The sequence below is a fragment of the Delphinapterus leucas genome, chromosome X (genome assembly GCF_059928025.1).
Source record: "Delphinapterus leucas isolate spDelLeu-1000000601 "Yukka" chromosome X, BTC_Dleu_Yukka2, whole genome shotgun sequence".
NCBI classification, from domain to species: domain Eukaryota; kingdom Metazoa; phylum Chordata; class Mammalia; order Artiodactyla; family Monodontidae; genus Delphinapterus; species Delphinapterus leucas.
Genome location: NC_143150.1, coordinates 13,764,276 through 14,052,633, shown reverse-complemented (window position 1 = coordinate 14,052,633; position 288,358 = coordinate 13,764,276).

Sequence of the window (288,358 nt, the reverse complement as noted above, 5' to 3'; positions counted from 1 at the left end):
CAAAACAAAGGAAGCAGTTTTCAAAGAGTCTATGTTCAACAGCCATACATCATGGAGTACGGGGAAACTCAAGAGCCCCTGTCCATCCGGAAAGAAAAGATCTCAACAGAAATGTCGCCAGCATAATTTTGTTAATTTCCACAAAGGCGTTAATGTCCAGGATAAGCTCTCAAATCTCTGCCCTTCAAAAACATTGCTTAAATAAATCTTACCTGAATACGACTTCCTTAACAAAGCCATGCTTCTTTATAAGCTGGTCCTACCCAGACAGTTGCTGTCTACATTTGGAGCAGACACAGAGAAAGGAGATCAGGGAAAGTTTAAGGCATATCTAACGTATTCTCCAAGGTACTGGCCAGAAACATCAAGCCCATACTCGCGGTATAGAGAGATCATTAATGGGCATTAGTGACAGACCATTATGACTCTCACAGATCATTAATGATTCATCATGCAGCAGTATTGTTCTGGCAATAATCAGACCATTGCTTGGTCTCAGATATAAGCTTTGCCCATACTATTTGCTTAAACTTATTATTTCCAAGCAAAAATTGTATTTTGCCTTCTAGAATTACGAAAAATGGTCTGTAACAGGATCCCTCCACATTAGAGGAGTTTTTGGAACTAGCTGCCTTCTTTGGTAGATGCCTCTCCCACGGTCAGAAATCTTGTTGTCTGAAAGGCTCCCCAGTAGCTTTTGGGACGTAGAGAATGTGTCTTTTATTTTGAAATTGAGTTACTGATGAACTGAACATGCTACAAGCAAAACCAACATTTTTAAGAATTACAGTTGTTCAATCTTCTGTAACAATTACTTGTCAAATGTTGAAATTCTACCTGAATTTTGAGTTTCTTGCCAAGAAATGCATTTTCATATCGAAGTCCTTTGTTAAAAATTCAGAGAATCTACTAGCAGCTTACGATGAGGCTTTCAGCTAATTATAACAAAAAGCAAGAAACATTTTAGCATTATGCCATACACGTTACTGAAGCACTCAACAGTGTTAATATAGGAATCAAAATTTTAAGGAAACGTGAAACCCCAAACCAAATTGTCATTCTTTTTATTTCTGCCTTATGGAAGATCCACTATTTTGGTTAAAAATTCAAATGGAAATGGAAATAGAAATTTAGTTATTCCGGGAGCAAATGAGTCTTTCCTATTGAACAGATTGGATTCTCCTTCTGTGTGGCTCTGGGAAAATTTCCCTTGAGTCAGAAAGAAAGGAAATCTGTCTCAAGGTCTGAATATCGTCACTATCAATGAATATTGAAGGATTACTGACACCCACAAGGAGCTATATTTATTGAGCCCATCACCCATACTCAGTGCTATATGGAAAGGAAGATTATGCATACCCAAAGGCATTCCATAAACTTACATAATTTTTTTTCCCTTAAACGTCTCTGCATAATCAAAATTGCCTTGCGCTCTCTCCCTCCACTTTTCCATCCAACACAAGAGTATATGAGACAACAGCTGCAGACGGGAGCCCCTCCCAAAGGGATCCAGCCTCAAGCGAAATTGGTTTAGCTGTAAGGACGGGATTTCAGCAGTAGGCAGAGGATGGAGAAAATTTGTTCTGCCCTGAAATCAAGCATCCTCCCCCGCCCCCTTCCGCCGCCCACAGCCCAGGGGCCAGAGCAGCAGGAGCCCTCAGAACCCACAGGGGCCAAGGAGTTATTCCTCAGCAGGGAAGTGTGTCCCGGTTTTGTAAGCTTTGCTGTCACCGTTAGTTTTTGTTTGTTTGTTTTATTTTTTTTGATTCTTAACAATTTTGGAACAGAGAGCAAACATTTTTAACATTTTCATTTTGCACTGGGCCCTGCAAATTAAGTAGCCAGTCCTGACCCCTGCCAGCCATTAGTCAGTCATGCTAAGAGAGGCAGAGTGTGGCCATGGGGTCTCCCCCATGGCCCTGGGGCTGGCAGGCCACCAGACACACAGTTGCATATGCTCGGATCCCTGTTTGCAACCCAAAATGGCTAATGGGAGAATTTAGGCTTCAGTGAACTCCCTACACAGGAGAGATGCCAGCTTCCTTCAAACAAAAATAGAAAACCCTAATACGAAGGCAGTCTCTCTTGGCCAATGGAAGAACTCTTTTTAAAAGGCATTTCTCAAGGGGTGAAATTAAGTCATCTCAACCTGGGTGGTCTCATCGGGTCTAATCAAGAGACTCAGTCTTTCTTGTAGCTGTGCCATAGCTTCTTCTGGCCGGGCAGGGGCTGCACTGGTCAGTGCACCGGAGAAGGAGGTTCCCCTGGGATGAGAGCAACGCAATCTTTGCCTGTCTAGACAGCACAGAAATAAACAAAGTGAGGCTGACACGGAGCCAAATTGCAAGGCAGGTGAAATTTATTTCTGCTCTCCTTTCTCTCCTTTCCCCCAACTAGTTGCCAGGCGCTCGGGGCCTAGGTGCTGCTGCCCAGCTGCTGGAACTCCACTGCAGGAGGAGCCCCCTACTAGGTGTGGCAACTCCCTCCGTACCCCAGGCCCTACCTTCTCTTGCCTTCCATGTCTCCCCAGGTCAGGCATCAGGGAGGAAAGCAATCTGATTAAACTAATTCACACGAATTTGTGAATAAATGACAGCTCTCACAAAGGTGTTTTCATTTTGAAAGAAAGTGTCTTGTTCTTCGACTGGCATACCCTTGGGGAGTGGGACCAATGGAAGGACGTCAAGCAACAGAAAGGTACAGGGGATGTTAGTGCTCACCTGTTCTATTTAGCCTTAGGTGGGGATGGACTTCAACGTTTTCATCACTTCTTGCTTGATTTCACTTTCTAAACCTTAGGGCTAAGGTCCTCCCACCCTTTCAAAAGTAGCAAGGGGGGGATGGGTTTGGGCTGAGCCAGCCCATTGGTTCACGGTACCACTCCCAACCTCACAAGCCAGACTGATCGAGTTCTCGGAATGCACCAGGCTCTTTCACACCTCGGCGGGTCTGTTCAAGATCTTCCCCCAGCGTGGGGTGCCCTTCGCCCTTTGTCTGCTTACTAATCTTTCAAGTAGGACATCTACTGGGAAGACGTGTCTTCCAGCCTCTCCACACTTCTCAGTTGACCATGGCCTCCTTGGTCCCTTAACTGTACCCAACACAAACGTCTATCACTGAACTATTCAACTTGACTGCATTCAGCTGTTTATATTTACCAGCCTGTAAGTGGCTCGAGGGCAAGGGCCCCATGTGACCTGACAAGCACCTGTGAACAAATGAAATCAACAGAGAACGGGGTAACCTAAATGGTGAATGCACTAGGAGTCTGAGCCTACGCGGCTGTCATAATTGTGATAAACAGATTCGCAGGCTGTAGGGCGCAGTTTTGCGCTAGTTGACTTAGACAGGGGTTGCATGGGTGCCTTCACTTCCTTCACAAGGATTTCATCCAGGTAGAATTGATACTGGGGTCAGCGCTCAGTGCTGTGTCACTCACCCTCTTCTAAGAGATGCCATCAGCAACTAACTCTCTCTTTCTGCCCATTGACCAACAGCACCCCTCCAAAGTCACAATCTATCGTCTGCCCCTACTGGCAGAGTCCAAACTAAACAGAAGTTGACAAATCTAGTTAACTCTCTGGCGAGTGGCCTTTCATCCCGGCCCAAGAAGTTACAGATCTCCAAGCTTTCATCGCACTGTGGTCCAGCAGCCCGAGTTAGCATCCTGCCTTCCTGGAGGCCCCAATCAATACTCTGCCCACCTCTTACAGCCCAGACACATCAAAAGCAATAATGCCTGATATTTAATCATTTCCCATTAAAATGCAAGGCTCTGTCTCCAGGCCCCCTTGATAGTTTAATTGTTTTAAAATGTCTGCAGAAGCCGATGTAAACAGATTTGTAGTACGTTGTTTACATGCTGCGCCATCACAGCCTCTTGGCTAATTTTTGTTTGTTTGTTTGTTTTTGTTTTTTTGCGATATGCGGGCCTCTCACTGTTGCGGCCTCTCCCGTTGCGGAGCACAGGCTCCGGACGCGCAGGCCCAGCGGCCATGGCTCACGGGCCCAGCCGCTCCGCGGCATGTGGGATCCCCCCAGACCGAGGCGCGAACCCGTGTCCCCTGCACCGGCAGGCGGACTCTCAACCACTGCGCCACCAGGGAAGCCCCTCTTGGCTAATTAATAAGAGCATTTTGCTGCAAACTCGGCATCTTGGCTGCACTGATCCCTCATGTTGGGAAGAAGTTATCGGAGAGAGGAATTTATGGGAGTAAGGACAGATACATTTTTCATTATAAAGTACGAAAAGCCCTGCACACAGATGTTTATAGTGGCTTTATTCATCACCGCCCAAAAGCTGGAAGCAACCAGGATGCCCTTCAGTAGCTGAGTGGATAAATAAACTGGTACACCCAGACAATGAAATATTATTCAACACTAAAAAGAAATGAGCTTTCCAGCCACAAAGAGACATGGAAGAACCTTCAATGCATATGACTAAGTGAAAGCAGCCAATCAGAAAAGGCCACATGCTGTGTGATTCCAACTCTATGACATTCTGAGAAAGGCAAAATATGATGACAGTAAAGTGTTTGCCAGGGATTGGGGGGAGGCAGGGATGAGTGGGCGGAGCACAGAGGATTTTTAGGGCAGTGAAAACACTCTGTATGATACCATGATGGACACGTGGCATCATACATTTGTCCAGACCCACTGAATGTATAACACCAAGAGTGAACCCTAAGGTAAACTATGGACTTTGGGTGATTACGACATCACTCTAGGTTCATCAACTGTAACAAATGTACCACTGTGGTAAGGGATGTGGATAATGGGGGAGGGGACAGGGGTATATGGGATGTCTCTGTAGTTTCCCCTCAATTTTGCTGTGAATCTAAAACTGCTCTAAAAAATAAAATTGAAAAGTACTGAGTACCTAGTATGTTCCAGGAGTCCATGTTTTCTCACTGGATTCTCAAGACAACCCCGTAAGGTTTTCTTTGTTGTGCTTTTTGTTTTTGTAAATGAGGAAACTCAGGCCAAGAGAGGGGAAGTTCCTCGCCCAAGGTCACGTAGCGGGCAATTGGCTGGAGTTTTGTCAAGGGTTTCAAAAGCTTGCTTGGTGGTTAAACTGGATGCCCTTTATGGTTTCTCCCGAGCCAGAGTTTTCACAATCACGAGTCCCTCCTCCTCTACAAAGCGTTCTCCAGTGAGCCCAGCTGCTGGAAGTCCGTCACCAACTGCCCATGTCTCTCATTTCCCACAACACCAAAGAGTCCCAGGGAGGAAAGGAAATCTCCCACAGGCAGCCCCACCCCAGTCAGAAGACAGGAACGGCTTCACCTCTGTCAACTGCCAAGGGCTGCATCTCCCTGTCAATTTCTCTGAGTGCAGCAGGGGCAGAGAGGCAGCCAGGGAGATCCACTTCTCCCTTACCCCCATGAACACAGGAGTCAGCTTCAATAACAGTTCATTGTTTATCCTGCCCACAGCTCAAACCCCAATCAGCACCTGCACTGCCCTTAGGTACAAGAGGCACAGATGAAGCCTTGGCCACTCCCAGGAATACTCATTAAAATTGAGTATTTTAATGTAACAGTCACAACTGTGCAAAAAGTTAGGCGGTGGGATCGGGGTGATAATCATTTCTTCATTGGGCTACTGTAAGAATTAGATAAGAAATTCATGTAAAGTGCTTAGGGCGGTGCCCGGCACACTGTGATCCGTCAGTGAAATGAGTCCTCTTCTCTTCCCCTCAGTCCCTACTGGCCCATTTACTTGTATCCCCTGTAATCTCATCATTATCCTTCCCGACGTTTTTTGGCAGCATTTTTATGGAAACTGATCAATAAGCAAGCAATCTATGAACACTAACTGAGTCCTTACAATGTACCTTGGTACAATGTACCTTTGCCATGTGCAGGAGACACAGATGGAAAGAACACACATACACACAGAGCTCAGACTCTAAAAGGATGATAAACATGAATACAGTTTAAAAATATCACTCAGCACCCAAGGCCATCAGGGATATGCTAAAGGCAGAAACTGGAGCTACGATGTTGAAAACAAGATTTGGTTTGTCTAAGTCACTGGTTATACAAACTACGGCTTCCCAAATATTGATCGTGCTGTCTGTGTTCTCCCATTACGGTCTTGTAAGAACTAGTGCACACAAGCTGGACACTGCTCTATGTGCTCTTAGTAACAAGAGCTGGCTGATAGCCCATCTCGGATACTTGGATGGGTCTTCTTCTAGAATAGTCTATTCTATGTCAGGGTTAAAAAGCAACGTAGCGCACACTTTGTTCTGCTCGATTCTGCTTCTGACATCGTAGTAAATAACACCTGAATTTGTCAATGAACAAATTCAAGATATACCAAAAATCATACATTTTTAAACTTGATGCCTGATCTTTTAAAGGTGCTGAGGGTGTGTGTGTCTGTGTGTGCGTGCGCACATGTGCACACATGAGCAGGCAGGCACACATGCGCACCTTATTAGCAGGAAGACTTGTTCCAGGCAGACGTGATTTTCAAGCACGATGGAAGACTTATTCATCTCTTGCAAAACTGTATGCAATGCAGGGACAATAGAAAAGTTGTTTGGTTTCTGCGGTTTCTCTGAGGGAGAACAAATTAATGAAGAACCGTTTCTCTTTGTGTTCATAGCACCCCCTGGTGGAGATCTAGCATATTTCAGTTGCATGCTAATCCTCCCTGCTTGAACAATTTTTATTTTCCTCTCAATCTATGGAGGGAGGGAGAAAGAAATTAACTATTTTGACTTTTCTAGATTTATATTTCATGACCACAGGAATAAATTACTGTCCACTTTGTTCACTTACTCTGAAGATTCTCTTGACCGAATTTAAAATTAACGTCAAATCCTTATTCTAGGGAAATTTCTTTTTATTCACCAAACATTTCTTGAGTGCCTATTATTATGTGCTAGGCCTGTTCTGGGTGCTTGAGACACAGGAATAAAGAAGCCCGGGTCCCTGCTGGGGAGGAGCTTGTCCAGAGCTGAGAGGTATCTTGGAAGGCCATCTTCAAAAGTGCAAGGCTGGGAGGCTCAACCGGGCCTGGTAAGACTCGCAGACAGTGACCAGGAACCAAAAAGGCTTCATAGAGAAGGTGACAGTTGACCTGAGCATTGAAAGTTGAATAGTTGTTCACAAGGCAGATGTGGTTGGTGAGGGAGATAAGGTATTCCAGGCCGAAAAAGTAGAAAGAGCAACCTGAACCCACATGGGACGAACCGGAAGGTGAAGTCGTTTAGCATGGCCACAGGGTAAGGGATGAGCGAGCGACGAGCAGAGGATTTTGGAGACGTAAACTGAAGAGGCAGGCAGGCGATCGTTTAGAAAGCCAGTTTAAGGAGTTTGGACGTTACCCCAAGCGCAACTGGGTTTTACACTAGAAATGATTAAAAGTGCTCTCATAAAGGTAATATGGGCTGCAGCGCGTAGAATGCAGGGGAGGGGGGAGACGAGACAGGGAGCTCTGGTAAGTGATACAGTGAGAGATGATGAGGGTAGAAAGTGAAGTTGTAGGTTCCTTCTGAAGACCCCACCAAAGCCTGGATCATTGTCTATATCAAAACAAAAGACAAAACAAAACAAAACAACCCCACAAAAGACAAAACAAAACAAAACAAAACCCCCTAGTTCTCTTCACTATAAAACAATTGATTCTTGGGTTGGGGGAGGGGGCAGGCAGTGATTACGTCAAATAGTCATCTAAGCTGCTCTTTGATTTGGCCAACACCAGGCAGATGGGCTCCATCCCACCTGTAGATTCACAACGAAGTGAAACTAAGTCCCCCTAAAACCAAGTTCTTTTGCCAAGTTTATGATCAACCTCTCTACCCAAAACGTTCCCTTTCTTGTCCCACCCCTGCTCCCCCTCAAGATTGAGGAGAATCAAAGAAAAGGAGGGATTGCAACTGAGCAGCACCCTCTGGGATCCTCCCAGGTACAAAAGCTTTTCCGTGTCCCCCGTTTCCTCTTTGTAGGAAAAAGGCTTCAGCTTCCTAGGCCTTCCCCAAGTTCCAAAGGGCAGATTCAAGCAGTTATAATTAGAGGAGTGAGGGAATGCAGGAAGAAACAACAGTGCAGCCATGGGGCAGGGTCCTGGCTCCTCCTGCAGGGTGGTGCATAACAATGTGACGCATATCTCTGAGTTCTTCTATGGAACTAAGATCCCCACCCAGGTGGAGGATGGTAACTTCAGGCGGAGCACAAGCACGTGGGCCCCAGACGGGTTGGAACCAGAAGGCTGATGACTGAGATTCCTAAAACACCACCCCATTACCTCACCACCAACCATCGGGGAGTTTGGGCTTTTTGAGCACTACCCACCCGTTCTCCTTGCTCGGCCCTGCAATAAACCTTTCTCTGCTCCAAACTCTAATGTTTCAGTTTGTTTGGCCTCACCGAGCATCAGGGTGAAGTGGTGAAAAGCATGGGCTCTGGGGCCAACAGACAGAGACTCAAGTCCTGGCTCTGCTACTCGTCGGAAGCTATGCTCCCTTGGGCCTGTTTCCTCACCTCTCTGAGTTTCAGTTTCCTCCTCTGTAAAATGAATGTAATCATTGTACCTATCTCTCAGGGTGCTTGTAAGAACTCAATTAGGTAATGCACGTAAAGCACGTATTACAGTGTCTGGCACATAATAAGCAGTTGATAAAAGCTAATGTATCTCCCCTTCCCCTTTCTTGTTCAGCGCACCCAGGAAGGTGAGCGTTTTGTAAGATGCCTGTACGCGAGTCTCATAGTGCCTGCCTCGGGTACTCTACCTTGGGCTGTCAGGAAAGCCTCTATTTGAAAGGTATCTGATGATTTCAGCAGTCTGTTCCCTTCCTAACCAGGACAGAGTCTAAGTTCCACAGGGAGAGCTGAGAACAAGCCAGGCTCTCTCAGTCCAGATGGCCTGCTCTGCGTACCTGCCAATTCTTACTGGAAAGCACGGAGCCTGGAAACAAGGCTGGCAGCAGAATCCTATGGGATTTCTAAGTCAGCCAAGAAAGAGACAGGTGAAGAGGAAAAGGTCCAGGCAAGATAGTTGGACAAGTGGATTTGGCATTACTGGGTACGGATGCAGAGAGGCAGAGAGCAGAGCTAGGCCTGAAGGAAGTCCTTGGGTCAAGGTGCACCTCCCACAATGGCTTTTTACAGGAGCCTCCCAGAGTTAGCATTCCTAAGAGTGAGTCCTCAGGAACACTAAACCGACCAAGACGCTCTGACTGAAACGATTCTGTGATCAGTAAGTTTGGAAAAGGCCATTCACCATGACCTACTCGTGGAGATTCATGTTATACATTTGGATGGCTGAAGGTTCTCATAAAGCCTACAGTAAAGAAACCTATTATCTGTGAGAAACTCTGGGTTAAACATACTCATTTGCCCCTGGAATCGTTTATTTCCCACATTAACTACTAGTGTTTCTTAATACCAGTATTTAGTGAAAAACACTGGGGACATGTCGGGCTAACGTCTCCTTGGGCACGAGCCTTTTTAGCCAGGGCGGAATCACTCAGGGGGCCCCTGTGAGTGGCTCCAAGGGCTCTAATCCTAGGTTGGCACTGTATTTTCCACATACGTATCAGATGACCCCAGAGGGATGGGGTCGGAAAGATGCCCCGGATAGGGCTGCCTCCGCGACTTCTGGTATTTCTGGTTTCCAGGTGAGGGCTCCCTTAAGGAGGTTTTGAAAACCTGGTACCCAGAAAAAGGTAAAACTGAAGCCCTTGAAGAAGGCAGTCCACTTGACCTAGAAGGAGTGGAGCTTCTGGGTCGGCCACAGTGCTTCTAGGCTTCTGAGGTAATGAAGGGCTGGAAAAGGGAAAGAACTCAAGTATCATTTCTCCAGCTCGAGGGTGCCCCGCAGGCCCACCTGCCCCAAACCGCTCCTGCAGCAGAAACTCCCTCCTTTGACACACGAGGTAACAGAGACTCAGGAAGTTTGATCATAGGTTGGTGTTACAACCAATCCTGCTGCTTTTGTTCCAAGACAATTTAAATATCGTGTTTCATGGAACTACACAAAATGCTGATAACCTTGCGATGTGATACTTGTTCTGGACTGAATTGTGTGTCTCCCCCAGAATCCGTATGTTGAAGCCCTAGCCCTCAGTTTGGAGATAGGGCCAACTTTAGGGAGGTAATTAAGGTTAAATGACATCACAAGGGTGGGGTCCTCATCTGACAGGACTGGTGTCCTTATAAGAAGAGGAAGAGACACCAGAGAGCTCAGGAAATCTCTCTCTAGCTCCTTCCTACCACCCCTCCCCCAAGACTATGTGAGGACACGGCGAGAAGGTAGCCACCTACAAGCCGAGAAGGTAGCCATCTACAAGCCGGGGAAAGAGGCTTTACCAAAAACTGACTTGTTACAGCACCTTGACCTTGCACTTCTAGCCTCTAGAACTTTGAGAAAATAAATTCCTGTTTAAGCCACACTGTTTCTGGGATTTTGCTATGTCAGCCCTAGCAGACTAATGCTGTACCTCTTTCTTCTAAAGCGTATGTAACTTTGCATTTCTTTTCCAAACAACCCCACCTAGAGGACAAAATAGTCCAAATTTGTAAAACTATATAACGCTTGGAAAAGATGCAACCAGGAGCAGTTTAAAAACAGGAATGCAACTGTAATGAAACAGAAATGAAGCAAAATCGCAATGTCCAAATGCAAGGTGAAATCAGTAAACATTTAATGAATGACTAATCTGTACCTGGCTCTGTGCTTGACAACAATAGGCAGCTGGGGTGGGAAACACGATGTTGAATAAACTCTAGTCCCTTCCTTCAAGGGATTCTGCATTTAGTGGAGGAGACAGAGAAACTTCTAAAAAGCAAAGGAGAAGTTCTGTGTTAGAGAGGAGGGACTTCTAACACATTGGCCGGGGTTTGCGAGGCTGGACTCAGGAAAGGCATCCAGAAGAGGTGATATGAAGCTGAAACTAGAAGCAGAAACAGGATGCAATCAGGTGAAAGCAGTTAACTGCTCTAGGAACAGGCACAACCCAGAGGAATCATACAAAGCCTCTACGCTAAATGAGCTCTTAGCTCCCAGGAGAGAGCAACCGACACACATATAATTAATTACCTTACAAGGTAGTAAGTGTAAGGACACAGATGTGGCACAAGTCATTATGAAAGCACAGAGGGGGGCACCTACCAAACCTAGCCTTGGCGGCAGTCAGGGAAGCCCTTCTCAGAGCATGTGGTAGGAGCTGACTTTTGATGGCCAGTGGTCAGTAGTCAAGTGAATTGGAGGGGGTGGAAAAACGTCTGGGATTCCAGGCAGAGGGAACAAGTACAAAGATATACAGGCCTGAGTCGATCGGACCCAGTTGAGAAATGCAGCAGTTCGGAATGCTTGGCGCACAGATTCGCAGAAGTGGGACGAGACGTGGAGTTGTGAAAGTTGCTAGTAGGCTGGATCATGTGGCACCTCATGGACCACAGAAAGGGATCTGCTACAATCCTGTATGCCCCTGGGGGAATATGCAAGTGTTTTAAGTGAGGGAGAGACCTGACCCAGTTGGCATTTTAGAAAGAGCTCAGTGGCTGCAGTGTGAAGATTAGTGTGGTGGTTGCCAGTACGAGACTAGAGACAGAGGATGACATCTCGAGAGGATGTTTATCCAGGGAGCAATGTCGAGAGCCCAAATTAAGGAACTGATGCTGTGAACAGAGAAAAAGAGGACTTCAGAGCCGCTGTAGATGCAGAGTTGATAGAATTTGGTTATGGGCTGGAGATGGAAGGTGAGGAAGAGGCAGGTGTCAGGGAGTGCTCTAGGGTTTCTGACTTGGGCAACTGGATGGTTGGGGTGTTGTCATTCATCAAGATAGGGAAACTTGGAGTTCATTTTCCCAATTTTCTATTTTTACAGGTGAGGAAACTAAACTTGCCCCACATCATTCGAAAAGTGAGTGACAGCTGGCACTAGAAGCCAGTACTTTCTGATTCTTTGCCAACTGTTATGTGTGCACGTGCACATATGCACACACATGCACAAATTCAGTTTTGGATATGCCTGCGGGGCCGTGGAGATGATCTAGAGTTAGTAGGCCTGGGATATGGAAAAGGGACCTGGATTGGAGATAGAGATTGTGGAGTAAAGAGCAAAGAGACGGTAATTGCAGTCCTGAGGGGTAGGGAAGATGAGATGAGATGCCCTAGGAAGGATGCATGGAGGGAGATGCGAAGGAGGCTGAGGATGAAACCTTGAGAAATACTAACATTTATAATAGAGGAAGAGGAGGGAGTGAAGGAGGGGAAATAGCATCTTTCTACTAGCACCTTTTCTTCACTTTTTGTAACCTATGTTGTTGAAAGGTACCACTTTTGGAGATGTGCTTAAAGGGAGTAACCACCTCTTCCCTTTTTGCTTTTTTCCGTGTCCATTAGCAGGAAATTATGTCCACAAGCTGCAAAAGAATTTTCCAGTTGGAACAGATCTTACATCAGACCCTATTACAGAACGTATCCTATCAAGTGGAACGTATGAGGGGTATCCACAATCAAAAGTAATGGGGCCATGAGGGTGAAGCCTAATTAATTTCATCTAAGAAGTGGGGAATTAACCATGTTTGCCACTGTTATCAACATTATCAACATAGCAATTATTATTTACATTATTCACTTATCCTATTTTATGGGTGACAAAACAAAGGCCCAGATTATGGATAGTAGAACCTGCTCAGGTTCACACAGTCAGTAGAAGAACTTAGACTTGAACACATTTAAGTCTAACTGTGGCTATGACAGTCCTGAACAAGAAGGGTTTCCTAATAATATTCAACAAATATTATTATGAACTGAGCACCTTTGATGGACCATACTCTAGAAAAGTGGTCTCCCAAGTGGGATACATGAGTCTCAGGAATGGGCAAAGGAATCAGATGTGGGGAGAACATATTGGAACTTCGATTATATGTGTTTTACTCATCCTTTTTTATCTGTATGCTTGTGTTTATTTTAGAGTATATTTAGAATATAATTAAAATATATTAGTAGACATGTACATATACATAATTTGTACATAAATAAGTATGTACACTCAGGTAGAGGTGTGTGATCAAAAGGTTTGTAGATGACCGGTGTAGAGACAGTGATAAACAAAACCTCACTAGCCCTGACCTCTTAGAATTTACACATAACGCTGTCTGTCTCCCGAGCCCACGTTCCTGAGTCTCTTTATTTTATACACCTTTGAAGTACACAGATCCTTTGTATTGCTTGGACCAAAGCACAGACCACAGATGTAATTTAAAATATAGTTTTGTGAACAATTTATTTTCCAGACATTTATCCCCAGAGGCTATTTCTCACTGTCAGAAAAAATCAGAGGTATCTATGTTTGAATCAGCACCTTCCATTACTCATTTTTATCGATGATGATTTTCTTTACAGTTGAAACATGAAAAGAATTTTAAAATTTGAAATACACACCCAGATAACTGACCATATTACAGGTTAGCTTCAATTTTCACACATTCCCTAAGCACTATTTTTCTTTTATATGTTGAATCCACCAATTCTCTCAGACATTCACCAGATATTTGAGAGCATCCTGGATTCCAAGCACTGTTCTAGGCACTAAGGAATTCAACTTGTATGTTAGCATATCTCCAATTTTTGTCTTTTCCAAAAGCTAACTGCTAAGGAGAGCTTTACTTATCTGGAGCGTTATGTTTTTCCCTTGCTCTCAGTTACCCAGCCACCTACAGCAAAAAGGAAGGCCCTGTCAGGTATTCAGTGTTAATTGTCAGATAAGAATAGAGCAAATATGTAGGAATTTATTTTATTGGTAGAAATGAGGTCACAGTTCCAGAAGTGGTTTCCCTTTTGATGGCTATGAGCTACGCCTTGAATTTTTAGAGTGCAGAGATCAGGATGTATCTGAATTATTAACCATATGTCCTGTCAGTATGTTAGTTTCAAGAGAGCCTGATTCAGCCAAGAATCAACAATGCCAAACTATAAGATTCCTGGAAACTCTGAGACGAGAATATGAATCCTATAACCATCCTGACCGTTCTAGTTGTGTGGTCAAATCTGGGCACTGTTTGAGTCTGAGACTTAACTCTGTGAAAGTAAACTTGGCTTTCATGAAATGTCTCAAGGTGAGCTGAGAGTTAAGCTCAGTGATACAATATGGTGACAGGATTGAGATGGCTGGCTGGACTAGACAATTAACAAGCATACTTCAGTCTGTTAAGTAGCAGTATTCTTGTTGGCTTAATCAAAATTGATCAGAGGGCTGCCCTGGTGGCGCAGTGGTTGAGAGTCCGCCTGCCGATGCAGGGGACACGGGTTCGTGCCCCGGTCCGGGAAGATCCCACATGCCGCGGAGCGGCTGGGCCCATGAGCCATGGCTGCTGACCCTGCGCGTCTGGAGCCTGTGCTCCGCAACGGGAGAGGCCACAACAGTGAGAGGCCCACGTACCGCAAAAAAAAAAAATGATCAGATCCTAGGCTTCTAACTGTGCTCTTTTGTTTGACTAAAGCTGGTGAATGTTTTCTGGACTGGTTGCGTCTTCCTGCTCTCTGAAGAGCTAACAGATTATTCCTCACTCTTGTTATCACCACCATTACCATCACCACCAACAAAATCATGCTGCCAACATATAAACAGATTCAGATTAGGAGACTCACAACTGAAATAATGCCAGTCTTTGATCATAGCAGTGACAAGTGGCTCCCACTTTAAAAACCTACCTTATCAGCATTTACTATGTACATGTAATAGGTTACTTACACACAAGACTAGCTGGAATTTTGGATAGAAAATACCTTCTTGTTTTTATTCTAATGAAGGAGCATGCCAAATAGATTTAAATGTTCATGGTCTGCTTAAAACTAGAGAGAGAATTTCCAGTAAAATGGATGTGGTGTGATTCAGCCCATGTAGATAATAGGCACTAAAATGTAGGCTCTGTGAGGACAGGAACATTTGTTTGGATCCCTATCATGTCCTCAGTGCCTCACATGACACCTGGCACATGGTAGGCAGTCAATAAATTTTTTTTTGAATGAATGAATAAATACAAGTATCACAAAGAATGTCCACTTGATTAACCTGACCTCTCCCCTCAGGCAGATGGGGGAGTTTCTTTTAGTTTCATGAATCAGCCATGCTCCCTCTCCCACTGGGACTCTGCATCTTTTGTTCCTGCTCTCTGGAATGTTCATTTCCAGAAAAATTAACCCCTTGGTTCCCCCTCCTCCCCACATTACTTCACCAACTTAACTGCCCTGATACTGCTGTCTTTAGAGAGGCCCGCTTGCACAGTTGGCCCCTTGGCTGGTGTCTGGAACTTGGCTGGCAAAGAGTTCCCTACACTCATATGAAGCTTGCACAAAATGATAAATGTGATTCACTGCATTTAAACAATTTCGTACAAACAAGGTGGTTGATGCTGAATACTATCCGTTTTCCTTCTGGGTATCTGGAATTTTGCCATGTACCAGGCAGGTGGTGCCTACGTGACCAGCCCTCAACAGAAACCCTGGGCACTGGGTCCCTAATGAGCTTCCCCGAGAGACAACCTTTCACATGTGTTGTCGCGCTTGTTGCTGGGGGAAATAAGGGTGTCCTGGGTGACTCCACTGGGAAAAGAATGTTGGAGGTTTGAGCCTGGTTTCCTCCAGATTTCTCCCCATGCATCTTGTCCCCAAGCTGACTTCGCTCTGTATCCTTTTGCTGTAATAAATCATAGCCATGAGCACGACTATATGCTAAACCTTCTAGTGAATCACTGATCCTGGGGGCGGTCTGCGCAACTCCCGACATATCTCCTACTATAAGCTCATCACATTTCATGAAATAAACAATGGCCTCAGATCCACCCGAGGCTGCAAGCTTTATGGGGGCAATAACCTTGCTGGTTTTGTTCACCACAGTATCATCAGCACCCAGCAGAGTACCTGGCACACTGTGGCTATTTAAAATATTCGTGTGACGCACGGATCAGTGAAAGAATACCTAAGCTAGAGAACTACGTATGGGAAACTAAAACCTTAAGACTACACGTACAAACTCATTGTTAAAGGTAGAAGAATGGTTAAACCCAATATTGCTTCTGATTTTTACACCTCAGGGTCCAACAATTTCTTGCAGAATACATATTTAAAATTATAACAAGAGCTAATTCGAAAATATGATCTAATAGATTCAGCTTTTTTCTCTTGCCTTTAACATAGCACCTGGCATATATAAGACACTAAAATATAGTTACTTAATAAAGAAATTTATATATATATATATATATATATATATATATCAAGTTCAAACTCTATAATGAAATTGCTACATTAGTTTGCTCTCAGAATAAGAAATCAGCCTGGACTGTGAAAATCCATTCGTTAGCGAGTCATCACAAATTTGCATTTTTTTTCTGGAAAACTTACCCATACTTCATAGAATCACTTATTTTTGGAAAATATTTCTAAGCTTCTAGCTCTAACCCATTTATCATAAAGGTCCAGAGAGGGAAAGAGCCTACCCAAAGTCTTCACTGTACGAGCAGTGTATGGGGGATTGAATTTTTACCCCAAATTCATATGCTGAAGTCCTAATTCCCCCAACACCTCAAAATGTGACTCTATTTGGAGATACGGCCTTTAAAGAGATAATTACATTAAAAGGAAGCCGTTAGGGTGGGCCATAATCCAACAGAAAGTTGTCCACACAAGAGCAGGAGATTTGAACACAAAAAGAACCAGAGATACACGCACACAGAAGAAAGTCCAAGTGCGGACGCAGCGAGAAGGTGGTCATCTGCAAGCCAAGGAGAGAGGTCTTTGAAGAAACCACCCCTGCTGACAACTTGATCTTGGACTTCTAGACTCCAGAACTGTGAGAAAATAGATTTCTATGGTTTGAGTCATGCAGTCTGTGGTGTTTTGTTATGGCAGCCTGAGCAAACAAATACAAATGTCATCCTTCAGATGACAACCTTTTGCTAAGCATCCCCATCAGACCAGAGAAAAGAGAAGGCAGCTGGCAGCCATAGATTCTAGGAGCCCTGGGCAGCTTCACCCCGCCTCCCGCTGCCCAGTCAAATTTCCGGCTGGAGAAGCCAAGGCAGCGGGACGGGGCTGCAGTGAGGCATGGGGAGGAGCCCGCCCTGGCAGACGGCTTGAAGCAGGCTGCTGGGTGCTGGTCATTAGCAAGCAGGTTCCTGGAGATGGCAGCATTAGCTAACGATGACTCCTTCAGGCAGGCCAGCTGCCTTTTTGCATTTTCCCTAACAATTTACAGAAACGGTAGGATAAGGAATGGATCCAAATAAAGCAAGGACTCTTGCCAGGGCCATATGTTTCTAACTGGGGTGGGAAGCCCTAGCAGAGCTTATAGAATGTCTTTCTCTTGACTAATTTCAACACCCTCCCCCCCAACCTCCCATCCCTTTAGCAGAGCACAGTTTCCATGAATGCCAGGCTGCCTGGGGGACAATTATACCATTGCATCACTCAGTGCGGGTTCCAAATTTCCCATTCCAGTCATCCTGGTGAATTTACAGTCCTGCCCATTCCCCTTCTCTCCGCCCATCCTTCCTCCCCGCCACCTCGGGGCAATGCACCATGCATATTTCTGGCTTCAGGCTTGTGTGCCCACTGTATCCCCCATCTGGAATGCCCTCCTTCCCTTTGTCTAATTCCAATCCTTTATCTACTTCTAGGCTGAACGAAGCCCCTGTCATCCATGAAGGCTTCCTTGGGCACCACAACCTACAATCAGGTCTCTTGCCCTGAATCACAATAATGCGGTGTGATGAGCGTCCTATAACAGAGCTGTATGTGAGAAGCTGTGAGATGGGAGCAGGGGGTGGATGGGGGCAGGGCATAGAAGCTAGGAGAAACAAGCCTGTGTGTATACCTGGTGTGGCACTTAATCACATGCTGCCCTAGGAACACGTACGACATTGTGGTTTGACTCCCAGGTCACATTACATTTTTCTGTATGTTGATCACGGCTACGTCAGGGGTCCCCCTGCCAACATTACCTCCCTCCTCACACCCCACCCCGCCATCATCTCTGCTTCACCTACCGTGTGTGTCACTGGCTATTTTCCCAAGCTGCTTGCCACTCTATTAACTTAGTAGGTGTTGAATATTACTGTAGAGGTGAGTTTCAATCCAGCGTGGCACCTCACTGAGTTTCTGAGAAAATCTAAAAATAACTGTCTTGTGATTGTTTTCAGTCATCATTAAAATGTCAGGAAGCGCTTGAAGGAAGAGCTAGCTGCTCTCTGCGAACTCTTCTGTGCCTAGAAATGAGTGTGAGCCCAGAGGGAGCTAGCAAAGGAACAGAGGCTGGAGGCCACCAAAAAGCGCCTAACTCAGGATCCCTGATGTTGAAACGCTCAGATGACTGAGGAAGCCCATGTACTGAGTGCTGCAGTGAGGGGTGGGCGAGGAGACCTGGAAGCCGGAGAAGACAGAAAGGGAGCGGGAAGAGAAGAAAGCTGATTGAGGACCAGCTCTACACCAGTTTCTGTGAAGGCTGCTTTACCCGGATTATCTCATTCAACTCCTTTGGCAACGCTGTGAAGTTGGTACCATTACCCCGCCCATTTCTGACATGACAAAAAGCAAGATTCGTTGATTAGTCCAGAACTGCACACCTAAAAAGTAGCAGGGGTGGGACTTCCCTGGTGGCGCAGTGGTTAAGAATCTGCCTGCCAACGCAGGGGACACGGGTCCGAGCCCTGGTCTGGGAAATCCCACAGGCCGCGGAGCAACTAAGTCCGTGCGCCACAACTACTGAGCCCGCGAGCCACAACTACTGAGCCCGCGTGCCACAACTACTGAAGCCCGCACACCTAGAGCCCGTGCTCCACAACAAGAGAAGCCACCGCAATGAGAAGCCCCCGCTGGCTGCAACTAGCGAAAGCCCGCGTACAGCGACGAAGACCCAACGCAGACAAAAATAAATAAATTTATTAAAAAAAAAAAAAGTAGTAGGGGCGAGATGTGAACCCACGTCAGTTTGACTCCAGCTGGCTGGACTATCGACCCCTGGGCTGACCCGGCAAAAGTAGCACTGAACACCAATGCCACATAATGCTTCAGCTCTGATGTCTTGGGAGGAATGAGGAAGCTGTGTTTGCCCCTCCAAGTCAAGGTGTAAGGGGAGGAGAAAACGCAGGAGCAGACAAAGCCACGCCTGACAGTCACCATCACGGTACTTCCTCCTCCCATCAGACCCTTGAGGGCCTTTGCAGCTGGTCCTCCCTGCTCAGTGTACACAATGAGGGGACGCACCCTGGCTAGTGGAAGGGGCCTGCTCTGGGTTCACAAGGCCTTCTCCAAACAAGGGTTAGGGTTAGGTTAGACCTTTCCATGCAGTCTTTCCCAGACACAGTCAAGGGAATCAACAGCCCAGAGGCCATCAAGTGGGCCGCTGAACTGATGGGGGAAACAGAGCAAGTTCCTGGGTCCTAGTGCCCGGCACCCAAGCTCTCAACTCAGCTCTCTTCTGGCTCTCAGACCCTCCCTTCTCAGTTACCACCATCTGAAGGTTGAGATGATGGGGCCTTACCCTCCCCTCACACAGGAAATGCAAAGCCCTTGGCATATCACATGCTCCCTCCTTAAACTGCTGGCCCCCTTGGCCTGCCCTGAAGCATTCTGGTCCTGCAGCTCTTTTTGCTTTGTAGCAAGTTTTGACTACAAAATCTGTCCGAAGTAAAATCATTTATCCTTGTTAAAGGATGCAGCCAAATTCGATATATGCATTCTATCGTCTATAACAGTCATTTTATTTATGCTAATTATAGACCCACAATCAATTATTTGGCTATTTACTAATGGAAAATAAGGAAAGCGGCTCACGTGAATAAATTCATGCCCCTCCCTCCATTTTTAACCATCTTGGGATGGTCTGCACTGCACCTACTTCACTCTAATACAAATGTGCTCGGATGCCACGTCTGGGGGAACAGCAGGCCGGTCTCCTGGCTGGTCTCTTTAAGGCCATCCAGTAGCCAAGAGCAAAGTGCAGCCCTTTCGTAATGTGTGGGAATCGAGAGGGTAAAAAGGTTTACTGCACACAGCCTGCACTCAGTTTTCATTGCAGGTTGGTCAAAGTCATGGTTGGCTTTTGATTCATAAGTAAAGAAGCAAATTTCTGGTTAACTGTAGACGCCCAGGCCAAGGACTGAGGATGACATCATGAAACTGATGAAATCACTTTTGCTTCAAGATCTAACGCTCCTAAATTTCTGCAATAGATCGGGAACACTGCAAACACCAAGTGAATATTGGTGCCCTGACATCTCCTTAGAGCTTATTTCAAACTGGTCACCTTCCCTGTAAAGTGCCATTTCTGGCAACTGGCTGAGAGGGAGCTATTTATACTAAGCAAAGCAGGGCATTGCTCCCGCAGACACCTCAAGTGTGCTTTGCTCATCACCTGGTTCTCTGGGCTAGCAAACATGGGAAGAATAAAGTTCTAATATGGGCTGACGAGAAAGATAATGTGTGGAGCAGTTACAAAGGCCAAGCTTGTTGATCCCAAGCCCTGGGTCACAAGGGGACGGGGGAATGGGATGACCTTTAACCCTGTTTTCTGCAGCCCTGCCGGCCTCACTCTGGGGCCGGATCCTGGCCTCCTCATTGTCTCCTTTGTCTTACTTCTTAAGCGCAGTGTGTACAAGTGGAAAGGGTACAGCCTCCAGAGTCACAGAGACCTGGACGGACTCCACCACTTAGGGGCTGTGTGACTTGGAGCAATTAGGTCACCTCTCTGAACTTCAGCTCCTCCTCTGTAAACTGGGGCTATGCAGGGTTGTTGGGAGGCTAAGGGGAGATGACTCGAGTAAAGCAGCTGACACCTAACAAGACTTCAATAAATGGCAATTGTTCCTGCCAGTACTGAAGGCCTGGATCCTGTATTTCCCTTCCCTATTCCTAACAATTAGCACAGTTACTTCGTGAATAAACATAGCCTTTGATGAGTCCCTGCTATGTGCCAGGAACCGTGCTAGCTGCTCTTCATGCCTTGTTGGGTGGGGGAATGCGGGGAGATGACGGTTATAATTAAAGGAACAGTTTGGTTCCTGAACTTCTGCCAACCTCAGCAACCATTATTCACCTTAGAGATGCTCGTGTCACAGACCCTAAACAATGCACAGTTAATCCAGATCAAAGTTATTTACACGTGTTCCCCTAGCACATCTGACCTCCTTGAGCAATTCCTTGCATCCATCCTAAGCTGAACAGGCAGAAAGGTGCTGCTGTATGATCTGAACGTCTGTGTGCGTGTGCATGTGTGTGCCACAGAGAAAGGCAAGGGCTAGAAAACCTCTGCAAGGGTTTGCAAGTGTTTACTTTACATGAACCATCCCCTTCCAGTGCTGACGCTTGCAAAGAGGAACCAGGAAGTCATCTCAAGCCTACCCGGGTGTTAGTCCCACTTTGCAAGGTTGCAGCCCCCTTAGAGAACTGACATTCCAGAACCCAATGCGGGCGGGGTAGGGTCTTGGGGAGTGCGGCCAAAACAAAGGGAGAAATTAACAGACAACGCATTGCAGATTAGAAGACTGAAGGCTACAAGGCTTGCCTTGGTCTACACCACCTCACCTCATCCCGGCCTCCACTTCAACTACTGTCAAGGCCTCCAGTTTGCCTCCGGTAAACTAACGTACCAGAGGGACTTCAGCAAGAGGTCACTGAGTCAACAGCAGAGCTGGATTAGAACCCACATCTAAACTGTGTGAACCCTGGCCCTCTAACACTCCACCGAAAGTGATACCTTGAAAGCTACAAGGAAAAGAAATCCTGGCACAATTGAACAAGGACAGGTCAACATGAGACTTCAACTTTCTTCCAGCTTCTAGGAACACGTGTCTGGACATACATCGCGCTATCAGAGACACTGGTCAAAATCCTGAACGTGCAGATTTATGTTCCTCTCTGGCTCTGATCTCAGCAGAATCATGTTAAGTGGGCTGGAAAGAACCCCAGGGGGTTCATTTAAGTCAACTCAAAGGGCCTCTGCCCGTGCTTTTTATGGTCCTTGAGATTTAATATTCTCTACCATGCTGCCTGGTCCTCCCTCACCTGCCATTCATTTCTTATTAACGATTACTTATGAATTTGACAAAGGTCACAGACACGATTTTTTACTCTCATTACCAAACTCAGTCATAACTTTTGAATTAAATAGGACTGCTCCCCCAGAGCTCTGAGCACTTCATCACTCCTGGAACGGCTTTGGAAATGTTCAAGGCCAAAGGCTTTGAAAGGGCCACGGAGGCAGCAGGCTGGTCACGCTGCCGTCCACACTGTTAAAGCTGGTGGCAAGTTGGGCTCTCAAAAAGCAAATGAAGGGACTTCCCTGGGGGCTCAGTGGTTAAGAATCCGCCTGCCAATGCAGGGGACACAGGTTCGAGCCCTGGTCCGGGAAGATCCCACATGCCGCGGAGCAACTAAGCCCATGCGCCACAACTACTGAGCCTGTGCTCTAGAGCCCGCGAGCCACAGCTACTGAAGCCCGCACACCTAGAGCCCGTGCTCCACAACCAGAGAAGCCACTGCAATGAGAAGCCCGCGCACTGCAACGAAGAGTAGCCTCCGCCCGCCGCAGCTAGAGAAAGCCCGTGTGCGGCAATGAAGACCCAACACGGCAAAAAATAAATAAATAAATTTATTAAAAAAAAAAAAAAGAAGCAAATGAATAGTGTGATGTGTGCCCCACTGGACTTGGGAACAGGAGCCGGGGCTGGGCCCTCCACTGTCCAGCACAGTGTCTGTCATAAATCAGCTCCACCGTCAATGCCCACCAAGGTGGCACCAAGTGCCCTCCTATTTATCAAACCCAGAGGGTATTTTTCAACTAGACTTCAAAAGATCTGTTTGCCAGCACTTGACATTGAGAAGCACACTTTGCTCTTGGATATTCCCCCACTCTGGGCTTTCCTGACCCCACGTTATCCTGCTTAACTTTCCAGCTTCTCCATCCCCTCTTCTGTCTCCCTGACGGCCTCATTTTCTACTTCAAACTTCTAATCATGGCTAGTACCCAAGATTCTGTCAACACCTCTCTTCTCTTCTTCTTCCTTCGCTTCTCTCTAGATCTGAGCCGTCCAGTGGAACTTTCTGCAATGATGGAAATATTCTATATCATTGCTGTCCAGTATGGTAGCCACAAGTTAGATGCAGTTATTGAACAAGTAAGCGTGGCTAGTGGGATTGAAGAACTGAATTTTTAACTTCATTTAATTACAAATAACTGAAACTTAACTAGCCACACGTGCCTAAGTGTGATCTTATTGGCTAGCACAGCCCTAGACACTTGTGTGTGGCAGTCTCATACCTTCACCTGCCTCCAGGGAGCACTTCCGTGTTTATCACTCCTCCATGTCCTTTGACTTGATAAAACCAAGTATATGTGGGAGAATTTCATAGATGCCACTTCCAATGAAATCTCCACTTACAGGCCCAGCACATAGGAGAAATACTCGTGAAATGAGAGGGTGAACAAAGGGCAGTGAGTTCATTTTAATTTCATCCGTTGTTGTGAGAACTAGATTTTTGGAATGAGATCAAGACTGTTCAGATGAAGAACAAATGACTTAAGCTGGCTGTTGAAAGACAGAACCTACGTTCTTCTCCAAATGTACTGCATTCCTTTACCACCTGTAGGACAGGAAGAGCTTGGATTCTGTCCTCTGAAGAGGCAGCGTGGGGTTGGGTTTAACATCTTGGCACCTGCAGTTGGACTGTCTGGGTATGAATCCTGGCTCCACCACTTGCAAGATAGAAATGTGGGCAAGTTACTTAACCTCTCACTGCCTCAGCTTCCTCACTGTAAAATGGGGACGATAATCACAGCACTTACTGCATGGACTTATAGTGCGGATTAAGTGCAATAACACATAAAAGTGTACCTAATGCAATATCTGGCCTAGAATAATGGTTATAATAGTAGCGAATCTTGACCTAGATTACAAGCTTCCTGAGTTCACTAAATCTCCCTTAGACATGCCATCCATTAGGAAGTCCAGGTCTAAAATGAGGACCCAGGAGTTCCTGGTGGTGCAGTGGTTAAGAATGTGCCTGCCAATGCGGGGGACCCGGGTTCGAGCCCTTCTCTGGGAAGATCCCACATGCCGTGGAGCAACTAAGCCTGTGCGCCACAACTACTGAGCCTGCGCTCTACAGCCCGTGAGCCACAACTACTGAGCCTGCGTGCTGCAACTACTGAAGCCCGCGGGCCTAGAGCCCGTGCTCTGCAACAAGAGAAGCCACCGCAATGAGAAGGCCGCGCACCGCAACGAAGAGTAGCCCCCACTCACCGCAACTAGAGAAAGCCTGCACGCGGCAGTGAAACCCCATGCAGCCAAAAATTAATTAATTAATTATTTTAAAAAGTATATAATTCGATAGTTTAAAATGAGGACATCTTTAGGGGCAGAACTGCCTAATAGGCCTAGTCCTGTACACTCACTTCTGGAGTACTCTCGGCCCCTGGGTTTCCAAGCCTCGTAGGGCTGCTCACAAGTTAATATAATTGTTTTCTGTAGCCGACTACAGAATTCTGGAAGATGTTCTGGATTTATAAAGGGATAGTTCCCAAACTGGCTGAGTTTTTCATCATAGCTCATTATAACTAGAGACAATGGAGCCCCCCCCTGCTTGGCTCACAACCAGCTTGGGAAAAATACGTACATGTATACATAATACACAATACAAAAATATATGTATATATATTACATTGCATATATATTTTATATAATATATACACATCAACTTGTATGTATATATACATAATATGCATATGGACGTATAAACATATACATAAACCTATTTTTTCCCAAACTTGCTTTGAGCCAAGCAGAGGGCTCCACCTTCTCTAGTTATAGTCTATCTACCTAGATATATAATATAAATATACAATATTACACACATCATATAATATATGTAGTATATATTATATCTCGTACATACATACATAACATATGCTATATAACGGAGGGGTTTCCCCTATTTGAGGTGGTCTTAATACCTGGAACTCTTCTAGCTGGGAACCTGTGTGTCCTTGCTGGTTTGGGGATAGATACATGGCTCACTCCACGAATATCTGCAGTCCTTCCACGTCACATCCGCTACATTTGCCTGTGCACAAAAGCATGGCTCTTGTATCTGTAAAGACTGTGTCTCCTGTACAGCAAGCAAGGCAGCTGGATGCTAAGACCTTAAAGTCAACATTTGTTTGGGGATTGAATGTTCTGGTAACAGTTAATTAGCACCCTCATTCATAGTATTATCCTCAGTCCTAAACCATGAACCTTAACACAAGGGGCTGCTTCGGCGGATACTGAAGAGTTGGCATCCTTCCCTTGACGTACCACCCGCTCCCTGCCTTGAATTCACCAGCTGTCCAGCAAGGCCTCGCATGCTTTGGCCACATGGTAAGTTGCAGTTCTGTGCTCCATCTGGTGCTAAGAATACATCCTCAGCCACGGGACAGCATGCCACTCTTGCATTTATGTACTGGGCAGAGAAAAAACAGAGCTGGAGAAGTGGCTGAATCGGGGCAGCAGAAGTACAGCAAGTGCTCACACCGTCAGCTGGTTGCTCTGTAGAAAGAAGCAAGTGGTTACCAGCCAGATACCCAGCTTCCCACCCTGCGCTCGAGGCACAGAGGAAAGGAAGACACTGTCACTTCTTCGGATCCAGTGGTCCCAAACGAGCGTCTTTCCCCCCCTGCATGAGTAGCATTTGCTGACTGTGTTTCTAGCTTGTACCCTGAGCTGAGAAGCCCCTTCCTTTGCCTCGGGAGCCTCAGATCCAGGCCCCACCAGGACAGCCCAGCAGCGCAGGAACCAACTATGATTAGGAAGCATGTCAACCCTGAACCCGGGCCAATGGACTCTTGGCAGCTTTTCAAGATGAAAGCATGTGTAATTAACTCTCTGATACGCTAGTGGAATAAAATCAAATTCTATTGTTCCACCTGAAATCAAATTCGGGTATAGGGCAAAGCTCTAACCCTTGCTGATGGAAACACAAACCTTTTAAAAAATCGTGCAACAGTCCCTAAGTGGGCACCCTTAGGCCTGCTGCTGGTCCTTTTAGTGCTGGGGTCGGCAAACTATGGTACGGCCCCAAGGTCAAATGCAGCCCACTGCCATCTGTTTTTGCCCAGCCACAAGTTAAGAATGTTTTTTCCATTTTTAAATGGTTGAGAAAAATCAAAAGAAGAATAATGTTGCATGATACATGAAAATTATATGAAATACAAATTTCAGGGTCCTTAAGCAAATTTTTAATGGAACACAGCCATGCCCATTTGTTTCTGCATTGTCTGTGGCCGTTTTCTAACTACAGTGGCGAAGTTGAAACGTTACAGCAGAGGCTACAAAGCCTAAAATATCTACTGTCTAGCCCTTTATGGAAAGAGTTTTCCAACCTCTTTCTTAGTGTTCCAAGAGTCTCTTTTATAAACTGCTATTAACTGTACCTTTATCAAATTAGATGATGGGTTTAAATGCACCTTCTTGGGGATTCAAAAGGCAACACAGAGGCCAGGAGGAAATCTGGGGTCCTATAAGAGATGGCTGTTACTCCTCTTCTCAATCAGTTCCTTCACATTTATAGCAAGGATCTACTCAACACAATAAACATGTACTAAGCCTCCGAATGGCAAAAAAACAAAAAAAAAAGTGGTCAAGAACTCAAGAGTTGGAGGGACCTTGCTTTGGATATCGCTTCCATCACTTGCTTAACAGGTAAGTTGGAGAAGTCCTGTGACCTTGCCGAGCCTCTTTCCTTATCTGCAAAATGAGTTAATAATATATTAACCTGGGACTGCCCTGGTGGCACAGCGGTTAAGAATCCGCCTGCCGATGCAGGGGACACGGGCTCGAGCCCTGGTCCGGGAAGATCCCACATGCCGCAGAGCACCTAAGCCCATGCGCCACAACTACTGAGGCTGCGCTCCAGAGCCTGCAAGCCACAACTACTGAGCCCACGTGTCACAACTACTGAAGCCCGCGTGCCTAGAGCCCCATGCTCCGCAACAAGAGAAGCCACCGCAACGAGAAGCCCGCGCACCGCAATGAAGAGTAGCCCCCGCTCGCCGCAGCGAGAGAAAGCCCACGCGCGGCAACAAAGACCCAACGCAGCCAAAAATAAATAAATTTATATATAAAAAATAACATATTATCCCATTTAGTGCTCACAGCAGTCCAGTGTAATAGGGAAAAGCAAATCTGACTCCATATCCCATCTGTTTCTTTAACTTTGACCTTTATATTCTATTGCTTTTGCTACAAGTTAATCGCTATAGGGATGTTGCCTATAGCTTAAAGTATACTTAATGGCCCATCTCCCAGGACCCTGCCTCCTGAGCAATGAAGTTAAGCTAAAATACCTTCATTTACCCTAATAGGAAACATCCTGCCCAGGCTCACCTGTGAATGGCAGCAGGAAAGAAGACATTAACACACGTCCTCCGGAGGCTGGCAGGAACCAGGAAATATTTGCAATAACGTATTGCCTTTTTAATTTTACCTCCTCACCACCCCCCATCTTTGCTCTGTAAAAGAAACTAGCATCCTGACGGGGGCAAGGTGGGACACTTTGGGACACTAGTCCACCGTCTTCTCAGTCTTCTGGCTTTCCAAATAAAGTCACCATTCCTTGCCCGAACACCTTGTCTCTCAGTTGATTGGCCTATCGTGCAGCGAGCTGTATGGACTCCGTAACAATTTGCTAGGTCAAAGTGCTTTTCAAAGGCAAGAATAAAAATGCCTTGCATGCCTGCCGGTGTGATGATTATTACATGTACTGTCTCTCCCCTATTTGCTCACTCAGTCATCCCTTCAAGACTGTCAGACCTATTAGGCATGGCTTCCCCTTACAGAAACTCATTACATGTGTTGCCTTTGACCAGGTAGGACTCTGTGATCCTGTCCTCCAGTATACACTCCACCAGCTTATTTGACATCGAAAGTCAGACTCCCTCATCTCACTCATACCGTGCCAGGCACTCTGACCCCATGCCCAATTGTCATATAGCAGAAAGAAGCCAAGACATATTTCAAAACAAATCAAGGTACATACAATGTGAGTTAGAGATGGCCTGAAGGGAATTCCAGAAAAAATGTCGCCACATGAAAACAGAGAAGTGCTATGTTGTCATGGTTAAGAGAGCTGGTTCAGCAGTCAGACGGGCTTGGATTTGAATCCTCCCTCTGCCCCTAACAGCTGTGAGGCCTGGAACAACTCATAATCTCTTTGAGCCTACTGAAAACCCTTCCATGTCTCCCCATTGCCCCAGAGATAGCGTCACCATCCCCAAGGCGACTGTCAAGACCCTGCATGATCTGGCTCGTATGCAACTCTCTTTTCTCTCCGCTCTCAAGCCTTCCTGGACTTGTTTCACATCCTTTGAATGTTCCATGTTCTTTCCTACCAAAGGGACTCTGCATGTGCTATTTCCCCAGCTGGGAATGAAATGCCCACCCCTACTCTACTCTTGCCTAATTCACCTAGTTAACACCCATTCATCCTTCATCTTTCTTGTCCTTTTAGGTGTTCAAGGTCTTCTGCTGGTGTTCGGTAGGCATTCTGTGAGAACTGTTCCTTGAGGCCTGTAGATGTATTTTTGATGTATTAGTGGGAGGAGGTGAGTTCCATGTCCTACTACTCTTTCGTCTTGATTCTCCCTCTCCCATTCATGCTTCAGACCTTAGTTTGAATGCCATACCTCCAGAAAGTTCTTCCTAACCCCACCGCCATGTCCACACAACTGGTTTCTGGACAGCCCCTACGCCCACTGCATCCTATGCCTCTGTGGGCTAGCATCTGACACCAATACTTACATTTTTAAAAATGCAAAGTGGGGATTGTTAAATGTCTGTCTCGCCCATGAGAACAAGGATCTGGTCACCATTTGGTCTAGCACCTAGATTTGTGTAGGTGATCAATAAATACTTATTGGGTACATGAATGAATGACTCTGGGATGTGCTGTTTCTTAGAGGATATCAACTTTATCATGTCACAGAGCGAGAGGTTCCAGAAAGCTAACATCTGCACAGTCGTCAGTTCACTGATGACAAAAGGACTCAGAAAGCAGGAAGAAAACCCTCTCAGAGTAGCAGTTCCCACCTCCCCGCTGACATAATTTCGGGGCAAACCTCCTTCTCTGTTGCTAGCCAGAATGCTACTCTAAGCCAAATAATGCGGCCCACGTTAAGGGAATTTAAATATCTTTTCGACATTGCACATGATTTATAATGTCTGCAAAGGCAGAGCTGAGATGGTTGATGTTTCCTTACACTGCAAGAAATTAAGGTGTCTATTTTCCCCAGCAGGTGTGCGAATACTGTAAATGCAATTAATGCTAATGACAGCACGTGCCCGCCAAGAGAGCAAAGTGAACGAGGGAGGTTGTTCCTGTTATAATCTTCTCGCAACTTCCCATTGCCTCAGCAAGGAGGATGCGGCTTCCTTTTCTGCCTCTTAAGATACGAGCAATAATCTCACTCTCAGTTTCCATGTCTTTTACCCAAGACAGGTATAAGTTCCCTATAAACCCATTTTGAGCAGAGTAACACTGAACGCGGTGTTCTGGCATTCAACTCTGCTTCTCATGCTTTCATGTGTGTACAGATCCCCTGCGTATCTCGGTAAAATGTAAATTCTCACAGGCCTGGGATCCTTCATTTCATGCCGTGGGTTCACAGACCAGACTTTGAGAAGGGAGGTCCTAATGGATACTTTAGCCTTTTTTGGTATCATCAGTAGTAAATGATGTGCTCAATGATCATTCTGACGCCCTGAAAATTCCTTCTGAACCATCCCCCAAAGAGCAGAAATTCAAGACATCAACTTGAAATCTTGGGGGCCACAGTTAAGGATTCCCCAGTAAAGCAACTCTCTGGAAAGCTAAGGGCTGTTTCAAGCTTGGAGTAGGATGGCTACAAGCAGAAGCTGTAGTCAAAACAGACATGGACCTCCTGGTCCAGCCATTTACAAGCTGTGTGACCTTGGCCAGGGCATTTATCCTTACTGAGCATCAATTTTCTCACCTGTGAAAAGGGATGATAATTGCTGAGGGAATTTGGAGGATTAGAGACTAGAGATATAGTGCAGAGCCTGGCAGTGACTGTGTTACCACAGCCAAGCGTCATCTTGGCCCCATAAAACCTGGTTGCATTTAAGACCCATGCTAGCTGGCCAACTAAGCTGACCTTTGTGGAGGGAAGCTGCCACAGGGAAGGGGGCCCCTGCCCAGAGAAGGGGGCCTCCGGAGGGACTGCAAAGTTACAGACGTTTGGGACTTGGTCCTTAGCCCTTTGAGATCACGACTGTCATCGGCCCCATCAGGAACAGCATCTTGGAAACCCAGCATCACCCACCGGCCCCTTTCTACTCACAGCCACCCTTTCAGGCCCGGCTATTTAGGTACCTATCACTTTACCTTCAGACACCATCAAACACTTTCTTAGAACTAGAACATCCTTCTCTCTGTGGAATTTGGAAAGTTTTATAGTTTTTTAGGCATGCATTTCATTATCTGATGTATAAGCTCTGGAGTCAGATGGTCCAAATTTCATGTCTGACATGTAGTTTCTTTTTTTTTTCGGTACGCGGGCCTCTCCCTGTTGTGGCCTCTCCCGTTGCGGAGCACAGGCTCCGGACGCGCAGGCTCAGCAGCCATGGCTTACGGGCCCAGCCGCTCCGCGGCATGTGGGATCTTCCCGGACCGGGGCACGAACCCGTGTCCCCTGCATCGGCAGGCGGACTCCCAACCACTGCGCCACCAGGGAAGCCCTGTAGTTTCTTTTAACTTCTATGCTGTTCAGAGTCAGGATAGAGGTTACCCTTAGAAGTTAGTGACCAGAGTGGCTCTTTTTGGGATGCTGTTAATGTTCTGCTTCTTCACCTAGGTGGTCATTATTTAGGTGTGTTCAGTGTGTAAATATTAATCACTAATTACATATGCAATCTTCTGTATATGTATTATACTTTACTATAAATTTTAAAACATGCCATTCATATTAACTCATCTACAAAGACTAGGCAATGATGGGAATAAATGCTTTTATGTTCAAAAAGTGAGAGTAAGTAGGATAGTTTAAAAAACAAATCTCGCAAGCAGCCAGTCTCCGTGCCAGCAGCCTAGGAGGTGACATCTCATTAATCCTCCCCGTCAGCCCACTTCCTTTTATTTTGGTCTATGTGAAAAAAAGGCACGAAGCAGATTCATGGAAGCCTAGAACTCCTGTGAGAAGAGTAGGAAGGACTGTACAGTTTGGGGTCTGGCAGAGCAGCGCCCGGACTTGCTTGGTTTGGTTCTGTCCCAGGTGGTGTCTAATTGTGTGACACCGCGGGAGCCAACATCCTGCGTCAGCTGCAGGTATGAATCAGCGTGGAGCACCACTCAGCTGACTGCTCTCATCCAATAGCGCTGTCACCGAGCTTATCTCTCACGTAGAGAACAATGATACACACTTGATCCATGGCTACTTGGCAAGCAGTCATAAACGGATCCTATTTCATGGCAGTTACTGAGGTTAGGATTTTTCCTTCAAGATATGTTTGTGTGGACACAGGAGCTGCATTGCAAAGGAATCACTGGGTTGGCCAAGGTTTTTCCGGAAAGACCCGATATCTATAGTAGCCCTGACAGCAGCGTGGTGGAGTAGTTAAGCATGTGGCTTTTAGTGTAAGAAAGACCCAGGTTCAAGTCCTTGCTCTGCCACTGACTACCGGTGTGACCTTGCACTAGTTCCCTAACCTCTCTGTGCCTCAGTTTTATTAGAAATGGATCAGGTTGCTTCGAGGTGTGAACAAGATAATGTCTGTAAAGTGTGCCTAGCCCAGGACCTGGAACAGATTTAAACACTCAATAAGCAATTGTTACTGTGGCATCATTATGCCCGTGACTGCCATGGAAAATCAATGAGATAAAATGTAGAAAATGCCTGATGCAAAGTTAGTGCTTGATAAATGTTAACTGTGATCATCTCGAGACCACTGTTTCAGAGATTAGCAGTGGTGTGGGAACATCTGGCCCATAGGGAAGCTGGGTATTTTCCTGATTAGCTGGAGTATAATCTGACTTGTAAATGAAGAAAACGAGTTACTGTCCCTGAAAAGGTCTTGCAAAACCCCCGGGGACTGGGGCTGGCTCACCTTGTGCCTGGTTGTCCATGCTGCCCACCTGCAATGAGCCATCCGGTTACAAAGTTGAACATGATCTTTCCCAAGTGTAATCCCTGAAACATTATCCTGGATTTCTCTCACTTTATATTCATTCATATAGCTATTCATTTGCAGGTCTCCTTTAGCACATGATTTCCCCAAACGTGTTCCAAAAATCAATAGTCTTTGAAAATGTATTATTCAGTGAAACAAAAAAGTTATGTGGTCAAATAAGGCAGAAACTCTGCATACTATACCCCTCTTTTGAGATCTGTAACATACACTGGCCTATTGAAGGTTCTGACAAGTCCTACCATTCATGCAATCACTCGTTCATTCATTCATTTAATACAACATGTATTGAGTGCTTACTATTTGCCAGTCACTATTCTAGGCACTGGGAAGAATATAGCAAAGAACAAAACCACCCTACAGGGCACTGTTCAATCCAGTGTTTCCCAACTGCATTCTCTCTGTAGAGACCCTTCATGATTCGGCACCCAATGCCCCACCCTCACTACAGCTAAAATGAGTATCTAGAATCTCCAAAGCCTGGCATTTGATCTCACACCTCTGTGCATCCGCTTTGCCCTCCTCCCCACTGGAATGCTTTTTCTCCCCTCAACCCACTCCCACCGCACTAACCCCATTCTTCCATCTGGATTCTGCTCAAGCTGAAAATTCTCTGAGCAGGTCTCTTAGTTCACGCCACCAGGCTGAAAGAGCACGCCCCTCCTCTGCACTCTCGTGGTGCACAGGGCACACCCTGTACCGTGGCACATTCGTAATGATCTTTTTACTTGTCCATCCTCAACCAGACTCTGCATTCCTAGAAAGAAGTGACCGTGCGCCATCCATCTCTGTATTCCCTGAACTTAACTTGTGTTTGGCTCTCAGTACTGACTCTGCAAACAAGTGTTAAATGTCTGTGCGAATCGGGGCCAACAGTCTAGTGTTATGCAAATAATTTTCCAAAGGCACCAGCTCTTAGCAGGCTCAGCCTGGGAGGGTGTGATTTGGCAAGCGTTGGACTTCAGCCCCAACCGACCCCATCCCCCATCGGCCTGCCACCTTTTCGCCAGCAACCCTGAAATGGAAGAATGGGGTTCCAGGCCGGGGTAGGGGATCTTAGGGGGAACATTAGACTGATTGTCCTGCACAGCCCTTTCAGACCTGAAACACTATATAAATAAACTAAATAAAATAAGTAAACCAAAGAGAACTTTGATGCAATCCTACATATAATTAGCATGTTTCCTTTCTCTTAAGTGATTATTAATTATTAATAATTATTTAAGCGAGATATAATTATTATTATTATATATTAATATAATTATTATTAATTATTATTAACTTGGTTGTACTCCGCTGATGGCCCATTAACCAAATCGGACATTCTGCTGCTCATTTGACTCTAAGGAAGTGCAGCTCATTCTGTAGGATTCCCACTATAATGAAACAAGTTAAAATTGGCCTTACTGCTGTATTTCATTTATATAACTTGGAAATTATAAATAACATTGAGGATTGCCAGATAAAATATAGGATGCCCAGTGAAATTTGAAATTCAGATAACAATGAATTTTTTTAGTATAAGTATGGCCCATGCAATATTTGGGACATACTTATACTAAAAAATTTTGCTGTTCTTTACCTGAAATTCATATTTCACTAGGCATCCTCTATTTTTATTTGCTAAAACTGGCAACCCTATATGTGATGTTTTTGTGTATCAACAGCTATAGGATAGTCAAATTTTCCTGGTACTGTACCTCCAGAAATAATTATAGGGCATTTAAGGGCAGTAATCAGTGGATAAACATGGGAACACCCTCTCTTCTTTCCCTGACATTCAGGATGGAGTAGACAAGGAGAAAGGAGACTGTCATGATTCTGGAAGAGAAAGAAGCTTTTCTCTCTGAAAGGAAGGGAGCAAAGTCAGTTTGGAAGGATTTAGAACATCAAGGTTGGGTTGCTAAATTCTGCAGAGGCTGTGATAACAGATCCATTTAAAGTGAAAAGTAGAAAGAGCCTTCATTTTTGCTATTGATTGGTTAGGTTCTGTTCTCTGTGCTTTCAGAGAAAATGGAAATTGATGACTTCTTTAAAAGCAAGTTTTTCGAATATTACAATGAGGAGAATAAAAGTACCTATGTCTCAGGGCTTTAGCAAGAACTAAACCTGGTAACACATTTTAAGCACCCAACCAGAGAAAAGGTTCCAGAAATTGGAGTTGCTAATATTATTATCATCTCTATTGTTGGTATTATTTCCAAATCTGGAGCAATCTTCTATGAGCTTCCCTTCTTCCAGAATACAACAGGAAGGACTACAACACAGGAATAACTGGTTAGGTGAAGGGCGGGCATAGGGAGCTCGATACCTTACATCTTGTCACTGCTGAATTTGTACTGTCAAATTACAGCACCCCCCAACGACAGCAAAGGTTTTACCCAGACAGAATTTTTTTTTCCCCCCCGGGATCTTAGTTCCCCGACCAGGCATCGAACCTGTGACCCCTGCAGTGGAAGTGTGGAGTCTTAACCACTGGACTGCCAGAGAAGTCTCCCCAGACAGAATTTTGATACTGTTTATTTTCAATTATTATGTATTTTGTGTGTCAGTCCTTTAACTCCGTGCTGTTTTCAACCATGTTTAGCACTGGCATTGAGCAAACTTTGCTGGTTTTGTGAGTAAGTTGCAAAGATGTAAAGATGGCCAGAGGTTGGGTCTCATTTTCTATTCAAAAGCATGTTCTGTTAGCCGGATGGTAAATTAGAATCTCAAGTTCTAGCACAAATTGATCGACTATGGTTTTGGCCACTTTTTCTTTTACCTCTGTGATTTATTTAACAGGTCATTAGCTTTGGTAACTTTTAAAATCCATGACGTACTCTAACTACACATATTATAGATCTTGCGTTAGACTGGTGTTACGTCTCATACTATTGGTTACTAACAGGAATCTAGACAAAGTGTCATTCATTGAGTCTTGCCGGCAAAGCTAGTTATGAACGTATATAGAGTGGGCTCAAACCACAGAAGCAGAGAAGACTATTTCCCCACCGAGCTAACTGCTGCGTCGTTGTGAGTTCAAGGTGATGGCTGGTCTATATTTAGTCCAGAAAAAGGGCCTCACTGAAAAGCTAAAGAGGTGATCAGTTGATACTCAGTAAAGGCAAATGATAGTAGCTGCGTAAAATTTAAAGAGGGATCAGGATTCCAGGAAGCAAGTTAATACAAATAGAACCATGAAATCAGTTAGTCCACCCTTATGGCCTGTGCCCCCCACAGTCTGTACTGTGCCCGAGAACTGGTCCTGATGCACAGTGCTATTCCTCCCAGTGAGGTCGCATGCGGGCCTTCCAGAGAAATCCTGATCTCACTGGGCCCCTAGATGACAGGAGCAAAGTTGGACTTACTGGTGAGTAAGGCAGATGGGCTTCCCAAGTCTCCGGGACCAAGTGGGCGGTGATGGGGGAGAGGAGCAAACATGTCACTGTTCCCACTTGTACATGTTAAGAAACATTAAACATCAATAACAATTGCCCATTAGCCTAAGAACTTTGAAATACTGAACAATCAAATGATGAACATTATCCACTTTTCATAAAGCCATGCTACAATATATTGTTAAGTGGCTAAGGCATTACAACCCAAGTAAAATTTGGACTGTCCATATTCCATAACAGTTTATGTTTATAATCTTCCTTCTTAGCCGTCAATACTTTTGCTAAGGCACAAAAAATAATTTAGGATTAAGCAATTTAATACAAACTGTATTTCATGGAGGAGTTATTTCACAACTTGAGAACACAGACCATTCAGCATCCATCAAGCGTCTACAGAACACACTTAAGGTACCATATGCCGGCAGTAGGACACACCCATGCCTTTATTTTGTTAAGATTCTTTCTAGTTTTTTCGGTTGATTTTGTTAAAGCCAACCCAGAAGGGGTTTTACCTTTACAAGTGTGTACATGGATAGATTCAAATAATCTTCCATACTCTTAACACAAGCCCAATGTACCATACGGTCCAGTGACACCAGTACTACTGTCCTCTGTCCTGTCATTGTGCCACTCCTTTGCTCTAGGCCCTGTCTCAGGACCAGACTTGAAGGAGATGATGATCTACTAGAAGGGAGGAGATAATGGTTTCTACCCACTCCTCATAGGAACTAGTAAAAGTAGGACCGCAATAAGTAACTTGTTTATTTATTTATTTATTTATTCTTTGGCTGTGTTGGGTCTTCGTTGCTGCATGCGGGCTTTCTCTAGCTGCAGCGAGCGGGGGCTACTCTTCCTTGCGGTGCGTGGGCTTCTCATTGCGGTGGCTTCTATTGTTGTGGAGCGCCGGGCTCTAGGTGCGCGGGCTTCAGTAGTTGTGGCTCACGGGCTCAGTAGCTGTGGCTCGTGGGCTCTAGAGCGCAGGTTCCATAGTTGTGGCGCACGGGCTTAGTTGCTCCGTGGCATGTGGGGTCTTCCCGGACCAGGGCTCGAACCCGTGTCGTCTGCATTGGCAGGTGGATTCTTAACCACTGCACCACCAGGGAAGTCCCAGTAACTTATTTTTAAACTTAAAAAGTGAAAGAACTAATAGTGAAGTCTAGCTAGTCAAGGGCTTTGTACATATTAACTCATTTAATCCTGACTTCATTCATGTGAAGGGGGCACTGTATTCTCTCAATTTATAGATGAGGAAACTGAGGTATAGAGAAGTTTAGTACTTTGCTCAAAGTCATCCAACTGGTAAGTAGCAAAATTAAGATTCAAACACAGACAAGTTGGAGCCAGAGGCCATGCTCTTATCCGCCACGCCAAATTGTTACGCCTTCCTAGAGCTTCCATAGCACCTCCACAGAGTTTGGCTTAACCTTACACAGTTGGCACTTAACAGAAATGACTAGAATACAAGGCATGTTATCTAAGTGTCCACTTCCCCCACTTAATGCTGAGGTACTTGAAGCCAAAACCCATGTCTTATTTGTCTCTGTATGCTCCAGGGCCTCACACAGCATCTAGACCTATTGTATGTCCAGAATAAATTTGTTACATGAACTAGTTTGAAATATTAGGCCGATCCCTATGAAATTGACGTTGTTACAAGTCAAAATAGTTCTTTTTCAATTTCATTTAGTTCAACCTTCTAGAACACAGACAGCACCTACCAGCTCGGAAGCAAACCTATTCTTCATGTTCTTTCAATGCTTTATTAATTCGTAGCACACTGATACTTACAGGAAGAGACTAACACCATCAGGCAGTTTACTCATCTACCACTGCCAAGACCAGAACATGGAAAAGTTGGTAGCCTGTGATTTACTTATGCAAACATTTCATTGCCTCATTTTCCTCTACTGCAGGTACATAATAATGCCTCAGGGTACCCTACAATACCATTTTTAAAGGTCTCCAAACCAACAATGGCCAGGGCATTAGACGTTTTATCAAGGTGACATCCATCTTACCAATAACTTTCCAAAGCAAGTCTCCACTTCATCCCTATCCCCTTCTCTCATTCATTCATTTATTCATCAAGTAATTTTCAAGCATTTCTTCCAGGCTGGGCCTTGAGGATATAAAAAAAAACACACACACTCAGCTCCCACTGGTGGCTTTTTGTAACTCCTGAGTGGTAATAGCAGCTCGCTCCACGAGATGGCACTCTTAATTCTTCTTTGTATTCCTTTACTACCATGAAAGGTCGTATGATTTTTCCACTGTTGCAAAACAAATAGAACTAAGAGGGTTTTTTTCACGACTGATGTAGCTGACTGCTCATATGAACATATTTCAGACACTTCAAAACAATGGTTTTCTCAGGGACATTCAAATGTTACTTTGGGAGAGGGTGTATGTTGCAACATGGAGGGCATGTTGTGATGTGAAGAGGTTGGAACCTTCTCTTATTGCTGGTCCTGACCAAGAGAGCACGCAGCCTTATGGAAAGGAAAGGCAGCAAGTTGCATAGAACCCTGCAGGCAAAGAGCACTGCAGCAGAAATGCACTGAGGTAGGCGCTTTGAAATTCTTCATACTCAGCTGCTCCATCCCCACTATTCCTGCCCACACTGGTTCCAGATGCCCATGTCCACTCTCACCTCGACCCTCTCTACCAAAGGCACAGGATTCAGCTGAGTTTGGCAAGTTTTGACCAATGATTTTAATTCAAGAGAACAGCCTAAGGCTGAAAAGACTAAGTAGGAAAATGACTATTTTTTGAATGCTGAATACTGAGCAGTTTGATAAAGCAAAGTGCTTAGCAAACTTATTTCATTTAATACAAGAACCCTATGAGAAAGTTTTATGTACAAACACTTATGTAATACCTGATTCTAAGCACTTCACAAATATGATTTCGTTTCAATTGATCATCATAACATTCCTATGAGGATATACGCTATTGTTATTTCCCTTCTATGGGAAACTGAGGCATAAAGGGATTACTTGGCTTGCCAAAGGTCTAACAGCTGGGATTCATAGCCAGGAATGTCAAACTCAGTGTCTGGGCTTTTATGCTGCACCTCTGTTTCAGAGAAAAAATATTAGGTCCATTGGATAAGAATGCCCTCAAATTTCTGTTATGAAACTTATAAACTTACCTGACTCTGCACTTTCTCTGTTTGGCTAACATATTTACCAAAACGTCCATGACACAATAAAAAAATCACCTGTCATGCCAAGGACCAGGAAAATCACAATGTGAATTTTAATAAAAGATAATCAACTAATGTCAACATTGAGATGACTTTGATGTTGGAATTATCTGACAAGGATTTTAAAGCAGCCATCATACAAATGCTTAAACAACAATTAGAAATTCTCATGAAACAAATGAAAAAATATAGAATCTCAGAAAAGAAATACAAATTATAAAAAAGAACAAAAGGGAAATTATAAAAATGAAAAATACAATAATGTAAATTTAAAAATCACTGGATGAAATCAATAGTAGATTGATGACAGAGGATAGAATCAGTGAACTTGAGAATGGATCAACAGAATTCACAAAATATGAATAACAGCAATTAAACAGACTGTAAAAAAAAATGAACAGAACCTCAGAGATCTGTGGAACAACAACAGAAGATCCAATATTCATATCATAGGACTCCAAGAAGGAGAGGAAGAAAATGGAACTGAAAAAATGTAAAAACATAAGGGCTAAAAACTTCCGAAGTTTGGTGAAAGATGTAGACCTATAGATTCAAGATGCTGAGCAAACTCCAAATAGTATAAACACAAAGAAATGCATGCCAAGACACATTATAATTAAACTTCTGATGAATAAAGACAAAAAAGAAATCTTGAAAGCAGCCAAACAGAAAGAACACATTACCCAGAGAGAATACCAATTCGACTGACTGCATATTTCTCATCTGAAACCATGAAGAACAGGAGGGAGTTTCACAATCTTTCAAGTGAAATTCAAGAAAACTTTTTCAAGAAAATTCTTTTCTCTGAGGAAGGCCATGCAAAGAGAATGAAAACACTAGCTACAGTCTGGGAGAAAATATTTGCAAACCACATATCTGACTAAAACTACCTAGAGTATCTAGAATATACAGAGAACTGTCAAAGCTCAAGAGTAGCTTTTCCAGGAAACAGCCTGAGGTGACCTCTAAAAATGGTTCGCTATTCACTTGACCCAGAAAACCCCACAAAATCATGCAAGTCAAGAGGTTCAAATCTTTGTGTTCACTTTAAGAACGCTCGTGAAACTCCCCAGGCCATTAAGGGTATGCATATCTGAAAAGCCGCCAAGTATCCGAAGGACGTCACTTTAGAAGCAATGTGTGCCATTCCGTCGTTACAGTCGTGGAGTTGGTAGGTGTGCCCAGGCCAGACAGTGGGGCTGGACGCAGGGTTGGTGGCCCAAAAAGAGTGCTGAATTTTTACTGCACATGCTCAAAAATGCAGTGAGTAACGCTGAACTTAAGGGCTTAGATGTAGATTCTCTGGTCATTGAGCACATCCAGGTGAACAAAGGCCCCAAGATTAGGCACAGGACTTATAGAGCTCATGGTCGGATCAACCCATACATGAGGTCTCCCTGCCACATTGAGATGATCCTTACTGAAAAAGAACAGATTGTTCCTAAACCACAAGAGGAGGTTGCCCAGAAGAAAAAGACATCCCAGAAGAAACTGAAGAAACAAAAACTTATGGCCCGGGAATAAATGCCGCAAAAAATAAATGCAAATAAAAGTAAAAAAACAAAAAAAACCCCAAAAAGCTCAAGAGTAAAAGTCAAAAAATCCAACTGAAAAAAAAATCGGCAAAAGTCAAACAGATATTTCACCAAAGTGGATATACAGAGGGCCAATAAGCACAGAAAAAACCATTCAAAATCATTAGCTATCAGGGAAACACAAATTAAAAGCACAATAAGATACCACTGTACACTTAGTAAAATGGCTAAAATAAAAAATAACAAGAGAAAATTCTGGTGATGATGCCAATAACTGGATCACTCATCTATTGCTCTTAAGAATGTAAAATGGTGCAGCCACTCTGGAAAATGGTTTGGCAGTCCCTTAAAAAATTAAACATGCAACTAACTATCAAATGACCCAGTAATTGCACTCCTAAGTATTTAATTTATTGCAGAGAAATGAAAACCCATCTTCACACAAAAATCTGTACAAATATGTTTATAGCAGCTTTATGTGTAAGATCGGAAAACCAGTAGGTAACAGCTCAGATGTTCTTTAATGGGTGAGTGGTTATGCAAAGTGTGGTATATCTATATCATGGAACTCAGGAATAAAAAGGAAAAAAATTATTGATATGCACAATACCTGGGTGAATCTCAGGGAATTATGCTGAATGAGAAAAGCCAATTCCCAAAGTTTACATACTGTGTGATTTCACATATATAGCATTCAAGAAATGACAAAATTATGGAAATGGAGAAGAGATTAGTGGTTGCAAGCAGTTAGGGATGGGGGAGGGATGGTGAGAGGGATGCAGGAGGGTGACGTATGTGGTTATAAAAGAGCAACATGAGGGATCCATCTGGTGTTGGAACCGTGTGTAGTCCTAAGAGTGTTGATGCACACACAACTCACACAAGTGATAAAACTGTACAGAATTTAATATGTATACGCACACGCAAGTGCAGGTGGTGCTGGGGAAATCTGGGTAGAATCGGCATTTTATAGCAGTGTCAATGTCCTGGGTGGTATATTGTACTGTGTTAATGCAGGATGTGACTGTTAGGGGAAGCTGGGCAGGTCATGCAAAAGAAAATCTCTGTTTATTTCTTGCAACTAACTGCATGTGAATCTACAATTATACCAATAATAATTTCCATTAAAAAAAATCAAGAGTTGCTCAGTCACTTAAGGCTCCATATTCCCCTCTAGCAACCACCTATTTTTTTAGTTTCCCTGCACAACCAGCTTCTGATTTCTCTGTCTCAACTTCCTCATCCCCAATCAATTCTCAGTCCACCACAATGGATACTATCACTCCACTGAAATGGCTCTTGCCAAGGCCAACAACGATCTTCTTGTCATTCTATCCCTATCTTTTTCTTTTTTTTTTTTTTTTTGCAGTACGCGGGCCTCTCACTGCTGTGGCCTCTACCGCTGCGGAGCACAGGCTCCGGACGCGCAGGCTCAGCGGCCATGGCTCACGGGCCCAGCCACTCCGCGGCATATGGGATCTTCCTGAACCGGGGCACGAACCCGTGTCCCCTGCATCGGCAGGCGGACTCTCAACCACTGCGCCACCAGGGAAGCCCTCTATCCCTATCTTACTTGATGTCTCACCCTGCTGACTGCTCCTTCCTTCTAGAAACATTCTTTCCCTCTCCGTCTTCACAGGTCACTCCTCAATCTCCCTTTTGGGCTCCTCTTTCTCTATCTGCCTGTTTCTCTTCCTTCCAGATCATTCAGTAATTAACTTCATCAAGGCCTGCAAGGTACTCACCACCTTCTCACAGCTAATCACCTACCCTATGTCTTCAACTCACTCTATCCAAACCTTTGACGCAACAATCCATCACTGCATTCACTCTTGCAAACAAGCTTAGCTCACTAATTGCTCTCTCCCTCTATCACATCTGCCTTGCAAAGTCCCAACTTCAGTCAACTCTCCTCTCTGCCTACTACATCCCTCTATTTTTGCAGCTGAATATTGTCTGCAAAAACACACAGCAGTGTTGGCAGGTTTCGTTTTAAAATTTAAAACCCTGATTTTAAATTTCAAATGAGCCCTCTATGTTGCCTGAACAGCACACCACTTGCTTTCATGTTCACATTCCTACTGCCAAAACAACGATTTCACAGCTTTCTCTCCCTTCTCAAACCTACAAACAAATCCAACATCTAACCTTTCGCTCACAGATGATGTTTTAGGCCCACTCAATTGACAAAGGAGCAGCCCTATAGTAAAATGTCCCTGCTTCTCTCTGTGGCTATCTCCTCCACTTGTGCTCAGTGTTCATCGCATCCCCTCTAGCCTTCTAAGGGGTCCCCTTCCTCTCATCATTCCCTCTCTTTCTTGCATCTCAAATTTCTCCCTCTCCCTCTGATCATCTTCAGCAGCAAATGGGCTTGCCTTAGGTATTTGCCATTTTTACAAAAATTCCTTTTACCCTAAATCTCCATTCCACCTGCCACCTCATTTCTCATCCACTTCACAACAAAATCTCTTGTGTAAGTAGTCTGTAGTCACCATTTTGACTTTACATCTCTCATTTTTAAAAATTTATTTATTTATTTATGGCTGTGTTGGGTCTTCATTGCTGCACGCGGGCTTTCTCTAGTTGCGGCGAGCGGGGGCCACTCTACTGCGGTGCGTGGGCTTCTCATTGCGGTGGCTTCTCTTGTTGCGGAGCGCAGGCTCTAGGCGCACGGGCTTCAGTAGTTGTGGCACGCGGGCTCAGCAGTTGCGACTCACGGGTTCTAGAGTGCAGACTCAGTAGTTGTGGCACATGGGCCCAGTTGCTCCGTGGCATGTGGGATCCCCCGGGACCAGGGCTCGAACCCCTGTCCCCTGCATTGGCAGGCAGACTCCCAAGCACTGCACCACCAGGGAAGCCCCTACATCTCTCATTTTTTCCTCAACTCTAATTCCAGTTTCTCTCCTCACCACTCACTCTACAGACACTGTTTTTGCAAAAGTTATCAATGACCTTCATGTCATCGAAGACAGTGGTCTCTTCTCTGCTCTTAATTTACTTGATTCCCAGCAGGACTTGACATATCTGACTATTCCATCCATTCTAAAACCTGTTCTTCCCTTGGCTTCCAGAACGCTGCACTCTCCTGGTTCTATTTCTATCACACTGGCCTCTCTCCCAAACTGTTTTGCAGCCTCCTTTTCTTCTCATCCTAAGTGACCTCATTCAGTCCTATAGCTTTAAATACTGTCTATGTACTGATGACTCCCAGGTTTACATTTCCGCTCATATCCAACTGCCTACTTGACATTGCCATCTGGATGTCTAATAGGCACCTTAAAACTATCACAGTCAAGTGAGGGGCACCGGCTTGGGGTGTGTGTGCCTGGAGCACTCCAGACTCTGGCCACTTTCAGGAATATCTCCGTGGATTCCCAGCCGGGGGTCGGGCCAAAGCTCCTACGTTGGGAGCTCCAAGTCTGAAACACTGAATTAACAGAGAATCTCAGACCCCAGGGAATACTCATCGGAGTGAGGTCTCATGGAGGCCCTCATTTCAGCACCAAGACCCAGCTCTACCCAACAGCCTACAAACTCCAGTGTTGGAAGCCTTAGGCCAAATAACCAGTAAGACAGGAACACAATCCCACTCATAAAAAATAAATAAATAAATAAGATGGCAAAAAAAAATGTCACAGATGAAGGAGCAGGTAAAAACCTATAAGACCAAATAAATGAAGAAGAAATAGGCAATCTCTCTGAAAAAGAATTCAGAGTAATGATAGTAAAGATGATCCACAGTCTTGGAAATAGAATGGAGGCATGGATTGAGAAAATACAAGAAATGTTTAACAAAGATCTAGAAGATCTAAAGAACAAACAAACAGAGATGAACAACACAATAACTGAAATGAAAAATACACTAGAAGGAATCAATAACAGAATGACTGAGGCAGAAGAACGAATAAGTAAGCTGGAAGACAAAATGGTGGAAATAACTGCCAAGGAGCAGAATAAAGAAAAAAAAGAATGAAAAGTATTGAAGGCAATCGCAGAGACCTCTGGCACAACACTAAAGGCACCAACATTCGAATTATAGGGGTCCCAGAAGAAGAAGAGAAACAGAAAGCATCTGAGAAAGTATTTGAAGAGATTATAGTTGAAAACTTCCCTAACATGGGAAAAGAAATAGTCACCCATGTCCAGGAAGCATAGAGAGTCCCATACAGGATAAACCCTAGGAAAAACATAGCAAGACACATATTAATCAAAGTAACAAAAATTAAATTCAAAGAAAAAAATATTAAAAGCAGCAAGGGAAAAACAAAAATTAACATAGAAAGAAATCCCCCTAAGGTTATCAGCTGACTTTTCAGCAGAAACTCTGCAGGCCAGAAGGCAGTGGCAGGATATAGTTAAAGTGATGAAAGAGAAAAACCTACAACCAAGATTACTCTACCCGGCAAGGATCTCATTCAGATTTGATGGAGAAATCAAAAGCTTAACAGACAAGCAAAAGCTAAGAGAATTCAGCACCACCAAACCAGCTTTACAACAAATGCTAAAGGAACTTCTCTGGGCAGGAGCCAGAAGAGAAGGAAAAGACTTACAATAACAAACCCAAAACAATTAAGAAAATGGTAATAGGAACATACATAGTGATAATTACCTTAAATGTAAATGGATTAAATACTCCAACCAAAAGACATAGACTGGCTAAACAAAACAAAGACCCATACAAAAACAAGACCCATATATATGCTGTCTACAAGAGACCCACTTCAGACCTAGGGACACATACAGACTGAAAGTGAGGGGATGGAAAAAGGTACTCCACGCATATGGAAATCAGAAGAAAGCCAGAGTAGCAATACTTATATCAGACAAAATAGACTTTAAAATGAAGACTGTCGCAAGAGACAAAGAAGGACACTGCATAATGATCAAAGGATCAATTCAAGAAGAAGATATAACAATTGTAAATATACATGCACCCAACGTACAATCACCTCAAAGCAAGTGCTAATAGCCATAAAAGGAGAAATAGACTTAACACAATAATAGTGTGGGACTTTATCACCCCACTTACATCAATAGTCAGATCATCCAGACAGAAAATCAATAAGGAAACACAGGTGCTAAATGACACATTTGACCAGATGGACTTAGTTGATATTTATAGAGCATTCCATCGGAAAGCAGCAAAATACACATTCTTTTCATGTGCACATGGAACAGTCTCCAGGATACATCACATGCTGGGTCACAAAGTGAGCGTTGGCAAATTTAAGAAAACTGAAATCATATCAAGCATCTTTTGCAACCACAACGTTATGAGGCTAGAAATCAACTACAAGAAAAAAAACTGCAAAAAAATAAACACGTGAAGGCCAAACAATATGCTAATAAACAACCAATGGATCACTCAAGAAATCAAAGAAATTAAAAAATACCTAGAGACAAATGAAAACAAAAACATGATGATCCAAAACCTATGGGATGCATCAAAAGCAGTCCTAAGAGAGAAGTTTATAGCGATACAAACTTACCTCAGGAAACAAGAAAAACCTCAAATAAACAACCTAACCTTACACTTAAAGCAACTAGAGAAAGAAGAACAAACAAAATCCAAAGTTAGTAGAAGGAAAGAAATCTTAAAGATCGGAGCAAAAATAAAGGAAATAGAGATGAGGAAAACAATAGGAAACTTCAATTAAACTAAAAGCTGGTTCTTTGAAAAGATAAACAACATTGAAAAACGTTTAGCCAGACTCATCTATAAAAAAACTGGAGAGGGCCCAAAGCAATAAAATCAAAAATGAAAAAGGAGAAGTTACAAGCAACCCCACAGAAATACAAAGAATCATGAGACTACTCTGAGCAACTATATGCCAATAAAATGGACAACCTATAAGAAATGGATACATTCTTAGAAAGGTACAATCTCTCAAGACTGAACCAGGAAGAAACAGAAAATATGAACAGACCAAATTGCCAGCACTGAAATTTAAACAGTAATTTAAAAACTCCTAATAAACAAAAGTCCAGGACCAGATGGTTACATGGGTAAATCCTACCAAACATTTAGAGAAGAGTTAACAGCTATCCTTCTGAAACTATTCCAAAAAATTGCAACATGTGTTCCTTTTGGAAGGAACACTTCCGAATTCATTCTATGAGGCCACAATCACCCTGATACCAAAAAGAGGCAAAAATATCACAAAAAAAGAAAATTACAGGCCAATATCACTGATGAACATACATGCAAAAATCTTCAACAAAATACTAGCAAACCGAACACAATGATACATTAAAAGGATCATACATCATGATCAAGTGGGATTTATCCCAGGGATGCAAGGATTTTTCAATATCCACAAATCAATCAATGTGATACACATTAACAAATTGAAGAATAAAAACCATATGATCATCTCAATAGATGCAGAAAAAAATTTTTGATAAAATTCAACATCCATTTATAATAAAAACTCTCCAGAAAATGGGCACAGAGAGAATATACCTCAACATAATAAAGGTATGATACACCCATAGCTGACTTCATACTCAAAGGTGAAAAGCTGAAAGCATTCCCTCTCGAATAGGAACAAGACAAGGATGCCAACTCTCACCACTTTTATTCAACATAGTTTTGGAAGTCCTAGCCACAGCAATCAGAGAAGAAAAAGAAATAAAAGAATATAAATTCGAAAATAAGTAAAACGTTCACTGTTTGGAGGTGACATGATCCTGTGCATAGAAAATCCTAAAGACACTACCAGAAAACTACTAGAGCTCACCAGTAAATCTGGTAAAGTTGCTGGTACAAAATAAATATACAGAAATCCGTTGCATTTCTATACACTGACAATGAAATATCAGAAAGAGAAACTAAGGAAACACTCCTATTTACTATCACATTAAAAAAGACACCTAGGAATAAGCCTATCGAAAGAGGCAAAAGACCTGTACTCTGAAAACTGTAAGACATTGATGAAAGAACTGAAAACCATACAAACAGATGGAAAGATATATTGTGTCCTTGCATTGGAAGAGTCAATATTGTTAAAATGACTGTACTACCCAAGGCAATCTACAGATCCAATGCAATCCCTATCAAATTACCAATGGCATTTTTCACAGAAATGAAACAAAAAATTAAAATATTTGTATGGAAACACAAAAGACCCCAAACAACCAAAACAATCTTCAGAAAGAATAACAGAAACATAACTGGAAGAATCAAGCTCTCTGACTTCAGACTATACTACAAAGATACAGTCATCAAAGCAGTATGGTACTGACACAAAAACAGACATGTAGATCAATGGAACAGGATAAAAAGCCCAGAGATTAAATCCACATAGTTATGGTCAATTAATCTATGACAAAGGGGGCAAGAATATACAATGGAGAAAAGACGGTCTCTTCAATAAGTGGTGCTGGGAAAAGTGGACAGCTACATTTAGAAGAATGAAATCAAACATTCTCTAACACCATATACAAAAATAAACTCAAAATGGATCAAAGACCTAACTGTAAGACCAGGTACTATAAAACTCCTAGAGGAAAACATAGGCAGAACACTCTTTGACATAAATTGCAGCAATATTTTATTGGATCCATCTCCTAGAGTAATGGAAATAAAAATAAAAATAAACAAATGGGGCATAATCAAACTTAAAAGCTTTTGCACAACAAAGGAAACCATAAACAAAACAAAAAGACAATCTGCGGTCTAGGAGAAAATATGCAAATGATGCAACCAACAAGGGATTAATTTCTAAAATATAAAAACAGCTCATACAAATTAATATTGTTAAAAAACAAACAACTTAATCAAAAAATGGGCAGAAGACCTAAATAGACATTTCTCCAAAGAAGACATACACACAGTCAACAAGTGCATGAAAAGATGCTCAATATCGCTAATTATTAGAGAAATGCAAATCAAAACTACAATGAGGTATCACCTCACACCGGTCAGAATGGCCATCATTAAAAATCTACAAACAATAAATGCTGGAGAGGGTGTGGGGAAATGGGAACCTTCCTACACTGTTGATGGGAATGTAAATTGGGCAGCCACTATGGAAAACAGTATGAAAGTTCCTTAAAAAACTAAAACTAGAACTACCATATGATCCAGCAATCCCACTCCTGGGCATATATCTGGAGAAAACTCTAATTCAAAAAGATACATGCACCCCAATGTTCATAGCAGCACTATTTATAATAGCCAATACATGGAAACAACCTAAGTGTCCATTGACAGATGAATGGATAAAGAAGATGTGGTATATATATAGACAATGGAATATTACTCAGCCATAAAAAAGAATGAAATAATGCCATTTGAAGCAACATGGATAGACCTAGAGATTATCATACAAAGTGAAGTAAGTCAGAAAGAAAAAGACAAATATATGATATCGCTTATATGTGGAATCTAAAAAAGTGATGTAAATCAACTTTTTTACAAAACAGGAACAGACTCGCAGACATAGAAAACAAACTTATGGTTACCAAAGGGGATAGTGGGGTGGGGAGGGAGAGAGAAATTAGGAGTTTGGGATTAACATATACACACTACTGTTTATAAAATAGATAACCAACAAGGACCTACTGTATAGCACAGGGAACTATGTTCAATATCCTGTAATAACCTATAATGGAAAGGAATCTGAAAAAGAATATACATATGTGTGTGTGTGTGTGTATGTATGTGTGTGTGTGTGTGTGTGTGTGTGTGTGTGTGTGTGTATAACTGAATCACTTGGCTGTACACCTAAACTAACACAACATTGTAAATTAACTATATTTCAATTTTAAAACATGGTTAAAAAAATCGTATCATTCATTCCCTTACTTAAAATCTTCCAGGGACTACCCAAGAGACTTAGAATAAAATCTAAACTCCCTTTCCTCCCTATTTTCCCAACCAGTCCTGTGGGAAAAGCCAGGGAGGGATTTCACCCTCCACTTTCCAGAAAACAAACTGGGGAAGAGGGCAAGGGAACCAACATATAAACACCCACTCTACATCTGCACTGGAGGAGGAGAAGGTTGTTTTATCTGTAGGAAATTAAAAGCCCTTGGCAGTTCTTTACCAAGCCTGGGTCAAATAGTCTGGCATCTCCAGGGTCTTCCCGGGGGACTGATTTCCATGTTTCTCTAATCTGAAGCCCCTGCTTCAAGTGGGCTGGTTTCTCCAAGGTGTTACAGTGAGCCAGAGAACTTCCTGCCTCCAAGAATTTGTTAGAATTCCCCCAACCATCTCTTTACCTCACTTCCTGCTGTCCTTTCTCACCACCCAGCAAAATGCAACCATCATTCACTACCGTGGCCAGAGGGCAGCACTGACAAAAGGAAAGGTAATGAAAGCCTTGGCCTTCTGTCTTCTGGTCCAGCTAGATCTGCAACTAAGTAGCTGTGTGACTCTGGGCAAGCCACATAACCACTCTGAGGCTTAATGTTATTGAAATGGTCCCTGTTAACACTAAGATTCCAAAATCAACTGCTAGTTTTCAAGTTGCAATACATTACCAGTTCTACTAGCACCAGGTCAAAGAGAGGAAATGTAATAGTTTTATAAGAAGTAAACAAAGGGCTTCCCTGGTGGTGCAGTGGTTGAGAGTCCACCTGCCGATGCAGGGGACACGGGTTCGTGCCCCAGTCCGGGAAGATCCCACATGCCGCGGAGCGGCTGGGCCCGTGAGCCATGGCCGCTGAGCCTGCGCGTCCGGAGCCTGTGCTCCGCAATGGGAGAAGCCACAACAATGAGAGGCCCGTGTACCACAAAAAAAATTAAAAATAAATAAAGAAATAAACAAAAAAGAAATCATTGGGACTTTCCTCTTTTTCCTTGGAAAACCTTCATGGGTAACCAATGATTCAATCTTTCTTTAGTGAGACAGGGAAATCTTTAAGCTCCTGAACCAAACTGCCAGTATCTGCTCGCTTACTAGCTTCCATTTGCAAGAGTTTGAGACTAATTTCTTTAACGTGGTGGATCCTGCTTGACTTTTCAAAGCAGAAGATTTTTCCTCATTATCTGCACTGTGAAAATGTTTTAAAAGAAATTAAATGAGGAACGATTACTTGCTATTTGAATTAGCCCTTAATCACCCAGAGCTCCAGGGATGCGCTGTCTCTGGTGGCCCAGATTTTGCTGCACAGAGAAAGTACGCTGGGCAAACCCAAACTGCCTGCCCAGTGCCCAAGCCTAAGTAAGGCTTCACAGCCTTTCAGCCTCTTTCCTATCCTATATCCTATCCATCATCTGGTCCTGGATCTACCCAGAAACACTTCCTAGATATGTTCAGACCCAAAGAGCCAGTCCTTCCCCCTTCACCTATCTTAATGCTTTTTGTTTGTTTGTTTTCACATCTCTGTGCCTTTGTCCTTTGCCTTTAATAAAATCTCTGCCTCTGATATCCAGGCTTAGTTCCCATTCCACCCTCTCATATGTAGCTGAAATTGCCCCTCCTCTGTGAAGTCTCCGCCCCTATCCTTCCTAAAATGAGCAGGAGCGTCTCACAGTAACTTTCAGAGGTTCCCCGTCAGGGCTGTCTTCTTTATCTCTGTATCGCCAGCATCTGGCACAAGGCTGGTGAATTTGCAAAGTAGAGTTGACCCTTGAACAACACGAGTGTGAACTGCGCAGGTCCACTTACACGCGAATATTTTTTTCACTAGATACATAGTACGGTACATGCTAGATGATCCACGATTGGTTGAACCTGCAGATGCAGAACCTAGGATACAGCCAGCCAACTATCAAGTTCTAGGCAGATTTCTGACTCTGTGGAGGGTCGGTGCCCCTAATCCCCCCATTGTTCAAGGGTCAGCAGCACTTACTCACTGTCTATTGAGCACGAGAATGGATCCTCAGAACCTGGATTTGCACATGCAGGAAACAAAAGTTCTACTTCCTTGGCCTGATGCTTACTATGATGTCAAAGCCCGCCTTCTGTATGTCACTGTTCACTGGCCGCTTTCTTTAGGGAAGTCCTTTTCCTCTACTATTGATTGTGGTAATGCATTTGAACTGATGTCCAAAGACTTAACAGCTGTTTTGTACTTGACTGCAATCAAAGGAGGCAGGAACCAGGCTAATGTGGACTGTTGACCTGGAAGGCTCCCTCGGTGGTCTGAATTGTAATATCTTGATGTCTGCAGCAACACATTTAACTTCTGTACAAAGCAAGATATATAAGAACAGTCAAGCTGGTTTTGTCACTCTAATGACCCCAATTGGAATTTGCCAGTAAAACAAGAAGAAAATCTCCATGAGCATTCGGTTAGAAAAGTAAAAAGCAATTAAAAAGGGTTCATTTGTTAGTTGTCTACATTTCTCAACTTTTCCCCAGGACATATTTAAAATCTGCGAATTTTGACAGGAAAGACATTAGCTTTGATCTGTGGTCTGGATATCAAAATGTTTACCATAGTTAAAATGTTGGCTCCTTAAAACGTAATTAATCCTTAGCCCCTTCACCCCTTTTTAAACTCTTCAAATGTATGCAATTTCACCCAAGAGTGCCTATAACTTAACTGTATCCCAAGGAATTAATTTTCAGGGGCATACGTTGAGTGGTGTTTCTAGTTTCTCACAATCATACCACCTTTCTCCTTCTAAAAGCTCAGTCTTCTCTACAGGAGGACCATGATGCATCTCTGCATTGCTCCATAGTGCACGGTAGGGCGTCTAGCATAGCTTCTGCCCTCTCTGAGTTGTAGCCGATGACAACACAGTAACAATAATGAATATAATAAACATGCATTGACACCAACTATAGTTTCTGTAACTTTTACTATTAAATCTTAGGATCTCTGTAAGATAAGGGTTATTATCCCTATTGTGTGTGCATGAGGAAACTGGGCCTTAAGAGATTTTCAGTGTCTTGCCCCAAATTGCAGTTAGTGGGTGGCAGAGCCAGGAAACAAACCCATGTCTCTCTGTCCCCAAAGCCAAGGCACTTTTTTCTCTTACAGGAACCTCTGACCAAAATGGATTGCTTCATCTCATTTCTGTTCTGCAGGTGAACAAACTGAGTCCTAGAGAAGGTCAGTGAACACGTCCAAGGTCACATCAAAAGGAAGTGTTTTGAGTAACTTCAAACCCGGTTCTGTGAGATTCCTAAGTTCTTGCGATCTCTCTTATACTACCCTGTTTACACGAATGGATGGACCTCAGTTGACCTGAGACTGATCTCATGGGGTGTCAGGGTAGCTTGGGGACTGGAGGGCGCAATGGGTGAGTGGCCATATTTTAAAAGGTAGGAGGGGAGGGTAGCCACCATCTTATCTTCCTATTCCTTAGTGACTCAGTTTGGCCCTGGGCAGCCTGATTCCCTGTGGTTCAGAGCACTGGTGGGGGACGCTGATTCTCACACAAGATATGTACACATCCTAATCCCTGAACCTGTGAACATTGCCATATTTGAAAAAAGAGGCAGATGTCATTAAATTAAGGATCTTGAGATGAGATCATCCTCAATTATCTGGGTGGGCCCTAAATCCAATTACAAATGTCCTTATAAAGGAAAGGCAAGGGATATTGGAGAAAGAGGAGAAAAAGACACAGTAGAAGAGGAGGTGATATGAAGACAGAGGCGTAGATTAAAGTGATGAAGTTACAAACCAAGAACACCAAGGAATGCCTGAAGCCACCCCAAACTAGAAGAGGCAAGGAACAGATCCTCTCCTAGAGCCTCTGGACGGAGTGCACCGCTGCCAAAACTCGATTTTGGGTTTCTGGCCTCCAGAAATGCGAAAGAATATAATTCTGTTGTTTTAAGCCACCAAGTCTGTGGCCATTTGTTATGGCTGCCACAGGAAACTAATCCACGCCCTGAGTGTGGCTTGAGGTGCTTCCATCTGCAGACACACAAAAAGAGAGCTCTGTCTACCTCTAGGACTGAGTAGTTTGATCATGAGAAACCCCCAACCGGGAAATCCAGGGTGCTTAGAATGCAGAGTGCAGGGCAATCTTAGACTGTAACGTACAAGGAGTAAGTGGATGGCGGTCAGGGCCTAGCAAAGGCCCTGTGATTAGAAACATCTGGGCTAATACAGGTGCCATGAAAATCTTGATAGGCATGAAAGTAAGGATTCTAACAAACTAGGCATCAATACCATACAAGATGTACTAACCTATAAACATGAAGAATTCAGCAAGGCTTCAATGAGGACAATTTGTCCTGCCTTTACACTTCACCGGAAGCTGCATGATGTGGAGAAATGGGCATAGACTGTGCTCTAAAAACCTTGGGTTTCATTTGTGGCCCTGTCCTAGGTCCCAGAGTCATTGAGCTGACAATGAGTAGACACTTTCTCAGTTTCCTTATCTGCAAAATTGAGACAAGGCCAGGAACAATCTCACTGAGATGTCAGGACTGAGTTAAATATTACAAGTTTACATGAAGAGTCACTGACACAAAACAAGTGCTCACTAAATACTAGTCGGTGTCCTCTTCAGTCATGAGACCTCAGCCTGCAGCTCCGTCACTGCCATCCTTCCCTGCACTGGTTCAGGAGTAAGAGGCAAGATCTATTCTCACAGCCAGTGTTCTAACAAGTGTAAGATGGCTCAGAGCAGGAGCCTCCTCTCCATCCTGGACCGAAGTCTCAAAATGGTGAAATCCAATGGACTCCATAGCTCTGAAAAAGAGTGGATGGCTTCTCACTTTTACCTGCCCATTGTTTCTCAGATCTTATAGCAGAATTCCCTGAGTGAGCTATGTGACTTTTCTTAACCATTATTTATCTGTAACTTACGATAAAATTTTAGTCACATTCATGAAATGAATGATTCATTGAGATTACATTTTAAAAAAATGAAATCAACGATACAATGCAAGCTACCATCCCAGTTACCGGGCTAGACTCTGGCATGACATTTTGTGATGGCAGTCACTTCAGTGGCTGGGAAGACTGGATGACGCAAGGGACATGGCATCAGGAATGAGTACTTTCTATGAAGTCACATTTCATTTACATCGTGACATCAAACGACTGAATTCATTTTCATCTGTTACGCTCAGTTCTTGGGCCTTACCTGGAGTCTAATCTGTCAGATCCTTTCAGAGGTGTTACCAGTGAAATCTGTCAGCATGACAAGTGGTCTCTTTTATTCTTACTGTTAAGTGTTCCTGCATTCTGGGATTCTGACAACTGAGAAAACTCCTGTAACTTCTTATTTAATCATGGGAAGCCTCAGAGGTGAAGAAGCAGACCTATTGTCTGAAAGGCAATAATTTTGTTTTAAAATATTCGCCAGTGAAAGGAGAGGTCAGGCTAGAGTAAGGAAAATTCAGTGCTACCAAGTCACAAGTTCATTCTGCTGTAGCGGATCAGTCATTTAAAGGAGAAAAAACCAGAATGGTAAGTAACTCCAGCCAGGAATAATACCATGTATGTGTTTGTCCTTAATGGAAGAGGTATTCTGACATTCTGTGCTGTGTCTGACATCTTAGAGCTTCTCCACAGAAGTGTGGTTTTCTTCGTTTTGTTGGGAGTTCTCTTTATAACTATAAACACAAGGTATAAGAAGGGTCAAGTTATTCCCTCAAGAAGGTAAACTGTAGGTGGAATGGAGCCAAATTAATTAACTCCTACATAGGTTTAAGTTATTTATAAACCTGAGAAATAAGCACAGCCTGGATTTACAAGTGCCTGTAGCTAACATACTTAACTCTTTATGAACCAGCTAAAAATACTCCAATCCTCATTTCTACACTGGGGAAATTTTGGTTTAGCCAAGTCAGTTCTGCCATAATGAATCCAGGCGAGTTTGTACCGTGGGTTATTTCTGTGAGTAACTGACAAACCCACTCTGAAGCATCAAGATCCATCCAGATTGAATGGCTGCCGTGGATTCTTGGCAGATAACACATGAATGGCAGGTCTTGAGCAGGTGAGCCTCAGGAACACACACGGTCTACGTTGTGAGACACGTTACACAAGTTGTAAGACGTATGTTTGGGAATATACAACGAGTTGTGAAGATAATCGGGGAGTGATTCTTTTCATAGACAACATGGCTCACATAAGGGTCCCATTGCAGTCGAGTTCAGAAAGACTTTGTAGAAGCAGAAATAGTTATAGAACCGGGCTAGACCAGACAAGTCTGAAGATGGGGACCATAAGCAATAAATATAATTTATTGTCCAAATCAGGGCATTTTTGAAGATGAAATGAGGAGTTATTAGTAATTGCATCAAGACCTAGTTCTAAGGCATGGGGAGGGCACTGCTAATATTATAACTGATATTGGCAACAGACAGAGAACATCTTGCATGATGCCTGGCATGTAGAAAAGTTCGATAAAGTTTTGTTGAATGAATAAATGAAGTAAAATTGGATCCCTTTATTTCTCCAAACCTTTCAGTCAAACATCCATTGCGGTTGTTATACCATTATTAAGAACTTCACGGTAGCCATGGTTTTGATTCAATTTTGTTATAATAAAGGGAGAAATTGGAGTTACAACCACCAAATCCAATGGTTTTGTCTCCGCTTACACTCTCCTTGATCTTTTGAAGACTCTAACAGTATTGGCCACCGCTCTCTTACCTTGGTTTCCATGACATTGTGCTGTCCTGGTTCGCTACTTACTTTTCTGACCACTGCTCCCTGTTCTCTTTTCCTAGTTTCTCTTTGTCTTTTTCTTCCTTGGCCCTAAAACCAGGTATTCAAGGGGGGCCATCCTCGACTCCTTGCCCTCTCTTTCTACCCATGTTCCCTAGTGGTCTCATCTACTCTGTGTACTCCTCACACAATTCTTAAATTTGGGACTCCCTCCAAAGCATCAATTCTACAATACGATGTTGTGCTTGCACCTCGGACTCATCTTTTTGAAACAGAACTCAACATGCTAAATCAACTCTTCCTTCTGCTGTCTTTCTTTGAAAGGCACCTCCATTTGTCAAGGGACCAAGGCTTGAAGCCTCAAGCTCATCATTTTTTTCTTCCCTCTGAGCCATACATCCAAGACAACACCAAGTTCTCCTGGACCTTTTTAGCAAATTACTCCTACATTTGCCCAACTCTAAATGCAACTGCCTTGGTTGAGGCCTACCATCTCTTTCTTGCTATGGTGTTATCAACCTCCTAATTAGCCTTTCTGCTTTCATTTCTAGCTTCCCAATCCAAATCACTGGGGTTTGAAGTTTCCTCTATTTGGATGTCAAGGCACGACCTATCTTAGCTGCATAATTGCTACTGCTGAAAAACAAGAGAGGTGATTCAGAGGTGATCCAAGCACTAGAGAAAGTGAGTAGAAATCGCTACAATCCCTTCTAATAGCTGAAAGGGCAGGTAGGAGATAGGGGACTGGAAACTGAGTCAGGACGACCATCCAGACTGCTGGAGGGTAGGAGCTGCTTCCTATTTATCGGGGTCCATTCGGTGTCATTCATCTCTACTCGGGTTGCCCAGGAACCAAACGTAAATGCAATGTTGCTTTCTGGGCGGCAGAGTGAGTCTTTCGATTTGATGCCAGATGGTGGGGTAGCACCCAGTCTGATTTAGGACTAAGAAGCAAATGACGGCAAGAATCCACCCTTTGAAAAACAGTGTCTACTTTGGAGCAGTCAGTGCCATCCTTTCTGACTGAATTCCAGAAACGAGTCAGTTTCTCTGGGTGACCCTTTCAAAGAGAGGCCTACGTCACCACATTTAGACCTAATGTACTTTATAAAGCCTGACACACTTTGCTCCCACAAAACTTAAAAATTTCTTCTTCATTTACTTGAAATATCCTCAGTTCCCTAACAAGGAAAAACTGTTGAAGCTAAATGGCAAGCACCCTGCTTCTCATCTATCTTCTCAAACCCCTTTGCTTAGCTTTTTGGTACCACTCACTTCACGCTCATGGACAGATTCTTCAAAGGTGACATTGCATTTTCTCGTAAAATGCCCTCTATCTCATTGTCACAGCTCTTCCTCCCACCATCATTCCCTGTCACATGTCACCTGCACCTGACTGGTGCAATGCACTGTGGGCCTGAAAGCATCACTCAGAAACCCAGACTCTTATTTTCAATATGCACCTATATGCACCCAGGGTGGGAAGACTCAATCATTAGTTGGAGCCAATAGTGCTTGACCAATGATGCTGTTGACGAGAATTCTTCATTGCTAATTAGCCCAGCATTATATATGTGTCTGTGGGATGCACACACACACACATATATACACACACACTTGAAACCACACACATTATCAAGCTCTTCCTGGTTCCTAAAAGGAGAATCAGTAACACGATATACCACCCTGCCTATGCGCATCATGTGGCTTTTCTGCTTTGTCAATTTGACTTAGGTTCTTTTTGTATACACACATCTTATTTTTAAAAGGCTTCTTTGCAATTCAAATCTCTGTTGTGTAAGATTATCAGAAGAAACTGTTCAATTCAGTCCTGCTCTGTGCTATACTGTGGTTAAGTTTTGAAGGAGACAAATTTCAATTTTTGAGACTGTCCTTCCCACCAAACTACATTCAAATAATTTTAACTCTGAAAATTATTATCTACAGTCTTAAAAGTCTTAACAAGTTTCTTTTTTTTAATTTTTAAATTTTTGGCCGCACCGAGTGGCACGCGGAATCTTAGTTCCCCAACCAGGGATTGAACCCGCACCCCCTGCAATGGAGGCGCGTAGTCTTAAACACTGGACCGCCAGGCAAGTCCCTTATAAGTCTTATAAGCTCGCTTCAGACTATGGGATACAAAAGAGCCCCACATTACTTTTAAAGAAATATTGAAATTGCAACTTAATAGTAGGGCAAAGGTTAACAATCTTATTTCATACTACCTAATGTTATCATGACTCATTTGAGATTAAAAAGGAAGACTCATAATAATTACTTGTTGATACCAATTAAATGGAAAGGCAGATGTTTCAAGTAGGTGCAAAATTAATGTCAGATGTCAAGTTGACGTGGGTTTCTCTATGTTATATAAATACAAATCAGTATGTGTATAACCTCCTATACATTCAACTTTAAATAAGCACACTTGGATGTGGATAACAAAAGCCATCTATGGTGACTCTAGGGAAATAAATATACAAGGTAGTAGCAGATGCCAAGTTATTTTCAGATACTGGTGTCTCAGGAAACCTCTCTTTTTCCTGTCCTGAAAGTCTTTCAAAATTCCTTGCTAGATTTTCAGATAGCTTGATACATTCCATGTGAAATAAAGTGAATTGATATAATGGCATAAAATATGTGATAAACATAAGCACCCACATACACTGAGGAAGAAATCTAAATATTAAAATGTCTGAAGCTCTTGTTAAATTGAATGGCTGGATTGTATTTTGATTGGATTTGTGACCCAGCAATCTAAAGGAGGAGGGTAGGGGTGGAGGAGTCTGTTAGGGCCTACAATTTAATTAGTCCTGTGCTAAGTGGCTGGAATGGAAAAACAAATTAAAATTTCATGATTCCAAAATGTCTAGGGCCAGTTGAGTTCTGCAAGTGTTAGGACCTAAGCACTGTTAATTCTACAGGGCAAGGGGGAAGTAGGGGCACTATTAAACATCTGGTGTGGCTGACGACCAGAATGAAAAGGTCTATGAACTCTGTCCATCTTTGTGGCTCCAAGATGAAGCATGGTGCTTGGCATATAGTGGGTACTCAATAAACAGATATTAATGAATGAATAGATTAACAAAAAATGATACTTAAATAACAACACTGTTTTCCAAAATACTCTTAATTATTTCAGTCCATGGCAAATACTGGATCTATACTTCTCCATGCCCATCTTACTGTAGTCATTGTTGTTCTTGTTGAAGACTTACTCTCCCCTTACCACTCATATTTTTCTTGCTATATCACCTACCTAATCACTGAAATTAACATGTCCTTAGGTTGACCAGAAGTAAGGAAACAATTCTGAAAATGATCTTCCAATTTAATGAAGGAATCTAGTCAAATTAGGAGTTTGAATCTATTATTTATACTTTTAGAACAGCAAATTTCAAACTTATGTAAATGAAACCATTGGTGGAACTCAGAATAAGAAACAATTAACAGCAGAGCTGGTACATATGGGGAGGTGGCCTTTAGTCCCACCCTGAATATGTCTGACCTCTAACTTCATCCTCTCTCTCCTAGCATTCCGCAGTTCAGAAGCCCTATGGTTTTGAAACGCAGAGTTTGAAAACTAGTGCCCTAGGACATGCCTTCAGCAAGGGTAGAGAAGGGAAGCCGAGTTCTAACGCAGGGTGAGGATGGGAGGCATGGATTTGGAGCTGGACAACAATAGACTGACTTGAAAGAATACATCACAAGGTGAAATAAGCATGAGCTACGATCAGATTATGGCAGCCTCCTGGAATAGCACAGCCGTTGGTGGCTGCTGCCTTAGCAGAAACACTCAGAGTGCACTGGTGCAGCTCTTGTCAACACTTCCAAGTGTAGAAAGTGCTTTTCTCCCCATATGCTTTCCCACTGGCACATCTGTATTTCTTTCCAAAGCTCCACCACCTGAGAAACTGAGTTGATACTACACCAAGGAAACTACTCTGCATCCTGGTCCAAGCAGAGGGTGTAACCTCAGGAGGAAATGGTTACCTCTGGTGCTAGAGACACACCACACAGGGGACAGACAGCTGAGAGTCTCTGAAAGTCATGTGCCCTGCTGCACTCCACTGTCCACATCCTTTAACCAGGAGCAAACACTTTGGCAAAACTGGGGCATTTCCACCCCAAAGCCAAATGGAACGCAGCACGCAGGGCACTCTGAGGAAATGTTAAAGTCATCAAATCAAGCCATATCAAAGCACACCCTCACAAAGAACTAAGGCCACACTACATTTTAGCAGAGCTTTGAATGCTTACACGATTCCTCTCTCCCTGGGCATAGCCTTTAGGGCCCAGAACACATGCCACCTCCTGCAGGAAGCCTTCTTCTACTGCAGTCTTCAACGATCGGATCTCTCGCTTCTCAGGCGTTCATTTGCACTGACCATTTCTACCACATCTCTCAGGCTAGACACCATATAATAGTACACAGTAATGAACCACTTAGCTCTAGGCCCAACTTCTAGAAATCAGCCACCTAGGTGAGAGCTGGGAACACTCAATCAATAGCTTCAGTATTGATTTCTCTCTTTATTGCCACATTCATAAAGCCAATGGCATATCTTTACTTCGATGTTTAGTGGACATCTCAAAACCGACATGATCATAGGAGGACACGAGATTTCCAATCCCATGACTACTCAATCCTGATTTTCCCCCAATATTCCCAACCTCCGTAAATGGCACCTCCATCCACCCAAGCCTAAAATTCATCCTTCATTCTTATCACTCCATCAACTCCTACATCCAATCCATCAATAAATCTCACTAATTCTACCTATAAAATCGATTCCAAATCCAACTACTTTCATCATCTCCACGATTACTCTCGAGTCTAGACCAAACCACCGTCATCTCCTGCCTGTACTGTGCCCACATCCTCCTAACTGAGCTCTCTGCTTCTGCTGTTTGTTGAGCCATCGTGGTCCATTCTTTCATTCTCATTCTCTCTCTCCCTACCCCCTTTCTCTTCCCTTTCCCTCTCCCCGACAGACAAACGCTTTGGTCAACTGAAACTTTATTAGGAAATCCAATGGAACCAATAGCTGCCCCTTTGTTTCACTTTCCTTTTGTTTCTTGTTCTGGTCTCTAGAGCAGGTCTGAGCTCCTGACATCCATTTATCAAAAGACATGTGAGAGCTCCGAGTTTTCTCTTCTTTTTCTCCAGTATCCCCAGTTCTTTCAACTATTTCTAACAGGAGATGCTTTCTTGGCATCTCAGGGTGCTCTCCTCTGGATTCTCTCCAGTTTGTCCACATTTCCCTTAATTTAAGATTCTTCTTCATAAATAGAGGGCTACCTACAGATTGGTCCAACCAAGAAGTGCACAGCTTGCCTTGATCTGGTCACCACATTTGTTCTAATCAAGCTTGGATGACTATGTTATTTTAACAGCTGCTAAACAGAAACTACTGGATCCAGTTAAGTTATGGGTCAATCTAGATACCTCCTCCAGATATCAAAAGCACTGCACCCAAAGCAGTTTTTCTACTTTTGAATCTCAGTGTAGAATTTTCTCTACTTGTTAAGTTTGGGCTGATCATTCCAGACTGTCAAGATATTTTTGAATCTCCATTATTATCACAGTCATGATCATCATCCCTTACAACTCTTCTCTTTGGTTTTGATAAGTTGCTCTCTGGCTTCGGTGAAATCACTGATGAGAATGAATGAATGAGTAAGTGATGAACTAGGACATTTCCAGCTCAGAATACAATTGGAGTAGGTGTGGAACAGATTTGTTCTTCCCTTTTCAACTTATATATGTAAATGGAATGTTCATTAAACATATTTTCCGTATTCTGAAAAGCTTCAATAGTCCAAATAAAAATCTAATTTTCTTAAAGTTTTTCCATTCATAAAAGACACAAAAATAGACTTGAAGAAATGGAAAGTCATTCCTTGTTTTTTGATAGGATGACTCGACAGTATAAAGATGTCACTTCATTTATAAGTTTAATATATAGAGTTAAATTATAAATTTGACATAATCCCAATTAAAACATCAAGTTTTTAAAGAACCTTCAAGTTAGACAAGCTGTCACTGAACCTCACATGGAAAAATTAACAGGGGTCATAGAAACACAAAAATGAAAAACTATGAGCAGGTACTAGCCTTACCAGAAAGTAAAACATACTATAAAGTCTCTATAGTTGAACAGGTGTGGTACTAGCACATATCTACAGACCATTGAAAAAGAATAGGAAGTTCAGAAATAGACCCAAGTAAACATGGAACTTTAGAATATAAGGAAGATCATATATTGAATAAATGGAGCAAAGATAAACTCTTTTGATAGATGGCGCAGGGACAAAGGTTAACCATTTGGGAAAAGAAAATTAGATCCACACGTCACACCATACATTAGAATAAGTTCCAAATGGATCAGGGATCTAATGCAAAATGAAACCATACAAGCACTAGAAGAAAATATGGGTGAATCCCTCTTTAATCTGGATGTAGTAAGAGGTCTTCTAACTAGAGCTGCAAATCCAGATACAATAAAGCAAATGATTTTTAAATCTCATTGTATAACAATAATTTTTTAAATGAATGCATGTCAATAAATACCATAAACAAAATGAAAAGGTAACTGGCAAACCAGTAGAAATATTTGCAACATGTATGACAGGTTAACAGCTAATATCTCTAATATGTAAGTAATGCTGAAAATCTGAAGGAAGAAAAACAAATCCCAGATAGAGAAATGGCCCAAAATATGAATAATTCACACCAAAAGATGATATAAAAATAATCTTTAAGCTTATGAAAAAAATTCACCCTCACTCATACTAAATGATATGCAAGATAAAATTACGTTAAGAATCCATCTCTCACCTATCAGATTTGCAAAAATTAAAAACTATAACATTCTCTATAGGAGAGGTTGTGGAGAAAGAGGCACTCTCATATATAGCTGGTGGGAATGCAAACTGGTACAACTCTTGGGAAGGGAATTTGACAATATTCAACTGAATTATATATGTACTTACTTATTGACTCAGCAGTCCCACTTATCAGGATTTACCCTGAACATCTAGCTTCAACAATATGAAAATACATAAGCATAACATTATTTATTGCAGCATTATAACAGCGAAAATGTAGGAAAACATGGTATACTATAGAATACTGTTATTGTGATTTTTCTGAAGTCAAAAATCATGTCAAAATAAAAGGGGAAAAAAAAGGATTTTTTCAGCCCTCCCTTCTCATAGTATCCATCTCACATTGCATTTTAAAAATAGAGAATCAAGGCTTTAAATGTATAAGTGAACAGAATATTTAACAAATCAGTAATCACACTGTTGTAGTCCTCCCCAGACCGACAATAAATTCTGTAAGAAGTCAGTCAATCGGTCAACACCATTTATCTTGAGAATTCCTACTGCGCAGACAGCACTCCAGGAGGTCCCATCTCATATCACGGTAAAAGTGATGGAGGTCGTTCTGCTTATTCTTCAATGTCTCCCTAAAGCTACTTATCGAGGACCTTTGAGTCCTGCTTACCAGGACTTAAGCATACTGCCAGGGCGGTTAAAGAATGCCTGCAGGGCTTCCTTGGTGGCGGAGTGGTTGAGAGTCCGTCTGCCGATGCAGGGGACGCGGGTTCGTGCCCCAGTCCGGGAAGATCCCACATGCTGTGGTGCAACTAAGCCCGTGAGCCATGGCCGCTGAGCCTGCGCTCCGCAACGGGAGGAGCCACAACAGTGAGAGGTCCGCATACCGCAAAAAAAAAAAAAAAAAAAAAGGAAAAAAGAAAGAAAAAAAAAAAGGAATGCCTGCAAATGCTAGGTTTTCATCCTTCTGTATGGGAAGGAGGACAGTCTGCAAGGCCTTACTCCCTCGAGTTTCCTACAGCTCAGTGTCATCAGCAAGGGCCCATAAAGAGCCTGAATTTGCTTCATTTGAAAATCAAACAGCAACCTGAAGAGGAGTGGTTCATAAACCCTTTAGAATGCATAGGCCACCTATGGATTTCTCTCGCTTCTTCTGCATACACTGGCAGGCTAAATTTTATAAAATTTTGCCACTTCTCTGTAGGGAGCATGTATGCTTTCCTTCTTAAAGAAATGTCAGTGTATCAGAGATGCTGTAGAGGAAATACGTAAAAGAATGGATGGGAAATGCAGACAGTTAGAAGCGCTAAGGTCTCTTCCCACTCAAAGACGGCATAATTATATGGTTTAATTCCTCTGAAAATTTTCTGATCGATCCTTCTTCAAGAAGATGTAATTATATGTGCTGCCTTTGTGCCTCCTCCAGTTTTGTACCTAGACCACTGGATTGAAATTAAAGATGTACATGTTTGTCTGCAAGAAGCATTGGCAAACTTTTGCTATAAAGAATCAAATAGTAAATGTCTTAGGTTTTGTGGGCTGTATGGCCTCGGTTGCAACTACTCAATTCGGCTGCAGTAGTGCAAAAGTAGCCATAGGCAACATGAAAAGGAAGGGGAGTGGTTGTGTTCCAAGAAAATTTTACTTATGAAAAGAGACGATGGGTGGGAACCCATCTGAGGGCCATAATTTGCTGACCCCGGCCTATGACATTTAAGACAGAGGCCATGTCCTAAATCGTGACATCCCCAGTTCTAGTACAGTACATGGAAACCTCAAGCGTAACCAGTAACCAGTTATTGAATGAGTACATGATTGACCACAGGGTCACACTGTCTGGTTATGCCTGGAAATTTCAGTATACCTCATTTCTCCCAGAGTGTGAAGCACAGAAATAACCTCAATCATAACTGTAATCCAATTCTTCATATAATGTCTGAATAACGTCTACAACATTTCTACCAAGTCACTGTCCATTTCTACTTAAAAATGGAAACTCCCCATGTCTTAGGGTATCCCAATTCATTTTAGGAAGGCCATGCCCAGCTGAAACAATTTCTTCTATTGAACCAAAATCTGTCTCCTTGAATTGGTCCTGGAGCCTCCTAATCATACTCCTAAAATGATAAACTATGGGCCAGAAAAGACCTTAGATTTCACCTATCCCAGGTTCCTCATTTTACAGATAAGAAATTCAGGCTCAGGGAGATCTAGAGAGTTGCTCACAGGAGCCCAGGCTATCACCAGCAGAACTCTTAAAGAGGCAATTTCGTGTGTGCTGGCATCACTGGCTGGATTCCCCGCAGATTTGGTAAAAATCAATCATCTTTGGTGTACTTTCGGAGTACTGGTTTTTTTTCTTCTTTCAGCAGAAATACTTTTCTTAAAATGAACCTTAAAATAAAATAAAGTGGGTGTATGCTTGTTTACATCCAACCAGGAATGTCAGTTGAGATGCAGGACGGGCAGCCCTGGACTAGCAGTCAGGAGACTCGAGTAGTGCATTTACCACGAACTCAGATGAGGTCACGTGGGCAAGTTGTTGAACCTCTTTGGGTTAAATTAGGTGACTTCTCGAGCCCCTTCGAGTTCTAGGATTCATCCTCTAGATGAAAAAGGCAGAATAATTCAAAGCATAGTTTAGGCACCTTTTTTTTTCAAAAACCTAATATCTTTCACCTCAGAAAATATTACAGCCTCTACAGTGGTTAAGACCAGGGGCTCCTGAGACTTGGGTTCAAATCCCAGATCTGCCACTTACTTGTTATGTGACCTGGGCGCAGGGCATTTCGTCTTTTACAGGTTCAGTACCCTTATCTGTAAATTGAAGATAAAAGTACCTACCTCACAGGGTTATTGTGAGGATAAGAAATGAGTTATATAAACAAGATATATAGATGGTACTGTGAAATCAAATTCATATTTTATGGCAAGACAAGAAAAATTTAAACATAAAAATTCTTCTCTGCCCTTTGGCCTCCTCTCTCCGCCTGCTGTGCATTGTGTATCTGCATTATGCATCGACCAAACCTCCCCTATCGAGAGGAAGACCTGCTCAACCGTAAAGCGCAACATTCTCTCAGCATCAACAAGACAACTCCTTAAAGAACATTCCTTCTTGATCTCCTAAGAGATTCACATGACCCACCACTACGTTGCTTAGATCTGGATTGTGTGAACTGTCAATAATACGTCATTTGATGTACAGCCCCCTTCTCTAAAAAACTTACATGACTGTTCCTTGATTTCTAACCTGCGGAACAGTCCTTAGAGCTTTCTGAGATACTCTTCCCGGGTTGTAATCCTCAAATTTGGCTCGAATAAAATTTTCCAATTCTTTCTCAGATCAAGTGACTAATTTTTTGTCAACAGTACACAGTTGTGCTCAGTAAGTGAAATCCCTCATCACCCTAATAATTCTGAGAAAAAAGCAAGCTAGAAATTGCAACTATAAGACTGGGTGTGGGTGTGGATCATGAATGCTTCTAGCCACTGTCAGGTGGAAAGTCCTCCTAGAAATGGAACTTCCCAAAGACAGCCCCTCCATCTTTTGCTCATATCATAAAGCCTCCAGACCTTTCTACAAGATGCCTTGTCTCTCACCTTCAAGTTCTTCATTCATAGAGGTGTGGCTCAAATGTGGAAACCATCTTCAATGTTTGCTTTCAGAATTCTAGTTTTATAATGCAACATGAGAAATGACAGATAAGTGGTCTTTTCGTATTAGTACAGAATTGTGATGGTATAACTGATGGCCAACAATTTCTTCCCCCAAACAGGAAACTTTTAATAATGGAGTTTAAAAAAAAAACAACTAACTAATATGTAAAGTGGGTGCATATACTGCTTAGTTCTTGATTCTCTGTGGAGGAAAAATAGCTTCTTTTATTTTAGGAAAATCTATGTTATGTTAAGAATACTCATTACAAAATGCATATTGTATTCACACACACTTCAAGTAATAACTTGAGGGTGGGATAATGTTATTTACAGTAACGACTCAGAAAAGAACACTAACAAGTCAGGTCAAGTGTCTTATCAAAAGTAGCCAACTAAGCCAAAGATCAAGCCAAGACTTGAATTCATACCTTCTGCCACTTCCCTGTGCTGGAGTCACTCACCTTCTAAGGATTTAATCAATTTGTGTCCCTGTGAAGCAGGTCAAATCAAACAGAAATTAAAGTACAAATGGTAGGTGGTACATCGTATTTTGCAAAAAAAGAATGAAGGAGGTAAAACAAAAATTGCTTCATTCAAGCAAACAGTTATAAAGTGGCAGTATGGTAGATATCATGAAGAATTCTAAAGAGGTAGCAAAAAGCATTTTCTATCCTCAAAAATCTTCTCAATTACAGACAAAAAACATCAACTTTCATTCAACTCATCAATCCAATTTCATTCAATTCAGCTACTGTTCAATCCCACGAACATTTACTGAGAAGTAAATTCCACAAACATTTATTGCCATGTGCCTGGCGCTGTCTTAGGGCACTGAAGATGGGTAAGACAGAACCCCCAGCCTCTAGGACAGAGAGGTAGGTAAACTTTTCCTGTAAAAGGCCAGATAATAAATATTTTAGCCTTTGTGGGTCATTCGGTCTCTATTGCAACAAAGAGTTGCAATAAACTACAAAAAAAAAAATAAAGAGCTGAATAAACACTACCGCTGGAGCATGAACACAGCAATAGACAACATGTAAATGAATGAGCATAGCTGTGTTCAAAATGGCAAAATGTTTTCAACCAGTGCTTTTAACTGGGAGTGTTTTTGCCCCCACTGCCACTCCCCACATCAGGGGCACATTTGGCAGTTCTACAGAATTTTTGGCTGTCACACCTTGGGGAAAGGGGTGGTCTGCTACTTGTACGTCAAGGGTAAGCGACCAGGGATGCTGCTAAACATCCTATAATGCAAAGGACAATTCCCCACAATGAAGTTATCTGGCTCAAAATGTCAATAATAATTGAGAGACCTTGTTTTAATAGCAAGCGTTCTAGTTGAATTAAGAAAGTGAGAATGTGGAACCTAGAAAAATGGTACAGATGAACCAGTTTGCAAGGCAGAAATAGAGACACAGATGTAGAGAACAAACGTATGGACACCAAGGGGGGAAAGGGGGGGTGGGATGAATTGGGAAACTGGGATTGACATATATACACTACTATGTATAAAATAGATAACTAATGAGAACCTGCTATATAGCACAGGGAACTCTACTCCACTTCGCTTTACAGTAGAAACTAACACAACATTGTAAAATAGCTATACCCCAATTAAAAAAAAAGAAAAGGAAAGTGAGAATGTGAAAAAAAGAGGATGAAAAGTCAGAGATTTGGTACACCGAACCAAAGAATTTTTTAACAAATGCTATTTTAGCCCTCTAAGAGAAAGTATATTTTCTCCGAGATAATTTTTCTTCTGCAACATGAAATCAAAGCAGGCTCTGAAATTAAAGTGAGTTGCTTAAAATGTTCAGATGACTGTTTTCAAACCAGGCTTTAGTCTGTCAGATTGCTCACTAGGTAAATTTACTTATACATGAGAATTTTCAGACAACTAATAACAATGTATAATATCTTTCACCCTGTTTGCTCCTGGTTGAATCCAGGCATTCAAATTCTCACAAAGAGAGTGACCAAAGGAAAGTAATGGTCACAAGATGAAACTTCTTCATTGAGACTCTTGAGGACATTAATAAATGTTTTCACATATCTGAAGGCAACTGAGCTTGTTCTGCAGCGTTCCATGGCAGGGGTGGGGATGGGACGGAAAAGGAAAATCAATTCATAACGATAAAAGCCAACTTTCCCTTTGTCCTCTTCTGTTGAAGACTCACAATGATCCCAGTAGGTAGGTACTAATATCATGATCATTTTATATATGTGAAAACTAAGGCTCAGAAAGGATAAATACTATGCCCAAGGTAAAGAGACAAAAACAAATAAAAAACAAAAAACGACAACGAAACTCGTCAATGGCTAAGCTGGAGATCCAAACCACTGTGCTCAAGATAGACGTAGAGACAGTACTGAAATGATTCAAGCAAAGATCAAAGAGGACAGATGTATTTGGATAAATTGACCTTTCAGGTCACTTCTAAACCTGAGGTTGCCAATACGTAAAGAACTAAGTAGAAAATCCACTTTTGGAAGAAAGGGTCTGATCCTCTTATAGGAAAAGCGAGGGTCTTTAGGATACCCGTAGGCAATGCCTAAGAGGCAAACAATCAGCTGTCACAAGATAGGCAGCAACAAGCCAGTCCCTTGGCTATGGGAGCCCTGCCTGCTTCCTCCCTCCTCAATCAATTTCTTGCCTACCAGCATCAAAGCCCTGACCCTGCCAAGGGGACTGACACTCAGCCAATCGGATTCTCTTCCTGTCTGAAACTCGCAGAAAGCTGAAGGCTTGCTCCCATCTTAAAAGGAGTAAGCTGATGATAATTACCGACTTTGCTAAATGGCAGCTTTGTCTTTCAAGCTGATGAGAAATCACTAAAATCATTCATGCCCTCAGGGAGGTGAGAGGAGAGTGGCTGAGAAGGGATTCTGCTTACAGGAGCCAATTATTTTTAAGAGGCTACCTCCCCCTTAAAATCAAGAAGCTAAAAGTTCCCATTTTTTAGCATCAATGGGAACAGAAAGCATGGAACCAAATAGTGTACTGATTTCCCATCTTTAGAATGCCTAACAAAGGAGCACTGCCATTTAATAGCATTAAAAGTACAAAAAGAATCTCCAATAACATGATAAAAACAATTTTGTTAAAGTGGCCAAGCAGTTCCTCAACTGGTGGGCAGTGTCATGAGGCCATAGTAGTTGTCCATTACCACAATCATCAGGCTTGTACTGAGTACTCAGCCACTGGAGATACCAAGCTTAACTCGCCCTAGTCCCCCAGGAGTTCCAAGTGGAGCAGGATGGAAAAGCAGGTCAACAATGAACATACCATGTGCGACAATACACGCAAAGGGTATGGGATCACCAACTCTGCCCACGGTGTGAGGATGACGAAAACAACACTGATCAAGGCGCACCATTCTAGGACTCACTCGGGGAGAAGGGGAAAAGGCAGGGAAAGCAGAAGGAACATCATGAACAGAATCATGAGGATGAAAGTCCACAGCATGACTGGGGAATGACAAGTGGGCCAGTAAGCCTGGAACAAGGGGGGCTTTGAGAGGAAATGAAATTGGGAGAGTTTGGATACAGTTGAAATATATTAAACACTGTGACAAAGGATGGGACAGGAGATTACAGAATCTAAACTTGTACTTGGACAAGTAAAGGGCACCTTGAAGGTATTTTGGTTCAATTCCCTGTATAATTATTCCCACTATAAGTACTATAAAAAATACCATGACCACAAATGTCACCATTTTTGAGCACTAGGTTCTAGGTTTGGTGATACACATTGTTCAGTGATACTCATTGTTTCAAGAGAACCATATCATGTTCATAGAGATCAGATAATGTCACTGATGAATTTATTTTTATGCAGGGGATTGAAGCATGGGAGTGAACTGGTAACTCATTTTCCTGTGGTCTCTACCCATGCCAATTGGCACCAAAAGGCACCAGTCTCAGGAGCTCCTCTACCTGAGAATATTTACATTCCAAAGGCCAGCCTAGCCAGTGGGAAGCAAGAAATATAAGGGAAACAGAAATACTAATTGATAGCAAGGTCATGGAATGGACAGGAAGAATGTGATCCAAAGCATATGTAGAAAGGACAAACTTTGGGCAAGAAAAGAGAAATTTTCTGTGAGGAGAAGAATGGGACAGAGGGTGACTGCAAATGCCTACAAGTTTGAAGGTGCAGAGGAGGGAAGCTAAGGGGGTTCACCTGGACTTTTTTCTGCAGTGTTGGGAGTTCCTCTGCTAAGTAGGTGAGACGGTTAATTTTATGTGTTAACTTGACTGGGCTAAGGCACTCTCAGATTGCTGGTAAAACCTTATTTCTAAGTGTGTCTGTGAGAGTATTTCTGGAAGAGATTAGCATTTGAATCCATAGACTGAGCAAGGAAGATTGCTCTCCCCAATGTCCTTGGGCATCATCCAATCCATCCAGGGCCTGAATAGAGCAAACAGGCCAAGGAACGGTGAATTTGCTCTCAGCAAGGGCTGGGACATCGGTCTTCTCCGGCCCTCCTACACTGGTACGTGATTCTCGGGCCTTCCAGCTCTGACGGGGACTTAAAGCATTGACCCTTCCCCCATGCACACAGATTTTGGGGCCTTTGGACTCAGGTTGTGACTTCTACCATTGTTCCCCTGGTTCTTAGGCCTTCAAACTTGGACTGAATTACACCATCAGCTTGCCTGGTTCTCCAGCTTCTAGATGGCAGATTGTGGACCTTCTTGGCTTTCATGTCACATGAGCCAATTCCTATAATCTCGGGGTGTGTGTGTGTGTGTTTCTCTGGCGGATGATACAGTACGCTTCAGATGGTACAGAGGCTTGAGGCACGTGGCATGGGTTTAGGACATCTGCTGTGGGAGAAGAAAGCAGGAGACAATAGGCTACATAATGGACCTGATGACTTCAGTGTCAAGACTGTGTATCCCAGATGCACTCTACTCATTTTTCAATGTAAAGAATCAAAAGGTGAAATTCTTCTCTTATTATATCCCAGAGTATAAATAATCAGAAAAATTAGGACATGACCCATGATGATACTTTTTGTAAAAACTGACCTTATGAAGGTCAAAAGTTAAGAGATAACTGAGGATGCATCACAAAAACAACTTCTTATTCTTAGTGATAAAAAGTACATCTTAAAAGTAGATCTGTGTCAAAGATCTTGGCCATAAATACAGACTAAGTTTCATGGAATTCTGCCTATATTCTGCCTAAGCATAATCAAAGAGCCCGTGATATGATAACATGTCGCCTTCAAAGAGAAAGAATCAGAAGTGGTTAGGATTGTCCACGTTAAAAAAACGTCTAACTCATCCCTTCCTTCACTTATCCTGTGGCTGCACAACCCTGAAGGAAGAGGAATGTTGTCATTCTGCTTCGGTAAGCAGACTATTACAACTTATTGCAAGGGAATTATACACCCTACTCGATTTGTGCTTAAGAATGATATTTGTGCTCATTTTCTCCTTTTTTTTTATAATGAGTTTTTGTGAATAACCCTTGTTATCATAGATCTTTTATTTAAAAAATTATAAATTAATTATTTGTTTGTCTATTTTTTTATTTTTGGCTGTGTTGGGTCTTCGCTTCTGTGTGAGGGCTTTCTCCAGATGTGGCAAGCGGGGGCCACTCTTCATCGCGGTGCGTGGGCCTCTCACTGTCGCGGCCTCTCTTGTTGCAGAGCACAAGCTCCAGACGCGCAGGCTCAGTAGTTGTGGCTCACGGGCCTAGTTGCTCCGGGGCATGTGGGATCCTCCCAGACCAGGGCTCGAACCCGTGTCCCCTGCATTGGCAGGCAGATTCTCAACGACTGCGCCACCAGGGAAGCCCTCATTTTCTCCTTTTGTGCATTTCCTCCACCACACAAGCAGCTGCCAATCCACTTCTTATGCAGAGAGGACACTAGCTCAATGAGTTGAGCAAAGCCTTCCTTTGAAGAGGATGATTCTTGGCCCACTGAAAAAGACCATGGGAAGGCTGGCCTGTCATTTAACTCATTTCCCCTTCTCCTACCCATCACTGCAGGATCTCGGTTGTGAGGGATAAATGTGGTGGTCAAAATGCCTGTTTCAATGGTCTTAGGAGTTGCTCATTGGGGCAATATATACAGGGTAATTATGGAACATGTTCTATGGAGTCAGATATGGGTTCAAATCCCAGCTCCACAATTTACTAGCTAGTTGACCCTGGGCACGTAAATTCAAATTCATGCTCCAAGTCTCCATTTTCTCATCTCAAAATTAGGGGCAAATAATAAGATCAAACTTACAATATTGTTGGGAGGATTATAAAGATAATGCATGTAAAGCTTTAGCGTGGCACCTGGCACAGAGAGGTGCTCCATAATGTGCAGCTACATAAAAATAATTCAGTGCTTCCTCTTTGCTTTTGTTCCAGAGGGAAAAGGAACTTGTCCTTTGTCTTTCCAGGCCCCATCATAGGCATGAAAACCCTTTCAAAAATGGACTGCTATGGTTAAGAACTTGACCTCTGGACTCTGCCCAAGTTCAAGTCCCTGTTCTGCTACTTTCCCGTGACCTCAGGAAAGTTACCTTTCTAAGCACCAGTTTTCTCATCTGCAAAATGAGAATTAAATGAAATCATGGATGTAAAGCACAGTGACTGGCATATGGTATACACTAAAAATGTAGGCAATTGATATTATTGTCGGGTAGGCTCACTCGGAGCTTATGAAGATAAGATGACATTTTTCAGAGGCAGTCTGACAAAAATTGAACTCAAGGTTTCCTACCAGTAGTGCCCAAAGCTCTGCAGTATACTTGGTTCCATGATGGCAGCCAAACTCACATCAGGCTTATTAATTGCTTGGCTTCTTAAACAGGGAGTTTCTAACTCCTCAGGAAATGAAGAAAGAGTTTGGCTACACTGGGCCGACCTGGGAGGGCTTCTAGAAAATCTGACCCACAATGGTGGTTCTCATACTGTGGGTAAGGGCAGTTATGGAAGTAGCATCTAACGAAAAACTTTTGCTGGTTGAACAGCAACACATCCTTTCAGTCACCATCAGTTCAGCTATCTGATTTATAACGATCCTTTCTAGCTACCTGTCCTTTCTTAAATATTTGGCTGTGCCTTTTCCGACAGGACCTTTGTATTAACAAGTATTCAGAATTTCAGGATGATTTGCCCAAAGCGTTAGGTGCTCTCGGGAATGAGTTTGCTATTTCTGAAAACCTCTTATCTCTTTTAGGCTAAATGAATACCATTAGACAAAGGATGTCTACAATGTACTACTGGTACCCGAGTGGTCAAAAAGTTGGAATATCCCTTAAATGACTATTTCCCAGCAAGTCATTTATACCGTTCAAACAAAATCCATCCAAAATAAAATGAAAGAATGGTGCCTTTCCACAGAATATAGAACATAAAAACACAGGTCTAAAGTACAAATTTCTCAAGTGGTAAAAGGAAAGACCTGAATAGTAATATTTCACAGAATATTCTAGTCATGAAAGCCTCTTCATGATCTGCCCGACTATGCAGAAACAAAAAAAGAATCAGATCCAAAGGATGCTATTACGGGTAGGAACCAAACAACATAACCCAAGGCAGCTGTCCCTCACTTTATCTAATAAAATGCTTTGATGTTAGAAAGTTGTGTATAAATCAATGCTTATTTAAAAATACTTTGAAAAGGCCTTACAAAGCAATCTTGCAGTGGATCCATTAATAAAATGAATGATTACTCCCATTTTACATCTTTTACAAATTCAAATGCTCAAATAATAATACTTGAAGTGGGATTTACTTATGACCCAAGAGACCCTAGCTCCACAGCTATATACCGTAAGCAACTTTTATCCCAAGATGGGCATTATGGCCCTACGCTGGTACACTGGTATATTAATACATAGTAAACTGAATTGCAAGCCACAAAGCTTGTGACACACGGAACTGTAGCATGGGTGGTGTATATATGGCACCACAGCCTACTCTATATAAGATTACACTCCTGATCGTTGGCTACATTTTAATATTCAGCTGGTATCAAAGGAAAAGTCTAACCCTAACTCCCAGAGCATGTCATGATTCTGTAAGAACTTGTATATGAACTAGAAAATGGCATTGAATACCAACCACCTGGAAACTTCTAAGGAACAGATCGGCATGTCGTATGGTCCTGGTGGCCTGATCGCAGTGACTGCAACTTCATAGCCCCTGTCTACTGAAGGTCTTTCCTGAAGTGGAAAGAGAGTAGGAGAGTGAAACAAGTCGCTGATATAAACATGAAGACAGCAAGAATAAAAGAGCTTGTACTATGGGGAGGTTCTTTGTAAGTGCAAGAACAATTTCATATACATAAAAGAAGAATGATATAGGACTCTCCAGAGTCTTTAATATTATAATGTGCAGTGCAAATCTCCAGGGCAGGGAGATGGCAAACAGCTGTTTCTCAAACAGTTTTACTCTTGCGACCTTTCCTAGGGGAGCATTTCATTCAGGTAACATATTTGGAAATGCTGCCTTAAAGTCAATTTTAACAACAATAAGAACAACTAACATTTATTAAGTACCAGGCACAGAATATGTGACACTCAGGTACCAGTCTGGAAGGATGATGTAAAATGGGTCCCAATATGTAGCTTGGGACACCGGCTAAAACCTGATGAGGACTCTGAAGGCGCATTTATATATGGCAATGGCAGGATTGGCTTAAGGGTGGCCTGATGAGTTAAAAGACTCACCCAGAGCTGCATCTTCATCATCATTAACAGTGATAAAAAAAACTTCATTATTCTAAAGGGCAGACAGCAGAAGCAAGAAGAACTACAATCTTGTAGCCTGTGAAACAAAAACCACATTCACAGAAAGACAGAAAAGATGAAAAGGCAGAGGGCAATGTACCAGATGAATGAACAAGATAAAACCGCAGAAAAACAACTAAATGAAGTGGAGATAGGCAACCTTACGGAAAAATCATTCAGAATAATGACAGTAAAGATGATCCAGGACCTCGGAAAAAGAATGGAGGCAAAGATCGAGAAGATGCAAGAAATGTTTAACAAAGACCCAGAAGAATTAAAGAACAAACACCTAGAAGAATTAAAGAACAAACAAACAGAGATGAACAATACAATAACTGAAATGAAAAATACACTAGAAGGAATCAATAGCAGAATAACTGAGGCAGAAGAACGGATAAGTGACCTGGAAGACAGAATGGTAGAATTCACTGCTGCGGAACAGAATAAAGAAAAAAGAATGAAAAGAAATGAAGACAGCCTAAGAGACCTCTGGAAAAAAATTAAACACAACAACATTCACATTATAGGGGTCCCAGAAGGAGAAGAGAGAGAGAAAGGACCCGAGAAAATATTTGAAGAGATTACAGTTGAAAAATTCCCTAACATGGGAAAGGAAATAGCCACCCAAGTCCAGGAAGCGCAGAGAGTCCCAGGCAGGATAAACCCAAGGAGAAACACGCCGAGACACACAGTAATGAAATTGACAAAAATTAAAGACAAAGAAAAACTACTGAAAGCAACAAGGGAAAAACGACGAATAACATACAAGGGAACTCCCATAAGGTAAACAGCTGATTGCTCAGCAGAAACTCTAGAAGCCAGAAGGGAGCGGCACAATATATTTAAAGGGATGAAAGGGAAGAACCTACAGACAAAATTACTCTATCTGGCAGGATCTCATTGAGATTCAACGGAGAAACCAAAAGCTTTACAGACAAGCAAAAGCTAAGAGAATTCAGCACCACCAAACCGGCTCTACAACAAATGCTAAAGGAACGTCCCTAGGCAGGAAACACAAGAGAAGGAAAAGACATACAATAACAAACACAAAACAATTAAGAACATAGGAACATACATATCGATAATTACCTTAAATGTGAATGGATTAAATGCTCCAATCAAAAGACACAGACTGGCTGAATGGATACAAAAACAAGACCTGTATATATGCTGTCTACAAGAGACCCACTTCAGACCTAGGGACACATACAGAATGAAAGTGAGGGGATGGAAAAAGATATTCCATGCAAATGGAAATCAAAAGAAAGCTGGAGTAGAAATTCTCATATCAGACTAGACTTTAAAATAAAGACTATTACAAGAGACACAGAAGGACACTACATAATGATCAAGGGATCAATCCAAGAAGAAGATATAACAATTGTAAATATTTATGCACCCAACATAGGAGCACCTCGATACATAAGGCAATGCTAAAAGCCATAAAAGGGGAAATCAACAGTAACACAATCATAGTAGGGGAATTTAACACCACACTTTCACCAACGGACAGATCATCCAACATGAAAATAAATAAGGAAACAGAAGCTTTAAATGATACATTAAACAAGATGGACTTAATTGATATTTATAGGGCATTCCATCCAAAAACAACAGAATACACTTTCTTCTCAAGTGCTCATGGAACATTCTCCAGGATGGATCATATCTTGGGTCACAGATCAAGCGTTGGTAAATTTAAGAAAACTGAAATTGTATCAAGTATCTTTTCCAACCACAACGCTATGAGACTAAACATCAATTACAGGAAAAAATCTGTAAAAAACTACAAATATATGGAGGCTAAACAATACACTACTTAATAACCAAGAGATCACTGAAGAAGTCAAAGAGGAAATAAAAAAATACTTAGAAATATATGATAATGAAAACACGACGGCCCAAAATCTATGGGATGCAGCAAAAGCAGTTCTAAGAGGGAAGTTTATAGGAATACAAGCCTACCTCCAGGAAGAAGAAAAATCTCAAATAAACAATGTAACTTTACACCTAAAGGAACTAGAGAAAGAAGAACAAACAAAACCCAAAGTTAGTAGAAGGAAAGAAATCATACAGATCAGAGCAGAAATAAGTGAAATAGAAACAAAGAAAACAATAGCAAAGATCAATCATACCGAAAGCTGGTTGTTTGAGAAGATAAACAAAATTGATAAACCATTAGCCAGACTCAACAAGAAAAAGAGGGTGAGGACTCAAATCAATAAAATTATAAATGAAAAAGGAGAAGTTACAAGAGACATGGCAGAAATACAAAGCATCCTAAGAGACTACTACAAGCAACTCTATGCCAATAAAATGGACAACCTGGAAGAAATGGACAAATTCTTAGAATGGTATAACCTTCCAAGACGGAACCAGGAAGAAATAGAAAATATGAACAGGCCAATCACAAGTAATGAAATTGAAACTGTGATTAAACGTCTTCCAACAAACAAAAGTGCAGGACCAGATGGCTTCACAGGTGAATTCTATCAAACATTTAGAGAAGAGCTAACACCCATCCTTCTCAAACTCTTCCAAAAAATTGCAGAGGAAAGAACACTCCCAAACTCATTCTATGAGGGCACCATCACCCTGATAACAAAACCAGACAAAGATACTACAGAAAAAGAAAATTACAGACCAATATCACTGATGAATACAGATGCAAAAATCCTCAACAAAATACTAGCAAACAGAATCCAACAGCACATTAAAAGGATCATGCACCACGATCAAGTGGGATTTATCCCAGGGATGCAAGGGTTCTTCAATATACGTAAGTCAATCAATGTGATACACCATATTAACAAATTGAAGAATAAAAACCATATGACCATCTAAGTAGATGCAGAAAAAGCTTTTGACAAAATTCCACACCCCTTTATGATAAAAACTCTCCAGAAAGTGGGCATACAGGGAACCTACCTCAACATAATAAAAGCCATATATGACAAACCCACAGCAAACATCATTCTGAATGGTGAAAAACTGAAACCATTTCCTCTAAGATCAGGAACAAGACAAGGATGTCCACTCTCGTCACTCTTATTCAACATAGTTTCGGAAGTCCTAGCCACGGCAATCAAAGAAGAAAAAGAAATAAAAGGAATCCAAATTGGAAAAGAAGAAGTAAAATTGTCACTGTTTGCAGATGACATACTATACATAGAGAATCCTAAAGATGACACCAGAAAACTACTAGAACTAATCAATGAATTTGGTAAAGTAACAGGATACAAAACTAATGCACAGAAATCTCTTGCATTCCTATCACTAATGATGAAAAATCTGAAAGAGAAATTAAGGAAACACTCCCATTTACCACTGCAACAGAAAGAATAAAATACCTAGGAATAAACCTACCTAAGGAGACAAAAGATCTGTATGCAGAAAACTATAAGACACTGATGAAAGAAATTAAAGATGATACAAACAGATGGAGAGATATACCATGTTCTTGGATTGGAAGAATCAATATCATGAAAATGACTATACTATACAAAGCAATCTACAGGTTCAATGCAATCCCTATCAGATTACCAATGGCATTCTTTACAGAACTAGAACAAAAAATCTTAAAATTTGTATGGAGACACAAAAGACCCCGAAGAGCCAAAGCAGTCTTGAGGTTAAAAAACAGAGCTGGAGGAATCAGACTCCCTGACTTCAGACTATACTACAAAGCTACAGTCATCAAGACAATGGTACTGGCACAAAAACAGAAATATAGATCAATGGAACAGAATAGAAAGCTCAGAGATAAACCCAGGCACCTATGGTCAACTAATCTATGACAAAGGAGGTAAGGATATACAATGGAGAAAAGACAGTCTCTTCAATAAGTGGTGCGGGGGCTTCCCTGGTGGCGCAGTGGTTGAGACTCTGCCGGCCGATGCAGGGGACACGGGTTCGTGCCCCGGTCCGGGAAGATCCCACATGCCGCAGAGCGGCTGGGCCCGTGAGCCATGGCCGCTGAGCCTGCACGTCCGGAGCCTGTGCTCTGCAACGGGAGAGGCCACAGCAGTGAGAAGCCCGTGTACCGCAAAAAAAAAAAAAAAAAAAAAAAGTGGTGCGGGGGAAACTGGACAGGTACATGTAAAAGAATGAAATTAGAACACTCCCTAACACCATACACAAAAATAAACTCAAAATGGATTAGAGACCTAACTGTAAGTCTGGACACTATCAAACTCTTAGAGGAAAACATAGGAAGAACACTCTTTGACATAAATCACAGCAAGATCTTTTCTGATCCACCTCCTAGAGAAATGGAAATAAAAACAAAAATAAACAAATGGGATCTAATAATAAAAAGAAATACTTCACCATTATAAATCACTTGCTATGTTTCAGGCACTGTGGTGAATCAGTCCTCAAGCGAGTCCTGTAAATTTCAATCCTACTATTGTCTCTATTTTACCCTCACTTATCCCAATCATCCAGTGAGTGTCAGAGGTAGGACTGAAACCCAGCTTTGTTGAACATGAGTTCGGTGTTCTTTCCATTCCACTAGCTGTCTCTCATTAACGCACTGGCGAAGACAGATTCGGAAGGACCTGCAGGATACCACGTAGAGCAGTATGTGCTGCAGGTAACTGCACCCAGCAGAAGGCACTAGGAGAAAATGATATGTATGAATGGATTCTCACAGCTCAGGATTAAAAATACTGAAAAATATAATCAGCAAACCAAACCTTTTTAACCTGAAATAACCTGCAAGCAAACTCTATGTGGACGCTAATTGCCTTGATGAAGTAATGAATCTATTGTTCACTCTGCATTTGAAAATTTCCATTAAGGTAAAACAACACTCGAGAGACAGACCTAATTGTGCAACATGATCTGTGAAAGCCTCTTACTAGTAAGACAAACATGCCCTTAACAGTGATGTGTAACACCCAGTATTTTCCAATTCTGAGAAGTATGCTTTTGTGCATTAAGAGGTAACAGAGGTTCCTATTTCCTTGATATGACACCCGGCCTCGTTTCTAAAACATCAGCGTCGCATCTTCAATTGAGACACCTGTATTGGGTACGTACGGTGTTCAAAGAAGATGTGGGTCCTGCCCTCTACGGAAAGATGAAACCCTTTAATCTTAGGCAGGCAGTGATAAGATCTATAATGGAAGGCCTCAACAAAGTGCTTTGAAATCAATGGGGAGGGATTGATAGCAAAAGTGCCTGGAGCAGGGGGAGCACTGGCAATAGACCCAGGAAGGCAAAGGCCGAGGTTGGAGTTGAGCAAGGCTTTGAAGGCTTTTGAACCTGACCAGTTTCAAATTTACAGGGATGGGCAGTGTTGCCCACATTAAAAGAAAAGTGAAAGACCCCAAGTTAAAGAAGAAAGTTCAGGGCTTCCCTGGTGGCGCAGTGGTTGAGAGTCCGCCTGCCGGTGCACGGGACACAGGTTCGTGCCCCTGTCCGGGAGGATCCCACATGCCGCGGAGCGGCTGGGCCCGTGAGCCATGGCCGCTGGGCCTGCGCGTCCGGAGCCTGTGTTCCGCAACGGGAGAGGCCATAGCAGTGAGAGGCCCGCGTACCGTAAAAAAAATAAATACATAAGAAGTTCAGAAATGAAGATACTCAATAAACCAGGTTTTCTATTTATGGACAAACACATTTGAATGCAAATTTATGCGGCTCCCATTTTTATAGCTAACAAGAGATTTACTGAAGCAGTGTTTTATGTGACTAGTATAGCTATTACTCTAGAATAAATTATTTTGTAAAGAGAGAAGATAAATTGAAACTTAGTCACATCTTGAGCAACAGTTTAAGTCACCAACCTAGGTGATACCCCAGATGGAGGAGCGAATCTATCCAAAGGCTGGTTTAGATCACTTAAAGAGTTCAAACTTCAAATCAAACTGTGTTTTGAACACCTCCTAGATTCCTAGTCCTGGCTCAGCTAAACTCTGTGAGCCTCAGTTACCTCATGTATGAAATTGGAATAAAATAGCTACAATACAGGATTTAAACAGAGATTAGAGAAACTTGACATGTACTTGGCTTAGACTGGGCCTTCAAAGAAATGGCGGCCATGGTAATTGCTGCTCGTCATCCAAAGCCCGGTGCGGTGCACAGGGGTGAGGAGAGATGGGCTGGAGGCCCCGCTTGAGGCAATATTCCACAAGGCTCCCCCACTTCTTTTCACACAGGCGTATCACTCCGCTTTTCTAACCATTCATTAAACTCCTCTATCATCCAAAACATCAGCTTCCAAACTAGGTGGAGGAGTATTAGAGCAGCTGTAGTGCTCACAGGAGAGGGGAGCTGATTCTATGAACAATAGGCTATCACCTAAAAGACAACTGGGCAATTTGGAAAACTCTACCCTTTTAGTTAGATGAATAAATATCCCACCCTTGTACCTAACACTCACCCAGCAATAGTTTCTATTCCAAGAGAATGTGGGTTGTTAATTCAACTTCCCACAGAACTAGGTAAACATGGGAGTAGGTGGGAAAGCCCCAAGATGAGGGACAGTAGGCTGAGGAGGGATGTGAAGCTTGATACCTAGGATCCTGCGTCAGGAAATAGAGGTGTGAAGTGCAGTGGCTTGGGTGCTCGTCTACCAAACAGCTGATCCCTCTCACCCCCAGCTCTGACTTTCTGTGCTAAGGGGATCCTCCTTGCTCCAAAGCACTTCTCCACCAAAGGGTACCAAATGGGCGGTTCTACACATCAGGATCGTGACAGCATCAGGTCTCTGAAGTCAAGTTTAGAGGCACTAAAAGGAAGAGCTAAGGTCACCAAGGAAAAGCATGGTTAAGACCTCATCCTCCTTGAGGCAGTCCTGAGAGCCTCCCTTGCAGAGAAAGTAGAGTACAGCTCAGGCAAGACAATTTGGGTTTGAGCCTCAATTCCTCCATTTTCTAATGGTGTGATATTGGGCAAGTTACTTAGATAATTTGATCATACTAACAAATGTTTGAAATAAAGACAGCCTGGGCCATTCCTCTTCTTAAAGCTGCCCAGAATCAAGATTACCAGTTTCAGCAAGAATCTGGAAAAGGAGAAGCCCATGGCCATCACCATTTGGCCACGAAGTCCTCAAACTTTTTGAACATTGAACCACCCAGCTGAAGGCAGCAAACACTTGGAACTTTTATGAAATCAGACTTCAACCATATCCATTAGTGCAAGTTCCATCCATTCTGACTGTGCATAAAGTTGTTAGCAACCTAGCAACAAACTGAGTCTTATTTTGAACCACTGAGATACATACAACAAGAAGTCAATTCAGCCCCCATTCAACCCATTTTTCCCCCCATTTAAACACATAAGGATATGGAGACCCAACAAAGGAATGGACCTTGTTCAAGTTACATAACTCACTGAGAGCGTTTTACTATGATAAGGGAATAAAAGCAAAGCTAAAAACAGGAACCAGATAAATTGAAGCTGTTTTTGAAAAGAATAAATCAAAATCTATTAAATTAGCTAAGAGGTAAATTTAATTCTGTTCTTTGATTATCCTTCAGAGGACTGATTTCTCTGAACTTGGATGAGTTGAATTCCTGTTTGTCCTCTAAAATATTATGCAAGGCTTCACAAAATTCCTTTTTCCTGATCTCATGGAACCAAGAGGACGTAGGGAAAAGTGATAGATAATTTTTAGGGATGTTTTAAGAACTAAATACTCTGAAGGAAGCAGCTAGCCCAGTGCCTGGCATAGTGATAGGTACCTAGCCTGTGTGAGTTCATTCTCAATGGTTAGGTTTAATATTCTAAGCTTTTGAATTTTGAACTAGATATGAAAACAGGCAAAAGAAAACACTGAAGAATACTTTCATCTCTGCTCAGCATCAGCTCTGCTGAAGAAAGAGAGTGAACAGAGGGAAGCTTTCTCAAAGGATTTCAATGAAAAGAGTGAACGAGATTATGCTTGAGCCTGGGCCCTGGACACAAACTGACTGACATTACTTCTCCCATGTGCGAGTTTTGACACTAAGCTCCTGGAAGGAAGGAACTCTGTCATACTTCTCCAGATCTCCTATAGTAGACACAAGGGGGAAACAATGACTGGGGAAGGACTCATTGAACCAGAGCTCTCAGCTCTCTTCTGCGAAATCGTTGCATTGAGCTCTACTGGAAAGTCTTATAAGTAGTTTAGATAACTTAAGAAGCTTTTGGTAGGGAGGGATAAATTAGGAGTTTGGAATTAACATATACACATTACTATATATGAAATAGACAACCAACAAGGGCCTAATATATAGAACAGGGAACTACATTCAATATATTCTATAATGGAAAAGAATCTAAAAAATAGATTTATAAAAAAAGATAGATTTACATATATATATATATATACACATATATGTACATATGTATAACTGAATCACTTTGCTGTACACCTAAAACTAACACAACATTTTAAATCAATTATACTTCTGTTAAAAAATAAAGGAAAAAGAACTTGCACTTATAAGCTGGTAAGCCAACCATGGGAAAAACCCAAATATAAAATTAATGGAAAAAAAAAAGCTTTTGGAGGGATGAGGGAAGGATTGGGAGGCGGAATTTGGATTAAATTGAAATTATGACCTTAGCAATCCAAGGAAGCAGGGCATTGGTGGTGATTAAACAGAAGCATTATGAATGTCTCCTAAAGAGTAATTCTCAGACCATAGCTTTCTGATTGGCATAGTTATTATACAGCCAAGGGGTGCTTAACAGGGTGATGTGTCTTCTCATGAGACATGTGGCAATGTCTGGAGATATTTTTTGTTGTCACAACTCAGGGGGCGGGGAGCCAGCTGAGACGCTGCTACTACTATCTACTGCATAGAGTCCAGGTATCTGCTCAACACCCCACCACTTTCAGGATAGCCCCTGACAACAAAGAATGATCTGGCCTGAGGGCACGGGGAGGGGGAAGGGTAAGCTGGGATGAAGTGACAGAGTGGCATGGACATATATACACTACCAAATGTAAAACAGACAGCTAGTGGGAAGCATCCGCATGGCACAGGGAGATCAGCTCGGTGCTTTGTGACCGCCTAGAGGGGTGGGATAGGGAGGGTGGGAGGGAGACGCAAGAGGGAGGAGATATGGGGACATATGTATATGTCTAGCTGATTTACTTTGTTATACAGCAGAAACTAACACACCATTGTAAAGCAATTATACTAAAGATGTTAAAAAAAAAAAAAGAATGATCTGGCCCCAAAGGTCAATAGTGCTGAGGTTGAGAAACCTTATTCTAGCCCAACATGGGGCCTGGAACTGACTGACTGAAGGAAAAAAAGGTATGTCAACTGATGTTTACAGCAGGAAAGAAGCATGAACAATTACGCTCCCTGGGTTTTAGTTCTCACTTGTGTTTCCCATGTTAATTTGGTGTCATTTATAACCCAATGCTATTCATTAACAAGAATATGAATGTGTTGGTTGATCTGATGAACTCCTCTATGTACAAACGAATTAGGCACCGTTGCATAAAGATGATACATACTACCCCTTGGAGCATTCTAGGGAAACAGGTCCATTTCCGATTTTCCGTCCCCACTCCTCTACCCCACACAGGAATAGAACTAACAGGAGAGAAGACAAAGTTCAGATTGTGTGTTAAGTCTAACCTCTTCCCCCTACTTGCAGAGGTATTATTCCTTTCTTTGCAAAGCCCTTTCTTGAGGCCAGGAGACAGGTGAAAAAAGGATGACAGGACGTCAAAAAGTTTCACAAGTCAAAGGAATATACAGACCCCTTGGTTAGCTTTCAGGTTCCACCATGGAGACCCCAACCTACATTTTAAGGTACAGGATACTGTCTCAGCACAGATTTAATTGAGACACAGGAGAGTAGTACTGGATAGGCATAGGGGGAAAATATGTTGTTAGAGGTTGGCGCATGAATGCATCCTTTTCTACCATGACATTTTGCTGTCTTGGTAAAAAGGGTACTGAGCCAAGAGTCTAGCAGCTGTAGCCTCTGGTCTAAGTTTAGAAATGGGTAGTAGCCTAATGTAGTTTTAATTAAGGGGTAATCCAACTACAAGACTTCCTTTAAAAAGAATTTCCCCCCCAATCCTCCGGACCACCTTACACTATGAGAAGTTAACTAATTTTTGATTTTCTCATCCTGAAAAAACAAAGCTTCTTTCATTTTTTGAGGCCACTAAGAAGAGTTACTTGACCTTGGACAAGGGGACACCCTGTACAGAAAACTTTCATCCAGTTTTGCACGGTTAAGTTCACATATCCTTGAGATGTAAATTCGTAAATCCTAGATGAAAACTCAGCTCAATTACATGGACTCTATATCATATCGTCATCTCAACAGTTCTTCACCACAAAACTGTGTGTCTGTGCTTTTTATATACTAGCTCTTTGATTCTGCAAGAGACCCTCTCTGTTAGACAAGGAATCAATTTCCATCGTCTAGCAAGAATGCACATGTTTGTAAAGTTGGCAGAAAACTTGCTTTATTGGAAACTCACGTAATGTCATCCTTGACTGCAGCATATTAATACAACTTCAAAGAATGTCAGTTTGAAAATACTGAACTCAAGAGGCAATTTACTTTTAATTTGAATGCCCAGTGGTCCAATATTTTTAGGCTATTAAAAAATATCGAGCAAGCTTAACTATATTAAAAAGGACAAACAACAAAAGAATAAATCAGTCCTGGCAAAGGCTTAAACTTTACGTGCACCGTGGAGAAGAAAAATCGATGACATCCTTACAAAGACCTACTCTTTCTTTAGCAGTTTGGCAGTGTGTGATTAGTCATCACTCCCTCTATCAAGGGTCATTCTAACCAAACTCATTTCAATGATTTATGCTAGTTATTTACAAGAAGTCTAATAAGGTGTGAGAAGTGGGGAGACATTTGTTCTGTATTGAAATGAACTGGGCTACGAAGTCCAGATGTTAAGAGGGACATATGAGAAGCTTGCATTCAATTACCTCCTTCCTGCATTCTGCTCTACTGATTATTTCCTGAAGCTCCGTCCCCCTTGGCTTCCTTAGTACCTTCTCCTGCTTTTCCTTCTCTCACTCCTGAGGAGTCCCTTTGCTTCCAGATCACCTTCTCTGCCTCCCCTTCCTCCCTAGACGATCGCCTCTGCTCTGATGCTTTTACCACCACCCACAGGCGGCTAAGTCCTAAATGTCTGCCACCAGCCTAGAACTCATTCCTGAGCAATTTAAAGGCAGGTCCACATAGTGTCTGAGACACAGAAACACTGCTCAATAAGGGTTAAATGAATAAATGAATGAAATATAAAAACAGATTCATGGGATTTCAGTGAAAGACACATGGAGGAAAGTGAAGTTGTCCTAGACGAGCCCGTTCTAGAGCGATTGAGCTGTCCTTGACAAGCCCGTCCTAGAACCCGGCTCACAAGCTGACCACAAATGTATGAGTGAGCTCAGGAAAGATAAACAGAACCTATAGGCTATCTATAACAGACCTAGCCACCCTATTGACTACGAGAAAGAATAAATTTTTTCCTCTTTCAAACCACCATGTTTTAGGGTGACTTAAAATACAAGAGCTAACTGATAGTTCAAAGTTGGCCGTTCATGCTAGTCTTTGTTCCTCAAGGGCAGAGATAGTACCTCTTGTCCTTGGTGTGCCTAATAACCAGCACCGTCCCTGGTCTGTACAAGACAATAAATACCTATTGACAAATACATCAATTCTGTTAATGGTGACTGCAAGCGTCATCAGTCATTTGCTGCCTAGAATTACGGCAAATGGCAGGTTTAAACCAGAGTATCAAATTTGTTATTAGAATAGGTTAGTTGTAATGATAAATATTTACTGAGTATTTCTTGACGGACACAGTGCTAGGCCTGTGGTCTCTATACAATAAAGCTCTATTTAGTAGGGATGAAATAAAGGGTGTATGTTTAAATGGAGTCCTAATTGGGAAGGGAGGCAGATCTCTTTTTAAGACACCAGTAACTGCTCCCAAAGAAAATGCTGCACTAGAATAAAAGGCTCCCCAACTATTCTGATGTGCTTTGGGGATTTTTTCCTCCTTCAGTAAATATTCTGGGTATATTTAACCAATTATCCACTAAGTGAACAGCTAACCATGCATGCCAATTAGAAATTTACTGACCCAGTTCACAAATCTAACACGAATCCAAAATTGCTACCTTCTCAGAGAAAAATCAAGGGATTACAGAAGGAAAATGGCTGAGGAGGGAACAAAACAGAAAAGTTACTGGCTGGCAGCGCCTATAACTCCTACTTTTTGAAATGCCCTTTGTTCCTTATTGCATGAAAAGTAGTAGACTTTGTTCACAGCCTGAGGCAGCCTGCTAGACAAAGGTGCTCCCTGTATGAATGACCTCGTTGAGCCCACATTATCCCATAGAAGGCTGTGATTAGGCTGGGCTTTGTGGGCTGGATGTATTCTAGAAAGGGCTCCAGTAGAGGGGCCGTGGGAGCTCTACTACTTCTTTGCTTGTAAGTGTTTTTCCGCAATAAAGTATTTTAACTAGTGGTGTGCGTGCATGCGTACGTGCGTGTGTTCACACCTTCTTTGAATGCCAACTAGTGACCACAAGGGGCATGTTTCACTTGTCTTGGGGCTTTGTGTTTTGGGGAAGGGCTGTGTCCACAGTGCTGTGTGGGCAATGGCAGGTCTCTGGGAGAATTAAACTGAGACAGTTCCTGCTCCATTGAGGTCCCAAGTAGAGGACCTGCACATAACCTGGGGGAAATGTGCTCACACCAAGAGAGAAGAAAAGAAGGAGCAAATAACCCCAATATGAACATGTGTGTCCCTATAACCTCCTTGCATTTCAGACAGACTACCCTAAAAAGGGGTCCACCTTTAGTGCACAAGATCACTGCATTCCAAAGTGGGCACAAAAATCCAATGCATGAGTGGAACCCCTGAGCTCTCACTGGGAGTGCCCAAAGCCGGATAACCTAAAAATGGGGGTTTTCTATCTGTACAGACCCCACCTCAGAATCACGGAAGTCCCAGAACTCTGCATCACCGCTTTCCTTTTCTTAGTGGGCAGCACATGGCACAACCAGTTAAGGCTGCTTCAAGGTCTAGTGGTTCCATGAGGAAAAGTATGGGTTAGAAGCATTCTTCCACTTAAGGAAACACTGCAGGAAAAATGACCTGCACTTAGTAGATGTTCATATAGGGAACAAAGGAGAAGAGCATGTGACAAATCTCAGGGATGACCGTTTGTTCAACCCCTTGCCTACTGCTGATACCAACGTTTCAACCAGGATGTGGGGAAACCCACAAGGGAAGTCTCCCAATGGATGCACTGGGTACGTGCACTCTGCTGAGAGGTGAGAGAGATTTCTGTAGTCCTTCTCTAACAGCAACTCCTACCAGCAGTGGACAAGATACTGCTGAGCTCTTCAACATGGATGGACCTGGAGAAAATCATACTAAGTGAAGTAAGCCAGACAGAGAAAGACAAATACCATATGATATCACTTACATGTGGAACCTAAAATATGACACAAATGAACTTCTCTACGAAACAGAAACAGACTCACAGACATAGAAAACACACTTATGGCTACCAAAGGGGAAGGGAGGGAGGGATAAATTAGGAGTCTGGGATTAACAGATACACATAACTATATATAAAACACATAAACAACATGGACCTACTGTATAGCACAGGGAACTGTATTCAATGTCCTGACATAAACCATAATGAAAAACAATCTGAAAAAAATATATAACTGGGACTTCCCAGTTCCAAACCACTGGTGGCACAGTGGTTTGGAATCCGCCTGCCAATGCAGGGGACATGGGTTTGAGCCCTGGTCTGGGAAGATCCCACATGCCATAGAGCCACTAAGCCCGTGCGCCACAACTACTGAGCCTGTGTGTCCCAACTACTGAAGCCCGAGCGCCTAGAGCCCGTGCTCTACAACAAGAGAAGCCACCGCAACGAGAAGCCCGCACACCGCAACGAAGAGCAGCCCCCGCTCGCCGCAACTGGAGAAAGCCCGCGCACAGCAACAAAGACCCAACGCAGCCAAAAATAAAAATTAATTAAAAATATATATATATATAACTGAATCATTTTGCTGTACACCTGAAACTAACAAATATTATAAATCAACTATACATCAATTTGGAGAAAAAACAAAAGCAAAGCAAAACAAGAAAAATATGGTGCTGAGCTTTTTCTCAGGTCTTTTACACCTAAAAGAGGGAGTCAGGGGTCAGGGTATAGGATGAGCTAAGGCAACACAGTGCAGTAGAGGATATCAGGCTTGGGAGATAAAAAGACTAGGCTACAGATCCCAATTAAGACACGTATTAGCTATATGACTCTGAAGAGGTTATTTCCCATCGCTACACACCAGTATCCCCACCATGTCCTGCAAGATTGATGACACCTACCTCATGGGTTGGGAAGAATAGCAATAATAAACCTGAAGTGCCTGGCACAGAAAAGATGCTTTAAAAAATTGATAGCTAAGCACCTAACCAAAGCACAGTATGGAACTTCCTACACAGAACAGACCACACAAATTCCCGAGACCTCCTTCTTCATGCTTCTGGAGGGAAGTGGACCACTTCCTGCAATCTCATTCCTTGTGAAAGTCACATAGAACAATCTCTTGAGAGTGACCCAACCCAGTTGGGTAAGACTTTCTCTTCATGTGCCTTTAAGTCAGTTCTCACTATGTAATGAAGGTTTCGTCATTCAGGGATTTAGGTCAGCAGGTATTTTGTGAGCCAAGGTTTTAAGGTAGAAGGTCAACTGGCCTGAGGTGATTAAGAACTGGCCCGCAGCTGAATACCGCACACCAGCACGGTGAGTAAATCCCAATTCTGACACTGCAGATGGTACAGCATTTCGACAGAGCCATATTTGATGAGAATTTGCCCTGTACACATGTTGAAGCTCAACCTCGCCGTTTCTCTTTTCCCTGAAGAACAAGCCACCTTTTTAATCCATCGTTTTTCTGACAGCAGGCCCGTGGTCCCTCCAAGTCTTAGCTGCATTGGAGTATTGGCTCTACCATGTCCCAGTCAGGTGATCTTGGACAGTTATTTCACTTCTCTTAGTCTCCATTTCCTCTTGCATAAAATGGAGAGAAAAAAAAAGTCGCCTACTTACTTCTAAGGATTTTTGTAAGACTTAAGATGATATTAGGTAGAGCACTTGGCACATAGTAAATTCTGGATAACTGTCCGTTATTGTTTTCATTATTATTTACCATAGACTAGAGAGTAAGGTTCCAACAAGTAATGAGAACTCATGGCTAATATCTAAACCTCTAGGTAAAAACTAATCAAACAGAAAAGGGGAAATGCTGAGAGCAGGTCTTAATAACATTCCTATTCATGGTGGTAATTTTTTTTTTAATAAGAAACACTTTTAATTTTATTTATTTATTTATTTATTGTCTGTGTTGGGTCTTCGTTTCTGTGCGCAGGCTTTCTCTAGTTGCGGCGAGCGGGGGCTACTCTTCATCGCGGTGCGCGGGCCTCTCACTGTCGCGGCCTCTGTTGTTGCGGAGCACAGGCTCCAGACGTGCAGGCTCAGTAGTTGTGGCTCACGGGCCCAGCTGCTCCGCGGCATGTGGGACCTTCCCAGACCAGGGCTCGAACCCGTGTCCCCTGCATTGGCAGGCAGATTCTCAACCACTGCACCATCAAGGAAGCCCCATGGTGGTAATTTTAATGAGCTGAGAAAAAAAATTTAACCAACAGAATCAGCTTTTTAATAATGAGAAATGATCTTTCCTCATTTCTGCTATTATAGGTGAAGAGCATCCTCTGGCTTAAAGAAAGATGAGGCAAGTGACCAGTTATGTTATTTATCTAGGGAACGTTCTATTGCACTCAAATGGAATTTAGCTTTTCATAATCATTCTATGCTTTCTCTGTGTGTCCTTGACAAGGTCATCACCTCCTTGAGGGTGAGGGTCATTTCACTTCCTTCTTGTGAGTGCTACACTCCACCTAACTCTAGGCCTGCAGAATTAGCAGGTACTTCCTGAGTCCCTTCTGCTTGTGACAACGTATTATCACAGCAAAGCTGAGAATGGCGTGCAGACAGCATTTTTCCCTTTAAAACTAAGATGTTTCAGCAATAAAATTGCTTTTAGACAACAAATGCACGTACAGGGCAAGAGGGGCAAAACTGAGCATATGGAGAAGACATGGAGGGGAAAAGGAGGCCAGAAAAACCACGTTTCAGTCAAGTCCTGTCATTCGCTGGGGAAGTGACTTAACCTTCCCATATCTTAGTTTACTCATCTGTGAAAGGTTGGTAGCAGCCCCTACCTTACGGGGGTTTTGTGATCTTGCCTCTAAGGGGCTTTGCACAGCGCTCTCACTGCATGTAGAAGTGGCCCAGTGGAACTGTGCTCCCTTTTCCTTCCTCCTCGGAGATCCGATATTCCAGACAATGTATACTGGTTGCTTCCAAAGCTGGACATGCTTGAAGGTTGACCTGGAGCTGTTCTGAAAATATATATCTTAAAATAGCTGGGGCTCCTAAGTAGAAATAGGCTAGCACATGGGTGGAAGTGAACATGTGATTTTGATGTGTCGGAGTGAGTGTGGATAATGGCTGTGAAGCAAGACAAGGGTAAGTGTTTGATAAAATGCAGGATGTAATATCTCTTGTTCCACATTTTCCCACGGGCATTATTCAAGCGGCATATTCTCAAGCACGCTGACAAATGCTGTAGCGTATAACAAATAAATACCTGAATCAATGTAATTTAGAATGCTAGGAATGATTTAGAAACATAGATAACACTGAAAGTCTCCCAATCATGGCAAAGTCAGTTTTCACACATTACACTGTGGGAGCTGGTGATGTCTGGATGATAAGAGGGCAAATGCCCCAGTGACGACAGCCTCGGGGACAGATACCCAGATCAGGGGCAACTTCGGCAATCTCACCCTAGAGCAGCAGCAATCAAGTCAAGAAGCACGTAGAAGTCCTCCTCTGGCATGTGGATACGCTCTCCTCCTTCCCCTCCTCCCCCATCTTCTTCTTTAAGTATGATCACAGTGCTCCCGAGAATCATAGAGAGCAGAGCAAGGTTTCAACCACTGCTTGCAAGAAAGGAGGCTGATCACAAGGTGGCAGATTGCCACGCTCCTATGGAAAAGCCAGATTATATTTCTAAAAGCACAGAGAGGCAATGAGGCAAGGGAACTTCAAAAAGGTGAGAGAGAGAGAGAGAGAGAGAGAGAGAGAGAGAGAGAGAGAGAGAATGTGTGTGTGTGTGTTGGGAAGGATGGATACCTTACATGGACACAAGTTCTAAAGGTCATATAAGTGCTGCCTGTCCAGCAGTGACCTCTAATCACAGGGCACCTCCTGAAGAGGCTCATGCAACCAGCATGATAAGAATTGTAAATGGACAGCTGACATCATACAACGAACCTTATGCCAAGGTAATTTTGTTCTAAGGCAGCGATTCCAACCCTGTTAGTACATTAGAATCACCTGGGGAGCTTTTTTAAAAAAAAAAAAATACCCATGTCAAGACTCAGCCACAAGAGATTTTGCAGGGTTTTCATTTGGACAAGTTATTGGTTATTACTTGATTTTGGTCTGATGTTGGGCTCAGGCATCACTACTATTTAAAAGGTGCTCAGATAATTCAAGTGTGGAGCCGAGGTTGAGAATCATTGAAGTAATCTAAGCAAGTTTGCTGAATGTTGGGTCCAAAGACTTAGTGCTGATACGTGAACTTGTAACTAAGCACATTTTTTATTTAGTTCAGCTGACACTATTTTTCACAGCAGGACAGCAATACTTTCTTTTTTTTGGTTGAAGTATAGTTGATTTACAATGTTGTGTTAGTTTCTGGTGTACAGGAAAGTGAGATACACAGACACACATACACATATTCCATTTCATATTCTTTTCCGTTATGCTTTATTACAGGGTATTTTTTAAATTTTATTTATTTTATTTATTTTTGGCTGCATTGGGTCTTCGTTGCTGTGTGAGCGCTTTCTCTAGTTGCGGAGAGCAGGGGCTACTCTTCTTTGCAGTGCACGGGCTTCTCACTGCGGTGGCTTCTCTTGTTGCGGAGCACGGGCTCTAGAGCGCACGCTCAGTAGTTGTGGCACACAGGTTCAGTAGTTGCGGCTCACAGGCTCTAGAGCACAGGCTCAGTAGTTGTGGCACACGGGCTTAGTTGCTCCACAGCATGTGGGATCTTCCCGGACCAGGGCTCGAACCCGTGTCCCCTGCATTGGCAGGTGGATTCTTAACCACTGCGCCACCAGGGAAACCCTATTACGGGATATTGAATAGAGTTCCCTGTGCTATGCAGTAGGTCCTTGTTGTTTACCTATTTTATATATAGTGGTGTATATCTGCTAATTCCAAACTCCTTGTTCCTCACTCACCCCTTTTTTCCTTTGGTAACCATAAATTTGTTTTCTATGTCTGTGAGTCTGTTTCTATTTTGTAAATAAGTTCATTTGTAGCATATTTTAGATTCCACATATAAGTGATATCATATGATATTTGTCTTTCTCGTTCTGACTTACTTCACTTGGTATGATAATCTCTAGGTCCATCCATGCTGCTACAAATGGCATTATTTCATTCTTTTTATGGCTGAGTAGTATTCCATTTATATATGTACCACATCTTCTTCATCCATTCATCTGTCAATGGACATTTAAGTTGCTTCCATGTCTTGCCTATTGTAAATAGTGCTGCTATGAACATTGGTATGCGTGTATCTTTTGAAATTAGAGTTTTCGTCTTTTCTGGATGTAATCCCAGGAATGGGATTGCTGAATCATATGGTACCTCTATTTTTAGTTTTCTAAGGAACCTCCATACTGTTGTCCATAGTGACTTCACCAATTTACATTCCCGCCAACAATGTAGGAGGGTTCCCTTTTCCACACCCTCTCCAGCATTTATTATTCGTAGACTTTTTAATGATGGCCATTCTGACTGGTGTGAGGTGATACCTCATTGTGGTTTCGATTTGCATTTCTCTGATAATCAGCAATGTTGAGTGTCTTTTCATGCACCTGTTGGCCATCTGTATGTCTTTGGAGAAATGTCTATTTAGGTCTTCTGCCCATTTTTTGACTGGGTGGTTTGTTTTTGTTATTGAGTCGTATGAGCTGTTTGTACATTTTAGAAATTAAGCCCTTGTAGGCCACATCATTTGTAAATATTGTGTCCCAGTCTGCAGGTTGTCTTTTTGTTTTTCTTATGGTTTCCTTTGCTGTGCAAAAGCTTGTAAGTTTGATTAGGTCCCATTTGTTTATTTTTGCTTTTATTCCTATTGCCTTGGGAGACTGACCTAAGAAAACATTGCTATGATTTATGTCAGAGAATGTTTTGCCTATAATAAATCCTAGGAATTTTTTATGGTGTCATGTCTTTAAGCCATTTTGAGTTTATTTTTGTTTAGGGTGTGAGGGAGTGTTCTAACCTCATTGATTTACATGCAGAGAGACAGCAATACTTTCTTGATGAAAGAAACAGTGCATTGATTTGCATTCTGGCACAAGCTCCTCATCTCATCACGGACTGGTAACAAACAATTTCAGACCCAGCCCTGAACCACAGACCACATTTGGAGTAGGACTTCCCTAAAGATAGCAGGCGGGGGTCAGAGAACAAGGGAACGGCATTCATCTTCAAGTGTGTTACTTGTCAGAGGCCAGCTTTGATGGAAACACGCTGCTCAGTGGGGCCAGCATGGCATTTCCCAAAGCATATTTGTGGGATGTTACTACGTATTACAAATAAAAAGGTTCTGATAGCTGGAGTATGTTGTTTACCACTGAATTGCCCAAAGAGAGACAAATTCCTAACCTGTAAGACTCCTTAAAGCCTTTAGTACTCTCCAAGAACGGTGTGGAATTCAGGAAACATGTATGTGATCTCTCTTTTCACAAAGACATATGATCAGCGTTTCATGAAACATAATTTGGAAAATAGTGATCCAATAATTATTGAAGAACACGTGCAAGCGAGTAGAGTTAATTCTGCATTCTCTTCAACCAGGCAAGCACGTTATCATTTAAAACAAAGGAGTGAAACTTAGAGCTGAAGCAGCAGCACATCTGGTGCATCTCCTTCACAGAGGCAGACCTCCAGGCCTTAGGGTTGGGCTTGACTGGGGAAACAGCTCAAAGTCATCCAGGCTATGCCTTTTCGGATGTGGACCACAGTCTACCTGGGTCATACCGTGCTGGGTCAGAAAGGCAGATTTTCTTAAGTGGTTTATTAACTGGCTGTGAAAAGGAAAAAAGCAGTAGGTGTTGCTGAGACATCAGAGCCCCGGAAGCATGTTGGCAACGCAATCCCTGATGTAACAGCTTTGAAGGGGGCAGCGCTGTATGGATAGATAACTTCCAGATTTTTTTCAAGGATCAGCACTTAGATTTTGACTTTGTTTTAAAATCAGAATCACCACCATCATTCATCCAGTTAAGACCTTTCCGGGAACTTTCCCAGGGCAGTGTTCATTTAAACATAAATACTTGAAATGGAGGCAGATAACCGAGGGAAACCTCAGTCAAGAGAGTTGTAAAGGAGAGACTACTTCTCAGGAAACATCACCACTGTCAGGACGGGAACACCAAGGCTCAAGGGGGAAGGGAGGCCCGTTGCTGTTGCTGTTGCTTTAAAAAGTGAATCATCAAAGAATAAAAGCTTGTTAGTTCCTAGCAGAAAAGCCAGCCTGGAGACTGAGTTGAGATGCGTGTATCTAATAAGAGAATAATAAATGCGCATCCTGGCCTGAAATTGAATTATTGGCTGTTATGTATACTTCCTTGATCAAATTATGAGTTTTCCAGAGAGTAGAAACTATCCCCCAAATACAACTTAATGTTGTATTTGCTGCCATAACGTAGGGAAATAGGAGAGAAGAGAGACTGTGTTTCAGTGCCATTACTAGTTCCCTAACGTTGTTAGGAGATAACAAGTTGTCTTCTAAGAAGTAGCTGACAAGCAACCAAGAGAAATACATTTGATCACTTTATGGGGAGAGGACAGTGTTTATTCATTGCTAATCACCAAGGTCTTCAGATTTCTGGCTTTTTAATTCGATTTCCATATGGACCAATATTTTACTCCTTCTTGTGACTCTGCAGTTAAGCTGCCAATGGCTTCAATGAGCAAAGAAACCTCTCTGCTGTTGTTTTGTCATCCTTCATGTCATAAAACAAAGGCAGGGTGACCCTAAGTCATAGTTATTTTGAAATTAAAAGATTCAGAATAAGGTCTTTTATCTCTACAGAGCCACCCAAACATATGGCCCCATGTTCTTCTAATCAAACAGGAATATCCCCTCAATTCTCATCTTCAAGGGGACAGATATGGAAGCAGTTATACCCTTCCTACAAGTCAAGACATTTTCAGATATCAAGCATCAGAGGTGGCTTCGTTTTATTGAACTATTAATTCAAATAGCATTACACCCATTTTTCTCAAAAGGCAAATTAGTATGAAAATGAGGAAGACACAAAACAGGAGACAACAAAGTTAAAGAAAAGGTGAGGATGAAAATAAAAACATTTCCCTCGGCATGTTCCTAAATACTCTCCTACCGTCTTTCTCTCCTACCATTTAGGCAAGACTGATATTCATGGTGACATATTCTCTTTCTGGGACAAACAAACCAAGGCAGTATCAGAGTAACAGACATTGTGCTTGTTACAAATATGCGCCCTTAACATTTGGCACATAGTTTTGCTCTCTTTTGGTTGGTGAAAGCTGGCATACTTCATCACCGGGCTGGAGCACAGATTCTCTTCTCCTCCAACCAAAGTCACTGTGGTTGGATGCCTCTCTGAATAAAAAGGTTATGGATGTCCTGAGGGGGGAGATACAATATATATATAACATTTTTTTTTAATCACATGAAAACAGGACTGTAGGAAGGAGGCCAGATGCTTGATTAAAAGATGGTGACAAATCCCTGAGCTTTGTAATACTTTCCTATATTGCATGAACTCCTTCAAATTTACTATTGTGATCAGGATTTTCAATCCTACAAGCAAATGCTAGGAATCCATGATGTCTTTTTCTCTGTAGATTTTCAACATTATCTACTTGTAAGCATGTATATCTTGGTGTAATTCTTCTGAACAACCTTCAAACATCAGTAAAAGCCCAATGACTGGCATTTCGGAAGCAACAAACTATACTGATAATAGATTGGCTTTCAGAAGTTACTCTAAATCAGTGATTTCATTTTGGCACACATGACAATGAAAGGAAAAAAATGAACAAAAGAATAAAGCTTTGATGATTATACTTTCTCTTGCCAAGAGCCTCCTGGAACAGGAAGAAAAAGATTTTGGTAACGATCTCCACTCTCCATGTGGCTTTCTTATAACAAAGAGCGTTGCTGGTACTGGGCCAAATTAGACTCTCAGATATTTGTACGTGCTTCTTCACCCAAATTCCAGTACTCACATAAGATTCCATCATAAGTGGTTTTTATGGAAATAATCACATCACCGAAAATCACAAGTATCTGGAACAAACTAAAGAACTTATTTTGGAATTGGCTGCTCAGAAATAGAGAGCTGTTTTTGGCAAAGTGTAATCTGTCCTTAGTATATATCCTGAAAAGCCAGGGAGGTATATCAGGCCTTCCATGTACTATTTTACATGAATTCTGAGGGCCCTGGACACAATACAAAAATGTCTTTTCAAAGATAGATGATTGTGAACAATTGTAAATAAGTTACCTGTACCAAATCTCAGATCATCATAAATTATGGAAACAACCTGGCCCTTATAAAAACATCACCAACCAAAAGTAACACCAAGACTTTATAATAACGCAAAAACAGTTGGTAGATTTTATCAATTCAGTAAGGAAGAAGAAAATTAATTCCAGCTGTATCATAATACACATAAACCTCTTTGACCTAATTTAATCATTTGTAAGACTTATCCAACTCTAACTTACATTTCATCCCCAAATTTCAATGAGTGTTTCATTTTTCAAATGAGTGCCGCACACACACAATCTCATTAGAAGAGGTCATACTGGCAGCTTGGCATTGCACAGATCAAACCATGGATGGCTTAGCCACCCTGTCCGTTGCCTTCACCTGCATTGCCTTCACCTGGAATTGGTGGGCAGCCACAGTCAAGGTCAACTTCATGCTTTGGCAGAAAGACCATGAGAGGAACTCTCTCTTCAAAATGCTTCACGTGAGAATAAAATGTTTCAAGGTATGGACATAGTTTAGAATTGAGAGTCTATCCATTTGTAGTAAAGCGATCTCTTATTTCTACTAATCATAATAAAATGTTACAACAACTGAAAGAGAGAACTGAAGACTGTACCTTACAGAATTTAAAAACCAGCCTTGCAAAAATCCTCCAGGTCGCCAGAACGGCCACTGAACCCTTTTAAACCCACAGTTACTTCACCTCCTGGCAATGATGAGTTTCTGGCCTTCTGTATCCTACATGAAGTAAGCATGTTAATTTCTTAGCATAGTTTCCTTATTTATCCGAGGTCTCTTCCACAGCATGCTTCCTTTCGCCCCCATCTAAGGTCTTCAGGATCCTGTTAATTTGTACAGAGATCAAGTGTATTCATTTTAAGGTCTGGGTTCACCATTAGCTTCTGGCTCCTTGTTTAAAGGGGGTACAGTAAAATTGTAAATAGTGTCAAAATATCATCCCAGAAAACCTCTAATGCATCTAATACTATTTATAAATAATTCATACAAATCAAGAGGGAAGCAGTAGCTTTCACTATTCCAGGAGAGCAAGACTAAGGGAAACCTTCAGTCTGAAAGCAGACAATGACCACCATCGAAGTATACAAAAGTGAAAGGCTGGAAGCCACATTTAACACAAGGACAGCCAGCTTAGAAAGTATCCAAACCTTGTACAAGAGAGCTTCACTGCAACCCATTCTCTAAAGAATTTTTCATATCTGAAAACATTCATAACATTATTCACGATACACTCCAGATATTTTGAAAACTAATAGGTGGGATAGGGAGGGTGGGAGGGAGGGAGACGCAAGAGGGAAGAAATACGGGAACATATGTGTATGTATAACTGATTCACTTTGTTATAAAGCAGAAACTAACACACCATTGTAAAGCAATTATACTCCAATAAAGATGTAAAAAAAAAACTATATGTAATAAGAACACGCCCATTAAAATTAGTTATTCAAATGTTGTTTTTTTTTAAACTGAGAATTGTTAAAACAATTTGAAGTAAGTTTCTAACCAATTGCTTGACTGAATTTAACCAACTTTTGTTTCTCAGGACGATGTGCAAGTACAAAAACAGTATAGTATCTGTAATACAGATACACACATCCATAAGAATATAATTACATAATAAATAGTATATTTCTCTCATACAGACACTGTTTTTGTGCTTACAAATATATATATAGAGAGAGATATAGATATAGATCACATACAGGTATCATTTTATAGAAAAGAAAGAAAATATTGCAATGCATTATATAAAGCCATTGTCACTGGCTGAATTTTTTTGTTTCAGTGAAGCATAAAATCAAGTTAGTATCTTCTCTATGAAACCACCAAAAATTTGTCTTACTCACTGTAAAGGGCCACCATTTATATCTCCAGATGACATCAGCACTCATACGCAAAGTGGATAGCTTGCATACGGGAGTATGAGTGGAAAGTAAAGGCAAATGCTCTATTCTATTGCTGAAATAGAATTAAGCATAGAAAAGTGTACACTTCTCATTTTCTGCCAAAGAACATTTAAAGCTCTGTTTGGAAGGGAGGAAAAAGGGGAGACTTTGAGATGTAAAAATTTGCTTCCAAAACTATAGACTAGACTCAATGTGGAGTAATTTCCTCAAACACCAAACTTTGAACAGAACCACACAGCAGAAAGACAGCTGTACTGAAGATCTCATAATGTTGCAAAAAGGGCAACTTGAAATCGGAACAAAGGCACTTCTAGAAATTGTACCAGAACCATTTATGCGAACGTGTACACCGAATGCCAAAGGACTAGTGAATTTTGTCACCCCCAACGTCATTCACTGGTAAATTGCGTGGATAGTATTTGATCTTGGGTTGGGGGGGAGGGGCGTGGGAGAACATGAGCTGTTTTACGATAAGTATACTTCTCAAATGTCATTTTGGAAATCAAAACGTACACAGATGGCAAAAAGTTGACCACACTTGGTAATGTGAAAAATGTCCGTCTTTGATATATGCAAAACAGTTGGAAAAATGAATGAATACTCTTTCTAGAGACGAGGCACTTCACAGATAGATTTGTAGCACGGATTGAGATGAATACCTTATTGACCTCAGTTTAAGTAACAGCAAGTAGAGTTTTCCAAACCTGTACTTGAGCTGCAAAGAAAAACAAACTACTCATCGTTTCCTTGAGGCATGCATTTCACTATGGCAAAGCGCACCGGGCGTGCATGACAGGGGAAGTCTGGGCCTGCTTCAGCCAACTGAGTAGATCATGAGCATTCTTCGAACACAAGGCAGAAGGCTTTATGGAGTGGAGAAGAGTGAGAAAATTTGGAACAATCTTCTCATTATTTCATTTTGGAAGGGCCATTCCTCAGCCAACTGCTGCTTCAGGAAGGCGATGTGATGGGACCAGACTCGGCCAGATGTTGGCTACGGGAGCAAGCAACTTTAGCAGCCAAAACGGGGCAGTGTCATGACACCAGCTGAACACGTGTCAGCTGTGAGAAGCAGGAAGATGCTGCGCGCCCGGCCAGACCTGACTGTATTATACAGTGTCCCATCTGAGACTGCATAACACACTCACTGGCGAGCCACGGGGCCTCGGAACGATGTCAGGGGCCGAACAACACACAGCACAGCAGAGGGCAATGCACAGTCAGAAAGAAAGAGAAAGAAAGAAGAATGAGAGGAAACAAGCAAGACACACGTCCGTCGTGCACAAACCTTCGGGCTCTGTGTGTTCTTTGTGATGGACTTGCTTCAGCGGGCAGCAGAAGATTTCGTGACACTTAGCACGAAAGGGGGACTCTTTTTTCTTTAATTCCGCAGATTGGATGGAATCTTGCCGTAACATAATGTATTCCTGTGTGCCAGGGGGGGCGTCATCCAGAACTGTGGTCACCACATAACAAAATGAACTCAAGTTAGAGCTTCAGGAAAGCAGCGAACGTCTTACATCAACTCTACTCCCAGGAAGACTACAGAAACAACATTCCCAAGAAAAGTTTCAAAGAAAAGCATTGCATAGCTTGGGGGTTTTCTTTTTAAGGGCTTAGTTTTATAATACGAAAGCCCTGGGAATAGTTTACTCAGCTATACACACCTCGATTGCTTGTATAATGAAAATTTAACAGTGTTAAACTGTCCCGGATGAACAATAAAACATATTAATACCAATAACCATATTGTATCTAAATAAACACCATGGAGAGCTCACATGTTTCAGCTTGAAATCTAATATAAATATTTACAGGTGAAAACGGCAAATGTCCACCAACTTCTCAGTGTATTACTTTAGGTTTTCTTCCTCAGTCTGCTCCTGGAGAGGGCCCGGCTTCCATGCACTATGTACTGAGTCTGACAAAAGAATTCATTTTTTCCCCAAAGAGAACTGGGGCTGTCACAAACATTCTTCACATATTCGAAACCCCCGAATGCAGAGAACAAATTCCAGTTGAGAGCCTAATAATCAACATTGGCTCAAAGACCTACCTTGAATTGCGGAACAGCAGGGCCTGGTTCACTAATTCTGGCCTCAGATATACACCAAGCCCCTCTCAGCTTGCTAGGCCCTTTGTGCATTTTCCTAAGCAAGACTGTGAATTTCTAGTGTTTTCTCCCTGCAAAAACAAGGTGTCTGCTTTTACAGGGTCTGCTGCAACATTCTTTAGCCTGGTAACTACCCACCAAAGTGGGTGCAAATTTGATCTGCATCTGCAGAAACAGAGAACTGACCCCAGCATGGATTTTTTTCTCTTTCATGCCCTTCCCAATGAGGCCATCTCATTTTACCGGGAGTGAGTCACTGCCCCTAAAGATATGATTCACGGCGAGCTGACTCATTCTACTCCCCCAAATGCATACACTTAACATGCATTGAGAAAGACTGACACCAGCGGCACACTTCCTATGGGGAGAATAATGCTGCAGTGTTTGTAAAATACCAACAGCTTGTGGCTGAAATTAGATGGGATCTCAAGCTTCCATGTTTGGCAAAACATTCCCAGCTCACTGGCTGGGATCCTAACGGACATTAAGAACTTTCTTTCATGTTGGAGTAAAAATGGTATAAAAACCAACATAACTTTGAAATTCGTATTATGAGTTCAGAACAAGTTCTTGATAGATTGCTTGTATGTGGAATTGTTGTCTTCCTTTATAAGTCATTAAATTATGCAAGAAGGTGATGAATATTTTAGTTACTTCTCTTTCTATTTTCCTCTAGCGCCCAGCAGCACTAATCAAAAATACTATATAGACAAACCACCACTGCTTTTCCTGGCAGAGTTCCCTTCATCTACTAGGAATGTGACTATAACTTCTTAGAATCTGGTCGTTGAAGGCACATCTTCGGTAGCAACAGCTGCTATTCAAACCATTTGCAACCATTACCTGCCATGAGCAGTTAGTTACGATAATATAGACACTTATCAAATTCCAGCATCATAGGTAAAGATAAATTCTGATTTTACCATACAAAATATTTTAGGGGGCTTCCCTGGTGGCGCAGTGGTTGAGAGTCCGCCTGCCGATGCAGGGGACATGGGTTCATGCCCCGGTCCGGGAAGATCCCACGTGCCGCGGAGCGGCTGGGCCCGTGAGCCATGGCCGCTGAGCCTGCGCGTCCGGAGCCTGTGCTCCGCAACGGGAGAGGCCACAACAGTGAGAGGCCCGTGTACCGCAAAAAAAAAAAAAAAAAAAAAATTTAGGGAAACCTCCCAAACTTGGAACTCAAAAAAAAAAAAAAGCAAAACCCCGCCCATGATTATATAGAAGCTGAGAAATCCCATTTTCATGCACTGTATATAAGAAACAAATTTTAAGATTAAAGGACAATTGGAGGATTAAAAAAAAAGAACTTTTGGATAATATGTAGAGAACTTGCTATTCAGAAGTACATGATAAACACCAGTAAATTGTCTTCCATTTTCATTTTTCAATACCAAAAATGACGTCACAAATGGGCATTTCTGGAGATTAATGACAGGCTGAAGGTAATAGCCTTTGGCTGACTCTCCAGCCATCAGCTTTTCCCCGCTGGTCATTAATTCCCAGAAAATGCCTTGCACTGACATCATTATTGTTTAATTAGATACAACTGGTTATCTGTAACATACAACGAAATTCTAGTGAAAGCAACCCAGTGACTGATACAAGAACCAGCCCCCAAATTCATCATGATGGGAAAGCATGAAAGTCACAAAAGTGCAAGATAATTCCTTTCCACAAAATTCTCTCTCTCCTGTTCTTTCTTCAAACTGAATTTAGCAAGTGCAAAAGGTGCCAAGATGCGAGAGCATTTAAGGTGCCATCTGAGTAATGACCACAGGCACAGAACATTTCCTTGGAAATCGTGAACACCTGGGAGTTAATGGCTTAGCTTTGGGTCCAGGCCGGCTCTACTCAATTCCCCAAACATCAGTCAATTCAGGCAAAACAGAAAGAAAAAAAAGAATATTCAATCTATCAGTACACCTGGGTGCCGTGTTGACACGAGAGCTAAAAATATTCTGGACTTATTAAACAGAAGTGGCATCATCCACGCAACACCTCACACAGGTGTATAAAATCTCTGAACGTAAATTTATTTTGCATGAAAGATTAAAACTATTATATTAACTTCATTTATTCTTAGGGCTCCTTCAAGTAGGACAGTGGATGCATGTGCAATTGACAGCAGCGGGAATGACAGGGGACTTCGCACAAGACCCCAGCATCAAGGCAGGTGGGTACCTTAATTCTACTTCCTTACAAAGAGGATGAGGAGACAATGCTTCCAAGGGGCACTAGCTCTAGAAAAGAGAGACTTGTAAAGAAGTCAGCTCATCAGAACAGGAAGAGTGGGATTTACCTTTCCCTGGCTTAGTACTATGACTTCTGCTGTTTTCCCCCTTCTAGTGCATTTCTTCTTGCACATCACTTCTAGCCTCTGAAAACCACTCTCGCCTTTGTTCATTGGAACCATTTGTCCACATTTACTCAACGACTCCTGCTGTCCTTCTAAATAATATTTATCTAATCTTGAAGGTGACGAAAGACTCCAGTGATTAGGTAGATGATAGATTTACACCAAACCTCTTCCAGTTTCAGAGGTTCAACTTGACTCTTCAAGACAGATAAGATGGTAAGAGTGGCTTAGCCCTCATGGTTGATTTCTGGACCGTGGGGCCCATGCTTTGAGAAAGTCCGTGAGCCCCATGACAACAGCAGTCAAGGAGTAGGCCTCTGCTGGGAAATGGCACCCACTCAGCCAGTGCCCTTGGCCTTGATCACCTACTCAGAATTCCAAAGTCCCACAAGAGTGGTTGAGATTTGGAGGAGACAAGTGCACACATGCAAATTCACACACCCACAGACACGCAGACACTGACAGGCGGCATAGGCAGAGATGAGGGTGGCAAAAATAAGTGACTTTACTGGTAGCATGACAGTTAAGAGCACAATTTATGGAAGACCTAGTTCCCATTATAAAAGGTGTTTATTTACTAACCATTAGGTGGGCAAGCCTGCATCCAGGATTGCTTTCCCAGCATCAGTACTGGATTGGCATTAAACCACCCCCACTCTCCCCCAGGCTTCTCAGCAATCACCTAGATCAAGGTCATGGTCAGGGGTTGGGGGGTCATTCATGGTAAGGGAAGAGAGTTTATGTCTAAACCTGATGACCTGGTCTGAGGTACTCATGATCACAGAAAGAGTGTTCCCATTTCAAACTGGATATAAAGAAAGCATCAATCTGTAGCAAAATAATCTTTGATAAAATTAAAGATAATTCCAAGTAATATACTTCTTAAATGTGTTTTTTTAGTTAAAGAAGTTAACAATCATTTATCCTTTCTATGTTTAGAAAATCCACTTCCGGAACTTCCCTGGCGGTGCAGTGGTTAAGAATCCACCTGCCAGTGCAGGGGACACGGGTTGCATCCCTGGTCCGGGAAGATCCCACATGCTGCGGCGCAACTAAGCCCATGTGCCACAACTACTGAGCCTGCGAGCCACAACTACTGAGCCTTGAGCCACAACTACTGAAGCCCACGTGCCCTAGAGCCTGCGCCGCAACTACTGAGCCCGCATGCTGCAACTACTGAAGCCCATGCGCCTAGGGCCTGTGCTCTGCAACAAGAGAAGGCACCGCAATAAGAAGCCCGCGCAACTCAACGAAGAGTAGCCCCTGCTCGCTGCAACTAGAGAAAGCCCGTGTGCAGCCCCCCCAAAAAATTATCCACTTCCTGTTTTACTCTATAACTTTTATCAATAAATATAACATAGGTGGGGCTTCCCTGGTGGCGCAGTGGTTGAGAATCCGCCTGCCGATGCAGGGGACATGGGTTCGTGACCCGGTCCGGGAAGATCCCACCTGCCGCGAAGCGGCTAGGCCCGTGAGCCATGGCCGCTGAGCCTGCGCGTCCGGAGCCTGTGCTCCGCAACGGGAGAGGCCACAACAGTGAGAGGCCCGCGTACTGCAAAAAAAAAAAAAAAAAAAAAAAAAAATATATATATATATATATATATATATATATATATATATCATAGGTTACATAAAATACCTACCCAAATATTTAGTAGTATCACGAACACTACAATCTTCCACAACATTCCAAACACAATTCCTTTAGCGATAACTTAATGCAACCCCTTTGTCTTAAAACATAAGGTAAATAAAGCTCAAGAAGGGGAAGTGACTTGACAAGCCACACAGCTATCGGAAAAGCACAGCCTAGAAGCCAGGATTCCAGTGTGTTTACCAAAAAGTCTAAAGTAAGACTGCTTTGTACAAACATTGATATATTTAACAGGGATAGGGATCACCGGTGTTTCTTAGCTTCAAAGATTATCTCTGTCTCCAACGAAGTCTTTTTTTTTTTTTGCAGTATGCGGGCCTCTCACTGTTGTGGCCTCTCTCGTTGCGGAGCACAGGCTCCGGACGCACAGGCTCAGCGGCCATGGCTCACGGGCCCAGCCGCTCCGCGGCATGTGGGATCTTCCTGGACCGGGGCACGAACCCGTGTCCCCTGCATCGGCAGGCGGACTCTCAACCACTGCACCACCAGGGAAGCCCAGTTTTCTGTCTTTATTCAAAGACAGAAAAGCAACCAGAAACAACCTAGGAAACTAGTTAGACAATGCCACAAAGGCACCCGGTCCCTCACCAGGCCACTGTGATTCGCAAGGTGTGCTGGCTTCAAGCTGGAAGCAGTTAACAAGCCCTCAATTATTTGATGATGCTGTTTTTTCCTTTCTATTTTTATTTTAATTAATTAATTAATTTTTGGCTGAGTTGGGTCTTTGTTGCTGCGTGCGGGCTTTCTCTAGTTGCGGCGAGCTGGGGCTACTCTTTGTTGCGGTGCGCGGGATTCTCATTGTGGTGGCTTCTCTTGTTGCAGAGCACGGGCTCTAGGTGCGCGGGCTTCAGTAGCTGTGGCGCGTGTGCTCAGTAGTTGTGGCTCGCGGGCTCTAGAGTGCAGCCTCAGTAGTTGTGGTGCACAGGCTCAGTAGCTGTGGCGCACAGGCTTAGTTGCTCCACAGCATGCGGGATCTTCCTGGATCAGGGTTCGAACCCATGTCCCCTGCATTGGCAGGCGGATTCTTAAGCACTGCGCCACCAGGGAAGCCCTGTTGTTTTCTCTTTTTAAATGAACTCTTCAGAAAGATGACTCAACATAATTAATGACGTGATTTTAAGTCAAAGCAAATCTGAGATCACCAGGGCAACAGAAATGAACACAGCCATGGGACTACCAAAGTTATTAGACATATAGTAGTGACTTCAACAAGCAAATACTTGAAAACATCTATGAAACAGAAAATATGGCAAAATGTACAGATTATCATATGTCCTCACATAATGAGAAAGAAAGTGAGATGAAAACAAGAGTAATTAGAGCGATTACTTTTCCCTGTCACTGAGCACCCGTCAAGCTGAAAGGTACATAAACCACAGGATGAGTTAAGACCTACATTTTGCCTCCCAACTTACACTCTATCTACTTATGTGTATCCATTGTTCAAGCTTTACTGCCACACTGGATACTATCAAGATGGCAGGTTTAAATGTAAATGAGTAACTTAAATAAATAATTCACTGAACTGAATTGATCAATACTAATGATCATTTGATTTGGCTAAGACAGAAATAACTGCAAAATATTTCTAGAAATTTCAGTTACCTTCGCCTTTGCGATCTCCCCCATCTCCATGCAACCCCCAAGCACTATCCAGCCTTCCTCCAATTCTGTTTGTTCAGGCTGTTTTGCTCTTTTCATGGTAGAATACAATGCAAACTCCATACCACGGTGGCCACCCACCTCCTCAATTCCATCACATGCCTATCTTCTTCTACACACTAGCTTTACATTAGTATCTAGAATATGCTAGGCTTTTTCCTGGCCAAAGACCTTGTACTTGCTGTTCACTCTGATGCCCCCTTTATGTCCTTCAGGCTCTACTCAAATGCCACCTCTTCTGAGATGTCTTTTCAGCCATGTTAGGTAGGTTTGCACTCGTCACAATCTGTACTTATTTTATGTATGTATGTAGGTATGTATGTATCTCTCATCTGACTCTTCCCACAAGAATACAAGCTCTCTGAGGCAGCAACATTCTTTGTCTCATTCGCCATTCTATATGTGGGGTCCATCATAAAACACACTCAAAGAATTCTTAGGAATCAAATGAAGGATGCCCTTCTTCACCCAGCCTTCCCACAAAGCTCACTCTAACTCTTCATGTCCATATGACATTTTTTAAAATTAATTTTATTTATTTATTTATTTTTGGCTGCGTTGAGCCTTCGTTGCTGCACGTCGGCTCTCTGTAGTTGTGGCGAGCGGGGGCTACTCTTCATTGTGGCTCTTGGGCTTCTCATTGCAGTGGCCTCTCCCGTTGCGGAGCACGGGCTCCAGGCGCATGGGCTTCAGTAGTTGCAGCACGTGGGCTCAGTCGTTGTGGCGTGCAGGCTCTAGAGCTCAGGCTCAGCAGTTGTGGCCCATGGGCCCAGTCACTCCGCGGCATGTGGGATCCTCCCGGGCCAGGGCCCGAACCCGTGTCCCCTGCACTGGCAGGCGGACTCCCAACCACTGCACCACCAGGGAAGCCCCATATGACATTTTAAGAAATTTAACCTGTCATGCCTTGAGACAGCTTTCTGGTCATAATCCTAGGTTTTTACTGACAAGTTAGATTGATAATTATTTTCTTATATATGGTCTCTCCTCCACAACTTGAATGTCAGCTCCCAGAAGACCAGAACAATGTCTCTTTTGGTATCATCCTTGCTTTCCTAGTGGCCTACAATGCTTTGCACATGGTAATTTTGCATGCATAAAATTAGTGCCTTCTAGGGAGAGCCCTGCCTACCTTGAAGGCGAGTGCTAAGAAGAAGGGGTCAAAAATGGAAAGAGTCCAGCACATTGCCCGGTACCTGGCAGGCACATAGTAGTGGCTGCAATGGAGGAAACGCTGCCCATGACAGAGATGGAGCCGGTGAGCAGTGTACCAGGATCCCCACCCTGAGTCACAGCTGACTTCCCGGGTGACCTCTGGAATGCCATGTCAGATCTCTGAGCCTCAGTTTTCTCATTTCAAAAATAAGTCATGTGGACTAGGCCAGGGTAGCGCAACGTTAGCACTTTGACACCTGGGGCTGGATAATTCCTTGTTCCGAGAGGCTGTTCTGTGCACTGTAGGATGTTTAATAGGATCCCTGACCTCTACCCAGTAGATGCCAGTAGCATCCCTGTTCAACTTGTGACAACCAAAGAGGTCTCCAGATATTGTCAAATCCCCCTTTACCAGTGGGATGAGAGCAAAATCATCTTAGTTGAGAATCACTAGACTTGACGACAGGTAAGCCCCCCGTTTTCTATAAACCTCTCTGTAAAGCAGTCGTACCAATACTGGAAGCCCCTTTGTGACCTTCGGAGATGCTCAGCATCTTGCAAGGACTCAGCTCTTCTATTCAGGGGTGTTTGGCCCACACAGTCCAGACCAAAGAGCGAGGAAAATGCGCTAGTGAGCATGCCAATGATCCGGGTAACAGAAAGCCCCTAACAAGATGGAAAGCACTGCGGCTACACACCAGTGGGGTCCTTACTCAGCCCCGGGCAAAGGCTTTCTCTAGTGAGTGACGACACAGAGCAGCACCAATGGCATTGCTCAACTCTAGGGGAGTAACTCCAGGCACGTGCTGTGAATAACAGACAGGGCACAGGCTACCAAAGACCCTGCTCAAATGGGGATGAGAAGCAAGGAGACAGAGCAACTCTCTGTGGCCTTATCTAAGGAGCTTCCTTGAAGGCCGGCATTCTCATCATCAAAGGGGCCATGTCAGCAGGAAGGATGCATATCCCTACTGAAGACAGAAACGACTCCCTTAAGAAGAAAAGTGGCAGCTTCCTCTAGCAGAGCGTGCTTTCAGAAGTCCCCTGCCCCAGCAGGAATGACATAGGTTTTGTCCCTACTGCCATTTCAAGCACGTGAGAAAGAAATGCCAAGAAATACATTCCACCTCAGAACACTGGGTGATGCTAACACATCTCAATATACCGTTCAGAGAGCTGATACCAGCCCATTACTTTCAAGTTTTCTAGCCGGATGTCATTGCATTCCTCTCCCGTGCACCCTGCTCAAGTCCAAGCGAAACTGAAGTATCCATCATAGTGCACTGCAAGGCTTGTTAAGACACAGACTGCTGGGCCCCCTCCACTAGAGTTGCTTGTTTTTAATTAATTTATTGTATTTTATTTATTTTTGGCTGCATTGGGTCTTCGTTGCTGCACGCGGGCTTTCTCTAGTTGCGGCGAGCAGGGGCTATTCTTTGTTGTGGTGCACGGGCTTCTCATTGCAGTGGCTTCTCTTGTTGCAGAGCACAAGCTCGAGGCGCGTGGGCTTCAGAAGTTGTGGCATGCAGGCTCAGTAGTTGTGGCACACGGGCTTAGTTGCCCCACGGCATTTGGGATCTTCCTGGACCAGGGATCAAACCCGTGTCCCCTGCATTGGCAGGCAGATTTTTAACCACTGTGCCACCAGGGAAGTCCTCCACTAGAGTTTCTGATGGAGGTGTTCTGGGGTGGGTGTGAGTATTTTCATTTCTAACAAGTTCCCAAGTGCTGCCGCTGCTGGTCAGGGATCACACTGGGAGTATGATTGCCCCAGCTGTTCGTTTTACCTGCTCCAGCTACCTCTGCCGTCTGCATTCTCCGCCAGGAACAAACATAATCCATACCAGTGGTTCTCAGCTGGGGTTGAGCCTTAGCGTCACCTGGGGAACTCTAAAAACTAAAGTACCCATGGTGCCACCCCAGATCAATTAAACTAGAATCTCCAGCCTGGGGCCAGAGCACTGGCGGGTTTCCAAGCTCCTCGGGTGATTCGACTGCACAGCGAGAGTTAAGAATGGCTGTTTTAAGCCATTCCTTGCTTTCTCCAGTGAAAATTCCTCTCTCATCTTTGGAGGGTGGGCTCTGGCGCCTGATTATCTTGCTAGAGTTGACCCTTGAAAAAGATGCAGGGTTGGGGTGCCAAACCTCCATGCAGCTGAAAATCCACGTATAACTTGTAGTCAGCCCTCCCTCTCCACGGTTCCTCCATACCCGTGGTTTCGCATCTGCGGATACAGCCAACCGCGGATCATGTAGTCCTGTAGTATTTACTAGTGAACAAAAATCCCACATGTAAGTGGACCCTGGCAGTTCAAATCCATGCTGTTCAAGGATCAACTGTATTTCCATTTCTTTGCACACCTCAGCCAACGGGCGGCCACGTCCCCTCGGGCAGTGGTGCTATTCACTGCGTAAAACTCTACAGCAGCTCATATCTCCCCACAGCCGGTCCGTTCCAGCCTGAGCACTCAGCCCCGGTCGTTTGTCCATAGTTCTACCACAGCATTAACCCACCCCTGCCCTGTGTTTTTGTTGTGTTTCAATATGACTATCTCCTCACTAGCCAGTTTTGTTGCAGTGAGTCAAAGCAAGCTCTCTTCTTATTAATACCCCTCAAGGTCAACGTCTTGGGTTGGTGAGAACAGGTGTCTTGGCCCTGAAGCCAGTCTGTGATGCTGCATCTCACCCTCAAGGTCCACCCAGAGCCACTGCAAACTTCACATGTGCCCCAACTTGAACCACAGTGCAGTCTAAGCTCATGGTCACAAGACAAAATGGTACCAAGAATTCATCGGGAACCTTCTTGGTGACTGGCTCAATAAATACACTAGTCCTTCTTTTATGACATCACAAAATAAGGAGGTTTGCATTACATTTTCCAGAAATTGCTCCCTTGAACCCTGTAATTCAGGGGCTCTCCACCCTAGCTACAAAATCAGGATCACGTAGGGAGCTTTTATAACATGCCCATGCCCGGGCCCCACCTCCAGAAATTCTCCTTTAATTGGTCTTGGAGCGGGGTATGGACCTTGGTAGTCAAGCTCCCCAGGTGGTTCTAAGGTGCAGCTAGGGTGGAACCAGTGTGTCTAATCGAAGGAGCAAGAGAAAAATTAAGGCCGCAAATGTAAGCACAATTAACTGCGAAGATGTTTTCCTGAACAAAGAAGGAAGCGCTCTAGGAGATACTACAACTTCAGAGTTCTAAGCCCCTTAATTAAATATGGAATACAAATGGCTCTCTCAAGGAGGAAGGTTTAAAAGCCTAAGGGAATGAAAAACGAGGTACTGGCAAAGGCGCCATAATCCACCAGTCCTGGTTCAAATCCCACTTCTAATCCCAAACTCCCAGTTCTCCCCTCCCCCACCTCCCTCTCTCGGCAACCACAAGTCTGCTTGGGATCAGCAGATGTAAACTATTATATATAGTATGGAGAAACAACAAGGTCCTACTGTATAGCGCAGGGAAACATTCAATATCCGGTGATAAACCACAATGGAAAAGAATATGAAAACAGAGTGTCTATATGTGAATAACTCAGTCACTTGGCTGTACAGCAGAGATTGCCACAGCATTGTAAATCAACTCTACTTCGATAAAAAAACAATAATTTTTTTTTTTTAATCCCAGTTCTGAGACCGGAAGTGGTCTCGACAGTGTGACCTCGGGCAAGTCCTGTCTCCTCTTTGAACCCATAAAATAGCCTGATAGCTATTTTGAAGTCAGGACCCTGGACCAGCAGCATGGGTATCACCTGGGAGCTTGTTAGACATGCAGCCCCGCATCCCTGCCAAGTCTAGACCCACAGAGTCAGAATCTGTATTTTCACAAGGTTCTGAGGGGACTGCTAGTCATATTAAAGACTGAAATATGCCTAGAACAGTGGCTGGCAGATGGTCATGCAGTTGGCCCTCAGTATGGGTTCATTCCCTTTTCCCTTGAGGCCAAACAACTATTTGGGTGGCAATTAAATGTATATTCCTGGAAACCCAGCCACAGGGTAGAAAAAAGAGCACTGAACTTGGGAGACCTCTGCCACCTACTGCATAACCTTGGGCCCGTCAATTTCCTACCTTTTACAGACGATCCAACTGAATCAGAGTTTAACTCCTAACAAGGTTGTTTTTAAAATTAAAAGAGATACTTGGATGGAACCATCCAGCACAATGTCTAGCCTTTGATAGCTACTCCACATGTACTAAGTACTCCCTAAGCATTAACGGAGGCTGAATCCTGTTTAACATGAAAGTGACTTTCTCAAGAAAACAAATGCCAACCACCTACTTTCTAGCTGGTCCAGACAAGGCTTCACACGGCCCTCATGTTAGTTTTCTAACCAAAGTATGGAGAATGACCCACAGGAGAAAAAGACGGCTGTACTGCTCACAGAGTAATAAAATGACTGATAAATGGTATTTCTTCCAGAATGCCATCTGGAATTTCTTGAAAATGTTTCATTATGACTGGTTTCACTGAAAAGTTTTATTTGGTCTCACTTATTTTGTTTTTTTAATACAGAGTGCTTCTAGCCACGATGTCCTAGGGGCTGAAATATCTAGGCAGCCTTTAAAGATTACTTATAGATTGATTCTAGGTATGGCTTTTCCACCAAATTTTGCCTCTTCCTCCGTGTGTAATGATGGAAGCCACTGGCACCATTTTGTAAGCGGCCTTTCTCTTCAGACACAGTAAACTAAGGGGACTGCCCGCAGCACGCTGTTCCAGCCAGCTCTGCCGTGTGTGTGTGTGTGTGTGTGTGTGTGTGTGTGTGTGTGTGTGTGTCTGAGGCTAGAGACATGCCTTTGTCTTTAATAACTATTAGTACAGGAGCTCCGGTTAGGCTCACAAAATGATGTCATAGCTACTCACAGAAACGTTCTCGCCTGAAATCTTTGGTCTTAAGACCTTTCTTGGGCAACATCACAGGCTAAATTGCTATAGAAAGCCTATTTTCTCCTATCAATCTTTTCCATTTTTAGAGCATTAAATCTCAGAGGAATGAGGTTTCGTCACCTACATACTAGAGAGTGCACTCTCAAGCATTACACCCGTCTTTCTAGAAAATGTGTTCATTGTCACCATACTTCACATGGATGGCATGCTAGAAGAGGCCTGCAATACGCATGATCACTATTTCCTTCACATTTTTATTTCATGTTTTGAAAGCTAAGCTCTAATTAAAATCTCATGGTTGCTCCAAATCTCCTGAGATGTCTCGAGAGCCCGGGAAACCCCACCTCATAGGCTCTGCTGACAGCCAGAAATTTCTCAGTCCTGGTGACAGTGACTGGAAAATTATATTGTAATGTTGCTTAAAAATTATATGACTGGGGCTCCCCTGGTGGCGCAGTGGTTGAGAGTCCGCCTGCCGATGCAGGGGACGCGGGTTCGTGCCCCGGTCCGGGAGGATCCCACATGTCGCGGAGCGGTTGGGCCCGTGAGCCACGGCCGCTGAGCCTGCGCGTCCGGAGCCTGTACTCCGCAACGGGAGAGGCCACAACAGTGAGAGGCCCGCGTATCGCAAAAAAAAAACAAAAAAAAAAACTGTATGATTGGGAGAGTGATCAGTACCATCAAAGTCACCTCTACATCTCCATGTCCCCCCAAAAAGGTATCTAAGCAGCAAACTCATTTTACTTTATCAGTTATAAAATACTACCCTCACTTTTAAGCAAGCAGAGTTCTCTTACTTCCTCTTCCTGCCACTGTTCCATGAGCATATGTGCTTCTATCACTTACTGATGTGCCCTTCCAGCCCCAGCGACATTGAAGAAAGTTCACTCAAGTACATTAGCAGCCCATCATGACTAACCCTTTGGCAGGAACCATGAAGTAAATACCAATATATGGGCTGATTTATAAAAACCCTTTCTCAAAAACTATAAAGTGTGCATATGTCATTGTGGCTTTGTGCTACCTGGCATTCAACATAGTATGGCTGTGCCAGTGGATTGAGAAGCAGTAAAGGGGGAAAGAAGGCCCCAGAAAAGAGAGGGGAGAAGGCTCTTTCAACTGATCAGGACGTGAGCCCTGGCATGTCTTATTTCATTTAAACGATGCTCTGGTTAAATCTTTCCCTCCCTAGTTAATCGCAAGCTGCACTCAAGCTCATCAGAAGACAGTTAGTTAGTTCAAAAAATGATACAAATGAACTTACTTACAAAACAGAAACAGACTCACAGACTTAGAGACCCAACTTACGTTACCAGGCAGGAACTGGGGGAGATAGACTGGGAGGTTGGGATTGACATGTACACACTGCTATACTTAAAATAGATAACCAACAAGGACCTACTGTATAGCACAGGGAACTCTGCTCAATATTCCATAATAACCTAAAAGGGAAAAGAACTTGAAAAAGAATAGATACATGTATATGTATAACTGAATGACTTTGCTGTACACCTGAAGCTAACACAACGTTGTTAATCAACTACACTCCAATATAAAATAAAAATGTTTAAAAAAAGGCAGTTTGGGGGCTTCCCTGGTGGCGCAGTTGAGAATCCGCCTGCCAATGCAGGGGACACGGGTTCGAGCCCTGGTCTGGGAAGATCCCACATCCCGCGGAGCAACTAGGCCCGTGAACCACAACTACTGAGCCTGCGCGTCTGGAGCCTGTGCTCCGCAACAAGAGAGGCCGCGACAGTGAGAGGCCCGCGCACCGCGATGAAGAGTAGCCTCCGCTCGCCGCAACTAGAGAAAGCCCTCGCACAGAAACGAAGACCCAACACAGGCAAAAATAAATAAATAAATAAATAAATTAGGGGGGAAAAAAAAGGCAGTTAGTTCAATTTGGCCACAACGTCAAATTCATTTATTTGCAAGCTCAAATGGTCTTCAAAACCTCCAGGAAATGCAGTTCTCACCTATATTCTGTGAAAGAATTCTTCCCCCTTAAGATAGTTAAAAGAGTTGAACTTTTTAGCTAATGAAAAGCTTTAGAACAAAATTCCCAATTACAACAGCTGAAATCCAGAAAAGAATTCTCAAACAGAAATATTCCAGTAAAATGAGCGCCGTTCTCTGCACTCAGGCCTGAAACAGTTTCGAACTCCCCATTCAATAAACAGAGCTGGTGTTTCTGCTGAGGAGGCCTGTCCCTGCAGGGATCACAGATGGAAGAATATAGTGTGCCAGGTTAGAACCTACTCTAAATTGTTTTTGAAAAAGTTCAAAGCTAATGGTATTTGAGTTTGTTTACTCTTGGCAGCATTTCTGTTCAAGAAAAGAGGCATTATGAATGTTTGAAAAGCCTCGAGCCATTAAATGTCCTTAAAATAGCATTTAATGATTTAGGTGTAAATGAATCATGAACACTTAAATAAAACTTCCCCCTCATTCCCTACAAACCCAGCTGGTTAAGTGAGGTTTTAGCAAAAGAGCACTCCTTAATCCTATTAAAGGTAAGGTCTTCTGAGGTGGGTTCAACGCTGGATTTGGTGCTCCCGTTTAGGACACTAGGAATAGTCACATATTTTTTTTAAGTTATTACAAAGTTGCATTTTTCTTCTTTTTGTATTGAAGTATAGTTGATTTACAATGTTGTGTTAATTTCTGCTGTAGAGCAAAGTGATTCAGTTATATATTTTTTTTCGTATTCTTTTCCGTTACGGTTTATCACAGGATATTGAATATAGTTCCCTGTGCTATATACAGTAGGACCTTGTTGTTTATCCATTCGATACTCACATTATATTTTTGAAAGGAGTAAAGTGGAGTGCCTGGTGTGTATACACACTTTCACATATTTCCAATATCCACAACAACCCCATAAGGCAGGTGTCATTATTGTCCCCTGTTGGCACAGAGGAACCTGAATGTCAGAGAGGTTAAGAAACATATCCAGAGGAACCCAGCATCAAGATGAAAGCTGGGATTCAAACCCAGGTCTTCATGTCTCCAGAGCCTTTACTCTTACTCACTATGCCGTATCTTACACTTGATTTTATATCCATGGTAGGCAGAACGATAGCCCCTCAAAGATGCCCACACCCTAGTCCCTGGAACCTGTGCATATGTTACCTGAAGGTTACAGATGTCATGAGGGTTACTAATAAGCTGACCGTTACAAGGATTATCCAGGTGGGTGCAATGTAATCATATGAGCTCTTAAAATCAAAAGAGAGAAGTCTCGGTCACAGAGATGAGAAGGAAGCAGGGACAGGCCAGAGTAAAAGTGTGAAAGGACTCAACAGGATGTTGCTGGCTTTAAACACTGGCCTGAAGGAGGCCAGGACCAAGGTATACACGTAGCTTCTAGCAGCTGGGAACAGTCCTCAGTTGACAGCTAGCAAGGGGACAGGGATCTCCGTCCTACCAGGAACTGAATACTGCTAACAACCAAAATGAGAAGGGGATAGGTCCTCCTTTAGAGCCTCCAGAAAGAAATACAGCCAAGCCAAGCCAAGCCAAGCCAAGACTAAGGTCTTAGCTTGGTGAGATGCGTGTCTGACTTCTGACCTCCAGGACTGTAAGATAATACATTTGCATGGCTTAAGCCACCTCGATTGTGGTATTTTGTTCGGGCAGCAGAAAACTAATACAATATACAATGCTTCATGCTGAAAACCTAACTAGGTTCTACAGCTCATAAGCCTTCAACAGGTAATTTAATGACAATAATCAAATATCATTATGTAGAGCTGACATGTCGTCATCACCTTCAGCCTTTTTATCTTCCACTGCCTCTCATAACACTACCTTTCAATATTCTTTCAACAAGTATTTATTGGGAATCTACCACATACCAGGCACTATTCAATGTATACAGTATACAGGAAAAAAAAAAAAGGAGAGAAAAACCCTCGCCCTCATGGAGTTTATACATTTGGAGTGGAGCTGAGGGGTAAACAGAGAGTAAATAAATCAGGAAGATGAGACTCCCAAGGGTCTCTGAGTCACTCAAGGGAAGGCAGGGGCTCGGAATTGCCGCTAGACCCATGTACATAAGAAATAAACTTTTACAAGTTAAGCTCCTGCCACGTCAGTTAGCTTTCCTTTAGGGCAATGCAAGGAGACGTCAGAGCAGAGGCCTGAGCGAAGTGCCATAGAGATATCCAGGAGACAAGTGTTCCCAGCAGAGGGATCAAAAATGCACAGATCCTGAAGGAAGAGTAGGACTTGCTGTTTTGTGTATTTTTTTTTAAGAAAATGAAGAAAGCCAATGTGGCTGGAAGTCAAGGACTGAAGGGGAGAGTGGGAGGAGGTGAGGTCAGAAAAGCAACAGGAAGCCTGCTCACTAGGCCGTGTTAATACCTCTGGCTTCAATTCTGAGTGGTAGGGAACCATTGGATGGATTCAGGCAGGAGAGTGATGGGATCTGGCTCATGTGATCCACAGCTCATTCTCGCCACTATATAAAGAACAGACTTCAGAGGAGAAGGACAGAAGTAGAGAAACAGGTTAGGAGGCTACTGCTACGATGCAGGCAAGGGTTGATAGCAGTTAGGACTTGGTGGTATAGGCGGGAAGAAGTGGTTGTATTCTGGGTACATACTCTAGGAATATAAACTTTTATGAACAGAAGTATAATGGCTAACATTATGCAGCATGTAACAATGCTGCTTAATATAGATACCCTTTGAAAATGGTAATTCCATGGAATATACACTTCCCGGAGGGGAAAGTCTCTCCTTTCAGCCTAGGAGAGAAATCTCCTCACGCTTCGCTCTCTCCTGCACCATGTCATTGTGCTAAATGTGCCTATACAGGCTGGGATCCAGCAAACGTTCACACAGCAGGAAAGTATTAATGGCAGTGATGGAGATGAGGATGGGCAGTTTGCAAAACAACATTCTTGAGAAATCGATTATTTTGATCCTTTACACTGTTCTTGTTTCTCTTCCATCAATCTATTTTCTTCTGTCATTATGTCAAAGATTCCACCAAACCAGTCTAACACTTCAAGTGCTAGTGGGAGAGGGGAAGGGTGGGAAACAACCTTAGAACCGAAGCGCCTGGACACCTAGCCCAGCCTAGGAGCCAGTTAGTCCCTTTGACATGCCTCCAATATTTGCATTAATTAGACTCATCCAGAGAAACCCAGTCATTTGAAGAGGGTCTGTTGGCACCATCAAGAAATTGAAACACGCCACACTTCACAAGCTTGAAAAATGTCAGCTGGGGCATGGAAACATTTCCCAGTTCTCATACCAGAGAGGGCCTTCTGCTTCCTTCCTAATGGAGAGTTAAGTGGAGTTCAAGATTGCACCAAAGAAAGCCAGGGCAAGATGTTCCACATAAATCCTCTCCCAGCCAATTAGGCATTTAGTTGCTGAGTGGTGGAAGAGATAGAGGTCCTATGAAATGCAGAACTGCAATCGGTAACCTTCCACAGATACCTAGAGAGCAATTCTTTCTTCTTTCCTCTCCCAATGTCTCTATCTAACACTTGTTTAACTGACAACTTCTCAAAGACAAGCTCAGGGCATGTGAGATAGTCTCAGAAGCTTGAGACAGCACCTCTGAGGCAGTCAGTCCCTAGATGGCAAAGAGATCCTCAGGTCAAGCTATGGCAACCTGGAAAAAACATTTTGGGCTGAGAGCAGGGTGGGTCACAGTCGGATGTAGGAAGCAGCAATGATGGACTGAACCACAGGGTACTTTGGATTGCCAGCCTTTTCCTGCAGGCTATTTTAGACTTTCCTCTGTTCTACGTGGAACTTTGGGAGCCCCTTCTGATGAGCACAAGAAGAACATGGCTTTTATGCTGACATGCATATTTAGGGTGATTGGAAATAACGGAGGAAGTGGCAAAGTGAAGCAGAAGAGGCAGTAAGCATGCCGAGCTGGGAATCTCCAGCCAGGGGAGGCCTCCTGCCTCTGCTCCTGGCTTCATCTTTGCCTCTTTGCCCCTGAGCAAGTCCAGTTTACTTTTCTTCCCCCAGAAGCTCGCCAGAAGCATACTGCTGTGAGCAGACTTGTAACACGCCCCAGCAATGGCTGCAGGAAACAGGCTGAGGGAGGCCCCTCAGCTCACGGGGTAAAGCAGGAGCTCTTTGAGTCCTGTTGCCATGATAATTGGATTAGCCCCGCTTGTCAGGGAGAAGGGCCTGCGATTATTGAAGAGTACTGTAATGGTTAATTTTATGTGTCTCCTTGACTGGGCCATAGGGTGCCCAGATATTTGGTCAGACATTATTGTGATGACAGCAGCTACTGCTCCCTGAATGCTTATTAGGTCCCAGGCACTCTTCTTACGTGATCATTTTTATCAATGTGTCCTACCAGATTGCTAGATTTGGAAAAGCCCATATATACATTAACCAAAAAAAAAAAAAAAAGAGAGAGAGAGAAAAAATCAAAAGGCAGACCCATTCCGAGATCGCAGGACATGAGCTGCCCACCTGCATGTCCCAGTCTGTCTCCTTCCTCCCAACTGATGACCCACTATTTTACTTCCTCTTTTTCCATATTTGAAACTGATCTAGCCCAACCATAAATCTAACAATTGTGGGTTTCAGTGTTTTCTCCATCATTCTGCTCCGCATGTGTCCCCAGCGCCCTGGGCAAGTACATTGGGTCTGTGGAGTTGGAATCTTTCCTCCAACTCTTTCAGTGTTATGACAGAGTGAATTTTTACTTGATGGGAAGATATTTTGTATTTCATGCCATATTTTATAACCATGTGTTTATACACACTGGAAAAGGTTAAATTCAACACTTCAGCATAATTCTGTGCTCTCCTTGCTCAGAGGTGATTATCCTAAATGAAATTTGTCGAGAATCAGCATCATTTCTCTTGCGTGCTATCAAAATGTTTTAATGCAGTGAGCGAAAAACACAGTGTTGTTATCATGATTATACAGACGAGACGCAAACTCAATACCATGTGTGACCAGTAGAATAGTAACCAGCTCGATGTGTTTAGCATTTCAGTTCCCAAAGTACACTTTCATATAGTCCTTCATTTTTATTTAATTTTGATCTACCTAACAACTCTGTGAAATAAACAAGGCCAGCATTGATATTACCCTGATCGCTATAAGGAGGGAAGCTGAGGCTCTAGGAGTTATTTGCTTAAGGTTACCCAGAAAATATATGCCAGAATTAGGAACACAACCAGGTCCCTGATCCTAAAGCTGGCATCTAATACACAGATAAATGTCTTAGGTTCAATAAGCTCATTAGCATACCCATTTATTCAGCATCTACTACATATCAGATCTGTGCTAGACTCTGAGACATACAGAGATGAGCAAGCCAATGAATGTTTACATGAGGTTAACAGGTGCATGAATCGATCTCAGCTTCTCTTCCTCTCGTCTTACGCAGCTCTTCAGAAGGAGAAGGTGTATGTGCGTGGGGTATGTTGATGTGATAACAGAGACATTTCTTTCCTTGAGGTACCACGCTAGACACCACGCATGCACGTGTACAAGCAGAAAACCTTGTGACCTAGGCCCACTGTGGGCCGGTGGCAGACACAGACGCAACCCTGCAAGGAAACACCCTTAGACAGGGATTATTCAATTAAGGTTTGCCAGCATTGGCCCCTGAGAGCAAGTTCCTCCAGACAACTTTTTAAATTTTCCTTCTTGAATTGGAATTCAGAAATAACAACAACAAAAAGAGTAGAAGGGGTCCCCCCCAAAACAGGCTGAACTATACTTCCAGGGGGAAACACAAAGATGTCATCAGTACTTGCTCATACTCAGCTGCTGGAGGAGATGGTAGTACTTTTCCTCATTGAATTAAAAGGAAACAAACCCCTAATTTTTTCCATGTTTTGGCAAGAAAATTATAAGTAGCTGTGCCCCCTGGGTTTGGCATGAATCTAAACACAGGCGGGTGTCTGTAACCCTAACGTGGGAATGCTGTCACGCGGTGGCACACGCGTCACTCAGCATTTGGGGTGGGAGGGGCGGTGGGAGGCCTCCTGAGCTCGATGCCCTACAGGACCGCCCAAGCCCAGGCAGGTGGTTTACAAAGGCTGTTTTGCCCAGGCCAGGCTTCCTTTCTCCTGCTAGATGGGGCCTAGTGCCAACCTGCAGGTGCCCTGGAAACAACGTAGAAGAGGGTTGGGCTTCTCTCACATACCCCGTTTCACCTCAGGGCCTGTAGTGACTCAGCTCGGCCACTTCATACACAACACGGGTAAACGTGAGGTGAGGGTTTCAGGCCCTGCCTGGCCAAGCATGTTACCCAGGCACAACCCCAGGCATAAGGAGAACAGAGTGAGGGAGGGCAGATGACTCCACGGGAGCCAGCCCCACCACTGGAAACAGAGGCCATACAGTGTCTGCGAAAGCCTGTCAGTTTCCCTCCTTCTGCACTTCTGGGAAGTCCCCCTATCTTGGGCGTGATCAGCCACAAAGACAGCCCATTAACGTCATACGGAACAAGGTCCCTAGAAACTTTCCTACCGGACCCAGAACAGGGGCTCAGTCAAGGCTGGTAACTGAATTGCTTCCCTTTGGCCATCTTTAAAATAATGGCAAGAGAGGACACTGCCCCCTTGGATGCTCTGAATCATTGAGAAAGTTCTATTTTCTTCTACAGAAGAAAAAGTAAAAGCCACAGCCAACCAGCTTCTCCATAGGACAGAGGTTTACCCTACCCCCCACTCCATTTCAGCACTTGCCCCCCGCTGTCTAAAACTTTTACCTTGCGGTTGAATTGAAAGCGAGCTGATCCAAACATACTGAGGAGGGTTGGGAGGTCTGTCTGTTTATCTGTTTGTTTTCTTACGCCAAATCCTGGGGGAGTAGTCGGAGCAGAGGCAGCCCTGAGACCAGTTCTCTGGAGTCTGGATCAGCATCCTACACAGCAGAGCATGGCGCTCACTGACGACGTGTCTCAGTACTAACCAATCAGGAACCAAGGCAATAAACCAGCGCGACAAATGTGCTGGCAGATAACGGAGATGGACAAGGGCATGAGTGGCTGTGCAAGTGATGTAAAATGAGGCCCAGGAACAATCCGGAATTCAGAAGCTCAAGGCTTACAGAAGCACTCCGCGGGAAGCACAGGCAGCCACTAGGAGGCTTTAACGAGGAGAGCACGTTACTTGGAGAAAACAAAGATCTGGCTTGACTAAAACGGAGAGAGGCACTGGCATCCCCATGTCACCAGGAAGTAGAATGACCATATTAAGAGAATGCCAAAAATAAGTCACTGCCTTTTCATAACACTGGAAAGGCACAGCAATTAGAAGACCTGCGGTCTATCTCTGACTCTGGCTCACTAGCTTTGTGATCTTGGTGAGTCACTTAAGTCTCCGAATCTTTACTGCTTCATTTGCAAAGTGGGAACAACTGTACCTCCTCTGCCTACTCCACAGGGTAGTATTTAACTAAGGTGTCAGAGAGGGCAGCTGACACCAGCTGAACGACTCTAGGTGAACATGTTGGGGGAAGACTGAGCTGGGCAAAGGGGCCTGAATACATGGGGATCCGGTTAGAGCTAGTGTCTGGCTGAGACCACAGCCTTGCTTGGTTCGCACCCTCCCCTGACCTCTCCTGCCTACTCCCTTCTCCCCCAAAGAATCCCTGTCCCAGAATTTGCTTCTAGGGAAGCAAACTTAAGACAACCAACTTTCAACAACACAATTAAGAAAAACTAATATACGCTATTTTTCTCCTCAAAGGTCGACTTTGGGCTATATTTGATTGAACTAGCCACCCCAGATGGTGAGGCAGATCATTCAAGCCAGTCTCCACTGCCTTCCGTTGTCTTCAGGAGTCAGGAGAGAGATCTGTGAGCTAGATGGCACTACAGGTGACACTACTGACACCTGGGCCTGTGTCTCTAATTCTGCTCCTCAGCAGAGGAGGGCATTTTCACTAGGGTCTGGATGGATCTGTGCTACAGTGATCCCAAAGAATCCCGAAGTATCTTACACAATGTGACTTGCACTGGTCTCAGACCTTAGGAGTGGCTCTGTGAAAGGGGGACCAAATGTCCTCAGGACCACGGGCAAATCCTATGTTGAGAGCAGGGAGTGGGGAACCTCAGAGTCGGAGAGGCCCTTCAAGAACGTGGCTTTGTTCATTCACAGCCCAAGCAAGAGACAGCCTTCAGTTGGAGTTTTCTCACACTCATTGCTAAAAGTCATACTTATAACCAGACACTTGTTACCCAAAACAGTCGTTCTCTAAACCTTGGCCCTGATAACCAAGTCAGTTTTGCCCACGCTAGTGAGAACTGGGGGAAAGGCAAATTTATCGCCTGCTAGTTTTGAGATGGGTGCAGATTTTCCAGCCACAGCTTCTTTCCCGTTCCTAAAGTAGATGACAGGAAGAAAAGGCTGCAGTTAGACAAGAGATGTGCAAAACACTGCCGTTTCTCACGAAAGGACTATATTCTATACTATACTATATCCACTCACACATAATTGCCAGACTGCAGGAAGTCAATATGTACTGACTAGGATTCCAAGTAACTAGAGTGAGGCATCGAAAGGGACCCTCCTGTGGATTCACTCACCCATGTAAAAGCAAGTCAGTCATTGTAACACAATCCCATCAAGACCCTAGTGAAAATGCCCTCCTCTGCTGAGGAGCAGAGTTAGAGAGACAGGCCCAGATGTCAGTAATGTCACCTCTAGTGCCATCTAGCTCACAGATCTCTCTCCTGGCTCCTGAAGAAAATGGAAGGCAGTGGAGACTGGCTTGAAAGATCCGCCTCACCGTCCGGGGTGCCTGCTTCAATAAAATACAACACAAAGTCAAACTCTGAGGAGAAGAATAGAGCATAGTTACTTTCTGAAATTGTGTTGCTGAAAGTTGGTTGTTTTCGCTTCGGTTTCCTGGAAGCAGAGCCTGAGACAGGGATTCTCTGGGGGGAGAAGGGAGTAGGCAGGAGAGGGCAGGGGAGGGCCCTAAGCAAGGCTGTGGTCTCAGCCAGAGACTAGCTCTAACTTGATCCCGCAAGGAGTCCTGGACCACAAATGGCACCATGGGGTTGGTCCCACCTTCAGGCGAAGGGGTTGAAAGTGTCGTTGGCTGTGGGCTGCCCCCAAGGACGAGGAGGCAACACCCCTTAGGCGAGAGGCCTCCTGCTACAGAGAAGGGGGCAATTATGAGCCTCAGCAACCAACACTCCCAGCAGCGTAGGGAGAGGTGCACGCGACTGGTAAAGGGAATGTGGGCAGGGCACCAACAGTGTCCACTACGCCTGCCAAACATCAACCAGATACCCGGTAAACAAAGCTTCTTACCGTGGGCCAGCCAGCTCCCTGGCGACCTGTCTATCCTCACCTCACATTCCTCTCCCCCTCGCTCGCTCCACGCCCACCACATTGGTCCTTGCCCGTGCTCTCATCTTAGGGTCTCTGCACTCACTCTTCCCTCTGCCCGGAGCGCTCTGTGTGCACATATCATCTTCCCACTTGAGCCTTCTCTAGCCGTCCCCCTCTGCACGCACCCACACACCTGAGCACCCCTATCCCTCTTCCTTGCTTTATTTTTCTCCACAGCACTTATCACCATCTGACATAACGTGTTTTATTTATATTTATTGTCTCTTCTTCCCCCCTTGAATGTCAGCTCCAACAAGGCAGGAATTTTTGCCTTTTTTTTTTTTTTTTTTTTTTTACTCACTGCTGTATCTCCAGTGCTAGAACAATGCCTGGCTCATTAAATATTTGTTGAATAAGTAAATGAATGGCTCCTTAATTTTAATGCCTTCTCCCCTAAGCTCGAGCTAACTGGAATCTCTTTCCAGTGTTCACATTTTCCCCCTCTAGTTCATTTATACCATTTCCAGTGCATTAGGTTCGCTTTTAAAAGAACCTTTACAGCAATGGTTATGTTTCTTCCCACTTCATATTTTCAAATGTTCACCAAATCAACGAGTCATCATATCCACATTGGTTATGAGTCATATTTGTTTTGAGAGTGCAAATACTTAAAGCCCCCAATCCTGCCAATCGTGAGGGACAAGACACCGCAAGAAAGAATCCATTGACACTTACCCAGTAGACAAATAAAATTCTAATGGAGTAAAGGTATGTCGTATATCCTAAAAGGTTCCCAAGCCCCCAGCCTCAACCCAGGAAGCTGTATCTGAACAGAAATCTATGTTGCTTTGGTCAACTAAAGCTATCCATATAAGCTACTTATTTTAGGAAACCTACAAAATAATATGTGCTCCTTTTTGTACCCGTTCCGTAGTATATGATACAGCGTTGTGAACACAATCAACTTATTAAGAGTTTTTGGATCTGGAATGAGAGAGAAATCTCGGTATTTCATAGTACACTTGCACACACAGTGCCTATTTTGAAAAGGCAAATGCTTTCCTAACTGCTTCAGTTCACTGGGGGCACAAAAACAGAAGTGAAAATTGGGCTGAGCTTCCTGAAGAATGGGTATGCTTTCTCCTACTTCCAACAGCAAAGGTGCCCAGCAGTGGCTCCAAAACCCTTCGGGCTACATGACCTTGGGCTGTCTCAGCCTTACCCTTCCTCAATTATAAAATGGGAAGAACCTCACTGGGGTTGTTGTGAGGATCCCATGAGATCACAAATGTGAGACGACTTCCTAAACAAGATACGCGCGTTAAGGTTTGAGGTAAATCTGTTCTCTAAACTCAGCTTGGACAAGGGCAGTGTTCTGTAGCTTTAATTATCTAGGGAAAAAAAACAGTAGTAAGGTAGAAAGGCCTTATAAATTATGACCACATGGACGAGAAGGTAGGAAATCGGGATTCAAGTCACTTGACATCTGAAACTAGCAGATGTGGCCGATCTACTCTTCCACGTCTAATCTTGTGCTTTTTCACCTGTTAAAGAACTCTGACAGGTCCTGCCAGAAAGAGCAATCTTTGGCCTTTTTCCCAGGCTGTCCCTTTGTTTCTGGGCTAGTGTCATCGACTCCATTCTAGTCTGATAGATAGCTGCAGTGTAGCATGGTGGTTAAGAGCACGGCCTATGGAATCGGAGCACGTGAGTTTGCATACAATAGCCCTGAATTACTAATCAGACGTGCTCAGCAGTGCTGCATGCCCTTGAGGAGCCTCGGCATCCTCATGTGTAAAACTGGCAAGTGAGTGTGACTATGAACCTCATTCACAGGGTTGTTGTCAGGATGAGATACATGACATGTATAAAATGTCCAGTCCAAAGAATTAACTCCAAAACGGGCAGCTGTGGTTGTTCACACAGATGAGCTGTGTTTTTCTGTTTCGGTTTCAACTTTACCTTTTACAGTTCCAGGCCCCAATGTCCTCGAGAACATTAAGGAAGCCTTCCCCAGCTGCTAGAACCAAAGCTAAGCTGCCTCATCGAGCCAAGGCATCATGGATGTGACTGACAAGGCCTCTTCCTTGTTTGAGCCACAAAGTGACAACGTGGAAAGAGCGTTGGGCTTGGAGTCAGAAGACTTCAAGTTTCAGCCCTACATCTTACCAGCAACTGTGATCTAAAATTTCCTTTTACTTCCGCCCTAGAAAGTAAGCTCCTGGAGGGCAGGGACCATATCTAAACGTTCATCCAGCACAAGCACGGTGACTAGAACCTAATAGGTCTTCGATAATGACTCGTTAACTCAATTAAAGACATGAACATGTCCGAATCTCAATTTCCTTATGCATTCAAAAGAGTAATAACTGTGGAGCTGCCTATCGCTCAAGGTTGTTTGGAAACTAGGCAGTGGCTCTTGCAGTATAGTATCCTCTCCTTCCTCTTTCCTTCTATTTCTCCCATTCAACTATGGCTGCCTTTTGAAGTTGGCTCCCTCTGCCTCGTCTCTCATGATTTCCCTCCTTCTATTCCCTACTTGTTAATACCTATTCATCCATAAATTCTCAGCTCAAAAGGCCCTTTGTCTGATTCTTCATACCTCCTCACGCTATTAGAACTCTTCCATATGTCCTCCACGGAACTCAGATTAGATTATATTTGCCTGATGGTTTCATTCTTCCCGTTAGACTGTAAATACCACCAGGGCAGGGCCCCATGTCTTCCCTGCTCACCACTACCTTTCTTGTTCCTCGGCCAATTGTTAACCTACATGAACAGCTTATTAAATGGTTGTTGGATGAATGAGTGAAGGGGCGGTTAAATGAATGAATGAGAAGCAGTTAAAATAATCATTGTTTCTGCCTCACCCTTTTCCAGAACCTTCCCATTGTTAGTTTAAGACCATTGCCATTGTGTGGATCATTCCATTCCAATGCACTTAGGAATATCACTTTGCAAGCCCTACTACTTAACAGGAAAAATATACTATAACAAATTCTCAGACACTGAAACTGAGAAAGCCAGCACACAACCTTTGTGGGCACCCGTCTACCGCATCATGATCACAATAAGCTCTCCTTTCCTTGGACCCGCACCATCTCTTCTGCTCTAGCATTCGAGCCCCCTGGCTCTCATTCCTCCAGCTTGCCTGGAACCTGATTGAGTCCTCTACTGTTCTGATCCTCTAAGGCCTGTGTTCAGCAGGTCCTCATCTCAGGTGGTGCTTCCCAGACTCTATAAGGTTGATGGCTGGCACTTAGCACTTCTTTTGGCTTAGCAAAAATGGTGGGGAAGGGAAAGAGGAAGGGAAAAGGGAAGAGGAGTCATCTCTGCTTGCTTCCCAAGGCATGACCATTTTTCCTTCTTCCCCATCCTTCTGCCGGCTCATAGTACTGGGGGTGAGGGGGAAAGCAAAATTCCTCCTGCTACAATAGAAGTCGTGAGCTAGCTCCGTTTAGAGAATCTTCCCACTGAATCTCTACAACCTTCCCGGGATTTCACTATTATTACTGTTCCTATGTTCCAAATGAAGAAAGTCTACGACCAATCATTCCCCTGGCAGCAGTCCCATTAATGCCACCATTCTTCTGATACCTTCGTCCACAAGAAGTCCTTTGTGTGATATAAATGTGATGCCCGGCACTGTAATTGTTTTTGCTGTCCACCATAAGCATTAAAATCGTTCATCCAACTAATATTTTCTGAGCGTCAAGCATCAGCTCAGCACTGTCTCAGCACTGGGAAATACAGCAGTGGACAAGACAGACACAGAACTGCAGGAACGAGAGTGGGGGCAGAAAGAGAGACACACTACAGTACAGCACAGAAAGAAAACACTTTCTTTGCTGCAGTACAGATGAAAATGGACAAATCAAAATAGGCCAACATAAAGTTTTTACAGTCTTCCACTTGCAAAAGATTCATTTAATCAGCAGATGTCTATCACATATGTACTCTATGCCAAGCATACTGCTATGCACTGGGGATGCAAAGTGAAACAAGGTAAACATGGTCCCTGCCTTTACATGGGAATTTCGACCAGATGGTCTCAAAGGTGCCTCCCAGCAAGAATGTTTGATTGTTTTTCCACCCAACGGTACAAAAGTCCTTTGATTTGATGCCACCATAACAAATCCCAAGGGTAACAACAGGCAATCTGTCCAAGATTAGAAGGGCATCTCCTTAGAATCCTACAAAAAGAAAACCCATAAAATCTCCCTGGTGACTTAGACAAGACCAATACACATGGCTTTCACAACACATCCCATAGCCAAGCTCTCTTGAACAGGCCCATTAAGGAAATGACAAACAACTCAAAGCAGCAGGCATGGAGAGCTCCAAGAAAAATCATTCTCATTCATATGCCAGAGAACAGAGTTATTACTGTGGCATCCTTGCTTATAACTGTATTTCAAGGCTAGAACAGAGGAAAAACCTGCCATGCTGCTAAGCCAAAACATGGGCTTCGGGGCCTCAGAGTGGAGGAAGAGACTGAATGTTAGTGTCTATTGGAAACCCACTCGTTTTGTAACATGAGGGAAAGAGGATATCCAACCTCTACCTTTGGAGCTTATTCTACATAGATATTCCAGCACAGTGAGGGTTTGAAATCAGTCCACCACTTATTCAATCTACACATTTGTAGTGCCTGTACCAACTTGCACACGAGACAGTGATAGGGCTTCTCTTTCGCTAAGTCACACAGATCACCGGTGTCATTATCAAAACACCTCTCTCCGATTTGTATCAAGTTATACACATTAACAACAACAACAGTACCAATAGTAGAAAGCTACAGGATTTTCCATTTGCCGGGTACAGTTCTAAGTACTATACATATGTTAATTCACTTATTTTTCAAAATAACCCCATGAAAGAGGTACTATTATTATTCCCATTTAATAGATGAGTAAACTTTAAGGCACAGACAGGTTAAGTACCTTGACCAAATTGTAGCTTTTTTTTCTTGCTCAATTAAACAATCTGGTGTTGAAATATATCATCCCAGGAATGTTCTCAGTACACTTACCATGTTCCAAACTAAGATATGCCATGCTGGCTTTTACTGAAGTTCAGCACCCTCTCAATTATTAAGCAATCAAGAAACAAACAACTACTGAGGACCAAAGAGGTGCCTGGCTCTGGGCTAATGGAAGCGATGTAGTCTGCTTGGGCTACTATAACAAAATACCACAGACTGGGCAGCTTAAAAATAAAAATTTATTTCTCAAAGTTCTGGAAGCTGGAGGTCCAAGATAAGGGTAACTTTTTGAGGAAAAGTTTTCCATAATAGCTACACCAATGTACATTCCCATCATAACCATACTGCTTTGATTACTATAGCTTTGTAATACACTTAGAAATCAGAAAATGTGATGCCCCCAGCTTTGTTCTTCTTGCTCGAGATCAATATTGCTAGTAGGGGTCTTTTTGGTTCTGTATGAGTTTTAGGATTGTTTTTCCTTTTTCTGTGAAAAATGTCATTGGAATTTTGATAGGGATTGCATTGAATCTAGAGATCACTTTGGGTAGTATGGACATTTTAACAATATTAATCCTTCCAATCCATGAACACAGGATATCTTTCCATTTATTTGTGTCTTCTTCAATTTCTTATATCAATCAGTGTTTCCAGTGTACAAATTTTTAACCTCCTTTGTTATATTTATTCCTAAGTATTTTATTCTAAGTATTTTTATTTCTTTCTCAGGCAGTTTGTTGTTAGTATATATAGAAACAATAGATTTTTGTATGTTGATTTTGTATCCTGAAAATTTACTGAATTCATTTATTCTGATTTTTTCATGGAGTCTTTAGGATTTTCTTTTCTTTTTTTTTAATTCAATTTTTTTGTCCTTAAAATACCATCTAAGAAACCTAGAAACTAGCAAAAGTCATGGCTAGGCACTTGAGGAGACATAGAAAAATACAGACCTGAGAACATAACATGGTAAACCAAAGCAGTGTGCAAAGTTAGGTTATTGGCAAAGATGACCATACATGAATTAAAGAAAGTGACTGGTTAAGAAAGAACAGAATGATGCAGATAGGACAAACATATAGACCCAGAGGAGGAATGATTAAGAGAGTAGCCACTCTCACTCTTGATAAATTTCTATTTACCCTCTTAGAACTACAGGAGGCCCAACTATAGTCTTTTTTTTAATTTTTGAATTTTATTTATTTTTTTTATACAGCAGGTTCTTATTAGTCATCAATTTTATACACATCAGTGTATACATGTCAATCCCAATCGCCCAATTCAGGATTTTCTATATATGAGATCATGTCATCTGCAAATAAAGACAATTCTGCATCTTCTTTTCTGATTTGAATGCCTTTTATTTCTTTTTCTTGCCTGATTGCTCTGGCTAGAACCACAAATGTGATGTTTAATAGCAATGGTAAGACTAAGCATCCTTGTCTTCTACCTGATCTTAAAGGAGAAGCTTTCAGCTTTTCACCATTGAGTATGATGTTAGCTGTGACCCTATCATATATGGCCTTTATTAGATTGAGTTACTTTCTTTCTATACCTAAATTGTTGATGGTTTTAATCATGAAAAGATGTTCAATTTTGTCAAATGCTTTTTCTGCATCTACTGAGATGATCTGTGATTTTTCTTCTTCACTTTGTTAATGTGGTGTATCACATTGATTGATTTGCATATGGTAACCTATTCTTGCCTCTTAGGGATAAATCCCACTTGATCATGATTCTTTTAAGGTGCTGTTAAATTTGTTTTGCTAATTTTTTTTGATGATTTTTGCATCTAAGTCCAAAAGAGATATTGGCTTGTAACTTGCTTTTCATATTGTGTCCTGTCTGGCTTTAGCATTAGAGTAATGGTGGCCTTCCAACTTGAGTTTGGAAGTGTTCCCTCAATTTCAATTATCTGCAGGAGTTTGAGGAAGACCTGTATTCATTCTTCCTTAAACATTTGTTAGAATTCACCCGTGATGCCATCTGATACTGGACATTTTGTTGAGACATTTTTGATTACTGATTTTATCCTCTTACTCATGACTGGTCTGTTCAGATTTTCTCTTTTTCATGATTCAGTCTTGGTAAATTGTGTGTTTCTTGGAATTTATCCATTTCATCTGGGTTACCCAACTTGTTGACATATAAGTGTTCACAGTAGTCTCCTATGATCCTTTGTATTTCTGTGGCATCTGTTGTAATGTCTCCTCTTTCACTGCTGATTTTGAGCCTTCTCTCTTTTTTTCTTTCTTCGGCTAAAGGTTTGGTAATTTTGTTTATCTCAACAAAAAACAAACTCTTAGTTTTGCTGATCTATTCTACTGCCTTTCTGGTCTCCATTTCATTATTTTTGCTCTGATCTTTGTTATTTCCTTCCTTCTACTAACTTTAGACTTAGTTTGTTCTTCTTTTCCTAGTTCCTATACATGTAAAAGTAAAATCTTCCTATTTTCTTAACGTAGGCATATTGCTATAAACAATCGTCTTAGAACTGCTTTTGCTGCACCCCATAAGTTTTGATATGCTGTACTTCCATTTTTGTTTGTCTCAAGATTTTTTTTAATTTCCCTTTTGATTTCTTCTTTAACCCATTGGTTGTTCAGCAGCATGTTCTTTAATCTTTACCTATTTGTGACTTTTCCAGCTTTCCTCCTGTGATTGACTTCTTGTTTCATTGCATTGTGGTTGGAAAAGATGCTTGGTATGATTTCAATCTTGTTAAATTTGTTAAGACTTATCTCGTAGTCTAACATATGATCTACCCTGGAGAATTTTGAATGTGCACTTGAGAAGAATGTGCATTCTGCTGCTGTTGGATGGAATGATCTATATACGTATCTTAGTTCCATTTGGTCTAAAGTATAGTCCAAGTCCAATGTTTCCTTATTGATTTTCTGTCTGGATGAACTATCATTTGTTGAAATTGGGTTATTAAAATGCCCTACTATTACTGTACTGCTGTCTATTTCTCCCTTCAGATATGTTAATATCTGCTTTACATATTTTGGTGCTTTGATGTCAGATGCATAGATATTTAAAATTATTATATCCTCTTCATGAGTTTACTCATCATTATATAATGACTTTCTTGTTACAGTTTTTGACTTAAAGTCTTTTTTATCTGATATAAGTATAGCTTTCCCTGCTCAATTTTGGTTTTCTTTTGCATAGAATATCTTTTTCCAGCCTGGCATTTTCAATCTATATGTGTCTTTACAGCTGAAGTGAGTCTCTTGCAGGCAGCACATAATGGGGTTTTATTTTTTTTATCCATTCAATCACTCTATGTCTTTTGATAGGAGAAATTAGTCCATTTACATTTAATGTGATTACCAATAGATAAGGGCTTGATGTTGTCCTTTGTTCAGTTGTTTTCTAGGTGTTACGTTGATCTCTGTTCCTTTCTTCCTCTCTTGCTGTCTTCCTTGTTGCTTTGATGATTCTCTCTGGTGGTACGTTTTGATTCCTTTCTCTTTAGTGTATCTACCATATGTTTTTGTTCTGTAGTTGCCATGAGACTTACATAAAACATCTTATAGTTATAACAGGCTATTGTAAGCTGACAACAACTTAACTTTAATCACAGAGAAAAACCCTGCATTTTTAATTCCCCTCCCACATTTTATGTTTTTGATGCTACAATTTACATCTTTTTATACTATGTGTCCATTATCAGATTATTGTAGCGATAGTTATTTTTAATAATTTTGTCTTTTGCCTTTCTCTTCTTATAAGGGGTGCTAGTTCCATCATGGGGGCTCCATCATCATGACATGATTACCTCTCAAATGCCTTACCTCCTGATACCATCACAGTGGGACTCAGGGCTTAAACACATGAATTTTGAGGGGCCACAAACATTCAGTCCATAAAAAAGGAGATAGATGATGTCGAACTCTTATTGTCCCATTTAGAGTGTGAGCTCTTTTAGGGAATAGATTAATACCTGATAATGCAGTAGTTAAGAATATAGGCTGTGGGCTTCCCTGGTGGCACAGTGGTTGGGGGTCCGCCTGCCGATGCAGGGGACACAGGTTCGTGCCCCGGTCCAGGAAGATCCCACATGCCGCGGAGCGTCTGGGCCCGTGAGCCATGGCTGCTGAGCCTGTGCGTCCAGAGCCTGTGCTCCACAACAGGAGAGGCCACAACAGTGAGAGGCCCGTGAACCCGAAAAAAAAAAAAAAGAATATAGGCTGTGAATTCATATTAGAACTGCATTTAAATCTCAGTCACACCATTGATGAAGTATGTAGCCTTGGGCAAGTTGCTTAACCTCTCTGAACCTTATAAAATGGGCATAACGAAAATTCTGAGTGGTACAGATTAAGTGATATTATCAATATAAAATAATAAGTACACTGCCTATCCAAAAGCAAATAATGTATACTAGTGAAATATCAATACATATGTATATCACATGTAGCAGAGAATAAGTAGGAATCAGTGGTACTGAGGACAAGAGCTGAAGGAGGTCAGCAGAGCAAGGATCAGTATAAATAGCAGGTGTAAGAGAAGGCTTCATGGAGGATGTAGAGTTGAAGGATGCTTCAGAATGAGCAAAGTAGAGGAGGGAGGGCGTTTTGGACCAGGGAACAACCTGAGCTAATAAAGAGGCCTAGGCATAGGAAGCACACAAGAAGTGATCGGGTGGGGGTGTGTGTCAGGATACCAGGAATAGCTTCTGTTTCATAATATTTGCTATTATCTTTCTCATTCCAAAATAGTTCTGTATTCTGAAATGCACTGGGTCCCAAGGGGTATGGAGAGAAGACTGAGGTCCTGTACTACATTCCCTGCTTACCTTAGATAATTATTCTAAGGAGAAATCTTCAAATGGTGTGAATATTCCAGGAATATTTCATAAGAGAAAAGGTTCTCTGAAAATCAAAGTGATTATCGTATAATGTGAAATTGCAGCTACGGCCGAACTTGTATTATAGCAGTGACAATCTAAGTGGTGGCAATGACTGTCAAATCATTGCAAAATAAAAGACTATCAATCAGTTCAATCCACCAGGAAGGCTGGTGAGCCACTGACTGTGACAATGATCTAGTTAGTTTAGCCTGAATTGCGTATTTCACTTTCCTGTGCAAAGGCTCCAGTGGCTGTTGTATAGTCTCCACCACAATCGGGGGATGAATATGTGTCTGAGGTTGGCTCCCTTGAGGTCCCATTAGCCTCTGAATTCTACTTCCTGTGGCACAGAAGCATCTTAGTAGTTTTACATATCTGATTTGGAAGAATCTTTTTCCAGGTCCTTCTGACATCCTCAGACTCAATATTTCACTAAAAAAGGAACAAGAAGAAAAACAGCATCTGGGCTACTGCACCCTACTTATGAGCCCCATGTTCACAGCACAAAGAGGTATCTGATTATGAAGACCATGTTATTATTATTAAGGATGTAGTGATGGTTTCACAAATAATTAGAATCTAACTCCCTTCAGCAAAAGAAATGAGTAAAGCACATGTTGTGACACACTGCCTACAGCCTCTTACTTTGCTAACTCTCCAGTGTACCAATTCCTGTTATTTCCAGCAACTCATTCCAATTTTCCTGGGACTCTGTAAAGCCATACTATATACACGTGCCATCAATGTCTTTTAAATTTACTCTTTAATGATGGTTCACATTTTAAAGCTCAGTCTCCAAATGGAATTACTTGGTGGTTTTGAATTTACTGAATACTTTTAGTTGCATCTTATTTATTGGAAAACCAAGCTCCTCCTGCCAACATGACCCCATAAGTATATTACTGCATCTGTACTGTATTCACAAATAGCACTAGAGAGATTTAGTCCAGCAGCTCTATGAGTGTTATAAACAATAAATAACTCAAGGGAACAGAAAGCAAATGGCATATTCAGAAGAAAAAAAAACAAAACAAAAGAATGATATTCATTTTCAGAGCTTCCTGATGCCTTACTGAAACTTTCTGGTCAATCCAATGTATTTGATATTCATGAAACGTAAGTTAAAATAAATAAAGCCCATATTACCACTACCACCCAAGTATACTCCATTCCAACCACCCTTCCATCAGGAATGACATGTGTAAATCAATATGAGACCAGTAATAGAGTGTACCCAAGAAGGGAGAGCAAGCACTAACAAATTTCCTTTTTAGATAATGCTGTATTGATATAAGCTAGTGCTCACAGAGCTGACCATATTATGTTAAATAAAATCTACGATCCCCATCCCACCTCACATCACTGAAGTGTAATTGGAAAGGACTTTTCATCCTTCCCTGCCTATAGTCTCTGCCACAGATATATTTAAATTAACTTACTTCTGCTCATTAAAGCTTCGCATGCCCGTTGTGGAAAATTTGGAATTAGAAAAAGCATAAAAAAGCGAACAACTACACACAAGCCCACCAGTTGGAGATTGTTGACACCTTGGTACATTTTTTCTTCCAGTTCTTTTTTCTACATATTGTTAATTTTTGCCCATACGATTAGAGTCAAAACTTTTATATCTCAATCTTTTCACATAACACTATACAATATAATAAGCATTATCCGTGTTATTAAAATTCATCATACAATTAAATTTTAAATGACCATATAATATGCTATCAAACTATCTTCTAGTGTCAAACATTTAGGTTGCTTCCATTTTTGTTACAATAAATAAAGCAGCTATGAACATCTAAATCAGATTTGTAGACAAAATGCCGATAAATAACAATAAAATGTCTTAGCTTTTGTTTTAGATGTAGAATTACAACTTCAAAGGGTATATACATATTAAGTCTTTAGATACATCTGGTCAACATGATTTCTAGAAAGACTGGCTGGATGTACATTTCCAACAGCAATGTACTTGAATACCAGTCTCGACTTAATTCTCTTCAACAATGTATATTATCAGTAAAACAGAGATAAATCAAATCACTTTTTGCCGATATGGTAAATGTAAAATGGATATTTTATTAATTTGAATTTCCTCGATTACTAGAAAAGGAAGTTCTCATAGGTTATTGGCTCTTTGTAGATTATATTTTGTAAATTGACTCTTTAAGCACTTTGAGGCTGCAGTCATGTTTAAAAACAATGAGATTCTAAATGTTTTCAAAGTAGAAGAAATCAGGATTCGTTCCATCTCCCTAAATCTATCCTAAATACCTCGTTTTTGTCCAAACTTACTTCCAATTGTGCTTTCCTCAGTGGGGATAGCTGACTTTCTCGATGACTTTATATATCAATGAGTTTATCCTCAGACTCCTCCTCTTGCTTTAAAATAAAGATCCCTTAGTCCAATGGTTCTCAAGCTTCAGTGCACATAACAATGAGTTAGAGTGCTCGTTATAATGCAGATTCCTTGGCCCCTCTCCCAAAGATGCTGGCGCAGCAGGTCTTGGGTGGGATCCAGAAAGTGTTTTTAACAAGCACTCCTGGCTATTCTGATACAGGTGACGTAGAGACTGTGCTTTGACAAGCACCACTTTAAGCCACTCATCCTAGATCTTTGGTAACGTTAGAAATCCCACAGAACTCTCCTGTGCTCTTTCATCAGTTTCCTCTCCAGGGTCTCCCTGTAGGGGCATCACTATGGCATTAGGGCCTGGATGCTTCCTGGTGGAGTAGGACATCCCACTCAATGCAGAGCATTTCACAACACTGGTGCCTGCCCACAAAATGCCAATAGTTCCCTTCAGTCAGTGCGACAATGCAAAAATACTCCCACCACTTTTCCAAATGCAGTACTGCTCCTGGGCATGAAACACTGCCAGAGCCACTTTGGCTCAGATTTTTAGGGGACGTCTGACCACTGCTGATAGACACTCACTGTGTGCTGTGTGTGTGTGTGGGGGGGGGGGGGTGTGGGTGTGTGTTTAGTCCAATATCATGTTTGTTTCTTTTTAACAACCCTGGATCTACTTGTTACCCCTCAGAGAAGATGAAGACACTTGACACATACACAAGATGGCAGAAATAGAGCAGAAAGGGATCTAGGGAACAAAGAGAATAGGACTATCTCTCTTGGACTGTATGGATCAGTATCTTTTTTAATCACAATGGAAGAACAACAAGGTGCTGTAAAGCTAAACCATGATGGCTCATATGTCTCTCAGGTCATAAAGCCCTCGCTATACTCTTTGCCAAAGCTGTCGTCCCATGTCCAGGCTGACTCTGATTTTAGGCAACCAGGTGCCTGCTGGCATTGGAGGCTAAGGTGTGTGTGGAGTATGCTGCCTTGGAATGCCCACCACTCAAGAGCAGAGATGGGCTGTACGAGATGGTGGGTATACATTGGGCTGTTCTTGGTAGCCAGAGGGCCATTTGTGTAGAAATGCACTACTATTTTGGTCGCTGCGAGTTTTGATGACCCCTGGGCCTTCCTTTTCTTCCTTCCTGGCAGTGAAGCCACAGTGAGGAGGGCTCACCATGAAAACAGCTACATTAGTAGTTGGTAAGCTGTTAGTAAGTTGAAAGAATCTATTTCTGTCTCAGTCTATGGAATGTAATGGTCCAGCTAGCATGCTTCTTGGGTCCATTTTATTTTTTGTCCTAAGTGGTTTGGAGGAAACAGACTAAAGTGATTCTTCTAGGGACACCTTCTAGTTAATTTCATCATGAAGAGCCAAGCCCAGGAACCAGTCAAAACATAAAGCAGAAAACTTGCAGCAAGGGTGAGCAGGCAGGGCCATATTGTACAGGTGGCTGGGTGGGGGCAGGCGCCAGTGCTGCCCCTACTCCTGCAGCTACCACTATGGGGATGAGCAATTCTGTCCTCTGGTGGATAGACACAGCATCCAGGAAACAACTGCAAGATCATTTTTGCAAGTTCCAAAGACAAGACCCCAGAGCAATCGTGACTTAGTAATTCTCTGGCCAGCAGTACCATCAGGATGTTCATAGATGCCCAATGGTAGCAAGGACAATGAATGAATCCCTCTCAGGACTTCTGCCAGGACACTCACTGGCCATGTGATCTTTTTAAAAATATATTTAATTGATTTATTTTTGGCCGCATTGGGTCTTCATTGCTGCAAGCGGGCTTTCTCTAGTTGCGGCGAGCAGGGGCTACTCTTCACTGCGGTGTGCGGGCTTCTCATTGCGGTGGCTTCCCTTGTTCGGAGCACAGGCTCCAGGCGCGCGGGCCTCAGCAGTTGCAGCACGCAGGCTCAGTAGCTGCGGCGCACGGGCTTAGTTGCTCCGCGGCATGTGGGATCTTCCCGGACCGGGGCTCGAACCCGTGTCCCCTGCATTGGCAGGCGGATTCTTAACCACTGCGCCACCAGGGAAGCCCCGGCCATGTGACCTTCTGGCAGCATAAAACACTAATAATAATCGTTCCCTCTTCCAATTCCCCATCACTCAGCTCTCACATCTGTACTTTGCCTTGCCCCTTCAAGGACCCCAGTATGTCCACACTTATACTTTCTAATGGGAATACAGAACTCCCCATCTGGCTCTGTATGGATGCTCCAGACTTCTCTGGGGTCCCCCTTACTCGAAAGCCTATTTTGGAAGTGTGTTAGTGCTCTGTTACAGAAATCTCCCTCAGAACAAATCTTTGGTGTTCCTATTCCTGCCTAGAACTGTTAGAGGAAGAAGCTCCTGGGGTCCCTCCTTCCACCCAGGCAATCAGCCTGTGGGGCCTGTGTCTTACCCGAATGCTCAGCCGGGGGAAAGGCCAAGCGTCTACTCTGCAGGCACTCCTCCCACTGCTCCCGGGTCTCTGTCTACATTACTCTAGTCATCTGACCTTGGGGAAGACACATCCTTTGTCAGCTCCTCTGCCTCGTTTAGTCTGCTGAGCACAATTAACAACCCGGGTGGAGGCTCTGTGCCTGGGATCTCCACGCTCTACATTCTTTGTCTTGAAAAGACTCTCTGAGTATTACCACCTGTTGCCCCCATCCTGATTGCTGCTGAATTTCTACCCCCAGCCTGACTTCTCATCTAAACCCCATTTCTGTATCATCCACTGGGTGTCTCATCTGTACTGGGCTGGCCTGATGGTACTTCAAGAGGTCTAAAACCCAAATCTTCAAAACCACAGACCAGTAAGCCAAAAGGGAGAGAACACAGTCTCTCTTTTCTGACTTGCCATCTTCAGTCTTCAACCCCAAGTTCTCCCAGTTCCTCAAGAGTGCTTATAAGTACAAGCTTTGGAATCAATCAGACCGGGGTTCAATACACATGCTGACTCAGCGTTTTCTGGCCATTTGGCCAACGATTCTACGGCTTCTTTTCAGCTTCATTGGTAAATAACATGGTGTGAGTCTAAGATGTACAACATGACTCCCACAATAAGATTAGTTAACACATCCATCACCTCCATTGTTAGCTTTTCCTACATGGGTGGCGAGAACATTTGAGATCTATTCTCCTACCAACATTCAAGTAAACCGTGTGGTATTGTTGATTACAGTCGCCATGCTTCATTCTATTCCTTCTTAAGGGGAATTTCCTTAGCTTTAAACTAGTTTTAAACAGGACCTATTTTTCCATGGTGGCTGTGAAGATGAATTGAGAAAATATAGTTAAAATACCTGCTCAGCTCAAAACAGCTCCTCCTGAAATGGTAGCTGTTACCGTCTTTCCGCTCATGTTTTAAAGGTTTATCTGCTTTACCTTAGGCGAACCATTTCAAACCTTCTCTCATTGTCCTTCATTCACGTTCATTCATGTAACCGACAGGTATTTATTGTGTATTAACTACGTGCCTGGAACTGAGTGGGCAGTGAAGATAAAGCAGTGAACAAGAGAGACACAGTCTCCATCCTTACCAAGCTTACAGACTAGTGGGCAAAGACCAACTTTAAAAAATACAACTCTGATCAATATTATGAATGGGGAAGTAAAGATCAATAGCTCAGCACACAGAAATGAGTCCTAAATCATTTATGACTAGGCTTTTACAATGTCCTCCAACTGGTCTCCTATTTCTAGCCTCTCACTTTGCTAATCCAGTATACACACGGCCACCAAGGTAATCTTCCTGAAAAACTGCTCTCTTCATGTAAGTCTCCTCCGTAACCTTTCCATGGCTGCCCACTTCAGGAGGCAGCTTACGTGCAAATGCACAGGCTTTGGAGTTAGACACAGATTTAAACCTGGTCTCTGCTACTCACTAGACGTGTCAACAAAGACGCCTAGCTCTGTAAGCCTCAGTGACATTAGCTGTGCAGTGGGAAAAGAACTGCTCTCCACATGTGGACTTTTACACGTTGCTCGCCCTGCCTAGAAGGCCTTCCCCAACCTTTTCTCTGCCATCTCGGTCTGAATGACTCCTACGTATCCTTCCATCAGTGCTTCAGTAGCAGCAACAGATGGGACGGAAGAGCAATGAGATAAGGTCAATGATGGTAGATGACAGTGGGCGTCTAAATCCCTGATCCAGTCAGAAGTTCCAGGGAGGGCAGGGCTCATATAAGCCTTGCTTGGCTAAGTGAACATGGATCCCAGGCTTGGAATGGTTCACATTCCATTGAGCACTAACTACTATGGACAGTTATGTGAGGAGACGCTAAGGCCACATGACATGACACACAGCTGTTAAGTAGTCTAAAAGGGCAACTTAGGAGCGAAGCAGCAGAACAAGCCACGGCAGACGTCACACCTCTGTCTGCTGGGCCGGCACTGTCCTGGGCACAGCAAAGGCCTGGACATGCCCCCAGAGCTCACCCCACCAAACCACTCCGAGGACGATGGGTCTCAGCCCTCACACCACATCTGGGGCCCGCGCGGTCAGCCAGAGAAGCTGTCACGTGAAAACATTTCAGGGCCAGGGCACTGGTCCAAATTCAGATCTGAGCCAGGATCCTTCCCTCCATGACAAAGAAATCCCTGGCTTCTGTTTTTTCTTGGTGAGGACTCTTGCAAACAGCCGCTGGATCAGGGAACACGCTCTCGGGCTTTCCACAGCCCAGCTGACAAATTTTTCCACCCACCCGAAGCTTAGCCACACCACCATCTACCTCTGAAGTGAAATCCCACTTGCCTGAATAAATGCCATGGGATCTTTCTGCAGCTGCAAGAGGCATATTTGCTCTGGTGTTTAAAAAGGCTTCTTCTGACATTAACAATAACAACACAAACTAAGATTTCCTAGTGGAGCTGGGGACAAAAGGAGGCAAAAGGGAAGGAGTCAGAACACTGGGTTACTCCACTGCACACCTTTTAATTACCTAAGCTGTGTAAGTTGTCCGGGGGCAAGTACGACCTGCGTTGTTCACCTCTCCAACATCAGCAATTCGCACAGGTCAAACCTAAGAGCACTTGGTCCATGAATATTTCTGGAACATCCACTAGGGGCCTGAACAGACACTTTACTAGACACTAAGCAGGTGTTCAGTATACATGTGGCGAATTCCATTCCTGGTTTCCTCATGCTTCCTGACCCTGAAGGGCCCAGCACCCACTTCAGACCTCACTTCTTTGCGGGAGAAACACAGGACGTAGGTCGCCTTCAGTCAACATGTCCAGACCACTCCCTTTCCCCGTGTCCTCTTCCTGTTTCAAAGCATTCATAGCTTTTTTCAATACAAGGTTCAAAAAATACTGAGAGATGATGATATGCCCAAAGCTTGTCGGGGAGGAGGAGATTCATAAGAGGGAGAGAATCAAACTCCCTGCCCCGACACAACTCCCGAAGTCAGGACTCAGATGCCAAGCTCTCTCTTGTTCTCTCTCACATTTCTCCAGCCTTCAGTCCGTTCTTTATTCAGGACTAAGGAGGTTGTTGCTGTGACTTGCATATTGGAAAGGTTTAGATGAGGAAAAAAAAAAAAAAAGAAGCAGCTTGTGGGTGGGGAGAAGTGCGGGAGGGATATCAGAACTCGAAGAAACTGAACACGTACAGGCCGAGGGTTGAGGTTGATACATTCAGCCGATTGCGATCCCCCTACCATGTGCAGCAATGGAGTCCACAGCCCAGGCTGGGGAATGCCATCTTTTCGGCCTGTTCCTTAGTGCAAAAAGCCAGTCACACGGGCATAATTCTCTCCATTTCCAGAACAATGGTTGCCAATTGGAAAGGCTGGTGAGGTTTCACGAGGAACTGATGCTTTTGACCCAAGCAACACTTGCCCAGAGAAGGTCTTCTATATCTCCAACCAGAAAGCAGTCAGAGTTAGACAGAAGGGTCACTGCTGCATACGTGGTGGACCGAGACGAGCATGAACCGGCTGCCCTTCCCCTTGGATTTCGCCAAAGCAAAAACTTCCATGCAGTGTATCAATATTTACCCCTCAAAGCCTATTTTTCGCCTTTCCTAAGGTAGCTAATAAACGAGGAACTAGCTGTCAGAGCCCTAGGGAATTGCCTGCAATTAGAAGCATGAAATGGAGAGCGAGGCCAGCTCCCTAAGTGAGGTCACTCACTCACTGTCAGCAAACGGGAAATAACGCAATTATGTGTGTGTATGAATGTGTCAGCGTCCTCGTGTGTGGGTCTACGTGCATGTGTCCTGGGTTTACAATCGTGGCAGGAGCTAAGTTTTAGAGAAGGAAAATGGGAGAAGAGAAAAAGAATAAGAACAGGCTGTATGTCACAGGTCCTATCTGCTCATAGGAGCCCAAACCATTTTGACTATACATATGTCAACATTTCACGGCTCCCACGGGATGCCCAGCTCCAATCAAAATCCCACAAGCAGATCGTCTTATTTACTAGTGTCCAAAGCTCCCCTCTCTCAGATTTCCACAGAGGATCATGTCCTAACTCCTTCCCAACACATCCTTATGCAATATCACCACTCTTGGACTTTACCCTTGGCCATGTCTGAACTTGAACTCTGGACACTCACGCCCTCACCGCTCTTCCTCCTGCCAGTCTTCACCATCTGATAACTCAGTACAGAGCCTGGGTCTCCTCCCTTTCCCACACCCTGAATTCCAATCCATCACCAAGCCCTACGGATTCTACCTCAGAAATGGGTCCCCAGTCCGAATCCTCTCACCATCTGCACCCCACCACCCTATGCCAAGCTACCATCACACGCCTCCACTGGACTCCTACAGTGGGGTCCTAATTTATCTTCAAACTTGCCCTTTTCCACTTAATTATTCATATAATCTCCAGAGAAATCCCTTAAAAACCAAAATCTGATCGTGCTGCTTCTCTGCTTAAAGCATTCCATTGCCTGCACATGTTGCTTAGAAGAAAATCCAAACCCCTTAGGATACCTTGCAAGGCCCTAGGTGATGGGCCTCCAGCCCACCTTCCTGGCTTCATCTTCTCTGACTCTGCCCCAGGTTCAAGGCTCTTTTCTGCCCTTTGGACATAATCCACTAGTTCCTGCCGTGGCAGCTTTGCACCTCCTCTGCCCTCTGCCTGGAACACTCTTTCTTCATCCTTTTGCTTGGCAGCCCCTGCTCATCATTCAGGTCTCTCTTAATACCCCTTCAGGCCCCTGTGGCTAAAGAAGCTTTCCCCCCACTTCGTCCCCCCCGTCCACTCTGCCGTATTTTCCCAGTGCATTTATGACTATATGATAGTAGCCCTATATCAGGTTACACGTTGACGGCGTTATCTCCTCGCTTTGGCTTGTGCGCTGCTACATCCCCAGAGCATCGTCTGGCACATAATCAGTGCCACTGTGTGGAAAGGCAGGCCAAATTTGCTTCTCACTTTTCTTTTGAAGTTGGTAATTCCTCTTGGCTCCCAAGTTTCAGGATTTAGCATCTGGACTGAAATACTTGATTAAATTATGACACAGAAGGTGGGACTGTTGGCTGGAATCTTACCCGGGCCTGGTCATTCCGCTGGTGGCCATCCCACCGTTCCCTCTGTTGTACATCACCAGGAAAGCTGCGCAGGAGAGCGGGCAGCTCGGCATGCTGGGGGGTAGAGCTGCCTGTGTAAGGGGCCAAGGGCAGAGGGTACGTGCTCTTACTTTTCTTTTAAACATATTTTTTAAACATATTTCCTTTATGTCCCTCGTTAGGAGCCATCAACACACCCATCTCCAGGAGTCCTAGGCTCTTGGGAATCTCCGAGCCTTTGACTACACAGTGCTTCCCCTCTCCCGTCCGTCCCTCATCCACGGGGCAAACTCCTAATGATTCTGCAAAATCCACTACGAGCAGAGCCGTCTCTGAAATACTTCCCTGGCTCCCATTCCTTCATCTGGCTCCCACCATATCTGGAACAGGTAAATTAACAATGACAAAGCAATGTGATGGCTTCTCTCCTAAAGCGTAAACTCCATGAGGTCAGTGGCTGGCTTTTTTGCCTTTACATAGGGGAATGGGTTCATTGATTCATTCGTTCATTCGATTGGTCTTTCACGAGACATTTATTGAGCATTTACCATCAAGAAAAAAAGTTCAAGATCAGTGCTTGTCATCCATCCCACGGCACACCCCACACCCCACGACACACACCACAACTACTGAGAGTGACCTCCTGGCTGCATTCCCTACTCCAGATGAATTTCCTATTAGTTTGAAGGTGTCAGGAATCATGAAAATGAAATGATTAATCCCTTGAAGATCCACACAGATATGAAAAATTGGTAAACGGGAAGCTTTCTGAGAAAAGAAACCCAGACTGCAGTACAGAGAGAGAAACAGATGGAAATGATGAAGACAAGGTTAACAGACAGAGAAGGCGAAATGAGGAATGCCAACCAAAGTCTACTAGGATTTTCAGTAGGAGATAATAACAAGAAGGGGGAGAGGAAATATTCTAAGATGTAACGGCAATCATTTCCAAGAATTGCAGAAAAAGACATGAATCCTCAGGTTTAAACATGCTAAGTTCCAGGAAGGCTAAATAAAAACAAATCTATACTCTAGGGGCTGGAAGAAAAATCAAAAATATTTAAAGTGACTGAAGAAAAACAAAAGATTGCCTGCAAAAGAAAGATAATTAGATTGACAACAGCCTTCTCCACAGCAAGACATAGAGCAGTGTTTTGAATCTGCTACACTTGGCGGGGGGGATAAAGCCATCTCTACCCAGCTAACCCATCGTTAAAAGAATGAAAATGAAATTTCAACATCTTCAAAGAAAAACTGAGTTTCTTGCTTAGAGAACTTCAGTACAAGAATATTCTATAGTCTGAAAAGAAGGCAACTGAATCTAAATGAAAGGAGTAGAGTGTAAGAGACAAATGGCAAGCAAAGAAGTTGCTAATGCATCTAAATAAACACTAACTGGAAATAATAAAGGAAAATAATAGGTAACGGCGGGAGTGCGAAAACAAGGTGGTTCTAAATACTAGTAGACAATAATTTGGTACATGGTAATTGGGAGATCAAAGATAAAACGTTCCAGGTTCTTTACAATTCTTGGGAGGAAAGTAGAGAAACTGAATAGTCTTAGATTTGTAAAGCTAACCATGAATTTCTTAACATTTAATGAAACCCAGTAAAATAACAGAAACAAAGACTAAAGGAGGTCTGATCTTGGTTCTGAGTGTTCATTCTACTGCAGACTCAGAAACCTACTTTCCTTGATGTCTCGACACCATCCAACTATCTCAGCCTGCTGAGCTGCACATGTAACGATGTCAGGTATTTCTGTTAGGCTGCTAGAGCAGGGCACTAGACAGTCGTTATTTTGATGGCTATACTGAGGGGGAAATGCGGCACCTGTTTCGTTATACACACAAATGTTCTTAATGTGGCCAATCAGCTGAAAAACCAACACAGGGACCATTTCCCTTATTTTAGGAACGCCATCTCATGCTCACCGGGTCCCTCCTCGTCCTCTGAAGGAAACCATCCTTCCTTTTCCATCAGAATTCCATCACCCCTGCAACTTCTCTTCCTTTCCACAGATGCTCTCACAATTTCATTGTAACTAATCATTTCAACCTTCTATTCATCGACTTTACCTCGTTTTAGGGAAGGAAAAAAGTCTCAGTGGGAGTTGTGCCTCTCCCCCATCTTCCTGTCAGTGCAAAAACAAGCAGGAAGGATAGAAGAGGAAGACTAGAAAATCAGAGTGATGAAAACCCTGCCTAAGAAACAGCTTGGCAGAAATATTTAAATACCATCAGTACATTTATTCAGGCAATGGCTTTTTGAAATGTATTAAGGAATTCTGGGTGTATTTGATAATGGCCTCTAGATTTAAAGCAAAACACAGATTGTATGCAGCATAACATAAATGCTTAAATAAAACCATAAAATCATTAACAGGTGTCTCTGAGGGACCCATCACCACATATGACTAAAAATTCTTGGTGTCAAGAAACACACTGAGTTAAATATCGAAAGAATCAATGGACAAAGAAATGTTGAGTCTTATAATACGGAAAAGAGCAGCGTGCGATGACGAATACTCGAATCTAGAGAACTGGGCTAGACAGAGTCAACTTTTCATGATCTGTTATAGTAAGAAAAGGGCTTAAATGAAGATTAATCTCATAGAAGCTGAGATCTGCTACGGTTTCTGGGAATGGTGAAAAGAAAAAGGAGAAAACAAGATCTAGATCCCAGTGAAAGAGTTTCCAGTCCTTACCAGTTTAAAAGCAGCTTAACAATGAAAACCAAGGGAATAAAGATACTAGTTACCAAGCACTGATGACTGTCTCTTGCATGCAAGCTTCTAGGACATCGATAAAAGTGACTCTTCAGATTTCATGACTGAATATGCCAACAGTCAAATTTGAAGGTTGATATACTGCTGCAAAATGTTATTGCAGAACAGAAGACAAGAAAACTGACAAGTCCGTAAAAAATTAAAATGGTGAAAAGAGTAGGGACCAATAAAAGTCGACTCCTTCAGCTGAAAAGCAATCAACCTAGTCTAGGGAACCCATTTCTCCTGGTGCGCCTGTTTCGTGGGGTAGAACCCAGCCCCCGGGAGGCTTAGAGGAGCTGTGTCCAGGTCAGGCTGAGAATTTTTCTCAAGTAGTTAAAGTACCTATTTTCAAAGTCTGTAGCTTTGTTTCATAAAATGGAAAAGCGTGGTCCAAGAGGCTGCATCATGATTACTGCTCCTTCCAAACATGAAGTCCCCAAACCCACAGCTAGTCGATTAAAAGGACACCACCTTGTGTCAGGACACTTGAAGTGTGGTCACATAGAAGTAGCCCGAATAAGGTTTCAAAGAAGCACTGTCATTTCCAGGAGGACCTGACTTAGTATTTATATGTATGGGGCAGGGGTGAGCGGTTGAAAATGAAACTTGGTCAGAATTGCATCGATATTTCTGGCAATGATGCCAAATGACCCTTACAAATTGAATTCTTTGGAACATCTATTATCTCCACACACATGTGTCTAGTACCTGACAGGTTCCCAACCCCGTGCTAGGCACTGGGAAAATAGCGCCATTCAAATACAGGCCCTGTAATTCAGTGGTTCTTGATCTCAGGTACATATGAAATCCCCTCAGCCTTATGTCCAGACATTCTGATTTACGTGGCCTGCCGTAGAGCCTGAACGTTGGTAATTTTTGGAAGCCCTTCCAGGTGATTCTAACATACAGCCAGGGTGAGAACTACCAAGCTAGTTGTGAGCAGTGACACGTGCACCCCAAGAGAACAAATCACACGGACTACTTTCCTTCCTTGACAACTTATGACTTGAACTGATATATACTGAAAAGAAAAACTTGGGTAAAAACTAGACTGTTCTCTAATGTGACAGAAATGCAAGTGTCAGGAGTCTGTACTCCTATTAGGGACTTACTCATCCTCTACAAATCAATATGAAATATTGAAGAATACTTTGAAATCTCAGTGAATTCCTAATAGACCTAAGTATAATTGTACCTCCTCGCCTAGAAGAAAAGAAAGAAGAATGGCTCAGGAAATCTGTTGGTGGTTTGAACACCAAAAAGGAACCTAGGCCCAGATGGGGTTGGGTGGCCCAGAATGTCCCTAAAACCTGGGATTCTTGGGATGGGGAGGTGACTGAACACAGAATCCTCAAAGTCAATGGTGCTGGAGCCTGCTTTGGAAACAAGGCAGTGATTCCTCGACTCCTCCATGGAAACACAGAGTCTCTCACTCACTTATATGTAGGTCTCCTTGAAGAGGAGTAACAGGACTCTTTAACTGGCTAATTATAATACAAACATGATAGAGACCTTAAGTTTCATAAACACAAGATAATGATGTGACTACCCTGACAATGGACTGCGCCAGGTGCTACGATGTGGATAAGCCACGCTTAGGAGGAAAATGAGACTCCATTCATGCCCCGAGCCAGCGTGCTGAGGGCACCTGGGAGCCCCCAGAAGGAAATGAGCCTCTGCAGAGGCCTTGGGGACTTTGGGGTGCACATATAAATATACCCTGCCCTTGGGGAGCTCCGTGGACCGCTTGTCCTTGGTGGGGTGTTTTGGTCTGACATATTTTTGTTGCATTTTCTTTGGTTAGAGGGGTGCATGCAAATCGCAATTTCGTGAAAAACAGTGATGAAAAAATTAACTAAGAGGCCCTAAAATGCTCTGGCTTTGAACACACTTCGTCAATAAGTAGTGTTGTCTAGGCCATGTCTTCAGCAAGTGAAAGTCAACAGTGGAGCATGTCAGAATGGCTGTTAATCTTTATTCCCAAATCTTCAAGGAAAGGAACTCCCATTACCTATGTGGTAACGGCTTCACTACTGAGCCACTACCGTGACAAAGAATGGGGCTCCTTCTGCCACAGAGCAGTGCTCTGCTACTTTGAGTTTATGATGACAAGTTCAAGGGTGTCACGGGTTTAGTAGATGCAAATGAAACATTCACCTCATGTGGTCATTTTAGTGAGAGTTTTATACAGCTGGATAAGAATCATGGAAAGAAATTCCAAATAACTCAATTCAAAATATTATCAAGTGAATCCTGAGTCTGGTATGTCTGAAAAGATGGCCCCCAGGCCCGAGATCAAATCCTGGCTCTTCCATTTACTCACGCTGTGACCCCAGGGTCACAGAAGCAAGTCACTTAACCCCCAAGTCTATGTTCCTTCACAGCAAAACGGGGACAGGGACAGCATGCAGGATGCAGAGTTGCTGTGAAGATTCAGGGAGTTGATCACGGCGTTCAAGACATCATCTGTTGTTGTTGTCCTTGTGGGGATTGGTCTACTCCTTGTCTTGTTCATACTAGGTTCATTCATTCCCACAATCCGTTGATTTCTTTCACTTATATTACCTGAGCTTCTGCCGTGTGCCAGGCCCTGTTCTAGGCCCTGGGGACACAGCAGTGAATAAACCCAACTCCATGTTTTCTTGGACCTTACATTCTAGCGGGTAAGACAGACAATGGAAAAATGATTAAACAGATAAAAAGCATAATGTCGGTTAGTGACGTGTGCAGGGAAGAACAATAATGCAGGATAAAGGGAGAGTCAGTGACAGGGCCTGCTTTAAATAGAGTGCCAAGGAGACCTCACTGAGGGTGACACTGGAGCAGAGACTTGAGGTTTCAATCCTCCCAGTGACTAGGCCACCTTCTTTTTTGATTCAATCACTCGGGCATTTGGTCTAGCAGGCTCCCTCGGCCCTCCATTCCTGTCTCCTTTTCCCAGCAACATGTTTTGCTTGCTCGGGGATGTGTGATGACAGCATCTCACAGAGGCAGGGGAAAATGTGTCATTTGCAGCCCAGCTAAAATGAATGTTCAAGTTTGGCGATTGTTATTCCACCTGCTGATCCCTAAAGAGTAAGCTGCTACCTTTTTTTCCCTCCTTCTAAAAATAGCTGGCTGCTTCAGGAACGCGCTGTGTAACAAAGATGCTGTGTGGCTCCCCAACATTTCTTTCCTATTATTCAAGTCTGCCAGGACAGTAGAGTTAGCTCCTGCCTCCTCAAGGAATTGTGGCCAGACAGCCAGGCGCACAGGATGCGGAGGCCTCTGTTAGGAAAAGCCTTGGAGGAGGTTTCTTAGCTCAGCTGAACTCAGAAAGCAGGGGAGGAGCAGGTCGGGACGGGGGTGGGGGGGGGTGGACTCTCCCAGCACACAGGATGCTACAGCATCACCTCCATGAGAGCAGAATCGACTGGAAGGACATTCTGACCTGTCTCAGGCCCCCTTAGTCACGTCTCCACGAGCTTCTCCTCCCCCTTCTCTGACAGACCCGAAATCGAATGATAACAAGATTGTGGGCTGGGAAGAGAACGGACAGTTCAAGTGCAGGCTGCAGCTGGAGTGCTAGTCATTCAGCCTTCGCACAGAGAACAGAAGCTGAGTCAAAATGCTCTGGGGCCCAGGCATTGCATGCCTGACGGTAACAGGGCTGTGGGAAGCGTCGCGTGCGGCCTCTTCATTTTCTGCCCTGATTCCAGCTGGGATGAACACAGGCTGAGGTCAGGTCCAGTTTCTAATAGCAGCTATGCCACTGAGGGTGCTTTCGATGGGGTGTGGGGTGGGAGCTTTGGGGGAGTCCCCTGAAAGTCTAGCACCAACTTGGCTTCCTGCTCTGAGCCATCCTGGTGATCTGATTGGTTCCTGATCTCATTATTACACCTGTTTTCTTAATGAGCCACATACATCTGGGGGCTCATGGGCAGCTTTCCTTAGCTTTGAGAATTAAAAACCTATTATTGATCCAATATCAAATAAGGATGCTGATTAGAAAGGTGGCCTGATATGCCAGCGAAAGCATTGAGTGTGAGCTCAGAAGACCTGGGTTTTACCGTGTCTCTAGGTAAGTGGAAGAAAATGCACTGAGAGAAGATGGAAAGGAAGGAAATACACCAAAATGGTCAGAGTGGAATTGTCTGTGCAGAGGGATTACAGGCGTTCTGTTCCTGCTTTATCATTTTCCACATTTTTCAAATTTTATCTAATAAGCATGACAAATCAGAACACCAACGTCATGTAAGATAAAAGATCAGGGTTAGAATCTCATTTTTATCATTTATGATTTGTGTCGCTTTGGAGCCAGCTACAGTCCCTTCTTTGGGTCCTTTGTTTTCCCATCTGTGAGGAGAGGCAGAGGCTGGAGGAGGAGATGGTGGTTCTAGCATTCGGTGTTGCTAACACATTTTTTTTAATACTAGTAGATTTAGGCAATTTAAAGAGCTGGGACGTTACCTCTATTTCAAGTCACCCTGACCAAAGTTGCCTTGTGCCGCGGAGCTAATCCTTTTCGCGGGGCGATGACACTCAGCCCAAGGGCGGGCAGGTGTGAGTATTTTTCTGCATTTGCTTGGAGTCACAGTCATCCTGATCTTGAAGTGTGTGATTAATAAGTATTCATGACATCTGCCTTCGGCTGAAGCCATTTCTTTATTTTGAATTCTGCTTTGGAGTGTTCCTCAGAAACATAGATAACAAAGCACATCGATTATTTTCATTTAAGCCTTACGACCATACTGTTAAACAGCAACAGTATTATTATTATCCCCTTCTTATGAATGATGGAACAGGCTCCGAGAAGCACACAGAAAGGTTCCAACATTTGAACCCCTGTCTGCTCAGCCATGCTAAATACCATTCCTGGAATTTTACCGAAGGGGAAAAAAAAATGTGGGCAAGGCTTTGCTGGGGGCGGGGGGATGGTCACTGAGATTCTAGTCATTGGTTTTTCTCTGTGACTCAGGACGATCGAATCTTCTAGCAAGGATTCTGTTCTTGTTGTTGTTGTGCTGTTTCCCTGGTCCCTGGGCCATGAAAAGAACAATCCGCACAGCAAAAGCCTCTACCACCACTCCTACCAGGAACTCGAGGCTTGGGAGGCTTGGGAGCGGGTGTGGAAGATGCTGACAGAGCCCCCAAGTAGAGCAGGTGGTAATTCTGCTGAGATCTGTGCACCTCCCATCTGAGAATTCCTCCAAGCCCGGGGAGAGGTGAAGATGACAGCAGTCCCCATGGCAAGCCCCTGGGTGTAACACTGAATGACATACAGGTGACAGGCTTCCCGACTTTGTTTTATGGTCCCAGTTCAATTCAGTCCCCAAGTAGAGCCCGTCCAATTTCTAAGATTCAGGACGTTAACATGGGCTTGTGATGGGCACGGGCAGCCTCTGGAAGGGTATGGTTTCCCAATCTTGTGCTAACATGACGTTTCTATCCCAAGAGCCGACGGCAGGGCTGTGCGTGCAAACACAATGGGTGTGAGCACCTCTACAACTTGCTCACTAGGTGACGTGGGACAAGTCTTGGAATCTCTTTGACTTCCTTTTTTGCGTCAATAAAGTGGAGATAATAAGTCTATCGTACAGCATGTTTATGAAGATGAAATTAGGACATTTCCCCTAAGTATGGACAAACTATTTTCCAGGTATGTTCATAGGTGTTTGGTGGATATGTACGTGAATCAGGGTGTACATGAGCAGAGTCCATGACCCCATGATCTGGAAAAACACTGGGTTGAACAAAGCTAAGGTACTGTATTTATACTCTTACACCAACAACTTCTCAGCCTATCAGGGCGTCTAGAAGCTGCTCAGAAGCCCCATGGACAGCTCGAGGTAGGCCAAGAGTGTTAGGTTAGCCCAACGGAGCCATTCTGGACCGCCAGCTTATCCAGAGGATGTAGAGACAAGATCAAGCTATGACCCCCAAGTCCTCCTCCCTTTGCCTAAAGAGCATCATCTGTCCAGCTCAAGCACTCAGGCTGGCACCAAGCTAGTGCCCAAGGCCACCAGTGACGACCAGGTTGGTGACCTTTGACCACCAACAGCAATCCATAAGACTGGCTGGCAATATATGTCACACACAAAGACTGGAGTCCATGTAAGAAGACATTAAGGAAACGCAGACTAGAGGCGACATTGCTACCTTGGTAGGGTTGGGTTCAGGTTCCCATGCAGATAGGACAAAGCCAGCAAGATTAGAAAGTTCAGGTAGAGGCCAGAGTGTCAGAGCAAAGCCAGATGGGAGCATCCGCTGAAAGAATCCCAAAATGAGGAAGCCACTGCCAGTGCTAAAGGAATGGTCTTTCTTTCTGCCAAATCACGAACACTTAACTGAGCAACCTAACCGTGGCTAAAGCCAAGCAAATAGCTGAGATGTGAAGGAGACATAATAGGTTATAAAACAGTGAGGGAAATAGACTGTGACACTATGGAAATGCAGGTGAACACCTATCATCCCTCTTTGAAACTTGGCCTCTACACACGGGACTCAGCAGTTTATTTACTGACCATTTACAGTGTACCAGCTGTCCCAGCGACACTACACCAGTTATATTTACTGATTGCCTAGGATAACACTGGTAAGTAAGTAGCAGGACCAGGAGTGAAATCTGGGTCGATCTGATTCCAAGCCCAGGCTTTTTCATTAACCCGTGAGAGAGGCAGTTTGCTTGGCTTTCCTAACCCTCTTGGCCTCTTTCAGTAACGTGTCCCAGTGCTGGATCCTTACCAGGATCCCACAGCTGGCCCCCAGGCCCGAGCACTGGTATTTGGTCCCGCGTTCCCACAGCCCACAAACCCTGGCATCTCAGGCCTTTTTCTTTATGTAAGAGGGGTGTTGCAATGTCTGCATGCCTAACAAATCCCTGACTGACTAAATAGTAAAAAGAACCCCAACTTATGCCAAGAAAGGGGAAATTACCCCTTTCCCAAGGCATTCTGAAAATCTTTCCGTGAATTCTGGAACATTTTCAAACATGCTTTGCCCGTGCCTACCGTCAGGCCGTCGTTCTAGCTGTTTTCTTTAGTGGGAATGTCTCTGTGTGGTCGAATCCTGCATGTTTTTCAAAGTCCATCATAAATCATGGTTCCCACTATGAAGCATTTGCTCATTTTCCCAACATGCTGGGACTTTTCGCTGCTCTCAATCTCCATGGCAAATATTTTATCTTGTATCACGGTCAGCTAATAATTTACCTCTACCCCAAACTTCCCAATCATTACCATCAACCGGTCAAAGCAGGGACTACATATTCCTCACATCCACGGGCCCTAAAACAGTCAGAATAATAAACACCCAGAAAAAGACTCCTGTCCCCAGAAGGTACCCAGGAGCGATTCCATGACTTGAATGGATACACAGATGCCCAACACAGATCCTGACAGCTCCTTCCCCTTCCTGGGAAAAGGAAGAAAAAGGAGTGACCCTTCCAGGTCCCTGAGCAAACAGCTTCTTACTGGCTTGGAGGCTGGTCTTTGTGTATCCTCCCAAAGTGACAGGGCAACATTTTAAAACAATGTTTAGAGTTGACATAAAAAATAGTAAGCCAGGCAAATTCGGTCCAGAAATCTATAATTCCTTTGAAATCACTCTATTTAAAATGACAAGCAGAGATAGATTAATCCAAGGCTGATGAATGGATAGTCTCATCCCCCGATCTGTCTTCCCCTTCATCTGCTGAGTATACATGTTTTACTGACGCAATAATGTTTCCATGGCAGTTTACATTTTGAACTTTTCACAGTCCTTTTCCTTTTGCATTCGGCATGCTAAACAGGAGTCGTTAGGTCCACAGAGAAGACAAGGAAAGACTGAAGCACGGTGATGTTAAAGGTCATCCTCCAAATCAGAGGCAGATCTGAGAACAGAACACTGACTTCGGAGACTTGCGCTCTGAAGACATATTAATCAACTAGCCTGCTGTCCATACGGAGGAAAGGAAGAAAAATGTCACTGAATTAGAGTTAGAAAACTCTTCTATCAACATAGCATTATTTAATCAATTTAGAGTAAGGGATTGACACAAACTGACCAAAATTAGGCAACCCAAGGAGCAGATTAAAGATCACAGATACCCAGACCCCACCCCACGCCCACTGTCAAAATCTTGGCAATAGTGCCCAGGAATCTACATTTTAACAGGCTTCCATGTGATTCTGTTGTGCAGCTATGGTTATGTCCCATGGGTTTATGCCACTGCAAAGGTGTCACATTTGAAGTCTCGCACCAGGGTTCTGGTCTGCCTTGCCCTGAAGACCTATTCAAAATGGCAGTGGGGGGAGGGGGAGGGGGAGGGGAGGGAGAGTCGTCAGGCTGCATTCAGGGAAAATGAACTCTGTAAATAGGCCTGAAAAAGTCCCTGGAAGAGAGCATCCAGACCCTCTGGTTGCACCCCACGTTTGGCTCTGACATTTCCTCAGAATGTGCTTTTCACTCCTCTATCATCCTGGTATGGAGAAAGCAGGCCCCTGGCAAAGAGAACCCATTCAAACCCAGGCTATGATTCCACAGTAATAAACAGCAAACACTATTTCATTACATCTCAAAACCCATTTGTAAACAGACAACATCATTCCCCTTTCAGGGACAGGTCCTCGTCATGATTTCCTTCTCTTGCACCTGGGCAGAAAAAGCCTCTACTATCTAGAAACCCCAAATATAAGTCGGGTTACTATTAGACGTGCGAAAATATGATGAATTAAATTACCCCAAATTACAACAATAAACAGGGCCGGAAGGAAAAACAAACAAACAAAGAGCCATCACATTGAATAAGTAGCATTTCAAAACCATCCTTAAAAAAATAATCTGATTTGACCAGCTTTGTCAGTCCTTAATGACTGGAAGAATTCAATAGTTTGTTTGGGGGTTTTGGTGCAAAGATAAAACAGGAAGAAAGAACTTAACGGAAACAACCTGCCTCCCCCCCAGGATTAAATCCAGACCAGCCCTGAGGGAAGGTTCTCCCTGTTTCCCTGTTAGCATTATTTGTACTGTGCTTGAACCAGGTGAGCTAATGCCTCATTAATGAGAGCAAGGCTACCACTGAGATAATTCCTCCCCTTCCGGGCCTTAAAAATAAAGAAAATACAAAAAGCCATGGAAAATTTACATGTGCCTTTCACAAACTTCATTCACTAATTACAAATCAATCATAAGTGCTCTCAGAGACACTCCTCTTAGGACTCCTCCAGAGAGAGCTGCCCACCCTCACCTCCTATGGCTCCCCTGGGCAGCAAGCAGCTAATGACCAAGAAAGAATTGAGATGCAGGCAAAGCGGCCCTAAAGCAGAGGGTTCGCCCCACGCCTGCCCCCTGAGCAGCTACTGCCTTTCACACAAATACCCTTCCAGTCCTTTCAGCCCCACCCCATTTCCTTGAATGCGCCCTCCCACCATGATTTTGCAGCTACACCACTCTGTAATCTAGTCTGAGTTCCTGGCCTCTGCCTCTTCCTTTTCCCATTCCCAAAGAATACAGCCTAGCCCCTCAAGCTGCATTTCTTCCCTGTTCCCGAGACGGCAGGGCTGGGGCATCCATGGCTCAGAATACAATTTATAATTTACCTCTGCCCTTTTTCTGGAAAACCAATCTGCCTGACACGTTGACAGCTTCCAAACCCACTAATGGTTTCCAAAGCTTCTGTAAAGCCAAGACCTTGCTACTGTTTCTGTGCCTCTCTTGGACCTTTCTTGCCTTACAAAAAAGAAAATAAAGAAGGAAAACATAATTTTTCTTCTTTGGACCCACACACACACAAAACCCTCATGGTCAGTCTGGGAGAATCCTGGTGCAAACTCCTTGGGGAGGAAAGGAAGTAGTGGGCAAACAAAGGCTTAGTTCGTCTTCTTAGAAAATCCTTTCAGGTGTCATAGCAAATGCTGTGCTGTACTATACCCCACCCATATCCCCTTGGCACTCCCAGTTCCTATACACACGGACAACTTTCTACTGCGATGATCTGCAACGTCTGCCTGCCAGGAACTTCCTCTGGGGCCGCAGGAACTTGCTCAGTCTGGGAATGGGGGATGCTGGCACTTAACGGACACGAGTTGATGAAAAAATGCTCCAGTTTCTTCAACTCTGAGGCATGTTCTGCACAACTCCCATGATCCCCACGACGACTGAACTGACTGAAGCCCAGGTGCCCACAGTGGAAACTTACTAAATAATGTACTGTGTATACTGGCTTACATTCCTTGCTTCCTACTTCCCCCCCATAATAGTGCTTCCTGGAAGTACCTCCCAAATAAACCACTTGAACTCAAATCTTGTCTCGAGGTCAACTTCAGGAAGAAGCTGACTTAAGACCCCTATCATTATCATCCCCAGTCCCATGACTGCCTTTCCCCAAGCCCTGCCGCCATCACTACGTGACAGACTCTGTGGGAAAGCCAACAGGTATGGGAACAGCGCACAGCAGCCTTCCTGCCTGTAAGTGAATGCTAGCGCTCTTTGCAAGGACTGTTCATTTGTGCAGTTTACATCCAGAGCGGCATGAGTCGGGACACTTGTCAGGCCTGGCTCAGCCCTGCAGGAGGGGCCTAGGGCATTTCTGAGGCATCTCGAGGATTTTACTGTTTACGATGAGGAGGGACGCTTAGTGAGCTGGCCAGGATGTTCACTGAAGGGTGTCACCTTAAAACCGCTACTAGAGGACTTCCCTGGTGGCGCAGTGGTTAAGAATCCGCCTGCCAATGCAGGGGACACGGGTTCGAGCCCTGGTCCAGGAAGGTCCCACGTGCCGCGGAGCAGCTAAGCCCGTGCGCCACAACTATTAAGCCCGTGTGCCACAACTACGGAAGCCCGCGCGCCTAGAGCCCATGCTCCGCAACAAGAGAAGCCACCGCCATGAGAAGCGCACACACCGTAACGAAGAGTAGCCCCCGCTCGCCGCAACTACAGAAAGCCTGCGCGCAGCAACGGAGACCCAACGCAGCCAAAAATAAATGAATTAATTAAAAAAAAACCCTGCTACTAGCATCATTCATCAGGAGATATACGCTAAGACTTCTTGCTGAATCCACCTGACTGGCACTCTAGAAGATTCCCAAATTAGGGACTATACTTCTTGGCTCTGGTCTGGAGAACTAGGCTTCCCTGGAACTGACCTAGCTCATTCAACAGTACACTCTGTATCTATGAGGACAACTTTCTTCAGGCATCTTGATGATTCCACGTGGTTAGAGAGTTATAACCCAGCCTCTGCCACCAACTCACTCACCCCTCCCCTCGAAGGAGTGACCAGTCTGTTTTATGAGTTTGGAGGAAGGAACCAGCATATCTGGCTCAGTTCCCTCCCTTCCCTTGGAGTCTGCTTGCTTGAAGGAACATGTGTTCTGTTCTGGTCTGCTTGGCCACAGACCTAAGCCAAAATCTCTAAATAGCTTTATCACAAATCAAGGTGATCTGTTCCTCTCCATCTATCTCACCACTGTGCCTCATTTGGTTCAGGACTCAGATGGAGAATGAAGGGCTGTATTCACTGATCCACTAAAAGCCTCAAGAGGACCCTGTGACTTGTCGTCTTCTACTGTCAGAAGGGCTCTACAGGGGAGGAATCCTAGATCCTCAAGGGTTCGAGTTGATGAGTTCATGGCCTTCTCTTCATCACTCTCATCAATTTCCACACACTCTTCAGAGAGGTAAAGTACTCATTACTTGTCATGTGAACTTTGGAAAACTACTTAAACCTTCAGTGCCTCCATCATAGGACCGCTGTGAGGATTAGCTAGCAAGCCAAGTGCCCTTAAAAATACCTGGCATATAGTATGCATAGAACACGTGGTAGGGAAGTTTACATGGTGGCTGTCCTGGTTTCTCCAATTCCCTCTGGGTTCTGGCACCATCACTGATCACACTTCGCCCATTCCACAGCAAGTACTTCTATAGATACATTTTTGTCCTGGATCATAAGAAACTGCAAAGTGAACAGCAAGCAGCTCTGTGATGTTTGGATCATTTTTCCTCAATTGGTCCTGCTCCTGTTGCACAAAGGGTACCTCCAGGGCTTTGGGAGGCCTACTGATCGTAGAGCAACATCTACTCCATAATCCCCAGTGAGTTGACTAGAAAACAGCAGGAGATGACTTGAAAATCTCATGCCAGGTCTGGGGTGGCACATTCCTAACATATTGACTGCTCTGACAATCCTAAGTCCACAGTGGCCAAACAGTCCGCACGACGCTTCTGAACAGACTCCTGACATCTTTCACCAGCTCATTGAAGTTGGCAAGTGAAATGAACACATTTGAAATCTCTGATCTGGGTAAACCAGATGACAGGAGAAACAGGCTTTATGATGAAGGTGGGGAAGCTTGTAGGGGGCCTCTAGACTGCAATGCAAAGAAAGCGTCCACATTCTGAGAGGCCACCATCAGAAGGGGGCAGCAATGAGTCAGAAAAGGGCTGCTTTCAGCTTATCACACTGATTATAAAGTCCCACTTCTGATGTGGTCAAAGTTATCATTAATAAAGATATTAAAATGAAGCTAGCAGAACGCACTGACAAACTGCTTTCAGAAAGCTGCTTCAGTTAGGAGAACGATCACATGACTGCTGGTGGTTCAGGCATCACATCGATATCCAGCTGAGTAGTGATCATATTTCAACAGGACCAACATGAGTAGAAGCAGAAGAAACCTGAAAGCTCAAGTCTCTAAAGCCTCTTTTTTGTTGTTGTTTTTTTTTGTGGTGCGCGGGCCTCTCACTGCTGTGGCCTCTCCCGTTGAGGAGCACAGGCTCCGGACGCGCAGGCTCAGCGGCCATGGCTCACGGGCCCAGCCGCTCCGCGGCACGTGGGATCTTCCCGGACCGGGGCACGAACCCGTGTCCCCTGCATCGGCAGGCGGACTCTCAACCACTGCGCCACCAGGGAAACCCTAAAGCCTCTCTTTGTACAGATGGGCTCACTGAACGCTCCAAAGGAGAAGGAATGTGCCCACGTTCACTTGGTGAGAGTTCAGTAGCAGCGCCACTGCCACAGCCAACACATCCTGGCTTTTGGACCAAAAGCTCTTTTTACTAAACCAGACTGTCCCTAAATTACACACACACACACACACACACACACACACACACACACACACCACAAAAAAAAAAAAAGAAAGAAAAAAGGTGGCAGCAAGAGTGAAAGAGAGGAAATGGAAACGTGAAAGATTTTTTTTTGAAGCTGATCCTAAATATAGTGATGTAGTGGCCTCAAAGAGCGCTATGAATTATGCCAGAATAAAGAGAAATTTTAAAGGAGCGGCATCGTCTTAAATAGCGAAGCAGTCGAGGACTTAAGTAAATGCACACTGAGCTGTGTGCCTTCCCCACCCTTCACTTTACCTGGTGAGCAGCAAGTCTCGCCTAAGGGAATTTCCTTTCCTCTAACCTACCACAAATTCGAAATGATAGTTCTCTTTTGGACAACTGCTTCCAGTTCAGTAACATGATGGAAGTGTTCACCACGTCTCCTGCTTTCTCGAAGTTTGCTCTTCATTTTCCTCTTTTTACTCTTCAGTCGCCTGGGTGTGGCACATTTTGTTCCAGGCAGCATCCGGAGAGTCTATTTTGGCTGCAACAGGTGGCCGTGACATCAAATTAGGCTTTCAGCTCCAATTAAAAAGAACCTTCTCGCTTCCCGGTGGCAGTCGCAGCCCGGGAGCAGCAGGGGCTGCCGGAAAAGAGGCCCTATTTTCTCCTCAGTTGCCGGTGGAACGATTTTCAGGAGCTACACTGAGTCCAAAAGGAAAGTACATGATCGCTTCATCTGAAAAAAGGAGCAGCCGGGAATTTTTTAAGGTCTGGCCCATCTCGCTTGGAAAGAATACATGTCTGTGTCTATGTGCCCATATCTGATGGGGGAAGGGAGCCATACCACCAGAGAGTTTAACCATCTTGGAGCAAAAGCTTTGCTGAACAGCTGACACACTTCTCTGCTTCCTTAAATAGAGGAGAAAAAACAGTGTAAGTCTCCCTGCCTACCCGTGCTTCAGTGTTACTTTCATGGAGTTCTTGCTTCTTGACACTGAGGCTTGTAGTTCACACATGCTCTCTCGGGAACTGGTCCTTGGCTTTCCTTTACTCTGTTTGGTTTATCAGGCCCCTTTCACTACCAAGACCCCCGCCCCCCTGCCATGACTGCCTTGCGCTTAAAAGCCTGCGACCCCCAGACACTATTCTGCTCTAAGCCTCTCAGCCCACAGAGCCCTGGCCAGCCAGCTTCTCCCATGACTAAGGGAGTCCTGGATCACAAAAGAGTTTGCCTCTGCACCAAGCACACTGAGCAACTGTGCTTCGGGAGGTCTAAGGTCTGCTTATTTTCCATGGATCTCCCTCATCCCCACATTCAGTCAAGGTCGCTGGTTACCTAGCAGGGGATCAGGCACTTTGCTGAGGGTACAACTGTGAAACCGACCGACACGGTCTCTTCTCTCATGGAGCCAAAGCCACGTGGGGGACACGGGGAGTAAACATGCAGTTACACTGCAGTGTGAGACGCACTATAACGAGGGGAGCACAGGGTGATGTGGGATCGTAGAGAAGGAACTCGGAAGAAGACTTGAAAAGTGTCAAGGAAATCTATTCCCAGAGGAGTAGATATTAAGTTGAGCCTTGAAGGACGAATAGAATGAATGGTGGGCAGAAAGTACAATGAACTGAGATGCAGTGAAAATCATCATTATTTGCTGTTATCAGTGTAACGGTCTCCAGAATTTCCCTGGCCCCTTCCAACGCACTGGTGTGTGAAGTACTTCAACATCAGATCGGCAGGAATGGTGGTACTGGGTATAATTAAGAGCAAAGAGACTGTTTGAGGCTCTATGAAGTCTCATCTATGAATAAACTGCAAAAGGATTTCTTATTCAAGACCACAAAGCCCACAAACCATAAAGGGAAAGAATGATGAATGTGACTACATGAAAAATTTAAATGTGAACATAAAAAAGATACCACGAAGAAAGTAACCCAACAGGTCACAGGTTGGAAAACATGTAATATATTTAACCAACAAAAGGATTACCATCAACAGTAAATAAAGAACTGCAACAAAATCAGTAAGAAAAGGGCCAAAGAGCTCATTAGAAAAAAATAGGCAAATGATAGGAATAGGAATTTCAAGGAAAAGAAAGGCCTAAAGGCCAAGGAGCATATAAAAAGATGTTCTACACCAAACATCATCTTGAAGATGTAAATTAACAAGGGGGAGAACGGACAGCCTCTGGGGAAAATAGTTTGGCAGTGCCTTTCCAAACTAAAGATGCATAGGACCACGAGGCCCAGCAATTGCACTTTCAGGCATTTATCCCAGAGAAAGGAAGACGTATTTTCAAAAACTATAAATTATACGAATGTCCTTCAAAGGACAACTGGTTAAACCATGGTCCACCCATACCATACAGCAAGCTACATGCAACAATTTGGATGAACCTTGGGACTGCCCTGGTGGCGCAGTGGTTAAGAATCCACCTGCCAATGCAGAAGACACGGGTTTGAGCCCGGGTCCGGGAAGATCCCACATGCCCGCGGGGCAACTAAGCCCGTGCGCCACAACTACTGAGCCTGCGCTCTAGAGCCCGCGAGCCACAACTACTGAGCCCGTGTGCCACAGCTACTGAAGCCCACGCGCCTAGAGCCCGTGCTCCACAACAAAAGAGACCACCGCAACGAGAAGCCCGCGCACCGCAACGAACAGTAGCCCCACTCGCCACAACTAGAGAAAGCCCACGCGCAGCAACGATGGCCCAACGCAGCCAAAAATAAAAATGAATTAATTAATTGTTTAAAACGCTTATTAAAAGAAAACAATTTGGATGAACCTCAAGGAATTTATGCTGAGTGAGAAAAGTCCATCACCAAAGTTTACATACTGTATAATCCCTTTCATGTAACATTTATGAAATAACATAATTAGAGCTGTGGAGAAGAGGTAGTAGCCAGAGATTAGGGAGGGTGAGAGGAGATGGGTTTGGCTATAAAGGAGTAACACAGGGACATCTTGTGTACAGTGGGTATGTTAACTGTGGTGGTGGTTACACAAGGCTACGCACATGATGAAATTACCTAGAACTGCCCCCCCACCGCACACACACGAGTGCACTTACAACTGGAGAAGTCCGAGTAAGCTCTAAGGACTGTCAGTGGTTTTGACATTGTACTACAGTTGGATAATATGTTAACACTGGAAGAAGCTGGGGCGGGGGCTCAGGACTGTATCTTTCTTTACAACCTCTTGTGAATCTATAATTATTTCAAAATAAAATGTTTTAAAAAATTAAAAGCGGGCATAGACCTGAGGCAAAATTTTAACTTTTGTTTGATATTTTTGGCAGGCATGTAAGAGGAGTTAATATTATTTTCTGTACCAACAGTCTATGTTGGAATTCTTTTGTGATCATAATAAAGAATAACAGTAACAGAAAAAACGCAGGTTAAAGAGCGAACAGGGTAGTTACCCGAGATTAGGGAAAGGGGATGGATGTGGCCATAAAGGAGTGACACAGGGAAGTCTTGTGGAAAGTGACTAAAGCATAACTCGTTTCAAAGCACAGATCTATCACTTACTAGCTGTGTGATCACGAGAAAATTACTTCGCTCTCAGAATATCAGTTTCCTCTCTTATAGAGTCAGCACAATGCTCCCTGCCTTACAGAGGTTTCTTTTTGTAAAATTAATTAAAATAATGGCTATAACGTGCCTGGCATAGTACGAATGTGATGAATGGCTGGTATGAAATGATGACAATGATGATGATAAGGTTGCCCCTTTTTTCTATAGCCTCAGCTGAAATTAATTTGACATGTTGCCACAAAGTAAGCCAAAGATGATTCGATTTAACCTATGGAGGCTTCCTTACATGGACAAGTTTACCTTTCGTGGTCTTCTTGACTTCAGTAACATCAAATCATATAGACAATTCCATAAACTGTTAGAGAAGGTAAACGAGGATAACCGATGTGCTATCAAGTCTGCCAGAGTTGTATGACTATTGGTCAATTGTTTTAACCACAAAGAAAGGTAGGACTTGAGGAGGTATTGAGAACAGCTGCTGGGAAAAATGCTCCAAGTTCTCTTGGTCTTCCATAGTCTCTATCTCATAGCCATTGACAAATGTTTCAACAGTCCTTGGCAAGGCTCCGCGAACTCAGCCCGACTCTACCCAACTATGTGCAAAAGAACTGACACTGATTTAAATGATCAAATGATAAAACCTACTTCATAGGGTTATTTTAAGGATTAAATGAAATAATCTCTGTAAAACACTTAGTACAGTGCCAGGTCGATATTCAACACTAATATTAATTTACCCAACTCCCATTAAGTATTAGTTATATCAGAAACAAACTCTACTGACCATGACGTTGTGTCTGAGAAGTTCCTGATGAAATTCAGTGGTCATCATCAAAAGTGAATTGGGTTAGAACATGCATCCACTCATCATTCCTACCAGGCAGAATTTGTGCAATGTGAACTCCTAAGGTCTTGTTTCGCTGTGAACCCAGGTGTTGATGCTATGGACATTTATCAAGTTCTTTGCAAATTTATCATTTCATATGGTATTAATTCTAACTCCAAAGTGGCCCTGCCTTTTTAGTGACAATGTTCATGGGATATGTATTCTTAGAAATGCTATTACCAAGTTTCTTATGGTGTCTCACAATGATTCTTTTTCATCTCTATTACTGCTGATTCCCTTGACATTTCTAAGTTCCAGCCATAAAGAGCCCTTGAAGCTATGGTTTCTCCATATGACTTTTTGCCTCAGCCTAAGAAAGATATCTTGGAGTTTATATGAAGAAAGTCAATATTTATGGGACAGCTTAATTGCAGCAGTGCACACAGGCATGTGAACAGACTTGACCGTGTTTCAAGGATTTTTCTATCTAGGCTGAGGATTCTACTTGTAATTTAATTTTTTTCCACAAAAGATATCTGAATGCATGTTGCACTAGGCCTACACTGTTCTAGGAACTGTAGGGAGATCCAGAAATCATGAGGTCGAACCTATGCTTCAAAAGAACTGAAAATTCATTGGGGAGGTAAAATTTCCATACATGAAACAATCAGAGAAATCGGCCAACCAGGTCCGTCTCATGGAACTAAAAGAAGATACAAAACCTCTGCATTACTGTTCCTCGTCCTGGTCTTCAGGTCAGGGTGTCAGTAGCCGATTTTGCTGCTGGCTATGCCCCCAAATAAACCTCTCCAAGAAATCACTTCCCATTTCTGAAAATGTTTATATGTTAAACTAGGGATTCCTAACTGTATCCTGAGTGGACGTAACGTTTATTCTCAATGTCTGAGGTCCATCATCCAACCATCAAACAGGCTTCCAGTGGCAGAATTTGAATGTTCCTATAAATTCCCCTCTTCCATAGTATAAGGCTTGAATCCCAAATCAAGATGGACCCAGTGGTTCTAATCACCTAATGGGGAAAGGCATGGTGGGTGACTGCAAGGTGGTCTGCATAGGACTCTGCAGGCCTCCATCTGTGGGAGTTCTCTTCTCTTGCTACATTTCCTTACTGGAGGAGCTCATCCGTTGCCATGGCTTTAACAATCATCGTCAGGGGGGTAATCTCCAAAAGTAAATCTTCAGAACTTGACCCTCAACTCTAGACCTGCCTTCCAGATGGCTGCATCATCCCAAAGTAGATTTCCTCAAGGATTCCCAGTTCTATCAAAGCACCATCACTGTCCCAGGCAGTTGGCCCCTGTCTGTTGATTCCACAGACATAACATTTGATTCTCGCATCTCCCTATTTCCCCACATCGAATCTGTCCCCAAGTCCTGATAGTGTAGCCCCCAGATACCTGCATCTGCCCACTTACCATCTCCACTGTCACTTTCATAGCTCATGCTAATATCTTCTCTTCCCCAGAATGTCCTTAATAGGACCCCTTGTTTCATCTCTTGCCCCTTCATCCAATCATTCTTTCTAGACTGCAAATCCATATCAAGCACTTCATCTATGTTTGTTGAACTGAGATGAATTAAATTGCATTATCCAATTTCCTTAAATGGCAGCTTCCATATTCAGAATGTGTGCACATTAATGACTTAAGGATGCTCTCAGTGCCAGAGAATAAACATGATTTCAAGGTATTTTGTAAGCACACCGTCCCAGGACTTACAAAGAAAGATACACTTTTATTATATTCACATGCTATTAAATCACCAGCATGTTTGAAGTATGATGAGCTTCAAAATATCCAATTCATTAATGTTACAAGTTCATATTTTATGGTGCTACCCTGTGGAAACCGAGCAAAATTCTGAGAGTAAGGGGCTCACGCTCAGATAGGGTGTACTGCTGGCCCATCTACAGCAATGAGGAAGCCATCACTAAATTAAGCCCTGGTGAATGTGAGAGGTTAATTTATGTGTCAAACCCGAGCCATTTATTCCCAGCTCTGCTATCTTTCTAAAGGATCAACCTTACAGGCATCAAACTTGTACAGCTACACTGAACCACACAGTGCCCGCCAGGCAAGCCGCCCTGGGATGTTACTGAATGAATGCAGGCCTTTACTGCCTTTGTCGTTGCCCATTTTCCCTCCTGTCTCATGTCAGACAGAGGGAGATTCCCAGACTGCTCTCAAGTCATGCCTTCTCCGGAAAGATACAGGTCACCCTTGGCTACCTCTCCACTCCCATCCAGATCCTGTTTCACAAAGCTCTAGCCACGTGGACCTTCTGGAGGGTTCTCAAACCAATAGCGAGCCCTTTCCTGTCTCTGGGCCTATGTACTTGCCGTCTCCTCTACCTGGAATGCTCTTCCTCCGCGTACGCACGTATCTAGCTGCTTTTCATCATTCATTCAGATGTCAACTCAGGTGCCACTTCCTTTATCGAAAGTAGCCGCCACCTCAGGTGCTCCTTAGGCCAGTGGCATCATTATCTCTGCATTCCTGAATTGATCAAGGCAGAAAAAGAAACTTTAATAGCAGAATTTATAACCTTTTGCTGATGAAAAGTTCCTTTTGATTTCCCTGAAGCTTTAGGAGGTAGAGGAGAGATGGTGTATTAGCCAGTCCTCTTTTGATTGCCAATGGCAGAAACCTCAGTCAAACGAGCTTTAGTAACAATGGGAATTTATCGGCTCACAAATGGGATGTTGAAGGGCACATGTTGGCTTCAGGCGTGACAAGATCTGAGGGTTTGAACAATGTCAGCAGTGCGCGGCCTCTGTTGTCCGTCTCCTAACTTTGCTCTTCTCTGTGTCGACTTCATTTTCAGGCAGGATTTGCTCACATTTGGAAAAGACGGTCACAGAGCACTAGGCTCTGTGCTGAGGACACAGCCATGAATAAGAATGGCAAGGGCCCTGCTGTCTTGCAGGCATGACTTGGCGCACGGTGAACTGTCTGGGCATCTAACCCCTTCTGACATGACACGGGGGTAAGGTGGGCAACACTGCAGGCAGCAAGGACATATATGTGTGCAAATAAAGAAATAAGCCGAGTCATTTCGGATAGTGACAATGATATTTAATCCACCCTCAGGACACCTTGTCACAGCTTCCCATAAATTTTAATTCTAGACAGTCTTTACCGAGCACCTACTCTGGGCCAGCCTACGCCAAAAGGCTGGGAAGCAGACCCAGGGCTATGTTCCATCCCAGTAGGTGAACTTCCAGGTGGTTGAGATGGGGGGAGGGGGGGTGGTTCAAGAAAAAAGTACTGGTAAAAGAGTCCCTGTACAAAGTGATGAAGGGCAGAACCGGAGTATCGGAAGTGATAATGGACAGGAAGAGATTAGCCATCAAGGATTCTGAACGAATGCTGCTCCCTGAGAGCTACAGGGAAGTCGAGAAAGCAGCAGTTCTCAACGAGAACAGAAGGGGAGGGAGTGATGAGCTTGGTCTGGGACATAGTTATTTGAAGGCTATATGGAAAGCAGTTACCATTATCATTCTGTTCCTATTTGTTCAGGACCTATATATACCTAAAAGTATGCTTCATAGGGGCTTCCCTGGTGGCTCAGTGGTTGAGGGTCCGCCTGCCGATGCAGGGTACGCGGGTTCGTGCCCCGGTCCGGGAAGATCCCACATGCCGCGGAGCAACTAAGCCCGTGAGCCGTGGCCACTGAGCTTGCGCATCCGGAGCCTGTGCTCTGCAACGGGAGAGGCCACAACACTGAGGGGCCCGCGTACCGCAAAAACAAAACAAAACAAACAAAAAAAAAGTATGCTTCATACACATTATTTCACTTAATTACACATCTAGTGGCTCTTGGCAAAGGAGGTGCTGTTAGCCCCACCTTTTGCATATGAGGCACATGAAAATCAGAGGGGTTATGGAACCCATAGAAGGTCACACAGCAAGTTAGTGACACAACTGGCCTTTGACCCTCTACCCCTATCTGACCCTTTCTACCTTATCCCCCTACCTTATCATAACCAGTATCTTCAAATATGGCAACCACAAAGATCTTACTGGCTCATCTTCCCATTAAAACCATTTCCAGTTGAAGAAAGAAGCAAAGGGGATGACTAAACCCCATGTTGATTTATTTTGGAAGACTTTTCACAAGACTCTTTAAGGAGCTCTCTGACAGTGCTAATTTTAACCAAGTCATTGTAGAACAACCTTGGATTCCTCCGTGGAAGGCAAAGTACAAATACAAGTGGATGACTCAGCACAAACCAGCTGTGGTTCTCTCTGCAGCCCATTCCCCACACCCTAAAGGGGATGGGTAACAGCCCCTAGATTCAATAAAAAATCCCAAACCTGTGGACTTCCCTGTGGCGCAGTGGTTAAGAATCCGCCTGCCAATGCAAGGGACACGGGTTCGAGTCCTGGTCCGGGAAGATCCCACATGCCGTGGAGCAACTAAGCCCGTGGGCCACAACTACTGAGCCTGTGCTCTGGAGCCCATGGGCCACAACTACTGAGCCCACGTGCCACAACTACTGAAGCCTGCGCTCCGCAACAAGAGAAGCCACCACAATGAGAAGCCTGCACAACGCATTGAAGAGTAGCCCCCGCTCGTCGCAACTAGAGAAAGCCCGCACGCAGCAACGAAGACCCAACACAGCCAAAGATAAATAAATAAAAATTAATTAATTAATTTTTAAAAATCCCAAACTTGCTTAGAAATTCCCCCACCTTCCCTATACTGAGGCTGCCCATACTGAGGCTGTGGCACTACTTCCCAAAGAGTCTACCCGCAGTGAATCGTCTTCTTATAATCCTCTTTTGTCCTGGTGTTGAAGGCAGGGCTGAGTTGGGCTATGGGACATGTCCTGCAGATTATATGTGGCAGTAAGCATCTGTTTGCTGAGACCACAGATCAGAGGGGGAGGTGACCAAGGAGGGGCTGAGACTGTAGTCACAGCAGTAGCAGCAGCCGTGGAAATCTGGTCTCAACATTTGGATGAGGTCCTTCACTTTAAGAGCTCTGAGATGCTGGCCTGCATTACTGTTACCATGACAAAGAGGCCCAGGACACTCTAAACCCAAATTCTCCCCATGATGCTGTTCTATCCCTCCGGCTGATCTCACCACCATCCCCAAGGAATGGAGTAGGGTGTTTCTTCAGACTTCAACCTGGCGCCCACAGCCCAGGGGATGGGGGACTTTCTCCCTTGCTCTTCTGAACATGCTCTTCAACGTCATGCTGCCAATCACATGATCAGTTTTTCATTCCACAAACATATAATGCTCCCTTACTGTGTGTGCAAGACACTGTTTTAGGCTCCAGCAATATAGCATGACCAAAACAGACAAAGATCCTTGCTTTCATGAAAAAGTGGGGAGGGGCAGACAATAAAGAATCAGCATAATAAATCAGTATATTATAAAATTTAATAAAAAGTATAGTATAATTTGATGAAAAGGGGGAAATGTGAGCAGATTAAGGGGGAGCAGGAGTGTCAGAGTTGGGTTTTTTAAATAAATAATAAATTTAATAAATTAAACAGGGTGGTCAACGTAGGCCTTATTGATGTTGTAAGAGATGAGCAAAGACCCGAACGAGATGAGTGATCTGGTCCAGTGGGTACCTGAGAAAGGCCCATTCAACACTGAAGCAACAGCCAGTGCAAAGGCCCTGAGGTGGGAGCCTAGCATATTTGAAGAGCAACAAGAAGGCCTTTGTGGCCAGAGAAGAGTGAGTCTTGCCCAGTCAGCCTCTTAGAAAGCCAAGATGATTCCTTTAGGCCCAGAGTGCAAACCTTGTACCAACTTCCACACCTAATGCATTTGAACGAAATACCAGAACAGGAGCTGCAACACTATGTTCACAGCTGCATCCCCACTAGGAAAATAGTGCCGATTCAAAAACTATTCGTTAATGCATGACTGAATAAAGGAAGGAAGGAATATTAAAATATGGCTTTTATTATTACAAGCTGACCTCCCTGTCACCTATCCAGTTCTTACTTAATCCCAGGCCCAGGGGATCCTCATTTACAAATGTGCAAAGTGCTGTAAATCAGTTGAGAATCCATTTGAACTGCCTAAAATAAAAGAGGCAACTAGATTGGAGGAGTCTGTGAGTACAACCTGCCCTGGGTCGTGTGGCGGGATCCAGGAACGGGTAGGTCAAGAGCTAAGATTACTTGTTCCATCATCCTGGGTCACATAAGCACTCAGTGCACAGTGTGTCCTGCAGTTCCCTGCGCTTTGCTGCATGGAGTAGACTACACTGTATCTTTAACATCTTCCTCTCCCTGACCCGATCTGCTGATATTAAGTTCCAAAGCATTTAACGGCATCCTCGTTCCCTAGCCCTTCACTTCTCAATCCCATCTCTCCACTACTTCCTCCTACACAGGCTTGAATTAATTTTGTCTTGACGTCCCCACAGACCTGGAGCAAAGCACGTGCCACCCTAATGGATCTTACCCCCTTCCCTGTCGGCGGTGGCTTATTCAACAAACATGCGTATTGTGCCTGATAGGTGTTGAGCACCATAAAAGAAGTTAATGTCATGGGCCCTGACCTAGAGGAGCCTTCCGGCTCTCCAGCTGATATGGATTACAAGCCACGCTATTACTTAGCACCGGAGAGGACGGACTAGTCAACCTCCCTCATGTACTGCCTGTGGATGTGTATATATTGGTACACTCTTTGTAGAAAGCCATTTGGAACTCTGTAACAAGAGCCTAAAATTTCATACCCTTTCCCCTAGTAATTTAAATTCTGGAAAGCTGGAGTGAGGAAACAGAGAAGGGGTCAAATGTTTACACACAAACATATTTATTTGCATTGTTATTTGAGAAGGCGGGAAGCTGACAATTAAATTTGCCCAAATAAGTGAATACTTAAATATATTTCTGTTTAACTATATAACCACTAGGAATATTTACTGATACGGGGAAATGCTCATTATATAATGCTAAGGGGAAAAAATGGATACAAAACCGTATGTACCACATTGTTTTAATTTTATTTTAAATATATACAACATGTATAAGACATTGGGAAGAATGACAACAAAACGCCAACTTGATCTTCTTTGGGTGTTTAGTGTGACAGGCACTTTGTGTACTTTACTGACTCTCCCATGATAAGCAAATATTCTAACTTCTATATTAAATGTTTATAAATGGATATTTTATAACTTTCTAAAAAAATAAATAATTTAAATATTCTAAGATGGGCGATAGGCATTTATTAAAACATTGACCTTATCTGGGGGGTTGGGGGTTCCTCCAAGAAAAGGGGCTTGCGTATTACACATGTATATTGCATTCCATCTAGAGAGGGGGGAGTTGGAGCAGGTTTTTGAATCTCTTCCATTTCTGCCTTTGAAGGACACAGTCGTCTTGTAGGAAGGCGTTTTTAACACGGAGCTCTCAGGAAGTCAGGCCAGGCCCAGGGTGCCCTCACCTCCCAGGAGTCTCCTGATCCCCAGAGGGCAGCACAATCTCCAGAGGAGAGGGAAATAAATCACCAAAGCTCCTCTCACAGAGGAATCCGCAGGAGCTTCAAATCAAAAACCCAATCTCAGAAAACGCTTATTCCACTCCCACGAGCCCCCGTCCAGGGCAGGAATTTTCTCTACTGTTTCTCTAGGAGTTGGGCAGTCAGAATGTACCTCAATACCAATGAGACCCGAAGACTTCCTCTTCCATACCTGAAACGATCTCCTAAAACACAGGCCCACACTACTGACCTTTCCAGTCTACATTCTCACCACAGTGAGCCTGGTTTTCAGTGATACCAGGCTCCCCACTGTTTGTTAAACACACTGTGCTTGGGTCAACTATTAAGTCTCTGCTTGGGCTTTTCCCCTTTCTCTCAACAATGGCTGTCTGTACCTGAAATGACAATCATTTATTTCTCTTTCTCTCTTCTCAAAGCCATTATGACTTAACCCATGAGGCATAGCTGATTGGATCAGAATGGCCAATGTGGCAATGGAACACAGGGATTCTGGTCCATCTCCGTTGGATCCTTGAACTAGGAAGTGGATTTAAAGCTGAGGCTGATGTGCCCATTAAGTGTGTGAAAGTAGAAGAAAGAAAACAAACAAACACAAAACTCGTGTGTGTGTGTTTGTGTTTCGTGTGGGGAAAAGGAGAGAAGAGATAAACTTGAATCAGTCTTAGAAGCCGGGATGAGTGCCTATACGACCCAAGATGATGGAACAAGTAATCTTAGCTCTTGACCTACCCGTTCCTGGATCCCGCCACACGACTCAGGGCAGGTTGTACTCACAGACTCCTCCAATCTGATTGCCTCTTTTATTTAGGCAGTTCAAATGGATTCTCAACTTATTTACAGCACTTTGCACTTCTGTAATAACTAAGCCAGTAAAATATAATTAAAAGAATTGTCTTCAGCCTAAAGGATAAGCTCCATGATAGCCTAGATGATGCTTGACTTATTCTTCTCTTTGCCCCTGACATTGACCAAATAAGAGGCCCTGAACAAGTAGTTGCCTTAGTTGGGCAACATCATGACTCCCTCTTCTTTGTGCTTACAATGTTCCCCCAGTTCTCCTTAGTCAAGTTCAAGCTCCAATTTCCCTGGCTCCTTGAGTTCACAGTGATGACCTCCTTTCCCTAAACTCCTCTACAGCAACCGCGGTCCACACGATTCACTGTCGTCCTCGGTCATACACTGTCATGAACTCTTATTTCCCTGTGTTAGCTGTGTGCGTGCACATATGCGCGCGCTCGTGCGCGTGTGTGTATCTGTGTGTTCAATCTTCTCAACAGCTTGTAAGCTCTTTGAAGGCAGGGGCTACCTGCCTTCCACTTCCCACTGTACTTCCAGTCCCTACCACTGGTTTTGCTCACAGCAGACGCTAAATAAATATTTGCCTAACAAATGCAGCATGTATTCTAAATTTGCCTTTTTCTGTCTCTCAGCCAGTCTTTGGCAGGAAACAAATAGTCTTCAAAGCCACGGCTTCAAGCCAGCAGGGTACTGGGTGCCTAGCAGCAAGTGGCCTGAAAGAGTTAATGAGCTTCATCGAGTCTGAGAGAATATAGCTTGTTTACTTTGAGGCCAACATATTTGTCAAGTACCCAGTGAAACATGTGTTGTGCTAGGGTGTTTAGATTTTTTTTTTCTACTGCATTTGTGCCATAATACAATAATGTTTCTATCTGAAAGCTGCCTGAATTCAACTAAAAACTACTGTGTTCAGTTATATCGAAAAAGCAAAATTTAGGTTGTAGGGTTTTGTTTATTTTAATGTTAACAGAAACAAGGTAATGGATAGTAAAATGCATATAGAATGGAAAACATACTGCTTTCCGGATGGGGCAAATTTCCCCCTCAAAAGACTTCACCAAGGGAGGGATAAATTGCAGATCTGCAACTGTACTCCAATAAAATAATTTAAAAATTAAAAAAAAAGAGGGCTTCCCTGGTGGCACAGTGGTTGAGAGTCCACCTGCCGGACCCTCTTTGTGCCCTGGTCCGGGAAGATCCCATATGCCGCGGAGCGGCTGGGCCCGTGAGCCATGGCCACTGAGCCTGCACATCCGGAACCTGTGCTCCACAACAGGAGAGGCCACAACAGTGAGAGGCCTGCGTACCACCAAAAAAAAAAAAAAAAAAATCAATAAAATTAAAAAAAAAAAAGAATTCTCTGAATCCAGAAAAAAGGCAGGAATGAAGATATATGAACAAAACATTCCGCTGCTACTTAGGAGGACAGATCTGAAAGTCTTTTTATCTTTGTTTCATCTTTAAAGTCAAAAATAGTCATTTGCCAAGCATCATTTTTCTTCATGAACCTAAGAACCTACACTAAAACACGACACGCTTTCACTTGCTAAATCAGCCTCCCCATGCACTTATCTCAGCAGCTTAGTAGAGATGATAACAAATAAGCCCGGGCTGCTTGTGTACCACAACTGGACCAAACAGATTTATTATTGAACTTGAAAAGTCAAGGGCTGCGGAGATACCCCCAAACCTCCCTCAACTGCTCTGGGATGAAGCACTTGATGTATCTCTAGCAACTTGGGTCACCGAGGTACATACATATCCTCCATGTAATAACTGGTTGTCTGCAGGAGATGAAAAATGAAAAGAAAGGACAGTTGAAATGAAGGGGAAAAAACCCTCTAAGATCGCTTCTCTTAAATTTCTTATGAACTATAAGTCAAAAAGGATGTTCTACCATAATCAGAATTTCAGTCATGTTTTCTTTTCCCTCAAGGCCAATCTTTGGGGCTATTTGCTCCCTAATTACCCACAATGCTTAGCAATAGTGAGTACGTGCTGTGGAAGATACTAGAAGAAGTACCTGAGCACTGGATACAGTCCATTTGCTATTTGCTATTCTCTTAAATTTCTTATGAACTATAAGTCAAAAAGGATGTTCTACCATAATCAGAATTTCAGTCATGTTTTCTTTTCCCTCAAGGCCAATCTTTGGGGCTATTTGCTCCCTAATTACCCACAATGCTTAGCAATAGTGAGTACGTGCTGTGGAAGATACTAGAAGAAGTACCTGAGCACTGGATACAGTCCATTTGCTATAGTACACTTGGTTCCTTACTGATAGAAAAGGACTCTTTTTTAATAACTGTTAATTTTTCCCCAGCCAGCAGTGAGGGCTACAGGCCTGTCAACAACTGAGAGTAGAGACTGACAGGCATGCTGCTGGTTACAGCTGTTTATGGGGCAACCTTCTAGCGAACACTGTCTAGGACAGCATGAATCCCTTTGCTTTAGTGCAGATGTTTTTGTGAAACTCTAACCCACCAGGGAGTTGAAAGTCGAAGCAGAATCCTTTGTCAAGAATCAAAATGATGAACCAACACCTCTAAGCTGAAACAGGAAAATACACTCATTAAAAATAGAACATGTAAAATAGATAGCTAGTGGGAAGCAGCTGCATAGCACAGGGAGATCAGCTCGGTGCTTTGTGACCACCTAGAGGGGTGGGGTAGGGAGGGTGGGAGGGAGACGCAAGAGGGAGGGGATATGGGGATATATGTATACATATAGCTGATCCTCTTTGTTGTACTGCAGAAACTAACACACCATTGTAAAACAATTATACACCAATAAAGATGTTAAATAAAAAAGAACGTGTCACATTGTCTCGTTTTGGGGCTGACTTTTCTTCCAAACGTGAAAACAATTCTCTATGGCCAAAGGGCTCCAGGCCTCCAACAGACCTAAGGTAGCTACATCTGAATAGAGTCATCAGCTCTGTAAATCGATACACAAAAGCCTTCGTGTTTCCAATTTTACCCAAGGATATAGAGACAGGAGAATTTACTGTTTCCAAAAACTCAGGGTGTGCTTCTCCTCAAGTGGACCCTACATGTATATGTCTAGTAAGAGCCTGACAAAGGGCGATTTGCAGCATTCAGAAATAAGTTTGTGGGCTCAAATAAAAACAAACAAGCATATGAATAGGAAAGAATGACCAGAGCTCAGTTTCTAAGAAATGTAGTTCCTGTTTTCCCACGTCCATTTCCTAAGAGCTTAGGTACACATGGATTGAAAAACCAGCAGCAAACTACCCCCCTCATCAAAAAGGTCACTCCTCTATGGAATTTAGGGTAGCTCACCTCTCCTGAAGGCAGGCTTTAGCCATTTACTGTTCCTGAGATTGGTTCCAATGGTATACTTGTCACTCCCAACAGTGGCCCTTTAAGCCTAGATATGGTCTCGAAGATAAGTGGTACAAGCTATAAAGCCAGAAGAGGTTAGTACCTTTTACAGCAAAACAAGCCCACTAATCCCAGCCTTCCATCCCAGATCCCAGTTTACGGTGCCATTAAAACCAAACCCCTTTCCTGAAATAAACTGAAAAATAACTCCAGCACAAGATAGAAGGGGGGAAAAATGTCTAAAAGGAGTGTAATGTGTTTGTTTGTGTTAAGTTTTGAGTTTGTTTGCTTCCTGGTTGTTTTGAAATCGCAGCACTGTGTGGGTGACAATCAACCAGAGTCCCTTGAGTCTGGGCTTTGTTGCTGGTCCCCCAGCTCTAAAGGCCTTGGTTTGCAGAGGCTCAGCCATCTTCTCCAGCCTGGAAGCAACTTGCATTTCGTGGCCGGGTCGTGGTAGAAGGAGTCGGGAGTAAAATTTGAGGCCCACCTTTGCCACCTACTCACAATACCAAGACCTTGGGCAAGTATGACCTTTCCAGGTCTCCTTAACTCGTCTATAAAATGATAGGTCTCCGTGGCTCTTCTAGCTTGAAATGTCTTTGGGTCTATACCATTCTGACCAGGAGCATCCTGATTTTTTAAGAAAATCTAAATTTCTTTTTTTTTTTTTTTTTTCTTCTTCTGGTCACACCACACGGCCCACAGGATCCTAGTTCCCTGACCGGGGACCAAACCCACGCCCTCGGCAGTCAAAGTACAGAGTCCAAACCACTGGACAGCCAGGGAATTCTAAATTTAAAATCTAGAAAATCTCCATTTCTTGGAGAGTCACAGGGGTAGACTTGGGGAAGATTCTCCAAGACATTTCTTAACATGGATCCCCAGTGGCTGTCTTGCGGGTTAAAGAAAAGTCCCCCCCAGGACCCGGGTTCCGCAGTGTGGCCTGGGAGCTCAGCCAGTCAGAGAGAGAGAGAGAAAGCGTTGCCTGCCGCCCTTACAATGAGGGGCTCCTTCAGGCTCTTGGTGCTCAGTCAATGTGAATGGGGCAAGGCTACCCTCTAAGTCTCACTCTTGGAAGCCACCAGGGTGAGTAAGTTGGGAAGGAGGTCACTCTGGTTGAGTGACATCATCTTAGTCTTCAGGCCAACAGCACATGTGTGGCCTCTTAGCGATGGCTTCCTCACTGGCCTCTATGCTTTAGGCCTCGCTTTCTTCACACCATCCTGCGTACTGCTGTCGGATAAATATCCCTTAAATATTTTCGTCTTATCAGTGTCCTGCTCAAAACTTGTACTGGCTCCCAAATGCCTGCAGGATGAGGCTCATGTATCTGTCTTCCCCACCAATCTGTGAGGTGGTTGAGGGCACAGGCCATGCCATATCATCTTGAGATTCACAGCATCAACCATAGTAACTGTACACACACAGGAAGCTGGATTAAGTGATGAACCTGTTGACCTAAGTGGTGGATTATAGCTGATCTTCATTTTCTCTGTTTTGCTAATCAATATTTCAAAATTTTCTGTAATCAACACATTTAGTTTTGCTTTCCTAAATGAAAAAAAAGCCACTGTTTTCTTAGAATTCAATGTAACCTCTTTTAACTTTCAACTCAAGAGCTAAATCCCAGATACCAGCCATGCACAAGGCACTACACACTCACAGTGCTCACCCTGGAAGGGCTTCTAGACCAATCAGGGATGCGGCAAATAGAGGAGCAATGATGCCATAGGAAAAATACAGCAACAGCTGTAAGCGTGGTCCCAGCAAAATGTCATGGGAGTTCGGAGGAGAGGAGAGAGTGGGCCCATAGTCACAGGAGAGGATGCCTTCTCCTCAAAAAGCTGATAGGGATGAAGAAGCCTGGTTGTTCTGCCCCCAAATGACCACACCTCAAGAAATGCTTGGCTTGATTGCAGGTAAGCACAAATGAATTGCTGTCATGATAGAAACTGCTTTTCAATGCTGCCTAATTATTCCGTAGCACAGTAACAATTCGGCATCCTGTCTAACACGTCAGAATACCTTGATGGGAATTTGTATTTTCTTTCAAAAGTGTTTTGCTCACGGAGCGTGGCTCTCTGCTCACGGCTTTGAAAATAAACTGGATGAAATGTGCTCTAGGTTTCAAAACTGTGTCCGCCATTGGGTGGCTTAGTAGGTTGGAAATCACAACACGCAATCCCAAGGGAAGAAATGGTAGGTGTCCAAGCTAGTCCAGCATAAATCCTATTAAACTCATCCTTATCATCATACGAACGTGCCCAGCACTTTGACATTTGACCCAAACGGTCTGTCTGGAAGTTATGCAAGGAAGATATTGTTATCCACATGTCCCAGATGAGGAAAGAATCAAAGAAGGTTAAATGCCTTGCCAAAAGTGCAACAACCAGTAAGGGGAGGAGCTTGGAAAAAATACTATGCATATTACCGAAGCTAGTCCAGTTACAGTATAATTGGTGACAAATCATTCCCTCTCTTTCCTCCTGCTCTGGACTAAGGACTTCAGGACAAGAAACAAGAGAGGGAGAGGGGGAAAGGACAGCTCCCCAGTCTGGCAGAAACGAGTGCTCCTTCTGCCCTAGAGCACCTGAACTGAAGGTTCCAGAGTCATTAATCTTTGCAGAAAGCTTGGTGGGTGACCCCTCCCTAGGGGTCAGGGCCTATGGAAGTCAAGGTCTGCCTGCTCTGGGTTGCAAGTACTAACAGGAACTGAAGTCACATCTGACACTGAGAAAAAGCTGCAAAGGGGAGCATTTGAGGATCGTGGGCTCCAACTTGGGCAACGATGCTCTTTTCACACTACTTCCCTGGAGCGTGCCCCAGCATCACGCGTCATCCCACATTGCCTATGCGGCATCTTCCAAATAAGGGCATTCGGTAGCTTAACAACAGAGATGGTACATGGGAGGATAAATTAGCTTCTCATGACTGAAAAAGAATCAAGGGCCAAGTTCAAGCAGTCTTCCTTATTAGCCTTCTTCCAGCCCTGCCAAGTCATCAAAGGCTATAAGTGCCCGTGTTTCTGTGCAGGAACTAAGAGATGAGAAATTAAAACTATGTAGGTGGCCTTGGCTCTTTCTGAAATTTTGCTTTTAAAAATTAACATACAGTAAACCTGACTTTTCTTGGTGTACGGTTCTATGAGTTTTAACACATGTATAGATTCAGGGAAATACCACCACGATCTACACGATCTATCACTCCAAAACACTCCCTGCTCGTGTTACTTGCCTGCCTAACTCCTAATTCCTGACAACTGCTTTGATCTACATCACCATAGCTTTGTCTTTTTTTTAACAGTGTCACATAACTGAGACAAATGGAACCTATGTGGTGTGCGTTTCACCTGGATCTGCATCAGCCACACTTGCAGCCCTGCTGCTTCCATCTGCAAGTGAACAGCCTGGCTGGGCAGAGGGTTCAAGAAATACTTGTGAAGACTGAATCTCTCCACTGCTTCTCCTGGGTCCCTTATGGATCCTTAGGGCCACAGACAGGGACAAGGCATACTGGGTGATGCCAAGGTCCCACTGCGGCATCTGAGCAGAGATGAATCATCTCAAAATTCTTACTAAGGCTCAATCATCTTTTGGACATAAGGCCCCATAGTCTGCACAGGGTGTGCTACATGGACCATTAAGCCTACTACATTCTACTACTTCTCCCTAAAACTCCATCCCTGGGCTCCCTCTCTTTGCACAAAAAGAGCTCTCCCACAGTGATCTTACTGATGCTTGCCAAAATTCCCTCAAGCTTCAGCCCAGACCCAAAGACAATGTCAACAGCACTTAAGAGCCCAAGTTTTAGAGCCCATTGGCCTGTTCTGAATCTTGCCTTTGTCCCTTTTTTAAAAAATTTAACCTCACTGTGATGGTTTCTTCATCTGAAAAGTGGGGACTAATCAAAGATCTCACATAGAGTTATTGTAAAGATTAAAGGAGATAATTCCCATGAAGTATTACCTGGACATAATACTTGAATACTTAATTCCCATGAAGTATTACCTGGACATAAGGGCTCAAGAAGCATTAGCTGTTATTGTAACAGTGATACCACCAGTGGCATTGACTTGTTAACATTTCAATCTCTTGCATTAGACTGTGACCTGAGCTCCTTGACGGCAGGGACCTGGTATCATTCATGTCTCCAGCCCTAGTGGCTTGCCTAATGGCTAGCCAGCACAGATCCTGGCTAACTCCTGCTTACACTATAATACATTCATTCATTCATTCAACCAATATTAATTAAGCACTTCCTATGGGGTGGAGGTGAGAATGAGGGTGACTTTGGCTTTCTTTTTCTCTGCCTAAGACAACACCTCCCTGTAAAGCCAGGCCATCTCTCTCGATTGGTCCTCTTACATGATTGGTGTCACAGGCTTACACAGCATAGCACCTGGTGCACTGAAAGATCCCAGTTAATATTTGCCAAATGAATATCTGCAAGGAAGATGTACATACTAATGACTGCATGGATGAACACACACTTCTCTACCATCCCATGCATACACATAGCCCGGTGCACTGCAACTGGCTCTCCCCCAACCCCCAATTCCTACAGCAGCTAGCACTGTGTCTGACACAGTGTAGATAATCTGTTAATGTTTGTTGAAAGAGTCTCTCTAGGTGAATGATCTAGAAATGAGAACTCAAAGGCCAAGGAGAAAAAGAAAAGGCCATTAAACCATCAGTGTGCATCACAGGCAGCCCTACTTCAGTCTTCTGCTTTAGAGAGAATATTTAGCACAACACATTTGGGAGAAGAGATGAGGACTGGAGAAAGAAATATGGCCGTCAACTGCACAAAACGTTAAAGCACCAAGAATAGATGAGATCACCAGGGCAGGGTATATAGAGATGGAGAAGAGGAGAAAGCCCAGAAGCAAGCTCCAAGGGTCCTACCATTTAGCGATTGCTTAGAGGAGGATAAGCCAGTAAAGGAGGCCGAGAAGGAGTAGCCGGTGAGGAAGGAGAAGCAGGAGAACGTGAAATCAACTAAGCCAAAAAAAGAGAGCCGTCAATCATGGATGCGATTAAGAGATCAAATGAGATGAGGAAAGAGAAGACCATTTTACTGGGCCACACAGGAGGTCACTGGCGACCTTGGCAAGAGTAGTCTCAATGGAGGGATGACTGGAATGGGATGAGGAGAGAGTGGGGAAAGTGTCGGCTGTCAGTACAGACACTTCTTCCAACCTTCGGGGGAAACAATCTGCTTGCCAAATACCTTTTCAGTAGTTCATTTCCTGCCCACTACTTAAAAAGGCCTTTCTCCTGGCCAAATCACAGCAGTTCTAGGATGCAAATAACAGGCATCCAGAAAAGGGAGGCAAGCTCTTAGCCTGAGAGTCGCTGGCTTCGGCAGTCCCAGGGAGCCAGGACTTGTCTGCCCGTGCCGCCCTCTGTCCGCCGCTGAGGCCCTGGCACAATCTTGTCCTCTCCACTCCATCCACTATTAATGACATCACTGTCATCAAAAAAGAGTTAGGGAGAATTTGGAACGTATCAAGCAGGAGCTGCAACAAAATACTCTGTTATTCGATGATGAATTTTTAAATGAAACATCTAAATACAGATTTCTCCCCAAGAGATGTTCTGATTTGAGGCTGACCTTGATGTACTTCCAAGAAACTGTCTATTTACAAATTAGGCCCTAAACCTAGATGCTTAGCGAAGATTGCAATGCAGTCTTCTACCCTGCTCCTCCTGTGGGCTGGACTTCAGAGCAAGGGAAATGCCAGAGAGGCTCTGTTGAGAAGCTTGTCCACCAGGCCTTGAGAGGCATATGCAGAGGTTTCCCCGTCCTCAGGGGGATTGGGTTTAAGTGTAATTTTAATTTTACTTTGCTTTTAAAGGGATCGAAGAAGAAAAGCTGGTATTTAAAGCCATTTCCCAAAACAAAGCCCAAAAATCTGATGAAGATTTTCATGCTTGGTTGAGACAGTGCCAGGAAAATAATGAATCTGGAACTAGCCTGGCCTCCTGTTGGCATTGCCGAAGCTGCTAGTGAAAATGTATTTATGGAAACCAAGCCATAGGTCAACTGGCCCAGAGCAGCACTTCAGTGAAAAGACCTCCCCCCTTTATTCATCTGCTAAAAGCAAGAAACCACAGATGCTGCTTCATGTTTCACAAATTGCAAATCCCCAGCATGGTCCAGAGAGAAAGTTCTCGAACCTCACAGGATGGCATTCAGGTGACAAGTCCCTGGTCCCCAAACTCATGGCCAGATTGGGTTCTACCTATGACCTCTCATTCCTCTGAAAAAGTGGCACTTTTGCTGCTCTGCAGGTGTCTGAGGGCCCTCTCCACTCTGTATCTATACTCAGGCCTCTTTCACAGGGAGTCCCTTGATACCAATGCCCCAAACTAAGGAGCACCAGACAGCACTTCAACCTGCATCCGGTAGCCGTGTGTCAGGACTCTTCCCCGAGTAACTCACTGGCCCAGAAGATGAGGTCTCCTCACTAGTGCGGCATTCAAAGAAATAGTCTCCACGCCCAGGCAATCCTTATGCTGCAAAACCCTGCGATTCTCATCTATCTTTCACTGAGCAGCTACTTCCTTATATCCCTGGCATGGCGAGAAGGGTCTTTACGTGGAATATCTCATTTGAGCCATGAAACAACCCTTGGAAGTTGGTATTATTATTCTCTGCATTTCTTAGACAAGCCAGCTGAGGCTAAGAGGATAAGCCATTGGCCCCAAGCCATATATGTAATAAATGTCCGAGCTAAGACCCCAGAGCCCAGGCCCCCTCTCTTGCACTCTCTCCTTGGGAGCAAAACGCCTGCCCGAGTTAATAAGTAGAGTGCTAACTCTACTGGGAAGGGTGCCTCCCAAAGGGCCAAGGCAGGAGTATGATCACACACACACACACACACACACACACCCGTACATAACAATTTGACAAAGAAAGGGACAGTTTGGAGGCAGCCTAGAAGCCTTGACCTGAGGTCAGCTATGACTCAGCCACAGTTCTGGGTCCAAAACACCCGGTCATTTGAGCAATGAGATAATGTCCTCTTTGGTGCCCTCTCCTCCCCTGGCTTCCTCAGAAAAGCCAGTAAGAAGAAATATAACCTTTTGTTTGCTTGTTACAGAGCTAATTCTTCCTATCCACAGAAAGAACCGACTCAGAATTTGACCTCACAAGACAAATCTCTGGACAGTTAATTAAGAATCCATTCTTAACTGGACTCAAAGGTACTTTCAATCTCCTTAGTTCACGAGGAAAAAAAAGCCCCAAGATACTGCAAGAAAAACAAAACCGGGGAAATTCTCATTATACTGGTTCCTTGTACATGGTGCTCTTCAAGTATTTGGTTTGTTTGTTCTGCCTTGCAACATACAACTTTTCATCTTCGAGATTGCTCTAGGCCATTTACAAGATGAAAACTTTTCATTTGAGCCTGACAAGCAGTTTCTGCAAACATTAGACCAGCCAAGATTCTACTCTGCTCATGAAATTTCTATCAACTCTACACCTAAAATTCCAGGGGTGGGGGGCGCAGTAAATCTCACCTGCTCTCTCCTACTGACTCTAAACCCTCCATAATAATCACACTACGGGTTTTTTTTTCGGGGGGTGGTTTGTGGGTTTTGGTGGGGTGTTTTTTTTTTGCGCTATCCGAGGCAGGAGAGGGGAGTGGTGATCAAAGACTAGGCCACCTGGTCCTCTCCAGGGCATCAAAGTGGGCTCCGGAGCTGTGCATGAGGATGTTACTGCCTCACCCTCACAGCCCACGGCCAGTGATGACGGGCTACAGAGGCCTTCTGCGACCCGAAATGTGGGATGTGTAGCGGGGTCTGGCCATCTCATCTTCCAGGCTGTGCACAACTCATTCTTGTCAACGTGAGTGGCACCCTACACATAGGGCCATATGTGGCAACCAAAGCCCTACCATTAAGGCTCTGTCTCAACATTTCACTGAGCTAAGAGAGTATGTATGAGCTTGCCAAGTTTCCTAAACATGGATTCCAATGAAAATCACATAAAGAACACACCGCTAAAGCTTTATTATCTGACCTACTGGGAAGTAGGTATATCTGTCCAAAATGGCCTGGTTAACTACAAAGTATCCAACAGTCACAGAGCCATGGGGCTAAAAGAAGGAAAAAAACAAAAGCTTAAGTGGATCTTCCCTCCCTCTAGAAGGACTGGGAATGAGCCATCCTTGGGTATTTTTATTCAAATTCTAATCATTTTAGCAAAGACCATCGCTGGAAAAGGGACGAAGGCAAAAGAGGAGAATGAACTTCACTGCTAAGAATAACACCCTGCCTTCTCAGCCCTCAGGGCCAGTGTGTACAGGATGACACGGATACCCTTTGACTGTCTAGATGAACCTTTTCAGGAGCAACAGTGCCTGAGATAGTCTATAGCGAGATGCCTGAAATTATTCCCGGAAAGGAGGCTGGGTACAAATTCAAAATTAAGAATTGGTTATTAGTATAACTTTACAGGTTATTTAATGAATGCATGGTGGATTTTTATTTTTTCCATCTCTTATGTGTTAGGCACATTATAGGAAATCCATTTACATCATTTCATGCAATCCACACACAGCCCCATGAGGTAAGCACCACTGTCGTGATTCTACTGATTCAGCAAACAAATACTTAGGGAATGCTTACGTGGGCCAGACACCTAAGTTCAGGGTAGTAAGGAACTGACCTAGGGTCACACAGCCACTAAGTGCAGAGGAAGACACGGAACCCATGTATTTTTGACTCCTAAGCCTGGGCCCTTTCCACAAAACTATACTCTCATTCCAGCTTCCGTGATGCCTTCTGTTATCCAAAAGGTCTGTACCCAACACTGCCATCCTCAAAGTTACCCAAATATAATTTGCCGTTTTCTCCTTCCCATCTCCTCATTAAAAAGGCCTTGTCACCAAAGAATACAAGACAATATTAATTAAGCTCTTAGACTCAAAGCACATGAAAATTGAGGATGTGAAGAAAGAGGAGGGAGACACAGGAGACATGAGTTCTGGTCCTCCTTGCCATTAAGGCGTGTGTGACCTTGGGCCAGTCACTTGGGCTACTAAATCTGAGTCTCCTCACCTGTCCTCATAGGAGAAAAAGGTGACTGGCTCTCCACAAGGATTACAAGAAGGTCATGACGGGAGTCTATGAGCTATTTTTAACACTTCAATAGGCCTAAGGGAGCTGGATTGTAAAGATCCCTGAGATCTAGCAGACCCCAGGGAAACTCAACGAGTGCCTTTGCTTTGGGAAGGAATTCTATAAGCTTACGGTGGTCACACTGATTATTTCATGCTGACCAGATGCTCTAATCGGCGGTTATCAATGGCCCTGAGCAACAAGCAATGGGAAAAGAAATTATGATGTGATAAATGTCATTTACGTAGTAGGCCAGACATTTTAAAACATAGAGTGCAGGGGAAAATTAATTAAGGGTGCCCTTGGTGATGAAAACTTTTGGACCCACTAGACTAGATCATATCCAAGGGCCTTTCCAGCTCAAAAATCCTCTAAAGCACTCCTGAGTAGCCGATAGACGATAGGCTGCATCTTAGAGCCAGGCGCGCTAATTACAGGATGAAAGATTAAAAAGCAGCTTCTGTGCTGCTGCTTCTCAAATATGCTTAGATATTACATTTTTTAGTGGCTAAAAAGCAGTGGCAATTTTCTCACCGGTATTATTCTATTCAGGAAAGGGGTAATCTAGAATTTTAAGAATAAACGTTTCCCAACACCCTATCACCACCATGGGATTAATAAAGCATTTTAATTTTGAAAACCATCTGTCCCTTCCTTCCTTCCTTCCGGTCCCATGTATTGAAAGTGTTTACTACTTATCCCATATGCACAGTTCTCCTTTGCCCAGTGTGACCTCCCACATAAGCTACTGGTCACCATTGCTCTAAGGATGCTGCTCCTGTAAGTGGCGGGAGGGCTGAGATGAGGCAGTAAGTGTACAGAGGCAGCCCACACTGAGCAGTCAGAGTGCACCTGCAAGGAACAGCCCAGGAAAAGGTAGCCAACTGTATATTCCGAAACAGAGTCTCAGGATGGACCTGTAGCGTCACAGAAGGCTTGGACTTTGACCCCCTCCATCTTTACATCCAAAATGGTGTTCTTCACTGCTGCACAAGGAGATGTCCACGGGACACGCACTGAGCCTTCCAAATCAAAGTCCTAAGTCCTAAAAGCATGTGGAGTCATGAAGATGATTTGTCTAAGCACTGCTGCTCTGCTCCCCCAGCACAGATGCTGACCTCTGCCAGCTCCTGTGAAGAGGGTAAACTACAGCTTGCAACAGAAGTGATAGATGTCTACAGATCATTCGGGCAGTGGAGTCTGAAGGAAGCCAGTTCAGTTCAGGGCTCCTGCTGGCTCCATGCACAGAGGGGACTATTCCTAGAAGAAAGGATCTACCTACCCAGGGCGCTTCATTCTGATGCTTATCAACACCACTTGCCAACAGAAGTGATGAACCCTTCATCTGGAAAGCATCCAGGAACTGAGACTTCTATTGGTGAGCATGTTTTCAATTAAGTGATTACATAGGAACCAAAACTAATACGTGGAATGGAGAAAACAGATTCGGTGCGGTAGAGAGATAGGAGGTCAGAAATCGTTTCGTATCAAGAATCAGCAAAGAAAGCATCCTCTGTGCGCACACAGTGATTGTGGGTTGCCCCCAGAGAGGCTTGGCTTACATCATAAGCTTTCGCATACAACTCTAGAAGACTATTACCTAATTAGATGATGCAGATAAGTTGACAACTTCACCTTCCAGGTACATATTCCACTGCATTTTTCTAAGATTAGTATTTATTTTCGTCAACTGATTTCCTTAGGAACGGACTTCTCCCAGTTAAAGAGACAGAGTGAGTAAAAGCAATGGTCAGAAGCTACATTCAATGACTTCAAACGCTCGCTTTGCGGCTTACCCTCTGTGTAACCTTGGGAAAGTTACTTCACAGTTCCAAGCCTCAGTTTCCCCATTTGTAATGTGGGTATAATACGTCTCTTGCAGAGTTCTTGCGAAGATCAGATACCAGGCAAAGGCAGCACCTGACAAATGGCTAATATTCCATATATGGTGGCTATTTGTTATGAGTTATTAGCAGCAAGAGCACTAGATGGAAGACTGAGATATGGCCTGAATTTAGTAAATGTTTGGCTGCACACGGCCTGGAGAGAAAAGAACCCCTGTATCTTGATTGGCATCCACTGGGCAGTTGAAACTAGTAAGCAATTATTCATGGCCCCAATTCTACTTATAAATTGTTCCAGGAGGACAAAATGTTCAACAGTTGAAAGGGAATGAACTCAGTGTGCTGGACTTATAAAAAGTAATTTAGCAAGAAAGTCAGGGGTGATCAAAAGACCTGGGAGTTTGCTCTGCCTACATTTAACCTCTTTGAACCTCAATTTCCACATCTGGATAGTAGATATAGCAGTCTCTGACTGATCACTTCAATATATTTTTGTGAAAATCAAATGAGATATAGAAGGTCCGTGTAAACCAGAAAGAATTCAACAGTAGGAAGCATGGCTGTTATCGCTGCCATCATCATTTTTAACTGGCCCTGCAATCCTTTGAAATGTATTTTATCTTTCACTTGAACTGCCAACAGCCCCTTCCTCTGCAAAGGATTCATCCTTAGGAACTGAACCATTCACTGGGTAGAAATAGTATCACAAAATATGTCACAATCACAGAAAATTTCCGGAGAACAGTGATGCTCCTGACTTTTCCTGTATAATCTCTGACCATTTTCAGAGTTTGGGAACAAAACTGCATAGGGAACAACACACACAAACAGGCCGTTTTTGGTACTGCAAGCCAGTGTGCTGTGAAGTGGAGCTTGATTGCAGAGGCCATAGGATAAATCTGAATCACTTCGTTACACCAGCATGGCGGAAAGGGCTCTCCGCACCATCACCCCCACCCCAGTTCCCTTTTCAATTTATAATTAACCACTTTGCTGTCCCCATTTCCTAATTCTTCAGTTGTGCAATGTGCATGGCAAGCTTTAAAAAAAAAATCAGCTAGTGAGGCAATACTAAAAAGAAAGCACAGTCAAGTATGCGTATATGATAAATAGAAGGACGAATAAATGAAGACTGTAAACTTCTAGAAACTCTGTCAAAAAGTTGTTTGTTTGTTTTTCTTTAATTTTAGTGCAACATGCTTGAAATGGGAAAGAGGAAACTTGTTTTTCAAATCCAGATAAGGGATGCATGTGGAAAGGGCATGGCTCTGAAATCAGACGGGTTTATGGTTAAATCTCAACTCTAGTATACTTACTAGCTGTGTGCCTTTGACCAAATCACTTTAGCCCCTCTGAATCTTAATTTCCACATCAGAGTGATTGTGAGGAGTAAATTAAACATCCCATTACAGGGGTGATGCAATGGTAGGTGTTCACGAGTGCTAACTTCTGTCAATTGTTTGCCTCTCCTGACGAGGAAGACCTGCAAATTGTGCTGGAGTAATTTCTATGTATATACCATGACCCTGAAGTCTCAGCGTGTAGAAGATGTGATGTTTGGAGAAACAAGGCTAAATAATAAGCTCATCACAAAGTGATTTCAAAGCATTTTGATCATAAGACAACTACAGGTCTGCTTACGGTTTCTGTCCATCCAAAATTCATATGTTCAAGTCCTAACCCCCTGTTAAGAATGTGACTGTATTTGGATATAAAGCCTTTAAAGAGGTAACTGAGGTAAAATGAGGCTATTAGGGTGAGGCCCTAATCCAGTATGGCTGGTGTCCTCATGAGAAGAGAAAATTTGAACACAAATATGCACTCACACAGAGGAAAGACGACGTGAGGACAGAGAGGGAAGACGGCCGTCTACAAACCAAGGACAGAGGCCCCAGGATGAAATCAACCCTGCTAATGCACTGACCTTAGGCTTCTAGCCCCCAGAACTGTGAGGAAATAAAGGGCTGTTGTTCAAGCCACCGTGGTATTTTTTTTAATGACAGACTAGCAAACTAATACAAGGGCTAACCAGACAGAGGGGGCAGGCGTTTGTGTTTATTAACTCTGCCACGCTAACCGGGGTACCAGTCAATGCCTATAAACACTTCAGTGTGATTTCACAAAAAGGCTCTCAACTGATATATCTGGAAAAGGAGATGATGGACTAAAAGTAAGGGGATGATATTACTCTTGACCTTTTTTAAAAGCTTGGTGAGGGTGGGGACGGAGGGTGCAGACAGTCAAAGAGAACTCAGGACGAGGAACACACGCTGAGCTCCCGACTTGGGCCTGGCAGTCCAGACTCCAGGAGTGAAAAAACAGAGAAACTCTCCAGGGATGAGGCCTTTTCGGACGGTGTCCTGGAGGAAGAGAGACCAGCTTTCCAGGTGAAAGACTTTTGGATTTATCAAGTGTAAGGATGTCCCAGTGCCATCTACAGGAGCTGTGCAATCAGCAGAGGGCTCTTACTTTTCCAAAATTCTTGCTCCACATTTAGCCACTGAAACAACATCCACCCTGGATCTTACAACCAGGAGCGTTCAGGAGCTAAAAGCAGACTTCCCTGTTTATCTTTTACAACTCGATCGACAGACTTATGGCTGGAACTCCCAGTGTAGAAAACTGGACTCCTAACACCCACCACTTGGAACGGTAGACTCCTGGAAATCTGCTTGTCTCTACCATTGGTGGGGACTGCGTTCTGTCCTGTGTGATACGCAGTTAACTACACGCCTACCCATGCTCCCTACAGCACTGGAACCAGTAATAACAGAACTATGCCCTTACTACAAAATTATCGCGATACGAGGCAGAATGGGTGAATCAATTAAGAAAGGGAGGGAGAATCATATTTATGATACAACAATCCTATTAGGTAAGCATCATTAATTCCGTTGAACAGACGAAGAAATCCTGTCAGTAGCTGGCCAGGGTTAGAGCCAAGATTTTTCTGGCAACGAAGTTTGTGATCTTTGTAGTACCGCCTTGCTACAGAGGTCAGGAAGAGTGAGAAACTACATCTAATTGAGGAGACCTGGGAAGATGTCATACTTCAGCCTGACCTTGAAAAAGGGTGTCACGGTTGCCTAGGGCTACCATGGCAAATTGCCACAAACTGGGTGGCTTAAAACAACAGAAATTTATTTTCTCACAGCTCTGGAGGATGAAGTTCGAAATCAAGGTGTTGGCAGGGCCACTCTCCTCCTGAAGGCTCTAGGCATCTTTCCTGGCTGCTTCCTAGCCTCTGGTGGTGGCCAGCAGTCCTTGGCTTGTGGCCGCATCACTCCAGTCTCTGCCTCCAACTTCACACGGCCCTCTTCCCTGCGTGCGTCTGTGTCTTCACAGGACCTTATAAGGACATGGGTCTTCAGATTTAGGGCCCACCCTAATCCAGTATGACCTCATCTTAACTAATTCCATCTGCAGAGCACCTATTTCCAAATGAGATCACATTCTGAGGTTCCAGGTGGATGTGAAATTTAGGGGAACACTATTCAACTCAGAACAGATGATACACTTTCAGCAGAGAGATATGAGAGGAAAAGCTTCTCAAGTTTGGGTAAAGAAACAGCACGAGCGACGATGCAGAAACAGTACAACATGGGAGTTGTTTGGAGAACGGTAATTGGTTTGCTCTGGCAAGAAAAGAGGTAGGGCTATAGTGGTAGGTTGAGACCAGTGTATGATGGGCCTAGAGTGATTCCCGTGGGGAGGACATCAGCAGATGTCACTCCAAAGGCTTGAGGAAAGTCTTTGATGCCTTCAAAAGGCAGAAAGAATGCTCAGCCAATAGCCTTCTGAGTTTGGGTGTGTGTATTCATTCTGAAAGCAGCAGTAGTAGCAATAGCAGAGAGCAATTTCCATGCACCATCTTCTCCTTCCTCTCCCCACGATGACAGGAAGATGTTGAAAGGGAAGGTATTAAAGGCGGAAATGTATAGAGCAAAAGCCACATTCTTCTCCTTTACCCAGGATCATTGGAACGTGTATATCCATCATTCCGACATGACAAATGGCCAGGGATGCTCCGCTATGATTCAGAAATGCATTGAATCAGTGAGTGTTCTGAAAATGGCCTCACTTATCAAACAGATGTATTTTGTGAATATAATTCCAAAACGCAGAGGAGAAATCCATAAAAAATATTGCTTTCCTCTTTTAGGATGTAACTCACTTGAAATTCGATATCTCACCTTTGTTTGATATTATCAGTACATATAAAAGTAATAATACAATCACTAAAAATATGAGGTTAACCAATAAGTACCATTTTCAAGGGCCTACTATGTGCCAGATTATGTACTCATATTCTATGTAACACTCACAAAATATTCACCAGTGCTTAGTTAAACTACGTTTTACAGATGATAGAAGTGAGATTCACAACAATCAAGTGATATGGCCAAGAATTCAAGTTCCATGTTTGTTTCATCTCAAAGTCCCTGCTCTTTTCACTGTACGACGTTGACTTAAAAACCTTCTACACAACTGCCTTTAACCACATTTAACCAGCACGTCGCATTTCTGGAAAAACATTGCATCTGCTCTGTCATACAATTTCAGTTTTCAATAAAATTGTCCTCTCTGCCAGGGAGTTGTATAATCATATCTGTCATATCTGTGCCGGGGGATTCTGTTATTCGCATTAATCAAAAGTATAAAAATGTGATTTTAGACTCATATATAAATAACTCTGTCCATAACTATAGCCGGTTTCTTCTCAGGTGGGTCAACTCTACGTTCAATGATTCTTCTTTTTTTTTAAACGTTCAATGATTCTGTTTGAAGTCGGGTAAGGGGAAAAAAGGCAACGCTCCCTGTTTTTGCCCTAGCATTAAGAGCTCTTGGTGAGACTGATATAACATGAATGGAAATTTTTCTATCTACAGCAGTTACCATTGGTTGAGAGCTTACTATGTGTTATGTCCTGTTTTAAGAAGTTATCATACAATTATTCATTTGATAAACATAACCTCCTTGTAGGATAAGCAGGAGGTATTATCCCCTCTATACAAATGAAAAAACTTACACATAGAAAGATGAATTAACTGGGCCAAGGTCACACTGCTGGTAAGTATTAGAGCCAGGATTTGAACTCACATCTGTCAGACTTCAAAGCTGTCAGTACACTGCCTCCCATCAGCTCGTTCTAATAAAAAGTTATCTGATGAACTAATGCATCCGCTATAAAAAATAAGGTCAAAGAGAGGGTGCACGTTATAGTGATTAAAATGGAGGCTTTAGAAGACACTACGGAAGAACGTCTTCACAGCCTTGGGGTTGACAAATATTTCTTAGGACACAGACAATATGAACCATAAAAGAAAAAGAAAAGATAAATTAGACTTCATTCAATTAAAAGATCCTATATATCAAAAGAGCAGAAAAGAATAATCAAGTCACAGTCTGGGAAAAAATATTCACAAAACATTTATCTGATAAAGAACTTGTATCGGAATATATAAAGAAGAACTCCCACAGTTCAATAGTAGAAATATGAACAAGCCAATAAAAAATAGGCCAAAGACTTAAACACGCTTCACAAGGAAGATACGTGAATGGCCCAAAAGACATGCGACCATGCTCACCAGGCACACGTCAGGGAAACACACATTAAAACCATAATGATACCACAACACACCCACTAGAGTAGCTACAATTAAAAAGACTTCAAATATCGAAGTGCTGTCAAGGATGTAAAGCGACCACAACTCTCATACGTTGCTGGTAGCAATCTATTTGGAAATATGCTTGGAGGTTTCTTGAAATATTAAACAGACTCTTTCCATATCACCCAGGAAATCCATATCTAGATAAATGCTGAAGAGAAATGAAAACATATATCTACAAAAGACCTGAACACAAATGTTCGTGGCAACTTGATCTGTAGTACCAAAAACTGAAAACAACCCAAATGTCCATCAACAGGAGGAAAATAAACACACTGTGGTATATTCATACACTGGCATGCTACTTAATAATAAAAAGGAACTACTGACAATCTTAACAACATGGACAGGTCTTAAAATCATCATGCTGAATGGAAAAAAACCAGACTCAAGGGACTTCATAATGTATGATTCCATTCATCTAAAATTCTAGAAAAGACAAAACTGACCTATGATGAAAGTAAAAACAGAACAGGCCTTTGTCTGCAAAGTGGGTGGAGAAGTTCTGGGAAGGGACAAAAGGGAACCTTGGAGGGTGATGGAAATGTTCTATATCCTGATAGGGTTGAGGGCTGCACAGTTGCAAGCATTTGTCAGAGCTTATAAAATTGTACACTAAATGTTGGTACATTTACTGGTATGTAAGTTTAACCTAAGTCAAAGATGTTTGTGTATAAGAATTACTGCAATAGAGACTACTATATATAAAATAGATAAACAACAAGGACCTACTGTAGAGCACAGGGAACTCTACTCAATATCTTGTAATCACCTATAATGGAAACAAATATGAACAAAATATATATACATATATGTATCTGAATCACTTTGCTGTATACCTGAAACACTGTAAATTAATGATACTTCAATTAAAAATAACTAAATAAATGTTTAATTAAAAACAATAAGTACTGAAAAGTGAGTTTTGAAATCAGACAGACTTGGGTTGAATCCAGGTCCCATCATGTAACTTATTCCACCAGTATTTATTTACTGAGCCTCTGTGATGCGCCAGGCACTGTTCTCATTACTGGAGATACAGCAGTGACCAAAGCAGACAAAAATCACTACCCTCACAAAGTTGTTTAAATCACTGAAGGATTTTAAGAGAGGGAGTAAGGTGATCCAGTTTGTACTTTGAAAAGCTCATGCTCAAAAAAAAAAAAAGAAAGAAAGAAAGAAGAGAAAGATCATGCTCATCCCTATTCAGTAAATGAAGATCTCTTATCAGTTGTGTGCCCTTAGGTAAGTCACTTTACCTCTCTGAGCTTTATCTTTGTTTTAAAATTGGGAAAAATATTAACGCCTATCTCAAGGATTATCATAAAGATTAAGGAAATACACGTAGCAACTGCTGTTTAAAAGGTGCTCAGTAGCTATTACTATGATCAACCCTGAGACACTTCTACTCCATTACATGAATTGTTAAACTTCATTACTGCAGCTGGAGTCATAAAATAAAGAAAAATGCATTTTCTAAATGATGCGGGTGATCATCTGGGGAAGCCAAAAGAAAGCAGATCCCTCGAAGTTCACTCTGTCCTAACATTACATCCCTGAGAATCTGACCTCAAGCCACTAAGGCAGGAAAGAAAAGAATTCTCCATGGGGAAAAAAATCTCATCTTTGAGGCCCTCTGGAGAAAGTGTAAATACTCCCTGATTTGCTGTGTGAAAATCAGCACGTGTCAGTGGTGGGCCTAATTAATGGGGAGACAGTTTTGTGAAGGTAGAAAGTTCTGAGACTGATGGAAGTCAGGGAAGGGGAGACCTGTAGAACTCTCCTGAATCAGGGGTTCTCACACCTGCCTACTCATCAGGATTCCCTGGGGGACTTGAAATGTCCTCTAGATTTGTGACCATGCTCTAGATCTCCTCACTCAGACTGTCTGGGGGTGGCGCCTGAGCATCTGTACTTTAAAAAACAAACAAACGAAAAAAACTCAAGATAATTTTGATAGACTCGAGTCCTGGATCAACAAACAGAACCAGCGTTTAAGGGCAAACCCCTCCTTCCCTAAAGGGGACACTGAAGCCAAAGAGAGGAGCGGAAACTTAAATCATGGTTCCCCCAATAGTCAGTGGCCGAACAATCGGGATACAGAGGGCTGGTGGAGAATACGATTGCGTGCAGGGGACACGGGAAATGTGGTAGGACACGGGGAGGAGAGCACGGGTTCGGCCCCTGATTATTGGGGGAACCATGATTTAAGTTTCCGCTCCTCTCTTTGGCTTCAGTGTCCCCTTTAGGGAAGGAGGGGTTTGCCCTTAAACGCCGGTTCTGTTTGTTGATCCAAGACTCGAGTCTATCAAAATTATCTTCTAATGTAGACATTACACTCTCCATCTTGATAGATGAGGGAATGGAGGCCCAACAAACTGAACTCGGCCAAGACCCCACAGACAGTAAGCGGCAGTGCCATGATTCAAGCTCACATCTGAGCCATCGAAAGTATGTGTTCGTAACCACTCCACTGTGCCGCTATCCTGGCTGGGAACACTGGCCTGGCCACCTGTCACTAGTTCTCGGGTCCCATGGATAGGCTGAAGCCTTGTGTAGGTGGATCTCTGGCCCAGCAGATGAACGATCTTTGCTTCCCGTGCAGCACAGAGAAATTCCACCCAAAGAAATACAGATCTTCAACTCAGGAAGTCTAGAGACCAGCTCGCCCCTCACCCCAGCAACGGTGTCCGTCTGTGAACTGCCTTTTTGCCTTCTTGAGTTTGTTTGTTTCTCTCTCTCCACTGTGGTGCCCAGAAGCAGAGCAGTTATCTTCATCCTGGACCAATGCACAGCAAAGGGAGACCCAGACAGACTCAGCATGGCTCGCCCATTGTCAGGTCCACAACAAGTCTACAGACTGCAGCTGGGGCTCAGTCGGGTTTCTTGACAGTGACAAAGTAGGTTAGAAGACTGGGGAGGAGACCAGCCCAAGAATAGCCTGGATTATCCAGCTGGTGGCCTGAAGCCAAGCAGGAACCGTGCCAGGGCCACAGCCGGCTGCCGCTTCTTTACGAATTATGGCAAAGCCAACGGGACGTTACTTTGTGGAGGGCACACAGGATACTTTTGACTGTGATGTGTATTCTAATAGAGTGCGTGCTGTAAAATGGATGCAGGTCACAAAGACAAGAGAACCAGCAGAAATGAGACAGAATGAAGACGGCCTGGATGGACCGAGGACACGCAAGTCAGTTGTGTATTTCCATTTCCTCCTACTTCAATAGCAATGATTATATATAATTGTGGGTTTAAGCCATGTTGCGCCCAGGTTCTTTGTGACGCTAATGTGGTACGGATGATAGGAGGTTTGCAATTAGAAGAGAAATAAGGGAAGGTCGAGGCTCTGCCCTGGAGGTCTCCGCTCTGCCACCGAGTGAACGCGTGACCTTCGGTTACGTCATTTCTCCTCTGTTTGAATCAGTATTCCCAGGTGAAGGAAGGAAGGGATTGGACTAGATCACTGGGTTTCAAACTGTGTTCCTCAGAACCTCCTTAGGAAGCACTCTGGGGGGAGATAGGTGTGGGCAGTATGCAGCATCTCCCCCTTCCCTTTACTCCCTTCAACCAGAGGGCTCCGTGGTTAAAATAATTTTGAAAACCAGTGAACTCAATGATCTGTAGGGTTGACCCTGTAGAAATTCTATGGTCTTCATGTGCTGTGAGGAAACATCCACGGACAGGCTAAATCCTTGAGACCCCTGTAACTGGATGTTGAGTTATACGTATTTATGCAAAAGTACACTTCTCTGGGGAAAGGGTTAATACTGAATAGTTTGCATCAGATTCTCAACGGTATCCATGAGCCCTGCTAGCAGGAATGTGGAGTGTTCAGAAGGCCCTGCACCACAGAAATCCATTACACTGTAAATCTAGTTAGGGTATAAATGAGGATATTAGGATATATCTACAAAGAAAGAAGAGATCAAAAGGAAAGGAAAGGAAAGCAAGAGATCGGTTCCCATCTAATCTAGCCCATCAGAATTAGAGAAATCATTACAAGCCACACAGAGTCTGTTCAAAGAGGAGACCGAGAGCATTGTCCAAGCTAATTAGAACCCATTATGGTGACGAGAAACAATTAATACTTCCATAAGACACTCTCAAAATGCGCAACTGATTTCCCGGCGTTCAGAAAGGCCTGGCACAGCTGCTGGGAACTATTTAGCAGAAAGGTGTCTGAAGAATGAGCAGGCACAGAAATAGCTTTACTTTGCACTTCCACATCAGACTGATGTTCACCTCAAGACAAAGAAAACAGATGGGAGTAAAAGTTCAGCTGCCAGAAATAGAATCCCCATTTGACTTTCTTGGCACATAGTAGGCACTCAATAAACACTTGCGGGTGGGTTAAGAGACTGTCCGAAATCAATCACTGGTAGGAACAGTAAACTCTTTCAGGCCACGAGAGTGCTTTTTCATGAGGCATGAGATCCCTACTTGAACTTTCTGGGCAGCTGCTAAGACTCCGATCATGGCCAGGCCCTCTGCAGAGGCAGACTGGTATGTGGCAGCCTGGAGAACAAATTACCTGGGCAAGAGTTCATGAGGGTCCCTACACACCTGCCTTAGAGGTTACTGTTCCCTTGGCACCGGCTAGCCGACCCGCATGGAACTACCTCCCTGGGGTGATGTAGCCTGGGGGATTACCATGGCTTGGCCCAGTGCATGCCTCTGCCTTTCTCTGCGTTCCCACGTCACCGCAGCAGCCCACACCTACACAAGCTCTCTTGGTACTTGCCTCACACTACCTTGGGTTGTTGGACTTATCTGCTCTGCAGTTACCTGACCTCCCTCATTACACTGCATATACCCCATGAGAACAAAGAGAAAACAAACCAAAAAGAATCCTCAGAGTTGCTGTTTTGCTTCTGGAAAGTCCTTATTTAGCTGGTCTTATTAGTCTCACTTCTAAACGTGTCTTTTAAATGTTTAGAAAAGCAACGTGAACAGCTGGAAAGTTGTTTCTATTTTACCACCTGACAGCTCTTTGACGTTGGTCAGGATCAACTAGCTCTGCTTTCGTTTCATCTGTAAAACGGGGATAGTAACACACCACACGCTCATATATACATCTGTCAGGTACCTGTTGAGAAGCTACGCTTGGCATTTACGCTTGGCACAAAGGGTAGACTCAGAAAAGTTTGCTAAATTAATGAAGGAACACGGGACTTCCCTTGCAGTCCAGTAGTTAAGACTCCGAGCTCCCAATGCAGGGGGGCACGGGTTCGATCCCTGGTCGGGAAACTAAGACCCTGCAAGCCGCACGGCGCAGCCAAAATGTAAGTAAATAAAAATAAATGAAGGAAGGAACAAATGAATGAATGCCAGGATATACGGAACACTACCAAGGTATCAACGTTTAGGTGCCCCTCTATATTCCCCTTGAAGCCCAATTTTACTGAGCAGGTAGTGTCCTATATTCTTTTGCCAAGCATAATACAAGTGGGCCTGATGTAAAAGTTATCACTGGCAGCAGGAAGGTTCTAGAATGATTTAAGAGACTCAGGGCTAGGTACATGATTTGGGGGGCCCAGTACAAGATGAGAGGGGAGGGTGTCCCTTGTTCAAAAATTAAGAATTTCAAGACGGCAACCGCAGAGCATTAGACCCAGCACAGAACACGCACCATGAAACCAGCCCAGAAGAGACCGCGAACGTTCAGAAGTCTCTTTAATGTCTATAGCCGATAAAAGGCAGTGTTGAAGAACAGCTTTTTTTATTTTTGGTATTTTGATGAATGGAAGTTTTCTTTCTTTTTTTTTTAAATTTTGATCTGTCAACTCTTTCAATCATTTTCTTTGTGATTTCTGCTTTTCTCCTTCTTGTAAACTCTGACCATTATTACACAGCAATAGGATATGAGGCAAAGATGAACTTACCTGCGTGTGAGGGAGATTTCATTTAATTTCTTAGTTTAATATAAAGTTGAGAGACAATGACTTACAAACCAGATCAGGGAGGGAATACTCATCCCTTCCATACATTTTAGGAAACATCATCCGTTGTAAAATTCAGTGGCATTTTCTTGGCTATGCAATCCTACTGGGGCATCATTTAAAACTAGTTAAAACTTTTCCAAGCTATGAAGAAATGGAAGTAAATGGCTTTCCTTCCTTCCTTTAATTCTTTCATGGACTTAAATGCGTTTCTGGAGTCCCGATTAAGTGCTGGCAAAGTGCCGGGCACTCTGAAGACAAAGAGAAAAAGATACTGTCCCCTTAAACAGAGAACATCATGAGGGATGGATACGACACGAAAACGATGAGAACAACAACAGAAAAACAAATGCTATACTCAAAATGTGCCAACGCACAGAGAAAAAGAGGAAAGCAGGCTGAAATTTACCTTAGCTGTAATGCTTGAAAGCTAACTCCTGAAAGGGCAGCGGGCTAGATGTAGACAGACAGAGGGCAAAGACGTTTCTTCAGGGAGAGCAAAGGGCATATGGAAAGATAAAGAAGTTGTACAAATAATGTGTGTGTGTTTTGTTTTCCCCACTAGAATGGAAACTCGATGAAGAAAGGACCTTGGTTCTGTTTTGTTCGCAGCGGTACACCCAGTGTCTAGACACAAATAGTTGCTGAATGAACAAATGAACGCTCTATTCTGGAACTCTTAAGTATTTTGGTATGACTGGGAAGTTAACAGGGATGATGAGAGTTGAGACTGGATAGAGAGGAGACAAACTGGGCAGAGTTTTGTGTAGCACGCCGAGGGGTTCAGGCTTTATTCTGTATAAGCAATATGGAGCCACTGAAAGACACTGAACGGGAAAGTGACACGGTCACCATGAGCGAGTAAATGGCTTCTGAAGGAAGGGGGGGTGGGGAACGTGGAGGAGGGCTGGCTGGAGGTGAAGAGGCCTCTACATTATTGGTGTCATTGATGACTGAGATCATGAGAGCACGGACTAAGGTAGTGGCCACGGGGCTGGAGAGGACATCTATTTAAGGAACAAACTCAAGAGAACTTTGCGACGGAACAGATTTGGGGGAGGGTGGGTGACAGAGAAGGAAACATCTAGGCTGGCTTTCAGCTTCCTGACTTGGTGGGATCACTCACAAAGACCTGACCTACCTGGTGCATGCAGGGCAGAGTGTGGAGGTGGATGACCAATTAGGACACACAATTGCAATATAGCAAGAGAACTCGTGCAATGCCTGGAAAATGAGTTTGCGGGATGTCACACTCATGAAGCTTGTCATAAGATAGCGCAGCGCAGTTTTCATTACTGCTGTCATTTTCTTGTAAGAGCACAGGCTTCTGAACCCCAAATGCAATGTATTAGGGATGTCTTTTAAGCAGCACATCATTACAACAAATTGGAGAGCTGATAGCTTGTCGCTGACTCCCATGTATAACCAACCACAGCAGCAGGAAACTAAATTTGAAATTCTAACACCGATGGGAACGCTGAAAGCCACCTGACTCAGTGACTATATCCGTTCATCCATCCTGCTTTGATGGCAGTCGAGTCCCTCAAGCAAATCCATCGAGTCCATTTTTGACTGGCTGATTCACCTGTTCTAAGGGCTGTGCAAGAAAACGGCAACAATCTTGGACTAAAATAAATGAAAGTCACAGAGATCTGAGGGCATGTGTGCGGGTACACGTGCATGTGTGCACGCCTGAGTCAAGTACACCGAGCGGTGTAACGCCAAGATGCAAGACAAAGGAAGGATGGCCACACTTTGTGAGCCCTGACTATGTTTTGGCCACTTTTACATCCACCACGCTCATTCAATCCTCACACCAGGCTGAACTGACAGGAAGGTAGGTACAATCGGTTAAATTCTAAGTTTCCTGATGGCAGGGTGAGTGTTTTGTTCACTCTGAAATCCGTACACCCCAGCAGAGTGCCTGACACATGGTCCACTAGGTCTTTTTGTAAATAACTGAATGGAGAGAGGGAAGGAAAGCAGGCATCAGCCTCATTTTACAGTGAGCCTAAGAGGTCCAGCTGGGATTTATATGCTCTTTGACCCCATGGTGCCATTTGTTTCATTTTCTAATCCAGCCTGCTTCGGATCCCCAGACCCCGAGAACAAGGGCTCAGGCAAGACTGCCACCATATAGAAGCGCCATCTCTATAGCTCTGCCAAGTCACCACTCTGAGACCTCACTCTCACCTCTCAACACCCTTTTCACTGAGTCACTATCTCCTCTGTCTACTTCTAAGTCTTCAACTCTTGAATACTTAATGAAGGTTAGAAGAACCCCTCAACATTGTAGGAAAAGGAATGAAGGAGAAAAGTCTAACAGTATATCAGATCAGCAGAGTATGGGTTTGGGAAACTAACAGCTAGGATTTCAGGTACATGTATTAGTTTTTAGCATTCATCACTAAAGGAGACTGAGGATGCATCCCTGCCCCTGTGGACCTCACCCGTGTGAGCAAGCGCTGTAAATCCAAACATGTAGTGTGACTAAAGGTTTCCACGCGTCTTCTAGTGCTGGAGGCCATCTGGGAAGTCGAGTTTAGAGACTGAAAGACTACAGCTTCCGGGACAGTTTGCTGGTCATGCCCAGGGATTGGGTGACAAACATCTTCCCTCGGCACCTTTCAGAATGAGTTTCAAAGCAGCCTTGCTTGATTCTTCATTGAAGAACAATAATAAAAGGACCAGTACTGCCCATGTTCGTGGCATTTCATTGTCTACTTAAGAGCTTGGTGTGCGTCACCTCCTTCAAGGGTCACAGCAAGCCTCTGACATGTGCAGGGGAGGCGTTATTTTCTCCATGTTCCAGATGAAGGCATAGGCTCAGAAAGTGAGGTTCAATGTCTTGTCCAAGACCACAAATGGCAAATGGCAGAGCTGGGATTCAAACCCAGCGTTTCTGAACGCAAGCTCTTCTATGACACCGTAGTTTCAAAGTGCCAGAGGACTACAGAGAAAAGGGCCTTGAGTACGTTTGGGGGCTCTGGGAAGGTTCCTTGGAGAAGGGAGGATCTGAACTGGGATTAGAAGAATGGATAACTCTTTGGTCGACAGATCCAGAGGAGAAAAAGGACGCTGGAGGAAGAGTGGTGACAAGAGAGCTGAAAACAGTTGACTGGGGCTTCAGGAGAGCAGACCCATGAGAAGAAAGGCTGGGGACGAGAGTAAGAGCAAAGTCATGCAGGACTTTGACTTTGGGACAGAAACGACTGCATCTGGCCGACATTACGGTGGTACAGAGGTCTGAGAGCAGCAGAGGGCAAGATCGCTAGGCTATACTTGAGAAGGCTTACGCTTGCACCAGTGTGGGGAATATACTGGCAAGGCAGCTCTTTGCCCCGTACAGGAAAACGGGATTGGAGGCAGCTGTCTGGGACCTGCTGTATTCGACTTTGTGTCACTGTTCATTGGATACTTCTCATCCTCTCTCAGTAGAAAAAAAAAATTTTTTTTGAAGCCTGGACTTGTATTCATGGCCATTCAGTGGCAACTGCTGTTTGCAGTCTGACCTTCAAACACTGTATTACCTGGGTTAGACACAGGACTCCGAAAAGCTCCTGGGCCCCGGGGGGGCCACCCAGAACAAGGCCTACCTTCCCGCTTTCTGGGTGAATTACAGCTATAATCTATAAATTTCCTCTACAAAGATGTGTAAGAACTTACAACGGTTACCTCTATTGTAAAGAAAATGAAAAGTATTTGTGAGAATTTCCTGTGGGAAAAAAAAAGGTCATTGAAAATGGATTAAGGTAGGTTACGAGCAGACAGACAGAATAACATTTTGTAGAAAGAAAATGTGCACGAGAACACTCTGGGGATTTGATTGTTGAAATTATGGTCCTCTTCTCCACGGTCAAATGGAATAAAAGGTCAGAGCCACCATTTTCTCCACAGAAAGCTGCTGAAGTTATAACTTTAATATGGATGGGCTCCACAAATAAAAAGAGGTTTGCCGGTGCCCTGCAAAACAGCTGCTTTGACAACAGCAAATGTTTGAGCCACTTAAGATCCTAACTATAACTCAGTGCACATTTAAAATATTGAAAATACTAACAATGAGCTGTTTTAACCTGGATGTGAGAAATGCAGAAAGGAGTTGTGCTACAAGGTATGTAACTTTGTTCCCATGGTGAACACTGGCCCCAGACACTGCCTGGATGACAGTGTGTGCAATTCTCGGTTCACGTGGTCTGGCTAGGACCTCGTCACTTTCCAAATATCATAATCGCAATTCATTTTCTTGATTTATATTAAGTTTCTCTTTCCCTTGTAGGACTAGTTAAGCCTTCAAAATAGAATGTGTTCCAAGATGAGGAAGGTATTAGATAAGTTTCTTTGTGTCATATTTTTATTTATTTATTTATTTATAGTTTGGCTGGGCTGGGTCTTTGCTGCTGTGCACAGGCTCTTCTCTAGCTGCGGCGAGTGGGGGCCACTCTTCGTCGCGGTGCGCGGGCTTCTCGTTGTGGTGGCTTCTCCCATTGTGGAGCGCGGGCTCCAGTAGTTGTGGTGCGAGGGCTCAGCAGTCGTGGCTCTCGGGCTCCAGAGTGCAGGCTCAGTAGTTGTGGCGCACAAGGGCCTAGTTGCTCTGCGGCATGTGGGATCCTCCCGGACCAGGGCTCGAACCCGTGTCCCCTGCATTGGCAGGCGGATTCCCAATCACTGTGCCACCAGGGAAGTCCCTGTGTCGTATTTTAGATTCAACATATAAGTGATATCCTATGGTATTTGTCTTTCTAAGATGAAGAAGGTATTGAAATATCATCTGTATCTAGCTCGGGTAAACAGTGGGAGCCTCCACTGAGAGTCAACAAAATCTTAAGTGATCTTGCCCATGATCTACTACTTAAAAGATGAATGGAATCAATACTAAATTGATGGAGGGTCACTCTTCGTATGACAATAGTGTGAGAAAATGTCTCTTTTTGCCACAGCTTGTGACTTCCCCCAGTCAGCTTCTGTTCCTAAGGAATTAGCCGTTGCCCCACACGTCTTAATAGACTTTCTCATGGATATGTTATTGACCTTAATGGGTAGGAACTTAGCTACATCTGCACAGGTCTCAAAATATACTTGGCTAAGGAGCCTGGCCACAGGGAAAGAAGGAGGAATGATGGAGGGGATACAGAAGAAAGGGGAGGAAGGAGAGCAGAGCTAGAGGGAGAGGTAGCAACAAAGGAGGGACAGACCAGAAGAGGGACATAGGAGAGCCCACTTGGAACCAGCCCCTAATTCCAAGTCACCGCTCCCAACTACATGGCATTCACTCTCCTCGAGTCAGTTTTACCTCCACCGTCTCACCTGAAGCTGGCTTCCTACTCAAAGATTTAAGGTAACTGACAAAAACAAGGCTGAAGTCTTGAACCTGTACTGGCCAAAAGGATGATAGCCACCAGCTACACGTGGCCACTGAAATTTAACTGTAAGTTAATTACTATTAAATAAAATGAAAAACTCAATTTCTCACAAGGATTATCCAAATCCCAAGTGCTCAAAAGCCACACGTGACTAGTGGCGACCATATCAGACAGTGTCGATACAGGACATTTCTGTCACCATAGAAAGTTCTATCAGATAGCACTGTCCTAAACTATTCTATGTGGGACTTGACGAAACTTCCATAACACTGTCTAGACCTTCCCCTTCTGCAGACCTGCGCTCTCTCCCTGGGAGCTTGCCTCTGGGTGAATTTAATGTACTTTCCAACCTGTTTAATCTCCATGGGCTAACTCCCCTAATTGTCTTAAGGAAAGATTACTTAACGGTTTCAATCAACAGTAATGATAACGATAGCTAACATTTACTGAATAGTATTATAATTATACCAGGTATACTTCCAAGCACTTGACATATCGTGTACTCAATCCTTACAACCTATTTTACAGAAGGGGAAACTGAGGGATTGAGCGGTTAATTCTTTGTCCAAAGTCATACTGCTGGCAGGCAGCAGAACCAATATTTGAACCAAGGCAGTTTGACTCCAGAGACATTTAAGTTACTGAGTGTTTTAAGGGACTCTGAGATAAAGAAATAAAAGACAGAGCTTATGTACTCTGAGACCTTGCAATTTAACCCAGGAGACTAACAAAATGAGGTGAATAGTAAACTATTCAAAAAGCTGATAGCTACCATGAGGCTTTGGCCCCATAGTAAAGTGCCTTTTCCACTCATATAGAGCAGCCTTGTTAAATTACAGGCTTTTACATGAAGGCTTGTTAAGTGGTAACCCTACCTGCTTAACCTGCAATGAATGTCAGAGCAGATACAAATAACTACCATCCTTGAGTTTTCTATGTAAACACACCTCCCTGCGAAGAAACGTCAGGGTCAGAGCTCACCTTCTACGAGAAAACTCCACTGTGACTGCCAAAAGAGACTACAGTCGCTTCACCGTAGGACAGGTTGAGACGTCATGGGGCAGGAAGCACACTAACTGGGAAATCAAAACACCTATATTCCCATACTGGCTCTGCCACTGGTTAACAAGCATCACCAACTGGGGTGGGTCCATGCTTCTTTCTAGATCTTAGTTGGCCTATCAGTAAAATGAGAGAGAAGTAGACTTCTCTCAGAAGTAGAGAGAAGTAGGTCAGAGATTTCCAAGTTTGGGTATCTGACTTTCCAGGCGGTCATTATGGCAGGATATCTGCCCATCATTTGTAGATTTTCCTTTCCCACCTCCATTTTCACACTGTCCTTTTTCCCACTTGACAAAAGAGAGACAGACCTCTTGGCCACCCTTAATTTCACTATGGAGCATTATCTCAGGGAGTAACACCCTCTGGAGTACAAAACAACAAAGGGAAGATTCAAGAACATGGAACTCCTGAAGGAGAGTCCTTGTAGAACAAACCCAAGAGTTCTGGGGTAAGAAATATTGATGAGGCAGGGCCTTTATTTCATCCAGGTGACAAACCATGGCAAGACTCTGTGCCTTATCGACCTCTCTTCACGTTAGAATTTCAGTTCAGTGATACCTGTCACAGGAGAATATAATCAAATCAAACTCTTTTAACCAGAAAGTCAACCTTAGCTGGCTGATTGGTTTGACAATGAGGGCTGGTTTCACTGCTGAGGCTATATGGTGGACATTTTCCATAAACTGAATGAGCTAACTGATCATTTCCAAGGTTGTGATGAAAATATACATAAAGTATGTAATAAATATACAAAACAGTGAAAACTACATCCTTTAAAACCATTTAAAGCCATGAGTTATATATGTAAAAATAATGACATGTGAATGGTTATATAGTTTTTCAAAATACTTTTATCATTTTAGGGGGAGTACAAGCACAAGAAATTGAGGATCACTGAACTAGATGTTAAAAGCCTTTTTCCAGCTCTATTAGTCTGGGTTTCTCTAATATTCTAAAAGCACTTCTTACTCATTCCTTTTAATCCCTGAGCCAAACCTCGCCTCATTTTAAGTCTCCAACATTTGCATCACTGGATTCTGCAAATTTCCTTGAAACGTGTAACATCCTACCTTTCAACTTCTTAACTAGGAATCAAGAAGAATCTACTACTTCATCTCTCTCCTGGCTCATGAATGCTGATCGGTAATAATTTGATGTTGTCTTTCCCATGTGGACTTGATTAGGGAGAGAATGTTTTCTTTTAAAAATCAAATTTTGCACTGGTGCAAACACAGCCACTTTGTTCCTGAAATTAGCTACAAAATGCAAAACAACTGCTAAAGCTCTTCCCATGAAACAGCTGGTTGATAAATGTTAATAATCTCTAGAGAATAGTAGTGATAGTCAGCACCAGGTATGCTTCCAGAAGTATTTTTTGTGTCTTTAGTGGAGGGAAAGCATGGGAGAAATTCATGGTTAGGAGAGATACCGGTATCTTTTGTTTCCTAGATGATAAGAATGAATAGGGTTTGCTTGTCAATGCCTTTTAATTTTGGTGACTTCATGATCTGTGTATTCAGTTTATAGACAAAAACAATGGAAGAGGTGAACAAAAGGATCGAATGGAGCAGACATGATAAGTAGGAAGACGCTTTCCAATCACATATTCAGGAAACATATATTGAAAGCCTAATATGTGCCAGGCCATGGGTTAAGCACCAGAGATAGAAAGGGCTGAATGAGATGCAGCCTCGGCCCTCTACAAGCTCACAGCTCAATATGAGATGAGGTCGGAAACAAAACTGTCAACTTTTGTTTATTTCACTTTTATGACGATGATGCCATAAGAGTGGAATGCTATCAGAACACAGAGAAAGGACATCTGGGGGGATTCTTGGGTCAGCAAGAAAAACTTTTTGGACAAAATAAGGCCTGTGCTACGACTGGAAGACTGAACAAGAGGTAGAGGGAAAGGACATGGTACACAGAGAAATAGCAGGTGCAAAGGCAAGACTGTCAAAGCATATGGCCCATTCACAGTTGGAATGGAGGTGTGCGTGCACGTGTGTGTGTGTGTGCGTGCACACACACACGTGCCTGCACACAAGAACAGCAGAGCAGGGGCTTACGGTGGTGAGAAATGAGGCAGGTAAGAATTAAGAATTTGAGAATTATCCTGAACAAATGAGTCTACACTGAGCAAAAACTATATGCTAGGTATGCGCCAGGATGCTAGGAGTGAAGGGGTGGATGTGAGGATGGGCAGGACGTATTCTTTGAAGGGATCACAGACCAGTTCTTCACACTACCAATATTCACCCACATAGGGTTCCAGAGAATTTTCAATCAGCCCTTCCCTTCAGATTCAGGCGATACAGTCCAATAATCCACTTGTTCCTCAGCCCACCGGGTGATGGGAATCGGGAACTGCCTCTGTAATTTATTCAACTCATCCCCAGAGTCTTCATTCAAAAGCACAGGGCATTCATTTTACGCTCAGGAGCCACATCACAAGGCCCCTCTCGTCATCAGCGCACTCCATCTTCTCCTCACCCCTTACTTCTCTCTCCCTCCCATATGACCTCTCGATTCATTTAATTCCTTTGCTCCCACCCCCTGCCTTAGATCTGGCTTCCGGAATCAGTCACCAGTAGGTAGTCAGGATCAAGGATCATTGATCAGGGCTGAGCAGTTTGGCAAGGCTTGGAAGAACACTCAGGAATGTTCAGTACTATCGGGGAGCGTGAGGGTAAGAGTGTAGCCAGCAGTGGAGGACTTGACTTATGGGGTAGGAAGGTCTCAGCTGAAGTGAGTCTTTCAGGTTGAAGGATGTAATCAGGGTTGGGGGAAGGTTCCCTAAGGTCAAGAATGCAGGTGGGACCGGAGATGGGGTATGGGCAGGTCTGGGGGAAATCATCTGAGTTGTTGGGTGTTGTCAGAATCCAGGAATCCAATTTGAGCTAAGCAGAGTAGTTGTGCTTGGAATAATTACACTTTTCTTATTTCAAGCCCATTTTCTCTGCTTTAACAACACCATCAACCTTTCCCCTATGTAATGTCACAATCCTTGTCCAACCCATCCATACAGTCAGCACACACATACAGCAGGGGAAAACAAAAGAAGATAAAACCCAAACTCAGAATGTATTTTTCAATGAAAAACAAATTATGATAGCGGGAGGAAATGGATTCTGCATTTCAGTAACAGACTTCTGCATGGAACTCAGGAAGACACTGAAAAGCAGCCACTGAGGAAGTTGTACCAAAAAAAAGGTTGAGGAAATCATCACTTCAGCCAAATAGAATCAAATACATGCCTTCACAGACCGGTACAGGAGAAACCTTCATCTATATGATCCAGGGGCCTAGCAGCAATCAGCCAGGGTCCTCGTCCCAGCTCTGCCACCAGCTAGCTGAGAGTCTTCGGGAAAATTCTACTTCTCTCAGACCCTCAGTTTCACTGTCTATAAAATGAGCACGTTTGACTATGAAGACCAGAGTCAGAAGGGACTTCAGCATTTCTTTGTGGTATTTTGTTTTGTTTCAGAAGCAAGCTAAAATTGTCATGTCTTAAGATCCTGTGTCAGTTCACTGTGGGTTGTTTTAATGGAGCAATACCATCATCACTTCTCATTAAAATGAAAGCATGAATGGAGATGTACCCCAGCCACAAAAATTACCTACAGGCACTAATAGGATAAAGGAAGTTTGGGGAAATATTAATGGCACTGCACCTAATGATATGAATGCCTTTTAGTTAGATAGTAGCTTCCTCCCAAAGAGCTCAAATGGTGTCACCTGACTTTAGCACGCTCGTCCTCACCATACTGCTGGGAAGTGAGGACGAAAATGATTCGCATCGTCCACTAGGACTGCGTGGAAGAGAAAGCTGAGGCCGTGTCTAGCTGACAGCAAACTTGGGAAGGAACGCATGTTTCACAGGTTCACAGACAAGAACTGATGTCCCTGCTTTGGGGGGTAATTGTGGGAGGCTGTGTGTGTGTGTGCGCGCGCGCGTGCGCTCTACGGAGACACCAAGAGGGGAGGGGACAGTGAATAGTGGCAGGGATGCAGCAGACCTCAGGTCACCTGTCTCTCACGCATGTCCTTCCCACCTGATACTTCCGGTAAACTGTATGGAGTTTCCGGCAACAACACATCCCCAGCCATGCTTACAGAGTGTAAACATAAAAGTGACTCACTCAACAGCCCCTGCTCTCCTCTTCCCTGAGTACAATTTAGAAGATGGGAAACATTGGTAGCTGAAGAGGCTAAAAGAGCTAATAAGTGCTTCTAGGCTTTGGCCAAGGTTACTCTGGACAAGTGGGGACCCTCAGAAGAACCTGCAGGGCTCTTCCCAGGGACCCAAGTGTGCCTGCTTCCAGCTGAGAGGAAGCAAAATGAAACTACCTGGGGACAAAAGCAGTCAAAAGGACCTTGCCCCTTCCCAAGCCCTAGGAAAATAGTTATCTACAACTATAGTTATCTATAGTGATTGCCAAGTGTGGTTGCCAATTTACCAAACACTAGTCTTAAAGAAATGGAATAATTATTACCCAAACTCTTGTTTTTTAAAAAATAAGTGGTAAATTAGAACATCATTTCCTCAATAAAATGATTAGCATTAGAATAATCTTACAAGGTGAGACTCTTATCCTTCTGATAAGTAAAAGCCCTCTGGTCATAAACTTAGACATGGCATTTTTTTTCTACAGGGTGCCTTGAGAGAGAAAAAGACGGCTGCATTATGTGTCCTATGTAGATACCATATAGCTTAACTAACTAAAAAATTTTTAGCACCTTGTTTATAATGGACTCTTGAGTCTGCAGGCTTTACAGACCTTAACTTATTTTACCCTTAAAACAACCAGGTAGGGCTTCCCTGGTGGCGCAGTGGTTGAGAGTCCGCCTGCCGATGCAGGGGACACGGGTTCGTGCCCCGGTCCAGGAAGATCCCACATGCCGCGGAGCGGCTGGGCCCATGAGCCATGGCCGCTAAGCTTGTGTGTCCGGAGCCTGTGCTCCGCAACGGGAGAGGCCACAACAGTGAGAGGCCCGCGTACAGCAAAAAAACAAAAACAAAAACAAAAAAACCAACCAGGTAACTAGGAAATATTTTTATGCGCATTTGACAGATGAAATAACTGAGGCATAAAGCCATGGAGGAACTCACCTAAGGTCATATAGCTTGTAAGTGATAGAGGTAAGATTCAAACCCAAACAGGCTAGCTCCGGAGCCCAGGCCCTTAACCACTCTGTTTTTCTGACTATGGGTAAGGAAACTTACCAGGGGTGGGATTGTTTCTATTTTTTTGCTCTATTAGAGCACAGAGCCCAGCTCCATGGCTGAACATGGTAATTATGACCAATGTAGCACTTTGAGCTCATCTAGCATAATTTCTCTCACCTTACTCATAAGGAAACTGAGACCCAAGACAAGTCCAAGATCGAACAATAAGGGGATGGCAGAGCCAGAAAGTGAAAGTATGTGCCATGACCCCTGATCGCCCCAGCCTGAATTTCTTCCTCTCCACCATGTCCTTAAAGCCGAACTTGCCCTCTACTGGGTTAACAGATCTAGATAATCACTGCATCATCAAGAGTCTGTGTTGCCCACACAGGGAGGGAGAAAGGCACATTTTCCCACATAATGGAAATATTTTTAAAGAGAAGGCTGACATACCAAGTAAATAGGCTCTAGAACTAATTTCCGTAATGCAGTCCTATTTTCCCACTGAATACATTTTTAAAATAGGAATATGTAATATTTGATTTTCTTGTCACATGATATTATGAAAAGTGTATCAAAATAAAGAGTCACGGGAAGGAAGCAAGGAAAATTAACAGAACTAGAAAGAACATTTTAAAAAGTCACCCATGATCTTCCATCTCTTCAAGTCAAATATTGAGTACTGTTATAATGTTGCTGTGCGACAAATATTTTAAATGTACAAAACTTCCAAAACCTCCCAAGAAAAAAAAGGCAAGCAGCAGAGCTTTTGCAATGTATGTGTCCCTCTGGAGGCATGTACTAAATTAAATGGCCCAGCCCCGCTCCAGGAGAGATGACCCCTATATGCCAAGGAAGTGGAGGTACCAACAGGAGGCTGAAAAGACTTCCCAAGAAGATGTCTCTGGGGTATAGAATGAATGTTGTGACACAGCCACAAAGGCAGCAACAGGCTCAGTAGGAGTGACAGTACGTATCCTCTGTTTTTTTAGGGTTCAAGTTATTTTCAATATTCAGATCTCGGGCTTCCCTGGTGGCACAGTGGTTGTGAGTCCGCCTGCCAACGCAGGGGACACAGGTTCGTGCCCCGGTCCGGGAGGATCCCACATGCCGCGGAGCAGCTGGGCCCGTGGACTGTGGCCGCTGAGCCTGTGCGTCCGGAGCCTGTGCTCCGCAACGGGAGAGGCCACAACAGTGAGAGGCCCGCGTACAGCAAAAAAAAGAAAAAAAATTCAGATCTCCCCAGCACCACTGACCACTCTGCCCCATCCTTCCTCTCCCCCTAGAGGGGTTAGCTCCTAGACTCTGCTCCTAATCTACTGATAACCCCATGGGTTCTTCTACGTTTTTTTTTTTCATGTCCACTTTTTTCTTTTCTTTTTTTAATTGAAGTATAGTTGATTTACAATGTTGTTTTAGTTTCAGGTGTACAGCAAAGTGATTCAGGTAGATATAGATGATATAGATGATGTATTCTTTTTAAAAAAATTCATTTCCATTATGATTTATCATAGGATAGAGGGTATTGAACATAGTTCTCTGTGCTATACAGTAGGACCTTGCTATTTATCCTGTGGGTTCTTCTGAATACCCTGCCAGGACTGGGGGAACCAGCCTTAGTAACAAACCGTAAGATGCAAACCTTGCACGTAGCTCCAGATGTGCAGCTCCGCAGATGGAACTCAGGGATTAAATTCATTTAATCAAATTTTGAAATTCAAAATTGGATAATTTTCAGTTAAGGCAAAGATTTGGCTGGCGTTCACTTAGTTGAATAATCTCAGTGATGACCAAAATGACTTCTTATTGGCTTGGATGGCAGAGAGACTGGTGGTCCAAATGATGTATGAAAAATGTTAACATTAGGAAATTAGCTTACGGTAATAGTAATAGTAGTCCTAGTAGTACCTGATGGTAATAGTAGTCAGGTACACTGGGGGTGGGGGGTGAATTCTTGAACTCATATTGGAAATTTCTCAAGGAGGGTGAGGTTAATATCTGTTTTCTTAACAGCTATTATTCAGATTTTGGCTATAAAACACATGTACCACATTTTGGTGATAAATCAAGTATATATACAACATATGGTATTCATTTGTGACTTCACTTTTGAAATCGAGCAGGACGCTATGGGGCTCCTAGACGCAGAAGTCTTTCTGTGCCCCCTGTTTCTTGTTTGTAGGGAACAGACCTTCAGCCTCCATGACCTTCCCTGAGTCCCAAAGGCCAGATTAAAGGCACCAGAGAAGCTCATCAGGAGACCACCTGAGGCCAGATTAAAGGAATGCAGGCCCTGCGCACACCCGGATCCTTATCAGCAACCCGGCCCTTGAACCACTGCTATACAACTCCTCACCAATTCCCCCCGGAGGTGGGACACACAGTTTTTGAGGCACGAGCCCACTGTATCCCTCTTTGCCTAGCCAAGTAATAAAGCTATTCTTTTCTACTTCACCCAAAACTCTGTCTCTGTGATTTGATCTGGCACCAGTGCACAGAGGCTGAGTTTTTGGCATCTCTTTCAAGTGTTGATGAGGGGAAACAAACATAATCTATATGATTTTATTAGTAACCTATAAGACCTTTGAAGATAGGAAAAAATCTTATCATCATAATAATGAAAATAAAGCAATTTTATTGTTACAGATAAAATTAATAATTTTATTTATAAGACTCAATCTCTCTCTCTCTGCCCCTGGTTTTCACCTGTTCCCTAGTTAGGAACAAGAAGCAGAAACATTTCCACCTAGCTCACTGTGTGTCTCTGTGGTGGACTCTTTTACTTACATACCCCAAGCGTCCTTCATTAACCCCTTTCCCTTCTGCCCCTATACTCTCCCCTGCTGTGAATGTCTTCTGCTCTTGGCTTCAACTATCGCTATGCTAATGACCCTCAAATGGCCTTACTTTCTGTAGCAGACTAACTTGTCAACTAAGTCAGCAAATCAAATTTCTCATTCTCATTACAGGTGAATAGGCACAGAGCAGATGCTCCATAAATATGTGCTGAATGAATAATTGAATGGGTCTATGCTATATAACAATGAGCTATAATCATAGGCTCCTCAGCTGGGGTCTCCAAATCATGTTGCATAAATGTGCAGGGAAGCACGCGGTTTGGAAATATGCCGAAATTTATTACTGTTTTTCTAAAAGGCTCCGGGGAAATACTGTCATTCAAAAGAGCTCTGCTCTGTTACCAACATGCAGAAGGGTTAGGCTTGAAGGAGTATGCAAACACTAATATATATGATTGCAACATGTCCATCACACAAGGGGCCCAAACTTCTAGTCTGGAACCAAGAACTTCATTTTATTTGAGATGAATAAGTTCTAGCAATCTGCTTACAACATAGCACCTGTCGTTCACAACACCGTACTGTACACTTCAAAATTTGTTAAGAAGGTAGATGTCATGTTAAGTGTTCCTGCCACAATTAATAAAAAACTTAGGTGAATGAGACGGCCAATCCATCTAGCTGCACAGAAGGCAGGAGCTAGAATGAGCATAAATGGAGCTTTGAGGTTTAAGTAAGGGCTGAAAGAAGAAATTGTACATGGATGCTTCATCCTGAGCATGCCTGCTGGCATCTTCCCTATGGGAGCTGTTCTCTCAGTGGATTCCTGTCTTTCATTTTCTGGCCACTAAGAAGTATATACAATTATCCTGGAGATGGCTGAAAAGAAGACAAAGTAATAACGATCAACTAATTGTTTTAGAAGCAAGATGAGAACGAGGGTTTTTACACTCTTCCCTTTAAGTTGTACCCCTGGCTGTCTGTTGCCACTTACAGATTAATCACACCTATACTGTCCTTCCACAGCAAGTTGGGAAATAAGTTTCTTCTTTTATGCTAATGATATGTTTTAAATATTTCCAACCAGGAACGATGCCAAGAGGAACTAAGAGAGAAATGGCACTTGTATTTAACGGTGAAGGATCATTGGGAATTATATCAAAATGAAAATTGTACTCCCGAGAAGCCAGTGTGTCAATATTGAAGAAATCCATTTAGCAAGTCAGTCGATTTGGTGTCCTGGGATTTTATTTTACTGCTGAGTTGTCCTATCCAGAACACCAAGAGGCTATGCTGATCACAACCACACTTTTCACAAGCGCCTCATTGGGTCTTTCTCGAGCTGGGGTGGACAGCAGCTGACACCTACCTTGAAAATTTCCTAACCCAAAGTATTTCCTTAGAAAGGACCTGGCACATGGTAACTCTTCTTACCGATTTTTCGTTAGAAACTTCTAAGCTAAAGAAACTTCCTGGTATTGTCATAGATATCTGGAGTGGGAAGATGCCATCTGAAAATAACATTCAAACTTAGGGGGTCGTGCAGAGATAGAGCTACAAGGGAAATCATCACCATTATGGGAAACAGCAGAGACATCTAACCATAATAGGAGACTGATTAAATGTGACAGTTGAGTCACACAATGAATATTATGCAGACATAAAAATAATGATGTAAAAGAATAATGACACGGGAAAATATTTCATGATTTACTATTAAGTGGGGAAAAAGCAGGATATCCATCTCAGTGGGGATAAATATCCTGCCTAGAGTAATATAACTACCGTGGAAAATACCAGGAAAAGAACCAAGACTCGCCCAACCCCAAACCATGTTCATGCCCCTGTGTTACATTAAACCCCAAAATTCAAGGTGGGAATCCCCAAATAAATTACAACCTCCACCAGTCTTGACTTAAATGAAGCCTTGGCACAGATTTCTAAGCAGAGCTTGTAAAAAAAACTTTGTAAAAATTGTTTTTGGCATCTTAAAAGAATCTATCTAGACAGTATGTGTCCAAGCCTGGAGACTTCCTAATTTGAGAAACTACAGGTTTCCCTTTATCTCTCCAGAAATGCAGTGTATGGTACCTTTAGAGTGAGCCTTTTTGATATTACAAAGAGCCCTGGATTGAGTCTCGCTCCTGGATTCTAGGCTGGGATCTGTATGTACGGCGTGACCACGTGCAGGTCTCTTAAGCACTGGGAGCCTTAATTCTTTCTCTCTGAAGGGTAAGGTTTGGATTGGATATTCTCTCAACTCTTTCAGCTTTCTGAGTAAAGACGGAAAAACATAGGATTTAGACTCAGGCGGACTTGGCTTTGAATCCTCACCAGCACCTCCACTAGGCTACATGGCACCTCTGTGATTGAGAAAAGCTCAAGGTGGACAGAGCTCTGGGAGGAACAGTGTCTCTGCACAGACTGGACTCTAGTCCCATTAGCTCCCTCCTGCAAGCCTTTGAAATGGAGACTCCAGGCCCAGTACAAGCCCATAGGTACTGAAGCTGGGAGTCAAACCATCTGTAGGAAAGGATAATGGGGCTGGCTCATAATTTAATAGTCAACACACACTCACCTGTTGGTGCCTTTTCACAGTCTTATGGCTGTCATTGCTAATGAACTGCTACTACCTAAGGTTCCTGGAAGGATCAAAAATAGAGTATTCACTTTCCCTCAACTTTGGTATACTTAGAAGACAAGTTCCGCTCAAGGAATGAAACTGAATCGGTTATTATTGCTCTCATAGCCTACGTGGCTACTGTGTGTCTGGTACTATACATGTATCTTACAAGAGATAGAGAAGCATTCTGGTCAGGAGCCTTTTCTTCCAGGCTTGGCTCACTGTGTGACCCTGGGCAAGCCACTGACCCTCTCTGGACCTCACTCCCTCCTGTAAATCATTCAGGGATGGGCTCGAACATCTCTAAGGGTCCTACTAGTTCTGGTCTTTATGACTCCATAGCTCCCAGAGATATATAGATATACAGATCCATGCATAGATATAGACATAGAGATCCCAGAGTCCAGTGGAGAGTAGAAGCAAAAGTAGCAAAATCAACAACCATGGAGACGGCTTCTCAATCACAACTTGCTTCTTTAATGATAAATGATTAAAAAAAGGTGTGTGGGGGGGAGTATTTGGGAAAGTATTTCAAGTACCTATAAATGCCTGTTGAACAGTCTTAACACAACTTGTATTACCAGTGACCTTCAAGAACATTGTAAAGCAGCCTTCTCCTAAATGTCACTAGAAAATAAACACATTTCTGCTTTCAACCTCTCTCTAACCTCTGGACTAGGTAGTTCTAAAAGTCCCTTTTTGTACCAGCTTGCAATTCCCATCCACAATGTATGAGAGTACCTGTTGCCCCACGTTGTCATACTTTTAAATTTTCACCATTCTGATAGGTGGGAAATGGCATCTTGGTGCTGCTTTGATTTGCATTTCTCTCATTATGAGTGAGCCAGAACATTCTTCCTATGGTTAAAGGCCATCTTTAGATGAGATTTTGGTAAGCTGTCTGTTCACGTCTTTCTTCCCATTTTTCTGTAAGGTTTTTAGTCATTTAATTCTCAAGTTAACAGTTCTTTATATATTAAGTATATTAGACCTTTGTGGTAGAGTGCAAATATTTTCTTCATATTTTGTCAGTTGTCTTTTGACTTTGTTTATGGTGTTTTATAGTACAATTGCTTTTAGTTTCATACAGTCATACTTATCAGTCTTTCATGTATTTACTTTTGCATCTGGACTTTGAGTGATGGTTAGAAAGCATTTCGCTACAACAAGGTTTAAGGGGTAGGCACCACATTTTTTCTAGCATTTATATGCTTTCATTTTTTATATTTCTTTGCCTGTACCATTTGGGGTTTATTCTTTTATACAGTGTGAGATAGAAGCTTAATTAAATGATTATAGTAATGGCGTACAATGCATACAATAAAATAAATATCCTTGAGTACATACTGATATAAATAAATAAGTAAATAAAGAAATGATGGAAGAGGGCAGATCCTCTTTACAGTAGAATTAATAAACAGAGAAGGAATGATATAAGTAGAACATGATCATTGGGAAAACGCCACAAAAATAATTGTTGCAGTCAAGAAATATTGATGGGTGGTAAAATTAGTGAACAAACACATGGTGAAAAACCACATATTTCCCCACAAGATACTCATTAATATCAAGAGAAAATTAGTTTCTTTACAGTGGAATGACCTCGTGTCCCTGTATCAGCCAAGCGATCAAAGTTAACATGACCAGTAAGGAGACAGACTGACATCATGTACCTCTTGATAAGATGCATTGGAAAGGTCACGATATTGCTTCTGCGTTATTCCTGCCAAAAATTCATACTCTGAGTTTAATTATGAGGAAGCTTAAGACAAAACCATATTGAGGAACATTCTGCAAAAAAACTAACCAGCGGGCTTCCCTGGTGGCGCAGTGGTTGAGAGTCCACCTGCCGATGCAGGGGATACGGGTTCGTGCCCCGGTCCGGGAAGATCCCACATGCCGCGGAGCGTTTGGGCCCCTGAGCCTGCACGTCCGGAGCCTGTGCTCCGCAACGGGAGAGGCCACAACAGTGAGAGGCCCGCGTACCGCAAAAAAAAACAACAAAAAACAAAAAACTAACCAGCACTCATCAAAAGTGTCAAGGTCATGAAAGACAAGAAAAGACTGAGGACTGTCACAGACTAGAAGAGACTAAGGTAACAGGGCCACTAAATGCTATGTGACATCCTGGATGGGATCCTTGACCAGCAAAGGGACAACCGTAGAATAACTGGTGAAATCCGAATAAAATCTATAGTTTAGCTACTAGTATTATATCAATGTTTGTCTCCTCACTTCAATAATTATGCTATGGTAACGCAAGAAGTTAAAATTAGGGGAACCTCAGTGAAAGGTATATGGGAACTCTTTACTAATTTTGCCACTTTTCAGTAAGCCTAACATTACAAAATAAAAAGTTTTATAAAGTCCCTCCTTGCCTTCTGATCAATTTCATCCAAAGTGAACAACTGAAGGAGTAAAGCAGCTTTCCTCATCTCTGCTTAATGAAAATGGGCCTCTAGGACAATAGAAGACTCAGGCTTAAAACTCCAGTTACTGGTTAACAACCATAGCTGAATACCGCCCCTTCTAGAAACTCTTTCCTGGCATGGCAACAAGCAAACAAGGAGGCATGGGAACCAGACAAACCAAATTCTCCCTCTGTTGCACATAGCTATATCATCTTGATTAAGTGTCAATATCTCAGAGCCTTACTTTCTACAACTGTCAAATTAAGATAACTCCCACCTTGTCGTACGGCGGAATAAAGATTAAATGGGATACTGTGTTGTCAAAAGGATTAAATGAGTTAAGGTTGTAAAAGAGTCTCTCACGGTGTTGGACACTGAGTAGGTGCTTAGTAGGTAATAACTACTGCTTTCATTATTTTTATTATCATGCCAGTTGACCCAATCTTTCCTCTCAGGATCAATACATTTAAAATTATTGAAACTATTTCTAGTGATCAGAGACATCATGATTTTCCTCCTCCATCATACTGGAGACGACTGGATCCCTGAAGTAGGAAGCAGCCGCTCCAGTTTTGTTATTGTCTGTCTTAGTCTGCTTGGGCTGCTATAACAAAATATCATAGATGGTGGCTTAAGAAGTAGACACCCCTTGTCCTAGAGGCTTGGAAGCCTGGGATGGAGGTGGTAGCATGGTCAGATTCTCGTGAGAGCTCTCTTCCTAGCTTGCGGACAGCTGCCTTCTCACTCTGTCCTCACCTGGCAGAGAGAAAGAGAAAGCTCTGGTCTCTTCCTCTTCTTATAAGGACACTAATCCCATCAAGAGGGCTCCACCCTCATGACCTCATCTAATCATAATTACCTCCTAAAGTCTCCACCTCCAAATACCATCATTTCAGGGATTAAGGCTTCAACAAATAACTTTTGGGGGAACATAAACATTCAATATATAGCACTGCTGTACCTTTTTACATTTCAAATACCATTTTCCTTGGTAGATTTCAGTAAGTGAAAACATTTTAAACACATAATTCTCTTACTAGAAAAGCTGACATTATTTTCTCTTGTGTTCTCCTAATTCATATAATGTGTATATACAGATATTATGAATTATACTGAATATAGTGCTTTTTTTCACTCAGCATTTGCATCAATATACTTACTGACTTATTTAGGAAACAGAGGAAATTTAGGGGTTTTAACCATGCTTAATATTTCATCAGTGCTCACTACCCCTCTATTGCTGGGTGTTCCATGGTTTGCTCTGCCATCATTCCTCTAAACAATGTTATAATGGGCTGAAAGATGCATCAATAAGGATCCCCACGTTTGAGAACATTTCCCTGTATCAGTAAATATTCTTTCACAGTACACTTTTTAACAATTGCGTTATATTTCATTATGTGTTCCATTTTCTCAACTAACTTCCTGTTACTGGACTAGAGGTTGTACTGACCATTTTGCTCTGAGAAATGACCCTGCAACAAAATTCCTTGAAAAAGTGGCCTTATGCACATCTTTGATCCTTTATTTCAAATGAACTAGAAGTGGAATTGAGGGATCAAAGCTTTCACGACTTTTTAAGGTTTTGATACATACTGCCAAGTTGTCCTCAGAAAAGCATATTATCTCAACCCCGAGAAGGCTATGAAAGTACCCACTTCCATCTACCCTTACCAATGTCATCATGCTTTGAAAAATCTCTTATTTTAATACGTACAAAATATTTCACTTTTGTTAACTTTTTTCTTTTACGACAGCTAAACATTTTAGTCTCATTTTAAATGTGAATTACTTAAATTCGTGAAGGGGTTTAAAAAATACCATTTAAGTGATGATGAGGAAGTTTGGTGTTTCAAATTTTGATAACAAGCAATGTGTGGAAGGGGTAGGAAAGGTACTATTATCCCTATCTCTATTTTGGTAAATGAGGAAGTTGTTCAGAAATTCAAAGTGATTTTGCCAAGGTCGGTGAAAGATCACGACTCCCGGCGTTTTTCCCAGTCCCTTTCCAGCCTGAGCTTGCTAAGTAAACACGGAGTGCGTAAGGAATCTAAGCTTTTCCAAATGCAAATAGAAAGATGACACATAAAATACAGTGATGGGAGTCAGATCAGCCCTCTCCTCTCCCCTTTCCCCTCTGAGCATTAACTTGGCAAAAGAAAGCAAAGGCAGGAGGCAAGTGAGGCAGCTGGGCTCGCGAGGTCTCCCAAGCATAACTAGAACATATTTTATTCGCTTCAGCATTTGGCTCCAAAACAGTACTTGGGATGACAGTCTGCGAGGTGCCTCGGGGCCAATCACATGGCTTCCCTACCGATGTCCTATCTAGGTTGCTGGAGCCTCCCTGGTCCCAGCATGTCTCCGGTTGGCCTTCTGCATGGAGATCCAGAAAGAAATGGGCCACTCAAGGGACCGTTACTCTCTCCCACGCCACACAAATATGCTCCTTTCTTAATTTTCGTTTCTGTGTTTTTAAGAAAGATGCAAATGCACCACTTCTTTTCAAGCAGTCATATTTTATTTGATGTCCTTTCCAAAATATTCATTTCCTTCCCTCACAACAAAAATTCAAAGCTGACCTCTGTGGTGAATAATTCAGCATTCTTTTCAGTGACTTAACCTTAAGTAACTACTCATTTTACTCTAGAAGATAGATGATAGATTTTTACATATGCAGAATCTATATTATATGTACTGCATATGTGTTTATATATAATATATATGTCATACACACATATTTATATCCTATATATACATACATACATATACACACACATACACAATAAATGACCTTTTGGATGTATGAATGAAGGCACTAATGTGGGTCGAGAAGTAGGGAGGAAGGAACGAGCGTTCATTCAGAGACTACTATATGTTAGGTATTATAATTGTATTATCTCATTTAACCTTCCAAGTAACCCTGTAAATGGGACAAGATGATGCTGGGCTGGTCTCTCAGACCAACTGGACATTTTCATACCTCAGGTTCCCCCCAGACATATGAAAGGTTTTCAGTATATCTGCATCAAGTGATTTCACTTTGGGCTGTGTTAATTCAGCATGGTTTAAAGTAGAGACAACTAGACAGAACTCCTTACAAAAATCAAGGCCCAAGATCATGTTTTGTTGTGCAGATCAGTGAATGAAGCCCTTTACAAAATGGAGGTCCCCAAGGTATGTCCCCAACTCTTAAATCTTCCAGACGGTATCAAATGTCTCTCGTAAAGCTGTATCACAGTAAATCCACTTTGGAGTATCTTTTTTAGTGGAGATGAATAAATCAAACTCATTAAAAGGCATGCCCTCAACTCTATCAAATGTCTCAAGTAATTCAGCATTGGAATTACCAGCACAGCCAGGCCAGGGAAGTTTGCAGTGAAGACAAGTAGATCAAATCCCTTAGAAAATTGAGGCCTGAGGTGTTATCTCGACTTTTCAGCTGGGGGCCTTGGAAGGCCACTTGCTCTCATCTGCCATGAAGCCCTAGATGACAAATGATTTTTGCACTTGCTTACCTTAGGAAGCTGCCAAAAGTAACTCCCAAAATCTGTTCAGGACTAAAAATTTTCCCAGCTGTGATTCCTAAAGGGAAGCAATCCTTCCACAGTGGCCACTATGATGCAGCTGAGGAGACTTCGTCCAGGCCCCAGACCACGTACCTGTGGTGGCCAAGCTCGAGTAGGGAGAAGGTTGGCCTGGGCCTCCAAAGCCCAAGGGACTCCATTTTCCGTCATCTCAGGAAATCTTCCTCTCTTTATTCACTAATTATTTTTAAGTTTTTAAACAGCTTTGTTGAGCTATAATCTACATAAAACTCACCCTTTAAAGTGAACAATTCAATGGTTTTTAATACATTCACAGAATTGTCCAACCATTAGTACAATTAGTTTGAGAACATTTTTCATCACCCCAAAATGAAATCCCATATCCTTTAGCAGTTAATCCCACTCATTTCCTCCCCAAATATATTTTCTATCTCTATAGATTTGCCTATTCTGCACATTTCATATAAATGGAATCATACAATTTTTTTAATGTTACTGTGAAACGTAGTAATCTTAGCTTCTTATAAAGAAGGAAATGGGGGCTCAGAGAAATTAAATAATTTGCCCATGGTCACACAAGTAGAAAGTGTCAAGCCAGGAAACAAACCAAGGTATGCCTGGATCTAAAGTCAATGCTGTTTTTATCTTTCCATCTTATACCTTCTAGAAGACCTGGTTCTAGCCCTGCCTTAGCCATTATTTTGCTTCGTGAAATGGAATGATTCAGCACATACTTTGGAATTTGGCAGGAAAGGCTTGCTGATGATTTGTCTGTAGGTATTCAGAGACAGAGAGCTCCCAGCTTGAGGAACAGGGACGAAGAAGGTTCCATTTGCTGACATGGGTAAAAAGTGGAGAGAAAGGTATGTCAAACTAATAAAACCAAATACTCACATTCTGAAGATCTCCAGAGTGTAACAGACATAGACTAAAACATGGTGAAGAAGAGAGAAAGGATGATAGAGATGAAGAGCAGAACGAGCTTCTGCATCACAGGCATCTCCAAGGAAAAACCAGAAGGACTGGAAGACAACAATGGTTAAAAACATAACTGAAGATAACCCTCCTAAGCTGAAGAAAAAGCTGACTCTACTGATAAAATGGGTTCCTCAAATTCCAGGCAAAACCAGTGAAAAGAGATCCACACTTGGATAAATATGGTGTATGTCTTATGTAAGTAAAGTCCCACAAGAATCCAGTCTAGAAAAAAAGAGGTCAATTACAAAACAACTATCAGTCTGGCCTTCTCTGGGGATGTATGGGCTTCTTCCTTCCAATATTTAGTGCTGCAGAATCTTTCTAGGAAAAACTAACACCTTAAGGGTCCAAAAGTTGTGGAATAAAAGGACAAGCAACCATTGTTACCATCCTTGAAAACTACAATATGATGTTTAACCCGTAGAGGCACTACAAAAGTAATGGAAAAACCATCAAACTAGATGCCCTAAGATCTGCTGGTGGTGTGGACATATGAAATCACTTAACTTCTTTAAGCCTTGGTTCCTTCCTATTTAATATCAGGATCATTTTAATACCTTCTCATAGCTTTGTAAGAAGGATAAAACATGATGGTTTTTACTTAGAATTACCAGTTCACCAGTAGAATCAGCCTAATGGTTTTCACTTTCCTTTCTTAAAGTGGGTCTGCTCTGTCCTCCCCTTCTCAGGAGAGATTTGTCGCTGAGACAGCATGACCCACGGAGACATAAACATTCCCTTTTTCCTTTTCTCAGTGTGGCAACAACACAGCTACAAGCATCTCTCTTTTGCCCAGGGAGTAGCAACTCTCTTGACAATCTAGGTGCTCCAAACTTTGGTCCCATCTTCTTTAGTGAATCATATCACCCCCTCTCCCTAGGGTGAAGCGGATGCGTCTTCCTTTACATTACTGATGGCTGCTCTATCTTCCTTCACCTCTTCTGTATTACGGGGCCTGGTTCATGCCTGCCTTACTACCTTCATTAGATGGAGCTGACTTAGCATTGAGGAAGAGAGCAATGTTAAACTTAAATTCCACCTTTTGTATTTTTTCCCCAAGGACTGCCACCACCATTGAAATTCTACAATTCAAATTTTCTAAACTATGGTATAAATAATGTGATTGATATTCAAGTCATATTCCTTAATTTCTATACTTCACGATTTGGTCCTGTTCTATTTGCTATTTTAGGCATATTTGAGTGTATCCCAAAATCCATTTTAATTCCCTTGGTGGTTAGGAGTATGGCAATATGATGTCCATAAAGAGCTTATAATAACATGAGAAAATGTTTATGGTAAAGTGAAATTAAAACAAATCAAGATATAATATTGCATTTTATATATGATCTCAACTAGAAAAAATATATAGAGGGATGAGTGGAAAGCTATGTTAAAAGGTTGGTAGTGATTATGAGTGGGTGATGGAATTGTGGTTAAAATGCATACATAGGTAAAAGAAATCAACAGTAATTGTAATTCCCATAATGACCAGATATTGCTTTTATAAGTTAAAAAAAATTAAGATATACTTCAGGAGGTAAATATTTAGGCATCCATCTCCTAAATATTAGAATACTTCTAAAAGGTAAGTACTTATTTAAGGTTTTATTAATTTTATTAGAATTAAAGAGGTTTATTATATAATGATTACATATAAAATATATCAAATACACATCAAATATATCAATATAACCTAAAAAATAAGTGACACGGATTTCCCTGGCAGTCCAGTGGTTAAGACTTCGCCTTCCAGTGAAGGGGGTACGGGTTTGATCCCTGGTCAGGGAGCTAAGATCCCGCATGCCTCACGGCCAAATAACCAAAACATAAAACAGAAGCAATATTGTAACAAATTCAATAAAGATTTTAAAAATGGTCCACATCAAAAAAAGAAAAATCTTTAAAAAAGTGACAAAAAATTGGCATACTTACAAGGAAAAGTCAATAAATCCACAATGACAGCAGAAGAGTTTTAACTAACATCTCTCAGAAAGTGAGAACTCAATCAGGCAAAAAATTAATACAGTCATAGGAGATTCGAACTACATAATTAACAAGCTTGCTCTAATTGAACCGTATAAGAGCCCTGCACTCAATGATTAGAGAATACACATTCCTTTCAAGCACACGCAGGACATTAAGGAAATCTGATCACATATTAGCCATAAGTAATTCTCAAAAATTCCAAAGAAATGCTTTAAAAAAAGAACACAAGCTCCTTCCAAAAGCCCAAGATCCAAAAACAAATGGTAACAAAGGAGGAGGGAGGGAGAGAGCCCTACTAGGCAGTGTGTTTGGAAACTGAAATAGCAATCTAAATAATTCATAGGTCAAAGAAAATATTGTAATGAGATTTAAAATATGTTGAACAGAGTAAGCATGGTATATACTTAAAAGGTGAATACTTAAAAAAAAAAAAAAAGAGCCGCCATATTAACTTTGCGTTCCATTGATCTGGATGATTGAGAACTGACTGTGTCAGGAGACACCAGTGACTGGTCTCTTTCATCTATGTTAACCTTTCCTGCCTTGTATTCTTCCAAATACCAAGGAGGACCCTGTGATAAAGTTTCTGTAGAAAATATCACTTGGAATGTTTGAAGATTAATTGAGACATAGTGGAGATAATTGATGAAGAAGACGGGAGATTTCCAAGGCAGGGATGAGACAGGAGCAAGAGGAGCGAAAGGAAAGACCTTTTTCTCTAAGATTGGACAGAAGGGAAAAAAAATGATGGATGTGAAAAAAAGACAGAAAAAACCTAACAAGTTATATAAAAAGGATAATGACCAAACTTTGGTTACATGGCAACCCTGGGTTCTGAAGTCATTCCCTAAAACAGTGTACTGAAAGTCTACTTTCCATACATTTTTTGCTGCATTCTTTTTTGGAGCACACAATACACAACCATTTAAAAACTGATTGTCCTAAATCTAGCTAAAGTTTAAACTCATCACATTCCAAAATTTCCCCTTCTGTCTGCCTCTACTCTGTCAAGTACCTTTTCTCTTTCTTTATATACTCTTTATCCAAACCAGTTCTTATGATTTCCTTCCCTGTCGTCGTTTTCTATAAATCGTTAATTGTATGAGCATTTGTAATTCATGCACTGCTGATGGTGACTTTCTAGCGGAAGTGAAACATGTCCGACCACATTCAACCACCCAAGGTAATCTCTACCAAGGCCGGCAACCCAAAGGTGCTACTTGATCAGGGAGAACAATTCCCATGCCAGCCACATGAGGGAGCATCTGCAATGGTCTTAGAAGGCACATACATGTGGAACATATATGAAAATCACCAAAACAAGCAAGCTTGGACTTCCTTCCTTCGAAATAAATGGCACAGCTTCCAATGGAACACCTGCCAAGCTCTCCAGTGACAGTGTTTATCAGTTCTAAGTCAGGCATTATTCCAAGCACTTCAAATGTATTAAATCATTCTCTCTTCGCAAAACCGACAAGAGACTGCCATTATAATTACCCTCACTCTACAGATGAAGCAACAGGGGCAGCACCGATTTACAATATACATAGAATAGAGCATAAAAGCAAATTATTCTGGAATCAAAATAAAGGATTGGTGTATTACCTATAATAACTTTCTAAAGCCCTCTGGCCTAAATCAGGAATCATCAATCTTTCTCTACAAAAGGCCAGACAGTAAATATTTTAGGCATGGTGGGGGCCATATAGTCTTTGTTGCAACCACCCAACTCACCCATAGTATGAGCACGAAAAGAGCCATGGGCAATACAGAAACAAGTAAGTGTGGCTGTACTCCAAATTTTACTAATGGACAATGAAATTTAAATTTCATATAATTTTCACATATCACAGAACATCATTCTTCTTTATACGTTTTTCAATCATTTACAAATGTAAAATGCGGGACTTCCCTGGTGGCACAGTGGTTAAGAATCCGCCTGCCAACGCAGGGGACACGGGTTCGAGCCCTGGTCTGGGAAGATCCCATGCGTGGGATCTCCCATGCGTGGAGCAACTAAGCCCGTGCGCCACAACTACTGAGCCTGAGCTCTAGAGCCTACGAGCCACAACTACTGAAGCCCGCACACCTAGAGCCTGTGCTCCGCAACAAGAGAAGCCACTGCGATGAGAAGCCCGCGTACCACAATGAAGGGTAGCCCCCGCTTGCCGCAACTAGAGAAAGCCCGCGCACCGCAACAAAGACCCAACACAGCCAAAAATAAATAAATAAATATATTAAAAAATAATGTAAAAAGCATTCTTAGCTTATGGAAATTGTTCTCCCTGATCAAGTAGCATGTTTGAGCCATATAAAAACAGGAGGCAGGCTGGATTTGGCCCGTCAGCTGGAATTTGTTAACCCTTGGTCTAAATCAGTAACACATCTGATAACAAATCCACTGCACCATAATCACAAGGATAAATTAGATTTCAAGTGTAAATTGTAAGAAAAAAAGGCATAAAAGAACGTCAAGAGGAAGACAGGGAGAAAGGGAAAGAAAGAAGAAGATGGGGGAGGGAGAAGGGAGAAGGGAGAAGGAAGGAGGGAGGAGAGAAACCACTTTGACAGTTATGTTTCTAAGCCATTATATTTCTAAGACTGTATTTAAGTAACCATGAATGTGTGCAAGATTAATTCCTTCTCAAGGATGTTCATACCTACATGATTTATAATTACAAAAAAACGAACAAAACCCAGATAAATAGCCCGAGGAGAGGAGTTAAATAAATACAGTAAATCAATGGAATAATAACTACGTTGAACGCCATTTTGTCAGAGTATCGATGGCATCTGATCATAAGGAACTCTGAAGAGTTTCTAAATGTTTACACTGATTTTAAACATTTGGGGCTTAGGAACATGAAGAAAAAAATATTTTGTTTTCCCTGATGGGCTCATTCTCCTATCCATGGTGACATCAGTGAACCCACAGAAGACCGTCATACAGCCATGCCACTAGGAAAGCAGTACTCAGTGAAATCCAAACATAGTGCCCCAGACATCATTTTGGTGAGAAGTTTCTCTAGAAGCCACTTTTTTTCTTTCTTTTTTTCTTACTTTTTCTTTTGGCAGCTCTGTGCGGCTTGCAGGATCTTAGTTCCTGGACCAGGGATCGAACCCGGCCCGCCACGCCACGCCCCACCCCCACCCCGCAGTGAAGGCCTGGAGTCCTAACCACTGGACTGCCAGGGGATTCCCTGGAGGCCATTGTTTAAAGACTGTTGCAAAGTAAATAATTTGAATATTTCATCACGTTATAATCTTATGGGGATATTTTCAGGTCACAGAACATCCAAAAACTGGGCGGGAAAAAGGTCAGATCAATCCCGTCAAAAGCTTTCCCAAATTATTAATGACACATTCCCAGTCAACTCCATTGATGCTTCACACCAGGAAACTCACAGCACTGAATACCTGCCTTACAGACTCCTTGAAATAAGGCAGAGCCACAAATAAATGAACAAAAGGTATTAAAAGCAACCAGGAGATAGAGTATTAAGGAATGAATAGTGTCCTCAAGATACCACTGGTCAAAGATAAAGCTGTATTGAAGCAAATTGTCAGCCTGATATGAACTATTGACAAAGTACTAAGCCCTGAAGTTTGGGATCCTTATCTAACCTCAAGCTTTGGACTCCAAGACCTCTCACCCATGACTCACTTCTCTACAACTCACAGGGCTGCAAAGAAGTGCCATAAACCTTCTCATTGGCCTCATGCACCAACCCGAGGCTAGAAAATGTCAATGATTCTTCCATCCCATACCCGTCATCCTTGGTCATTAATCAAAATGTAAGCCCCTTCCTCATCTACAGTCTCATTCTCGCCCCCCTGTGCTGCCCTTGCCCATAAACCTTCCCATGTGTGCTCTGATTCCTCAAGACCATGGAAGAAGAAGCTTGACAGAATGCTTCTCCAACTCCTACCTTTACTGGAACCTAAGTATCTTCTGTCGACACTGCCTTCCCAACAGGCTTTCAAGTGAAGACTGGTTACTCTTCCACCTACTCTTCATATCTCACAAAATAGGAATATTGGAGATCTGGCCCTGTTATTTACTAACCTGACACCATGTTCATCATTCCTGAATGCTCATATAAAAACCTCTGGTCTCTTGAAATGCTTGCCTCTTAGCTATCTACCTCTCTGTGCCGCCTAATAACTCTTCACATTCATGACCTACTCAGAACGATTTTAGTTCATGGATTATCACCTCCTTCTCTACCCCAAGTCCTGACATCATCCTCGAGAGACCTGCATTTCCCTCGCGTCTACCAGACTTCTGTCTTCACTTCCGTCCCTACCCTGCCTGGATCTGACGGTTACAAATCCAAGCTACTTGCCCTCCAGCCCCCTCAGATTCTTTCCACCACTGTCCTTCTGCCACCACCCCAAATTCCAATATTACAACCTACCCTTTCAGATTCACCCAGCAAGAGAAAGAAATGCAAACCGGGCAGTTAAGCAACATTACAAACTCATGATCTCCAACCTTTGCTAGAGTCTCAGCAACAGCCCTTTATACTTTGATTCAGTCCATAATCTACTCTCCTCAATGACCATGTTAATTAAGCCTTCACTACCTTGCTCAAAAGCCCCCGCCCCTTCCAATTTCAATCTTTGCCTTGCCCCCATTTCACTAACACAATTGAGGCTTTCAGCTATATTCTGCTTAACTTTCTCCATCTCCACCAAAAGTATTTACAAGTCACATCCTTCCTGATTTTCTTCCCTCAAGAATGAGGACTGTGGCTTGGTCCACATCCCCTCCTGTCATCTCTTGGACACTGGCCCTCAGGTCACCTCCTAAATCTCAAACCATTCTCTCCATGCAGGCCCTTTCCTTTCAAAATATAGTTAAGCTAGAGTCTTTTCATGGCTTAAAATTTTAAAAGATACCCTCCTATAAGGATGTGTCCCCAAGAAGCCACTCCCTTCTCCCCTCCCTGCCACATCAAAACCATTAGAAGTACCAAACTACTCACTAACGGTCTTCTTTTCCTTCACTTCCTACTGACGTCTCATTCATCTGCGTCTTGCCCTTCCCACTTCATAGAAGGGGCTCTTGGGAAGGTCAGCAATGACCTCCCAAATGCAAAAGCCTGGGGTTCTTTGTAGGCTTTATCTTTCTGGAAGTCTCTTGTACATCACACAGTGTTGAAACACTTGCTCCATCTTGAAATTTCCTCCTTTTTTGGCGTCCATGACAACGCATTCTGGTTCTGCTTGCACCTGTCTGACTCATGGCCTCCTTGTAACGTCTGCCACAGGATTCAGGACTGGCCCCGACATGTGTAGACTCAATGGTACTCACTGGATTCCAATTCCTATTGCCCCAACTTCCCGGCCTTCACATCACTTCACCAGTGACATGTCCTTGTTATAACTGTCAGTGCGAGGTTAGATTTTTAGCAATGATATATATATTTTAAAAGATGATGACCTTATCATCATGTCACATTACATGATATAATTTTATTTATAAAAACATTAATATATTTACCCCTAAAGCAAGGAGAGCCATAGCGCGGGTTAGCAGAAAGGGTCTTGGTTTAATCATTTAAAAATGAGAATAGTAACATTACCCTCAAAATCTTATGACGATTAAATGAGATAAAGGGGCTGGAGACACCAGTACCATGCCCGGTACACAGCAAGTCACATGATACACGTTTGCTGAATCCAAATCTAAAGTCATTGAGTGTCCTTGGCCATTAAACAATTGGTCAGTTGCAAAAACTCAAAGTTAGTCAAGACAAGTAAAGCATCAGCCCAACAAATTGTCTGGTATACTCAGATCAAGGCCAGAGGTTAGTATCCCCTGGCGTATGTACCCAAGCACGCACGTGATGACATGGCAGTCCACCGTCTCTGGTGGGAGGCCCAGTGGTGGTCTCCATTCCTCTCTCCATGATGCCTGCCAGCAGCATGATGAGTACCAGTAGCAGCAAAGAGTTGGGAGAGCTGGAGCCTGAGCTCCCGTGGCTGGCGGGCAAGGCAGGCACGGAACACATTTGCTGCTGTTCCAGCCAGCGTGCCGGCAACATACTCCTCCCCCAGCTGTGATCCGGCGCAGCTTAGCACACCCCTTTATAAAGGTATCAAACACCAACATCAAGAAAACCAGTGGCAGATGGACTGGAATTTGATTTCTGTAAGCAGTCATGTTGGCAGGACGCAGCCAGTCTTTGAGTGCCTCACGCACCACCCCCGACCCCCTCAAGGTGGATGAGGTCACCATGGGACTTTGTGAATAGGTGCAGGAGGTGAAACTGCCACATTTCTTTAGCTCCTCTTTTTTGGCTGTCAAGTGAAATTACCTAGTGTGGCTTTGGTAGGGCCCAAGGCAGTCACAAATTTAGCACACATTACACATATCCATTGCATCTCTTCTACCATGCCCCTTATTCAAAGTGGCATTTGACTGTATTGGGAAAGTATGTGTTCTTATGTAAGCTTCCTTAGACCTTATAAAATGCACTGTCACTACAATCTAACTGATACAGAGATGTTCACAGAATGTGATACTGATCTTTTTTATTTCAGGAGTGGCATTAATATATATAACATTCTCCCATAATAGCATACAGCTTTTTTTTACATTTTCCTAAAAACACGTTTAAAAACTTCCCTACATAGTCAATACACAATATGATGTAGGATACTTTTAGTCCAAAGGAATACAGCATGTCACATATTATCTTTCATGAGTCCTAAAGACGTATCTGTAAGACTTTAAGTGTCTCAAGCCATTCATCTGTCTAAATATAATCTCATTCACACTTTGTGGATTGCTGCATGGATTCAGTTTACATCCAGAGGAAGACACTAATGATGACATTTAAATCACAAGATACCAATTAACATCTGTGCTTCTTTTGTACAAACTACACAGATTTATTTCAAGTCAACTTTTCACGCAATACTGACAAGCCAGAAACAGAGATACATCTTTAAACACGCGAAACAAAAGGCCAAGGGCGTTTTGTACCCTTTCTTTAATGTCACTGTAAATAAAGAGGCTGAGAAAAGCAGGCAGACAAGGAGTGAAAGGACAATGCAGGACTCAGAGAGGAAGAATTAAGGAACCAACATGCCTCTATTCTTCCAGGCCAGTCATTTCATCTCCAATTATTGGAACAACATCAGGAAGTGTCACAACACAATACATGCAGATACATTTTCTCCGCAAATTGACTTGTTTCTGCATGCTTTCAAAAGAATGGACAAAAGGCAGACAATAACCATCACACAGAACCCCTCCGCCCAGAGGTCATGGGTCTCTCCAATTTTATTTGACTAGGGGTGAGCGATTTAAGACACACACTGCTACCCAAATACATGATGTAAAGTTGAGATCACAGTGTATACAGAGCTATTTTTATCTGCATTATGCTATAGTTTCCACATCACTAAATAGCTTTATAAACATAAATTTAATATGTATATATAAAACACCATTATATGGATATACAAAGTTAAAAACAGGGTTTTAAAAAAACAATTGTATTCAATTTACTTTTTTAAAATTTAATTTATTTTTCTATACAGCAGGTTCTTATTAGTCATCCATTTTATACACATCATTGTACACATGTCAATCCCCATCTCCCAATTCATCACACCACCACCACCCCCCCGCCACTTTCCCCCTGGTGTCCATATGTTTGTTCTCTACAATCTGTGTCTCAATTTCTGCCGTGCAAACCGGTTCATCTGTACCATTTTTCTAGGTTCCACATATATGTGTTAATATGCGATATTTGTTTTTCTCTTTCTGACTTACTTCACTCTGTATGACAGTCTCTAGATCCATCCACGTCTTTACAAATGACCCAATTTCGTTCCTTTTTATGGTTGAGTAATAATCCATTGTATATATGTACCACATCTTCTTTATCCATTCGTCTGTCGATGGGCATTTAGGTTGCTTCCATGACCTGGCTATTGTAAATAGTGCTGCAATGAACATTGGGGTGCATGTGTCCTTTTGAATTATGCTTTTCTCTGGGTATATGCCCAGTAGTGGGGTTGCTGGGTCATATGGTAATTCTATTTTTATTTTTTTAAGGAACCTCCATACTGTTCTCCATAGTGCCTGTATCAATGTACATTGCCACCAACAGCGCAAGAGGGTTCCCTTTTCTCCACACCCTCTCCAGCATTTGTTGTTGGTAGATTTTCTCATGATGCCCATTCTAACTGGTGTGAGGTGATACCTCACTGTAGTTTTGATTTGCATTTCTCTAATAATTAGCGGTGTTGAGCAGCTTTCCATGTGCTTCTTGGCCATCCGTATGTCTTCTTTGGAGAAACGTCTATTTAGGTCTTCTGCCCATTTTTGGATTGGGTTGTTTGCTTTTTTGATATTGAGCTGCATGAGCTATTTATATATTTTAGAGATTAATCCTTTGTCCGTTGATTTGTTTGCAAATACTTTCTCCCATTCTGAGGGTTGTCTTTTCGTCTTGTTTATGGTTTCCTTTGCTGTGCAAAAGCTTTTAAGATTCACTAGGCTCCATTTGTTTATTTTTGTTTGTATTTCCATTACTCTAGGAGGTGGATCAAAAAAGATCTTGCTGTGATTTATGTGAAAGAGTGTTCTTCCTATGTTTTCCTCTAAGACTTTTATAGTGTCTGGTCTTACATTTAGGTCTATAATCCAGTTTGAGTTTATTTTTCTGTATGGTGTTAGGGAGTGTTCTAATTTCATTCTTTTACATGTAGCTTCCAGTTTTCCCAGCACCACTTATTGAAGAGACTCTCTTTTCTCCACTGTATATCCTTGCGTCCTTTGTCATAGATTAGTTGACCATAGGTGCGTGGGTTTATCTCTGAGCTTCCTATCCTGTTCCATTGATCTATATTTCTGTTTTTGTGCCAGTACCATATTGTCTTGATGACTATATCTTTGTAGTATAGTCTGAAGTCAGGGCAGGGAGTCTGATTCCTACAGCTCCGTTTTTTCCCCTCAAGGCTGCTTTGGCTATTCAGGATCTTTTGTGTATCCATACAAATTTTAAGAGTTTTTGTTCTAGCTCTATAAAAAATGCCACTGTTAATTTGATAGGGATTGCATTGAATCTGTAGATTGCTATGGGGAGTGTAGTCATTTTCACAATGTTGATTCCTCCAATCCAAGAACAGGGTATATCTCTCCATCTGTTGGTATCATCTTTAATTTCTTTCATCAGTGTCTTATAGTTTTCTGCATACAGGACATATGTCTCCCTAGGTAGATTTAGCCCTAGGTATTTTATTCTTTTTGTTGCAGCAGTAAATGGGAGTGTCTCCTTAATTTCTCTTTTACATTTTTCCTCATTAGTGTATAGGAATGCAAGAGATTTCTGTGCATTAATTTTGTACCCTGAAACTTTACCAAATTCGTTGATTAGCTCTAGTAGTTTTCTGGTGGTGTCTTTAGGATTCTCTATCTATAGTATCATATCATCTGCAAAGAGTGACCGTTTTACTTCCTCTTTTCCAATTTGTGTTCCTTTTATTTCTTTTTCTTCTCTGATTGCTGTGGTTAGGACTTCCAAAACTATGTTGAATAACAGTGGTGAAAGTGGACACACTTGTCTTGTTCCTGGTCTTAGAGGAAATGCTTTCAGTGTTTCACCATTGAGAATGACGTTCGCTGTGGGTTTGTCGTATATGGCCTTTATTATGCTGAAGTAGGCTCCCTCTATGCCCACTTTCTGGAGAGATTTCATCATAAATGGGTGTGGACTTTTGCCAAAATCTTTTTCTCCATCTATTAAGATGATCATATGGTTTTTAATTCTTCAATCTGTTAATATGGTGTATCACACTGACTGATTTGCATATATTGAAGAATCCTTGCATCCCTGGGATAAATCCCACTTGATCATGGTGTATGATCCTTTTAATGTGTAGTTGGATTCTGTTTGCTAGTATTTTGTTGAGGATTTTTGCATCTATATTCATCAGTGATAATTGTCTGTAATATCCTTTTTTTGTAGTATCTTTCTCTGGTTTTGGTATCAGGGTGATGGTGGACTCATATAATGAGTTTGGGAGTGTTCCTTCCTCTGCAATTTTTTAGAAGTGTTTGAGAAGGATGGGTGTTAGCTCTTCTCTAAATGTTTGATAGAATTCATCTGTGAAGCCATCTGGTCCTGGACTTTTGTTTGTTGGAAGATGTTTAATCACAGTTTCAATTTCATTACTTGTGATTTGTCTGTTCATAGTTTCTATTTGTTCCTGGTTCAGTCTTGGCAGGGTATACCATTCTAAGAATTTGTCCATTTCTTCCAGGTTGTCCATTTTATTGGCATAGAGTTGCTTGTAGTAGTCTCTTAGGATGCTTTGTATTTCGGCGGTGTCTGTTGTAACTTCTCCTTTTTCATTTCTAATTTTATTGATTTGAGTCCTCTCCCTCTTTTTCTTGATGAGTCTGGCTAATGGTTTATCAATTTTGTTTACCTTCTCAAAGAACCAGCTTTTAGTTCTATTGCTCTTTGCTATCGTTTTCTTCATTTCTTTTTCATTTAATTCTGCTCTGATCTTTATGATCTCTTTCCTTCTGCTAACTGTGGGTTTTGTTTGTTCTTCTTTCTCTAGTTCCTTTAGGTGTAAGGTTAGATGGTTTATTTGAGATTTTTCTTGTTTCTTGAGGTAGGCTTGTATTGCTAAAAACTTCCCTCTTAGAACTGCTTTTGCTGCATCCCATAGGTTTTGGATCATCGTGTTTTCATTGTCATTTGTCTCTTGGTATTTTTTGATTTCCTCTTTGATTTCTTCAGTGATCTCTTGGTTATTTAGTAAAGTATTGTTTAGCCTCCATGTGTTTGTGTTTTTTATGGTTTTTTCCCTGTAATTTATATCTAATCTCATAGCGTTGTGGTCAGAAGAGATGCTTGATATGATTTCAATTTTCTTAAATTTACTGAGGCCTGATTCGTGACCCAAGATGTGATCTATTCTGGAGAATGTTCCATGCGCACTTGAGAAGAAAGTGTAACGTACTGTTTTTGCATGGAATGTCCTATTAATATCAATTAAATCTATCTTGTCTATTGTGTCATTTAAAGCTTGTGTTTCCTTACTAATTTTCTGTCTGGATGATCTTTCCATTGGTGTAAGTGAGGTGTTAAAGCTCCCCACTATTATTGTGTTACTGTCGATTTCCTCTTTTATAGCTGTTAGCAGTTGCCTTATGTATTGAGGTGCTCCTATGTTGGGTGCATATATATTTACAATTGTTACATCTTCTTCTTGGATTGATCCCATGATCATTATGTAGTGTCCTTCCTTGTCTCTTGTAACATTCTTTAAAGTCTATTTTATCTGATACGAGTATTGCTACTCCAGCTTTCTTTTGATTTCCATTTGCATGGAATATCTTTTTCCATCCCCTCGCTTTCAGTCTGTATGTGTCCCTAGGTCTGAAGTGGGTCTCTTGTAGACACCATATATATGGGTCTTGTTTTTGTATCCATTCAGCGAGCCTGTGTCTTTTGGTTGGAGAATTCAATCCATTCACGTTTAAGGTAATTATAGATATGTATGTTCCTATGCCCATTTTCTTAATTGTTTTGGGTTTGTTTTTGTAGGTCGTTTCCTTCTCTTGTGTTTCCCACTTAGAGAAGTTACTTTAGCATTTGTTGTAGAGCTGGTTTGGTGGTGCTGAATTCTCTTAGCTTTTGCTTGTCTGTAAAGCTTTTGATTTCTCTGTCAAATCTGAATGAGATCTTTGCTGGGTAGAGTAATCTTGGTTGCAGGTTCTTCCCTTTCATCACTTTAAGTATATCATGCCATTCCCTTCTGGCTTGTAGAGTTTCTGCTGAGAAATCAGCTGTTAACCTTATGGGAGTTCCCTCGAATGTTATTTGTTGTTGTTCCCTTGCTGCTTTCACTAATTTTTCTTTGTCTTTAATTTTTGCCAATTTGATTACTATGCGTCTCGGCGTGTTTCTCCTTGGGTTTATCCTGCCTGGGACTCTCTGTGCTTCCTGGACTTGGGTAGCTATTTCCTTTCCCATGTTTAGGGAAGTTTTCAACTATAATCTCTTCAAATATTTTCTCTGGTCCTTTCTCTCTCTCTTCTCCTTCTGGGACCACTTACAATGTGAATGTTGTTGCGTTTAATGTTGTCCCAGAGGTCCCTTAGGGTGTCTTCATTTCTTTTCATTCTTTTTTCTTTATTCTGTTCCACAGCAGTGAATTCCAGAATCCTGTCTTCCAGGTCACTTATGTGTTCTTCTGCCTCAGTTATTCTGCTATTGATTCCTTCTAGTGTATTTTTCATTTCAGTTACTGTATTGTTCATCTCTGTTTGTTTGTTCTTTAATTCTTCTAGATCTTTGTTAAAGATTTCTTGCATCTTCTTGATCTTTGCCTCCAATCTTTTCCCAAGGTCTTGGATCATCTTCACTATCATTATTCTGAATTCTTTATCCGGAAGGTTGCCTATCTCCACTTCATTTAGTTGTTTTTCTGGGGTTTTATCTTGTTACTTCATGTGGTACATATCCCTCTGCCTTTTCATCTTGTCTATCTTTCTGTGAATGTGGTTTTTGTTCCATAGGCTGCAGGATTGTAGTTCGTCTTGCTTCTGCGTCTCTCCTCTGGTGGATGAGGCTGTCTAAGAGGCTTGTGCAATTTTCCTGACGGGAGGGAGTGGTGGTGAGTAGAGGTCTACTTTTTTCTTTTTTTAAAGGAACTTTTTTTTTTTTTTTTGGCTGCGTTGGGTCCTCGTTGCTGTGCGCCAGCTTTCTCTAGTTGTGGCGAGCGGGGGCTACACTTCGTTGTGGTGTGCAGGCTTCTCATTGCAGTGGCTTTTCTTGTTGCGGAGCACGGTCTCTAGGCGTGCGGGATCAGTAGTTGTGGCGCGTGGGCTCCGTAGTTGTGGCTTGCATGCTCTAGAGCACAGGCTCAGTAGTTGTGGCTCTCGGGCTTAGTTGTCCGCGGCATGTGGAATCTTCCCGGACCAGCAGGTGGATTCTTACCCACTGCACCACCAGGGAAGTCCCTTCAATTTACTTTTTTTTTTTTTTTTTTTGCAGTACACGGGCCTCTCACTGTTGTGGCCTCTCCCGTTGCGGGGCACAGGCTCAGGACGCGCAGGCTCAGCGGCCATGGCTCATGGGCCCAGCCGCTCTGCAGCATGTGGGATCTTCCTGGACCAGGGCACGAACCCGCATCCCCTGCATCGGCAGGCAGACTCTCAACCACTGCGCCACCAGGGAAGCCCCCTTCAATTTACTTTTGATTTGGCTAGGAGATTGGAAGCTTGGCAGTGGTGAAAGCAGTCACATAAACAAATAGTGATCCTTGACTTTTATTTTTCTTTTGCAACTGTATGGAATGCCTTGGGAATCACTGGCATTGTGGCAAAAGAGCAATCAGACACCTGTGCTATGAGAAAGATGAAGACCGAATGATGATGGCCCAAATCTCTTGTCATTCCATCTCTCGTGATAGGTCCCGAGAAGGTCCATGCTATGTTTAGGTGAAAGCTGAAGTAAAAGTGTTTGTGAGTGTGTGTGTGTGCACGTGCGTGCATGAGTGTGTGTGTGTTGCCCAGAGGAAGGGTGTGATCATGGAGTGTGATCAAAGAAGTTCCGCTTTAATCTGTTTTATATACATCAGGCTCACGGATAGCATTTTTTGAGTAAAAGAAGGTTCTGCTGCCAAACACATTAAGTGCAAACATACACACACACACGCACACACATATACACACACACAGACATACACACATATACAGATACATAAAATATCAATAAAATAAGAATGTGAGAAGCACTGGTGTAGGAGAAAGAACACAGTATTGGAGCCTGTGGACTGGGTTCACATCCTAGGTCAATCATGTTAGCAGCTATATGACCTTAATGAAATCATTTTTTCTTTCCAAGTCTGAAATTTCCTGATCTGTAAAGTGGAGACAAAATATCCACCTCATAGGATTATTATATGCATTAATGAATAATACGCAAGAAAACACATACCCAAGCACTAGGTACCTAGTGCATAGTTGGTACTTAATATACACTAGCTGAGCCTGAATTTACCTGCTTAGCGGTCCCAGAAAAGATGAAATTAGAAGGACATCATCATGAAGTCAACTTGTCAGATTCAGTCTACATATAATACTGCACGTAATCTTAAATGCTATCAAGCAATTAGCTCAATGGTTTAGACAAGGGCTGGGCAAACTTTTTCTGCAAAGGTCAGATAGTAAATATTTCTGGCTTTGCACGCCATATCATCTGTCACAACTATTCAACTGTGCCATCGTAGTGCAAAAGCAGCAATAGACTATATGTAAACAAATGGGCAAGGTCCAATAAAACTGTACTTAAAAAAAAATAGTTAGTGGTCTGCCTGCAGGCTCTACTTTGCCAACCCTGGTTTTGACAAGCACATAAGGTAAGCCTGGCAAGGAATCTGGGGAAACAAGAGTACAAAATCCTCAATGGAACTTGTCTTGCAAATAAGAAAGAAGGGATGAACTTGGATACCAAGGAGTCCAGTGGGAGAGAGAGAAGTTGTATTCTTGCCCCAGTGGTCTTAACCCAATAATAAGTGACATTCTAGATGAGGGTTAAGGCTCATCAACTTGTGTCAATGGCAACCAACGTGGACCCTCTTACTAGGAAGCCACAGGTCCTCCAACAATCCTACCAGATACTCTGCTGGCAGCGACATGCAATTCACCAGTGTTTTTGTCTGTATGTGCCTGCCCACCCCCGTGTGTGACTCAGGCATCCTTTTTGGTTATGCATCGCTATTAAAAAAATAAAAAACCCAAACTAGTGGCTCCAAACAACAATTTACTACATTATCTCACAGTTCTGCGGATTAACTGGGCTAACTTAAGAGTACTTACTTGGGGTCTCTCTGGCAGCTACAGTCAGATGGAGGCTGATGTCCTCCAAAGTTTCACCTGGGCTGGATGTCCAAGATGGGCTTTTCACTCATGTGTCTGGCACCTCAGCCGGGATGGCTGGGGCGGCTGGGCGCTGGGCAGACATCTCTCTCTCTCTCCACGTGGACTCACCATCTGAGCTCCCTGCAGCATGAGGAACTAGAGCAGTTGGATTTCTTACCTGGTACCTAGCTTCTCCCAGAATGAGCACTGCAAGAGACTCAGACCAGTGTGGCTCCAAGGCTTCTTATGATCTAGTCTAGAGAGTCATCAGTGTCACTTCCACCGAATTCTAACGGGCAAAGGCCAGCCCAGGTTCAAAGGGAGGGCCTACATGCAAGGAAGCATTATTCATCTGGATGCCATCTTTGGAAACTAGGTGCCACAGGCATGTCAAAAGTTAACCATTTTGAAGATCAAGTTTCTGGACCTGTTCTTGGCTGACTTATTTAAACGTCTGAAGTCAAATCAGATCACAGACTCTAAGCTTACTCGATCTCCTCGTAAATGTGTGTTTCCCTAGACAATTTGGCTACGGAGTACAACGTGTCAGAAGTTTTGGTCAAAGTCTCCTCACCTTCCTAAGGAACACGCAGAGCCCCTTTACAATAAAGATGTAAAATGTCTTCAGAGAAGCTGAAGATAGCTTAAAGACATTTTTAAAAACTGACCTTTGAGGTGAAAAGCAATCACTGCTCAAGATTCTAGTCACAAAGCCTGTTTGAGGGTAAATCCAAAGCAAGGGGATAACGGTTCCTAGATTATTCAACAAAAATAGCGGAAAATATAAACCAGAATCACAAGGGATCTTACAGAACACCTAATTCACTTTCCCACACAAGGAAGGTGCCCTTTCCGCAATAAGTTCTAGGGAACTGATCTTCAACCAACTACTCTATTCCATGAAAAAATGATTTGCATGCATTATTTTCTTAACTCATCACAACACCCCTGTAAGGTCATTATAGAAGGCGGTAGCACTATTCCCATTTTACAGGTAAGGAAATTGAGGCTCAGATAAGTTAAGTGATTTGCCCAAGGAAACATGTAGGAATTGGCAACAATAGGATCTAAAGCCCATTCTGGCTGATGTCAAGTCCAGCGCTTTCTTCCACTATGCCACCCTGCTCGTCTGGCCAGCCAGCATCTGTACCTATGAAGTAATCAACCATTCTCTCATGAAATGGCCTGTTCCAATACTGGGCAGTTCTAACGATCAAGGGGAAATGCTTCCTTAGTGAACATTTACCCCAACAGTTTTTGTGTTCCATCAAGAGAAGCCTTTCCTGCAGGGATTCTTAGTCTCAGAGGGCATGGCTGGGTTTCAGTGGGACCATAATTCCTCGAAAGAATATGTAAATTGTACTGTTTACAAGCATTTTTCATGGCAGTGGGTCTACAACTTTGATCAAATTCTCAAAAAAGATGACACAAAAATATTCAGGAGCAACCAATCTATAAAGAAAGCAGAGCTGTGTCCGATGGGAGCTGATGAGCTGTCTAGTCATAAAGACCCTGGTCTTCACAAGTTCACATTCCACTTGGAGAGATAGAAAACGCAGCTGTGCAACCACAGCAGGTATAAAAAATACAGTTCACGATCAATAGGTCCCTACCCTTGCATGGATATGTAACAGAGCTGAGCAAATGTTTCCCCCACAAATTACTGTGGCCATAAAATCATTTCTTTAAATGAAATCTCATGCTGATTTCAAATACAGGTTGCAGATAAAAAGAGAACTTCTCTGGTCAAAGGAACGAAAGGTTCCCCACAGCCTTGTCCGTTCACAGTCTTTCTTTAGCACCCATCTCCCACCAACTTCCTCTCTATGAAGCCCTGGATACCCCTCCAGAGTACACCTATAGGGTCTTTGGAGAAGAGTTTGAAAACCAAGTGTAGCTCTGAGGGTGGTCTCTCAGAGCCCATTTCCTTCTATACTTTCCTGTAGCCTTAGGTCTCTGTATTGTACCTAATTACCAAATGAGCTTTCCATGTGTTCCTAGCTAGGTTACACCAGAAGTGGAGAGCGAATGGCATAAAAGACATGCCAAGAAGGAAAGAGAAGAAGAACCCTCAGAGCCACAGACAAAGGAGGACTTGGCTTAGACATCGGGAGACATAGGTAGGAAGGAAGGCGTCAGCCAAGCTGCCGAGGAGCCTAAGGAGTTTTGATACATTGGCAGCAGCAAGTGGGAGCTCATATCTGCACTTTGCCGCTCACCGCTTCCTGCTCTCCCGGGGTCTGAGTGACAGAGGAGCCAGGACAACAGGGATGGATGGATGTTTCTTTACTCGTTTCTCTACCACCTTCCTGGCTTCACTCAATAACCTTGCAGTCTCAGGAGGGAGATCGCACACATTTCAAAAGAACAGCGGAGGACTTCAATGGAGTTTCTGTTCCTTTTTGAAATTTTCTGGAGGCAAGGAAGAATCGGGCTTATTTGTCAGCTCTCCTTCCCCGGCCTGGTGAAATAATTAGAAGACCAGAGTCAGAGTATCTGATTATACTCGGAAAGAAATGTGGTTGATACTCAGGGGCTAATGTGGAGAGATCCGTGGGCCTTCGTCTTCCCCTCAGCTCTGCAGGGAAACTTTCAGTCTGCGTATGGATTACATCAAAGCAGAGCAAAACCGGAGTTTCTGGCAGCTATGCTTTATTAAACAAATCAATTTTATTTGGAAAGGTAAGTTACATGACATTCTTTTTTCTGTACCTTTTTTGAAGAAAGGTACTGTGTAAATAAGTAATGTTAATAATAACAATAAAAGTGTTCAAATTCATGCACAAACTTTGAGAAAGAAAGGGGAACGAAAGCCAGAACATTTAGACTTATTCATCCCAATGGGGGTATATCTTTCTTGGACATTTGAATTTAACAAATCTTTATCAATCACGTACTAGGTATGAGATAACTTTCACCAGGGGTCATGAGGCTTACATTACTGTCCCATTTTAGAGACGAGGAAATCAAGGCTAAGAGTGATCAACCAACTTGCCCGAAGGAACACTGTTGGGTAACAGAAAGGTAAGAAATTTCACTTCCAAAGAACCCTCCGATACACCATCTGCTTTCTCACAGGAAAATACACGAAATCTTATTGGCAAAAAAAGTCACGTAAATGCACATTTCATGACACCCACTCCTGTGCTTCTACCCACAACTGTCGTATTCCAGGCACCATCTACTTCATGACCAAATGACTGCAGCACAGGGTAAAGCCCCCAGAAGCCCCTTCGAGTTGTGGAAATAGTCATCTTGGAAACAGTCAAGCTCCCAACTGATATGACCTTTTCTTGCATAGAGCAAGTGTTAACGAAAAGTGAAGGTTAGTTTTGGAAGAGCTGATTTCTCTCCATTGCTGCATGTCTTATTATCCCTCACATAATGTCTCAAGAGCAGGGGAGAGGAATGTTCGGCTACAGAGTCCACATGCTGTCTGAGCATTGCCTTCTCTCCCTGAACGATTATGGCTGTCCTGCTCCAAAAACCACTCCTCTCAGCATTATCAACATTTACCAAGTGCCTTCCAAACAAGGAAACACACACATTATAATCACAACAGCAAATTCCACGTACTGGGTACTTACTCTGTGCTAGCCACTGTGGTAAGTGCTAGAAATTCAGTGACAAAGACAGTATCCTGGAGCCTACATTCTAGGAGGGGACACAGAGGTTAATCGGGTGATCACCACTCAGTAGGAGAAGTAGCCGAACAGGAAAAGAAGCTCCAGCAGGGAAACAAGTCTGGACACTCAGGGAGAATTTCCAGCAGGAAGAAACATCTAAGTTGAAACATGGCAAGAATGAGGGAAGTTAGCTAGGTGAATGGGAAAAGGAGGGGGAGAATATGATCCTGACAGAAGGAACAGTACGTGTGAAGGACCAGAAGCAAGAGAATGTTCTAGAAACTGAAAGAAGTACATTATGACTAAAGTTGGCAGTGCAGGGGGAAGTGGGGGGAGGGAGATGGTTTGAGAGCTGAAGAGGTAAACAGGGGCCCATTCTCAGAAGGTCTTGTAGGCCATGGTGTCTCGAGTACACTGAGAAGGCACTAAAGCCAATGGCTTATTCTTTGGTCGCCATGATTCACAGGTGGTAATTGTGGAATTTCAAGTGCCTTGAATACTGGGCTGATTTTTCATAAATACTTGCTTTGTTGATTTTTCTACTCCTTCTATTTATTCTGCTTAAAGAAAAGCCCTCTGAAGACAGATTGGTTTTCTGAAAAAAAATCAATGTTTTTCTCATGTTGTGGAGGGGTGGAATTAAACATTATTTCTGGGACTTCCCTGGGGGCGCAGTGGTTAAAAATCCACCTGCCAATGCAGGGGACATGGGTTCAAGCCCAGGTCCGGGAAGATCCCACATGCCGCGGAGCAACTACGCCCGAGTGCCACAACTACTGAGCCTGCGCTCTACAGCCTGTGAGCCACACCTACTGAGCCCACGCGCCTAGAGCCCGTGCTCTGCAACAAGAGAAGCCACCGCAATGAGAAGCCCGCACACCGCAATGAAGAGTTGCCCCCGCTCGCCATAACTAGAGAAAGCTCGCGCAACAACAAAGACCCAACACAGCCAAAAATAAATAAAATTTTTAAAAAATTATTTCTTAAATTTACTTGTTTCAATGTTTTAAAAGATTGCTAACATTCCTCTTCAGTTAAAAAGTAAAAGATGTATGGGCATGTTTTTATAATACCATCACCAAGGACAACGTATGCTATTATCTCTGCATCAAGAATGGCCAGTGCAGTGCCATTTGTGGTATCTATTGCGCGAAAATATCCCATGGCAGTGAAGAGACCCATTATAAACACTGTATGGCACTGGTCTGTCTTTCCATCATCTCGCCACCTACCAATCCATCTTTTGCCTCATTTTGAAGGTCATTCAAAACAGCCCCAACAAATACACAATGTGATTTTTTTTAATTAATTAATTAATTTGGTTGTGCCAGGTCTTAGTTGCGGCATGCATGTGGGATCTAGTTCCTTGACCAGGGATCAAACCCAGGCCCCCTGCATTGGGAGCATGGAGTCTTATCCACTGCACCACCAGGGAAGTCCCGGCAATGTAATTTTTTAAAATAGGTAAAGAAATTGAGGAAGGGTAAATCAAAATGTGTCACTAAGGTCAAGTGTAGATCAGAATTGCACTCAGAACTACACACCATGAAGTCCTATTTAGATGTCAGAAAACGACCCAAACTAGGGACTTCCCTGGCGGTCTAGTGGTTAACATTCCATGCTTCCATTACAGAGAGTGTGGGTTCAATTCCTAGTCGGGGAACTAAGATCCCACATGCCACGCAGTGTGGCTATAAAAGAAAAAAAAATTTTTTTAAAGAGACGACCCAAACTAGATTCTGACCTTTCCAGTGGCCAAAGCAATCAGACCCAATCAGTTTTAACAGTGATCCGCTCAGAATCACTAGAGGGAGGGAGCAGGGTTTTGGGAAAATTATCCTCACCCTAGAAAAATTAACTTCCTGAGAGTGGGGATATTTCTAATATGTAGCTATGGTTGTGTACTTCAGTGGATGTGACCATTGAATAACAAAATTCCAAATCTCCATAAATTAGAAAACACATTAGTTGCTCATAAGAAACACAGCTTTCCCTGGCAATGAGGATGGAAAGAACAGCCTCCCTCCCGTGGGTTCTTCTAAAGGGTATAGAATGGGATATGGTGGACAGTTCTTTCAAAACCATCCCTCCCATCAACACGATGACAGGCTTCTGACGAAGAGCTCCAGTAGAGCCCTCCATGGGCGATCCAGCGCCTCGTGCTGAGGTACAATTGAAAGAAGGTGAGCTTAGGAGGTTTGAGGTGCATTTCAGGGACACAGTTCTCGGATATACTCACTTCATTCAGAAAGAGCATTTCTAGAGGAGCAGACAGAAAAAATATAGTTTCTTCACCCACTACCCCCAAAAGAGAAGCCCTTTTGAAACTCGGGCACATTTCTCAGCCCCCAGGCAAAGCAACAGCTCAATGTGCAATAATTCTGGATGATATATTTAAGGTATTGGAGATATAAAATGTCCTTTGTTTGCCAAGGGACCAGTAAGTAAACCTTCAAAGGCATTTTTATGTCAAGCAAATACTTAAGGATCACAGAGAAACTCACTGGTGATCTGTGGAATAACAGTACACCTGACCTACGAAACAGGGGAAGATTGGAGAATTATACTGATTCTGACCTTTACTAATGCAACAGAAACACCCTGGCTTCACAAATATGTTTAAGCCGTCTGGGTGATGGAGCTCCAATTCTTATAATCCACTTTAAAAATCAAATAACAGCCCAGATGCTGTCGTAGTCATGACATTCTGCTGCTTCTCACAGCCACCCTCTGCTTGGAAGCTGGAAGGCCAGGCCTCCAGGGTCTCTCCCAAATCTGGTCTTCCTCCCTTTCTCTGAGTTCCATGGGGTTTGATCGCCACAGGGTCTCTGCTTCTTCTTATCTTCTACAGTGGCAACTTGCAGAATGTTCCACCAGTATTTTCGAACATCTTTTTGAGCCCCAGGATTGTGTATGCATGTGTATGTGTGAAATCTAACCTGGAAGTCAAATATTTAAAAAATAAATACATGTAGAATTTCTCTGGTTGAAGGCACCCCATCATCCCATCATCTCCTGTAAAACACCTTAGGTCTCTGGGGGCTCAGCCTGAAACCACAGCCTTGCAACAAGCATGGGTTCAGATGAGGGCTGATGCCCTGAAATTGAAGGCAGACTCAGATCCCGTGGCAGAATATATTAGCTCTAATAAAGGCAGCTTTTTTTTTACCATCTTTGGATGGGTTGGCCACTTTACTCTTCCCCACCTATTTGTCCCCTAACTCCTTGTGACATGGCTTCCTTTGGCCACCTCTCTACAGTAGAAAGTGTGCTGTTGAGTGAAAAGGACACTGGCCCTGGGTTCCATCTCCAGCTGCCTCCTTTCCTAGCTCTGCACAAGTCTCTTCAAGTCTCTGACCCTCACTTTCCCTCTCTATGCGCTGAAGGAAAGAACTCCTTCCTCAAGAGTTGCTGTGAGTATTAAAGGAGGTGATGTTTGTGAACCTGCTTGTAGATCTGAAAAATACTATAGAAATAGAAGGTTATGCTATTCATTTCCTATCACTGCTGTAAAAAAAAAAAAAAAAAGACCATAAACTTAGTGTCTGAAAAGACACAAAATTCTCCTCTTGCAATTCTGGAGGTCAAAACTCCAAAATAGGTCTCATTGGGCTAAACTCCAGGCATCAGCAGGGCTGTGTTCCTTCTGGAAGTTCTAGGGGAGAATTCACTTCCTTGACTTTCCCAGCTTCTAAAGGCGGCCCGCATTCCTTGGCTCGTGACGGCACATCACTCTGACCTCCGCTTCAGTTTCCACATCGCCCTCTCTGAATTTCCTGCCCCCCCCTTTTCCTTATAAAAATCCTTCTGATTACATTGGGCCCACCCAGACAACCTAGGATAATCTTCCCATCTCAAAATCTTTAACTTAATCACACCAGCAAAGTCCCTTTACCATGTAAGTTAATACATGCATATGTTCCTGGGTTACGTGGGAGACATGGGAGGGGGCACTATTTAGCCTAGCACAGATACATGTCAGATACTTATCTTTCCAGATCTATGCTCCATCCCTCTCCACCGTGCTCTGTGCTCCAGAAGGCTGACCTCCAATGGACTATAATCCATTCGGTTCCCTTCCCCTCTGGATTCCAGTTGGGTTTGGCCAATAGGAGGCACTGGCAAGAGAGTGAATGAAGGGTGAGGGGTATGTGTCCCCACTGCCAGATTCCTTGGTGCTAGGCTACAGGCTGGTGGTCCCTGTGTTCCTCCACCAAAGACCACAGCTCTGTCCAAACAGCTGGTGCCCTCTCCAGGCTCTGCGACCACCCCCTGCCCCAGCTTCATCAGGACAGGGGGTGATAATAACTCCCAGCTGCTGTTTGCCCTGGACGGTGCCCCCTCCCTTGTTGGTTTCCTTTAGTTGTTAACCCTAAACTCTGACCACAGCTTTGTAAATAGTCCTTTCATTAAATTATCCTCTAATTACTCCCTTGGGTGCACGGCTTGTCTCCTGCTGGGACCCTAACTGATAAAAATACCAAAAGTACTTTTAGAAAGCTTACCAGGATCACCGTCTATAAACCTTCTTGCCTGCCCTCACCCCCTTGACCTCTCTAGAATATTTGATGCTGTCAACAGCTCTTCCTTACTTTTCTAAATACAGTATAGGTATATTCTTTCAAAATAATCAGGACATTGGGCTTCTTTTAGCTCTTTGAACAGGCCAACCTCTTCCCACACTATTCTACATGCTGTTCCCTCTGGCGGTAATGCTTTTCCATTGCTAGTTCCTTCTCAGCATTGAGATCTCAGTTTAGATGTCATCTCTTAAAAGAAGTCCTCCCTGTTCCTTCGCTTTAAAAGTAAGCAACTATTGGTCACTACAGTAGCACTGTTTGTTTCCTTCATAACATTTTCACCATCTGGGCTTAATTAATTAATTAATTTGTTTGTCTCCAGGAGAGTAAGGGATGTCTATCTTGTTCTCCACTTGTGCCCAGGGCTGAGCACAAGACCTTACAACACATGTTAGTGAACGAAGTCAGAAGAGCAGAAGAATATGTTGCACACAGTGTCATTAAAATTTTTTATCTCACTTAATCCGTAGAACAGTCATGTGGATAAGTAGATATTAAATTCCATTTGCAGAAAAGAAGCCAATCCTCCGTGAAAGTAAGTAATTCGCTGAATGTTAATCAGCTAGTAAGCTTGGAACAGAGATTTGAAACCAGGCATCCTTTACGCCGTGGCTCTTTCTAGTAATAGCTAACGTTTCTTGAGCACTTACTTTGTGCCAGGCCTGTACGAAGCGCTTTACAGACATCGTCTCATTTTAATGCTCACAACAACCCAAGAAAGAGGTAATAATCATTATCCTTAATTAACAATGAGGAAACTGAGGCTCAGAGAGGTGAAATGACTAGCGGGAGGTCACACAGCTAGGAAGCAGTGGAGTTGAGGTGAGTCTAGTTGGGTCTGACATCCTTTCCTTTGCACCAAGAAGTGCTAGCCCCCTTAGAACAGAGTTAGAAAACCTAACGCCTAGAATAAGGTAAGGCTTAACCTAGAAACGACTTATTCCATTATTTCCCAGACAGCATGAAAGAGGAAGTGTTAGGCTTATTCCTGGAAACAACAGCCTGCTGTAACCAGAGGAGGGAGAAGGCAGAGAATTTCAGCTCCTATTTCGCTTCTATATTCTCCATCAGAGGTAATGAGCCGACCATTGGAAAAGGCAACACAAAGGTAGTTTATTGGAGAAAGGGAGGGGCAGGGCCAAGTCGGGCAAGGAGGCTGGAAAAGCAGCCCTGGCTATCCTAAGGCATTTCAACTGAACTGGGATAGAAGCTTCATGAAAGCAGGGATGTTGTTTTGTTCACCCTGTTATCCCTAGAACAGCAACTGGCACATCGCACGCACTACGTCCATGTTTTAGGAATGAATTAAGCGAGTCTCCCGACCCACTTAGATGACATCACAGGCACAGAGAGCACGTGTAGATTCGATTTCCGAGTGACCCTTTGTAAATTGAGGGAAGGAGGAGAATGTGAGCCATGTCCGAAGACTAGGGATGGGCCATCAATTTTCCAAAAGGTTGACTATTTACATTTTCAAGCAAATTAAACTAGATCAATGGGATACTTTCCCAGAGCAGTTTGTTTAACAGGGTGGCTTGGGAGAACTTTTCTGTGAGGAACCCCAGTGTTCACTATCATCTTTTGTTCTATTAATTAAGCACTTACTGTGTGTAGGGGCTGTACTAAGTGTTTCTAGTGCTGTATCTCATTTCATCCTCATAAAAGCCCTATAAGGCAAGTACTCTCATTATTCTCTTTTCACCGGTGAGGAAAGTGAGGCACAGGGAAGTTGAGTACCTTGTCCTGGTCTGACTCCAAAGCCCAGCCACAAAATAGCCCCATCTCATCACTGTAGTAAAGAAACCTGCCAAGATAGTTAGAGACACTCTCCAGTCATATGGGTTAACTATGAGACTCAGAAAATAAGGACCTCAGTTCACTGAAGCGTTACTTATGTGAGGGGCTGGGAATTTAGAAATGGAGGGCAAGAGAGGTGTTCAGCAGCTAGGAAGAGAAGGCAGATTAGATTGGCAACACCAAAGGACACTTAAGAACCAAAATCCTTGGAGGGGGTTAGGGGATGAGGAGGGGAGATCAAGACTTGACTAAGAAAACAGAAGTTCAGACAACCTTCAGTAGACTAATACAATGTGTATGCTGACAGAGCAAGGGTTTCTTTTAAATCTCCTATTATGTGAAATAGAATGGGCAGATCTATTTTCTATCATAACACATTTAAATGAATAGAATAGCACTCTTGAGAGGATTAGCTGGGATTAGAACGTGCATACAAAAGCACTGATGCTCATGTATGGTGAGCTGATTGGAACAAGAATTTCAATCTGAGTTTCTTCTGCAGGATGGACTTCTCCCACTGACACCGAAAATTATATTCTGGATGACTTTCTTTTTTTTTTAATTAATTACATGTATTCATCCATTTAACTCGCATATACTAAGCACCTAGTGTATTTTCAGTATTGTGCTTGGCCGCCTCTTAGCTTTGCTCTTCCAACTAAACCCCAATACTTCAACAGAACTCAGTTGCTTGGATAACTTTGATTCTGTGTTCTAGTTCCAGTCATGGCTCCTAACTTTTTCAGGTGACTCTAATGGGTATTTTTCAATTATACCAATCACACCAACTTGGATTTTTAATTTAATGTGAAAGCACGCATTTGAACCAAATGTTACTAACTGAACTTGGGTTCACTCGCCTGACGTGCAGCAAAGCCAATCTACTAACACTGAGTTTTGGTGAAGGAAAGTACAGCGTTTATTTGCAGGGCACCAAGGAAGGAGAACGGGCAGCGAAAGCTCAAAAGACCCAAACTCTCTGATGGCTTTCAGGGAAGGGTTTTTAAAGGCAACATTACGGGGAAGGGTCAGAGGGTGTGTGATCAGCTTGTGGACACTCTTCTGACTGGTTGGTGGTGACGTAACAGGGTAATGTTTCAAGAATCTTAATCATCAACTTTCCAGTTCTAACCAGTCTGGGGTCTATGAGTTTGTGGTTAGCATGTAGTCATGTCCTCCACCTGGATGGGGGTTTTAGTTAATGCAGAAAGACTCAAAGATATTCATCAGATTGTTACCTACATCCCTTCAGGAGGAACTAGGAGTCCTGTGACTCTATTGTTCTAATCATTACTGCTTGAGTCCGCTATGTGGAATGCTGGTAAGGCCAAACAAGCAGCAGGAAGCATGGAGGGGCTTGTACCTGAGAAGGTCACGCAGGGTCCTACTCTGTTTCAGTCCCCCTTTTCTTTGATATTTCTAAATCCTAAGAGTAACAGGGGCAGGACAAGAAAAGGAATAACGTTTTGGATAGAGAGGTTAATCATAAACTCACCCAGGAACTTGATTTTAGGGGGATTTGGTTTCAAAAACATCACAATACTCAACGATTGTGGGTGAAAGAACAACCTGGAAAATTCACTAGTATGATTTATGAAAATCTTATGATAGCAAACCACAAAAGCAGTCATTCTCTAGAAAGAAACTGATGCCCATTCTGGCAAAAACACTCAAAAATTGTTTACATGTTTAGTAGCCTGTCATGGAGAGGAAATGGCTTGAACATTCAAGCACATGAGTAAAACTGCTGACCTGTCAGAATATTCCATCATGGTATTTGACAATACTGGGCATTTAACCATTAACTAGAAGAATGGGCACGTCCACATTACCTAAGAGTTTAAATGAAATTTACACAGAGTGATAAAGTAGGCATTCTTACCTGTGTCTATTTCCATTTCAAAAGCCTGAGCTACGCTCCATCTGTATAATAGTGCTGTTATTCTCAGCAAGAGATGGATATTCTCTGTGGCCCACGCTAATGTGGTAACCAATCACGCAGAACATAGGTTTGGGTATGTGAGTCATTTGGACCATGAGTCATTCCAAGAATGGAGAACTGTGGTAGTATAATATCCCAGGCAGTGGTTTAGTGCAGTAGGTAAAGATATAATCAGCTCATTGTTGGTACCTGAACTTAGCAGTTTAGGGACAGATTCACATTTTACATGATGATGGTCAATTCTCAACTGTAAATTGAAAGTGACAAATATAAAGTAATTACTGCAGTGTAGCTTGCCTACTTATTAACATCCATTTAAGTAAAAATATTTGACTTTAATAATAAAGTACAGCTAATGATTCCTCTGGGTCTCTTAATTTAAATATTATTTTTAAAAGATGGTCCACTGTAATTTATTCAAGTTTGTACAGTGCTCGTCTCAACTGAACTATATGTAATTTTTTAGACATAATGTGAGAGTGAGCTCACTTATCATTGAAAGACATCACCGTTATAATGTTAAATCTGTATTTCAGAGCATTAGATTTTTAAATGTATCATGGATTCTGATTAGCACCTTATTATTTCATTTTTAATAGTCTACGTGCAGCTTCTAAAATCTGAGCCTATGGAGGACCAAAAATTTTCCTTGTTTCTGTATCCACAATGGTTGTCACATTCGCTGGCACGTTACTCCCTGCTCCTCAATCAGCTTGTGTTTAATATGTAGATGTCAGTTATTCCTCCCAGCTGTGTGTCATCTTTGGGTATGTGTGCTACATTTCCGCTTGGGAGGTGTGTACACGAGAATGGACTTCAGCTGGAGTAATAGCCCTGGCTTCTACCCACCTGTGACTTACCCTACTACAAGGAAGAGGAGTAAGTTACCAAACTGGTAGTGCACTTTCATTGGGCTACACTGCTCAGTCAGAGAGAGCTCATTTATATTAAAAGGAGACAGGTGTAGAAAACAGTTTGGTGTTTTCTCAATAAGTTAAACATAAAATCCCCATATTATCAGAGAAGAATCGAGAGCAGGTATTCAAATAAATACTTGAAAATGAAAGTTCATAGCAGCACTATTCACAATAGCCAAAAGGTGGAAAGAACCCAAATCTCCATTAATGGATGAATGGATAACCAAATATGGTATATCCATACAATGGAATATTATTCACCCATAGAAAGGAATGAAGTAGTGATACATGGTACAACACAAGTGAACCCTTGAAAACATGCTCAGTGAAAGAAGCCATACACCGAGAGCCCCATAAGGTATGATTCCTGAAATTTCCAGAACAGGCAAATTCATATAAAACAAAATAGATTAGTGGTTACCAGGGGTTTGAAGGAGATGGGAATGAAGGGGTACAGCCTAGTGGGTATGAGGTTTCCTTTTGGGGTGATAAAAATACTTTGGAATAGAGGTGGTAATTGCATGACATTGTGAATTGTACACTATAAAATGCTTTCAATGGTAAATTCTATGTCATGTATACTTTACCACAATTTTTTTAAACTCCACAAGTACTGGGGATTCAGCCTTATCTGTCCCTTTCTGACCAGAATCAGCATCCTGGGTAAATGTAGCTGCACCTGTGGACCTAACCTTTCCCTCAGGTTCGCTGTCCTAACGTCTGAACGTGAAGGCAGTTAGGGGGTTAGGTACAACTGTCAGCAAACACTTCTCACTATAGATCTAATGCCAAATTCTCCCATCAGCTAGCTTTATTGGTAAAAATGTTGGCATTCTGTCTCCATCTGTCTGCCTTTTGAATTTTCTCTCTCCACTGACTCTTAACTTGAAAAGAATAGAATGTTTTTTTTTCTGGCATCCCCCACCCCATCAGCAGAATTGAAAAACCAGACAAGTGTGGTTCCTGTGGCCTCGTCTGATTCAAGATTGAACAGTAGAGGATTAAAGATAGAGACAGGCCTATAAGCCCCCTCCACTACTGCTCATCCTCCCAGGTGTATAAAGGAAAGCTGAGTATCTGTTCAGAGAATACAGCAATGAAGGAAACTTGTCTGCCCACAAGATACCAGGACAATGTAGATACAAACCCTCATTCAGCATTCTCCTACTTCGGTCATTCAGGCCACTCACGTAACCACTTCAAGAGATCTGGGAGGCATGCCCATGATTGCCCAGTTGAGTCAGTGGTCAACATGGAATCAAGAGACTGGATTCCCTGGCTACTCAAAGTCCTCTTTGGACTATAACGCACATCGTCGCTATGCCAACAATGTCTGGGTATATCTTCTTAATGATCTAAGAACCCATCTATGTCACCACCCATAACACATCTTCCCAGGTTCTGGATAGTGCTGGGTTTCACACTGATTTCAGAACCCATCAGAACTGGGTTTCAAATGTCGGTTCTGCCACTGATGGGCTGCATGACATCAAGCAAGTTAGTCAAACTCACAGAGCCTCAATTTCCTCACCTGTAAAATGGAGATACAGCATCCCCTTCCTCTAAGATTAGTTGGAGGTTTCAATGAGAAAATGTATTCAAAGAGCTTTGCACACTGCATGCTTTGTGCATATTAGTTTATATCCTCTGTAATGGGGGTCCTTTCCAATGTCCTTAAATAGGCGTTATTTACATTTCAAGGGCTGTTTAGTTTTAACGAAATAATTCATCTTTTTGGCTCGTTGTAACTTTTCTGACAAAACAGAAGTAACTTAATCAAACATGATAGCATTCCCCTCCCTCACCCAATACCAGCCCCTGATGTGACCACCATCAAAGAGTTTTGTGTTTATCTTTCCACATAAACAAACAAAACTATATATGCCCATATTTAGGCTTGCTTTTTAACCAAATAGGATCATACTATACATGCAGCTGTAAAACTAGCTCGTTTTATTTAATTATATACAGTGACAGTCTTTCAAGTTTATAGATAACTAGATAGGTCTATAGAATTCTTCTTCTAGCTGCATATTACTCCAAAGTAGAGAACTGTAACAATTTATTCAACTATTCCCCTATGGAAGGCCATTCAGGTTCCTTCTAGTTTTTTAATATTCCAAGTAAATGTTTCAACAAATTTTCCCATAAATATATCTTTATCGAACGATCTTTCATCTATCATACAAATTCTAGAAATGGGATTGCTGGATCAAAGAGTATATGCATTTAAATGCTAATAAATACTGCCACATTCATCTCTCAACAAGTTATAGTCATTTGCACCCCAACCAGGACATCAGGAGAGCACTCTTACCCCACACACTTGGCAAATGTCAATGTTATTGATCTGTTTTATTTGAACCAGTGTCAAATAAAATGACATCTCATTTTAATGTGCTGTTACCTGATGATTAGCAGAATTGAGAACCTGTGCAACTTTGTATTTTCCCGATGGATGTTCATTCAGGTTCCTTACAGTTTTTTAATACTCCAAATAAATGCTTCAACAAAACTGTACTTTCTCCTTTAAACTGCCTGTTTAAATCCTTTGTTTACGTATCCATTGGGTAGCTCCTTTTTGTTATGAATGTAGGTGTATTTTGCGTATTAGCAATATCAAATATTTTCTGTCAGACACATGCAAATTTTTTCTCCCAACTGATCATTTTTATGGAATAAAATCTGTAAACTTTTTTTTTTCTTTAAAGAGTCTAGATCTGTGTCTTGCTTAAGGAGCATCACCCGAAAGTCATATATATATTCTCTTACACTGCTTTTTAATACTTTAGTAGTTTTCTCTTTACACTTCACCTTTAATACATCTACAATTTATCTTTGTATGTTGTGAAGAAGAGGTTCTATTTTTATTTTCTTCACCATATATTTAAACACTTGTATGTAAGTCAAGTCACGCTGTACACCTTAAACTCATGTAGTGCTGTATGTCAATTATATCTCAATAAAGCTGGGATAAATACATAAATAAATAAATAAATTTAAAAAGAAAAGGCTACAAATAGGAAGGAAATAAAATATTCTGAGATTCATAAAAGAAAAAAAGAAGCTAATGTCATTAAACATATATGATTACCAATATAACCACAAAAATTAAAAGGCTATTGCAAGACAGTCCTTCAAAAGGTTAGTCAGAGTTGCCATGTGATCTCTCAGTTTCTCTCCAAGTATCTACCCAAGCGGGATGAGAACGTATGTCCACACAAAAACTTGTACACAGCAGCATTATTCATAGTCATGCCAAACTGGAAACAACCCAAATGTCCATCAACTACTGAACAGATAATGTGATATATCCATAAAATGGAATATTATTTAGTCATAAAAAGGACTGAAGTACTGATACATGCTACAATGTGGATAAACCTTGAAAACATTATGCTAAGTGAAAGAAATCAGTCACAAAAAATTATACAATTCCATTTATAAGAAATGTCCAGAATATACAAATCGGTTAAGAGATACAAAGTAAAGTAGTGGTTATCTAAGTCTGGAGGGGTGCAGGTTGGGAAGAAATGAGGACTAACTGCTAATGGGTATGGGGCTTTTTTATGGGATGATGAAAGTGTTCTAAACTTGACGGTGGTGATGGTAGCACAACTATCTAAATATACTTAAAACCACTGAACTGGGACTTGAGGACACGGGGAAGGGGATGGGTAAGCTGGGACGAAGTGAAAGAGTGGCATGGACATATATACACTACCAAACGTAGTAAAATAGCTAGCTAGTGGGAAGCAGCCGCATAGCACAGGGAGATCAGCTCGGTGCTTTGTGACCACCTAGAGGGGTGGGATAGGGAGGGTGGGAGGGAGACACAAGAGGGAGGGGCTATGGGGATATATGTATACATATAGCTGATTCACTTTGTTATACAGCAGAAACTAACACACCATTGTAAAGCAAATATACTCCAACAAAGATGTTAAAAATAAGTAAATAAATAAATTTTAAAAAGAGGAGAAAAGCAAACCACTGAACTGTATACATTCTTTTTTGCATTTTTGAAAACATTTTATATTGGAGCATATTTGATTAACAATGCTGTTAGTTTCAGGTGTACAGCAAAGGAACTGTATAGTTTAAACGGGTGAATAGTATGGTATGTAAATTTTATCCCCCTAATAATAAAAATTAAAGAGATTTTTTTAAATAAAAATTTAAAAAGCCAGTCTTTCCCTACGGACTTCTGTAACTCCTTTAGCATTAGCAGGTTCCCATATATACTTACATCTGTATTTTCTACTCTGTTCTGTTCATTTGTTTGTCCAATGTGGATCAATATCATACTGATTTGTTTATAATCAAATTCACATCTGACAGGAGAACTTTCCCCTCACACTTCTTGTCCTCCAAGACGTCCTTATCAATGCTAGCATGTTTATTCTTCCACATGAATTTCAGAATCATGATCTCAAGTTTAAAAAAATATCCTAGGGCTTCCCTGGTGGCACAGTAGTTGAGAGTCCGCCTGCCCATGCAGGGGACACAGGTTCGTGCCCAGGTCCGGGAAGATCCCACATGCCGCAGAGCGGCTGGGCCCGTGAGCCATGGCTGCTGAGCCTGTGTGTCCGGAGCCTGTGCTCCGCAACGGGAGAAGCCACAACAGTGAGAGGCCCGCGTACCGAAAAAAAAAAAAAATCCTAAGTATTTAAGATAATAATTCTTGCCATGCAGGGGGCATGGTATGTCTCTCACTTTGAACAGGTCTTGTATTCTGCCATTATATAAAACGTTATTGCTTTTCACATAGGTTGTATCTTTATAATTAATTTTATTCCTGGGTGATTGTTTTAGTTACATATTATTATGAATGGAATTTTGTCTTATTTCTGGCTAGCTAGTGCTATTATAAATAAAATCAATTGATTTTTTATATTTATTTTGCATCAAGCCACTTAATCAAATTCTTATTCATTCTCAAGATTTTACAGTTGAATCTTCTGGTTTTCATAGATATATATTGATATTGTATTCAATAACGACAATTTTGTCACTTTTCCTTTTTATAAAACTAATTTCTTTTCCATGACATCTAATATTATGATTACCTTTAAAACCATGTTAAATAGTATTGACGATGTGGGAATCCCTGTCTTGTTCCTAAGTTTTTGGAAATGCCGTTTGTATTTCTCCATTTATTATGTGTACTATTGGTTTGTAGTAAATATACTACATCATGTTAAACAAGTAGCTTTCTATTCCTATTATACTTAAAACTGAACATTCATTCCTGATTTTTAAATCTCTAAAAGTACTTTCTTTGTTTCGTTTCTACTGATGATATGGCTTTTTTGCTTCAAATCTGTCACACTGATAAGATTTCCAATTGTTGAACCAGCCTTGCATTACTGGAATAAACCCAACTTAATAAAGTGTTTCTGTCACTCATCCCTTCCGTCTCTCCGCCTTCTCTACCCACCTGTCAACCTGACTCCCTGGAGAGAATGAGTTCATGGGAACCTATTTGTTCAGGAGTGTCAAAAAACCGGCTTGTGGGCTGCCCCTGCCCTTTCTAGTCTCTACCCTGGTAGGGTGCCTCTGATCTGCAGTCCTTGGCTTTTTTGGGCTGGAAGCTCGCCATGAGTCACAATGGCAGCTGGGTCTCAGAGGGAAGCTTGTCTGAGTTTGTTGTCTGCGTAGGCAGATGTTACTTCTTTCTTGCTGACTAAATGACTTCTCAATTCAGCCATACGTGGCACAGATGGCAGTTACGTTTTGGAATCCCATGGCATTCCTTCTGATTTTGGGGCTCAGGGCATTTGTGTAATGGGTAGTCAGGAGAACAATCTGATCTACCATTGGTATAAGATTGGCATGAACATTTGGGAGGGATCTAAATCTTTACCTGTCACGTTCAAAGCCCAATCAATTAAAATTGTCCTCACTCTTGACATAAATGAAAATGTTGAACAATGCATAGCGGTATATCTTCACCACATTTTGCTTTTCTAGAGAAGCCCCTCCCAATTTATAGCTCAGACCCCCTTCTCTCATGTATTGAATATGATGTGCATAGCCAATCCTATGGGCAGTGTGCTAGGCCCCAGGAATCGCACGAGTCAAAACCCTGCTCTCAAAGCAGTCATTTTCGTAAGGAACGAATGAATCAACATGATATAGTAAGATAAGATGTGACAAAAGAAGGACATACAGGACCCATGCCTTTCAAGTCTTCCCCCCAACCTCCATTTGGATTCAATGATTGATTTTCTTTCATGTCTTAAACAAGAGCCTCACCTAGAGTGATAATCCCGCAAAACATTACCTTACAAAATGCAATAACATACTAACAAGAGCAGCTCATCATCCCTGCATCCCAGCAGTGCCTACCACAGAACCTGGCTCTGTAGCAGCAAGCGCCCTGTCCGTGTTTTGGATTGCATGAACGCATGGATGCAGTCAAATATCAAAAGCACTAGAGCCTACAGAGGAATAGGGTGAAGCAGAAATGAAGGAATGAAGAGGTAAATAGATAAACAGGCTGAAACTAAATGAAGAGGTGCACATAAAAGCATCACTAGTGCCACAGAGTTCTCTCCCCCATGTAAAATGACATTAATAGCACCACTGTCACTCAGAGGGAGGCCACTACGTTTTAAACTAGAATGTGCAATACGCCTCCAGTTTATTTTCTTGGAGATGCTGGGTGTATCCTGACAAAAACTAGATTTCTGCTTTCATGCATGTGGTTTGTAGTCACTCGGAAATAGAAACGCTCCAAAGAACCATTTTCAGTTACAGTGAATTCAGACTGCCTGAAATAATTCTATGCCTAAAATAAATCAGCCTTTACTATATGTCTATAAAAAATTGACCAACACTCATACACACGCCTCGTCTCTGGCTCTTCCCCATGACATCTTCTATGTAAGTGTGCGAAGCACTGCCCCAAATTCAAATTGTTCACTGTCTGCTTTAGTTATTGGAGACCCACCAAATATACTTAGAGCCCTATTAAATATACTAGGCGTAGATAGAAATGTGCAAGAGTAAGATGACATTAAGTCAAATTCGACCTTTCTGTGATGATCCTGAATCATCACAGAGTCCAATAATCCAGGTGTAAGATGTACCTGGGTAGTACACAGAGCAAATCTATTACCACCGTCATTCCAGGCCAAGGGCTGGCTAACATATCAGTAATTTTTTATTTTTTTTGTGGGGGGGGGGGGGGGACGTCGGCGCGGTTTGTGGGATCTTAGTTCCCTGACCAGGGGTTGAGCCACGCCCCCTGCAGTGGAAGCGCGGAGTCTCAACTGCTGGACCGCCAGGGAAGTCCCCACATATCAGTAATTTTAAAATGTCACAGATATCAACTTTGACTACTCAGATACGACAGAACCTTAGAACCGAAAACCCCTGAGGATCACTTAGCCTAGTGGATGACAGTTTTACTCAGGGCTTGGAATGGAGCCCTTTACTCAGATGCAACCCTGAGAAGAGCCCCTTTGTATACATGGAACTTGGGATTCCGGACTGAGGTCTCAGAACGCCTCCTTCAGTGATCTGAGGCACCTCTGTGGAACGCTACGAATCTGCAGAATGCAGTTGACAAATTTTCCCTGGATAGGGCATTTTCAGATGAGAGAACTGAAGCTCACAACATCAAGGTGACTTGTTCAGGTCCCACTCTAAAACAGTGACTGATCTGGAGTGAGAAGCCAGGTCTCTCGACTCCCGGTCAGGGGCATTTTCCAGCCCTAGCAGTCTTCCTGAGAGTTTCTCCTGCTCTGTATTTGCTCTAGGAAATAGACATTAGCCCTGGTTTCTGAGAGTTCCAGGTTAAGCACATGACTCATTTCAGCGCCATTCTGAAAGTCTTCCTAGCTAAAACAAAACTACATTTTTCGCTTGTTTTAGGCCATTAATCCAACAATGAGGTATCCCATATCCAGGAGCTGGTATAAATTACAAGTCCCTGAAGCTTTATTTCTAACATTTACTTAGATAGGAGGAGTCGCTTTAGCTCATCCATCTGTTCATAGCTTTTTTAAAAATAAATTTATTTATTTTATTTATTTATTTTTCGCTGCATAAATATAAATACATAAAATAATTGATTTATTCTATTTATTTATATTTGGCTGTTGCGCACAGGCTTTCTCTAGTTGCGGAGGGCGGGGGCTACTCTTCGGTGCGATGCGCAGGCTTCTCATTGCGGTGGCTTCTCTTGTTGCGGAGCACGGGCTCTAGGCATGCAAGCTTCAGTAGTTGCGGCTCACGGGCTCAGTAGTAGTGGCTCGCGGGCTCTAGAGCGCAGGCTCAGGAGTTGTGGCGCACGGGCTTAGTTGCTCCGCGGCATGTGGGATCCTCCCGGACCAGGGCTCGAACCCGTGTCCCCTGCATTGGCAGGCAGATCCTTAACCAGTGGGTCATCAGGGAAGTCCTCATATCTTTTTATGATATGTGATATATTGGGGTATTTTTGATTGAAATATTCTTTCCAACATTGTTGGCCTTGTTTTAGTCTGCTAGACTTTAGCATTGGTAATAATGGTTACTTATAGAAATCTATAAGCTAAAACTAATATAGAGTGTGACATGCTTGAATGTTGAAATTTTGTTTGCATATCACACCCACCCCCACTACAGGATTAGGAAGCAGTCAATCTATTCACAATAAATGAATAAGTGAATGAATGAGTTTGGGATATTTGGGGGATTTGGGGAATCAGCAAAGCCCTCTTTTCCTAGTCCACAGCCTTCTCCAGCAGAGAATCTAACAGTAGCTACCATACAACGAATATCTACTAAGCACGAGGTGCTTTACATACATTATTTCTCTGAAATGGGTACAAGATCATCACATTTTACAGCCTAGGAACTGAGGGTCAGATAATTACTGAAGAACTAAGGTTATGTAAATTTGCAGTGAACCAAGGGGTCAAACCTTGAAACCTGGAAAGCCAGGCAGTGTGTTAGCATCTCCCATCTGAGGAGCAGGTGTTAACAAGATTGGCGCAGGTCAGTCACTGTATGATGGGGGATTAGGAAGTTCATGTTTACAGCATCTTCCCCTAATCTTGTTTGAAAGAATACAAACTCCATGAAATTACAGAGCACTGTTGTTATTAAAAGGGATTTTGAAAACTGCTGAATGTACTTTCAGCTCGAAAGATTGTGCTGGGAATCATTTTAATTCAGATTCTCATTTGGTATGAAAGCAATAAACATCTTTTAAAAAGATTTCTTTCTTTGCTCTAAGTGCTTATGCGTAAAACTGTGGGTGTAAATCTTCTTAATTTTTCCTGAGCTATTTGAAAATCTTAATCATGATCAGAGTATAAAACAGAACAAGGTATTATATGTGTATCATTAAAAACTGTATTGGCTGAAACGTCACTTTATGTTTCTTTTCTCTGGCTTAACTGATGGTAGTTCTCAGTGCTGGATAATGCAAACTCTCCATGATAAGAGAGTTGCTTCTTTGACTTTCAATTTAAGCCCTGGAAATGTACAGGGTTTTTTCCTGCCAAGATTAATTTCAATCTCTGCAAATTAACAGGAGAGGGGAAGCAAAGATGCATCGAGGAGCTCGTCTGGGTAGGTAGAAAGAACCCCGGAATAGGAGTCAGGAGACCTAGCCACTAGGCCCAGGTTGTCTGGCTATGCCCATTCCTCTTTCTCAGTTTCAACTTTCTTACCAATAAAGTGATGGGACTGGGCAGATGACCTCAAAGGCCCTTGTAGAACTTGGGTGCAAAGATTCTTTGAGATAATAGGGTGTAGAATAGGAGTCTACTAGTAAAATAGGGTCACTCAACAAAGGTGCATTTGGGCACCTACTTTGTGTCAGGGCAATGCTGAAAGACACAAAAAAAGGAAATGAGCCTTCAGAGAGAAGCCGCCACATGCAGACCCAGCAAAGAAGAGTCAGAGAAGGCTTTCCAGTAGAAGAAGCATCTGAGCTAAATCTTGAAGGCTCTTTCCACATATTTCAGAAAAGACAGGGAAATATTACTTGTTCCAATTAGTGCCCTGGATAGGAAATGACCTAAAATTAGTTAATTAAGAAAAGTTAGCTTTGGAGGTATTTTCTGAGTATAACAACAAGACATAAAAACCTACAGAGAAGAAAACATAGATTTTCCGTCAGAATGGCTAAAATTTTAAAGTCTGACTATACCAAGTGTTGGCAAGGATATGGAGCAGGTAGAATTCTTACAAGCTACTGAAAGGAATGTAAAATCGTGCAGCCACTTTGGAAAAGTTTGGCAGTTGATCAAAAAGTTAAACCTAGAGTTACCATGTGGCCCAGCAATTCCAGTACTAGGCATCTACCCAAGAGAACTGAAAACATATGCCCACACAAAAAATTGTACATAAATGTTTAGCAACATTATTCACAATAGCCAAGAAGTAGAAACCTACAACTCCATTGGCATATCCATACAATGGAATATTACTCAGCAATAAGAATAAATGAGAAATGACATATGCTACAACATGAATGGACCTTGGAAACATTATGCTAAGTGAAAGAAGCCATTCACAAAAGATACATATAATCCCATTTATATGAAACATCCAGAGAAGGAAAATCCAATCTATGGTGCTCGAAATTATAGTGGTTACCTTCGTGGTGAAGAATCAACTCTGGAAAAGGGCAGAAGAAGGGCTTTTAAAGTGCTGGTAATGTTACCTTTCTTAATCTGGGTGCTAGTCAGAATGCTCTGTTCAATTTGTAAACATTTAATGAGCTGTACACTTAGGATTTGTGCACTTTTCTGTGTGAATGCCATTCTCCTAAATTAGTTTACTAAAAAAGTCTAAAGAGGTTATTTACACTTCAGCTGTTTCTATCTTCTGGGAGAATATTAACTCTATACAATCAAATACCTGCATCATCTTGAATGCTATGTTTGAACTGAAAACCAAAAGAGGAGCGGTGCCTCTTTGATGTGATCTTCTTCACTTACTCCCTGGAATGGGCTTCAAACATTTCTAAGATCATAAATAGCAAGTATCCTGTGGCTGGCACTCTGGGTATCCAAAGTAAGAGGGCATACATTTGAAATATAAAGGGCAATTTTCCAGCAAAATGAACACCTTCATCATGGAAGCCCTTTTCAAAGCAGATTTATCCCACCGTCTCTCCTTCCTCCCTTCCTTTCTTCCTTCTTACCATCCATCCATTCCTCTAACCATCCATCTATCCATCCACCCATTCATTTAACAAATACTGAGGTCCTACCATGTGCCTGACACCGCGCTAGGCCCTACTACAATGAACAAGACAGATAAAGCCCATGCCCTCGTGGGGTTTCCCAAAGAACATCACCAAGGTGATTGAGAATTCTAATATTGCATCTAAGATCAAAACTCTTTTTGAGGCTTATACAGACTTTTAAACCTCCACAGCCATGGATCTAGTCATATAAATGACTAAAATGTCTTTTCTTAGACAGTGGACTGGGTCCAGTTTCCTATATTACTTGCTGATTTGACCATTCATCTAGTGATATTAAGAGTGTCCGTACATACTGATTCTCAACATAATGTTGTAAGAAGTGTACCAAAATAAGTTGAAAAAAAGTCTAGTCGTCAATAATGATATCACAATAGTTTCTATAATTAGCACAAAGCTAATTATTATTAAAAGTATTATTAAAAGCTCTTATTATTAAAAGTACATCAACAAATGTATATAGTTGCAGGCTCCCAGAATGGACAAAAAGATCCAAATGAATACATAATTCAGTCACGTTCTATCATATATGCAGAGAGGATTTGAGATCAAACACCAGGACCCATTCATCCTACCACCTAAAATATGGTAACAGGAGCCTGGATAGCCACATGAGATGAGGCCCTGATTTGATCTATGCTGGTGGCCCCTTTTCTCTTTGAAAGTTACACTGAATTCAAGAGGATTAATCAACCCAAAAGTTAATCTTCAGAACTGCCTTCATCTTTTATGTTCTAAGATTGAAAAGGGTGGGCGGGGGGCAGGGGTGGGGGGAGAGATGGAGAGAAGGAAAAAATTTTAAGCATCTAAGCATCACTTTCATTATTAATACAGTCAAAGGCCTGAAAACTCTGCTGAATATTTAAGAAAAGACTTTCTAATCTTACACAAAAACCAACCCAAAGTTAGGTGATTTAAAAAATAACCACTGGGCCCTTTTCTTTCAAAAAGTTTTCAGTGATGCATAAAAAGATTTTAAAAACCCACAATTTAAGTTCCTTTGTTTCAGCTATAAACTCTGCCTTTTCATCTAAAATCCTGAGTCACCTGACCCCTTAACTCTCCCCTGCAGAAAGCCGCCACACAGTGTGCCTGAGTCACTGCCACAATAATAGTTGGTGTGACACCAGGCTTTTCTTCAAGGGTAAGAAAAGATTTCTTCAAGCGTAAGAACATTGACTTAGAAAATATTCTAACGGAAAATGTCCAGGAGGGTCTTCCTGCTTCACTGCCTCAGGTCTGTCAGGCTCCAGGAGATAGGACTAAACTTTTCCAACCGTCTCCTCAGGGGAACCTTCTGGGCTATGTGTGGGCCACTACACAAAGGCCCCAAGAGACCCTCCTGGCATGGCTGACTATTTTCCTGTCCTTTTCCACAAATGTACTATAAACATACTTTTCCAAATTGCTTTGTACACGCAACATTATTGTTCAGATTCGTGTGTGTGTGTGTGTGTGTGCGTGAGTGTGTGTTGGCATATCTCCATTCTTTTTATAAATTTTTTTATTGAAGCATAGTCGATTTACAATATTGTGTTAGTTTTAGGTGTACAGCACAGTGATTCAGTTATACATATACATGTGTATATATGTATATATATATATATATATATTCTTTTTCAGATTCTTTTCTATTATAGGTTATTACAAAATACTGAGTATCGTGCCCTGTGCTATATAGTAGGACCCTGTTGTTTACCTATTTTACATAAAGTAGTGTGTCTCTGTTGATACCAAGCTCCTAGTTTATCCCTCCCCTCCCCCACGTTTCCCCTTTGGTCACCATAAGTTTGTTTTCTATGTCTGAGTCTATTTCTATTTTGTAAATAAGTTCATTTATATCATTTTTTCAGTTTCCACATATAAGCGATATCATATGATATTTGTCTGTCTCGCTTACTTCACTTAGTATGACAATCTCAAGGTCCATCCCTGTTGCTGCAAATGGCATTATTTCATTCTTTTTAATGGCTGAGTAATATTCCATTATATATATATCCATTCATCTGTCAATGGACACTTAGGTTGCTTCCATGTCTTGGCAACTGTAAACAGAGCTGCAATGAACATTGGGGTGCATGTGTCTTTTTGAATTATGGTTTTCTCTGGGTATATGCCCAGTAGTGGGATTGCTAGGTGGTATGGTAGCTCTATTTTTAGTTTTTTAAGGAACCTCCATACTGTTCTCCATAGTGGCTGTATCAATTTACACTCCCACCAACAGTGCAAGAGGTTCCCTTTTCTCCACACCCTCTCCAGCATTTATTGTTTGTAGATTTTTTTGATGATGGCCATTCTGACTGGTGTGAGGTGATATCTCATTGTAGTTTTGATTTGCATTTCTCTAATGATTAGCGATGTTGAGCAACCTTTCACGTGCCTTTTGGCAATCTGTATGCTTTCATCAGATTCATCTTTATTGATGCATGGGGATACAGTTCATTCATTCAAACTGCCATAGAGCCTTCCCGTCTTTCAATATGTTGCCATTTATAATATTAATCCACTCTCATATTCTTGGACATGAATTTTTGATATAGCAATAAACATTCTTGTTTATGTCTTCGTACACGTGCAAGGAATTCTCCCTAGTAAACATCTAGAAGAGGGACTATGGGATCATAATAAGGTATGCACATCCCCAAGTTTGCTAGATATTGCATTGCTGAAGTGCTCTTCAAAGCAAGTATATAAATTTATACTCCCATCAGAACTCCTAGTTCCCTGCCTCTTGCTTTGGTATGACCACTTGGCATGCTCATGTTTTTTAATGTTTGCCAATTTGATGGTTGTGAAGGACTGTCTTATTTTGAATTTAATTTACATTTCCCTCATGACCAGTGAGGTTGAGAACCTTTTCTAATGTGTTTACAGGTCAATTGGGTTTTCCCTTATGTAAAATGCCTGGTCATATCCTTTGTATATTTTTCTAATGAATTGCTTGTCTTTTTCATAATGATTTTTAGACTACAGCTTCTGGATATTAATCCTTCCTTATTTATAAGAGCTAAAAATAGTTTCTACCAGCCGGTGGCCCATTATTTTAAATTTTCTTTGTGTTATACTTCATCAATTAGAGTTTCTATTTTTAATGAAGTCAAATTTATCAATCTTTTCTTTTCTAGTTTTCATTTTGTGGTTTTAAGAAACCTTTCCCTAGTTTGAGATCATTAAGATATTCTTCAAATTTTTCAAAAGCAAATAATTCTTGCTTTTAACATTTAGGTCTTTAATCCATTTGGAGGTTACATTTCTGTATGGTATGGGGTAGGGAGTTTTACTTTTTTCCGTCTAAATAACCAATTGTCCCAGGACTATTCTATCGTAATGTCCCCTCTGTCATATACCAAGTTCTCATATATGTATGAGATTGTTTCTGGAATTTCAATTCCGTTCTATTGGCACTTCTGTCTATCCCTGTACTAATATCATATTTTTTACTAATATGGGTTAATAACAATGCTTCCTACCTGACAGAGCTAATCGCATCTTATTTTTCTTCTCTAAGATGATCTTCACTAATCTTTACCCTTTCTCTTTCCATACAAATTTTAGGGTAAGTTTGCCAAGTTCCACGAAAAAAATTTGTGGGGGAGTTTGATTAGAACTGCACTGAACTGCAAGTTAATTTGTGGAGAATTGATTTATGTATGATATTGAGTCTTCCAAACCATTTAAATGGTACATACCTTCTATTATTTATACTTAGGTCTTTGTTCATTATCTTCAATAACATTTCATAATATTTCTTTAAAAGACACATATTTTGTTAGGTACATATCCAGATTTATTATGCGTTTTGCTGTTATGTAAATGGTTTTTTTTCCTTTCCAATTTAGCAAGTTATCTTGCAAATAAACTCTAATTCTAGTATTTATTCATAAATGACATGAATAGCTACGGAAATACAGCTTGTGTGCTTGAAAGTAGCTGACATTCTGAGCTCACCAAATTAGAGTCAATTTTGTCCTTTCATTAAACAAAGTACGATAATTCCTATTATGTTCAGAGACTGCTTTTCGGTTAGTGTGACAGTGTTTCTATATTTCAGAAATGATATTTTTTCCTAAGAAGGCTTCTACTTTTCCTGCCTGGGGCTCACACCATTGTCGTAGTTCTAAATGCAAAGGTTTTTCTTCTTATTCTTTAGAATACATTTTTATCGTTTATTTTCATTTAATGTATACACTTGTTCAAAGGCATGTTTTTTCTCCTAAGAAGATTACTGCTTTAGAGGACACACAAGCACGCGTGCACACGCACGCGCGCACACACACGCAAACATACTTTATCTGGGTTCTTCAAATATATGAAGTGTTTCCTCTTCCTTGTTCTGCACTTACATTTCTTTCTAACTACTCTCAAGTCTTTCTGTCCTGATTTTAACCATTTTTTTTCTTCTTTAAAGATCTCTTCTTCAAAGACAAAGCAGCTTCTTTACCATTTTCCTCTTGTTTTAGACAGAGATTCATACTCTTCAGTAAATCAGTACTTATCATCAAAGAACTATCTTCTACCAACTTTACATCACACACATCTGCATATTAACAATAACACATATCCTCTGTAACAGACTCTCCAACAGATGAAATGACTCCAAAGCCATCTAAATATTCATATCTATAATCATCAATGTCCTCTTTTACTAAATTTTCACCAACATTCATAAGTTTCAAGGTCTCCTTCAGGTGATCCCGCACTTCAGTTTTTCAACACAGTTTTAAAATCCTCTTGCAATGATTTGATCAAAGGTTAAAATTGTTTTTCAGAGGAATGGTTTATTTCCATTCTATGAATATACTCACAGGAACCCTGGGCTTTTGTATTTAGTTTCTTATTTATTTCTGAAAGCCTTGAAGTATTTATATTTACCTTTGGTCTTCCTTTTCTTTTTTTTTTTTAATAATTCTTTTCTTCAACTTTTTCCAAAATAGCTTTTAAAAGTCAACGGGGACAGGAGGAATCGCATGACTGGGTAGGACGTGGGGGAGAAGGGGGAGGAGGAAAAGTGGAGGCGGGACGGGACCAGCTTCCCTGAGGGGTGCCTGGGAGAGGAGAGGGGTTCCCACGATTGGAAGGGCCCACCCACGGTACAGGGATCAGCAGGGATGGGAAGAGACCTTCAGAGAATGGGGGATCAGAGGGTAACACGGCGACCGTCTCACCCGACTGCTCGGGCCATGGCGAGCCTGCTGTGATACTGGGCCTGAACCTCAGCCCGCTGGGGGCTCCCTCCATTCCAGCTGAGTCTCAAGCCCGCCCCCCAAGGCGTTTTCCAGCCACTCAGGTTCTGAGCCTAAGCACCACCACACCCGGGCCTTTTCCGGCACACAGGTCCTGAGCCTAGGCCCTCACCCCACCTAAGCCCTGTCCACATGGCCTTTTCCAGACTTTTTCTTTTTTCTTTTTCTGTTGTGATTCTGTTTTGCCTTGTTATTTCATTTATATTTTTATCTTTTCTAATATATTTTTTATTTTTCTAATTTTATTTTATTTTTTATTCTTTGATATTTTTCTCTCTTTTTCTTTTTTTTGCTGTACCACGTGCCTTGCAGGATCTTGGTTTCCAGGCTGGGGGTCAGACCTGAGCTCCGGTGGTGGGAGGGCCAAGTCCAAACCACTGGACTAGCAGAGAACCTCAGAGCCCAGGGAATATTCAACGGTGTGAGGTCTCCCAGAGGTCTTTATCTCAACACCAAGACCAGGCTCCACCCAACTGCCTGCAAACTCCAGTGCTGGACGCCTCAGGCCAAACAACCAGCAAGACAGGAACACAAACCCACCCATCCAAAAAAATGAGATGACAAAAAAATATGTTACACATGAAGGTGCAATGTAAAAAACTCTAAGACCAAATAAATGAAGAGGAAACAGGCAATCTACCTGAAAAAGAATTCAGGGTAATGACAGTAAAGATGATACAAAATCTCAGAAAAAGAATGAAGGCACGGATCGATAAAATGCAAGAAATGTTTAAAAAAGACCTAGAAGAACTAAAGAACAAACAAACAGTGATGAACAACACAATAACTGAAATGAAAAATACAGTAGAAGGACTCAAGAGCAGATTACCTGAAGCAGAAGAACGAATAAGTGAGCTGGAAGATAGAATGGTGGAAATAACTGACGAGGAGCAGAATAAAGAAAAAAGAGTGAAAAGAACTGAGGACAGTCTCAGACACCTCTGGGATACTAAATGCACCAACACTCGAATTATAGGGGTCCCAGATGAAGAAGAGAAAGAGAAAGGGGGGTCTGAGAAAATATTTGAAGAGATTATAGTCAAAAAAATCCCTAACGTGGGAAAGGAAAGAGCCACCCAAGTCCAGGAAGGGAAAAGAGTCCAATACAGGATAAACCCAAAGAGAAACACACCAAGACACATATTACTCAAACTAACAAAAATTAAATACAAAGAAAAATATTAAAAGCAGCAAGGGATAACATACAAGGGAACCCCCATAAGCTTAACAGCTGCAGTTTCAGCAGAAACTCTGCAGGCCAAAAGGGAGTGGCAGGACATATTTAGTGTGATGAAAGGGGAAAATCTACAACCAAGATTACTCTACCCAGCAAGGATCTCATTCAGATGCGACAGAGAAACCAAAAGCTTTTCAGACAAGCAAAAGCTAAGAAAATTCAGCAGCACCAAACCAAATTTACAGCAAATGCTAAAGGAACTTCTCTAGGCGGGAAACACATGAGAAGAAAAAGACCCACAAAAACAAACGCAAAACAATTGAGAATATGGTAATAGGAACATACATATCGATACCTACCTTGAATGTAAATGGTTTCAATGCTCCAACGAAAAGACACAGACTGGCTGAATGGATACAAAAACAAGACCCGTATATAATGCTGTCTACGAGAGACACACTTCAGACTGAAAGTGAGGGGATGGAAAAATGATATACCATGCAAATGGAAATCAAAAGAAAGCTGGAGTAGCAATACTTATATCAGATAAAAGAGACTTTAAAATAAAGATTGTTAAAAGAGATAAGGCAGGGCACTACATAATGATCAATCCAAGAAGAAGATATAACAATTATAAATATTTATGCACCCAGCACAGGAGCACCTCAGTACATAAGGCAAATGCTAACAGCCATAAAAGGGGAAATCGACAGTAACACACTAATAGTGGAGGGATGTTAACACCCCAATTACACCAATGTACAGATCATCCAGACAGAAAATAAGTAAGGAAACACAAGCTTTAAATGACACAATAGACCAGATAGATTTAATTGATATTTGTAGGACATGCCACCCGAAAGCAGCAGATTACACTTTCTCCTCAAGTGCACACAGAACATTCTCCAGGATAGAACACATCTTGGGTCACAAATCAAGCTTCAGAAAATTTAAGAAAATTGAAATAATATCAAGCATCTTTTCCGACCACAATGTTATGAGATTAGAAATCAATTACATGAAAAAAAGTGTAAAAAACACAAACACACGGAGGCTAAATACTCTACTAAATACTCAAGCGATCACTAAAGAAATCAAAGAGGAAATTAAAAAATACATAGAAACAAACAAATGACGATGAAAACATGACAACCCAAAAGCTATGGGACATAGCAAAAGCAGTTCTAAGAGGGAAGTTTACAGCACTTCAATCTCACCTCAAGAAACAAGAAAAATCTCAGAAAAACAATCTAACCTTACACCTAAAGGAACTAGAGAAAGAAGAACAAACAAAACCCAAAGTTAGTAGAAGGAAAGAAATCATAAAGATCAGAGCAAAAATAAATGAAATAGAAACAAAGAAAACAATAGCAAAGATCAATAAAACTAAAAGTTGGTTCTTTCAGAAGGTAAACAAAATTGATAAACCTTTAACCAGACTCACAAAGAAAAAAAGGGAGAGAATTCAAATCAATAAAATTAGAAGTGAAAAAGGAGAAATTACAACTGACACCGCAGAAATACAAAGGATCATAAGAAACTACTACAAGAAACGGTATGCCAATAAAATGGACAACCTGGAAGAAATGGACAAATTCTTAGAAAGGTACAACTTTCTAAGACTGAACCAGGAAGAACTGGAAAATATACACAGACGAATCACAGGTAATGAAATTGAAACTGTAATTAAAAATCTTCCAGCAAGAAGAAGTCCAGAACCACAGGGCTTCAAAGGCGAATACTATCAAACATTGAGAGACAAGCTAACACCTACCCTTCCCAAACTCTTCCAAAAAACTGCAGAGGGAGGAACACTCCCAAACGCATTCTACAAGGCCACCAGCACCCTGATACCAAAAAACGACAAATGTATCACAAATAAAGAAAATTAAAGACCAATATCACTGATGAACATAGACACAAAAATCCTCAACAAAATTCTAGCAAACAATCCAACAACACAGAAAAAGGATCATACACCATAATCAAGTGGGATTTATCCCAGGGATGCAAGAATTCTTCAGTATACACAAATCAGTCAATGTGATACACCATATTAACAAATTAAATAAAAACCATATGATAAGCTCAACAGATGCAGAAAAAGGTTTTGACGAAATTCAACACCCACCTATGATAAAAACTCTCCTGGGCTTCCCTAGTGGCACAGTGGTTAAGAATACAACTACCAATGCATGGGACACGGGTTTGATCCCTGGTCCAGGAAGATCCCACATGCCGCGGAGCAACAAAGCCCATGAGCCACAACTACTGAGCCTGCACTCTACGGCCCGTGAGCCACAACTACTGAACCCACGTGCCACAACCACTGAAGCCCACATGCCTAGACCCTATGCTCCGCAACAAGAGAAGCCACCCAATGAGAAGCCCGCACAACAGAACAAAGAGTAGCCCCCGCTCGCCACAGCGAGAGAAAGCCCGCCTGCAGCAACGAAGGCCCCATGCAGCCAAAAATAATAAATAAATAAATAAATTTACTTAAAAGAAAAACTATCCAGAAAGTGGGCATAAAAGGAACCTACCTCAACATAATAAAGGCCATATATGGCAAACCCACAGCAAACATCATTCTCAATGGTGAAAAACTAAAATCATTTCCTCTAAGATCAGGAACAAGACAAGGATGCCCACTCTCACCACTGTTATTCAACATAGTTCTGGAAGCCCTAGCCATTGCAATCAGAGAAGAAAACGAAATAAAAGGAATACAAATTGGAAAAGAAGAAGTAAAACTGTCACTGTTTGCAAATGACATGATACTATAGACAGAAAATCTTAAACATGCCACAAGAAAACTACTAGAGCTAATCAATGAATTTGGTAAAGCTGCAGGATACAAAACTAATGCTCAGAAATCTCTTGCATATTTATGTACTAACAACGAAAGGTCAGATAGTGAAATTAAGGAAACACTCCCATTTATCATTGCAACAAAAAGAATAAAATACCTTGGAATAAACCTACCTAAGGAGGCAAAAGACCTGTGCTCAGAAAAGTATAAGACACTGATGAAAGAAATCAAAGATGACACAAACAGATGGAGAGATATACCATGTTCTTGGATTGGAAGAATCAATGTTGTGAAAATGACCCTTCTACCCAAAGTAATCTACAGATTCAATGCAATCCCTATCAATTACCAATGGCATTTTTCACAGAATTAGAACAAAAATTTTACAGTTTGTATGGAAACAAACAAAAGACCTCAAATAGCCAAAGCAATCTTGAGAAAGAAAAACGGAGCTGGAGAAATCAGGTTCCCCGACTTCAGACTATACTACAAAGCTACAGTAATCAACACAGTATGGTACTCGCACAAAAACAGAAATATAGATCAATGGAACAGGATAGAAAGCCCAGAGATCAACCCACACACCTATGGTCACCTAACTTATGACAAAGGAGGCAAGAATATACAATGGAGAAAAGACAGTCTCTTCAGTAAGTGGTGCTGGGAAAACTGGACAGCTACATGTAAAAGAATGAAATTAGAACACTCCCTAACACCATACACCAAGATAAACTGAAAATGGATTAGAGACCTAAATGTAAGACCGGACACTATAAAACTCTTACAGGAAAACATAGGAAGAACACACTTTGACATAAATCACAGCAACATCTTTTTTGACCCACCTCCTAGAGTAATGAAAATGAAAACAAAAATAAACAAATGGGACCTAATTAATCTTAAAAGCTTTTGAACAGCAAAGGAAACCATAAACAAGACGAAAAGACAACTCTCAGAATGCTAGGAAATATTTGCAAACAAAGCAACTGACAAAGGATTAATCTCCAAAATATACAAACAGCTCATGCAGCTCAATATCAAAAAACAAACAACCCAATCAAAAAATGGATGGAAGACCTAAATAGACATTTCTCCAAAAAAGACATACAGATGGCCAAGAGGCACATGAAAAGACGCTCAACATCACTAATTATTAGATCAATGCAAATGAAAGCTATAATAAGGTATCACCTCACACCAGTCAGAATGGCCATCATCAACTAAATCTACAAACAATAAATGCTGGAGTAGGTGTGGAGAAAAGGGCACCCTCTTGCACTGTTGGTGGGAATGTACATTGATACAGCCACTATGGAGAACAGTGTGGAGGTTCCTTAAAGAACTAAAAATACAATTACCATATGACCCAGCAATGCCACTACTGGGCATATACCCAGAGAAAACCATAATTCCAAAAGACACATGCACCCCAGTGTTCAGTGCAGCACTATTTACAATAGCCAGGCCATGGAAGCAACCTAAATGCCCATCGACAGATGAATGGATAAAGATGTGGTACATATATACAATGGAATATTACTCAGCCATAAAAAGGAACGAACCTGGGTCACTTGTAGAGATGCAGATGGACCTAGAGTCTGTCATACAGAGTGAAGTAAGTCAGAAAGAGAAAAACAAATACTGTATAGTAACGCATATATGTGGAATCTAGAAAAATGGTACAGATGAACCTATTTGCAGGGCAGGAATAGAGATGCAGACATAGAGAACGGACATGTGGACCCCGGGGTTGGGGGAAAGGGAGGGTGGGATGAACTGGAAGATTAGGATTGACATATATACACTACCATGTGTAAAACAGATAGCTAGTGGGAACCTGCTGTATAGCACAGGGAGCTCAGCTCAGTGCTGTGTTGACCCAGATGGGTGGGATGGGGGTGTAGGAGGGAGGTCCGAGAGGGAGGGGATTCATGTATACATATAGCTGATTCACTTTGTTGTACAGCAGAAACTAACACAACATTGTAAAGCAACTATACTCCAATTAAAAAAAAAGTCAATGGGTTTAAAAAGAAAAGAATTTGATAAATTTCTTCTTGAATACACTCAAGTGAGGGAACATATTCTCTAATGGGGTGTCAGCTCCTTTACTTAGAAATAGGAACAAAGTGAACTTTGAATAAGCGGGTACAGAAGAATCAGTGCTATACTCTGGTTTTCAATTTCCATAGCAGTAGCTACAGCAAAGTCACTATGGACTTGTAAGAAGAATCATTGGAAAGGAATATTCTCTAAGTTCTTCCCAACGATCCTGTCTCGTCTTCATTTGTTCTTTGTTTTAAGTTAGTTAATTTCTCTTTAGAGGGCCCAGAAGAAAGGAAGAACAAACCTCTTCACCCAAGCATACTGAGGGGAGATGGGCAAACCTCACAAAAACAACGTAGGACCTGAAAGAAAGTGAAACATGGGAAAAGAGATACCAATGTTGCATGCCATGTTGGTCGTCAGAATATATCTTTATAACATTTTCTCCTTGATTCTTACTGTTGAAGAGGAGCACTATTGATTTTTATATATTAAGCCTATACTCAGAAAACCTGTGGAACCCTATATTAGTTCTATTCATTTGTCTACATATTCTAGTACGTTATCTGTGTAGACAATCATGCCATCTGTGAAAATAAAAATGTGTTTTCAACCCTTATATTTTTCTTTTCCCAATGAGCTGGTTAGGATCTCATTTATAAACCTGAATAAAAACTGTGACTAGAGGTTTTCTTGTCAGTTTTGCTCCTGACTTGAAAGAGACATATGGACTTCTAATACTTTACCATTAAGCATAGTGTGTGCCATAGGGTTTTGGGAGATAGCCTTCAACAGGTGAAGAATCTACTTCTAGTTTGTTAGGTAGGGTTTTTTTCTTATTCATGTTGATGTTTATTGAGTGACTTCTTTACGTCTTGAGATGACAATAGGTTTTTTTCCTCCTTTAATCTATTTTATAGTTGTGAATATCACACAGTATTGCATTTTTGTCAAATAACCTGGTCTGTATGACACTGGCTTTTTGGTATTAGAGATTTCCTTTACGGCTTACTACAAGGTCGATTTTTATACATGTGCCCTATTCGTTAGAAAATCATTTTTATTCTCTAATCATTGGGTGTAGGGTTCTATACAGGTCCTCTGCATCAGGTTTTACCATTTTGTTATTCAAATCTTTTATATTCTGAACAATATTTGTTTGCTTGCTAGATCCCCATCGTTGCCTTCCCCAAAGATGTCTAGCACCAGGCACTGTCCACAGATCCTGAGCTACAACAAGGATCAATCAAATGCAAGCGAACCATTTGAAAGGCTTAGTTAGGCAACTGGTTTCACTGTTTTCCTACCCTCACCAGCAATGTTGTTTGGATAACCTAGAATCAAACACTTTACTCGCAGAGCCATTTGTTCCCTACTGAACATTGTGCAAAGTTATAACACAGCTTACTGTGATGAGCTGGCAAGAAATGTTTGCCAAGTTTCACAGGTTTGGGGGAAAGATATTATAACCCTGAAAGGCATTTTCTTTTTATTTTTGTTTGGAAGTGTTTGTAACTCTAAGAACAAAAGGTAGTCCTTTTACTGTCTCTTCTTGGATAGCTGACACTAAACTTCTCTACTGTTATCAGTTCCCTAAATAAGTTTAGTTGCATTTAATTACTGCTGAATACAGGGGAGATGTGTGTTGGTCCTTTTGTTTAGTACTTTAGGATGAGAGGAATAACAGGTGTGGTGTTGTGTCAGTGTGCCTTTATTCATTTCAAAGCCACTCTTTATCACAAAAATGTACAACTCATCCAGGCCACCAGCCTCAAGGAACTGCAATAAATACAATTCTAAAGAATTCCAAGCTAGCTCTGTCTTTCCCTCATATATCAAGTGTGGACAGAATGTTTTGTGAATAGCTGCCATCTCAAGGGAGGTTATAGCTGGCAGATGATCTGAGCAGCAAAGGCTGCTCTTAAATCACTACATATGACAGACCAAACCTAAAAGAAAATAAGCCTATCTAGGCTCAGAGAGGTGAAGCAACCTGCCCAGGGTCACACAGTCCATCCATGTTTCTCTTCCACTGTTTCCATCCCAGTCTAAGCCACCACCGTGCCTGGTCCAGTCCACTGCAACTGCCTCCTAAAGAGTCAGTCCCCCTACCTCCAGCGTGGCTCCTGCTTTGATCCATTCTCCACCTTCTTACAGCCAGGGTCAACTATCTTACTGAAAACCCGCAAATGGCTTCCCGTTGTTCTTCCAAAAATGTTTAAACACTTTACCACAGACGGGTATGGCCTGGAAGGTGCTGTCCCCTTCCCATCTCTTCAGCCTCAGCTTTTCCCACTTCCCCTCTCATGTGCTCTGCTCCGGCCATGCTGGCCTTCAGGTCATGCACTAGAACATGTTGCATTCTCTCCTTATGCCTGCTCTTCCCTCTTTCGGGAAAGTCCCCTTTACACACCCTTGCCTAAACAGCTCTTCGTTCTTCATATTCCTTCCTCATCTCCAACCTCAGGTCTTCATGACTTCTGGTCATGAAGTTCCATCAGTGAAGTTCACTGATGCCCCAGACGAGGTCAGGTCTCTCATAACATGTACTTTTCCTTCATAGCACCCACCATGTTTGTTACATAGTAAGTTCAACACCTATTTGGTAAATGCGTGAATCATCTGTTTAAGGTCTCCCTTCTTGACTAGATGGGAAGCTCCAAGAGGATCACTAGTGCCATTTGTTAGATGGATGAAGCAGTAGTAGATCCAGAATTTGAACCAGGATCTACTCCCTAGTTCCTCCTGTTCCCCAGACTCTACGTTCCCACTCTGCCTTACTCCTCTGTTCCTCTGTCCCCCACCTGTCAGACCAGGAGCCTCCTGCAACAGGCACTGCCTAATTCCACTGGTGGCTGGCGGCGGCGCTGGGGAGGCTATTCCCTGTGCCACCTAGACACTCGTCGGCAATTACTCCTTGTCTAGGGAGAGTCTTCATCACCGGCAGAAGCAGCAGCTACCTGCTAATGCCTCAAATCAGGATATTGTTCCTTCCCATTAAGGATGGCTGTCTCCATGCAGCCCTCTTTTTAAATGCTCACAAGCCCATTACGGGGAAGGTAACACTTGCTTATCCATCCCTCGGTCAACGGGTTTGACTTCACGCTCTTCACCTGGCTCAGCGTTGGCTCAGGTGCTCACACAATTAAATGGAAGAAAGAACTGAAATCAGAAAGAATGGAGGGGAAAGAAAGAAAGAAAAGGCTCTCCATTTGGCCACAGGCTGAATCTGTCTTTCTATTCTGGCCGATTTTCCCATGAGTTTGGAATGGATAATTTAATTTTAAACTAAATGACCCGAATATTAAGGTACCCATCTAACAGCAAATGGTATGTGTGTGTGTATTTCTCCAATTACCTTCATTTACATAGCTTGAATCTATAACGCCCAGCCAACATTCCCCATAAGAAAAAGTGCTCTCTGATGGTTATACCGGTGCCCTATTCTGACCAGGACAGTCTGTGTGTGTGGAGCTAGCCTTCCCTACATGTAAACCTCCCCAGAATGGCTTTTCTGGTCACCTAACACCAAAGCCCTCGGTAGGCCATTAGTGCATCCTGGATTAGAAAACCCAAAAGGTGTAAAATGGGAATTTGTGATCTGAGTGTGGCCTAATTATCACACGGCCAAATACAATCAGTGCATTCACTGGAATAAATGCACTGGAATGGAAGCATAATTTGCAGCTCACCTGGATACCTAACTATTTACCTGAAGCAGCGTCTGTTTTTCACATTCACCAGAATCTAAAATGAAAAGTAAAGGGAAGAGAGGGGCCACAGCATCTTCTGCTTGAAAGTAACCAACGTTAGTGGGTGGTATATTTTTATTTTAATGACCTGATGTGTTCTCCCCTGTCATCTCTTTGGCCAGTGGCTGAGAGTCCGCCTGTCGACGCAGAGGACACGGGTTCGTGCCCCGGTCCGGGAAGATCCCACGTGCCACGGAGCGGCTGGGCCCGTGAGCCATGGCCGCTGAGCCTGCGCGTCCGGAGCCTGTGCTCCGCAACGGGACAGGCCACAACGGTGAGAGGCCCGCGTACCAGGGGGGAAAAAAAAAACAAAAAACAAAACACCAGTAAGTAGAAATACGAATAAAATGCTACCATAATGTTTCTAATGAGTTATGATTCCACACCAATCTGAATACTTCAGAGGTGAAAAAGAATCCATTAACTGAGGCTGGAATCTGATTCTCACCTGGGAGCCCGGGAGGAGGAAAATTCCCATTTTTTTCTCAGTGCCCTCCCCAGATATTTTGGCAACTCTGAGAACTCAGTACCTTGAAGGTGGCGAGGTCACTTGGCCCAGGTAACAAATTGTGCCTCAGGTCTGCCCAGAAGTATCAGAGGAGGTATTTCAGCCCATGGAGCAAACAGCGCCTGGCACAGGTGTGCCGATTTGATGACACAGAAGAGGAGAAAGAATGTTCTCTCTGAAATGTGCAGATTTGAAGAGGTGGGGTTTTGTGCGGGATTGTTTTTCCTGTACCGCTGCACGTGAGCTGCTTTGCAGATCGATTCATCATGCTGCAAAAGGACTGGAGAATGTGATGTTGCCTGACCCTGAGGGCACGGCTTCAATTCAAGTGCATTGATTCAACAAGGATGGCCCTGTTTTCTAGTAGGCTCCAGCTGCCCACTCACCAGACCCCTTGGTGCTCCTTATTTAAAGAGCAGGAGGCATCTCTGAAACTTTAATCTGCACCTTAATAGAACAATTCAGGACCAAAATGTAAAATAAAACGTCGTTTTGCTGCTGTTGTCGTGTTTTTAGTATTTGATCCAAGTGCATGTAAACTGTGAACAATCTCAAACCTATGGTTCAAGCAGAGGTCACGGGAGGTGACTTAGTTGAGCTGAAGGATGTTTAAATGAATGGTATTGAGGACTACACAGTAGATAACCACAAATGATTCATTCAATTCATCATCCCAATAATCAAGACCAACTGTGAAAAACATTGGATCCACTCAGTGGAAAAAGAACCTGAAAGAACACACGGCCCATTCCTGACATTATAAGTGATCTCTAAGCCCTAGGCAGCTAATATTTCTTGAGCACTTATGTGCATTTACCACAGTTAGCTATTTAGCCTTCTTTACAAACATCAGCCAACGTGGCCCTTTCAACTTTGCTCAGTAATTAGCTCCCATCTTTAACTCCTACGTGCACGAAGGAAGGGTGGACAGAAAATGTGACTTGGAGTCAGACAGGTCTGGATTCAAATCCTGACTTTGCTGCTTACTAGCTATATGACCGTGACCAAGTTACTAAACTTCTCAGAGCCTTTAGTTCCTCATAAATTGTCATGAGGACAATTTCATAGATTGTCACGAGAATGGAAAGAAAGCATCAATAAAAATGCCCAGCACATGGTACTACTCAACAGATGCCAATGGTACCTCCACTTAAAAAGCCACTGGAAGAGAATTAAAATAAAGATTACCGGGCTTCCTTCGTGGCGCAGTGGTTAAGAATCCGCCTGCCAATGCAGGGGACACGGGTTCGAGCCCTGGTCCAGGAAGATCCCACGTGCCGTGAAGCAACTAAGCCTGTGAGCCACAACTCTACTGAGCAAGTGAGCCACAACTACTGAAGCCAACGCGCCTAGAGCCCGTGCTCCGCAACAAAAGAAGCCACCACAATGAGAAGCCCGAGCACCGCAACGAAGAGCAGCCCCCGCTCGCCACAATTAGAGAAAGCCCGTGCGCAGCAACAAAAGACCCAACATAGCCAAAAATAAATAAAATTTTTTAAAATGTTTAAAAAAAAAAGAAAGATTACCAACAGAACGTTTGTTACTGATTAGTTTAAAACAACTATGTTTGGAGAAGTTTAGGTTTCTTTAGAAATCAAACCCACCTTTGAATGCCACAGGGAATTTTTGCTATCCTGTATTTAGAAACACTGTGTCACCTCATCACAGAACAGAATGCAGTATTAGGCAACTCAGTTCTTAGGGGTAGGGACCATGTTTCATGGTCTCTGTGTCCCCAGTACCCAGCACGGTGCCAGGAACAACATCAACACTCAAACAGTACATACGTACATATATACATACATACATACATAGTTTTATGGAGCGGCATCATAGCATGGAATCTGAACCAGCCCCTGAGGCCAGATTTGAGGCAGATGCTTCCGTTTTCATATTAACAGCCATCTTTTAAGAATCTTTTAGGAGCATCAATTCTCAGTGGGGATAGAACTCCAGGTATCCTGTAAACTTCTTAAAATGCAGAAAGCCTGACTGCCACCTAAGAGTCAATAACAGTAAGCACTCAAATAGGAAGTATATTTTTTACTTATGTACAGTCTCCTATACATCAACGCATTCACCCCTCTCGACAACCGTATGAAAGCAGTGGCAGCATTTTACCCATTTGACAAATGAAGAAAGCGAGGGGACTCGGAAAGGGTAAGTGATTTGCCCAAGGGCACACGACTAGCAAATGACAGAATCAGGATTCAACCAAAGTCCATGTGTCTGCATCTTTCCTACCATTTTCCATCTACTTGAGCTACCTGAACAACACCTATAGGGCTTAAGCTTGTGCCTTTCTTTTTTTTTTTTTTTCCTTAAAGATTCCACAGTGGTTCTGATTCATATGCCCAGTTAAGAGTCAGTCAATTAGGAAATGATCAAAAACATGCGAGAGACAGAGAAAGCAAGCAACGGCCAAGGCCATTAGCCCAGTTCTCCAAATCTGAATAACAGTATGTGAAATAACCCATCCCTGTGAGTCAAGCAGAAGAAATTAAACCTTCACATGGCTGCGAATCAGCTTTACAAGCTTTCTAACACTTCTGTCGCTACTGGCTCACCCTAAACAATCTGTCACCACATAGCGAGGCTGGCCCGGCTGTTTCCAGAAAGGACACGATTGCATGATACCCACCAGGCCTGATAGATGGAATTGTAAGGCCAATGACATGATCTATGAGGTATCCTAACTTACTACCAAAGAGTAGATGTTATTAGCAGTTAATATTGCCTATCCTTTTCCCAACTGAATTTTTAAAGACTTTGGAAAATAATCTAAACCTCAATGTTATTGCAGAATCAAGAAGCAACTACTGCCCTAGTTCCATAACGAATGCTGATCAAATACACTTGAATTGGAAAAGTATATTTAATTTGCAGGTTTCTGTCTACATGTTCTGCTTCTATTTTCTTTGATAAGATCAGTGAACAAAGTTGAGAGGACTTTTTTTAGTTCAAACGTTTTCCTATAATGGCAAGTCAATCTTCTCGGGCAAACAGAACATCAAAACGCTAACCATCGGAAGCTATCATTGGAAGTTGATCCGATTTACACATAAAAACATCCACTAAAACTTAAATGAAACTTTATAGAGGAACAAAACTGACTAAAGGATTTTTTTGAGTCTTTTAAAGCAGCTACTACAATAACTGCAGAAGTATGCACAGATCGTGCCAAATCTAATCAATCTTGTGTATTTCTTCCGCACCGTTGCAGAATACGTTTCATTAGAAGGGTAGCACAAGCTCACAGCAGGCAAAATGTGGTAGCTGAAGTCAAGCACAGCTAATTTACTGTTAGGACAGATGAGATCTACAGAACTCCCCAATCCATCCTAATCAGCTCTGATATGGAGGACCGATTCCCAGCATGCATTGCTTCTATGGGTTTTAATGTCGATGATACAGACTTCTTGGATCTAGATGAATAGAGGAAGATGGTAGCAGTATGTGAGCAGAAGGCCTATTTTATGTTACATGGCAGCATTAAGTATGATAGGAAGGCCGAGCCTAGTAGGTGGGAGCCAGGAGCAGGTCTCAGACTCTCCCACCAGAATTAAGAGCTCAGAGAAAGGGGCAGGGGCAGGGGCAGGTCTCATAGGCCTAGACATCAGTATATATACTACAAGCCTAGAACATAAGTCTCCAGAACAGTTTCCCAGGACAAAGGCCATTCCCCCTCTAGCTTCTTTTTTGGGAAGAAGAATTTGGGGCTGAACCGCCACCCACACACCCTCTCCCCACCCAACAGCTACCACAGTTACATGCTTGGAATACAATGGGCTATGGGAGAGTTCTGTTGAATGGAGAGATGGATGAGTATACCAACTGTAACATGCAAAGTCATGGGCACTGAAGAATAGCGCAGAAGGGGTTAAGAGGGTGGACAATATGATCGCAAAGTTCTGAGTTCAAAACCTAGCTCTGAAGCTTGCTAGCTGTGTCCTAGTGGGTAAATTACCTAACCTTACCTAAAAATGGGGGTAGTAGTACTTCACCCCTACGACTGTTGTGAGGATTAAATGACTCAGTGCGTCTAAAGCACTTAGTGAAGTGCCTTCATCACGGTAAGTACTCAATAAATGTCAGCTGTTGCTATCATCATTATTAACAAATGACCGGAAGGCTTTTACGTTGACCAAAATGAAGAGACTGCTACCTCAAAAGATCATAAAAAGCAGAATCATAGCCAGTTTTTTCCCCAACACACCTGTTATGTAGTTTCTTAAAATTAAATATTCTACAGCCCCAGTGCCAATCTCTTCTGGAGCTCTGCCATTCTCTCACTCTCTGCCCCATATCTATTTGTAGCCAGGGAGGACAGATTTCATACCTGTGCAGAAGTGTTACCTGCCGAGTGATGAAATGAGAGAGGACATGAAAAGGCAACGAGGAAACATTAAGGAGGCGGGTGGAGGGAGACAAATCCAAGAAGAGGTTGGTACCTGGCCTCATTTCCCCCTCTCCCCCGGACTCCTCTCTCCCTCTCTCATGCACCCTTGACAACATCCCAACTCAGGTTACACCTAACTCTTGAACGACTCCACACTGCTCGCAAGCAGCTTAACATGACCGGACCACCATGCCGCCATGCTGTCTGTTCCCCTCTAAACTGATGCCCTCAAACCTCAAGTGTGTGCCTTCAGTGCTGCCTGCCACCCCGCTCTACCCCCTACCCCAGACGCTATTTCATGTCTCCTCTCTGCTCACACCTCTTAACTCTTTCTTCCTCCTCGCTCTCAGCTGATGACCTAGCTTCTAATTTCAGAAAGAAAAAAGAAACAATTAGGAGAAATTCCACATCCTCCCACCACGCTATCTGCCCACCTACCAGCATCTGTACCCACCGGCTCTGGCTGCTCTCTGTTAACTGTGGATGAAGGGTCTCTGCTCCGAAGGACAACCCTCCACCAACACTGGGAAGCTAATACACCTGCTTTATTTTTCTTCATAGTATTATGACATTATGGTAATTTCCAGATAATATAATATAGGTCCATTTGTTTACTGTCTGAGCCCCCCCCCCGCCGTGAGAATATAAGCTCCTTAAGGAAAATGTTAAGGGGTACCAGGCACTTACTAGGCACTCAGTGAATATGTGTCTCTGGAATGAACAAAACAGCAAATGAAGGAAAGAAAAACACGAATTTCTCACTGTGTGAAATTCCCTTTTGAATGCTTATAGCTCTCTCCCTCTCTCTCCCCCGTGTCACTCCCACCCCATCTTTGGGATAGAAATCTAATGTCCCAGGAGGCTAGGTTATTAAAAACCGAAGCTCTTCAGGGAGGTATGCCCTGGACAGCCACGTGAGTGACGATGCCTGCATAGAACCTGGTCTTGGCTAAAGAGTGCCAGTGAGTGAGGCCCTACCCACAGAGCAGGGCCAGCCAGACAATATGGGAAGTAGGCTTGCCAAGCCAAGGTCTGTGTAGGCTCCAGATCCAATGAGAGGAGAGCTTCTTAACTCCCTTCCTTCCTTGCCACTGAGCCTGAGGCTCTGCCAGGGAAAGTCCAACACTCAAAGGTCTACGGAAAGTATCCCAGGGAGAAAGGCTATGGCTTGTATACACCATCTGTACAACGCTCAGGAAGCCAGCCAGCCTGAACGTGGGAGGGGGCCTCTAGCTTGCACTTTCTGTCCATGCATACGATATTCAGTTTCTGAGCGCTGTGGCCAACGTGGATGAAGGATCATAGGAGATAATGGATGTAAAAGTGGCTTGTTAGTTAGATCACATGCTTGACACACATCAGGAGGTTGTAGAGAAGATGGAGATGAAGGAGGAGGCGGAGGAAGGGAAAGGGACCTTGGGGGAAGGGAAGAAGAGGTGGAGAAGGGAGAAAAGGAGAAGGTAGAGAAATAATTTAGTTCTACACATCACTGGTGAATATAAGTTAACCTGAAGATTGCAAATGTGACTACTGGACTCTGGCAGTCACCAGTTTAGGCACCTTGGCCAAGTCCCTTTCCGTGTCTGAGCCTTGGTTTTCAATCACCAGTCAATGCAGAAAGTTGTCATCTCCAAGGACCCTCGCAGCTCTGACCTCTGTGAATCCATAACCTTGACAGGCACCAGCTTGGCTCCGTGATCTGGGTCAGTGGAGCCACCAAGCGCCGAGGCCAACCAGGACAGAGTCTGGAGCTTTAGCAGACGTCCTTAGAAACAAGCAGAGACTCCGGGTGCCAGAAGTACTTTGGTCCCGAATGGAGCCTTAGCTGCCTTCCCATAGACCCCAGCTTTCTTCCCAGGAAGACATCCTCCCGGGGTACCCATTGATGGTACATCTCATTTCACAGCTTCTTTTTCCTGAGAAATAAACAGCACAAAGTATCATTTGTTCCTCAGCACAGAATGAGCCAGTCCAATGAAGCTCAGCCAATTTGTCCTTTAATACCGTTTATTGGCTCTTTAATGATGAATTCATTTGTGCACTTGGCCCCAGATTCTAATTCACAATGACTCAATGTAAATGAGACCTCTCCCAAGCTCTGCTCCTGGCCCCTTTTGAACTTTCATAAATCACACCTGGCTGCCTCAGGAACAGGCCACTCTAGTCTTACTTTGGGAAAGGATCCAGCCTGGCAGGCAGTACACTTACAGATTTTATGGACCACACGGTAAAATCAACCAGAGACAGGTATCCCCAGAGGCAGCCCGCCCGTGGGAAGGGAAGAGACACGGTCTGTGAACACCATGTTGTTTCCTTATTCTTGAATCTTTCCAAGTTAACTGGTGTGGAATCTAAATTGCTCGCCCATATACAGCCTTGGACTATCTTATACAGAGACGTCATGGTGTACTGAAGAGAATACCGCAGCTGGAATCCAAAAGACCAAAGTAAAATTTTGGCTCCAACCACTGATCACACTTTGGGCAATTTACGTAATTTCTCTGGGCCTCCTAATTCTCCCCATCTCTAAACTGGAGATAACAATAGTACCTAAGAAATAAGGTCAACTAAGATATCTTTGTCTCAAGCATACGCACAGTGTCCAGTACAAATGTATACAATAAATATTAGCTACTAGCCACTGATGGTATTAAATGAAATCAGCATACGTATAGGCATGCTGTGGGAAATAAAAAGAGCCCCCCAAAGCGTGTTTCCAAAAGAGAGGACCGCAAAGTGAGCAGCTAATTGTTAGCCTTCGTTTCCGGACATGGCATCCTTGTCATCATGAGCAAACAGCATGGATTCACATTTGTCCAAAGGGACTAAGCATCGATATGGGCACAAATTCATGGGCACAAATTTTGTGTATCCAACACGTAAATACTCTGCACAGGCTGCAGCATCATTCTGATAGCTGACAAGTGGAAATGTCCCAAATGTCCAAAATGACAAAGGTCCAAAACAGAAGCCTAGTTGAGGAAACTAAAATACGCATATAATCGACTACCAGGCCACAATTAAAATGATGCTCGGAGAGTATATTTATTGACAGAAAAACATGCCCAAAATACGCTGTTGAATGGGGGAAAAAAGGCAAGTTAAGAAACGGATGTTCTGAGTTACACTTTATACACCTCTCTTGTATGAATTTTAACAAATATATTTTACCTTGGAAATACAGTAATAAAAAGTATCCCACCTGATCTCACTTTTGCAAATATGTGGTACACATGTTAAAATGCATAGAAAAACTCTCAAAGACTTTATTTACACTTCAACATGATTCTTTCTGCATAATAGGAATTTAGGTGATTTTCACCTTCTCTTTGGACTTCACTTGAACTTTCTGGGGGTTTTTTTAATGATTTTTTTAAAAACAAGGAACATGTATTTATTCAACACCATGACAGACAGCATCCCTAACCATAAGGCTCTAAGTCTCCTAAACTAGCCATCACTTGGTTTGAGAGGCTGATATGCCGGTTTCTGGAAGGCCCGGACCTCCATTTACTCTGTCAGAGAGATGAAGGGAGGGATATTTCTTGCTTTCCCTGGTGCATCTGCCCGAACACTCAAGCCACCTTTGAAATTGCTTTGAAGGTACATTTTAAAATTAAAATGCCACTCTGGGAAGAGAGGGGAAGAGAAAATGATTGCTTAATGGGCATAGGGCTTGCTTTTGGCGCGATGAACATGTTTTGGAACTAAACAGAGTTAACGGTTGCACAACATTGTATCTGTACTAAATGCTATTGAATTGTACGTTTTAAAATGGCTAATTGTATGTTGTGTGAATTTCACCTCAATAAAATAAAAACAAAAATTAAGCCATGACAGTGAGTGCTGGTAATTTCAACATGGATGTGGAAAATTTGCCTCTTAGAATTTTTGTGTATCCAACGCGTAAATACTCTGCACACCTCGATCAAAATTTTCATAGATGCCTTTTTACTTTGTTTCCAGGAGATGCATCTTATGAACCAATATGCAGTTTTCATCATGTCATTACCATAGCCATAGGATATTAGAACTGAAAGACAGTTCAGCCATTTTGTTTTACAGAATAGGTAACTGAGGCTAGAAAAGAGAGAACAGGAACACACAGTAATTTACAAAATCAGATTTAGAATTCAAGTGTCCTTGTCCAATGTTCTGTCCAGAATAATCCACTCCTAGTCTTTTCTTCATTCAATTTTCTGGGCTTCTTTATAACTATTTTTAAATATGTATTTACTCTTTGATCAAAGTCTCAGCCTCATGCCATTTTCCAGAATTTGCTTTCTGCACCCAAAGTCCTTTCATATACTGTATACTGGTCGTATGTTTTGATAGTTGTATTGAGCAAACTCATCCTTGTTTAACACAGTTATACGAGTTGTGAGAAGCAGGTGATGGGTTGCGGATTAACTCAGTAATGCTCCACACCTTCTCGGCCCTACCACTTTATCCCTGGGAAAACTGAAGACCTGGCTTTCATCTGGGTCTCAAGAACACTGTCATTAACACAGCGGTTTCTCTGTCTGCACCTCTCACACTGCCCTGACTCCAAATCGCAGCTAGATTATTTACTTGAAGGACAAAGAAATCTTTCCATCCACAGCCAAGAAAATCATACCTT